This window comes from Caloenas nicobarica, chromosome 7 (genome assembly GCF_036013445.1).
Source record: "Caloenas nicobarica isolate bCalNic1 chromosome 7, bCalNic1.hap1, whole genome shotgun sequence".
NCBI lineage: Eukaryota > Metazoa > Chordata > Aves > Columbiformes > Columbidae > Caloenas > Caloenas nicobarica.
Window position 1 is genome coordinate 31,348,288 of NC_088251.1, and position 231,713 is coordinate 31,580,000.

A 231,713-nucleotide genomic window follows, 5' to 3' on the forward strand; every position below is an offset into this window, starting at 1 on the left:
CTTTCAGAAAAGGTTTATTTGGGCTTAAGTTGAGCTCTTCTTCTGAACATTGCTTAAAAAACACTTAAAATCAGTCCAGGATGTCTATTTTTAAAACTCCATCACGTGTTACTCTGTGGCTGGCACTGCCGACCTTCGGAGATGCTCAGGATGCGTTGTGCTGTCTATTCATGCTGTGAAAAACTGTGACATTACACAGGCCTAAACTACACCTATTTTTAATATTTTTTAATGTAAATGAAGAAGTGGGCAGAAGGTTTCCCTCTCTGTCCATCTCTCTCAAGGCGGGTGTACCAAATGTAAGTTAAACTCACGTGGCTTGACATTGTCCGTTCTGTGCTCCGGCAGTGCTGTGGTAGAAGTGGCCCGGACCAGTTCAGGGAAATCTGCCATTCAAACCTGTCTCAGGTGACGTTACACCCGGCTGCTGCTGTTGCCTGTTCTTCTGAGGGCTGACCACACATGATGCTTCAAAATGCTACGTTGTTCTAAATAATTTAGACCTACTTAGCTCTAAATTATTTAAACAGACTAGTTAAACTATTTAAGCGGTCTAGTTAAAGCTGCTTTGTAAAATACTGCCCATTTTTTTCTGTGTGTCTTCATTGGCTATACTCCTACAATACACAGCACCTTTACAAACATGGAAAAGCATTTCTAGACAGTGATTAAAATCATATTGCGTATTTCTAAAATCCAAATGCTCTTTCATTTCTTTTTAAACATGTGCTCCTCAGTATCTAACTGTTAAAATAAATTAGTGTATAATATATGTCATTTAAGTCTGATACAGTTTCTTATTTTAATTTGTATTCACATAGTCTGAATGCCCAAAGGAATACAAATGCCTAATATTTCCATTAAGTCAGTGGGTTTTTTGAAGATTCTGATTCAGCTGATTCAGGAAATTATTTCCTTTTGTATAATTAAAAATTTTTCTAAATCAGGCTGGATAACATTTTTTATTGTGTTTTATAACTGAAAGGTTGACTGATAATCGCAGAAATAAAAACAATAGCCTTCTACTAGGGACACTGTTATCAAAATTTGTCTAGTGTGTATGAGATTTTTTTTTAATCTAATCTGTGAAGTCATAATTTAGTTACACAACAGAAAAAATAACAGACTTCTGTTTCTGTATAGTGACCTCCATTTTACAATATAATTTTAGTTTTTAATCCTGAGATTTGCAGAAATAATACTGTGCTTATAATCAGCACAAAATGCAGTGGATAATGTAGCAATTGAGCTATACATATTAAGAAATAAAATGTAAAAGGAAAGAAAGCATATATGAAAAGAATACATACAGTAAGAGCATCACATGTATGTGTTTGTTTTCATTTGACTGCTCAAAGTACAGTATTAATATTAACATTCATCCACAGGGCAGATTGTCCACATCACTCAGCAGCTGGAAGCAAAGAACTAAACATGATCCTTTGGAGTTCTGTTCAAAAATATTTAGAAATGACGAAAGACAGCAGTATGGTGTGGTGACCAAAGATTTCTACGTGCTATTAGCGCACAAATAAATGCAATATACAGAGTGCAGTTGTTCATTTATACCTTCTGGGATGTATCTGTACCCTGAACAGACCAGACAGCTGACCCACATCAGTTTGGTTCTGGGCAAACTCAGTGTTACCCTCTCTGCCAGGATTGCCAATAATTGTGCCAGTTCTAGCAATGGTTTGGTTATATGATGTTCCATCAAAATTCTTTTAAAATAAAATTCCTGCATTACCTCCTCATTTGTTTCATTGTAACACTTGTTATTTTGCTTTAGAATGTTTAAGGACTGTACAAAATAACCTTTATGAGCTAATAATTTTGTTTCTTTACATACTGTTTATACCAATGACAGATATTTTGAAGTATGGTGAGAAACTGTGTAGGAAACCCAAGAAAGAATTATAGTTTAATCTCACCTTCCTTTCTTAGGGAAAGTTCCTATTGATCAGGGAATTATATGGAAAAATATAGAGCAGGTATAGAGAGGTATAGATCTGGTATAGAGTAACTGAAAGTACTAAATGAGATTCTTCTGCATACTATAGCAGGCATTAATGATTAAAATATGCCCCCTGGTCAATTTAATGATCTACTTAGATAACAGATCACAGGGGGGAAAGAAAAAAAAAATACGGCAGCATCAAAGAGAGCCTGTGCTGTAGCTGAACTTCGCAGACATCTTGGCCACAGCAACCTGAAATGCTGAGACTACAAATGCTGCTGGAGAGGTGAGGGAGCAGCTCAGACTTGCACCTGGTAGATGCGGAGCATGTTCTACCTCCCTGAGCCTGATGCATCTCTCAGCCCTTCCCATGTCCCTGCTGGCTGTGACCCACAGGGAGTCCCTGGCCAAGCAGCTGGTTTATGGAGCAGCTGCACGTTGTGCAGGATTCCAGCTGACCAGAAGCCGGCACAGGGGATACGTCCCACTTGCTTAGATGAAACGTGAATTCATTCTCATTTATCTCATCCCAGAGAGGATCTTTATAAAAGGAATCATACACTTTCTGAGTCTTGATTCATAGCTGAAGCAGGCTACAGAATTAACTCGAATAAAGTGGTATTGTTTCCATGAATACTACTTCAATCATATGGGGTTTTTATATGCAAATAGTTAGTTTCAATTAACTTAGAGACCTAAAAATACAAACAGACTGCTCCAGTAGCAAACAGCACTTTCAAAACAGTTCAGGACTTTAAAAATAGTTTTATTCCATGTATATATTTGACCCTAATTTTTCTTGTCTGAGCATTTGAAAGCATCAGAAGATTAAAAAAATGAGAGCTTTTCTGTGATTAGATTACATTTTCAATATTAAATGGCAATGAAAAAGAAAGAGCTCAAATATGCAGATTAAAAAATGCAAATGCTTTTCCTCTTTTGGTGCACATGGCAGTAATGTGCACCGAGAAAAGTTGACCTTATCCAAAATTATGTATGTGACCAATCTAACCAGTAGCTCAATAATTAGCTGATTGTTTCAGAGCTCCACGGGAACATCGAGGACAATAACACTATATGCTCAAAATCACAGTGCCTTGAAAAAATCATCAAATGATCAGAAAATGTTTTATAAGGATTCTTTTTTATACTTACACCCTTTCATTTTTTATTACTTCTAGTTAATTGGGAAAACAATGCTTATGTTGCATGTGTGTATAAATGAAAATATATTTATATAAAATGTAACTTTTACATATATATACCCCGATATACGTGTATGTGTATAGATGTGTGTGTGTGTATAAACAAAATTGTTCTAAGCATTGGGAATCATCTGGAGAATGCAGGTGCATAATTAGATGATTCCTAAATAGCGACCCTGGGCTGTTGGCGATACAATTTACACAGGTCGCTAGTGATTGTGCCCCTGGTTAGTCCGTCTCCACACAGGCTGGAGGACAAGCTGCCACTCTGCCTCCAAGCTCCTTCCTCAACACTGAATTTTTCTACAAATTGTTTTCAGAGTCAGACACGGTTCAGTTGCAATGGGTGTTAAGTGCCTGCTTTCCTGCCAAGTAGGAAAGCTGGATTCTCACAAAGACAAAATAGAAATTTTATTCTTATAAGCTGGCACCTGCCTCTGATTCAGAGACTTCTGAAGACATCACCCCGAGAGATTTTGAAATACTGGCAGCAGAGATTCAATCACTGCTCTGTCTATTAAGACACTTAGCAAGGTTCTGCTGTACTTTCAAACCAGGAAATGTTGAAGCTGTTTTTCTCCGAGTTAATAATTACTAGCTGTAGATAGCAGCGAGTTTGAAAGAAACGTAACTATTTTAGAAGTGTATGCAATAAATAATAATGGGTATGCTTTAGATGGTTGTCACAAGGCTCAAGGACAAATTCTAAACAGCATGACTCTGGCATTTTAATGGCTAAAAATATGTCTTCAGTCTACACTGTGAAATAGAAAATGCCAGCAGATGAAAAGTTACATGCAAAATTATTAGTCAGTAAAACTGATGCTCTTTCAGTCTCACTATAAAGATACCATTGCAAATTATTTTGCACTCTACATCCTTTGAAATCAAGGAGCTTCTGGTGCTCTGCAAACCTGAATGTATCCTCAGAATATGTTTTAATAGAATTAAGGCTACTTATAATTGATTTTGAATGAAGTGAGGTGCAGAAAGCTGCCAGCATCAAACTAGCAAGCTCGTGGCAGAGACAAGGCTGGAATCCACCGTTCCACACAGTCAAATCAGTATGTTTAGGACTGAGCCATGCAACACCCTGGATGAAACTCTATTCCATACCAAACTGGTGTAGAGAAAGAACATAAATTCCAATACACTGAGTGTAAGAAAGCTTCAAGACTAATAACTGCAAGTAATTTAGGACATATTTGTGGATACTCATCTAAACGTTGGTAGTTAAAAACAGAGGTTCTGAACAGAGGTGCAGAAAAAAAGAGGACAACACAAACAAGCTGAAGGATTTCCCTTTACTGAGAATGCATTTGGAGTGCAGAACCAACTCAAATCACAATGATGGACAAAATGAAAGTATTATTAGATAAGCGTTTAGAAAATGGTAAACCTACAAAGAATGCACAGATAAGTGGATAAGCTTTTAGGGAATGTCAGGCTTTCTTCCATCCTGTAGTATAATTTTAAACTGAACTGCAAACCTTTTTTAGCTGTCTGTTGGGTGTTTTTATGCAATATTTTTATAATCCGCTGTGATCCTTTTTGAAGAACAGTGTGACACTCTGGCAACATGACTGTATAAGTTTCAAGGAAAAGTGAGGGCAAATACTTTAGACAATTCAATCAGTGATACGAGAGCTGCTGGGTTTGTATACAGTATCTATAGGTAAAGGAAGAGCTTGGTGAAAGGGGAATGTCCTGAATAATTAATTTACTGAAGTGAGAATGGTCCTACCTGAACTATGGCTTTTCCAGTGCAGTGGCATGCATTGTTGTATGTTGTACTATTTAATTTCTACCGAGGCTCCAGATTCCGGTGCTCTGTAAGTGACATACAATGTTGGATACCTTTGCAAGGAATATAATTATCTTTGTGTTCCTCAGAAAGCACTTAAGGAAACAAAGTTCTGCTTTTGGAGTCAGAATTTCTCATTGTAAATAGCTAAAGACACACTGTGGTATCCAGAGGGAAAAGAGATTTGGAGGCATTTTCATTATAAAGCAGATACCTTATTAGTCCTGTGAAAATCTTCAAAGATGACAACCCTCATTAATGTGAAAATTCAGCAACTGAAATTATCTTACTGATTCCAAAATACTTAAGAAGAGAGAAATTAGATGGGGGAAAAGTTTTCATGTTAATTTCCTTTAGGGCAGAATTCTTTACAGGTATAATCATTTAAATAAATAACTGTACCCTTCATCCTGGCAGAGGTGGTGTGATAGTCTGCATTTAAAGTGATGCATTTCAATATTAAGAGAATAGTAGCATGTGCTGCTGATGCATCTAAATCATGAGCAGTATTGCAGACTCTAGCTAAGAGAAATGAGCCTTAGTTTTCCCTGGAGTTGTGCTTCTCCTATAGTCTCCATGTCCTGAAAGTCTTTTGCTTGTGGAAAGCACAGACGCAGCTGCAGATAAGAATAGTAAGCATTCTTTTTCTAGGTGCAGGTGTCCTGGGCTGGTCCAAAGATGGGCAAAATCAGAGGGGAATAAAAGATTAGAAAGAAGAGGAAACAGAAAAATACAAAATGAGACAGAAGAAGGTTCTCCAAATCAGGACAAGGCAACCCTGTCAGTAAGAGAAGATTGATTCTCATCAAATATTGAAGAGAGAAGCAAAAAAACCAGACCTGCTATTTTCCCCTGGAGCGATGGAAGCCCCTGCTTTGCACTCACTGCATGCTGCTTTTAATTCCTGATGTTAATACAGGGACATCCCTTAACTAAGTAGATACACAGGAGCATCTCTGGGGAGACACAATTACGATCTGTAAAATTTTACACCTGAGGCCAATTTTAAGTACTTAGCTAAATATATAGTTTGCATATTCTGTGAATTAATTAAAATGTATGTATCGGATAGAAACATAATGGTCTTTAGATCTGTTTTCTGAATCAGTTCTTATGGGTACATTTGAATGCCTGTCACTGAATGAATAGGTGCCATTTAATGAGTCATGGAAGTCCATTGTCATTTTAAATGCAGAAATGCTTGCGTGGAAATTTTAGTACATTAGTACCCAAGGTTACTGGCTTTTTAAAAAAACTTGAGCAAGGATCTGCACTCCTGTGACACTTTTAAGTTCTGTCTTGCTCCTCAAGTACATGTTGTAGATTGACTATCATCTTGGGTAACATTTTATTTCAAATGTAATTTAAGTGAATTCATTCTATACACACTTTCTGTAGGTTCATGATGGATATGCAAATGTTTACCATCCTCATAAGCTTTTGGCTTAAGCACAATGAACCTACAGAATTATTGTTTAAATTAATGTTGTCCCATAAATAAATTTTAAATATTAGGATTTTGGTTAAGGGCATATTGGAAGACATCATCATTTTTCCTGCATCCTCAACAGGTCTTTTTTTTAAAAAAAATGTACCTAATCTTTTACTCATGTTAAAGATTAAAAAAATCACTCAGCTGCCTGCTTTCTTCACCAAGTTGTTGCCCAAAAGTTTCACCAAGACTTAATAAAGGGGTCCACAGCTGATGACAAACATGATCTCCAACAATAGAAGTTAATTTGGAAGAAAAACAACCCACAGATATATCGATGGATATTTTCAGATCTTTCCATGATTAATAATTCAGCAGAGGATGATTTGGGCCTCTTACAAATTTAGAAAGCTCTGATGATAAAGGTACTAGATTAAGAAACCTGAAAACCAAAATCCTATATTTATACACAACTTAGAAACAGCTTTAAGGAATATGTTGCGCTGCCAACGTATCTCTCCTCTAAGCTAAGAAATCCTTCTCAGAGGAGAAGACACTTCCTATGGCCTTTTTGCCGTAACTACTAACGTAACATTCAACTTCATAGAATAAAGAGCCCATGATCAGAAGACAGGAATATTGATAACCACTGAGAATAACAGTTTTCACTGGAAGTTTGATCACTGAGGACTAGACTAGGACTTAAAACCTCCCCTCTTACTGTTTTAATAGCCACCAGACCATATTGTCTGTCAGAAACGATACATCATCTTCACTGAGATGTGACCCAGTTGGTGACTGCGAATTCAATCTCACTGTATTCCATTTACTACTCCTTTGAGATAAAGATCCTATTATCCATTACCTCTGTCTTTGTAGAGCGTATGATTTCTTATGAAATTTACTAATTCAGAAGCTAATGATTTGTTTAATGTTTTATATTAGATGTTCCTCAGTCAGTGCCAAGAAGGAGCGAAGCTAACGCTAAAAGTTCATCAGCGTGTACAGTACACTGAAAAAATAAAACCAGATTGGTCAGAATGGTTTTTACAGTTGCTCTGCAACACTGAATTCTGTAAAATAATATATACAAGTTAGAATACATTTCCATATTAAAAAGCAGTCAATAGCAGTAGACTATGTTTTCATTAGCATAATAAATTCTGTATTGGTCAGCTTACAAATAAACTGGGAGGAAGACTGAGACGAAAGGAATATACTGGAGGTCTTCTGTCCACAAGGATGTGCATTTTCTTACTGAAGGGAAAAAAATATCCTTATTACAGGTCAGGTGCTTTCCTGTTTGTACTTAACTTTATAAACTAGATCCATGTTTTAGTTTTATGCTTATTTTTACCATTCATTCTCCTGCCTTAATTTTTTTCATTATTTATATATATAAATATATACGCTGCATGTATTTATATATATATATACCTTGCCAGCTTGTTCTTAGAGGAATGAATGCAAGCACTCAGTCCAGCTGGCTACTTAGAGACTTGGCAAATATACACCCTCGCTGAACCATTTCAGTCATTGCTTTTCACTGCTCTACAGGCCATCAGCTGAGGGAAATATTGAGACAGAGTAAGTCATGTCTTGCTAATGCAGATTTTTTAAGCAAAAAAGGAGAGAAGAAAAATAAGGCAGAGAAGGAAAAAGAGGTCTTCCCAGGTTTTGTTTGCTGGTGGAGATGAGACCGCAATCTCAGTTATTGCTCATTTCTGGCTTATCTAATTACTGTATATCCCCGAATCAGGCCCAGTAACGCTGCAGTGTTGAGGAGGGTGTGGGGGAAGCAGGTGGGCTTCTCCAAATCCCAGGGATACTAAAGATGGCAAAGACGACAGTAGAATTCCTTCCATCCCCCCAGCCTTCCTCCACAGCCATTTCCCACACTATTATCTAATGACTTCAAAAAACATAAGGAGCAGAGTCACCCTCCCATTACCCTTCCTGCTAGTTAGTTCTAATTGCCAGCACATCAATTATGATCCATTAATTTCTGGTTCCATTCCTGCCTTGTTTACCAGACATGCTGTCAACCCAGACTTTGGGTTGCTTTTGTTTTCATTAGTTCAGTGAGCCCCCTCTCCACCATCTCTCTCAACAGCCATTGTTATAGGCAAATAGGACATTTTGTGAAACGTCTCTCACTTAAAAATCCAGCTTACAGTTTGGTTCAGCCCAATAGGATCTCAGCAATTACAAGAGAAAATGCAGTACGCGAGTGTCTCCTAAGAACTGATGACTTTCGCTCTGTTTAACTGTTAAAGCTAATGTCACAAAAATTCAAATTATCCTGCCCTCTAGACCTGTAATAACATTTAAGCAGGAAAAGTATTATGTGCTGTGTTCGCTTTGACAACTGCGTCGCTCCTGAGTGCTCCTGGCACCAAGAGTTTTTCCACAAGGGCAGTATTGGTTTTATTCACCCACTATGTGCAGCATGTCAAGTCATTCTTTTCACATTATGCACTAATTAAAAAATAAACATGTAGTATGACAAGTTAGGTTCAAAAATCTCTGAAGGACAGACCTGCATACAGCAAATCAGCCAATACTTTGTGCCCTCAACTATATCTTATTCCTCTTCTCTTAAATTACATTCTAGCGGCTGATCAGTTCATAAAGTAAATGGACAGCTGCAGTAGAGAGCAGAGATTTTAATAGTAGAGTGCTGTGGATATGGCTGACAGCCAAAGAACACATTGTTAAAGCAAGCAGCATAAAATGAAAAATTAAGATATTGGCACTAAGACCTACTGGTAAGAGCTCAGTAAAGGACACAGCAATAATCTAAAAGATTTTTTCCACTAGATTAAATTTAGGACAGGCAGAGCATCCTTGCTTCGGAGAAGCATTCTACAGTGCTGGGAACTGTGGCGAGTCTCAAAACAAACAGAAAAGCCACTGTTGGCTGTTCTGGCCAATTTGGTACAATCCTTCTTTATAGCACAACTGTTGCAGCTGGACACAACAGCACTCAGATCAGTGCTGAAATCTACTTTGTCGGTAGTCAGTATATATTTTAACGTCTGCATTTTATTTAATACTCTATTTTGTATTGTTTATTTGGAAAACATCAACAGTTTATTGAAGTTGCCTTTTGCCTGAAGTGGCTGCACAAAACGGTAGCGAGGTAAGAGAATAAATTCAGATTCTTCTTCCTCAGCAGCTGCCACTGTTATCACCAGTTAACACACATTGCATGGGAAAATGGTTTTGAGAAATTCTGTAGTTAAATGGCTGAGCATTCATAATTCAAGAAACTCCAAACATGATGGCACATCCCTTCCTCTGGCTAGATAAATTGTGCTCCAATCTTTACTTGCTTATCATCGTACTGTTACTCAAATAATATAATGATTTTTTTATTGCTGTCCTATACAATAACTGTGGTATAGCCTGTGATGTGTCTTTATTCCCCTCAGTCATTCTATTGTCACTATGACCCACTGTCTCTTTATTGACTTTGACTTCTTTATGTAAGTTGTGTTTTAGTCCACAGACGCATTTTAATAGTTTGTCAGCATCTACATACCATCCCATTTATTTCTCTGCCTGAATACTTCTTCCTTTGGAGCAATTTAGGGCCGAAGCAATTATGGAAACAGCCACAAAATGAGATGGTGAGACTCTTCAATAATGTCTTATAGGACCCGTGACTTAATATTACAGTATAATCCTAAACATTTTTTTGCTTGTTTGTTTATATGGGGTCTGTCTAGGAACATCCCCAGTGGTTCCTGGAGACCACAGCTAAGAACTAGGAGGAGTCTTCTTGACCTGGAGCTGTTCACAAGCAACAGGCAATCAGATCTACACATTTCATTATTTGGAATCATTTAGCCAAAACCGAAGGTATGAGATATAGCCTGTGTATTCGTGCCAGGAAATCTTGTCAGCTCAATGCAGCGAGATTTTCTCTCTCAAAGCAGAGGAGCTCTGAAATGATTGAGGTGAATCATGAAGCGTGTCCTTTCGTGACTGTTTATTGTTAAAGCAAGAGCATTACTAACTCTTTCAGTGATTTACAAAGTGCATAGGGATTGAGCCTGAACATCTTCAGCACAGGATTCATTATTCATCTGTGTTAATTGAGCACAGCTCAGCCTTCCCTGTGTTGCACTGGGCAAAAAGCAACGTGTCTGTGACGATCAGCAAAGACAGAGCCAGCGCTGCCATGTGAGGTGGCGAGAAAAGGGAGAGAGAAGGGGAGATGTGCTCACCACGTGAGGGCAAACACCTCACAGGACTTGGGTGGTTTTGTGCCACATCCAACCATGCCCACATGGAAGATGGGGAGATGTTTCCCCTCCTTGCCTTTTATTGTTTTAATTTTTTTTTAATCTTCACCCCACCTAAATCCAGGGTATTTACCTGTTGGTTCAAACAATAATTGCTATCTTGTTGGACAGGTTGCAATTCTTAAGCTTTAAAGTCAGGATTTTAATGTAAGATATTTGTCTGGCCTTGCTCCAGGTTATTTTTAGGCATCAGGAATGAATTACTGCTACAAATAATGGTGCTTTCAGACATTTTGGATTAGCAAACTATACAGAAGAGCTTGGAAAACGTTACTGATTTATTTTCAGCAGCTTAATACAAACAGATGAAACCTATGCAAAAAAAAAAAATAGCCTTTTTCACATAAAACGTTTTAACAGGAAAGCATGTGACATTTGTACCATCGTCTAATCTCAACAGTGTATGAAATGAAAAGTCGTGGATTCATTCTCCTAAGTTTTCTCCATGGAAGTTTCAGCTTAGATAACTCTGTGTCTGACACCCTAATCACGAGTTGTTTAAAAATGCAAGCCTCTGAGATACATAAAAAAATATAACTGCATCTGTCTGGATTTTTTTGGCTTTTCTATACTGGCCATAATTGATTGCAACTGTCCAGTCTCTTTTAGAGCAGTCAGAGATCTTGGGTCAATTTTTTCTTAGAAAATTGAATTGCATTTGCATTATGTTAATACAAGATGAAGAAACAGGCTGAATATAAGGGAAGATTAAAATCCAGCACAGAAAAATCAATCTGACTCTGCTTATGCACACCTTCCTTGTCTTGGGCCGCACCAATCAGAGCTGATACAAATACAGCTTTTAAGCTCCCTTCCATTTTAAGCAGCATTATTAAAAAGATCTGGAAAGTGGGACAACTTAGAAGCTTAATATCACTCTTAACACAATACGAAGACTAATCTCCAATATCTTTATTGAGGACACTCCTTCTCTGGGTTCTCTGCCAGCACCCTCTCCCTCAGCCCTGTCTCAGCACGGGGAGATCTGGGTCCCGCAGTGATTTGGGTCACTGGGGCAGTGAGTCCCAGCAATATAATCGCCAGGCTGCAAACCACAGACCTCGGAGCCTGCTGGCAAAATCTCAGCCGTTGGCTGCCCCACATTGGGGAGAGGAGACCCAGACAGAGTCAGGTCAATACAGCTGCCCCAGGGCCCCCAAACCAACAGAATTTCTCAGGGATCCTCATTCTCTGTGAGAACAGAAGGCATTTTAAGCATCATTTGTTGCTGGGACCTCTGAACAAAACAACACCACTACTGGTAGTGGAGTGAATGCATTAAAAAGACTACGACAACAGGGTTTTTTTCTGAGGATTGTACGGCATAGGCTAAGTCTAATCAGAGGCTGAAGACTGAAGGCTAATATGAGTAATCTTTATCCTAATACCTCTTACACATATTATTGCTGATAAAGTTGAGCTATCAATATGAAAGGCACTTTTAAGGAAAAAAGTAAACACAGGCATACATTAGTGCAGATGGAGTCAAATATAACAGTAACAACAATAATGAATGCAATAAAGAATATCAATTTATTGTATCTTCTAGCGATGAGACTCTCAAAGTAATAAAAGTAATGCACATACTAAGTATGGTCAAGGTTTAAGTTAGTTTGTTTAACTTTAAGGCTCACTTGTTTCACTTCCTCTGCCTTCTGAAATCCTCTCAAATTTTAAGGCTTCAGTGACATCTGCTGTTGGAGACCTAGCTAATTAATTAGTTATAATTTAACAGATATTCCCTCCAAGTGAATTCTTCTTCCACAGAGTTTCTGATATTCAATTCTATTTGTAAACTTCCCTGCCACCACAGAAACCCTTTAATCCGATCAGAAAACCTGAGACTGAGCTCTTTTATTGTTCTATTCATGCAACAAGCTGTTTAATCGCTCTTGTTTTGTTTGTTTGTTTTTTAAAGCAACAGAACTTCACTCTATGCCTTGCTCCTGCCGTTCCTTCCAATTTTAACCGGTGGAAGTTACACGAGCACATGTTTAACTGCCAATAAATCTATCCCCATGTGTTCAAATCCATCAGTGGAATACTAAGATGGAGTTTATGATCAAAAAGCAACCACAGCAAAAGGCTGTGTGTACAATGATCCTGAAACTTTGTAAATTAATGATTCTGTGCTCTCACAATAGTCTTTAAGGAGGACTGGCAGAAAAATGTACACTAAAGATTACCCTCATTAATTAATCTGTGGTTCCCTTTCACGTGTGACTCTGATGCTCCCAAGAGCAAAACAGAAAGGCCAACAGGCTCCTGTCAAGCCCCTAATCCAAGCAGTCCAGGAAAGGCTAAAAGTCTAATTCTTCAGCTCAAAGCAGAGACGAAAGTATTCAGAATTAAACTCAATGCATTGCTCAGTTGACACCAGCAGTTATGTCATATGGCAATTACTGTCCTGAATAAAAGCCGTTATGTCCATTAACAAGGTATGGCCAAGCAGTATGCAGAATACTGCTGTTTAGTTGCATTTCTTAATTCTCGATATGAGAAAAAAATTCTTCACACAGTAAAATTAATGCCCCATGCTTTTGTGGAGTTAAGGCTGCGGAGCTGGGGTCCAGAATTTTGCACCCTGGTTCTGCTATAAAATTGCTGTATGAACTTGAGTGAGGCACGAAGTTAAACATTCTGGATGATCAACTTTATACCTCAGATTTTTCTTGCTGAAGTGCCTGGTACACCCATAGCAATAATGGAAAAATGGAAGCATTTAGCATTTAAGTATTTCTTTTTAAACTACAGCTGTGACTGAAACATCCCTTCTCTTGAGCACTTTGACCTTGGGTACAGCTGTAGTAAACAGAACCAGTTCAATTTAATGGGGTTTTTTCCTCACTGGAAGGGATCTAGATCCAACTTTAGCAGCTGTTTGCAGATTCTTAAGAGTTTCTGTACAGCTGCCTGGGCAGGGCAAGGTCCAAGGGTATGAAAAAGAATTGGCTGAGGAAGAGAGATCTCTCTACTAAAAAGAGGTAAGCATCAGCTATCCATAAATTTGAAGAACTAAACTAAGTGGTAAGGACTATAAACCCCATTTTGCCAAATTATTTTAGGAGTACATTGTTTCACAGTGTAGAATAAAAACAAACAAACACACACAAATGAAAAACAAACAAACAAAAACCCCAACACCAAACAAGAAAACCCACCCCTGAATTATTTGTCTTTCCAAAATGTGTTTACGATGTACTTTGAAGTTGAGTACATTATGCATTGTTATATATTATTAAATTTTAAAACTGTGGTTGTCATAAGACTTTTTTGCCAATATTTATCAACTAAAGAAAGTGGCTTTAATATAGGAAGCTTATTACAAAGCTATTTCCATATTTATGGAATCAAAGCCACACAAGTGTTGTACCAGTGAGAGTTTTCTCTTGCACAGAATAAGCAAGTTTTGTCCAGTTTGCATTTTGGACCTTGTCCCTTCTTTAGTGCAGTATTTGTTTTATTTTTACTTATTTGTATTTCTGTTAGGTTTCTTGAGCTATAAAAAGCAAAAATTACAAAATCGTCATATTTAACAGATTTATACATGCTATTCTTTTACTAGCATATGAAGTCTAGTTAGTAACATTCTATTAGTAATATTAGTAAGTCTATTAGTAATATTTCATATTCTGGTAGGTCATATTGATACATTATCCGGGAAATTCTCTTCTGCATTTAGACTTTATGACAAAGTGTTCCTTATCTGATTATTTTTTTCCATTCCTATACAAGTGGTATATGGATAATTATGTATACCTCTTTTAAAATAAGATTTCAGGAGAGAGCTAGAAATTTTAATTTCATTTGGAATACTGTGCTAACATTTTGCATAAGCCCTCACTGCACAACTGCAACGCAAACCTGACACCCAGCAATCCAAAGCTATACTCAAAGCAAGAAGATCTGAACTGATAAGTTAAAAGTTATGCAGTTCAACCAGTGTCAGAAGCTGAGAACCACACGCTGTGAGAGCGCCCTGTCGATGTGCTGCCCATGTCCTGATACTCCAAACTAGGATATAAATTCCTAAAAAACCCACCATATTGCAGCTCATATGAAAGTTTCTTTATCAGATAATTTACAGTAAGTTTAAGACAGGCGTTTATGTATATATTCTTCTTGAAATAACTTCCATTAGGAATGAAGGACTTCATCCCTAAGTGAAATATTTTAAAGAAAAAAGCTCTGATTATCTCCGAGACCTTGACGGCTAATGGCACATTTTAATAAAATAAAATTAAATACACTAAGCTCGACTTGCAAAATCTACTGCAAGAGTCTAATGCACTTTAATACTCACTTTCATTTTTTCAGGACCCGGTGGGACTCAAGCTGTGCATACCTAGTGAAAGTTCATCGTCACATACTTGATTTTACATTCTCTCACAGCTAGACACAAAAATCCCCAGGCTGCTTTATTTTTTGCTAAAAGATTAACAGAACTAGAGTGTGAGTAGAACACCACCCTTGAAAGCTTATTGATGGGTTAAATACAGAGATGAGTAAAACTTCAAATACCCTATTTTTCCCAGTCTGTTTTGAACCCTTTCTCTCATTTATCCAGCTGTTTTGGACGTGACTTTTCCACCTTTCTGCATCTGCTGTAGTTGATGTGAAAAGCCTCCATTTGCTTTTCCATTGCCTTGAAGTTACGCTCCAAAACCTAAGCATCTCCTTTTAAATGGCTTAAGCACACTTTTCTAGTCCTTAGACTTCCAAAACCGACCAGAAATATGAGATCAAAGGGGAAGCAAATATGTTGATACCTGTTCAAGTCCAGATCACCCAAAACAATCAGTCTGAGAAATGAAAACTGGCACATTCAATCTGAATGAACTGTTAGTTCTATTATTTGCAAGTGAATATAAAATAATGCTTAGCTAGAGTTTCCAGCTTACACATTTATGACAATTCTGAGCTTCCTGCCCCATGTTTGCAGATCTCCAAAATGCTGTGTCCTACTCAGGTAATTCCACTATATTGGAGTGGTTTTAGTGTAAAAATATGTAGCTTACAGGTAGCAATTTCTAGATATCAACCTGAGTTGCATCAGAGTGTTGGGAAATATGTTTGGATATCTCTAATTATTAGTGTTTCATTCTATGAAGTAAATTCAATTTTAGTTTCATTTGAGCTACGTAAGAATCTTAGAAACAGTAACAACAATAGCCAGTAATGCAATTGCCTGTTAGCTCTTTGTACTTTGATTTGCAAACCCATAGGTGTCCTTAAAGTAAGGCTGACCAGGACAGGGAGTTCATATTTTAATGTATAATCTACAACTCCTAAGCCAGATATGAGCAGTAAGTAGATGTCACCTTGGCACCAATTCTGCCAGCATGCTACATTTTTCCCAAACATTACAATGACTTAAATAAGAATTAAAGTGATTGCCCTCAAGAAGCCCAACTCACTCCCATTTGCATGAAAAGACCAAAGTTTGAAACACAACAGTCCTAGAAACACCCTTGAGCACATTTCTTTTAGAGGCTGGAAGGAACAGATGGCTTTTGAACCCTGATGCTATTGACGCTGTCTGCATGATGAAATACTGCATCCTCATTTGCACTGATTGGGGTCAAAGCAGCTCTAGCCTTTAATTCACCTTAACCACTGCGTATTTTTTCTAATTAGAATATACGTCATTACCTATTCCTAGAGTAATGATAACCTACTCAACTCTAATGAATCAATCCCATCTGCTTCGCTGTGCATATACTCAGCCATTTCACAGCTCAGAATCAAAAGAATTCACCATGGCACACAAGCTAGGAATCAGAAGTGCTGCTCCATGTACTGCAACGTAAATTGTGCATTTATTCCAGGTTGCGCTGTGATTTTTTGCAGAATTTTATTACTAAAAAGTCTGTAAGGTCCAGCACCTTTGACAACCTGCAGAGCCAAACACAAAATACAAAAGCACGGATACTGTTCTCCAGCTGAGAATTGATGGTCTTTTGTGAAGGACAGAGATAAAGGGCACTGAACAGACACATTCCATCTAAACACCACTTTTTAAGCTGCAGTTCGTATGTTATGGATTGAATTCTGCTGACTTTGACACCTGGTTTAGATCAGAGGCATCACAGCATCACTCCAACAGGTAACAGATGTGATCCTGGCAGCTACTACAAAGCGATATTCGGAGCCCTCGCAGAGCTGTTGATGTCCTGGAACGCCGGTGCAACAGTTCATTTCATCCTACCAAAGATGCCTTGCAGGCAGGAGAGCCCTGGAAGGCCCACACGCCATGTGTTCAGCTCGAAAACAATTTAGAAACTGCTGCTTATATAAAGAGGATTTAACTACTGATTCCAGCTCATTCTGCATAGAGAGCCATGTTTCACAGGAAAAAGAGGACAACAGCAGTTAGCTTACTAACATTGCGTCGGGTTTATAAACAGTTTTCACAGGTCTACATTTTAGGGGAGAACAGATTTGCTATTTCCATCCCCCAGTAATTGTGCACATTCGATCTATTTTACTGCCTTACATTTCTTTCTCTTCATGCTTTTCTTCTTGCTTTCAGGCCCAACTGCCTGTTACTTTAGTAAGAGAAGGTGTAGGAAAAAAGCTCAGGAACTAAGAATATTGATTCAAGATTGCTAGAAACAATTGTATGCAATACATGAACTGACCACAACACAAAGGCTGAGTTCAGCGGGGAGGTCAGAGCCCTAGTGCAGAGGTCTGCCCGCCTCTGGTATTTTGAACTAGAACATCAGCAGCAGCCAGCAATGAAAGGTGGAAAAGCCTTAGGGAATATGGACACCATGGCCTTGTTTCTTTGACCCAAGCCACTGGCTCTGCATTTGCCCGCCTGAAGGGTGGCAACGGAAGCATATGCATCCTTCAAAAAGATGCTTTTAAATTTTTGCTCATAAGTAGTATTTTACTGTTAAACGGTACAGCAGCCATAGCTCAGCAGAGAAGCAACCTGAACTGGGAAAAGGATTCACAGATTGGGAAAATTTAGGCTGGCAAATACTAGTCCTTATGCATTAACTCACAACAGATCCCAGGTGTCTGGATGAGTTAAAATGGAGCAGCAGAGCTGCACAGAAGTTGCTTAGTTGTGCATATCAGCAGCGGCAGAAAAAAAAAAAAATCTGCTTGGATCAGCCCCGTAAGACCCCTATGGGAATATTCTCTATCCTCACAAGGGTGGTGTTTGACCTGCAGCCTAGTTATGCTGGCAGAAAGATTCGATCTCTCAAGACTGGCTGCTCTGAGTTGGCCTGCAATTATACCAGTGGCTGAGAGGGAAGGTTGATTAAATTGTAACATCGTTTTGGCTAAAACACATTTGTGCATATTACATACAGCTTAAAAGTAGAAAGAGACATTTCTAGCTTTTCAAGCCCAGCATAGTCCACCCTAGATATCTCTACTGTTTCCCAAAGGAAAGGCTTAGGAAAATTTGGCTCAACACGTGAGACATCTTCCAATCAAATTTTTATTGCTAGATTTTGGCAAGAAACTCAAATTTAATTTCCAGATTCAGATATTTGCTTCTGGAGCATCATGAACAAAAGCCTTGTTTCTGGATTTCTCCACTGCCAGTCAGTGATCTGATAAAAAAATACAGATGCAGCAATAAACGCCAGAGATTTTGTCAGCATAAAACTGATGCAGACCAGCTGGAAACCTGTAATGACATATTCCGTAGCAAGTTCTCAAAGAATTGATGCACAAGGGATGAATTTCTCTAGGAAGGGTTATTAGATCGGTATTGTCCAGCTACTCACTGTCGGCTGGCCTGGAGAGTCTCCTGGATCCCCCAAGCCAAGTGGCACCAGAAACAGAGCGTCCCAGTAGAATTAGTTAGCAAGATAACAGGTTGCTTGCTAGCAGGTTGGTATACTGTCTTATTTCTGGTCGGGAATCAGCATGAAGAACAGATGACAACTGCCAGCTTGGACAGAAAAGCAAGATTGTGTGCTGTGTATCTGTGGAGCTGTATCAGTTCAGGAGAAGGATGATGAGACGTGGTTGCCTACGTGTCAGGGTAGCAGACAGAACAGCTGGAAAGGTCAGTTCCAGCCTCATGGTCTCATATCACAGGCTAGCCTGCTTTAGGTTTGAAATGTCATACTGATAGCAATGTTTTGATTGATCAAAGAAAGGATTAAATGGGTGCAACAGTCCATTAGTGCAAGTATTTCATTGTTCCATCTGCGAGTAAGAGGCAGAAGAGTGGAGAACTGATGAGAGAGCATAAGCAGTTTTCAGTAGGCAACATCAGCACAGGCCTATGGCTTCACAGAAAACTGGTCTAGAAAGGATTTTAGAGGTCATTTAGCAGTTTCATGAGGGAGGTTAGCAGGAAAGGCTTTCTCAAGTACTCCTGACAGGACCTGGGTCTGTGGAATTTGGATCAGGCCCCCAGCAGCTGTATTAGGATACCAAAGATGGTACCTGGGACAACCTTACTCCATCATCTGAGCTGACCAATCCCTGGAGGCAGTGCTCATCTACAGGATGAGCCTGTTAAATGGGAAAGTGCCACTTGACATCTAATTATGACATTACATCCCATAATGCAAGCTCAGGCCAGGGCCTGGTGACATCTGTTCACTTCTTACATGACTGAAAAGCAAGCTTGAATATTATGGGGTTTTTTTGCTTGTTTGGGGTTTTTTGGCTTCTCTGAGATATTTAAAAAAAAAAAAAATCTGTGCCTAACTGTTAAGTACATTAAAAACCAGTTCTATTAACTGTGCCTTAAGTACACTCATGTTCACAGAATAATTATCATATGATTTAAAATAAAATTTTACCTATACTTAGTTAATCACGTAATGGAAATCTCATTGTACATCCATGTATTTATACGTCTCATATTTCTACATAAAAATCAACCCTTTGGGCAGGGCAGAAATTTTTCTCATATTGAGTATGTGAGATCATAATTAGGACAAATTCAAGCAGAGAATTACCACATGGTTGCAATGCCACCTGAAAAAAAAAATAAAAAATCAAGATCTGAGCTTCATATCAAGAGCTACAGTAACAGAAATATTAGAAAATAAAAAGTGCTTAAGCAGAATTTTTCTAGAATGTCTAGATTTTTTTTGTTTTCCTTAGGACTAAGCAAAATATGTAAAGTCTTGAATAACTTCTCATTAACAAAAATTAAAATAAATGCTTTGCAGTAATGTGTAGTTTCCCCTCTAGATTTTAGTTTAGAAAAATATTATTTCATATTGTTTTGGTAGTTATTACATATATTATTTCATCTCATTTATCAATGGTATTGCACCTGTAGTTTGTTATTCTACTTCATCTTGATAGACATGTAGATATAATAAAGCAATTAATTCTTTGCATTCCTTTACCGACTTGAAGCTTATAACCACTAAACACTTTGCAGTCAATGGGATGCTTGACAGCACTCCCACATAGTATGGACTAAATCCATTTCAGTCAATCACTCTTGAGAAAACGCCTCAGGTTGCTTTTGACAAATATTCTGGCACCAGTAACTGAAGAGGCTGATTACAATTTAACCCTTGGGTAGGAATTTGTGTGACATGTTGTTTCAAGCTGCCAAAGCAGAAGGGAAATAGCTTTCAGGGTACATCTGCTTGGTGTTCCAAACAGGAGATGCTCTAATGTTTTATCTAAAATGTAGCCACCGAACTACAAATTTCAAATGAGTCTGTGAAGCTAAAACCTTGTAGAACAGGCCTACGAATATTTGCTGAAATTCCTTGCAAAACCAAAGCTCTAGATAACAAATGAGGTCAGGAAACCTTCCTGCAAAAGTAAGAAATCTTATCGCAGTTCCTCCCCTGCTAATTTCCAGAGAATTTGCTGTATAGCCTTGAAAAGAAAACACTATTCACATACTATGGAGCAGTCACTTCTGGTATAAGCATGAGCCAATGTTTCACAAACAAACTCAGGGTCACACCGATACTGCAAAGGCTTTTCCCTCCCAGCAGCTTCAAGAATATTTCTGACTTTTCCTACAATATCAATTCCAGTAAGACTATTTTCACACTTTTCTCTTAGGATAGTTGCACATTAAAGGGCAACCTGAGCACAAACAACTTCTTCCCAGGCCGCAGCAATAAATACTTACAGAGGGCATAAACTATCATTTACAGCAGCATTTGCTTATGCATGTGAAAACACAGTTGAAGTATACAGTGCCAAATTCCCAACTAGTGTGAAGCATAGCTCCCCTGTGTAAACACACCTCTGACGGGCAGACCCTTTCTTTGCAGAAAGCCCAAGTCCAAAAGCGTTCTCCCACCCTCAGACGCAGGGAAGTGTGGGTGAAAAGATGACAAACACTGAAAAATTTGCACTAAGTGCTCACCAGGAAATATTGGGCCAGGACCTGATCTCTCTTATCCTAGTTATTAGATTACTCCTTTGTACCCGTTACTCAAGTAGCAGTGGGGAGACATGACGTTAACACGGATGATGCAGAAGCCAACCTCACCTCGGTCCCGTTGCTGAAGTGATGTACTTTTTACTCCCATGAGACAACAGCATTTACATATGTGCTAGTGGAAAGACTGATCCCATGTGCTGAATCCCACCATCCAAACCTGTGGTGTTGTCTGCTGGTTGCTCACCATCGTCACCTCTTTTCCCTGGCAGAAAACTCCTCTCATACCTTCACGGAAGGGAAAAAATTCTCCATGTGCTAAAGAAGCACACGGCATCAGACCCACGTGGGTTAACTGAGTGGGCCAGGGAATCGATTTGTCTGCAATGATGTAGCAGAATGATGCATCACAGGATGACACCACAAAACTAGGAGTCATACCCCAAGGGATCCAAGAGGAATTTCCCTGCTATCTGAGCACCACAGACAGATGTCTAAAATGCATTTTAATGTGCTCATGAGGCAGAAATGGACCTGTGTAAGGGCATCCAGGAAATTCTGCAGCAATAAACAAAATGTTTACCCCACAAGGGATACACAAGTTTAACCTGCAAGCTCTACTGAATTTTCCTTATGTTTAATAAAAGGGACAACAGTTAAGGGAACTTGTTGGAAAATTAATCAAACTTATTTTATTATTTTTCCCCCTTTAGTCTGTGATTGTGTTCCAGCCTGTGGCCAGGAAAGCTTTCAACTCAACTCCTGCCTGATCCAATTAATAAACCAGCTTCTCTTTTCACTCTGACTTCTGTCTGTTGTACATAAATAGCTTGAAAATTCAAAAATCTACCTAAACTTGTATCAATGAGTTCATCTTTCAGGCATTCACCTCTTACCATCTTCCTAATTATGATGGCAATGAGGACAACCAGAACTGTAATAAGTCATTTCTTCAAAGCCATTATGCTGTGGCATCTGAAAGTCTTCTTGGCCTCAAACAAGGATGCTCAGGAGGCAGAAAGGCAAGGACACAGCCCCACTTCAGGGAGCCAGCCAGCTGCACTGAATGTGTATGTCACAGACAAGCAGCAAGGGTCATTTGTTTTTCTGTCTTAGTCTTTTGTTATCAGTCAGGCAGCTTCCAAGCCAGGAGAGAAACAGGCTTCTTGTGCTAATCCTAACCACTGAAGTGTGTTGTACATATTACTTTCTTCATCACACTATGGGGGTTTATTTCTGAGGTACTGTGTTTGGGAAGAACACGGAGTCAACACCAAAATTTCCTTCTGGCCACATAAAGAAATAGTGAGGAGGGCATGTGCTGCCTCACAGCCCTGAGAGCTGGGTGCATATTGAAGAAACAGTTATTCCATGAAGGTACTCAGCCTCTCAAACGTTGCTTCCCAAGGGTATTGTGTAACTCTCGAGGGCTGGAGGAGCACAGAGCATTAGTGCTGCTGCAACATAGGCTGCAAAGCAGATTAATGCTGCAGCTAACCCAGTTCTTCCTAGCACTGTTTATTAGTTTAAGCCTGGCTACATGCAGCATGGTGAATACATTTTGAGGTTAATTCTGCCCAGATGTGTAACAGTTTGTGAGAGTTGCTTGTAAATACCTAAAACCCAAATCCAGCCTATATAAGAGGGGAGAAAAATTCCAGGAGAAAAGGAAAAACAAGTTTTAGCAGTTAGCAGATGGAAGGCAGTGTGCTGCGCATCTGCTCTTGAGCTACCGCAATGACATTTGTAGGTAAATTACTACATCTACATGATGAAGCTGTAATTATAGTTTAGAAGCTTTTTTCTATTCAGAATAGACATTTTCTTCCTTTTATAACTATCTCAAGCTCTATAATAGCCTGAAGTAGATCATGCAAGTTCTAGCCCAGAAATACTAAATGAACAGAATAACCATTTTTAATTGCATGAGTAAAACCAGTTTTATTTTGAAGTACCCCATGCCACAGATTCCTGTTGGTCTGTGCATCTACCTAACCCAGCTCTGCTTCTTCCTAGCTCATGAGCCTGTTCATGGCCGTACCTGGAGAAGCGAGATTAACACTTCCAAGCCCTTTCCCCTCCCACACAGGCAGTCTTTAGTGCAGTCTTAAACACCCATCTGGATCTCAAACAGCAGGAGCCAATACAGGGCACTTTCATGGACTGCCTTACAAACACGGGAATACTGCGGAGCTGTTGAAGAAAAGCTCTACTCGTCTTTCTAGTATATTTGCTGGGGTACTGAAGGGATGTGTCAGGTTTGGGAGATTTCTGGATGAGTCACCTCTTTCTATTCCAGTTGCAAGCGTCTCATTGACAGGGATTTTTGCCTCAAGTAACAGGTAAACTGCATCAATAACCTGGCACTATCATGGGCTTCACATGCAGAGGGATGCTAGGATGGATAAATCCTTGGTACATAGGTGACGTGAGAGTGCCAAAGCAGTCTTGTAACCTGCACATCCTGAGACGGTGGGGGCAGAACCTGGGCTACATTTTGTAAACACCTCACACCATGGACACAGGGGACTCACTGCTGGTGTGGGGAGAACTTTGCCCACAGGAGCTGGGGAAGCCCTGGGGTCAGGCCAAGGTGGCCCAGTAACATCTTAGCGCTGGCCAGGTCCCTGGTTAATCTTGCACTACCCTGACATTATTAAGGCCTGTAATTGACAGGAGCTCTACCGGCTGGTGTGCAGACTTCCAGTCAATCTTCTTCTCAGCCTGGGTGACTGGCATCATGTCCTTGTGCGAGGAGCTGCTGTGGGGAGCCAAACATCAGCCTCACACGGCCCTTCTGCTCAGAAACTCATAGAGGTGGCTGTGCAGCCACAGCACAAGGAGAACAACATCTGGAGCCCATTCCCACATCACTTTCAGACTACTTATTGAGACATACACACTGATGTGCTCCTTTACGGCTTGTCTTTTTTCAGTCATTTCTTACAGCTCTGCTGTAATTACAAGTCCTAACCGTGCCTCCTGAAGTCAGCACAAGACTCCCATTGGACTAGTTCCTTTGAAGTTTTTTTTCCCCCGTAGTCAATTTAGATTTGAATTAACATTACAAATTATGTGCTGTATTAATTTCATCATAAGTTGTTTTATGCAGTTGAAAAATTAATTTAAATTCTCAATAAGGGCTTTCATTAAAGCATTGCTATTGTTGAAACCCTATTTTCACAAAAGAATGGGATGTTCTCTGGAAAGATATTTAAACAGTTCTTCAATTTCAGATAAAGTTACAGTGTGATTGAAATTACTCATTATATACTATTCAATTTAAGTTGCATGATGTTTCCAGGTCCATATCTAAAATTAAAATGAAGGCTAGCTTTTTTCACAAGCTTATACAGGAACTGCATTGTTTCTAGCTCCTTAGTGGCCAGTTGTTTTGATTTGAGTTCACATTTTACATAGATATCTATAAAAAAATAATGTAACAAACTGATACATTGTACTTAATTCCACATTTTAAAATAAATGGAAAGTAAAGGCGACAACCTACGTTTTTTTAATTTATACATTGCCACAGCAACATGAGATTTAATTACTCTATTGAGTTTTATATAGAACCGAAATCTCTTTTGTTCCCTTTTTCTTAGATGCCTACAAGGCACTAACCAGCACTGCAGCATTTTACACACACGTGTCAAAGACTGCAAGAAAACAGCATGTGCTATCCCAGTTGTCCAGGCCCCACATGGGGAAAGGAACAGGGAGAAGAGGTTGCCATGTAAAACCTTTGTGCTTTGAAGTTGTTTTTACAAACCGGGCTGTCATCCAGATTCTGCACAGCTAGTACAAGCTGGAACCAGCTTGGGGCATCTCAGCATCTTCTCTACCCTCTGTATTCACTGGGGGTGTTGAGAAGAGCAGTAGTTCAATGCACTGACCCCCACCCTCCCTCCTGGATCTTCCACCCTGCCTTGCCAAAGCTGGGCTCACAGATACCCAGTGCCTTACTGCAGCTCCTGGATGCCTCCTCCATAGCATGGTTTCTGTGCTATTTCCAAATCCTCTACCCACTGCTAGATCAACGCGAGGGAGGCATAAAAAAAAAAAAAAAAAAAAACACGAAAAAAACCCACCACAAGTGCAACAACCCTACTCTGAGGCATGAATGCTGAGAACAGGGCTTGACCTCTCCCTGCACACATGCTGGTTGCTTTGTCCAGGCTCCAGAAAACTGGGCTTAGTCTACATCCTTATTATTTGACTTCCTGCATTGCTTTTCAGAAGCAATTTTTTTTCCTAGAGAAAGCGTGGAACAAGTATTTATTCTGTGAGAACAAACATGATTTTTCTGTCTGTGTTTTTAGGAGCAATAAAAGCACAGCAGTAGACAGCAAAGCTTCAGACTCAGTAAGCTACTTAAAGCAGCTGTGCTCATACCTCCAGCCAGCAATGTGCTCATTTCGACAGCTGCATGGCATAAATAGAAGCTGCTCACACTTATCTCTCAGCTTAATACAGGCCTAAGGGCTTTAACCCCTGTAAAAATCCTGTACTGTTCCTTCAGGGGAAAGCAATTGTTTCCTCATTGAAATGCCTCTAACCACATAAACAACAAGTGAAATCACCAGGAGATCTGCTATAACTTCCTCTTGAGTACATACTGGGAGTCCCCAAGGTCTCTGCTGGGGCCTGAACAGAGGGAATCTGACCCCCTTTACTTATCCCAGTATGGACGTTGTCCAGACTCTTAAAATTGTTTTTAAAAAAATACAGATATCTAACTCACTTTGCGTATTTCCTGAGCATCCACAAGAATATTTCAAGAAGATACTCTCACAGTCAAGACTTTCCCATATCTACACTTTCTTATTGCTTTAAGAGCATATCGAAGCCTCCTGCACGCAGTCTGAGGCAGACTCCAGTGCATTAGCCACTTGTATGCCACAGCAGTCTGGCACGTTCCTGCAGTGTGTGAAACTTCCAATTTCGGGTTTGACAAGAAGGGACCTTGACTCGATATTTCAGAAGCAACTAAAACTCCAGCATAAATTGGTTTAGAGAGTCTTTAGCATTACACTAACAAAGTAATAAGCAAAACATTACTTCTAACACATGCTTATTAAAATGTAATAACCAAAATATTCCAGCTGCAAAACAAGTAGCATCTAGAAATGTTTGCCTTCCTTAAACTTACATTAAATAAAATATTTTAGAAATAAGAGAAACATTTTCTAAATTTAATTTACACTGCCATCTCATATGTCTCTCAAATTGTTTTTCAGTTTTTGCTAAATAAGACTTAAATAGTTTATTGGATGCCCAAATTTGCATGAATTGTTTGAGAGTTTCCTAGTGGGGTGTACAGAAAATATTAGATGTAAAATGGAGAAGTGATTATTATAGAGTAATTGCCATCTCTTCCTAATGAAGGGAGCTGTTTAACAGCATTCACTGTAATAGAATTTAATTGCATGTATGAAAAGGGGTGTTAAGTAGCACCTTAAGAGGGCAGAGTCTGCAGTGCGCCTGACACCACATCTTCAATATAGGAATAAGCCACCCTAATTATATAATACAAAAGATACAGTCCAAGATGAAGAATTTTATGTGAGGGGGAGACTTTCTTTCCACTATCTGCTGAGTTCATGATATTTCAGAGTATTTAATAACACCCTGCAATCAAAAGTTGAGGCATGAACTATGAAAGCTTCTTTTCACAGAAAAATCCCAAGGGGCTGTTCATATATTCTCTAAAAACAGATTGTCTTTTTCAAATTGAAAAATCATAGCAAAAATAGATCTTACAAGTATTTCCAGATGCAGCCTTGTAATTAGCATCAACAGCTACTTAGTGTATTATGTTAATTATATTACCCAAATACATGCAAATAATATGAAGGAGGGGAGTATTCTTAGCTGTCTTTACAGTATCAGGCAGTTATCCAATTAGACTAAAAGATGCCTCAAGACTAATCCCTGCCTAGATGTTCAAGACAGCCAGGCATTTTTAGAAATGTTACCGATTGTCTGGAAATGTAACTTATTTGCAAAACTGCCTGAATTTTAAGGCCACAGCTGTAAGACCTCCCCATGCAGACAGGGTGCCAGAAGTAGCTTTGCCAGCAAGGAGAGCTGATGAAACACGAGTTTCACAAGATTTGTAATAGGATAGAAAGCTTTTTACCCTGATATCACTGGTTGAAATCCTGTCCAGATGGGAAATGAATGTCACTAGAGGCCTTGGCAGCTGGCTAAAGGGGTTTATATTCTCAGATGAGTTTTAATGGGTGAAGTCGCTGCTCCAGACTCCAGGCGTTACTGCAGGTATGAGCATCTGCTTAGAGCAGGAGTTCCTCCTCCATGCACCACAGCTACGGTCTCTAATTACCAGCGCAAAGCCCTTTCAGATACTGAAAAGTGTTTTGCAGTGTGTGGAATAGATGGTCGATGTGCCTCGGCATGCTAAGCAGCTCCATTTGACTTTTTTCCACATTAGCTCAAGATCTGAAATCTCAGCTGAGGCAAAACTCACTAATTGCTGTCTTTGCCACCATTTGGATTGATTCTAATGGGAGCAGGATGAAACCTCCTCCTGTTTCAGCTCCACCTCCCCAGACAGCAGACTAGCTGTAAAGGCTAGTCCAGACTAAAAAAACCCGAGATCGGAGCAGTAGCATCAATTACGGGGCTGTCTGCAATGATGTGTCACCAGACACAATGCCATTCCTTCCTTCTCATCCCATGCTTCTGGCACGTGAAAGCTTCCAGTGTTGCGAGCTGGACTTTGCTGACATACCAGGCGTACACCATGGCCCTCGGAGTGCTTTACAATCAATCTTTTTATGTAGCTGTATTATACTGCACATGAGAATAAGTGGCACAGCTGTTAAGATTTGTGGCAGGCTTCATAAAGCATGGCTTTATGTTGCTGTTTCCTGAACATACAGATACACACACAATTTCTGTTGCAGTATAGAAAGGAGTCATTTTCACTAGCCACATTAATCCTGAATAAATAATGATGATAATCACCTACTTCAGGCTCAGTTTAGCTTAATTAACCTGCATCTGCTCTCAGGAATCAAAGGCAGAAAAATATTGTTGAAATATTAAACGACAGCTACCGTTACACTTTCAGGGCATTACAGAAAATTGCAGCCATACAGCTCTTACTGATTTTAGAGAGAATCACGTGGCTTAAATGCTATGTAATGCTTTGAAAAATCTAGGAATTAAGAGAATCCATCTGACCTGCTCAGGATGCTGAGCACTCAAGTGCAGTAGTGAACACTTAGCACAAATAACTGAGGCAAAACAGGTTTAAAAACAGGTTTAAAAATCATTGGAGCTCCTAATATTCACTTAAATATTTGAGTTGTATAGACATCTCCAGAGAAACCTCTGAAAGATGCAAATAAAACTAAGAAAATTGAATAATTATTCTATAAAACAGTACGAGTCCATAAGGAGGTATGTCACAACTTCATACATAATACAGCACTACTATTAAGTAATATCTAAACGTTACTCAGTGGCTCAAGGCCCCATATCTGCAAGTGGGTTTATACACAAGCTAAGCATCTGTTTTCAGAGTCAGAAAATGGCATAAAGGTGATGTTTTCTAAAACAAGCACTCTGTTTTTACTTTTCAGTTTGTTAACCCACCTTTAAAACACAGGGCTGTTCTATCCCAGGTAGTGATACAACAGGGTGTAGGAAATCTTCCCAATTCGTATCTTCATGTAGTATCTCCAGGGATATTGTGCTGCAAGCAAGCAGTTATGGCTATAGAGCTTTTTATGGCAAACTCGTCTATTCTTGCTTAGATGTTCATTTTATAAATAGTAGTGAGGTTCATTTTGTCCATTACTCATGTGTTTTCTAGCTATCAGTTAGAAGGTATAATGCAGCCGAAAAACATTAAGCCTTTCTGTCTGCTAAAGACTTAAATCTATTACAAAACAAGACATGAGTGCCAGAGGTAAGTGTACAAATACAAAACCAATAGGCAGCGTTGCTCACTGTGACGGGCAGCAATTTCAGCACACCAGCAGCATTGTCTATCTCTTAAACACCTCCATTTGTTGTTAAGAGAGAGGACAGTTTGGAAGAGATTCAGATGGAGATTCACATGGACATTGTTAGCAGAATTTTTAGTAATACTTATGGGAATCCCAGAGGAATTAAAAAAAAAAAAATCTGTTGTACTGAAATAAAACATAAGATCTTTGCAGCCAAAGGGATGGTGAAAGTTGTTGTGGGCCAGCCAGAAGCAAGGTTTGATATCTTGTTGCAAAGACTTTAGAGGCATCAGACTGTGAAAGCACTTGAAGGAGATCAATAACATCTTGTGCTAGAAGAGAAAAGGGTGAAAGATGGGAAACTCAAAACAGACTCAAAACAAGACCAAGTCCTTGCCTTGGCATGCCATGTGGATACAGGAAGGTTTGCTAAGGGTGGAGAGGAGCACGCTACAGTAACTGAGATGCGAAAGGGTTACTTACAGTCTGAGCAGGAGGTTTAGTGTGGATGGAGAGGAGGGACTGTACAGCTGTCATTCAAGGTCAGCTCGTGAAATATAGACCTCTTTTTGGACATAAGGACATTTGTAGAGGTCTAGATGATACCCACACAGCAGATATCAACCCGTCTCAGCAGGACAGTGGTGATGCCTGCAGCAGTCAGAAAGAAAAAGCTCAAAAGCTGTGCTAAGGTGGGCAGTGACATCGGCCAGCAAGGCTGGCCCAGACTTGCATTTGGAGGGAGAGTATGACAGGAGAAGGATGCTGAAGTGCGCACATCAAGGCGGTGGTTACCTGGGGCTTTGCAGGCAAGCTTTCCTGTAGCCAAGCTGCAGAGAAGGAAGAAAATAGGATCAAAACTCCTGTGATCTTCCCAGTATTTTCTTGGACCATTAGAGAGCGATCTTCCAGCAGACATTGCTGAAGGGCTGGATAGTGACAATGTCACATAATGCAAAGGGCAGGTTTTGGGAGAAAGACCATAGGGAGGGATGTGGAAGGCAGCTGACAGGCCCAGAAGGATGAAGAGGGTGTGCTTGGTATGAGCTCTGTGGGGTCTGAGAGGCTTTAGCAGCATGAGGAGAATTACTAGAGAGAAAACAGAGCCCCAGGGCCAGGCCAGGAAGAAGATGACTCCAGACAGCAAGGACAGATGATGCTATGAGAGACATCAGTCACATCACAGCAGTCAGGGGGATGGAGGCAGAAACTGCAGAAGCAGGTGGAGATCATACACAGGTTTCTAAGGAACATTCTTTTGTTACCAGCTAGCAGACGCATGTTTCGCATTGTCACAGCTGAGTTCCAACTTCCCTTACGATGCCTTTTTCACTCCCTCACCACTTTCTGAAATAAAATCTTTATTAGTTGTAAGATTCCACATTTTGTTGCAGCTTAGAGGGTGAAAGGTGCAGAGTGCTGAGGCTCAGCAAATGTAGGCAATGCTTGCAGTCCTCCCACATCCTGCCTTTCTGCAGATGCATGCACATGTTCATAATCTAACATGCTCCATACAGTATTGGTAATATATTGTTTGACAAATAACATGTAACAGAGGTGGTATCACAAGTCATGAGAAGTGATGGGGTCCATTCAGGCTTTGAACCTCAGTTCCGCATTTCTGCAGATTTTTTTTTTTTTTTCCCAATCTTAAATCGCATTTCCTGGTAAATGCTTGATTATCAGTTTTACTATTTATATTAGCGTTAAATGTATAAAACATGAAGACAAAAAGATAAATACATTTATATTAAAAATATCCCTACAAAGTATCATTTTAATACTAGATGGAAGGAAGTATTTCCCAGAGGTAATGTAAAATTGTTTTAGAATTCAAGCTGAAAAAAAACGCCACCATTACTTCTTCCTAACCTGTTTTTGCTACCAATATATTCTGAAAATCCGATTTTTTGTTTTCCTGATAACAGTTGTATTTCACTTTTCCACGTGTAGTTCCTCACACATGGGAACAAAAAGTTGAACCGAAGAGGTTAACAAAGTAGCAATAACATATTTTCTTGAAAATATGAATGCATAACCACGGGAACGAACCTCACAAATATCACGTCAACTGGCCAATACTTCTATCTTCAGACCTGGAATAGCAGAGTAGGTGGAGATTCCCCTGCCAGAAGAAGCTGAGAAGGACGTCATCCTGCTCAAGCAAGTGACCCAAATGTGCAACTGCATGGGAAGAACCTCTGCAGCTCCAAGGGTTCAGCAGCGCATCCTCCCTGACAGGGGCCTCAAGCACTTGTGTGTTGAAGCAGTGACTAACACAGCGGGGCCATGCCCAGGGCTTACAGAAATAAGCAGTAATAAAGTAGGAAATGCGGAGCGTGACCTTTATCCCAACCTGTGCAAAAAGCCTGTCTGAAAAGAGGTAGAGCAAGGGGTCCAACACCCCTCCCAAAGCAGGACACACAGCATCTGGCAACGAGAGCTGGATTACACTGGCTGTGACATAAAAGAACATGAAGTGGCAAGAGGATAAAAATAGTGGGTGAAAATTCCATGTTAATCTTAGCGGATAAACACTTTATATTGATGCTTTCAAGCACTAGCTTTCAGTATACATTCTTTAAAGTAAATTCTTCTTTTAAAATTATGAAATCATGACTGCTTTTATGGCTTTGTTTTTACTAAAAGCTTAATTATTAGCATTTATTCATTTCTACAAAAAAATGCCATCAAGGATTTGAAACAAGATACTTGGATAACTGAACACTGAATAAAAACAGCAGTCATTTACAGGACTGGCAAGTTTTAAATTCAAATGTTTCAATCATAAAACAAAGCAAATTTGCATGGCAAGGCAATTTGAGGCTATAAGCATTTCTAATTGGTTTGTTTGGGTTTTTTGTCTGTTATAGGCCTCTCCATTATCAGAAGTGCAGCTTTTCTCCTCAATTTTGTGCTCAGCCTGACAGCAAAAGAAAACTTTTTTTCAATATTAACCTTTCATTTAGTACCCTCTGCTGGCCAAAAGAAGCACAGACAGGGAATCCAAACCCCAACCTCCCACAATGAAAAAGATGCTGAAAACCCATCAGTGACCTTCAGCAGAGATGACCTAATCTGTCACAGGGGAGAAAGCTAACAAGCACACTCAACCCAAAGTAGAAAAATCAATACAACGCAATGCAATGCATCTCTCAAAGCCTAAGCAGATTTTTCACAATGCAGGAAGTGACACAAGTGCTCTCAGATGGATCATCAGCTCAGTTCACTTTCCTAGCATTAGCTTTTGTTAAAAATAAAATTGCTGCTTAGTCACCTGGAAGGATCAGTGAAAGCCTTAGGTATTTGTCTGCTGCTTCCTCCTCCTACTCAAAGAATGATGTGTGTGAATCATAACCTGATCTTCCCCTCTTTCTCCCTTTCTACAGTGAAACCTTTAAGCGAGAAATCTTTTCAGTAGCTGCTACGTCTGAAGATTTCCTCCAGTGAGCTGTCCTGTCTGCAGCTGGAGATACAGAGGATCACAGAGCAGGCAGGGAGCACCTCACTGTCCTCTCAGGCTCTCCTTGTGACCCATGAAAGGTGTCCCTCGGAGCCAGCTCAGAGCAGTGCCCGGCTTTGCATGGGGATGTGCAGCCCAGGACACTCACTGCTTGGGCTGTGCTCAGGCTGGGGACACACCTGGTTGGCACACAGGGTGACTCGACATGGTACGTTTGCTCGGCGTTTTGCCATCAGATGACAGGAACAGTCACCTCCATGCACAGCTGACGATGAGCAGATGGAACAGTTATCCCTGATCCAGCAGGCCTTAAGGTATCACAAAAATATGATCAAGGTAAACCCTGGGCAATTGCTCTCAGCCTGCACTCTGCACAAGGGTCGCTGCTGCTTTCCAGCACAGGAAGAAGGCTTCCTGCAGCTTGAGTTTATCTGCATGTTTTGGGCTTTACCTCCCACTACAAACTGCAAGGGTGCCTCACTTGACTTATGTCACCCACCAAGCAGAGCAGCGCATTTATCAGGCTCAGCTCCCGATCCCGGGCTCCAGCACAGCCTCACTGCTGGCCCCGGCAGCCGATGCTGCACAAGTGGCTGCTTTGCTCTTGAAATTACCATCCCCGGCACAAGCAGCTGAAGGTCAAGGAAGACCTCTCCTGTTGCATTTTCTTTCCTCTTTCAGGAAAAAGCTCTGCAGGCTCAGCTGTTGGACACTTGTGTCACATAATGGAAACCAAGAATTCTGAAGTGTATGTGTGCATACACAGGCCCGCCCCAGGTCAGGATGCGGCATGTGTTCCAAAAACCCCAGGGAAACCCATCGCTGTGCATCGATACAAAAAGCTCTGCCTGCTCAGTGAGACGACATGCAACTCATTTTTGTCTACAGCTTATAAAAGCAAAGCCAGAAACACTTTGTCAAGAGTTAACAGTCAACATAGAATCAGGAAAAGGAGAAGAGGAAAGTGTCCTAGGGAGATATAACACAAAGAAGACCAGCCTTGCTTCATAACCACATCAGGGAAGCACGTTACTGCCAAGTATGTCACACCATACTATGTCCTCATGATTAGGCTAAAACCCCAAAGATCTGGCTGTGGTTTCATATACAGTCTTGTGAACTGTACTGTAAACAGACTCGTACAAAATGCCAGTTCTGTGACATGACCTTAGCAATTGCTCAAGTCCAAAGCAGCCACTGGCTGAACTGGGCTCTTAGGTGGCACTTTGGATAGGTGCTGCCTTTGCCAGTACCCACAGGGACCCCAAGCTGCACTGCCAGGGCCAGCAACATTCCTGAAACAAGTCTCCACCAGCAGGGGACAAGCTCCAGCAAGCAGCAAGCTAGAGGTCTCATCACAGCCTTTGCCAGCTACGGATTTATTCTTTTTAACCCTTTATCCCCAAACAATGGAAAGTTTCCTGACCATCACAGCTAACTGTAGCTTTCCAGATCCCATGCGATCCTCCACCAGAAGGATTTTGGTTTTCCCTCCCAGCATGTCTATGCCAGAATTTGGAAGGATAAGGCCCCCAAAGTAAAAGTGCCTCATCTTTCCTATTTCACCTTTGAGAGTGGCAGGGAAAGGCAGCAAAATAGAAAGTAAGTACTGGGCATCACCTGCCTAGAAGTGCCTAAAAAGACTGCCAGTAGGAATAAGGTTACAGCAGCTCAAGAAGAGTCAGCCCAGACAAGCAGGTCCCCATCTTGCTGCTACTGCTGTATACTCGAGGAGGCGAGGACCTCCTGACCAAGCCTGGCTCAGCAGGGCCAACACACCAGATCTCCTCATGCCTTCTGAGATGGGTTTGCCCCAGGCAGGTCATAGGGACCAGGGGAGCAGACCTGCATGAATCTGGCCAAAACACCACCAGGGAAGCTATGATCATCCTTCTCCAGGCTACTTGATCTCTATTTAATAGCTACAGAGCCACTTAAACTTCCAAGGATGATTGCCATCCCCAAGTCACATCTGTGCTGTACTCCAGGGTATTCAGGCAAGAAACCAGGTCATAATAAAGTGAAAACAGGAGAGGTGTAGAAAAATATGCTTCCTAACTACAGTTAATCTTCCTGAAAAAAACCCTGTTTCAGGAACAGGTTCATTGTGAGAACTTCTGGAGTTTCTTTCCACCTTAAGTCCCTGGTTTCTAATGCATCTCCCGGGTTGTTGAAGACAAACGCGGCAGCAGATAAGAGCGCTCACATGCTCAAGCATACGTTCAGTCCTGTTTTCTGTCCCATATATGCTAGTCACTTGTCTTTTGTTTGACCTGTCACACAGAGTTTGCTGAGCAATGCACAACATTCATTAATCAGTTAACAGCTCCTCTTTATTCTTCCATTGCTTAACTTATTTCATTCTTCCTATTGGCATCATATAGTATATATTGATTCTATATTTAAATCTGCTACTGGAAAGCACCAAAATCTGAAAGCTCCTTGGAATTCTTATTATCTCCATTTTACTTAACCTCAAAAAACACAGTTCCTTGCATATTGTGTAATCTAACCTAGCTCTTAACAAAATCTTGTTGTGCGTCATAATTAACACAGCTTTGTGCTGAAATTTAACTAAAAAGCTTTTCATCACTTAGTCTTTTAACCTGCAGGTAAACCAGGACTTTCCTTTAATCCATAACAGCTTAGTATTTTAATAAACTCTTAAGAGTAGTGTTGGCAACAGAGGGGTTTTTTTGACATCACAAGCAAAGTGTGCTTTTGTCCAAAGTTTTGTTGGTGTACTTGAAGTTCAGCAGATTAAAGAAACATTATTTCCTTTGAAGAAACCATTATCCAGCCAAGTTTATAGAAGGACTTTTAAAAAAAAAACCTGTTTAAGTACTACTGCAGCCAAAATGCAGGATGGTTGAAGTAATACTTACAGCTCTGAACTTTTCCACTACTGCTGCTTTCTCACGTTTTTTTAAAAAAAAAAAAAAAAAAAAATCACAGAATCACAGAATGTCAGGGATTGGAAGGGACCTCAAAAGATCATCTAGTCCAATCCCTCTGCCGGAGCAGGAACACCTAGGTGAGGTTACACAGGAAGGCGTCCAGGCGGGTTTGAATGTCTCCAGAGAAGAAGACTCCACAACCTCCCTGGGCAGCCTGTTCCAGTGTTCTGTCACCCTCACTGAGAAGTAGTTTCTTCTCAAATTTAAGTGGAACCTCTCGTGTTGCAGCTTGAACCCATTACCCCTTGTCCTATCATTGGTTGTCACCAAGAAGAGCCTGGCTCCGTCCTCGTGACACCCACCCTTTATATATTTATAAACATTGATGAGGTCACCCCTCAGTCTCCTCTTCTCCAAGCTAAAGAGACCCAGCTCCCTCAGCCTTTCCTCATAAGGGAGATGCTCCACTCCCTTCATCATCTTCGTGGCCCTTAATACAAAAAATATACCTAAAATTCCGGTACTACAAAATGCTTTGACTGTCTAAGTGAATTCCTTCCCTTTTGGGAATATCGCAGTGCAGAGTCCACACTTCAGAACACAACGGAAACCACAGATGTGGCCAGTAAGAGCTGAAAAAGCTTCATCCTCTACACTTTCCCCTGGCATAGTGTGCCAAAGCATTTTTCCACCAAATCTTAAAGTGAAAATCCTCTCCTGTTGAATAACGACCACATCATTTCTGCAAACTGGGCAGGCAGAAAGTTCTGCTTTCTTTTCCAGATGTGCTTCTCTGTTTTCACTCCTCTTATATTCAATGCACTTCACTTCCAGGTGTGATACCTGAGGCCCAGGGGTTGGGAAGGTACCTGTAATGTCTCTAGAGAACTCCCCCATCTTCTCTAAGTTCAGTCGAAGTCTGAAATAAAGAGCTGATGTGCCGAGTACTCAGCAGGCAGCAGCACCTCCTGGAGCTCCGAGTTTGACTAAAAGTACAACATCAGGGACCCTTCAGCTCCACATTTCATACTTCCTAGAGGCTTTTACACAGCCACCCAGTCAGGGGAACTAGACTCTGGTTACCCATCCTGCCAGCACAGCGTAGCAACTTACAGTTTACAGATTGGATTCTCACCTCACCGGGTTGATTTTTAGGGCAGCTTTGGGGCAATGTAAGCTATAGTATGAGATATGAAGAACAAGTGGGCGAATTGCCTGTCAGAGCGGTGACATGCAGGTGCTCCACAGAAGAGCCTGCTAAGAGAACCTGGCTAGTGTTAGCGGGGATAACATCACTGACAAATGTTTGCCACGGTCTAATTTAGGCTCACAGTTTATATTACTATTGCTTTCTATAAAAACTAACCAGACTTTAGCCACGCTCATTTAAAGCGATTCACAAGTTGTTAGCTGTCATATACTAAATAAGGACGGTATTTCCAATTTATGGCTCTAGAAGTTTGCTGATCTCTCTAGGTATTTGTATGCTCTTCATTCCTCTGAAACTTGCAGATGCTGCAAACATTAATGACTTTCCTCTGCCACTCCTGGGAGAGGCAAACTGTTTCTGTCAAACATATGCACCGAGATCAGATTTGCCAAAGGTCATTCAGAGGGACAGTGGAGAACTGAAAGATTTTTCAGGCCCTAGTTCAGCCTCAGCTAGGAAGCTTTTTAGCCTACACAAGAGAGGACAAACTGAAAGATTAAACCTTGAGGATTACTCCCATCAAACAACAGAGCAAAGTCTCATGTTTAGCACAGATGACCTCCCCCTTAGCCCTATTGAGCCAGACTCATGAACTTTCAGACCAACTTTTCTTTAACACCAGAAAAAACAATATTATATACTTGGCCAAATCTCCATACTGTTAATCTGTTTTAGTCACAAAAATTCCAGCCTAGAACTGAGGTCCCTTAAACTCTAATCTCTTCTTCACATTTCTGCAGATAAACAAGCAGGACCAGTGTTTCCTAGCACCGTGAATTTGAACCTAAGCAGGTGAGAAGCAGAAAAAGAGAGTAGAGGAGGGAGTGGGAAAGGAATCAAGGAAACATATATATATATATATATAAATAATACCGATTGAAAATAAAAGTATGAATGGCATAAGAATACTGTGCTTTTCCCTTACCTTGTCTATTTCTCCTCCATCACTTAGTTTCATACCAGACACCATTTCTGTTATTTTCTGCTTCATTCCTGGCACTAGCAAACCTAAACATTCCTAAATTGAAAGTCAGGCCCTCAGAATTACTTGATTGACTTACAGATCACATAGGTCTTGAAAAAAGCCCCCTGCAGTGTGCCTGTAGAGTTCATTTCTTCACACAGAGCACATGCCCACAAGGAGTTTAGAGTAACAGCCAATACACTAAATACTATTAAAGAAGAGAAAGAGCTGCTTACTAGCTCTCCTTGGCCCTGATGGACCAGGCCAAGGCCAGATATTTAAATCACAATGTACTAGAGAGTTTTGCATTTCAATTCAGCCCTTCTAAGGACAAGCATGCTTACCTATAATAAACCTTTACTCTGTTTTCTGATTTTCAACTTATTAGGGCTTGCTCAGATCATATTTCCTTGCAACCATACGGATTTTTTCCCCCCTTTACACAGAAGCTGTAAATAAAACTCATGAGAACTAAAAAGAAAGCCGAAGTTAGTAATACTCTGGTTTTCTTTCAAAAGTAAGCTTACTTTAATTGATATTTAGCTCAGAGGCATGTTGCAAACACTTGGGGCATTGCAGTGTTCCCACAATTCTTCAAAGAGAGCAAGTCTGCTATTTGCAATCCACTTTCCATCCACCGAGTCCTGCGACACAGATGGAAACCAGAAGGTTAACCTGGATGAGTGGATCAGCTGTTTGGTAGATGGCTCAGAAACCTGGTACAAGGATTTCACATAAGTAGCAAATCCCTAAAACATTCTGTTAGCATGGGAATCAAATAAATAACCCCTGCTGGGACCCCTAGGTCCATCAAGCACACGCTTGGAGTTTCAGTCTACAGGGTAGATTTGTTATACATATATTTAATTACCTTATAGCCAGAAGGCTATAAAATTACCTGGTTGATAAGCTACAGTTAAAACACATACCAGTCCATGGGCTCCCAGAAACCAGCCATTTTACATGCCAGCAACACAAAGCAAAGAAAAACCACATGGAACAAAAGAGTTATTTAGTAGCCAGGAAACAAGCAGGTTATTAAAATCGTGAAGGAGACCTTTAATTACTTGCAGCAGTTGTGGGAAACATTACCAGTTACATCTCTATAATAGATTTGAATTTACGAGTCATCACTGGAAGGCTGTAATCAATCCTGAATTTGTTTTGCAAGCCTGTTCAAAGAAAAGTTTAAACATGGAAACAAATACTGTGTCTTTTCTACGGAAAGAGAGTATTTTTTGTTTCTACCAGCTTCGCATTTCCAGCAGATTATCTTAAAAAAAGCTTTTAAAATACAGCTGCAATCATCAGGTTTGAGAGGTATTACAGAACATGGAACCACGCGAAGGGATTAACTCCTAATATCATCCAGCTGAACAGCATGAGCTCATCTGGGCTTAACCTTCTGAATCCGTTCCATTTGTAGGACTGAAGCAAAAACAATAAATCACAACTAACAAGCAGGCAATTTTTATTTTAAGCATTAAGAAGGATGGATGAATCCCCTTGCATCTCCATTAAGGGACAAAATTCTTCCTGGAGAAGGCATACTTATCCATTCATGGCTCCTGTGTTCACATTAGTGCCAAGCAAAGGACACCCCTTTGAGCTCACAGATTGGCAACAAACATGCTGTATTTCTCTCAGATTCATTTGTGAACACAGAACAAGGATCACAGGGCTGGCAGGTGGAGTGCAAGTGCTGGTTTGCGCATGGACTTGGAGACCCAGCATTGCCCAGGGCACAGATCCATGCCTGGCCCAAATGAGACAGCAGTTTGGCAAATTGGTTGCAGCATATGATGGAGTCGGAAACCCATCTCTCACTTGTACTTGGGCGTTTCTATTCATAAATGTATTGCTTGGGCCAAAATCACCCTGGAGACCTGCTCCAGGTAGGTCTGCTCAGAGCAGATAGATGGGAACAGCCCCTGAGCTGTGATGAACCCCAAGCAGGGAAGAAGAGGGACCCACAGGAATCAATCTGTGTGGATGGGTTGACAGTGGAGGGAGTGTGGAATAGCAGGTAAGAGGCAATTCCAGTGGTTCATAGTATGAATTTGCTCAGTGAATCTCTGATTAGAAAGTCTAAGGAATTCAAAAAGGTCCAAGCTGTTCCCTCTTTACCTCCAACAACCTGATAAAGTGAAAGAAAAAAAAAAAAAAAAAGACAGTGGGGCTTAGGAGAGCTTTGTGTTTGGTAGAGAAACAGGACATTACAAGTGGAACATCTTAGAAAGCTCTCTGCTGTTTTCCTGGGACTGTTGTCCATGACCTCTGCCCATGATCTGTGCCTGTGACGTCTCGGTCCTCATCAGCCAGCTGCAGTTATGTGGGAGCTTCACAGCAGTGAAGCTTGAGGCTCCTGTGAAGCAGGACACCCCAACACTCATTTCTGTGCACTGTTGGGCAGTCTTTGGGTACCCCATCCCCTGAGGTGGCTGTGCTGTCACCCTGGTAGAGCACAGGGGGAGACACTTGGAAATGCTTTGCCGTCCATCCTACAGGAAGGAGTAAAGCAGGACTGACCCAACAAAACGGATCACTCCCTGCCTCCTCCCAAAACTCCCCCATCTCCACATCAGAGAGCAGCCTTTCCACTCCCAGGTGCCCTCAGCAGTCAACACAACGCCAGGTACCGGTTCCCTGGATCAGCATCATGATGCTCTTCGACCACCTGGCATCAGCCTCGGCTGCGCAAGGCCTGGCAGGGAGCAGACACCCTCCTGGGCCTTCTGGTGCCTCTTGGCCCTAAGCAGATTTTAGCAAATGAGCATAATGATGTCAGTGGGGAAAGGGAATTAGCGCTCGGAGCTAAGCACAGACTTAGCACACAATTTCGTTGCTTTCAGTAGTGGCAAACCAGCTGGCTGCCAGGCTCTGAAGAAAGAAAACTACAAGTCTTTCCTTTTAATCCCCTTTGCCCTTTCAAAAGGCTGGTTCTAGGAAAATCTGTGGCCAGTGCAGTTAAACACTGAGTGAAGGGAAGGCTGTCAGAAGGACAAGATGTACCAGAAGCAACATACAAGCACCAAAACGGATACTGAAACAACTTTTGTGCCTCGGATTATACAGGCTGAACTGCTCTGACAGCCTCTCTGCTCATCCTTAGCCGAGAAGAGGACCCACTGCTATAAAAACAAACAAACCAACCCAAAAAAAGCAGAGAGACTCTTTCAACTTCAGTCTCCAAGCTTCCCCAGCATGTTCTCCTTCTGCACAGCCAGGAGGGCTGAAGGGGAAGGGCCGGGCAGGGCAACCTGACTGCACATCCACATTTCAAGCTCATCTGGGTGGGAAGGTTGCAGCACAGGTGCTTTTTGGCATAATTACCTAAACACTCCCTGATTATTTTTCTTACTCCATCCTGAGTTACACTTCTTTTGGCACCTTTATGCATCCTGCCTGTACTTTGTTTTGAAATGAAAGCTCCCCCAGGAAGCACCATGGCATAGCTGTATCTACAGATCCAGCCTGAGCCATCCAGGACAAGCCCAGTCCAAGCGATAATACTTGAAGCTAACTAATCATTTACAGTGTGTGAGACTTGTTGCATAGGGCCATTAAAAACAAGCAGAATTCCAAGTCTGATGCACACCATGGCACAGTAAATAAAAGTTCTCTGATTTTTGGGAGCATGCTCCTGCCTCTGCAGAGCGGCTCAGGCTGCACAGGGTGGCTGTGTTCCCCAGCCGGTCTAGGAGACCCTGCGCATCTACCCTTTATCACCCTTCCCCTGCAACATTCCTCACCACAGCCTTCTTTCAAACATTTATCCTTTAATCGTAAAACACACTGAATAATTACACAATTTTTACTGATTAAGCCAGTTTGATTGTTTGGGATGATTCAAATGGGCCATATGATGTTAGCTCTCGTGAGGGATGATTGCACAAACACTTTCGATGTGGATATCCATCCCATGGCATTTAGACTGCAAGTATTCATGTGCAACTATGACATGCACTTGTTCAAAAGTCTTTTCTAGGAAGGAGAGCTTTAAGTTTATCAGAGGAATCCTGGAACAGTCTGAACAAGCCCGAAAGGAAAAAAGGAGGAGAAATAATTTAAGAGTCTAGTCCCTTTTCAGAGGTGGTATTACACTGATAGCTGATATGTGGCAGTATTTTCCTCCCTTCCCAGCATCACTGAAGAGCTCCATGCAGAAACAATATCCCACTTTAAGAAAATTTCAAAGTCAACAACCAAAAGGGGCATCTGCCTTCAGTTAATACCCAGGACTCTGGCCTTTCACTCTCAATTACGAAGTACACACTCAGAATAAGAAGCATACAGCCAACCGCATACGACAACTTAGGAATAAGGTTTCCAAAAAATAAAACCCAGATACTTATTGTGCACTCATCAAGTAATTTGAATTCACCTGCAGGACCACTGCTTGCTGAGTTTGCACACAGTTGCTGCAAAATTACTTTCAGATTTAGTAATTTGGAAAGTTGAGTATCAACTTTAACTGCTATTTTGCTCTGACCGAGGCAGTGCATCTGCTCTGCGGAATGCTTCCTTACTGTTAGTTTTCACTGTTGATGTCACTGGAAATGGCGAGTGTCTGAGAGCAGAGGCTGGCTCCAGGCCTTTTGGGAAAACAGCCTGCCAAGGTCATTGTCCTCATCTGCATCCCTTCTGCCTGTTATTTATGTCCCCTGCTGCCCTGACAGAAATGCTAATACACAAAGGCCAGGCAGCAAACTTCAGATTAACACTCACTGCGCATGTGTGCCCAGTTTTAGGTGACAGAGGAAACAAGCAACACTCCCACACCTGCTGGGCTGGCTCACAAAGCGTGTGTAGGGATGCTGCTGAAGATAAAGACATTCAGGAATCAGCTGTAAAGGCAGATTCAGAATGGTTACCTCTTGCCACTTCCACACACTCACAGGTGGACATCTTTCCCATGCCTGAGCTGGAAGAGAGCCCAGCACAGCTGTAGTTGTGAAGGTTGAACTGTATATTTGATTTTTGTTTTCTTGCTTTACCTAAAGAGCTGTTAAATTCCTTTATTTTTCCTCAGCTGCCAAACTGGGACCCAGCAGCCTGCCAGGTAGCAAGCAGCCAGCAGTGAGACACTGAATTCATGGAAGCACAGCCCATTGCCTCTTTACCATCAGGAGGAGTCAGACCAAAAGTTGGCCACAACTGCTGATACACATGGCTCTCAGCTTCTAACCCTTGAATACATTATAGAGCCTCATCTTTCCCTGATCCACATCAACGGCTCTCTAAAGTCACATGCGGTGCTCCTGGACAGTGCCTGGTTGCTTGCAAGTGTGGAGGATGCTGCAATTGTAAGCTTGGTTCTGCTCTACAAGTCTTCCTGGAGGAATTGCAGTAAGTTAGTGCAAAATCCACCTTGGGGAGTGCAGAAATCCAATGACAGCTTCAGCATCTAGATGTGGCATGGGGATCTCAACTCCAGGCAGCCTCCTGGGGGAAGGAGCACCCATAAGCTGTCTCTTCAGACACAAGAACCTCTTCCACCAACACATGAGGTACTTCCACTAGATAACAGATCACAGATCAGCTAGCACTTGATTGAGAGAAACCACATTGCTTCAAGAGCTACACACACCCCCAGGTTGAAGCAGTTTGGGAGCAGGGAGGGATCATCTGAATAATTAATACCATTTGCACATGTATACGTTATTATAGAGAAGAATTGCTTTCCAGAGCATCCATTAATAAAAAAGAAACTCTCAGCACTAAAGATGGCCCCAGCTGGCCCTTCAGCTGTGACCAGGCAGCAGCAGGGGCCAGTTGCTCCCTAAGGAACAGGGAGGGAAGCAAGCAAAGCACCAGGGCTGGCAGGACAGGTGCCTCACCAGCCAGGGCCCCATCCCACAGTACCTGAGCAAGGTGAGCTGCAGAGAGCAGCCCAGACCAGGCAACTCCATGTCCATGAGGAAGGTCTTCAATTAAGCCAGCCCACAGATCCAGAGGAGCAGGGTCCACACCCAGGCACCAGCATAGCTGAGCTGGAGACCAGCATTTCTGCAACACAGCTCCAGACAGAGCTGAAGGCTGAGCTTAAATAGAGCTCCTGGGCCCATGGGGCAGGGGCTGTGGATGGAGCCCCAGGTGAGGCTGGTCAGGGACATTAAGGCCTGTTAGTGGGACTAATAAGGACCCAGTTTCTCTACAGAAAGAGGCAGTTTCGTATCTAGTAGAAAGACAAGTGAACTATCATGATACTTCGTGTATGTCTCAGAACAGCACTGATAGAGACATAATAGCAAAACATGCCAAGCTGTCTAACACTGGCTTGTCCTTATCTCCTGGTGCAGTGTAATTGTTCTCTACTCTAAAAATTAAGTGAATATTGATGAAAGTTACTGATTGACAGCTCTGCAGATAGAGAACCTCTGTCCATCCCTAGAGCAGCAACTGCAAATGAAGACATAACAAATACAATGCTCAATAGATGCAGCAAGACAGTGACAGTTCTCCCACTCCATAGAGTGGTTTCATCTCCACGCAGAGTGTAAGCAGTGTGCTTGCTCAGTCACTCAATGTAATGAGGCTGCATAGCCTCACTATTTAAAAATCACTTTCAGACCTATTTAAAGTGTTTATACAAGGTGAGTCTTTCACATCTCTCAGGGTAAGAAGGATTTCCATCCAGTTTGCAAAACCTCCTTGTGCCCTTTCCCTTTCCTTGTGTGGCAGCAGGTTCTGCACAGCCTGTGACTGGGCTGGTGAGGCATTTGCATAATCTCCCCATCAAAAGTACCAAAACCTGATTATACTGAGAGGTATATTGGGGGAGGAAGGGAGACACAGAGAGACAGACCTCTCACTTGGAGAATAGGACTTGTGCCGTTTCAGAGAGAATAGCCATAACTCTCAATCACATTAGTAGATCCCACAGTAACCCAGAGTTGAAAAGCTCCATATTTCACTATCAGAGATCAGGAAAGTGAGATGCCCTGTAATTTAACCCCTCACACAGTGACATTTCATCTCCTGCTTGAATAATCTGGATGCTTGAAAAGTGCTATTAACCCTTCAGAGTGATGCTAAACTACTGGCATTTTGCAGTTCCTACTACATATTGATTTTTTGGTGGTACGGTAATTCACCTTGCAATGCACCTTGCATTATTTTAGAGAGATAATTTTGTCACAGTTCTTCATGATTCTATTAAAAAACAAATTGAATGGTTTTAAAAAAATCCCATCCATTATTGTCAGCTATTACTTCTGAGAACAAGTACTCATCTGACCGTCTCCATCTCCATCTATTACCAAAACTGCCCAGAGGTCCATCGACTTGTACTGAGCTAAATGAAGGCCTTTCAGCTCCTCACCAGGAGCTCTATGAACCCCAGGAAACACTGAACGATTCCTCTCCTGTGCACTGAGAGTGAAGTGGATGAGAGGGAAGAATGAAGTATTGGGAACCTAAGGCCTGAATTTAAGACTTATGGTGCAACGTGCACTCGGGCATGCCAAAACAGGGATCTTACTTGTGATCAGGTTGCTTATCCGAGGTCAGAAAAAGAGACCTAAAATCTGAGAACCTGTTTGGAAAGACACAGCAAAGAAATGTAGGACTTCAGTGGAGGACAGAAAATTGAGGAACTTTTTGGTTTTGGCACCATTTCACTTTTGAATGGCAGCAGTATCTTCTAACAGTGAATCAATAAGGACAATAAATGCTGAACACCTAAATGGACTCTCAACATCAAGCTGTGCCATACAAATCTGTCCACCAGTCCACCTCAGATAACACTACATCTCAAATAACATTGATAGATGCCCCGAGACGAACCACAGGTAGGAGCAGATTAACTGATTAGCATTCATTTGAGAATGCATTCATCTCCTTTTAAATGTCATCTTAAGGAAACGGTCTTGCCTCCTGCTTAGTCTGCTCTCTTCTGAGAATCAGATCGGTGACTCAGCCTTTCCCAGTTGTGACACCCCACAAAAATGCACCGTTCACAGTGCTCGGGTTGCAGCTCATCTTCACACCCCCAACTCCATTCAGCAATGCAGAAAGGACAAGAGGGTCATGATCTGCAAACAGACAACAGTTGACCTAAATGCAGGAGAAGCTGCAGACTCACATACTTGAAGTTTCAAGGCTAATTCGTGAGGGAGATGGGCAACCTGTGCTCTTATTTATGGCCACTCTGTCAAACAAGTGGCATCACTAAGTCTGCAAAGATTTTTTTCCCTCAGTGGATAAAAGAGCATGCTTCCCAAAGGCTCCAGGGTTGGAGATACAAGTATGAGGAATTCCTCCCTGAACTCCTTAGTGCAGAATTATATGACGCAAATTACGTATTTTCTCAGGGATTCCTGGATGGGGCTGATATCGCTGTTTAAACTGGAAGTATTATTATTTTGTTCTACTAAATTTATTCTTGTTTCTAATTATGATAATGTATCTATCATCCCCAGCATGGCTCCTTTCCAGCATTATAAACACACCTGTTCTTCAATCTGCAAGAGCACTGGATGGGTATACCACATATTATGAATTAAATTTCCATTAATAAAGCTTACCTCTTTCCTTGTGCCTGTGACAGAGGGGCACAACAGTCTGGTATTTTGTCCTTTAGTTAGCAGCAGCTCTGCAAGGAGGGAATCTCTTCCTAAAATACAGAGACACAGCAGGCGAGGTAAGAATCAAGGCTAAAATCTTTTGAATGACAGGGTAGAGGAACAAGTACTAAATTTGTCACCAAGTAATACTGCCAGTATCCAAAAAGCCTACATGCTTTTCTCTTCAATTCAGTTTTAAAAGCTGCTTGAGTTTAAAGAGATCTCCCACATGGAAGGAGTCTCCCTCTGGCCACCCCTGTCTGTCTCATGAAGACTCCTCATGAGGAACACATCCACAGCTGGTGCAATACTGGCTTGAGAGAAGTCCCACATCTGACATTGCTCTCACCACTCCTGCTCCCCCCACTGCACTATGTTCCACTCCTACATCCAGAAAATGCTCGTAGAGCTGTGCTGGGAGCTAAGAGAAGGTCCTGGCTGCAAATAATCCCACGGGAAGTGTTCGCATCGTCGGGCTGGGAATGGCTCTATCAATCGGCATGGGAGAGGGGAAAGGGTTGTCACTGAGGAGACATCAATGTTGCAAAGTGATTTTGCTTCTAAAGTAAAAAAGTCATTCAAGCTGACATAGTGAATAGATCTGATCACAGCCTTTATTTGCTGTTGCAGTTCTTTAAGTGCATATTAAATACAAAGACAGTCTCCCCAGTAAAATATGGAGAATCAGATATGTGGGCTCACCCTACAGAGAACCTAGAGCCACCGGAGCTTGCGCCTCCTCCCACAAAAACCTTCTCCTCGCTTCAGGCCAGCGTGTTACCTATAAGGCTTATATGTCACTCAGTCAAGCCCTCATTGTTGCCTGTCTGTCTTGAAGTCCCATCTGGGGCTGATGCAAAGTGTTAAACTGAGTCAGACTGTATCACCTCCTGCCAAAAGCAGTAGGGAAACATGCTGTCTCAGGACTCCCACGGTCAAAGAGAGAGGTCTAATCTGTGCTGCAGAAACTATATACGTTTCAGTACAATTAAGAAGTTAATATACCATCTCTCACCAGTGCCTGCTGTCCATTACTGATGGACAGAAACAGAGGTAATGACACCACACAGGAGTCATCAATCAGCTTTTTAAGATACGTTTGATGGCAAAATTTTCAAGGGTAACACAGCCTGTCAAATTGCAGCCTAACTTCTCTACGTATGGTTCAGAAATTCGTATTTTAATATAGGGAAAACGTAAGTAGCTTCAGCCATGCTATGACCATTGTAAGTTATGCTTTTATGTTGCTGTGAAACTATCGCTATTATTTCCAGATGGTGGTCTAGTTGTTTTCATTTCTGGCACCTAGAACTGTTTGTGGTTTTGCCAGGGTTTGCAAACATTTCTGAAACTTTCTTTAATATTCCTGATGCTGGGCTTAGTAAGAAAGCAAAGGTATTGTACTTCCCACTGAATGGAAAGGGCAGACTGAAGAAACACCTGCCCAGAATGATGGACTGAGTTAATAGTGGAGACAACATTAGAAATAGGGAGAAAACTGGAAACCCCAGTACTGTACTAAATGTTCTTCATGGGGAAGTGTCATCTTCACAAATGGCACTGCAGGGAATCATGGTCAGGACCGACCAAGGCTGTGTGTTCCCGTGCACCAGTCACAGGACCTGCCCAGAGCACAATCAGCCCAGTGCAAAGCCTCCCAGTGATAGGGAAAGTGGAAGAGTAAAAGACAGAGCTCAAATGAAATGTAACTGACAAAGTACCAGATGTGACTTGTCTTCCTTGTTTTGACCAGCTAATATTATGCCATGCTAGTTTTCATACCCCATTGTCCATGGAAGGAAAAGTTTGGAAAAGCTTGGAAAGGACATCTAGGAGAAAGCAGGCTTTTCCTCTTTTTACCAAATAAATCACCATTAGCAACAGAAGCCAAAGCAGATTTAATTAAACAGAGAACCTCTGTAAGAGGACCTTAAAAGCATGCATAATTTGAAGCCTTTGCATCAGCGTATTTAAATGCTGATATATATTATTGCTAGTGTAATAAAATGAGCACAGGTCCCTCATGAGTGCTTGGAGCACATCAGCTAAAAGACCCTGACAGAAACTGAGTTCTGGATCTGCAGCAGCTTGGCAAGAGCTGGTGACTTCACAGAGCACCTCCAGGAGCAAGAGTTTTATCCTCTACTTTCGGAGATGGCTCTAAGCATGTCTTGCAAAACACATTTGACATTCAACCAATCTTACAAGGAAAGAGCAGCTTCTGACACCGTTTCCTACCAGCTTCTGCTCTTTTTCCTCCCTGTTTAGCTGAAAGGAGCGTGGACATGCCAGCAGAGTGCAGGGCAGTTGCTAGCAGAGTCAGCAGGGGAGGGAAGTTAAGACTACTGAGCCACGCTTTGCCACCAAAAACCGGTTTGTGATACGGTTATTGGCGGGAGAGCTCAGAGGGAGCAGGGTTTTCACCAAGGTATCACATCAATCACTTTCTCTGAGCATTAATACAATCTGCACCTGTGCTTTCGGTAGTTTTTGGACACCTCTGGCCAAGAACAAAGCTGCTCCCCAGGGTCAAGCTCAGCCTCTGTGAGAACGCTCAGCCTGCTCCTGTGGCAGGGGCCACCAGCATGCTGTGAGTGGTCTGATGGTGGTGATCACCCAGCCCACGGGCCCGGTAACCCCCTGCTCCATCGTGGTACGCAGCGGTGACTCACGTCCCTCAGGCTTTCCAAATAATGAGGGTAGCTGCAGTCTCAGATCCTCCTGCAGGAGCTGCCAACATGGAAAAGGATTTTTTGAGAAATGGAAAATCTCAGGGAAATCTCTTATGTGGAAAGTTAATAGGTAGATACTCTCGAAGCAGCTTGGGGAAATGGTCGCACACATTTTATTTTAATAAGTGGAAAATATGCGGTCAGACCGCCAGATTTGTCAGCCTCTTTTGTGCATTAGGCAGCTATATAGCGATGACGAAATTGTGGGGGGTTTCTGTCTCAAAGATGAGGGGCCCACCTCTGGTTAAGCTGTACTGTTTGTGGCATTCATCATTTTTTAATTGGCTTTCTTTGAACTGTGCCATTACAACCACAGTCTTAGCACCTTTCTAAGCCAGAATGTGTTCTCTGGGCCAAAGGCTCAGCTCCGCCCTGTGCATAACTCCACTGGCAGGAGAAGCCTGGTAAATAATTCATGAGTAGCACTTGCAGATTGAGGCCCTCAAGCACTTTTACTGTTGTGAAGGAAGGAAAAAAGGGTTTGTTCTGTAAAGGTGTGGCATTTGTATAAAAAACCAACCAAACAAAAACCAAAACACAAAAAACTCAAACAAAAGCCCCCAACCAACCAAAAACTTTGAAAATATTTTGTTGGCTTGTTCACAAGAGCACAATGGAGCTAACTTGAGCATCTGCTCTAAAGTTCAGAGAGCTCATGTGTGGCCTTCTGAAACCCAGGAATAAAGCCAACTTGGCCCAAACAATGTCTCGTTTGTCTTGGCCATTTAGACTGCTGACTTTCCTTAGCTGTCTGTTAGGTTTTTTGTCCTCATACAAGTACAATACGCATTCCCTACGCATATGCTTCCTTGTATGGCTGGATCAGATAGGCATGTTGGAGTGTGAAGGTGAATTTCCTTTCCTTGCGGTCTTGTAGTTGGAATATGATGGCAGAGAGACATTATTCCTTTGAATGCATTTCTTCAACAACCTGCTTTGTATTTCTGAGTAGACCCTTTGAGGAAATCTACTTTCTTTCCCCATCTTTCTCCCCTGACTCTCTTCTAGCATCTTTATCTGGGCCAAGATGCTTTATCAGATTTTTTTCTTCACATCAAATAAATAAGTCAGGTGCACACTGCAGTGAAAAAACATTTTTAATCAATTAACAGAAGTCCCCTGCTGACAGCAGTGCAATCACTAAGCTAGTATGATAAAGGTGCTTATCAGAGGCAATAATGAAGATATTAATTTCTTTAGGAATTCACTGTTGCTTCCCTGACAATAGTGCTGGGAACAGTTTTGCTTAGGAAGGTATTATCTCAGAGAGGACATTTATCAATATCTAGTTCCCCACCAGTTGCTTGTTCTTCATTAAAGTTCCACTTCTCTGATTCCTCCTCCGTTCTTCTGTGAAAACAGGATTTATTAGCATAAATCAGAAATATAGATCTGGGATGCCATATGTCAAACAAACTCACTCTGGGATTTGGATGAGGGGGAACATATTTTTATTCTTTGTCTTTTGTAGTACCAGGTTGTGGAAACTAATAAAACAGATCATGTGTTCACGCATGTTGCTCCAGCCAAGAAAATCTGATAAACCTGCCTTGTTAAAATGGAAATAGAAGAGAAGCTCCCCCAGCCCACCAGCACTCAGCCTTTAGAGGAAACAACCTGGAGCTAAAATGGTGTGGCTGCTCCCGCTCCCTCCTTCGGCTGACTTCTAGCTCTCTATTCACCACCTTGTTCCGTTTGCAGCTCCTCTCTGTGTAGCAGGGAGTAGTTGCTGCTCTCAGGCTGCCCCTGCCCTTCCCGATTGCTCTGCGCCTGGTTGAATTGGAAGAGAAGCAGGGAGTTGGTCTTGGTAAGAGACAATTCCTGACCCTGCCTTATGACTCCTCCAAACACAGCGTCTGCTGGGAGAATTAGACACCTCCTGAAGCTCTGCTACTTTTTGCTCGCAAGTTCATCAGTTGCCTGCTATTTACCCTGTGGCCCACCGTATCTTGAAACAATGCCTTTCTCCTACAGCTGACTTGCACCGTAGCTTCTTTCTAAGGTAGTTCCTTCTGTGACAGGGATGTCCCACCCTTGGCCCAGTCCCAAATCTATGACTTAGAGCAAAGAAATTCCCCCCCACCACACACCCACCCTGTGAGGAAGGGTCAGACTTAGCCCCCAGCTTCCCTCTCACTGAGTTGTGTGTAACACAATAGCCAGAAAAAAATGAGTTCCCAGCAGCCTGGGAGAGAAACAGCACCCAAACATGAACAGCCCTCCACATGAAGGATTCGGTGTAGGGAATGTCAAAAGCTAATGTTTTTGCTTCCTATTGCACAGAGTGGGCCATGCTGATGGATAACCTGTTTCACCACTAGTGAAATCCAGCAACAAGTAATTTCTAATAATCACTTAAGGTTAAGTCTGAAGCAACATAAGTTGTCATGCAGTCCAGATGCACTTACAGATGCCAAGGTTCTGCCAACATCACAACGTTAGTTATTCTTAGTATCAGTCCTAATATTAGACAGACAAATTAGAATCAAGTCTGACTCAAGCCAAGAACAATTCCATGTAGGGAAAAAAAAACCCAAGGCATTAAATTAAGTCCACAAAAGCTCACAAATAGAGCAGGAAAGCTCCAGGATTTCTGATGATTGCTCCTCTTTGATAATCTGTTCTTCATAGCTTCGAGGAAACTTCAGCCTGAAATGGTTTGGCATTACATTACCAGAACACTCAGAAAAAAACTGGACATTGGGGTAAGAAGCCAAGAGGCTGGCAGTGCGGGCCATCACTGATGGGACAGGCTTCTCACACCACTCCTGGCTGAAGCAGTCCCTACTCCCAGCAGCTCGCTGGAAAGCCAGGCACTGATAGAGAGTGCTAACGAGGCGGCGAAATTTCATTTCATGCTGAAATCTAAAGACAATGCTCAGCAAGAAATGGCCACTGACCAAGGGGTAAAATAAACAAGACCAGTGTCAGGAATAAATCTGAAAAGCTGGACAACACCAGAGCTAATCTAATGTCAGAATCAGTATTTTAACACAGACCGAGTCTGATGTGTAAATAGCTGTGATCAGTGAAGGCAGAATACAGATTTAGTCCCACATGAGCTTGTGACTGTGCTTTCTTTGCATATATTTGTCTTTGACTTGGTGCAAACCCAGTCCCGGTAAGCATCAGGTAAAGAGTGGAATTTCCCCAAATCTTCTGCAGTCCTGCCTTTGCAGTGCCATCACCACTTCTGTTGTCATAGGACCCTCCAGAGGCTCATCCATGAGTCCAGGAACTTGCCCATGGAGACTAGCAGTCACAGCAGAGGCACAGAAGGGGCAATATCTGTTATGCTTGCCCCAGATATCTCACATAAACCTTCAGCATGAGCATGCCGTTGGAGCTGCCTTCATTTTCCCTAGTTCCCCCTTGTGCTGTAGAAGCCTCATGGGATGATTTGGTGGAGTCACGGTAGGATCAGTGAGCCTGACTCTGCTTCCTTGGGGATGGAGATGAAACCTCATAGTTCTGGAGCCAGGACAGAGCCATGGTTCCTACCCAGACCATGCTGGCACTCTAATGGATAACTTGCAATCTGCAGAACGTGGGAGATAAACATCTGCTACAGGGAAAAGGGAGCATAGGAAAATTTGCTTAGAGTATTGCAATGGAAACCTCTCCTCTGCCCCAAGGCAGAACAGTGCTCAGTCACTGCTGTTAGAAACTGCCTGGAAGTGTAAATGTTAGTGTTATGCCAGATCTGGTGTAGAAGCAGAGAGATTCATTCCGTTTCATTATGAAATTATACCAAGCACCATAAAGGTCTACAGTTTTCAGCTTCATAATTTATATATTAGGTGTAAATAGCCCATATTCTGAGCTCGTCTCCAACCACTCATTTATCCTTCCTCCTCTGTGAAAAATTAATGAGTCTATAAAATAGCTTGTAAATTTAGAGCAGTCATTTAAAAAAAAAAAAAAAATCAACAGTGCAGTTTTCCTGGAGACCCTGCAGCATCAGATGACTGCAGCCACTGCTCTTAATCACTGGTCTTAGGTGTGCTGCTATGCTACAACAAACATTTCCAACTCCTGTTAAGATTCCTGCTGCAGACCAGTGCCAAGGACAAGATAGAGCCCTCTGGTTATCAGGCTGTCCCAGTAGAGCAGTCCCTGCTTTCAGCAGCCTGGCAGACAGCTTCCTTTGGGGGGTGCTTGAGGACTTAACATCTTATCCAAGGCATCAGGAGAAGAATTAGTGAGACAATTTTTATAATCAAATTTTCTAAGTGGAAAATTCACCCCGGGCAAAACTTTTGGTCTGTGGGAAGCAAACCGAGCAGAACCAGACAAGCTAGCTCTGTATTTCCACTAAGAGGATTCCCTGAGGGGACTCTTTCACTATTTTGTGACCTTTTGGGCTTGTCCCTGGACAAGAAGCTGCGTTGGTCATTTAGCAAGGCCCTCTGCAACTTAGCAAGGACCTATATTCCTGCCCATTGGGATGCATGCATTTACCAATCCCAGGTAAAGATCAGAGAGAGGTAGAAGACAGAGGGGAGCAGGAGACAGGTAGGCTGAGGAACAGACAGGGACGGGCACAATGCTCCAGCTGTTGGAGTCATGAAGGATCACAGCAGGGGAGTGCAGAGAACAGGCGACAGACTGGCCCAGAGGTACCCACATGAGGCAAAGGCAGCTGTCCATGCAATTGAAGACATGCCCCACGCCCCACCCCCCCATGATCTTCTGCCAGCTCTGGACACTTTGCTGTCACCCAAACAAATGCCCACAAAGCCTATTCAAAAACAAAGACATCCCTAACACAAAAACTCTGTATGAAAATGCATCGCTGCTTGCTGGCCTGTGCTCAGCCAGCGATGCTGGAAGAGGAGACAGGATTTTATGGCCACTACAGCATCACAGCAGGAGACATTCTGTATCACAAGGGAATGTGATATCAAGAGATGCAGGATGAGATGGCTGTAGGTTGAGCTCCAGAATTTCCTGTTCACTTCTGTACTTACGCTTAACATTTGGTGGGATTTGCGCAATAAAGAATTTTGGCTAAAAAGTTGTTTCACAGAAATAATCTCTTATTGTTAAGCTCTCTCATGAAATATCCAGCCTTTTTAAATTGAACAGGAAAAAGAACTTAGAGTAAACAAGGCTGAGTAAACAAAGCATGGAGATTACTTTTCCCCTTCTGCATATGTGTTCTGTATTCCTTCTTCTATACAGTCTATCACAAACAGTAGGTTGCTGTGATGATTTATGACAAAAGTGGCAGATTTTATTAGATGTAATGTTAACTTATTCATTAAATTCCTGCAATCAAACATTAAAATGTATACTATTTCTCTGGGGACAAGACAGAGAGACAAACATAATAACTTTGTTGCATGTAAAATACTTCTAATCGAGCAGAAAGCCTGATCTCAAATGCTTAAAAATATAAGGCAGCAAATGTGATTGGTTTTCTTATAATCTAATCATTTTGCTCCATATGTGGCCCCCAATCTGTTTAGGATTGTTCAAATTCCTGGGTATTGTAGCGCTTTCCCCAGAGAACACTGGGAAGAGCTATGGCCAGCCTGGACCAGATGGGACGCCAGTGACTCCAGCCAGCGAAGGCAGAAAAGAGGACAGTCGTTAACTCCTCCTCTGCCGGCCACCACGGAGGAGATCTGGACAGGAGAATTAATGCAGGCTACTTTCCAATACTCTAAAAGGCGGTTTGTGGTTTAAAGCTCCTGGGAGCAAACTGCTGCAGCCCATGGGGACAAAGCAAGCAAGGACCGATAATCACATCCTTCTGAAAAAGTGTTCAGTACTGTAGGTGGGAATTTTAGATGCTTGCAAATTCGCCTGGGGATATGAAGGATGGAGGGCTCCCTCCCAGGAGGAAACTGAAATGCTGTAAGTGAAACCAGCACCTCCAAGATGAAAGGTCTCTTGATTAGATGGAAGGTGTTTATAGAAAGCTTATGGAGCAGCACAGGATCAGAGAGCCTCCCTCCAGAGGGATGAAATTCGGCGGGCCCATGCTTGATTTAAGAGCAAGAGTGTGGTTGTTCAGCATTCCCTGCCCCTCTCTAACCTGTCACTGAAAGGAGTTAAACCAGCGCTTGAGAACTCCCGCCACAGGAAACACTTGGATGTTCGGTGTCCACCAGGATGGATTAGTTCTATTTAGATGAGTTTAATCCTTTGGCATATAAAACAAGTGACACTGTAGCTAAAAACAAAATATAGGATTGCCCTGTTAAAATGGCACAGTGGTTATGGACATGGCCACGTCTTTCCTTCCTGTGACTTTCTTAACTGAGATAACCAGCAGCTTGTAGCTAAGCCAAAAACCTCACCTTATTATTCCATACCTTCCCAAACTCTTATGCTGCTTTGATGGCTTGAAGGTAATTTTGTAGGTATTTTCTAAGACATTTAACAGGACTTAACCTAAAATCCTGAAAGCTTAGGGCTATAGTAAAAGGAAACGAAAATAGCAGCTCAGAACCTTCAATATATTTTCTTCTTTAATTCATAAAGAACCTGTTACTGTAATACTGACTCTCGGCTGTAGACTTGAAGATTTTTATGTTGCACTGAATTTACTCTTGCAGAGGAACAAATTCATAAAAATGAGGAATTTCCCCATTAAGTTGGATATAGTAACCTCAGAAGCAATCTCTCACAGCTCACGAGATCAGAGATTTGCACAGGAAATCTCCCCTATGTCACATCTATTATTCCTTGACAATTATAATTACAATCATTCTTAGAAATATAGAATACAAAAAGAATGAAGAGGTAATAATATGTCCATAATCTTTAGATTGTTACTTACTAAGAGATCGTCCAAGGCTATCTTTAGCTTCGACAGCATCAGAAAAAGATAATTTTCAAGTGCAAAGGTACCAACATCTTATCCTGGAGAGGGACCACTAAGAAAAAACTCACATGCAGTTTTAGTAGATAGACCAATTATCACTATATAATTCGCCAGAGAACTTCTTAACAGACATGCCATAATTTGGGCTACGAATCCAAAACATAGAAGGCCACTGGCTTTTTATCCCACAAAAACTATACATACTACGTGGAAAACTCACCAGCTTCCAAAACCACCTATTCCTATATTCTCACCTGGGTACATGCTGCAGGAAAAGTTCAAGTCTGCTTTTGACTTCTAAGCAATTCCCTGTCTCTCCTGATTATTAATGCTTCTGAAAAGGAACAGACATTGGTTTTTCTTATCAGGCAGTCCTTTGAGTGCTTGTGCATTGCCAGGATTTGACAAAACCTGGAAGAAATAGAAGCAGCTACCCCTCTATGGTACCCTCAATAGGCTTTAAGTGCCAGACTTTTGCTTAGGCTCATCTTTCACAGCTTCAAAGGAAAGTGTGATTCTTTCTGGACCCCAGCTGCGTGTCTAAGAAGGTATTTTTTGGAAAATAATACTAACCAGAAGCATGTTAACTTCTCAAGGACATACTAATTCCAGTAGCTGCCAAGTAATGATCCCAACAATCCCTCCGCTTGAGAGGGGATTTTTACAGAAATTTGCACCCCCCCCTTTCTATGGCCATAATGACAAGTCAGAAGTTTGATTGTGTTGCCAAGAGGAAGAGATAGCAACTTGCAGCCATAGAAAATGCAAAATATATTTGGATCCTGTAATTTCCCCTGCAGATCTGATATAGAAGTCACTAGAAAATGTCAGGCACCCATAGCTACTTCGCCGAGGGCTATGAACGTAGTTTATAAATGCTAATTAGTTAAGGTATTTTGCAGGCAAATGGGTAGCTGGGAACCAAAGAACTAACAATTTCAACTCAGTTCTTCATAGGATACATGTGTGCATGTATAAGAGACAGAAAAGGAGAATATTGCTTGTCCCATAACTGAAAGATTAGATTTCTATTTCCTCATGCATTTTTAATGTGCTTACAGAGTTTCATGAAACAGAACTCCCTGTGCAGGGCTGGGGCGCGGGGAAGTTGCCCGTGTTTGGGTGATCCCTGGGTCACAGCCAGGGCCTCATCCAGCTGGGTGGTGGGAGGGGACACCCTGCAAGTCCTGTCACCACTTGCCCACACATCATACTAACGGGGTGAACAAGAGCTCTCCTGGCCCTTCACATGGACAGCGCTTTCTGATGAAGGTGACCTGACCACCTCAAAGGTAGGTTGCCAGGGCAGGGGAATAGCCTCATCAGAAATACACACAGTCAAGTTTTTTGCAGCCACCCTGCCACGTACCAAGCAGTGCTGCATGGGGTGGGCTGGGGCAGGCTGCACAGCTCCCCAAGCATCCTTTTGCAAGGGCTGCTGTGAAGGGGCAACCAAAGGCTGTGGGCAAGGAGTGCTGGGAGACAGTGTGCTGCCAGGACCATGGGACACTCCTCTGGCTTGCAGGATCCTCCACCTGAATACGGAAACCGGGACTGCAGTTCCAGGAAATACATATTCAAAGCATCTTCAAGAGCTCCAGGTGAGATCCCTGATGGTCTGACTCCGTGCTCCAATTTCAACAGAGCTCCTTTGTTTTTAGCATTACCAATCTTTCAGCAGAGCTACCACATAAGAGTATAAATCAAGTCTTCCATGTCAAAGGTGGTCATCTCTTGCATTTGTGAAAGCTGTTGATGGCCAGCAGGGCTGGGACAAAGGTAGGATCTCTTGAACAGCCCTCCTGAAGTCACTGACTCAGCCCTGAGGTGCAGTAGATCCTGCTCACTACAGGCTACATTTTTCTAGTGAGGAGCCTGTATCAATTTTATGCCAAATCGAGGGTTTGATTTATCCCTGTTGTAACTTCACTGAGTTCAGACAAGCTATATGAGTCAGGAATTTAGCTTTTAACTTTCTCCATAGAGAATACTATTTTTTTTCCTTTGATACTGCTTCAGTCAACCTCTAAGTCTCCGAAGATGGATCCTGCTCCAGCAAAGCACATAAGCACAACACATGTGGGAAGTATGTGAGAAATTGTGAGAGGAACTGGACTACTTCCATACTTAAGCTGTCTTGTCAGCCTCTTTCACCTGACATCTTTGCTCATATTATTCAGTGGGAGACAGTACTCCTTCAAGGATTTGGCTTAAAAGAGCTGAAATAATGGCTGATGGAAAGACTCCCATTGCCTTCCCTGGAAGCTGAATTGTGCCCTGGGTGATGGCTTGTCTTGATGGCAGTGGGGAGGTTTGGGGAAGACAAGACAGTGAGTCCATCCCTTGTATAACAAACACGTTTGCTGTGTCCGTGTTGACTAGGGCTTTTACCAGACATGAGCGATGTCTGCTCCTCAGCCCTGCCCAGAGATCTTCCTACTTAACAACACTGGTTACCTCCTTACAATTCTCCCTGTGTTCTGCCACCTCTTAACTCCTCTCAGTCTCACCAAAAAACACACTATAGTCCCTACACTTAAACCGTGGCAAGTATATTTTCTCTCATGGCCAGTTTTCAGTGCACATTTTTTAATGTACCTCATCTGACCTACATTTCCCTCTTCCAGGCCTGCTCTGGGAGCTCACTGGATTTTGCAGCACCATTTTATCATGCTTCTCTTTCATTAAGGGAATGATTTGCCTCTGGCTAGGCACTTACATTTGCATTAGTTCCCTCGTCTGTTACCCAAATATTACCTGTTCTGGATTTCACAACAGAATTGCAACTTGTCTGATAGATACTTTTTGCCATTTACCTTACTTCTGTTAGCTGTCCAGCATACATCTTGCAATGTCCTTTCCTAGCTTGACAATGCCAATACTCTGATCATACAGTGCATGTATCAAGACTCCCATACACTGTCCCTTTTCTAAAAGCCTGGTTGCTCAGCAAAATTTTTCTGCAAATAAAGTTTTAGCAAGCCTTTGATGAACAACATTGTAATTATTTCTGCCATCTTCTGCAATGAGATTAAACACACTGCAAACATTTCTTTCCACTATATCATTTGATAAGCAAATTTATGGTTTCATAAGAATCTGCTACACAGAATCTATTGAAGCCTCTTCCTACTCCTGTCTCACCTGCCCCTCTTCTTAGCAAACTTTTAGTCTTGGAAAGGCTTAAATAATACATCTTGAAATCCAGTGGGGCAGCAGTAAATGGTTCCACAAGCCACTTTCTCCAAACATCGGACAAGAGACTTTATTTTTAAATAAAGGAATGGTGTAGCCTCCCTACTATAGTCAGTCTTCATTCCCCGCAAAGTGCCTGCCTAGAAGCTCATGCAGGTTTCTGGGACTCTCTGAGCAGCCTGGAGCAGCTGAGCACACATCCCCGCAGGGACAACCCCAGGGCTCTTTTCCCCATATCCCAGGCTGAGAGGCCGTGAAGTACAAGCAGCACATGTCCCCTGGCCACCCCACACTCCGGCTCAGCAGAAGCCGGCCCTTTCAGGACCACGGCTTTGCTACAACTGCTTGGTAGCCCCAGCTGCAGAAGCAACTGTGCTTGCTGAGACCACCTCCCACACACCCTGTCTGCTGTCCCAGCCACAAGGCTTTCACACCAGAAATACTCCCCCAGCCCACACACTTTTGGAGTTTCTTTCTCGCATGGCCTCCACTAGCCAAGAAATCTGCTCAGCTCCATTCAGTAGATTCCTGACAGTCTTCAAAGGACTGCTAATTCCAATCTGCTTAAAATATGCAGAGCATTCCCTCCCTTACAGCTTTTCTGCCTTCCCTTCTGTGAGCCGGTCAGCACCTGTTGGGCCATAAAAACACACCAGGAACAGGGCACACCTGGAACTATCCAAAACTTCTGCAGTGCAGTGGGCAAGGAGACCACATGCTCCGTGGAGGAACCATCAAGCTACTCATGCAGAGCTGGTTTTCTGGAGGAGATCGGCATGCCCCTGGCTGGCTTGTATGAAGGGCTAAGAAGGGTTAACAGTGTTTGCTCTCTCCGTCTCACCCCCTCCTCCTCCCTGTGCATTTCTGTGGCAGACCTGCTCTCTGGCCAGCTCCAGCAGTCTGGCTGGGGCTCTGTGCAGTTGGAGAGTCCGGCTGCCCGCAGGCAGTGCCGGCAAAGGTGCTTCCCAGCCCTCCAGAAGGAACTCTAGAACTGAAAAAGCAACAATCAGAACACTGAAGACTTCAAAATTATGCAAGTTTAAAATAACCTTTGGAAACACCCAACTTAAGAAAACACCAGAAGTCTCTGGTTATTTTTCCTTTTCTTGAAAGACTGCAAGCATTTTTGTTACTATGTCTGCTCAGGAGCCATATGGAAAAATGAGTTCACTACCCTTAAACTGGTTGCACAGTTCTGGTTTTTATCTGTCTACAGAGAACTGAGAAGTCTATATTGTTTTATTTTTTTCAGCAAAGATAACGAGTGGTCTGGGGATCATCTGGCCAGGAACACAATAGGTAAGCAGAGTATTTTTTTGTGTAACATATTTTCAAGAGTCTGAGAGTATACTGTTTGTGTAATTGAGTGAAATCAGCCTTTAGCATGATGTTGTCTTTGGGATAAGCTGATTATAGGTTGGTTGGTTGCTTGGCTTGTTTGTTTTCCTGGACAAGAAAAGCTCAGCTGCTGCGGTATCAGTGTGGTTTGCAAGATCCTGTCATTTAAGCAGCAGAAAGACTTTTTTCCCCCCCAATCATCTCCAAAGCACAGAGCAACTCCAATTCCACTGTCAAAGGTAAAACAAAATATTTGGGATTATGTTTTGAGTCTGTAAGCTATAGTTAGACTGCAAGAATATCAAAGTGGCAAAGATGACTCAGTCATAACAAAAGCTCTGGTATAATAACATTAAAATGGAATTGATAAAATAAGCTGTTCTTTCAACTTGTTCAGATAGTTGTTTAGTCTTGCATTCAGCTAGGTGCTAAAAATATTACAAAGAGGAAGAAAATATCCTAACTTTATTAAGATGTTAAATAGGACATTCAGATGAGCTAGTAGTGATAATTTCAATAATAAGATCGCCGGTACTAAAGATGTGCATTACTTCAGGGATCACAGATGAAAACAAATTACATACATGAAAACCTACAGATGCATTCAATACTAGGTTTAAATGTGCATGTTTGAAATTGATTTGTAAAGAAACTAATTCTTTCATAAAGTCACTTTAATTGTAATGGACAGAAGGTCTGCTGAATTGTAGGTATTTTGACTGCATAAGATCTTTTGCACATTTGCAGGCATCATGAGGTAAGTGCTGATCTCAGAAATGAGTAAAAATTACAAAGGGTGGAGCCTTTGTCTTATTTCCTCTTCTATCATTAGCCAATAATCAGATTTAACCAGAATCTTTACTACTTGCTGCTTGTAAGATGCAATAAGCTACTTTTTCCGCAAAAAAGGGATCTTGCTCACAGAGCTCCCTCTGCTTTCCAAATCCCTGAGCTACAGCTGGCACCTGCATTAAAGGTCCATGCCCTTCTCCCTTTTATGCCCTTTCCACTTTTGCACTTTCCTCTCTTTTTGAAACTGGATGTAGCAGACACAAATGTGTAAGGATAATGAATAACCTCACTTAAGAGTGTATTGTCAAAATTTCTTGTCCTAACTGGAGCCTCTTATCTGTGCAGCTCTGTGGAATGTACGCAGCACACTTTAAATAACATCACCGTCTTCAGAGATGATTTTTAGGACTGTTTGTGTGCATTACTTTCATAGATTCAAAGCTGATGATAAAGCCTCCTAGCAAAAGGAGGAGGACATACATGATTTTTGAAATCTCTTATCGGAGTGAATCCAATAGGCTGTTATAAGTTCCAGAGAGCAGCAAATGCTCCGATGGGCTGGAAATGGTGCAGGTGTGAAAGGGTTGTTCAATAAAACAATCTCAGAAGGATTTCTCTAGCCGCTCTACAATATTAAATCTTTTCTCCAAATGAGATACACTAAGAGCTCAAACTCCTAAGTATTAATTTAGGGATTTTTATCCAGGATCCCCTACTTTTCATCAAACAGTGTCTTACATTGCTCTGAACAACTTAATCTGATCCTCTTCTCTACACATACCTGTAGTCATGATTGATGAAATAAAAATTCAATGATCTGTAACAGAACAGTATAAGCAGTGTTTGGGATATAGTGACCTACTGTAAGTTTGAAAATAGCAGTTCCATTACAAATAACCCAGCCTTGAAACTTGGCAAATGAGCACTATAAACCAGAAAAAATATTTTAAATGTAATTCTCCACTAATTTTGTCAGCAGTGAAAGGGTTTTTTAGTAACTATCTTGTGCTATTGCACTTGTGCTACATTGATTGTATTTCTCCATAATAAAAGACTTAATAGCAGCTTAAATATTTGCAGAGAGATCTTCTGAGAAATATTTCTCTGAAAACTTTAAGCAATTTAGCAAAATGGAGACTGGCATTGTTTGAATGCCTGCCTTGCTGCAATTATCATAAATACAAGGAAAGACACAGAAAGAGAGGGCCATTGATTATTTTCTCACCTAAGACAGCAGTTTCCATTCACTTTTGTCATCTTATTTTGCAGTACTGAAGATGTTCTGGTTTTATCTGCCTCTCCATCTTCTCATGGTGGCTTGCTTGTGTCATTCCATAAAAGTGCCCACCGCCAGTTCCCAACAGAGCTTCAAGACCGATCTCTTCAATTTCTACCACTCCCTGATACTTGCTGATGGTAAGGAAACTACAGTTCACCTGCTGAAGGATATACCTAAAAGGTAAGAGCAAACCAGTCACTCCTGTTCTCAGATCCTTCCCTCTGACACTGGGAGCTACAGGCTTACCAGTACAAGCCAAGAATTGCCCTGTCAGTGTCCACTGAATTTCCAGAGAAATACACCATTGCTGTCAAGCTCAAGGGCCTTTACCTGGAATGTGGAATAACCCTCTGAGGTGAAGTTTAGATTCATGTACGTATTTCAGGCACTTTTCTGTAGTGTTTGTCAGAGCAGCAGCAGAGCTGATTCAGAACAGGTGGACTCCAGCAACAAACAACTGCGCCACATAAACGGCCTGGCTTCAGACATGTAGAGATACATTAGCGATCCTAAATTCATTGTGAAATACAGTTATCTTACCCAGCAAATTAACTATCCAAAAAAATCAATATCCGCACAGATTTTCTTTTATCAGAAAAACTTCTGCGAGTGTCCTGCACGCTGGAAGTGTTTTTGTTGAATGATGCTAAAGCTTGCTAAGATCAAAAGTGTTTTGCATGTGGAAATTCCACTTCCCCAAAATATCTGCAAAGTTTTATGCCATATGTAGACACAGTGGTGATCTAGATATTGACTGGCACTGCATCTTGGGTAGCAAAGGCTGATCTGCTTGTTGGGGAACAGACAGACTCCAAGTGGTTGAATCTGAGTCATCTTTGAACAGCGACAAACATGTGTGGATTTTGACACGTACCCGAGCAGAGTGCTCATGGAGCAGAGAGTGAGCCAGATGGTTCTGTCTTGCTATGCATCGCATGGAAACTGGAACACAGCACATGTTATATAATGTGACAATGCTCACAAGAACAAAATTAGGAGCTCTCCTTGTCAAAGGCAAATGGGTATTGCATTATCAGAAAAGCAAATTTTGCAATGCTCTCGTGGCATAACATTAAGACTGCAATTAGGAAGCAAAAGCCCCTGCAGTTTAGCACGATCAGGTGAGAACCTTATGAATCCCAGAGTCATCCAAACAGGAAACCAAGAGATGACAAGTTTTGGCTTAAAGGACTCAAGAATGTGGAACTGTATCCAGTGAAGCTTAACTGTAACCCAGTAGCCATGTCCTGAAAGTAAGCCAGACCTCTAGGCTGACATGATCTATCCATAATGACTAGGCTTGTCTCACTAATGAACAAAAAAACCCCTTGAATTGCTTTTATTTAACTGCACAGTGAGTGACTTAAGTCTGTACATTTCTATGGCTCTATAAAGCCCTTATACATTAACTCAACAGAAATAAACAGAAGTCCAAAGGAGTCAGACAGGAGGCTGGGCTTTTTTAAGCAGGAGTGAAAGCCTGACCAAGTAGACTGATGTAACTTTGTGATACTCACCTGATGTATGTTAAAGTTCAGTGGGAAAAATATTGCCTATAGTAAATGGAAAAAACACTTAACAGCAAATATTTGTGGATTAGAAAAAAAAATAAACGTGTTCTTTCCACAGCTGAAGATTTCAGACATTTACCATCTCTTTGTGTTCATGCATCTCAAAGACCATCAGTCATTTCTACCCACAGTGGAGTGACACACAGCAGAATGGCTGATTACAAGGAGTCTTAGACTTGTATTTCCTGACACTTTCCCTCTGTTTTTAATCCACATTTACAGGTATTACTTTGTTTTGGAGGAAGGCAGAGCCCTTGCACCTTTCACAATAACAGTGACCCCCTGTGATGTTCCCATTGAATGGAGCATCCATGTGCACAAGGCTTCAGCAAGTTTCCTTGGAAAAGCAGCACAAGGTAAGACCTTTGGCCTGCCCAAGCAGAGACAAAGCAAGCATAAGCTGTTCGTAAGGAGTTGTGGTACAGGAAATTCCCCACAGGCTTAAACATTTCATGCCTCCCTCTCCTATAAACTGGCATGGGCTGATGGGAACATTCCTGTCTCCATAGGTGAAACATGGGATTTTACCATCAACTCAAGCAAATTAAGGATTACATGCAAAAAAGTTTAAATCTAAGGTTAATGTTTGGGGACAACCCTGGATCTTCAGAGCTCCACAAATACAGATTGGCTTTACAAGCTGTTTATACTGACCCAAACTTCCCCCTGCTGCCTCAGCTCTTTTTCTGTGGCTTAAGCCACTTGAACCACTCATTTTGCTCCCCACAGTGGTGTGGACAAGACTTGGCTGTTTATTTTTTTAGGAATACCATCTACAATGGCAGTAGACATTAGGCTGCCTTTAGGCTAAGAGGAAATTCCTTTCGCTTTCATGATTATTTTTAAAATTAATTTTTCAAACTAAAATCTGAAAGTTGCCATTAACAAGTTCTTACCTGTCAGGCAGGTACACCTGACTGAGAAGTTCAAATAATGTTCCTTTGAACTAATAAGTTCTCCCACTTCATAGGAGACAATGACACAAAACTAAACCAAAGAAAACTTTCATAGAAAGTATGATTCTCCTTGAATAAAGTACATGAAGAGACAGCCATTGGAAGAAGAAAAGTGTAGGGACATCAGGCACAATACAAGTCAAGCTTTTGCAAGTTGTAGTTTTATAATTAGTCTTTTTGAAAACATAATTCTCCAACTGTGCTGCTAAAATAAAAACTACTCAAATTTTACTTTAATAAATAGTCAGTAGCAAAAAGTATTTTTAGTTATAATTATTGTTTTCAGGAAGAAAGTGGGATGTTCCCTGACATATGAACAATGAAACTTATGTGACATGCTTTATTTCACATCTGTTAAAATAGAAGTTACAAGTCTGCTTTTTGCCTGCAGGTGATCTTGATACCCAAGAAGACGCAACATCTCAGAAGGCTCCAAGCATGGTATCCACCATTTTTAACTATAAAGGAAATTCTGTAGAGACTTACATGGGTATGTCTTCTCATTCTGCCCTTTATATGCTAGAGTTCTTATCCACTGAGCGAGACACACACATTACCGTGTACTTTACAACTGACACAATATCTGGGCACCTCTACCCAGAACTTCCAACAGATCCACGCTTAGATGTTGTTGGCATTGGGTATACGACAGTGACTCTGACCTGGAAACACAGTCCCTCTGTCTTGCAACATAGAGAAAACATCCAGTACTGTCTTCTAGTTAATGAAAAGCACAACTATAAGAGCTTATGCGCTGCTGAGACAGCAATCAGATCCTCTGGAATGAAACTGCCACCTGCATTGGCTTTGTCTCTCTCTCCCTTCCTTCTTGAACCACAGCAGGTAATGATATTGTCCAACAGTGAATTGAGCATCATCAACAAAGCAAGTAGTGGGGAAGTCAGGCAGATATGCGTGGGTACCAAGAACACACACACAGTACCCAATCTCAGCCCCAGCACTCAGTATTACTTCGATGTTTTTGTTGTCAATCTCCTCACAAACGCCAGCGCTGCTTACACCGGCACATTTGCAAGAACACTGGAAGAACCTGAACCTAAGGTGATGGAGCTGAAAGATGGGAAAGTGATTCAGGTTGTCCTGGATGGGAAAAAAGATAAATTCTACAGCCTGCGGTACCAGGCAATGCACAAGAAAATACAGTTCTCCTTTCAGTTGTGTCATGGCCAAGTACAGATTCACGTAACAAAGAATGGTAAAACAGTGGCACTGGAAAACATCTCAGGGCTGAGGTATTTCTCACTGAAGGGAAAGCTGCTGGACACATATTTGGTGCAGCTGAGGTCCACAGAGGAGACTAACTCTTCTGTGAAAGTCCAGGTGTCCTCCCATTTTCACAAGCCCTTATTCCCACTTCTTCCAGAGAGCTTAAAAATCAAATCCTTCAGTAAACTGAGGACCTGCAACTCTGTCACCATTGCCTGGCTAGGAACACAAGAGGAGACCAAGTACTGTGTGTACAAGAAAAGGATTGAAGAAGATCAGGTCTGGAGGGAACTGCGGAATGCAGACAGGTGCTCTGGACCCGAATCCCGACCCAAGTCAGAGAAAGTGTTGTGCAAGTATTTCTATGATATAAATCTCCAGCGAGCTGTCACTACAGAGACAATCCAAGGGCTGGATGCAGGGATACTTTACTTGTTTGATGTTTATCTCTTTGGGCCGTCTGGCATCCCCATCAGATATCACAGCAAAGTTGTGAAGACCAGAAAAAAATGTTGAAGGTTTTTGAAGAAAGGTTTTGAAGTGAATGAAGACTATTATAAAAATCTATGCCAATCCATGCCATAACCTGTGCAGTTTAAAACATACTGAGACAAAAAATTTAAAGCCGTGAGATTCTACAAAGGAAACATCTTAATTGTCTAGATTATTAGGCTTACTTTTGCATCTTCTCTCCTGTATAAGTTGGTTGTTTTTTTCACCTCAGGTATCTCATTCAGACGTCAGAAACAGACCTGTGAAACAAATCCATGCATATGGAAATAAAATTCCCACAAGGGCACCCATGAGAAATACGTTGGTTACCTAAAAGGCTGAAATCCAATACAGAACTGGTGGAAAATGCCTCTCAAGAAGCACACATTATTTTAAAGTCCCAGAGAGTTTTCCACTTCGCGTAACTCCATCAGCTAATAAGGAACTGAGATACCCCACAAGTCAGGCTGCTCTTGAGAAACTGAACTTCCCACCGCTTGAACAGGGACGGAGACAAAAAGCAATCAAAAAAAGGCTGTGGAACTGGTGTAAAGCTCCACACCTTGAGTAAAGCAGACTGAAAGACATCTTCCCCTACCGCATGCATGTTTCCTTGGCTTTCATTTCTATAGAGAAACTGTGCTTTGTTAGAAACCAACAAAATTCAGGCCAGGAACTGGCTCTGGATCCAGCTTGTCTGGGGAGTGTACAAATACACCGCTGTGTTGCTGCCCATGGAGGAGAGCAGCCAGTAAAGAGTCTTGCCATGGAAAGGTGGCTTTCATCTATATTCTGATATGAAGCCCATGCCTATCACCATGTGACTCCTGAGTGTAATATAATCACTCTTTGCTTCCTTAACCCAGCCTATATCCATGAATGCATTGTTTTAGGGAAAGTTAAATGTGGTTTTCCTTATAAATATCATGGAGGGAAAAGTATTTGTAGTAAAAAAAATCCTGACAAATACTTTATTGTCTTGTTTCCTTGATTATCTTCCTTAAATGACAAGAGTGTAAAAAAATATAAAAAAAAGTCTTCATAAAAGTAAACTTACACCCTACTTCAATTATCAGCAGAAAATATTTTGCACATAGGCTCTTGGCAGGTCTGGAATTTACATATAAAGAGGTACAATAGATTCACTGACCCAGAGGTTGCCAGAGAAGTCTTGCCCATTGTAATGCTTTTTGCTCCACAATTACACTAAGCAAAGAAATTGTTAATTCCACTGTTGTACATTTCAGAAGCCTGCTTGCAATTCAGAGTCATCAAGGTTTTAGTTTACTCTGAATAGTTATTAGTTCCAAGCATGCTTGGAGGCTCCTGGTAAGGACTGAACCCATCCTCTGTGCACACACAGAAGATTATACATTTCCTGCTCCAAAGACTGGGCAGTGTTGTGCACCCTGTATAGCGCACACTATACATTGCCAGACTCATTATTCCCAGATGAAGGGCTCTCACCTTTGCATTGGATCAGCTGCAGTATCTGGGCTTTGTCTGGGCTTTACATTCCTGCAGGCGTTATTCTGGATTGAGTGGTGCCACAGCAGGACCCGTATGCTCTGTGACCTCCTCCCCACACTCTGCCGGCCTTTTGGCTAATTACAGGGGCTGGCAGCTGCAACACCTTCTTTCCAGGACAAGCCTTCTCTTCATTCTGCTCCTGCCAAAAATAGTCTGAGCTCAAAGAGCAGCAGAGGTCACCTCCACTTGGAAATCTTTGTTTTCTTCTGCCTTCCTCCTCAGTTTCAGGCATTTGTATTCTGGATGAACTTCACTTAGATGCTCTACAAATGACTGTAATAACAACCATAATAACAACAGAGGAGGAACAGGAAGATCTGTTTGATTGTAGATACCATATATTCTTAATCCTCTGTCCCCAGCCTGGCAGAGCATTAACCCTTGCTTTTACCTTCTATACACAAATGCCACAAAAATGTCACTGGGAAGAGGAAGACACATTGGCACCTTGCCCAATACCAGCGTCTCTACTGAAGAATATCTTTCACTACAGAATTGGCTTTAGATTTCTCAGCAAAACCTTGGTTTAGGTCTGTAGCCAAGAGGTCTGAGGAAGGGGTAGAAGGACAGCGGGCAGCTCTGAAACCGCAATTTTCTGCAGCTCCTGCAGCCCAGGCTGTGGCTACTGCTGCTGCTGGGGCGGGGGCAGTGCTGGTCCCTGGCTCACGAGAGGAGCTGCCACCCACAAGTAACAGTCCATCCAAAAGCAAAGGCCCCTGCGCACAGGAGAGCGAGCTTGGCTATAGAGAGGAACACACCGTTCTGTCAAAATGCATTGCCTCTAACACAAGCTGAGCAGGCGTCCTGCCCCCGGCGAGCAGCCCACTTTGCTCATGCATGCAGCCAGCCGGAGTCCGTAACAGACCCCAGCAGCAGCAGGGAATATTCCTCTCCATTGATCTTTCCACTGTGATTCTGCCTGTGTGTGTCAGACTGCAAACCTGTTCTCAACTCATTTGTGCCCATACCCGGCTTATGAGGCAGCCTTTGGGGGCACTAATTGTTAAGTTGGGTGTCACTTCACTGACTGTCCTGGGCTATGTTACACCATTGGTGCTCTTCCTACCCGCTACCAGCAGCTCACCTGCACAGCTCCCCATCTTCTCTTTCAAAGCTGTTCGGCATCTTTTAATCTTCTCTCCCAATCATTTCACAAGTGCTTGCCTGTACTGCAGCCTGACCATAAACTTTTCCCAAACTTAGTTCACCCCCTTCCTTTTTGTTATGCTTTCTGCAGTCTGTCTTGCTGAATTTCTAGGGAAGCTCAGTTCCTGCAGTCCAGCCTATCCTAAGCTGTCATCAGCTCTTCCCATCTGCTCCCCGTCCCTGCCGAATCTGGGTCACATAGGAAGTACAGACATATCTTCATGGAGAATATTTCAAGAGCAATGTTTTGCTTTTGTGGATCATTTAAAGTCCTCAGCATTGTTGTCAGACCAAAGTACTTTTACTAGTGTTCAGTGGTGGGTCCCAGCTTTTCTATGCTTCCAGCTATCGGATCTCAAGTCCTGTCACAGCTGAGATCAAAGCCTTTGGCCATGCTTCGCTTCCCAGCATTTTTTTTTTTTTTTTTTTTTTTACAGAATTGCTCCCATTGCTAAGCCACCCCTCCACATAGAAAGGGGGGGTCAGGGGTATCAAGAACAGAGAGGGCAAGTAAGAGAAAACAGGTTTCATATCCATGTCCCCTTCCCCTGTAGACTCTGCCTCACAAACACGAAACAGTGAAATAATAGAGCACAGGCTTCTAAGTTTGCCATCATATATACCTGTAAGCCACAAAATAGTACAGCGAAGGGCTCTTCAGCATCACTTTCCAGTATTTCATGCAAGTACTATTGCTGGAAACTTTGAAACATAAAACAATAACAATTGCTCATTTAAGTTACGCACTTTGGAAAATACTGCTACGTAAAGCCGATGTAGAGGTTTCTGACACTAGGTTCAAGGACTGATGACATGAGTCAATATTTAACTGACATTGAGAATCATCTAGTCTGTTATTCTTTTTTCCTCCTGTATTTAACAGACCATTTATTCATTGCCTTTTACTTTGAGTTTCCTAACAAATAAAAATACCCTTCAAGGTGGATCTGGTAGTCTTTTAGAAATTGTTCCCTATCTGTCCAGAAATACATTCAGGAATGCATTCACTGCTTTGAGCTTTTATTTTTTTTTTTTTAATTTCATCTTTGTATCTTTGCATTTTTTTTTCTGGCTAATACCTCCCCACCGAGGAGACTTGCTTTTAACTTCAGCAACATGTTAAAAATAATCTTGCTCTTTTGGCCCCAGGTGCTGGATTGAAATCCTGCTCACTAATTGCTTTCAAAGACACAGAACTGATGTGTTTGTTTACAGGTATACACACTACCCTCATTTTGGGCTTTATTACTGTTAAGTTGTCAGGGTTTGGTGGGTGAATTTTATGAACTATAGACACTGCTGTTTAACATTTGGCTACACGTAGCTTTGCACAAGGCTTAAAATCCAATTTTAAAACTCAAATAATATTAGCACTGACAGCAAATCCAAGCCAGTGACTCCAAAATGCCAAAGGCTTTCAGGTGCTGTTAGAGCAACTGAATCTCTGGCATTTAGAGAAAGATGGATGACTTGGCAGCTGAACGCTCATCCAGCAAAATGACAAACCCAGACAAAACAAAATAGATTATATCTTCGGGGATGAAAGCAAACAAAACATGCACAGCTGCTCATCAACATTACCTATTCTGCACATGCTGGATGAGAAATCAACAGTGTGACAAAGCACAGACAGTGAATGTGCTTCTCTTGCAAAACAACAGGTATTTCCTGGGCAAATCTGCCAAGGAATATTAAGAAACAGCATGTAAAAAGCAGCTAAATTCACTAGAAGAGGCAAACAATAAGTATGTCACGCTCCTGCATTGCATTCTACCGCACAGCAGCACAACGCAGGTCCAGGACAAGCCCAGAGCCCGCTGGGCAAGGCGCTGCCGGCCTGAGCTGCTGCCGCTCAGCGGCCAACGCTGCCAGAGAGGGCTGAGCATCCCGGGCAGCTCCCGAAACCCCGTGCTGCCGCCAGGCTGTGCGAGAGGCAGGAAGAGCTTATTTGATAAGGCTTATCAGGAGGAAATATTTCAGTTGAATTGAACAAGCCAAGCATCTTGTTGATAAGATTAAGGCAGAACAGATAGAAGAAAAATCTGAGGAGCTTTCATTTTATTTTCTTTTAGTCTTTCATGTGTTTCATTTTGTGTTTTGTTCTTTTGTTGTTGTTTAAAACTAAAGGGTATAAAAAGTGATAGCCAAGGAACAAAAAAACCCACAACACCCACAACAAAACATTTGCTGAAAGGATGGTAACGTCAGTGTGGCCAGTGCCTCTGAGATGTTCAAGATTGCCATCATCTGAAGCATGGGAGGTTCCATCTGAATACGAGTAAAAACTTCTTTACCTTGAGGGTGACAGAGCAAACAGGCCCAGAGAGATTGTGGAGTCTCTTCCTCCGTAGACATTCAAGACCCACCTGGACACATTCCTGTGCAACCCACTCCAGGTGTACCTGCTTTAGCAGGTGGGTTGGACTAGATCTCCAGAGGTCCCTTCCAACCCCAATCATTCTGTGATAATGTGATCACTGATGGGGTCAAAGCTCCTATAAAACAGAGAAATAGAGTGGTACCAAGGACAGCCACAGATTTCATGAGGTTAAAGTGGGGAGTGTTACTTCAGACTGGATCTGCCCACCCAGGTGTGACCCCAGACACTCCCTGACAACTCCACATCTTCTTCTGCAGTGCCCTTGCCCTGCGGCAGGTTCTCTGGAACATTACCTCCCGGTCTCGCTGAAAACCCTAAGCAGCAACTTAACTCCCTCCAGAGCAAAATGTCCCACCAGCACTCTAGGACATGGGCAACAGACCCCAATTTGCCAGGGATTTTTTCTTCAGGGATTTTGGTCACTGATTCTGCAGCCTCAGAGAGACTGAGGATTTGCTCACAGGGACCAAGCACCATCCCTGGAAAGCTGTATACCCTGTCCTGCTTTTGCTCTGGGGAACACGCTCTGCGGCGCTGCTCCTCCACCTCAAAGTCTGGAAAGCATCGAAGGGCAGCCTGCCCCAGCTGACAGCAGAGTAGATCAAGGAGGTAAGCACCAGAGGGCTGTTTCTTGCAGGTATTGGTATCGGTGACACAGGAGCTCAGTTTAAAAGGGTTGTTTCAGACACCTGTGGTAAATTGCACTGAAAGCAGAACCCAGTAGGAAAGGAGACCTTCAGAGGCCAGGGTGGGAGCAGAAAAGCATGAAGAATCTGAAAGTAGTGAGGTACAATTTGTGGGGGTTTTTGTTTGGTTTTGTTTTTCTGTCATGGTTTGGTTTGTTTGGGTTTGGTTTTGTTATTTGTTTGGGTTTGTGTTTGTTTGTTGGAGTTTTTTTTGTTTGTTGGGGGTTTTAAATTAATTTGTTTGGGGTTTTTTTGACCTGGACAGAGATTTCTCCAGAAGGACATTCACTTTCAGCAGGGCTCTGCAGGAGCCCTGGCAAAGGCTGTCAGTGGGACACATCCATCCCGGCCCCGCCTGCAGCATTTTCCAGGCACCAGCACCACAGTGGTCACTGTGATGCCAATCACTTTTTTATTCTCTTTCTGGCAAAAGGAAGATTGTGCTTGACTGAGCTTCACTACTGATTCATTTCTGTCTCTGAGATTCAGTGCCAGCCTATAAACCACTAAGCCCTTAGTATTTCTGTAGCTCGTGACTCACGCAAACAAGAGAACTCAGCATGCAGCGTGCTCTCTGTACTAAGACTGTGACTCTAAGGAAATACTCAATCTGAGTCTCCTTTAGAGGCCTCTGGAAATAACCACACACAGCAGACTGTTTAGGTAGTGTGCTTTAAGACCTTAGTTTCACATCTAAGAGATCAGCTATATTGAAAGTAAAAAACCTGCCAACCACAAAAAAACAAAACAAGGACTTGAAGCAAATAGGCAAAGTCTAGCTCTTCTGTTCTCACTTTCTTCTGGGAGGCACAGGTCAAAACCAGCCTGGCAATACTTGAAGTGGTTCTACACAGCACAGCTGTTGAGAAAAACATCCAATTTAAAGATAGAAATTACCAGTGTGGGCTCCCATACTTTCTGTGGAGGCATGAGGAGAACAACTATGGCTTTAAACAGGTTAAATGCATCTCCTCAATGAGCTTAGGGCATGGCCACCCACATAATAACTGGAAAGTTTAAGGTCAGCCGTTTGAGTGGATCTCTCAGCTACAGGAGCACAGAAAAACAACTCTGCCATGTCCCAGTGGAGAGTTTCACAGGAATAGCGCTGAGAAATGGCTGAGCAGCACAGCTAGCAACCTGACTGGTTTCCTAGGCCTCACTAATGAGGTACGGAGGATTCAAGGCTGTTGAGAACACGTGCCATCTGGTCAGAAAATTATTTGAAGTCAACGCCTCTGCACACAAATAACCAACAACATTACACTAAGTACATTTGTAAGATGCATAGGTGGGAATCCATGAGGCCTCCTCCTGAACATATCTTCATTTTCATAAAACCTGTGCTACAAACAACTTTATATGAAGTTACACAGTGGTATCTACAGATATCAAGCCACTCCTTAACAATATGTGCTCTAGGCACTACTAAGGAAGAGAGCTAAAGCCCTCTCCACACACTCAGCCAGATACACATGAAGCTCCTTAACAAACCCACGCTTTCAAATCCCATTGTGCTTGCCTTGGAAGAAGTTAACCACGAGCAGGGACTGGAAAAACTTGCCATAAAACATAACTCAGAAGATGTTTCAGAAATGAAAACAAAAACACCACCAAAACACAAAACAAACAAAAGAGACAGAGAAGAGTAGATGGGTCAGAGTTGAGTTTCCCATAATTTCAGGAACTAACAAAGCTACGAACAATAAATACACATCACCATGTTTCCAGAATGCTTGCAATATTGAGATGAGTGGTGCGGGACAGCAGAACCATTGCTGTTCACTGCAGTGGTGCCAAGGGTTCATCTCTTAATGCTTCACCCACTGCACCCCTGTAATTAAGAAGTTAATTCCTTTACCTTTTCCCCATTCTTGATACATAGACAGTAATTGTATACATAAGCTACATGGCTTAACAGTATCTCAGTGTCATGACTTTGGGCCAGTTTCATGATTTTTAAGCATTTGGAGTTGACAGTACCCATGACTGTGGATTGTCAGCTGCAGATTCATGAAGAACTATGAAATCAAGAGCAGTTTGCTTACAGGGACAATCCGGCAGCCTCAAGATGCTTACTTTAAATGATGTAAAGTGAACTTGGAGGATTCTTTGGCCTTTTTTCATACAGAAGAATCCCAACCAGAGAGAGAACTGATATTAAGCACGATTGTCAGTGAGCAGTGCCTTTGAGGACAATCCACCTACAGAGAGGGATTCCTTTCTTTATCTACAAGTCAAAGGAGGAAACTATTATTGGGTTGACCTCAAAAAAACAATATCAAAGACTTGTATTCAGGCAGTTAGTTTCATAAGTGGGTCAAACCCTCTGGTTTTGTAATATGTGGCAAAGTCCTCTGAAAAACAGATTTCCAAAAGCACATAGTGCCAGTTTCTGAGCTCAGATTGAGAACCCACAAATTGGCTGGACCATGAGAAGTGCTTTGCACATATTATCTCCTATTGGGACAAAATCTTTGAAAATCTGTCTGTAACTCCATGAAACCACAACACTTACATCTGCAAACAATTCAGCCCATAATATTTTCCCCCCAGTTACACTCACGCAAAGGAAAAAAATACTACTTGTATAGAAACTACTTTATCCATGTTATTCACATATACTGATGCTCAACTCTCTAGAATACCTGGGAGAAAGAAGCAAGGTGGAGGTTTTTTGTCCCAGAGTAGAACTTAACTAGCTACAAAGAAAGAGTCACTCCTAATCTCAAAATACAAGTATTCTATCACTAAAAAGCAGACTCTTTCACTTCAAAATGAAACTTCTTTAAAAGTGACCTCAGAACTCCTATTAAAGCAAATAGTTTTTGTTGGCAAGGGTAGTTATTCTTGAAGAAAGGACTCAAAGATAAAATTGAAAAGTGATTCAAAATGTGCAAAAAAACTCCTGTAAGTCTATAGTTCAAAACAAGGCATCAGAGCAGAAATGAGCAGTTCACATTGTGTTGGGGATAGTCAGTTCTGACTGGAATAACTGACAATTATTTAATAGCCTTTTGAGTCTCATAAATTGGCAGCAAACCTGATATTTCAGCTATTTGGTTAAAACTGTTCCTTGTCTCTAGGGTATTGCTGTTTATTTGCCTCAACTCTATTAATCCCATCTTAACCAGGTATTCAGAAAATGCGTGATAGAAGAATTGATCTGTCAAAACATACTGAACATTCTTTTCCAGAGGATTGAGAAATAATTCATTAAAGTAGTTCTTTTGCAACATCCTTTGGCTACGCTGTCCCTCCCACTAGCTTCTTATAAGGATGAATAATTACATCTATTATTTTCTCATTAGTTTCTTTCTCTACAGGCTTTAGCAAGATACTCACATACACTTTTACTTCGTGTATAGCAGGAAGTTACTCTTTTTCCCCATAATAAAACAGTTCCCCATTCACTCCCCAAGAAAAGTTTGTAAATTGTCACAGCAAGGCACAATGACATGCAATGGTAAAACTGTAAGCATGCTCATATCCCATTGTGTTTCAAGGTAAGCAAGTGGAATAAAAAAAAATAATGGAAAGACCAATTCTTAAGTGCATGAGAGAAAGAAAACTAGAAAGAATTACATACAGCCTTCACACAGGATGAAGCAAATCCATGTCTCAGCGGTTACATTGGGCAGTTGAAAAGCTTGGCTTCCATGCTATAAGTCACCTACAAGAACTTGACCTCCTCCAAGTGTCTTGCCAGGATTTGCAGAGTTCCTGGTTTTGGTTTGCAGCCTCTTTTGCCTCAGACCATCCCTCTCCTGCTGCTTGGGGTCCCTTCACACACATCCAGCCCTGTCTGCCCTGCAGACCACGTTCGCTGTGGGGCTGCCAACCGTGCAGGTAGCACAGCTGCTCTGAAACACTCAGAGGCTCTGAAGATGGTGCAAAATGAGAGGCATTATTGCCAGGCATCCATACTAAGCTTCTTACATTCAGAGACACATCCTTCTGCTTGCCGGAAATCACAGAGGACCAGCAAGTTGCAGCATTATGACAAGAATACAGAAAAAAAAAAATCTAGACACAAACCTAGCTTCCCTGTCTGAATTTTCTGTTCCCAGTAGAATAAGGGTGAACAGCATACTGATTTTTTTTCATTTGTCCTTTTACAAAATTATGGGTTATTTTCAGAATGCAGCTTTGATTTAAGTACTGGTTGGTTTCGTTCAGACTTGTATCCAAACTTTTTTAAACAGTTCTGTTAAAACAGTTAAAAGAAGTAGTATAATGTTCACCGTACTTTTTCCTTTAATAGTGAAATGTTTTGACTGGAAGCAATTTGGGTCAGGAGCCATTTCTTTATTGTAACTGTATTCAGGCCACAGCACCGATCCTGATGGACCAAAGTACAATAATAAACGTGGTGGGTACCGATTGTTTATGCTCACTTTACAGTAACTGAGTAGTTTTACCACTAGGTGGCACCAGAGAACACTTAACATTCGTACAAAGGACTGCTGGAACCGAAATCTGGAATGGTCTCGAAGCAGATATAGACACTAAATTTAAAAAGTCATCTTTGCTACGCATATGAGCAGTTTAATTACTTGACTGTAAGTGACTGCTTTACACAGCTCATCAGAATGCAAGTTATAGTTAAATCCACTATTTCCTTATTAGCAGGTTTGGTTTTTTCCTAATCTTAACCACACATGAGAAATATTTAATGCGAAATTGCCTTACAGTTTGATTTAACTGAGATTAATGGCTTTGTAGTGTTTTATTTGTCTTACTGAAAAGAGAAATATATCTGTGCCCAGACAATTCCAAATGTAGGCTATTAAAAAAGACCCTTTCAAGAGTCCCTGTGCATACCTGGTACAATTCCAGCTAGGTCTATGAATAATTTACCAGCTAATGCACTCATTCTGTTTATGAAATAATACTCTTAAGAACAGTAAGGCAGGACATAAGCAGTAGCCATATGTTTCTTCTTGAATTCCAGCTAGACAAATGACCTGAAAATTGCTGTTGCAAGAACTTCTAAAACATATGGCTAAGTACAGGGAATTTGTTAACTTCTTGTGTCAGATCCAAGAGTTTCCAATTATCAACAAAAGATGGCATACCAACCCAATTACTCCTGATATATTCCAGTCCAGATAGATTCCAAGTAACCATAGCTGTGTGGGTGTATGTGGTTTGAAATAACAGGAATCACTGAAAATTTAGTGTAAATAAAAAAAGTAGACCTTCTACGTATCACATCCAGACAAATGTGTCCCAGTGTGCTGAATGTGCTTTCAACAGGAAGCAGGAATTTTCAGGCATCCTACCAGCGCTGATTTCCAGCCATCATAAACTATTAGAGGTACATTTACTTTCCAGCATTACAGAAAAATCCTGCAACAGCTTATTTATTTCATTTGTCAGAGTGGAAAAAAAAATACATGTTTCTTACATAAGATAACAAAAATGTACCAAATCATTTTCAATTACATTCTTTTAAATTATTAATTGCAGATTGCTTTGTAAAGCAACATCCTTGTAGTGCTGGATAAACATGAGGCTACAATTAACAGTCAGAACACTGTTACATTATGCATATTACTGATACATCTGACTAAGCAACTGAGTCCAGTCCCATGTTCTTACTCACAGGAGTACTTAGACCCAGACTCTGCAGACAGTGTGTTCTCATACCATGCCTTATCCAAAGAATCTCTAGGCATTCTACTTGACAGCAAGATGGAAAAATAATGATAAATTCACAACAATGAACCAGAATTCATAGAACCACTAAGGAAAAAAACATGAGGAACACATTTGTAAAATAAACAATATTCCATATTCATACTGTGAAACTTATTACATCATTTTAAGAGCTATATGAACTGTCAAGGATTATTCCCACTGTACTATGTCAGTGTGGCAATCCAGGTCAATGGCAGTATATTCTTCACCAAGTATTTCTGCGGTTTAGTTTTTGATTTAATCCCACATTCATCTTGTGAGGAAGATAAAGGTCCACAGGTCACTTCACGCTGCATCTATGTTTGAATTCAGTATGTTGAAAGCCACTGCTTAAGTCCTTTATATTTAGCTTCCAACTACTGTGACTGTTCTAAGCTTCAAGCCGTGAGTGGTAGCAAAACATATGAAATGACAATTATCTATAAGCAAGCCAGTTACTGAGATGTTTGCCTTTTGGTCAGCCACAGCCCTGCAGTCACTCCTCAGATGTCAGTCCCCTTGGGTCACATTGTGCAACCCCCACCAGAGCAGGATTCACTGACTACACCACAGACCTCTGGCTTCGCTCTAGCGGGAGCATAGCCTGAGTAAAGGCTGTGGGGACAACCCCAACGGGCCCCTTGCTGAGGAAAAAGCCTGAAAGAAACCATGTCACTGGTGAAGTGAGAGGGGGAAAAAAACCCATGAAGCCCAAGAACCTCCTCATCTTCCTCGAGATTTCCAGCTAGACAAGCTCATTGTGAGAGAGACTAGGTCATTCCAACAAAGGAAACAAAATTCATGGAAAATGATCCCCAAATACTTAGCACAGACTAAACATTAAAATAAGTGCATGTACAATAAGTGTTTAAGAGTCTAGAAATGCAGTCTTTTCTTAAAGGCTCAGCTTTCACCTTCATGAAACTGAAAACACCCCAGATTTAACTAATCCCTTATTTATTATATCAACTTGAAGAGTAGTACCTGAGCTGTTAGTATAAAAAAGGCAGTTTTAAAAAACACAACTTTCGTCTAATTAATATGTCACAAGAAAAAAAATAGAGAGGTAAAAGAAAAAAATCACATTTTGTACCTGCCTAAAGTTAACTACAGTAGGAAGATTTAAAGAAAAACTTTGAAAAGATTATTCTGAAATTTGCTACCTCCATGCTGAGTGGAGATGACTGATGTATTCCTCCCAAACACAAGATAAAAACTAAACGGTTGTTCCTTATCAGAGCAAACAATATCTGGTACTGTTCATAGGAATTTCCAATATTAACCCACCTGTAAACCAAAGAAAACATTTTCTCATAGCTCAGGAATCACAGTGCCATGGCAGCTCATTTGTAAGACGCAGGAATGTTGCTTGTGAGACTTAATCTGGTATGAGCACATGGAGGTTTTTCAATGATTAGCTATTGTTTTATCAGCTCCTTGATACAAAAAGATGAGTTCTCACCAGAATGTTAATGATATCTAACTGGCAATACTTCCTCACCACCAGAATAAACATTAGTAGTCAACAGGTTTCCCTAAGTGTCCTTATACACTTTTTTCCTACTAAAAAGTGGAAAAAGTATTCAGAAGACTCTGCCATGGATCAAAATACCAACTTTTAAGCAACAATTCACTTGCCAAAACATCAGTCCCCACCACACAATATGCTCCGCTTGTCAAACCTGGGCTCTCAGACTTGCATACAGCAACAGCCAAATACATATTTTTATCTCCTCCTTTTTGTGCAATTAATTTTGTTGGGGATTGTACTTTGTCCCTGAAGCGCATTCACATGTCAGAGCTTCAAGTATGTGACTCCATTCCAGCAACACACTTAAGCAGACACATTAATTCAATCATACAAGTCTATTGATTTTGGTGAACCTATTTGTACACATTAAGCCAGGCTTAAGCACCACAGTGAACGACAGCCTTTCTTTATATTCTTAGATATTGTCTAGAATCATCTAGTTATCTTTATGTCAATAAATGTATGTGTTGTCAGCTTCAGCCATTTCAGAATAGTTGTGTCCATGGTTTTTATGGTATTAGCTAAACGTGGATGTCGTGGTGCCACAGAGTGGCTGCTCCAGGGATCTGAACCCTGCTCACCCTCCCTGCCGAGGGACAGGACATCACAGGCTTGACTACACCACTCACAGGGGATCCAAGCAGTCTGTCACTGCAGTAACTATACATCTGCCACTGGATTATTTGTCTATTGTACTGGTTTTGTACATAAATGATTACACATCTTTCATCTGCTTTCACCTCAAGACATACATCCCCTTGGCCACTCCAGCGCCACCCAGTTGGTTGCACAAAATGAGTTCAGGAAGAGGACAGACTGAGTGAGCTTCATTTAGCACGCAGTATCTGTGCAGTAGTCCCCGTATCGCAATGTGACATTTCACAAATGAGAGCCCCCATGTCCTTGGCTTCTTACACCCCTCTGAGATGGGTCTGCTCTTCTCTAACCCCACCAGCTCCTTCTTGTGCATGGTGGTTGTACAGAAGAGTACTGCTCGTTAGTCGGAATCGCTGCTGCACCTCTTAAGATTAATTTGGTTACATGGTCTCAAACAGTGGTTTTGTACTGGATATTAAAAGATTAGTTTATTTTAAATATCCTAACAGAGTCAGATAAGACACACTCAGCCCATTTTATTACAAAATACATAACATTCTTAGAGAAAAATGTGCGAAACTCCCACAACTATTTAAGTTAATAATTAAAAGGCCTTCCCCTAGGGTTAACCAAGTCAAGTTAGTGATTCATCTCATTTAAAAGTGCACATACTAGGACAAAAAAGGAATGGAAAGCTGTTTAATTATTTTTGCATTTCATCCATGCACAGCTCTGTATTATAACAGCATACAGGAGTTCAATATACTTCCAGAGAAGTAAAATATTGCTGCATACTTTGGTAGTTGCGACAGAGTGCAGCAAGCCACATACCTTAGAGCCATCCAAGCCTGCCAGTGCCCCTCAGATTGTTATAGAAGACATACCTGCATATCTGAAACTACTCTGGTGACTGCACCAGTTCAAACTCTGGCATTCAATCAAGATACAGGCAAACTTGTACCTGTAAAAACACATTTGCAAAGTTACTTTTACTTTCTGGATAGTCCATGATAACTTGCACCTGGTAGTCCTAGCCAGTCACTACTCCAAACAATGCTTGAAAAGCAAATTTGCTTTAATCTCAATACTGTTCACAGCTTTGCAGAAATACTAAACCACAGGAGAAGGCAGCAAGTGGAAAAAAAAATCCAAGAGGGAACAAACAAATTAGGTGCTTGATTCCTATTGTAAACGAAACTAAATTGACTGCCTAATTCTATTTGTTTCGTGAGAATCCATTATTTTCTAACATACTCACCTACACCAACTAAATCCAGAAAGATGATAGCCCCAGCAGTCCCCAGTTTAGCGTTTTGGAAAGTAGATCCGCCTCTTCTGCTGCCAGAAAAATCGCTCAGCAGAAAAAGACAACATTAGTGTGGTCAGCCTTACAAGGGATGACTATTTACTTGAGATACCAGCCGATTGTCACACAGAGCTCCAGGGGAGCAACTAGTTGCTGCCTCCATTAAACAATAAACAGGGTTTTCATGCCGAACCAAACTCAGTCCCCATGCCCCCCATCTATAGGAACCAAAGCTTTCTGCAGAACAAGAGAAAAGCAGCAGCTCCAGTCGCCACAGCAGAGGTGCTGTATTTCCCAAAGGCCATTATCACCCCATGTAGCTGATACATTAGGGACCACCTTCATTTAAAAATAAAAAAGAAGGAAACAACATTCAGCACAATCCTTAAGAAAAATATTACATACCAAATTACAAGAGTGCAGCACCAACTCCAAAACCAGAAAGAAGTGGGAGACTAGAAAGATAATCAAATATGATACTAGAACAAGTTAACAAGTGATTTTTGAACATTTAGGATATAAGGCATAGCCAGATTTGTCTATAATGTGCCATGGCTTCAACTAGCAGATGTAGTCCATAATGAATAGTAAAATATGCCTTTAACAAAGTTCCACATAACATTCATGTAAGTAAACTAGAAAATTGTTGTTGAGACTAAGTTTCTAGAATAACAACATAAAACAGTTTGAAATACAAATTCAGAAAAAAACACCTTGGTATATTGCATATAAGAAGAAAATAGAATCATAGATTGATTTAAGGTGAAAGGTCATCAACCTGGTCCCATATTCAAAGCAGGGTTGATTAGATCAGGTTGCTCACAGCTTTGTCCAGTCAAGTTCTGGGCCATCAAAGGATGTAAAGGCCACACTCTCCCTGTGCAACCTGTTCCAATATCTGACCACTCTTAAGGTGATTATGTTCTAAATACAATCTCTTCAGGACTTTGTGTTCTAATACGTGCCCACTATCTCCATCCTGTCATCAGCTGACTGCTCTTGTAAAAAAAAAAGGAAAAAAGAGTGGCTATCAGTCAGGCAACCCTTCTATCTGCAGCCATAGGAACACTGGAGATTGTGCTGAGGGCAACACCAATGGTTCCAGAAAAATACCATTAAATTAGTTGTTCTAGTTGGAAAGAAACACCAATTTATGTCTTAAATTAGTTTTCAGATGAATTCTATGTGAACATACAATCTTAGTAATTACAGTGGAAACCCAGGTTTCGCTTTACTATTTGTAGCCCATTAATGCAGTAAGATAGCAAGCATTCCTACATAATTAGCCTTGGTAGTAATTGTATTTAGAGGTTTTTATTTTTTAAGAGCAAGACAAACATGAGCCTAGAAATCATCAAAACACAGAATTTTTTGAAACTAACCTTTTGAAAATAGGCATATTAGCAAATTGATAGTCAGGTATTTATTAGGCAAACTAAAGAACATGCTTCATGCTACTGCCAAAGAGTATTTGTTACACTAAGATCTCTGGGTCTAATCTTTTCTCTCTTACATGTACAAATACATTTACTCCAACACATCTGTATAAAAATGTCCAAGAGCAAAATGTTTTCCTTTATGTCCACTGAAGTTCTTGGCCATTTACAGTCACTAACCTGATAAAACACTATTACAGACTTGTTTTAGGAATGTAATTCAGTCATTTCAGTGCTTCCTGTCTCTGCCTCTGTGGGCTAGTAAACTTGACTGCAACAGTTTGGTTACATTAACCTAGCTTTTCTTGCCATTACTATGATGTTTTTCTTTCTTCTGAGTACTATGAGTCATTTCCTTAAATCTTTGCTGGTTTGGCTGCAGTCTTTTGGATAGTAGGAACTGCCAATGCCCCTCTTCCACTTCTGGTTTTAATTCCACTGTGTGCTAGAACCATTTCTCTATTACATTGGTATTATCTAAGGTATTTTTGTTGAAATAATTAGATTTTCACCTGATGTAAGTAATCTAAGCTTAACTGTCAGCACAGCTGCTTTGAAGCCATACGAGTTTACAGTTGTTGAAGGTCCAAGCCCTACGTTCTATTACTCTTCTGATGAAGCAGGTGACTGGCTGTTTCCCACGTGTTTGGAAATATGGCTACACATCTCAACTATTTCATTCCTCAACTTACACTGCAGGAATAAATGGAAAGACATTTATGCCTAAGAATGTAAAGGCTTCTGATGCATTTTGATGGCTCAGGTAGTCCTCTATGTATTCTTAAGCCTTGGGCAGGTGAAAACACATACAAAAAAGAAACAGGAATATCAACGCATGAAGTCTTTGACCTCCCAAACGTGAACAATTTCTTTATTCATTTATTTCCCCACTGGATCACATACACAACTGAAGCCAATTCTTCATAAATAAATCCAGATGAAGAATACAGGTTTCCTGAAAGACATAGCTTAACATGGTAGGTACAGAGGAGACCATGCAAAGTCGGTTTGCATCGTCTTTGAACCACTTGGACTCAAGTTTGTTGTCACTACTGAAATGGTTCTTGTGGACTTTAGGAGACTCCATAAAAGCATAAAAAACCAAATGGCATTCCACAGTAAGCACCTGCATCAAAGTGTTACACAGATAAGGAAGATGAAAAAAAAAAAGTGATGACTTCTGAAACTACCTCTGTATATGGCAACTATACAGACAAACAGTATACCCTGGCCACCAGTAATGTCCCCACTAGCACCAACAGGAGCAATGCACATTTCTAGTATTGTAGATGCCAGCTGCAAAGCCAGGCTTGCTCCCCCCCACACCAAGCAGTAAAATCATAGCTGTGTTGGTCCTAGACAGAAACACCGGAAAAACCAAAGCTACTCTCTTCCCAGTCATGATCCGTGTTTAATATGTGCATTAAAATGAACTAGTTTTACCAAATATTTAATCATGCAATTGGTCCTTGCTTTTGGTATAGACAACACCTCAAAAAAGAAAAAATCTTCCCCTCTCTTATTCCTCAATTAGATATTAAAACGATCAAATTACACAGCATATAATATAGTATGATATCTGAAAGAGAAGAAAATAGGACAGTTTTCATGCATCCTTACAATGCAGCTCATACAACTTGTCTACTGCTTTACACATAGCTATATTCAACATTCAGAGAGGTACCATGCTGAATTTAAGGTAACATCTACACAAATGGGGAATAGAAAATATTGAGAAACATTGTCTCCTAAAAACTCCACATGTTCTGAATTGCTTTAGCAAAACTAAGCTTCTGTAGCACAGAAAAAATCATGCAATAGAATGATTATTTCAGTTATCAGTTTCCTTGTGCTTATGATGAGGCAGCCTCCCTGCCTTTGAGTACTTGCACATCTTCTCATAAGGACAAGAAATTTTTTGCTCTCACAGCCAGTTGTGTTTTAGAGTTCATGGACCTTTTGTCTCTCTTCCTTTACCAGAGCTCACATGTTTATTTTGTCTTTGAAAACAGAACAAAAAGTTATTCAGAAATCATGCAAAACTAAAGACATCAAAGCTACTAAGAGTATTAGGAGAGGAATGGAATTAAAATTCAAAAAATAGAGAAGGTCTTTTCAAGACGTGGGTTTTCTTCCTCCAGTTCTATGAACCAACAAAATACCAGGTCTGCTCAAGTCAACAGATTATTTTAGATTAAACAAATTAAACACATTATTTAATTCCCAAAGAAAAATAAAAAACCCCTTTTTTTGTTCTGATGACTTTTCGCTCCCTATATTTTGCTCAACTACTTATGCCTGCATAAAGTAGACATCAGTGTAACATTGGCATTGAAAATTCTGAAATAGTAGTGTTTGATACTGGAGAATAGGCGACTACACATAGTAAAGGGTATTGGAAAACAGTTGCCTGGAGTTCAGACTGCAGTTCATAAGGACCTTTCTTTTTCCTAATACCTGGAAAACCATGTCCATATCACCTTGTGTTACTGAAAAGCCTGCTATAAAACTCAGCATAGCTCCACTAGCATCACCTCCAAAATTCAGGTCACAATTAAACAGCTTCAGTTTGCAGTATTGACAGTCACCCCCGGGGGAGTCGGGCTCCTTCTCAGGAATCAAGGCCAGGCAGCTGATAAGGGACATTCCTACAACAGGAGGGAAGCTGCCAGCAGGGCCAGGACCAGCCAGGAGCACAAGACAGCAGCACCTCACCAACACAGATACAATTCCACCCTATCTCAACAAAGCAGGAAGAACAGGGTGCAGATAACAACTCCTACCAAAGAGTCTCAGACCCGGGTCAGCGATGAATCACCACGACTCACTCAAGGAATCCATGCAAACAGCATGGAACAGCAAAAGAACAGCAAAAGACAGGACACTACCTACCCACAGCACAGGCCCCTTGTCCAACCAAGGCAGAGACAGCAGAGAGCGAGCTCCAGCACAGCTCAAACCAGGGCTTTGTGCTCGGGACCGAGCTTAAATGGAGCTCCTGGGCCCACGGGGGGAGAGTGTTGGTGGGACCCCAGGTGAGGCTGGTCAGGGAAATTAAAGCTTCTCAGTGCATTCAGAGCCCTGACAGGGCACAAGTGTGGCTGCTGAGGACTGACAGATGCGTAGTTGTGGGCAATAAAAGCAAGCATGTTTTAATTGCTAAATCTATCTGGGTGGTTTTGTGTTTGTTGTTTTGGGTTTTTTTGTTCATTTGTTTGTTTGGTTTTTTTACGGAATAGTGACTGACAAAGTGCAAGTGACTTTTAGCAGTGAAATAAAGTATTAAACTTGAAAGAAAAAACAAATAAAATCCTCAAATCACATTTTCTGTTTGATTTCTGGTAGACAGCTGAAGGCTGATCTCAGCAGTTATTAGTGTTTATGGCTGAAGTGGAAATGCATGAATTACACTAGCTATTTTACATAATATGGAAGCCTTGAGTGACCAAGGGTGCCTGCGCAGTTTACACTTTGTTGCGGGACTATTACAATAATTTAGTAAATCTCATTTACTGATACAAATGGAATAATAGATTTTAACAATGTGCTGTTGTTAATTGCAGCATTTTAGCTATGCAGGATGAGAAGAAAGTACATTACATGTACAAATAACAGCAAACCAAAATGATCAGAATATTATTAATAAAGAAGGTTGATGCACTTGGAGCCTGACTCCAGAAAACACTTTAACATATCTATAATTTTATTTCTATACATTTAGGAATGCAGCGGAAAACTGTTTAATTACATATTTAACTTGAGTGAAGGATTAACTCCCTTCATTGGTAAAGTTATATCAGAAATCAATTTAGATAGCCTCTCTCTCTTTTAATAAAGACACTCTTTCCTGCCTTCCACTTTAAACCCATTTGGGTGAAAAAGAAGGAATGTGAAATACCTAAAAATCACCTGTGAAGAGAACAGTGGCAAGACAGAAGTTTCAGAACAGGAATAATTCTTCTTAATCCAGGAGAAGGTTTTTCCTGTGGCTTCTAAAGAAGAGAGAGAGAGAGACAGTCTCTCTTCCTCTTAAGTAAGAAAATAATACAGGTACAAAATACAGGATTTAGATTCTAATTTACTGAAAACATTACAAAACAACTTTTCCTAATTTATAGGTAAATAATGCTGTTCCTTTGACAGCAATGCAGGATATTGCCTGACATGACAAGTCAATTCTCAGTGCAGCGTTCATGTTCTCAGTCTTTTTTGTTCGTTATAGTCCCATCTCCAACTACACTCTAATTCATGCTATTATTTATTAAGTACTCCCCCTACATATTGGGTAATATCAATATGTTCCTTCTAATTGGTAATATTTAAATCTCTCTTTATAGTTGATTTCTGCTTAGATTTAGAATGTGAATGTATTACTCTGCTTCTGAGAGACAAATGAGACAGGTTGTGATCTTGCCAGGAATTGCCACTGCAATTTCCAAGAGTAAAAATTGCTACATTTCTGAGCCTCTTACATTTGTTTCTAATTCTTCTTATGTTTCAGCAAAGACAAGATTCACAAAGTCTGTCTGTTGAAAAGTCTTCCAGAGATTAAGATGTTTAATACTGCATGGCTGTAATAAATACCAGTGTATATATAAAGTTGTATAGCACATTGAATGTTACCAAATGTTAACACCTTGTGTGTGGTCAGACTTTTAAGACTAGACTTTTTCAGATCTTCAGGTTTCCTGTCAGGTTCACCAAGGCTGTATTTATTCCCTTACTTATTCTCACAACTATTAATGGCTTTCTTTAAAATTCTATGGTGATGGCTGAGGTATCAGAAAACTGGAAAAGGTCAGTTATAGTGACTGTCTTATAAAAGGCAGGAAAAACCAAGAAATTTTAGCCTAGTCAGTTTAACTTCAGCTCCCAGAAATATTCTGGAGAAAAAAAGTATCACACAAATTGGAACGGGTAACTAGAATATGTAACTTAATAAGAAGATCTATACACAGCCAGTATATATCTGACGAAAATAAATCTCATCAGACTAATGCGCTACTATAATAGACCAAGTCTGTCTGCAGTTTGGGGAGCAGCAGCAGAGCCCATACCTAGGACTTGAGCAGAGTTTAAACACTATTTTCTGTAACATTCCCATAAGGTATAGCAAAAATCATCAGATGATGACATAAAAATGGGTGAATAAGCATCTCCACACAGGATTGTTATGATTGTTTCACTGTCAAAATGGAAAAATGTATCAAATAGGACTATGATTTTCTGTTCTGGGTCTGTATCTGTTCTGTTTTTCATGGATGATCTGGATAAGGAAACTGAAAGTGTTCTTCTTAGAAGGCATAAAAAATAAAACTGCGGAAATACAGCATTAGTGCAAATGCATGTTAAAAAATCAGAAAAACAGACTTTAGGAAAAACAGGATGAAATCCAATAAGGACAAGACCAGGAGACCATGCTCAGAAAGAGTAATTTACACCACAATCCATAATGAACAATGAGTTAGACAGTAGTTTTTTCAGAAGAGGACCCAGAGATTAGAGTACATCACCACAAGCCAGTAACATCACGCCACGGAGACAGGATAAGTGTGACACAGAGATGCATAAGCAGGAGTACAGTTTGTGAGACACTTGATAAGATCATGCAGTTCTGTTCGGCACTGGTAAGGCCCCAGCTGGGTTATGCTCTCCAGTTTTGTGCTTTGTGTTTCGTTCAAGAAGGATGTAGGCTGCTGTGAAAAGAGTTTGCTGGAGAACAACAAGAAACATGACTGCTGAGTATACGCTGAAAGACTTAGAGTGACTAGTTAAACAAAAAGCACACTTAAGGACTGATCAATGCTTGATAAAAGTCTTCACAAGCATCGAAGGTTGATACAATGAAGAGATAATCCATTCACCATGTCCATGGTGGATGTGACAAGAGCTAATGGCTTTAAGTTGCAGCAGGAATAATTCAAGTTACTTATTAAGGGGAAAAAGTACTTCTTGATGGTAAGTGAAGCACAAGAATTTCCTGGAGAGGTCGTGGAGACCTCATAATTAGAACTTGTAAAGGAGTGGATAAACAAATATCTGTCAGGAATGAACTCAGCATAGTTAGAAGATGAACTAGATGAACTTTTTCAGTCTTTTTTTACGGTCCCATGGTTCACTGTAACTAAGAAGATGTTTCAGAATCTCTCTGCTCTTATGGTTAGAAAAAGAGTTTATCTTGGGAATTTCTAGGGGTGGAAAAGTTTTTATAACAGCTGTGGAGGACCTTCTATTTATTTGCTTGCGTGCCTTAAGTGCACGGTACTTTAGTACATAGTAGGCCACATTATATTATTCCGAGAAATTGAAGTTGATGTGGCCTAATTGGGGAATATGGCACAACAGCATGAAAGTCAAAATATTATGGGCTCTTCAGCAAAATAAATAAATGCAATAAATAATGCCTTTCAAAATGTCCTCAGCATTTATTTTCACCAGTAATAAAGATCTCCTAAACAACTAACCCCAAATTTAGCATTCTCCCTAGAAAAATATTTCTACATACAACAGATCACTTTTAAGGATTCTGTATGTCTTCTTTTCTTTCCCCACCCTCACTTCATAGCTTTCTGAGGTGGTCTTTATGCACATGGCTCCCACCTCAAATAAATAAAGATAACTCCATTTTGCTCCACAGCAGTGTTGTGAGGAAAATAAATTAACAGTAAGAAATAAATGCAAGCTCTGGAACACAGACTGTGCTGTATTAATGATAAGTTACATTGCGCCACTCTTCCATTTATAGATAAACTTTACATGTTGTGCTGGTGGAGTGCAGAGGTATCCAGCCATCAGCGCTGTGCTTTGGCAGCAGCCCCAGGGCAGATCCAAAGCCACCTGATGTGACTGTCCCTTCTCATCCACAGGCCCAGGGACAGACCCACATTCTTCACAGGAGAGATCCTACACAACTCTAAGTCTGGGGGTTCTATGGAGTCCCAAAGGGATGTGACTTATAACAGTAGATCAATCCATCCGCGAATCTCCTTTAATTCCATAGGATCTATTCCACTGCAACAAATATTATACAATAGACTTTGCATTAGAGGCTGAGTGCAGGAATAAAACACTTTTCTGTTCAGTTACATGTTTTCTGAGATTTGCAGATATTCTGTGTGTGTGAGGTGAGGAAAAGAGACCAGGATGAAAAAAGAGGGAGAGAATGTGGCAAAATAGACACGGTATGCCAAAATGAGAGAGATCCTGTTATTCTTTTCTTTGATCAAGCTACTGGCCACAGAAAAATGGCCAACATAAATTATATATGCCAAAGTCAACTTCAGCCATTTGATCTTTTATCTGCCAACTTCCACCCATTTTCCCCAATTGTATCCACATTTAATATTATTTTAGCCATTAAAAATGTGGTTTCCTACTTAGTTCAAGTTTTCTGGGCAACAGACATTTTATTCTCCCACTGAAATACACTGGAGAAATAAAATATATTTTGTGCAACAGAAGTTATACTCTACTGAATATATACTACCAATAATAACTCCTAATCACTAAAACTGTTCATTTTTTTTTACCATTTATATGGATTTAAATAGGAAATCAAAGAGTTTAGTTCTTGTTTTTAGTCTAAAACCACACCATGAAAGGATTGTTTTCAATGAATAAAAGCTGCACATCGATATTTTTAAGAGATCTTTGATTTATTGTATTCTTTACATAGCTGCTGAAAAAAATACTGCCGAGTTCAACCATCACTAATTGATGAGAAAGGTTTCTGTGACTAAATCACAGGAAGTGATAAAATGCAAGGAAACAGACCTCCTACATTGAGAATCTCTGACTGTAAATCTCACTAGTTTCTGAGTGGAAAATAACCCAAAAATCGTTTTGCTCAGAGGTGCTAAGCACCTGTAGCTGCTGTGGCCTGTAATTGACGCTGTCAACATTCACAACTTCTGCACATTTGGACTGTGTAACTCTCTGGTCCTGGCATCTAGAAGACAGACAACTGCAGCTGGTGCTGATCTGGGGTGAGGCAGCAGATTTCACTGAATTGCAGGTTGTTTTGGTATGGACACTGTTCACCAACCCATCTTAAAAAAAAAAAAAAAAAGTTGGTTAATAACTGTAAACTTCTAAACCGGGAAGAAAAAGACTTTCAGTCTTTCCTCAGACTGCCCTGCACAGCTGAAGTATTATCACGCTACAAGCAAACTACTGTGAAAATTGAAAATTGCACTGTTTTCATTACTTACATTTGTATTTTCTATAGTTTTTGACTTTGGCTGTTTTATTTCCCATGGTCACGAGAAGTCTCAGAATCTCGCGAGCAGTGTGTTGCCTGCAAGCCACTGGGTAGCATCCACAGAGGCTGTGAGACCACAGCGTGAATTAAATACTACAGCTGAATACTGGACGTTTCCACTAAGATTGCCTCTCTCCATGCACACAGTGTTCAGTGCAAATGAAACCATGGATATTGTAGAGTTCACACTGTCATGGCGCTAAGTGGGAAATACATTAAGGCTCAGCAAGTCAAAACCTGAACCTCTGTGAAAACCACTGCATATTGCAACTGGACACAGAGCAGTTCCCATCTACCCAGAGTATCAGCGCAGGTCCTGATGAGTTTTAACATGGTCCTTCAAGCTTGTGTTAACCATGGGTTGAGTTTATCATCACCTAAGTCAGCTCTAATCTCTGTGTTGCACACAGCAACCTGGTTTGGCCATCATGAAACTGCAAATGCTCCTCCAGCGTTGGAGAAGACAGACGACAGACATCTGCAGCACCGCAGGTGAGCTGTGGTGCTCTCAGGGTGGGAGATCTCACGGGATTCCAGACACGGGACTGCTAGAGCATCTCGTAGCAGACTGCTTTTTCACTGGAAAACGGGGATTCACCGAAACAGAAAGCTTTTGTTGGAATATGTGATGTACAGCGTAACTCCTTTTGTCAGAAAGGGTTGCTCGGGTTCAGGAGAAATGGGCTGGCTGGCACTGGAGAGACCCAACGAGAGGGGTGTGTGTGCATCATCCTCGCCTGCCTGACCTGGGCATCCGGACTTCGGGCAGATCAGCCCCCCGGGCTGTGTCCGGCTGCAGGAACGGAGAAGCAGCACCACTGCAACTGGACCAGCGCGGCCGCTCATGCTGACGCTAGAGAAAGCGCGGCCGCTTTCTCTACATCGGTGTGTGCTTTCGGGCTTAAAGTGTTTGCAAAGTGACACGAACTGCGCCACGCTATAATCTAGCACCGGGATGCTGGCTGTGGATTAACGCAACTGTGCCTTGAAGGTGAGGGATGCGTAACCCGGTGTCTAGCGGTGCAGCACAGGGCACTTCACCCTTCTGAGGCTTCGCACAGGAAAAACACCCAGCTGAAAGCCAGGGCCCTCCTCGGCTTGGGATCTGTCAGCCTCGCCAAGCGAATGCCGTTTCCAGGACATGCCGTCGAAGCTTTGGCTTGCCCGTTTCTCCTGCACACACGCGCGCGTTTCGGAGGCACGGTTTTTGGGCGGGGGGCTTGCTCAGGGCCCGTTTTCCAGCGCCGCCACCCTGCCCGTCGCGCGTTTCGCCCGGCACCGCGCGATCGCTGCCGGCGCTCCCTGAGCGGCGGGGGCGGGACGGCTGAGGGGGCCGCGGGCAGCCCGGCACCCCCCGCCCCATCCGTCCCGGGCACCGCTCAGCCCACGGCGGGGCCTGCCCCGAGTGCGGGGCGACCCCCGGGGCGGGCAGGACGGCGGCGGTCCCGGCGCGCCGCTGGCAGGGACCCCGGCCCCGGGCCGCCCTGAGGAGGAGGCGGTGCCCTTGGGGGCGGCATCTCCCCTCCCTCTCCCCTCCCCGCCCTCCTCCCGCCGCCGCGCCGCTGCCCCCTCCTCCCGGGCCGCGGCCGGGGATATCCCCGGCCCCTCCCCGGCGGGCCGGCGGCGGCCCAATGGAGGCGGAGATGCTGTGCGGGCTGCGGGCGGGCTGGGGGCGCCGCCGAGCCGCGGACGCCGCCGCCGGCCCGGGGACGCGCACAGTCGGCGGGGAGCCGGAGGCAGAGGCGGGCGCAGGCGGCGGCGCCGGGGCCGGGACTCTGGCAGGCGGCGGCGGCGGCTGGGATGAGCCGGGGGGGCGGCTGTGGGGGCAGATAGCGTCCCGCGGGGAGGCGGCCGAGTGGGGCTCGGAGCGGCGGCGGGGTCCGCCTGGCAGCGCCATGGCGGCTCAGTGCGACCCGCTGAGCGGGTACCTGCAGCAGCCGCTCTCCGACCCGGGCTCCAACAGCGAACGCAGCACCGACTCGCCCGTGCCCGGCTCCGAGGAGGACTCGGCCGGCCCGCCGCGGCCCCTGCACAGCCCCGAGTGGGGCGAGGAGCGATTCCGGGTGGACAGGAAGAAACTGGAGGCCATGCTCCAAGGTGAGGGCGGGGAGAGGCGGCGGCGGTCCCCGGGGGGCGCGGAGCGGCGGCCCGGGAGGGGAGGGCAGGGCAGGGGGCCGCGTCCCCGGCCCGCCCGGTCCGGCCTTGCGCTTCGCCGCCGGGCCGGGGTCCTCTTGTCAGCCCGTCTGTCGCCGCAGAGGGGCGGCCCTGGGTCGGCGGGAACCCCGCGGGCCGGTCCCGGGCTCTCCGGCGCCGTCGTGGCCTCCCCCGGACGGGGGGAAGCGGCTCCTTGTGCGCCCCGCTCCCCCGCAGCGGAGCCCCGTGTCGCGGCCGGGGAGCGGCTGGCGGGGCACCCCCGGGTCGGCAGATGTCGCTTGGGTCCGGGCCGGCCCCGGTGTGGCGGGTGGTGCCGGTGCCCAGCCCCGCCGGGGCTCCTCCCGCAGCGGCAGCCGGCGCGCCGCGGGGCTGTGGCTTCGCAGGTCGAGGGCTCTCCGAAATTTCTCTCTAAAAACACCGAATCCCCGCACGGTCCGGGCGGTTCAGGCTCTGGGCTTTCGAGGAACGGCCGAGGCCGCCGCGTAGCGGGCAGGGAGGCTCCGAGGGCGGGCGGGCCGGCCGGGGGAGCGGGCCGGCTAGGGGAGGGCTGACAGCCCGTGCCTTAGGGCTTGCTCTGCCTTTGGCTCTGCTTTTTACTTTTTTTTTTTTTTTTTTTTGAGACTACATATTTTATCCCAGTATGTTTTGAATTATCTCTCAGTGGAAGTTACGTAGGCAGTTTTTGACAAAGTAGCCCGAGTAGCGATTGTGGGTTTTGTTGCTAAAGAGCAGCTTAATAGATTTAAACCAGTTGAGGATGTTGCTGAGTGGGGTGATTCCCCTGGGGTGTTCCCTGCTCTCTGCCCTGAAGAGCCCCTGAGAATGGAGGTGAGTTTCAGATCTTACAGTGTCAGCTCTCAGGGCATGTTTGCATCAACAAGGGAAAATGAAGATGGTTTGGAGCAGCATACTCCTTCCTCTGGGATGACTGTTTTGTAAACATTCAATGTTAACACTTGGCATGGTAACTCACATATTTACATACAATTTCAAAACAAATAGACCCCTGCAAATATCTCACTGTTGTTCCTGTGGCGTGTGGCATGGAAGGCATTTCATTCACTTACGGAGCTTGCCTGACCATCCCCTGGCAAAGCGGCCGTGGAGGAGCAGAGCGGGTGAGCTGGGTTAGCCACTGAAGAGCTGTGGTTTGACTTGGTGGCTGCAATGATTGGAATTTTTTTAATTGAGATTCTCTCTCCTGGGGGTGAGTTAATCTTTAATCAGTTAATACTTCAGTGCTAGTAGAAAAATCTCATTATGTAATGCAGTAAAGAGGAAAGAATTTGGAGAAACAGAAGTCTCATAATCAGCAACAACTACTTATAAAGGTGTGCTCATCCAAAGTGTCTTAAAACTAAAAACGTGGGTAATGAAAAGAAAAAGTATTGCTGTGTATGAAGTGGTAGGAAAAAGGGCCAAACGTTACAGAGTACTGTAAGAAGATTGAAGGTTGCGTTAAAATTTTCCTTTAGTAGCAAAATAAATTTCCATTATCTCATCCCACACACAGTCCTTCCTTCTGTTGCCTGAGGTAGGAAGCATGTGAAGGTAAACAAAGCTCCTAAACAGAGTCCAAATACTGTATAGTTGTCATCCAGTAGTACCCAGTGTCAAAACGTGAGATTTTTTTCATTTGCTTATTTTTGGTTTTTTTGACCATCATAATGGTTGATAGAGTACAGTGAGTAAGTGCAAAGAGAATGCTGCCTACTTCTTGATGAGAGGTTGCTGTGTGTCCAGTCTAGCACACACATGCTTCAGGTGATGGTTTGAGGAGTTTTTACATCAGACAGTTACCGTTTTTTGTGAAGAAAAAGCAAGTGTTGGACTTAGTAATAAACAGTTTTGTGTGAAAAGCTAAACTTTCTGGCTCAAAAAGTGCTTGTTAGGAAGCAGGAGGCCAACGTAACAGTCCTTTTTATCTGAAAACTGTAAATTGTTAAACATTATCACTTTCATTCAGTTTCCTCTCTGTACTTTACAAGTTTTCATCTTACCTCTTGACTTCCTACAAGGCAGGTTTTACTTACTCTTTTCTTGTCGAACACCTCAAGCACTGTAGCTCTGCCCGGGTGTCACGAAGAGCATGGTGAAGGCCAGATCTGAAATTGGTACCCAGAAATTCAGAGTCAATTATGCTGCTGGTTACAAGCCAAAATTGATTTTATTTTTTAACCTCTTCCTTCCCCCCTTTTTTTTGCTGTCTTTTGGGAGTGTAAACTTTGACTCCCCCTAGTGGGAAAGGAACAATGGAGAAGAAGCAGTGTGCCATCTCCAGAAACTAACTTTTGTTAGACAATTCATAGGGTTGTGTTTCCTATGGTTTCTAATACCAGATCCTTCACTGGGAGTTCCTCAAATACATAGACATTGCATGATGGAAGAGAAACATCTCTGTAGTCTAGGTGGTGATGACCAGATTTCTGATTTCCCAAAGCTTTTTCTTTTTATTTTTTTAATTTGAGCTGGTGTAAATACAGCTTCTTATTCATATTAGATGCTTAAAGGCTCTTCTTTTGCTTCTACCGGCTGCTGGAGAGCATATTTACACTTGTGAAAGTTAATTTTAAATGCTTAAAAACTTAGTTTCTTCTCACGTTCATCATAGCTTTCTTATATTATGGGAAAGTGAGAATATGTCATCTGTAGTTCAGTTGTCTTTAAAGCCAAGTTTGAAACAGCATCTGTTGAAGAAACCTGTTGGGAAATGTTCTCATTCTTGCTTGGGCATCCCTTATTTTTTTTGCTAGTCAACATCTGTTGTTTACTGTACTGATGGTGAAATGTGAAAAAACAATCAGGAGTAGAAAGAATATGAAGCAGCTCGGCGTTCGGCGTGGTGCTTCTGTGACTCAAGACATTGAGTAGCGCTCTTTCAAGAAAGAGATGCTGTGGCTAGTTTGCTACCAGTTGTAGCTGAAGCAGAAACCAAGCCTGAATTGAGGTGTCAGAGAGTGTTCCTGGTATTTTTTTCCCCCCCCCTGCTTCAAAATAATTGTTTTAGTATTTTTGGTGTGTTGAAGTTTGGTTCTGAATAGCCTAAAGATAAATGTTAAATGAAAGGTAGAGGGAGCCGCTCTAAGAGCTTTTTTTTTCCCTCCTGTTTGGAATATCGGAAAATGCAAAAGCTGTTTTAAAAACCTTGAACGTAGCAATTATTATGTTCTTGTTGTGTCCTACTATTTTGCATGACTGTTTTATTACTTTCTTAGAGATGATTGGAATAATGTTCCATAAACTACTCTGTCTTCGCAGTGGGGTGTAAGCTACCTTATGCTGGATGTCTTCATCAGAGTTTGTTGGTGAAGAGATCCCTTTAGAATATATTTTTTTTTTCCAGGAGGCAAATAAGAATAAAACTGATCAGCTATTCTTTTCAGCAGTGACAGAAGGTGGTATTTGATAGTAACCCTATCAGCTCTGCAGTAAATTCTGGTGAATGCTGAGGTGATAATACTGTGGAATGATTTAGGGGACATCTGAGTGCCTGTTACCATAGCAGCTGAGTATTATTACAAAAATGCAAAACACTAAACTTAGTGAAGCTGTCCAGAAAGTATAATCTAAAGGCTAATTTCACAGCCATCAATAGATTTAGCCCAGTTGGCCTTGCATTTTAAAAACAAACAAAACAAAAAAACCTCCCCAACAAACAACAATAAAATGAAAACAAAATGCGACACCTTTTTCTCTTGAATGATGTCTCTTATTTTTGGCTACAAGGTATTATGCCAGTGGATTTCAGATAATCCTTTTTCTACATTACCTGCTTTAACAGACTTTGGAGGTTTTAATGAGATGTACGTACAGCACACGCTCAAATACTTGCGGCTTTAAAATGTAAGATCACACAACAGTACTTGGGTTAAAACAAACCCAAACAAATCCATGTCAATGTTTTTCAAGAAGAGTCCGACTCTAGCAGTGGTGTGGATGCCTGTGGTGTGGATGCCTGTGGCTCTTTCTTTTTTTTTAAAAAAAAAAACAAACAACAAAACAAACAAAAAAACCCCAGCTGTGTGGCTGTTAAAATTCAGGTTTTCTCTATTCTGTGTGTGTTGTGTTGGTTTTTTTTAATGCATCAACATTCGGTTTGGGGACTCTTGAGTAATTTTAATTTTGAGATCTAGAGACTTTCATGAGTGGTTTTATGCATGGTGGTGGTTTTTTTTTTTTCTCCTTCTCTCATGAGGTAATTCAGCATTTGTCTTGGCTATTGATAACCAAACACATGAAGAAAAGCACAGACCTATGCGCTCAGGAAACTCTGAAGAGTACTCAGCACCACGAGTACCCTGTCTGCTGTTGGGTTCATCTTCCAGAGCAGGATCTGTTGAGACCGAGTGGGGCACAATTTAATCTGGGCGAAACCTATTTACCGTAGATCTACTGCAAACCAATTGTTAATTCCTTTGCCTGAGGGTCACCCTTGAGGCCATGTCCCAATCCCAAGGCTGCACTTCCGCAATGCCCAGTCCTGATGCTTGAATGAGAACTGATTTATTTTGTTTGCTGATCCATCATGTGAAACTTGCTCTATTTAAACAAGTTTTAAACAAGTATTTTTTCCCTGCTTAATGCGTAACTATGTGGGAAATTGTAGTTTTAATACTTCTCTTACATTTCTTGGCTGGTTTGTTTCAACTACAGAGAATGATAAGTTGATAAATGTGACAAGCAAAGTTTGCGGGGGGATGGAGGGGAAGAAAAACACCTGCATTTGAGTTTACTGAAGATGATGGAGATGTTCTAGGAAATCAAGGCCTCTGCTGAGAATGCTAAAAAACATAGATTTATTAGAGGCTAGACTCTGAAGAAAGGAATTAATAGATTTTGAGTGAATTAGCTGTGTAATAGGCAATTGTAACTTAAGTAGGGTCGTCCTGAGTGGTTTCTATGTGGGCATAGCAAACTCTGTGTTAAATTTATATTGGGTTTTTGTGTTTAAATGGGTAAGCAGGAATTAATACTTCTCTTTTGGATTTTTTTTTTGGTGTGTATGATGGTGGCAGGGATCAGAATGATAAAACTAAATATACTGTCATGCTTCAAATAATTGCTGCACCTTGCTTGCAACTGAAGTTAAAAGTACTCAGAATGCTGTTGATTTATATTTGTGTTTAGAATTCCCCATGTCTCTGTCGGAGCTGGAAGAGATTTGAAGTATGTCTTCTCTTTGACTAGACTATTACTCAAATATCTTATCACACGCCATTTTAGTATGACCTGAACACAGTTTCTTTTCCTAGAGGAGGAAAATATTTTTTCTACTAAATTGTGAGATTTCTGTTGGCTTTTTTTTTTTAGTTCTTTGCAATGTATCAGCATAACCTGGACAAGGACATAGTTGTGGGGAAACTGGAACCTTTCTAATAGCATTTACATTTGGTGTTTAACTTGCATGTAGTAGAAAAAAAATCAAATTCTTTGTCAGGTTTTCAAATCCCTAAAGTGCTGAATGGTCTATTTCTACAAAAATAAATACATGAAATGAATTTGTGTGACTTGTAGTTTAAAAATGTTCTTGCATTCCTTTGTTAACAATTGTAATAATACCACTTTCTCAAGTTTCAGTGTTTTTTAAGTAGTACAACGGACTATCATGGTTTGGCATGAGCTGCTAAGTTAAGTATTGCTGGCTTGCACATTCCTGTTGGTTATATTGTAATCTTTACCTCCATTGGAAAATATGTCTTATTTTGAGTACTTATTTCAGGCTCTTGGCTTTATGCCTGTCAAACAATGAAATATGCTACTTTTCTTTAATTTCAAACCTTTGTGTTGAGGAACTAATAGCTTTTTTTAGCTTTTTTTTATAGTAATACACCTTACCATGAAGACTCATTAGTGGCTTTCATGAACTTTGAGCATAAAAACTAATATGCCTACACGAGTTGGAGTTCAGATGGCTTATTAACTGCATGTACTTCTTGTAGCTGAAGGAATGAGTACTTGATTTAAGAATTTCTTCTTTAAGATGCTACCTGTTAATCAGTGGTAGTTTTAAAAATAATTTTGACTTAAGCAACTAGAAACATTCCTTGAATATATCTGTAATTTTTGATCAGTATTGATTTTTGGTTTATGATGGGGCTTGCTTGTCTCTGGTTCAGATCAGTATGACTGTATTGCATGGGGCAATGTAATTCTTCATGTTTCAGTAACTTTTATAGCTGATTTATGTAAAGATGTCTACAGCGATATCCTCTTTACTGGAATAGGAATAAATAATTTTCAAAAAAATTTCCTGTTCAAGGTTCACTGATGTTGTGAGGGAACGCTCATCTGTGATAGCAGCTCTCTGCCAGGTCGCTCTGTGTGTGGAGCTATTGGAGTAACTGTGATCCTCATAGAAAACATGGGGCCTTATCCCTTCTGCTGTTCTTTTGTCATCTCTCTAGCTAATAGAGTCTGAAGAGTATTCAACAAGTTCTCACGTTTGTATGTAAAACTGTAGTTTTTGGATACTGGGGGGACAAACTCTTTGGCTGTTCAAGAAAAGATGGATGTGATGGATATGGGATTGAGAACAAAAAGAGATAATGCTAGGTGTCTGAATAGGTGAGTCACTTGCCTAGTAGCATAACTATGTTTAATTTTTCTGCTGCAAACCAGATTTCATGAGGAGAGGTTGATGGGCATGTAGCAACACTGGTCTGTTCTAGTCGTTATCCTGGCTATGTATCTCTAGTGTAATAGAAACCAGGACACAGGAGTCAGGAAGGCACATCACAGGCACTATATGCCTGCAGGACAAACTACAGGAGAAGGGCTCATACATTTTCTGGGAGATCCACATGAGCGGGCACCTCCCTGAAGTGCTTGATGCTAATGCAGGGAGCATGGATGGTGGAATTGGAGGTCTCTCTTTTGGAGAGTAAAGGAGTCAAAGGATTCTTAACTACAAAGCTTAACATTAATTTTTTGTTTTCAATTGTTGAGTTAAAATATTAAATCTAATATTAGACTGTAATATTAGAGCATAATATTTATTAATGTTATGTATTGAATAGGACTATAGATACACATTTTTAGATAAATGCTTGATCAGACACCAGTATTAGGAATGGCTCTTTGCATCCTGGAATGTACTCCGGGGTTGATACAATAGTGACTGAGTATACAGGTCAGTTTGCCTTCCCCAGGGCAGCAAGAAACATCTGCTGGGGAAAAATGGCCTGTACCTCCCACTTTAAAAAGTCCCGGCAGGATTTAGATTTTTTTTTTTTAACCTCAGATTTCTTATGCCTATTGATGCTTTTTAGTGTCATGTCAGTGAAACAAAACACTGATAGAGCAGTCAAAAGTTATTTAGGTTGCCTTTGCATCTTTTAGCTGTGGTTCTCTTGAACAGGTAAAAAATTACTAATACTTCCTAAATCTTTAATCTTAACGGCCGGAGCTTAAACTGAGGCATCAGGGTTCACTTAAGGAACTGGATAAACCAGCTGGAGGTTCAGTGGTGGAGCGGTGGGAGGTGACTGCGGGCTGGAGTGGCCTTGCCGGTTCCAGTGGTGTGGTTCATGGACCCCATGCTGTGCTTTACACCGTGTCCTGCTGTCCTTACTGATGGCAAGTTGTGAAAACAAGTCTTCATCATGCAGCCTAGGCTGGGGCACAGTTATGTTATCTCTATTGCTTGGATTCTGTCGTATAAACCGCAGAAAAACTTGTTGCTCAGTGTACCCTTCCTGGGAGTCTCTTCCTTGCATGTGTGAGTGAGAAGAAACAAGAAATAACTGGCTCTTTACCGTTCTTTTCTTTCAAGGGTAAGGGGTTTTAAGAACTATTTATGGAAGTATCACTTGTGTTGAGAAAGACAAAAATAGATGTTGCATTTAAAAGGCATGAGGTTTCCAGTCCTTCTGCCTGCCTCCCAAATGGCCAGCTGCCAGCAGCTGCGGCTCGTGAATTTGGCATCTTGGCATCAACAGTTTTATGAGTCCTGTGGAATAAAGCTTCTGTTTTTAATGCTTAGGGGTTTTTTAATGTTATCCATGTTGGTGTTCCCTAGAATTTTAAAGACCAGATTTTGACCCATTTTATTAGAGGCTGAGGACTATTGGAGCGCAGTGTGGTCACTTGAGAGGTCACTTGCCAGGACAGACACCATCTGCAAGCAGCTGAAGATTTTTCTAAAGCTGTAGTTAGCAGCTAAGTGATATGTATTTATGTAGTTAAATGTTTTAGCTGATACACCACCTCTGGAGAGGTGCAGATGCAGCCCAACCAAAATGTCACTGGACTAGAAGTAGTGTCCTCAACTGAGCTGCCTTAAGACCTTGATTAAATTGCTTTTCTTTTCCCAGCCCGATTTGACGGTCGAGCCCTTTTGTGGAGACAGGAGCTGGTCTGTGCAGTTCCAGCCCCAACGTGGCTTCAGATTCCCCATTCCCGTGCAACTCCAGTACTTGCCTAGTGTGTCAAGGTTACCATAAACCTTGTGAAAAATATTCCTTGCAGAGAAAACTTGATAAACTTGTATGGAGAAGCCTTCTCTCAAATATTAAGCAAAAAGCGACTCTCCGTTCCTCTTTAGGCTTTTTGCCTGTTGGGAGAGTGTGTAGATGCAAGTGAAGCATGAGCGGTTCCATCTTCCATTTGCCGAACATCTGTGTGGGCCAGGCCTGGGAGGCTTCGCGGGGTGTCAGTTCCATTTTCTGCTAAAACTATGTGGTATGAATCAGGTCTGTGAAAATTGTTTTTGAGGAAAAATAAGCAGTAATCTTTGTGCTTGTATGGTTTTAGTGAGGCTTCAGGTTTGTAGATACCAAAGAATTTCTTTGTAATACTGTGGCTTTTATAGGCACTCTTTTCCCCTGTCCCACAGAAAGGATTTTATAATTTAGGTGGTTGGTTGTTTTGGATTTTTTTCTTTGTTTTTTTAGACCTGTCCAACACTTTATTTAAGAAACTATAGATGGTCTCTTTTTTTTTTTTTTAGGTCTCTCAGTTCTTCTATAAAGCTTTTTAACTTGTAAAGATAACTTCTATTTGTAGGAGTCACAATGCCACAGGATGTTTTTGCTCTAGTTGCTGGAATATTACAGAGCTTTTGAAAGCAAAGATTACAAATAAAAATTAATGCCAAGGAAAATAAAAATGAGGCCACATTCTAGTTCATTCAAGTGAAATAAGTATATAATATATAAAAAAAGATTGGGCGGTGTTATTTCTCCCTTGGTACAATGTATCTGTAGAAGCTAGATTTATTGCTTTTACTAGCAATGAGATGACTGGCAAAACAAAACAAAAATATTCTGCTGCTTATGGAACAGATCAGATTATGGTGTTTGTCAGGTTAAACTTTCTTCTTGGAAAGGAATTATGCTGTATTTCTTTGTGAGGAAAACTTGTAACATTTTCATAAGGAAATTCAGCTAAACAGTTTGTAGTATAACACCTCTGAAAATCAGCATGAAGCCAAGTAAATCTGGCCTGAAAGAAGCAATGTTAATAGATAACTGGAGGTAGAAAGTGTTGATACTAATGATTTCTCCTAGTTTTTAAAAAGGTGCTGATTCAGTTCTTTTGAACTTATGATATACATAAATTATTGTTTTCTTAATGTAATATGTGCATGCACAAACCTTCTGTTGTATGATCTAATTGTGCTATTAGTATCTCCCTATATATTTTTTAAAAATTAATTGCATTGATATTATAAAGTCTCATGGTGAGGTTACCAGATATTCTGTGACTTTATATATATTTTCACCACTTCCTTTTTTCTTTATAAAATATTTTTTTATCCTCCTTACAGGTGATGATACTTTTTTCCTTTTTAAGTAAAGTCTGGTTTTAGGAATCTGTATTACCACTCTGAATTAGTGGTTTAAACTAACCTTTAAATTTGCCTTTTTCCCTATTGCCAATAACTCTGTGAATGGAGGACTTTGAGTATATCTATTTTTGTTGGCTCTGTTCTGTTCAGACTGTGCCTACAGTAAATTGATGGCAGTTGAATATAGGAGATTGGTAACTTAAGACTAAGCATCTTGAGAAATGTAAAAAACAAAATCTGTAATTCCAAAATAAATATTAGGTCAATTAAGTGATGCATTTTTAATGTTACGGAAAGCTTTAGCAGATCTTCGTCTGAAGATATTCCCTGTGACCTGTATGGTAAGATAATTGAATGGCTTGTGGGAATATACACTGGGATCTGGTGAAATGTTTGCAGTGTAATTAAGCCAGAAGCGATGTTGTGTTGTAAGGTAGCTCCTGTGCAGAAGATGATACTGCGCTACAAAAACCATGATGAGTGCCAGGTTAATCACTTGAAGAAAAGAAAGAGGTGTTTAAAATCGTATCTCTGTGTCTGTAATATGTATATTTAAATAACAGATATATATTTGTATGTAATTCAAATGAAGGATACATATGTATGTTATCCTTATGTGACATGGAAATACTTTGTTTCATCGTGATCCACATCAAAGAATATAAGACTTGTTCTGAATGTGTAAGTGGTGAGAAGTGTATAGAAGGTGACATAGTAAATTACATTAAATGGCCTTTGTTTACATGCAGTTAAAGCAGTTAAAATAGCATTGAATTAAATACTCTGGATATGGAATACTTTTTTTTCATATAGTGAAAAAGAATCTTAGTACATTTTTTTTTTAAATAAGACAAACATAAGTGCTGTTTTTCCTTAGTAAATTTACTTCTGGAGTGGATAAGAGATAATCTGTTTCTAATCTGTTCCATGTGCAGAAACAGTGAATAAATTTGATCAAATCTTTAGTCCTTTATAAGGAATTCCTTTTTGAAATACTAACATATCCTGCAGAATTTTCTTTCCTCCCTCTGTGTGGAAGACATTGCCATCACTAGAGTCCAGAATACGTGGATTCTCGATACGTGTGAAATTTTTTAATGCACTGAACAATCGAACATATAAGGATGTTTTCTGGGTTGCTTAGGAGCAGTCAGGTTTTTTACTTTAAGTGGCCTTCGGTGACATATTTAGATTGTTCAGAGATTTGGCAGAAATAAAGTCGTCATTCCAGTGTTTGAAACATGAGGAATCGCTTAAGCTGTGAAAGAAGTAGGGTCGGCTTATTGTAAAGTTTTGTTTATATTGAAACGTTTACAAAACTTTATATTGAAACGTTTACAAAACTTTATATTGAAACGTTTACAAAACTTTATATTGAAACGTTTACAAAACTTTATATTGAAACGTTTACAAAACTTTATATTGAAACGTTTACAAAACTTTATATTGAAACGTTTACAAAACTTTATATTGAAACGTTTACAAAACTTTATATTGAAACGTTTACAAAACTTTATATTGAAACGTTTACAAAACTTTATATTGAAACGTTTACAAAACTTTATATTGAAACGTTTACAAAACTTTATATTGAAACGTTTACAAAACTTTATATTGAAACGTTTACAAAACTTTATATTCTGTGTTCTTGTAAATGTTTGGGAGCAGTGAGTGCTAGAAGAGTACTCTGTTGGATGTTAAGTATTGTTTTAGGTGACTTAACCACCTGAAGGATGCAAACTTTGATTACAGATCAATTGTACCTGAACTAAGGGGTTTTTTTGTTTGTTTTGTTTTTTAAAAACTGGTATCCGTATCTAGTTGGAAGTGTATTTCTGTATTTATATACAGAGCTGAGTATTGTTAGTGGTCTTTTGAGTTGAGAATGTAATTCAGGCCAACTAAAATGTAAAATATTACATCTACTTTTTTTTTCTTGTGATAGATCAATTGCATATTTACAAGAATATTTTAATAGGGAAAGACTGACACGGCTGCCCGGGCAGGCTGGCCAGACCAGAGCTGTAGTAGGAGGGAGTAAAGGCCAAGTTTTTCAGACAGATGGGAAAGATTTTTTTTTTTTTGAAGTGGGAAATCTTGGGACCTGAGAGGCGAACAGAGACGTGACTAAGAGGATTATAAAAGTCCAGTAGCTTTGGACGTGCACATGGAACATATCCCTGTGCGTTGGCCGGACGTGCTGCTGCGAGAGGAGCTGCTCCTGGCGCTTCTGTTCAGCTTCCCGTCCCCTCTTTGTGTTCTGTGAGAGGAGAGGAGGAGAAACCACTCACCAGCTCTGGTCCGCTCCTTCCAGCGGCGTAATGAATCAAGGTTGACTGGAGCACGTTTGGCGTTTTTGCAGCTGGTGCGCAGACTTGGGGCTGTTGCCACTTTGCATGAGCAAGAGCAGGCATGGGGAGCTGGAAACCTGCGGCAGCCCAGGGAATATTCAGCTTCTTCCCTCCTCTTCTAACCTGCCGTTTCAGAGGGAGCAGAGCTTTGCTGAATGCTCATGTTTTAGTGTAGGCCTTGATATAAACACTTTTTTACCTACCCAGACTTGACCTCTTTCCATGTGATGTGTGGAGTAGGGAGACCTGCTGCGCATGTCAGAGCCACTTCCATGGATCAGATCTGCTTTGCTGGAATGGAGGCGCTGGTAAGACAGTGAGGACTAGTGCATTTGCTGTTTGCAGTGAAAAGCAAATTCAGATGCCTCAATGCGTGTTGATTTCCATATTAAAGATTTAAACTGGAGGACCATGATGTAGAGCTGCGGGTTGTACAGCAGTCATCATTGATTTGCGTCATTCTACTCCAAAGAGAGAAGCAGCAACCATAAAATAAATTGTGATCTTCTAGATAACACTAGAGGTGTTAAGATTATTGCTTTGAGTACAGCTGAGTATTCACTTTGTGAGGTATTGGTATTGTTCTTTTTTACTGATCATCTTAATATCTTGTAAATTATTTAAAAATAATTTAGATACTATTCATATCTTGAAGGTAGATCAATTTTACCTGGTAGTGTGATGATAATGGTAAACTTGCAGACAGAGCTGCTTATTCTGAAGGACTTTAAAGTCCCTAGCTTTTAACATTATGTTGTAGTTTATCCTTTTTTAGATGATTTTTATAATCAAAGGAGTAATAATTCATTCTTGACAATGTCCAAGTAATTTTATACCCTGCAAAGGAGTTTAAGATCAGCAAAAGTTAAAACATTATAGTCTCTTCTAATTATAGAATAGAAAAATCTTTCACTGTTGTCTCTTGTATTAATAACTCCTACCTGATGTAGTAATCTCAAACATTCTGGTTTTTGGGCTGTACCTCTTTAGTTCAGATTCAGAAATGCACAGGCTATTTATCTTTTTAAGTAGTTCATGACTTAAACTTTGAGTTTGAAGGGATAGTATTCCAACATTTTTGAGGACAGAAGAAGCGATGAAGACGCTTGTTTAGGAGGCAGAGACCTTTTTAGGCAAGTTACTATGTAATTTTTAATTCAGGTTTGGTTTGTGTTGGTTTTGTATGTTTTTGGTGTGGTGTGTGGTTTTTTTATGTGCTCTAATGACTCCAGTACTTTCTCTGTAAGTGGCAGTTACTGCCCCAGATGGACACCAGGTCCAAGCCAGTATGTTACCAGCTTCTTTTGCTCAAATACAGCCTGCTTAGTGACTTTCTGGCAGGAACTAGTTAATTACTGCAAAGTAGAGGTTAGCAGCTGCCTGAGCATCCACACAGGGCTTGGTGCTTGAGCATGCTCCTTGATGCTGTTTCTCTAGCAATGTAAGAATAGTTTTCTTTTCTGGAGAAAAGTCTTCAATCTGTGATCAAGTGGGCTCATGCTGGCACAGTTAGAGCTGGTAAATGTTTCACTGTGACAGCTTAGGCAACAGAAGCCAATTTGTCTTATTCTAAACCAAAATGTTTCTTCTGACACTTTAAATTTGGTGATTATTTTTCAGCAAGTTACAGAAGAGATTTGTATCAATTTCTACAAATCAGTTTTGCCAAGGTTGTGGATTCATAGTAGCCAAACTGTCTCATGATTTCAGGGTAGCAACTTAGAGCTGAAAAGTATTTTATGGTTAAAGTCAGTTGAGCTGTAACAGGAAACCCGAATTCAACCAAAATCAAAATAAAAGAAAAAATGCAAACAGGAAATGTTGCTTTTTTTGGCAGTCTTAATAATATTATAATAAATTCTTATGAACTCTAGAAATGGAGTAGACCATCCAAGCTTTCACCACTGTTAGTTCTAATTTTTTTTTATTATGCACAATTGAGATTTGCAGAGGCTTTCAGAATCTTGTGAGCTTTTTGATTTTTATACTGGCCATTGCAATGTTATCTCCTCTATGTCAAGACAGCTTTGGGAGCTTTGCCATGTCTATGGAAAAAGAGTCATTTATAAATTTACATGCTTTTCCTTGCAGAACAATCTACTAGTTTCCATACAACTTAATTAGTCCTAATTATATGCAATGCCTCATTGCTTTTAGTAATGTACCAAAAAAAGAAAACAGTAGCCAAATTATAGTTTAAAGGGACAGCTGAAATAGTTGAAGCAGCACTGGTAAAAACAGCACGAAGGAAGAAGCTTAAAAGCATAAATTAAGTGATAAAGTCATGTGCACAATGGAAAACACAGAGCTGTCAAGTCTATCTCAAGAAAAGGCAGTAGAAATTATTCTTCTGAAATAATGGAAGTACATGAAGTGCATTGGAGATACCTCTGATGCATTGTGCTATTGCATGCAGTTGATGGTGACACTTGTAATATCTTGAGCCCATGGATAAGTTGTACTCATGGTAAGTATTGTCTTTAGAATGTGGCCAAATAAATAAAGTGCGTATTAATTTGTTGTTGTTGTTTGTTAGAATACCTGGATTTCAGTGTTAGGAGATGGTATTCTGAATCTTAGGTTTATGTTTCTGTATGTGGATTTGAATTTTTTTTTTTCAACTGTACAAACTTGATATAAAATCACTTGTAGTCTCTGCTAACCGCGAAACTGGGAAAATTCCTATGGATTAATTGCAACTCTAGGAAGATCCAGTTAAATAAAGTCAATAGTAGGAGGCTTTGCTTGATACTTACTATTTGTGGGTAGGGCTGTGTTTGTCATTTTTCTGGAGTAGGCATAATGTAGTTGTATGCTTTGTATTCCAAGTGGACACTTTCACTTTAGGGAGGATTTTTCTGAGTTTAAAATGCTCCTTTTCTCTGGCGTCCATTGCATCTGCAGTGTGACAGCAGAGCTGAGCATCTGCTCTGCTGCTGGAGTTCCCTGAGCAGAGACTTATTCTTTCTCAATGCCTTTGTGATTTAGGATTACTGGATGAGGGCTCCTTCAAGATTTCAAGAGCTAGTCCTTATGCAAATACCTCACTACTGCAAGCAGAAATTTCCAGTATGATACGTTTGCAAGACTTCTTCAAGCACAGTCTTCTGCAGGCTTGAGATACTGTTTACTCTGCTTAAAGGCTCATGAAACATGAACTTTCCAAACATTCAACCGAGGAACTAGAGCAGCGAGTCCTAAATTTTCCCTTTCTGCTTAGTTTTAAAGCTAATCCATTTTAACTGCACAAAGAATGTACTTTTTCTGCTAGCCGGTTTGTACCGCACGAAGCTATAGTTCACGTTGTGGAACATCTTGAAGTCTATATTATTGTAATGGAAGAGGAATGTTAGGAATCTTCTGTGGACAGTTTATTTTTTGCCGCAAAGCTTTCTGTATCCTTGCTTTGGATGGCAAAGAGTAAAGGCTGTAATTGCTTAATTTTTTGTTCCTTACTAGTAGGCATTTTCTGATGCAAGGACTCCATGATCTATCCTCTCCTTCCTTAGGAGAGGAGAAACAAAACAAGCAAACAAAAAAAACCCAAACCAAAACAAAACCCCACCAGAAACAAACTGTAGGGTTGGCAACTGTAGGCAAGATACATGTCCTTAAATTTCCAATTTTCAACTTTTTTTTTTTTCTTCTCTTCTGGGTCACTTATTGGCAATAGTCAGCATTACTCTAGGCTTTGCATAGTTCTTGCAAACCTCTGAGAATACTGACCTGGCTTTCTCTGTCCTGAGTCACTGTGGGAAAGAAGGGTGAAATAAAGGCCAAGGGGTCAATATGTTGAGAAGAACATATAATTTAAGAGGGTGGTCAGTGTAGTTTTGTTTTTTCTTAAATTACAAGAGGAAAAAGCATTAGAGTGTAAATTTAACTTGCAGGAATTCCCAAAAGTGTGAATCAGGCCCAATTTGTGAAAGACTTGTTTTATGAGGATTTGATAAAGCCTTGAGAAAGTAATGGACACTTAAAAGTTTCAGATTTTTCTGTGATTGTGATACTTGTCTCTATGCATTGCAAGCTGGTGTTGAAAAATCATGTCACTTAAAATAGTCATCAGAAAGAAAGTGAGAATGATTATTGTCTTTTGGGTAAACGGTGTACTTTTTAATAGGGTTTTATATTCCTGCTAGTCATTGTTTATAGTTTTTTTTATTACTTTCTTAACACAGACTTTGAAGAATGAAGACCTAAAGCACTACTTTTCAGTATTTGTTAATTGGCTCTGATTAGGAACTAGAGCAAGTCATTGTTCCTTTATTTATTAATTAACTACTCACTGGTGTTTAGGGAGACAGTAGCCAAATATAAGCACTCAAGGAGTAGCAACCAGTCTATATTCCAGGGCGGGTGGTGGTTGTTCACTGAAATACAAAACTGACATCCCCTTGGCTGTCAAGTGGCAAAGGTGTCCTTGTATTTAGTAAAACTGAGTCCAGTAAAACTGAGTACTTGAGGTTTTGCTTATTGTTTATTCTGTTGAACCTAAAATGCTGATGTTGTTCCTTTTTGGCTGAAGATACTGCTGATGGCTATTGCAAACAAGCACAGTCATTTTTTTTAATTGATGGGTAACTTGTCTCCTTCACAGAAACCTGACCCCAGTACATGCTTATGTCTGGGAATGCTGACTTTGAGTTACTTTACCCCACTCTCAAGTGCACTGTATTTCTTTAGGAAGGTTTGTAGTTCAGAGACCCTTTCCTGTTTGAAACAAAACTCTTGTTGAACTAGAAATTATGCATTCATACAGTGTTCTTGTTTTTCCACATATCAACTACAGATATGGTTATTGTAAATTAAAATAATATATTTGTATAATTGAGAATAATTTATATGTATGTGCTCACTTGCGGTTTATATTGTATAAATCAAATACAGTTAGGTACATCTCAGGAATAAATGTGGCTCCATAAATAAAGGAGTCGTTTTTCTCATATTACATATCTTTACAATTCCTAGCTAGAATTACGCTCAAGAACACCCTCTTTTAGTGTTCCTCAATTATAGCTGTTTTTTGTGCTGCTTATAAAAAGACTTTTAGATAATGTTTCCTTTTGCTAGACTGACTTGATATTTAAGCTGATGTTTTAGGCTAGTTATTTTGTGACCTATGTTAAAATAACTTCATCAATATTTATGTACCTGTTAAATAAAAGCATGCTTTCCAGTAGTTAACAGTCTTAACGTTATCTGCTGCCATAGCGATCTAATCTTTACATGTTTTTGTACATCACTTTTATTAATATTTTTTGTCCAACCACTGGCCATGGTTTGGGTTTTATGCACTATCAAGTCCTCAGAGTGGCATTATGCTCCTTGATTATAAAATGTATCTTAAAAATGATAAGGCTTTTGTACTGTGTCAGCTCAGGTTCAACAGTTAGGTCTGGATGTGTCTGTTAATTATTACAGTTAATTATGACAACTACAAACACCACAAATTGGCAGGTAACAGGGCAAATAAGGTTTTAAAGTAGACTTGATTTTTCTCATTGGTTCACCGACATTCCTTCCGAATTAGTGGTATTTCCATGTGTTGTGGCAAAAGCTTTATGCAGGCATGAAACACATGATCAATGTTTATAAAAACTGGGATGTTTTTCAAGTAGAACACGTTGAGAGATGTTACGCAATTCATAGTGCCTTATTTTGATAGGTGGTAATGTTGTTTTGCCTTTAGTGATTAAGAATTATGATTTTTGCATTTGTTATCCCATTACTTAAAATCTGCTCAAATTTAAAAGAGCTGTAAGCCTTATGCAGTGTACTGTGGACTGTCTTTGAGTATTTGTTTTGAGGAGTAGGCTGATATGCCACCTGAGTGGAGGCACTTACCACTGTACTTGAGACTCGGAGCTTTTTGCTTTAGTACTGAATATGCATAGAAAATAAAATGTAAATATAGACTTTAAGGGCATCGCGCTGCTGGTAAATGTCGTGCGGGGATATGCTAAATGCTTGCTATGATGCTTACCATCGCTTCATCGTTAATTCAGATGTGCCTTGCACTGATCGGCAAGCACTTAATGGTAATTCAAAGTATTAAGTCACGTTCGGGTCATTTATAAATGTGCATTATGATGTATTAAAATTTTCTGCTACAGATTAGGTTTTGGTTAACTTTCTTATTTCTCCTGTGTACAAGTTATTACTTTACACACTGAAAAAGGATACTTCACATAACACAGAAGAAAGAATATTCACATGAACTTTTATTGAAAAGATCCGAGTTGAATAATACTGAGCAGAAATGGTGAAAAATTATTCCTAAAAGTTACATTTCAAAATTGCATTATATTAAGTCGGCTGCACTAATATCTTGCTACTTAATACTGGTTTTGTCTGCAAAAATACAATATTTCTTCAGCTAAAGCTCCCACACAGAAACTGGAGGCAGAAGTAGGCTAAATATTAGTTCCTTACTCTTTATCATTTGTTTTTCTAGATTTTGGCAGAAGTCGCACATTCTTTGTTATAATTTTTCACTTCCCTACACTTGACATTTTATATCCTTTAAGTTTGCAAGTTTATTTCCAGTTGATTTTGAATGACCTTGAAGGGGTTTGGTATTCTATCAGCTCTTCTAAGCAGTACTTTAAGTCTTAAAAGTGGGAAAGAGGAACTTTAATTCCAGAAATACTCAAGGTTACTAGATAAGTGGGTTGCGTAACTCAGAATTATAGTTGTCTAACCACAAAACAATGCTTTCTTGTTTACTCGTGGTCATTAATTTAGCTTAAGCATTTCCTGCTCTATATCACAAGGTTATGCAAATGGAGTTTTGTAGAATTTCTCTGGCTTATATGTTTCTTTTAAACAACAGTTTTAGACATAGCTTTGTGTCTATAAAAATACAAATTAGCTGGCAGGGGGCTGGCTGCTTTTCTTCGAGATCATACACTGTAGGCAATGATTTGCTTGCGTGTAAAAATAGAGGAGTCTTATGATTTGCGTAACGTGTTTTGGGCCTGTTTGTGTAGGCAACGTAACTTCAGAACAACTCTCCGCTTCCTGGCTATTTCTTGAATGCCTTGCCCAGGTTAGTGAAGTTTGTGGACTGGTGAACCCTTTATTCAAAGGCTGGCTTTCAAATCTTGTAGTGATGTTTATTTAGAAGTAGCGTGATGCCTGTAGTGATTTTGTGATATTTGCTTTGACTGCTCAGGCATATTAGAGGTTTCAGGCCTGTACAGGATTGCTTCCTGAATACTGGAAAGTGCAAATGAAGATTTCTCACATCTCACAAGTGTTGCAGTTCAAAGGTGTTGCCAGGACTTAGCAAGTCTCTTGGGCAATGGCAGGACCTTGCCTCTGGGGGTTGGAGATCACCAGGAATCTTATGTTAATAGATCTGGCTTTCTAAAGACCCATCTGTTAAGAGGGTTGGAGTGGGGGGAGCTTTGTATTTCTACACATCTCCAATAATTTGGAAACCAAGAAAAATTTACTTTGGCATATTTGTATATATCAAAGCATGGCCCCAAAAAATACATGTGAGGTTTGGCTGAGCTATAAAGTTGGTGATAATCTTTATCCCTAAAGTATGTTCATGTATTTTTATGTGTTCAAGTACTGAAAAATTTATATCCCTGACTAATTTTTGTCATCTTGAGATCAGCCTAAATTTGGGAGGAGTCTCTGTGTGAAGATGGTTAACAGCCTAGGTCAGTGCTTTAAGGTGAATGGGGCATCTTAAGCCTCTCATCAGTTTTCCACCATCCATATGTAGTCTCAGTGATGTGTGCTTCCAGCATCTCTATTTAACTTCAAAAAGAGCTTTGGGGTCTTTCTGAGAGACAAGTCTCAATAGCATTGAGCTATTTGAATATATGTCATTGTACATTCTGCAAAATAAGATTTTGACTTGTTGTGAGTCTTGAGGGGGCTTTTGTTTGTTTTTGTTGCGTATGTTGGTTGGTTTGGTTTGTTTTTTTTACCTATGTCTGACTAATGGTCTCCTTAGTTTTTCCCCCAATGGAAGAGATTTACACAGCCTGATTTGAGCCAGTGTGGATGCTGGGCTCCCGGCTCAGCTGTACCACTGCAATGTAAACCAGGGCAGGCTTTTATCTTACTGTAAACTGTATCTAGAAATCCTAATTATACAACACGGCATACTTTCTTCACTCTGTGTGTTTACGTTCGTATGTTTTTATTTATATGCATACGCATAAACAGAATCATTTAATGCTTTGGCAGCTATATAGAGCAGTTGTGTTTTTTAATATGGGAACTGTTCATAAGAAAAAAATGATGAAAATGTGGACATAAAAACAGCTGTGAAAATAAAACTTTTTCACCTTTACCAGAAGGGTCTAGACTTCTGTTGTGCTTTTATCTTCTTACCTAAACAATTACTTCATTTCCTTAGTTTCTTAAAAACAGAAAGATCATGGTGTTGTGAGTAAACTTTAGTTTGGTGAAGTAACTTATATTGCTGGTTTTTGTGCTGATACATAATTTGAATTCCTTGCCTAGCTAATGTATGGGAAAATAGGTGACAATTTAGTGCCTGCTCTGTGGTGATACATAGCTCTAAATGTGATCTATGGGGAAGGTTCTCATTTCCCCTACCTCTACCCTTTGGGGAGATCCATCCCACTCTCTTCTTTACGCAACTACTTTGCAATTTCCACAGTTTGCTTTATATTTTGCCATGCACAGAACTAGTTGTATTTGTTCCTGAGTGAAACAGATGTTGTATTCAAATGTTATGTAGATTATGGTGATATCTAAGAGTAAGCCAAACTTGTACTTTTTTTTTTCTGTAATTAAAGCTGTGAACAGTATGAGTTGAGATATACAATGCATTGCTGTAAGTTGGGTTACATGTTAAAGTGTGATTTTTACGTTCTGTCTTAAGATACGAGGTTTTGTGAATTCTCCAGTTTTTAATTAACTAAAGACTTCAATGCCTTGCCCCAGTGCTTATGCATGTACTTATATGAATCTGGTAGTATGTTATACTTTTCTTCTTGACTTTTTAAACTTTTTGTCCTGTATGATTTTGTACTAGTTTATAGCCCAGTTATGCTTTTCATGAAGTAGCTAAGTGGGTTTACATTTTTTGCATGTAAATTTAGACTTCTGTTTTTTTCATTCAGGAGGACTGAAAAGATACAAAAAGGATCTGATTTAGTTTTATCAAATAATCAAAGCAACAGCTGATATCAAGTGGCCACTGCTTCAGTAAGAGTGTCAGTAGCATAACACATTATATATTTAATCTAGAATGACTCACAATCTTACATTGAACTGGAAATCATTTATTCTTAATTTAACAGCCCTCTTCTAGAATTCCTCTGTAGTCACATACCTATAATCAGAATATACTAAAAATGAGACTGAATTGGATTTGATTAATGTTTGAAATATCAACGAAGGCATTTTATGTTTCTGTATGAAATGGAATTTTATAGACTTGTATATTTGATAATTAATGTAACTTATTTTCATGGTGCCATTTATGCATAGTAGAATAGGTACTGAACACTTGACCTCAGTACTAAATGCTTTGGAAGGAGACTGGAGATGTGAAGCAAAAAGAATAAAAGTATCTCTCAGTGGGATCTGGGAATTTACATCTGAGGTGATCCATCTGTTTTCAAACTGATTAACACAAAGTAGACAAAGGCAGATATTCAATAGAATGCTCAGGTTAAGGGAAAAAATTATGCCATGCAGCCCAGAGGTATGGATTTGTGAGTGTGATCTTTTTCATATGAAATGTTACCAGTTGTGTAGATGTGTAGGAACAGCAGCTTGGATGCCTAGGAAAGGATTCATTAACATGTATCATTTAAAAACTGAGGCTTTTTTTTTTTAATGTCAATGAAAGAAAAGAAAGTGGGTTTTGGAAAGAAAAAGGGAACTGTTTGTTTTGTTCTCAAAATATTTCAGTTGCATCCAGGAAGCTGGAGTGTGAGGTTGGTTGGTTTTTAGAAAACGAAGAGACTTCTTAATTCCGAATAATGTTTTTTGTCCCATATGTATTTGAGGAATCTCGCTCAGCATAATGGTTCCAGATATGCATGGTGTCTTGTTACTGTTGGAAAAGGCTTTTTTTCCTTGTAGCTCAGTATGTAACCTGCATTTCAACAGACTTAAACTGGTTTCCTGTATAAAGCTTTGTCTTTGACTTAATCTTGGCTTCTCTCCTGTAACTCCACATCTGTGAATGACTCATAACAAGCAGGGCCATCAGAAAAATATTGTGTACATTTTTATCCAAATCTGTAGGGTTTTTGTCTTTAATTTTTTTACAGCCTTGCTACATCCCTCACTCCCGTGTAATGAATCACACAGTATCTGTACACATACCTGACAAGAAGAGTGGTTGTGCATTGAGAGAAAGTTGAACGCTAAACAAATAGAAAGAATATCCCCAGCCATCAATCTGCTGAGAGCAGAGCTTTTGTATTTGGCAGTTATCCTCTGTCAGCCCCTGGGGCACTTCGGATATTATGATTTTCTTTCCCCCTGTAAACAGCAAGTTCTGTTAAATGGATACTCTGGCCTGGGGGCAGAGGCAGATGTGTGGGGCACTGGCAGTAAGGGAGGTTCTGCCTCATGGGGCACCTTGGGGATTTTTTTGAGCCCTCGTAGGATCCAGTGATCTGCATCCCTGCTGCAGAGCTTTTTAGAAAAAATGCCAAGCGTTACACCTCTTACTTCTTACTCTGACATGAATGTTTTGACTCATTCCCAGATGCACAGGGACAGCTCAATCAGCTGCCCTGTCCCTTCTGGAGTGTTCATGGTGACTTAAGCTGCAGGGAGGAGGGGAAAATGCTAGAGCCTAAAAGATGGGTCCTTGTCTCCCATCTTCTCACTAAATTCCTTCCTAGGTGAACAATAGCCCCCAAATTCAGAGTGAGTTAAGTGCACATCAGCTCATGCACTAAAAACAATAAGGGAGTCAACCGAAGTAGGCAAGATGAAAGCCTGGCTGGAATGGCTTAACCCACTGCCTTGTTTTGATCTCTTCCCTTGTGTCAGGGAGTAAGCACATCGGAATGGAAAAGTTGGTTGCTGGCGCTGGCATAAATAGCTTTTCATTGCTGTGATGAGAAATGTTTTACAACAGCAATGGGCCCTATGGGATATTGGCGAGATTTTCCTACAGCTACCAGAGCAGCCCCTCTCCAGCTGTCTCCTCCAAAACTACCTCTCTTTGGGTCATGGGTTGAGGGAATTGATACTATCTAGGCTGTGTTTAATGTGGGAGAGCACTCTCACTGACTTCATGTCTGGTTGCTTCTGTCTGTTGTGCTCCTACAAAGGATTCGGAACAAATTAATACAATGTGAGAATTGTTTCTGGCTAGCCTGTCGTTTTGACCACAGGTTCCCAAATTTCCTGAAAAACTGAAATGCAAAAAGGCTTGTTTGAAGGAAGGGAGGCAATTAACTAACTCCTTGAATAAAGTAACAGAAGCTAAACCACCTCATCTTTCCACATCTCAGTAGAGGTGACATTTCTTGGGATATGACTCCACTCAGCATCTTTCTGGAGGGCAGCTTGGCCAAGGAGTGTAAGAAGCTTGAGGTTACAGATGCTTTATTCTTATATACTTAGGTAGCAAAATTGTTTCATGGACATTGGAATGAATTATTCTCTTCCCTTTTTAGTACTGTATCAAATATATTACCAAAAAATGTTTTTGTCCAAACTGGGGGAAAAACACCAGGGCAAGCTACAGTGCACAAATGCACGTAATAAAATGTTTTAATCAGTTTTACTCATACTAATAGCCATGGATCTCAATAAAGCTGTCTCATTGAAACTGACAGTGTTGGATAGTTTCACTCTTTAAATTATCAGTAGCAAAGTAAAAATTCTTTCTGTCTTAAGTGAAACTAGAAATACATTGTTGAACTCGGCTACTAGAGCATTTACATGGCAAAAGGCTGACTTAATCCTTGATTAAAATGGAAGAAAAATGTTGCTTATAATTAAGAAATCTGATTATAGTAATCTAAGAATCTCTTGGTGAAAAATTATCAAAAGTTAGGTCTCTGTTCTTGAAAATAAACCTTTTCGCAAAGCAAAAAACCACTCAGTTTGCCTACATCAAGTATGTTCTCTAACTTCGTATAATATATCTGGAACTTCAATAGTGTTATTTAAGTCCTCGTGATAAAACAAGAAAAAATAAATTAAATTTTTAAAATTATAATTTTATGAATGCTTACAGTAATGCCCCAACTGTTCTTGTTTCAGAAAAAAATCTAGTATCTTTTACAACCAGCAGCCCTCTAGTTGGGATGTCCTGTCTTGAATTCTTTCTTCCTTTGAATTCTCATCTCCTTTCCTACAGCCTAACAGCTGACTATACTTCTGTATGGATATTCTCATATAATTTTAATCTTTTACAATACAATTAAAGTGCTTACAAACTTGAAATGGAATCCTTGCATTAGCTTGAGACTCCTTGTGCTTTAAGGAAAAATCTTAAATGAAGTTTTTCTTCTTGTTGTTCTACAGTCTCTCTGCTTCTCCCAGGTGCAGGGCCATTGATTTAATCTTGAATTCAGAATGTGTTTTTTCAAGAAAAGTGTAGGATGTATAGTGACTTCCAAAGAGACTCTTTACTCTGTGGTTTATCAGGTTATGGCTGAGCAACTGAGTATTCTAAGGCACAAGAGGCTTTGGTTTCAACATGGATTTTGACAGTGAGAAATAGGAAGGTGAGAACAGGCTCTAGAAATGTGAGCATCAAATAAAAAAGTTGGTAAAAGTTTGGATGAAGGAAGAGGAAGTTGAAAACTTGCTCTAGAAACATCTGGGCTATCTGCAATAGGAAACAGCAAAAGTCCTTGGATACATCTGAAGGCTGGTGTAGGAGACTTCCAGGAGCATTTTACCCAGTGTGCTAAAGCACGGAGTACAAGAATGGACTTGCACATTGTTGGGATAGATGGCCAGTCATCATTTTTGCTTTTTGGTCTTCTCCTGCTCTACGACTGCAGTTCTACCACAGCAATCCTAATCAAGCTGCAAACGGGAAGGATTTGTTACTGGGATTTCCATGTGTAAAGAGGGAGAAGCAAAGTAATAGAGATGATGGGGTGTTTGGAGCCTTAATAGTGAACAAGTGTTAATCTGAGGCAGCTAATAGAGTAGTTCTAATCAGGTAATACAGTGCTGACAGCTAATTAGTTTTCCTGGCTTCATTCTTCAGAGCAGCTGGCAGGAAGCAAAGCATTCATTTCTGTGTCTCAATCAAAATCCTGGATCTTGTGCCACGCACTCGACTGCTCCACGCTGCATAAGGCAGCGTTCCATGGTTGTGCGGATAAGCCAGACCCATGTGTGATGTTCAAATGAGAGATTTCTGATGAGGAAAAAGGGGCTCCCAAAGCAACCCCAACTTCACAGCCTGCTTTCAAGCTGTGGCTTGGCTGTAAAAATAAATAAATAAACAGACTTTCTCTGTGCAGAGACTTGGCAGACAGCTTTTTCCCTAGAGATAAAGCTGTTTTTCAGAATTAGAAAAACCTGTTATATATCTAAAATTTACAGTTCTTATGTATTAGATTATTCGTTCTGGATAGACTTTTATAGTTACGCAACTCTGAAAATATTGATGTAGAGGGGGAATTGACAAGGCAAGTAGCCTTCAGGGTAACTCAATTATTTTTTTCCTTTTTTATTTTTTGCCCTAATGCTATTAGTTGCCAAATCCATGGCATCCTTATGGAAACTAGAAGCAAATCTCTAGGAATATTTGTCCAAAATCAATGTATTTGTCTTTAGAGTGTATATTTTTTTTTTCCTTGACAATGGATGTGGCGGTGGTAGAAGTAAGCATAGTTTATCTTAAGCTTTGCCTTTTTCTCTGTGTTGTTGTTCTCTTTATTCATTGCAAATGATGGATGGATGAAATTTTATAGGATGCGTAGGATAGTTCTTTGCCAACAGTCTTAATTTTAATATAGTGCGTAGGGGAAGAAAGGTTATTGGAAAGTACATATTCTAATAAGTGAAAATGTCCATATAGTCTTAATGATTCTGTATCTGAGTGTAAAAGTTTTCTTAAGTGAAGAATGAAGAATATGAACATCTTAACTGGCTGTGTTTCCATGTGCATTCAGATGACATGGGCCTTGGTCCAAGAAACCTCATCCAGCCAGCAAGTGGTCCAGACAGAGGCCATACATGCTGGACTTCCCAGGGACTCATGGACACGGGATTTCACCGTTGGGGTACAAGTATCCCATGCTCAGTCTGCTCTTTTCCCAGCACAACTTATGTATGTCAGAAGTTACAGCACATCTGGCCTCTTCGTGGCTTAGTAGCTTGTGGATCAAGTTCCTCCTAACAGAAGGAGAAACAGTGGAACCCACGCAAAAATGTCCGGATATTTAAGTCTATTTATTGTCATTTACTGAGCATGCTGAAATTCTTCCAATTCTTCCTTGGCTGCTCTACCAGAGGAAGAACGCTCCCATATAAGCTTAAGTTTGTATCATAGATATCTTTTTGTCTGCAGTTTTAATTTTTTTCCCTTAACTTCTTAATAAAAGGGTGATACTCTTATTGTCACCTTCAGTCCAGGAGTCCTTTTGTGACAGAATATATAGATGCTGGGTAATTTTTTGTAACATCCCAGGTATCATGTAGGTCCTGACTTGACGAATTTGTCAGCAAGGTAGATGGACAGGTATATTTTTGCTAGTTTTCTTGGTTGTTGGGTGTGCCAATAACTTCTGGAGTATTTTGGGTTTTGTCTCTCTTCACTCACCTCCCTTTCTGATACCCCTAGCTGAATTTTTTGCTTTACTCTACCCTGTATGTGCTGAGCATCTTCAAAACCTAAAGATTGCTATATGTGAACTTAAGAAAGTTTAAATGCCTGATTTTCATTCGTTGATTCTGGAAAATTTGGTCATATTTATGGAGCCACAGGAGACCCTAAAATACTGACATTGATGATAAGTGTTACAGGTTACTCCGTGAAATTGATTGTAAGAAGTAAAGTGAGAAGAATACGTAATGTTACTGAAAAGCAAATTGAACAATTGTATTCAAGATTGATATGCAGATTTCTTGTTTGTTTAGATCTAGTTACTTTTCTTGCCAGACTCTTTAATTTCGGCTGAATTGTCTCTCTAACATCTTGGTTCCTAAGCTGAGAACTGGAAATGAGACTAGCTTTTTAACGACGAGGAAAATGGAAATCCTTTTTTCGTTTGGATGTCAACAAATTCAATTTAAGATCGGGGGGGGGGGGTGTGTGTGTTTGGTTTTTTTTAAGAATGTATGCTCTATCTTTTCCTAAAGGCAGATTTTCAGCAATTTGGCTTCACTCTGTGGCCATTGGGGTGGAATTCTTTATCTTGGCTTGACATAACCCAGCTTTTGGAATACGTATGGGTTAGTGTCTGACTTTGCACAGGAAAACAATTTTTTTGTCAAGTGGTTTCTGGTTCAATGAAAAGAGTTTTTAAGTGAGTGGTGGTTTTTTTTTTGTATATGATAACCAGCTTGGTAACTTCTGAAAAATAGCTCAGCCTTTCAATATGAATAACTGCCACTTTCATTAAAAAAAAAAAAAAATTAAATAAAAACCAACCCGGCTATATAGCTAGCATGTTTCTATGGCAGTTTCAGGAAAAAAATAAAATCTAATTCATGAGGACAATCTCAACATAAGTGTTATAAATTCCTTCTCATTCAGTAGATAGTGATTACTTACATTCAGGTAAATTATTCTCCAGTTTCTTGAAATGTAAAGTGGTCTTGTCTTGCTAAAATTAAAATAATAGCTAGTTATCTATTCTGTTAAGTGTTTTGATGCCAGGAATGATTTTGTTTCACCCCAGCTGAAACCTGGAAAGCGGAACATGCTGTTATATTCTCTTATAAATATAATCTTTCAATGCAGATAGAGGAAGAAGTTTTGAGACTAATCAATGTAAGGGCAAATTCACAAACATATTACATGGTCTTTTCAATAATAATTTCAAGACTTTAGAAAACAAGACACAAAGCTAATGTGTGAGATCAACACAAAGTTACAATAATTCATTTAAAAGATACTTAATCAGTGTATCTTGGGTTCAGTTCTTGTAAAACATGGCCTGTATTGTAACAATTTTTTCATAATTAAAATAACATTAGAAGTAAAAGTTCAAGTTTGTTTTTTCCAGGTGAACTTACACGAAATTACAATTGGGCTTTTTTCTGATTTGGTGGTTAAGTAGCCAGGCGGTGTACTTCATGGGTACCATAATAGTTAACACCTGTTTCAACTGTTTGATATTTGTATTGGATGGAACCCTGGCAATCCAATATATCTTGAAAAGCAAAAACCTAATCTAAAATATTTCATGGTATGGAAGAAATTATAATAAACAGAGTACAGCTTAAAATATAAAATGCTTATTATGCACATTTACATAGCCTTTCGTCTGTATTTCTGAAACCAATGGTACCATTTTGTGTAAAAACAATCCTAGTTTTTGTGAAGGTCAGTTAACTGATTATTCAATACCATAAAATAAATCTTGTTTCTAAGAAAACACTATTTCCTGGGTAGCAGAGGCTGGCAGACATGAACGGATTTGTCAGCAGTCAGTATGCTGTATTAATTACCATTCTCTCAAATCTGTTTTGGGGACAGGGACTATTGGCAGGAGGGTGAAATGATCTCCTAAGGTAGGTAACCAGGCACAGCTTTCCTGAGCTCACCTCTATTTCCCATTAGAGACCCTGTGAAGCAGTTCTCACTGGACACACTTAGTTGAGTTTGAGGAGTACTTTCATTGGCTTGGTAGCACTTTTCGCTGTAAAATGTGCTGTTAACTGCTCTTCTCCTACATGGGTCATATTTGTGGTGGCAGAGGAGCCTGTGGTTCTAGAGAAGACTTATAAAAAGATAATTTTATCTGGTGCTGCTTCTTGGAGCCATGGTTGCCCGAACACCTTCAGCTGGCACATGCTGGAGCTGCCAGCAAAGTGAGCCCCAAAGATCTTCTCCCTCTGCCCTTCCTGGCCAAGGAAGACCAGGAGGGTATTCTAATAAATGCTGCTTTTTCTACCAAGTGTAAAGCTGGTCCGTGCTGCGGCTGCACAGCAAGGAGAGTGGAACAAGGTGGAAGGGAACAGCAAAGGCTTTTTCTCTTGGTGGCTGGAAGCGTTCTTATAAAACAAGAAAGTCTGTCTGTCTTCCACAAGTAACTACTTGGACTTGTCTTTGAAAAACATTCTCACAGCAACTGAGGATAGTGGGGCTCTAGTGACCGGTATCTGTAGGAAGAAAGCTCTAAAAGTGTTAAGCCATTAAATAACTGAATTGCGCTTGTTGACATAATACTTCCTAGATAGGGATTAGTGATGGGAACTTAAGTGCTAGGAGTTAGTGTCACTTTGAATGTTGTTTGTTACCGATACCGTATTTTGAAATAATTAATTTCGTTTACAAAGTCAGACAATGCAAACCTTTGTCTATTGAAATCTGAAAACTTATTTCAAATTTAATGACGAGCTGGGCTACATCGTGCCTTCCATGCAGCACAGGTACTCACTGCCACCCCCATGGGCCTCCCGCAGACGGCTTGTTCCCTTGGGTGTTTGAGATCTTGGAAATGTACTGCTTTTTGAAGAAAGCTTGGTTTCATATTAGAATTTTAATTAATATTAGTAAGATTACTAAAATTCTCTGCCAGGGTATATCTGTCAGATGAAAATTTTGGAAGCTTTTCAGTGTATTTCAAAGTTGAGGTTTATTTTGAGAGTTGGGGTTAATACTCTCAAGATTTGTTTAGAAAGAAGTTGAGCTGAGGATGCAATGACCTGGCAGACTTTTTTCCCAAACGCAAATTAACGCTTGCTTTTATCTCTGTTTGTCTGATTTGAGGTGAACCTCCATCACTCAATTGCAGCACATTGTAGTGAACACTGTAAGCGGGTTCCCCTTCTCATGACTTGTGCATAAATTTCCTAACTCTGGAATGCTTCTCTTACTCATTTCCCTGCAAATGATGCTGGTTTTGTCTTGTTCTTTGAACAAGGTCTGTTTAACCTTTCAATTATGAAAGAAGTGGATAAATTTTCCCTCGCGTTTGGTTAGTCTTACTGTTTTCAGAAGTGCTAGAACTGTCTCTGCCTGCTTTGGAGAGGAAGAGAGACTTCAGGATAATTTCATGTGAATGGTAAATGTTTTGCACACATGTTGGAAGCTTTCTTAAATATAAGCACTTAGTTTGGAGGAAAACATAGATTAAAATGTATGTGATTGTGGGTAGCATCCCAAAATTCATAAACTACTGATGAAATTTATTTATTTCTTAACTATAATTTCTCCTCATAAAAATAAAAAAGCAAATTTTAGGAAGCAAGTAGAATAAGAGTAAACCAATATAACTGGTACAAAGTTATATCAACAGGAGGGAGAACAAAAAGGAAGTAGTTGGAGAATAGCTAGCCTAGAAGGAAATGTAATATACTGCTTCATGTAGTTTATCTTCAAACTTTTATGCATTTTTTTCCTTTATAGTTTAAGATACCATCGTAAGTGTAACTAAGTACTTTAATCTGAAATTCTAAGCATCTTCTTAAATTCAGTGGATAATGGAGGTAGTAATGACTAGGTCACCTTAATATACAAAAACTATTTTATATGAAAGCTGATCAGAGGCCAGCCTCTTCATGGATTAAATAGTGTTGCATCACAGACACTAAGTGACAACATACTAATATATTGCAGTGTGGTTTTAATCATGTGAAGAACTGCTTTAGGGAACAGGGAACTTAAACTTCAGTGTCTTTTCTGAAAAACACCATACAGGCTTCCCTGTCTTCTCATAGATATTGTGAGGCCTGACGAGTGTGTTATCATAAAACATATCTCATGTGCTGAAAAGCTGTGAGGAAATACCAGATCTTTATAGTATGGTGCAACAACTAAAACCACTGATTATTAAGTAAAGATGTTTCTATGGTGCCATTTGCTCCAACTACACTATTCTCTATACTTTTTTTTCCTGTGAACCCAGTTTAGGATGTTCTCATTTCTCTCTTTTTCCTTAATTCGTCCATGCTTGTTGGAGTCCACCCGTTGTACCATACAGTTGTTGTGGGGCCAAGCTGTAAATCAGGTCACCAAAATGATTCAGATTTAAAATAAACCTACAATAAAAAGCTTGGAATTTGCTTTGTCAGCATTCTGTTTAAATGCCCTGCAGAGCATCACTGCTGTTATCTAAGCCATCTCTTGTTTGTATTCAGTTTAGAAATCATGTGTTTGCAGCTGGAACAAAATCTGTCTATTCTCAAAACTGCAAATTCAGCCTCACATCTGTCATGTTCTCATCTCCAATTTATCTCCTGTACCCCCTGATTAAAAGCACGTTGGTCCGATGTTTCACTTGAAACAGTATGGTGGTACTCCTCATTTCCCAAAAGTGTTTTGTAGCTATTTCTGAGTGAATGGAAAACTTGTAAACCAACATGTATGTATGACGTGGCTGCTGTCAGAAGAAACTTCTTGTTTTTCCTGCTGGTAGCTTGTAAATCTGAAAAACTGAAATCTTCCCCAGTTGTTCTCTCTGCTTCCAGAAAACCTTGTTCTGGTGAAATATGCACCAGTTTGCTCTTCTCTTACAGGAACTTGCGGGTTTCGAGGGTGAGAAGGGCTTTGTTTTCTTCTCAGACTTGTGGAATTGCGGAGTCTGGAATTGCTCTGCAGCAAGATGACCGCTTGACAGGCTTCGTTCATCGCCTCTGCTCTGACTGTGCTGGAGCTAAATAACATGAACTTCTGAACTGTATTAGATAAAACTGCCTAGCGTACACTTCCTCCATGGTACTTAAGTATTGTTATTGATATTTTGAGAAGCCTGGCACTGCTTGTTCTTGGGTAGAAAAAGTTTTCTTGTGCCTCCAGCCTCTATCTGCTTGGTTGCATTTGTTCTTAGGTTGTGTTAGCTGAGTTAACATCAAGAGTTTGGAATTGCTTGTGTCATTGAAAGGTTGGGGAGAAATAAATATCTGAAACAGAGTTTTGAAGCCAGGGTGATGGGTGAGCTGGAGGTTTGTTTTCTACATGAGAAATATAGAAAGATCGTGACGATAATGAGTTTCTTCAGTAATCTAGTACCATTCAGGAAACATAATTTTTACGCTTGGAGTTGCATTAGTAGGCATCCCTTTCTCCAGAGAAAAGGAAATTATCCTCTTCATAATCAGTCTGAGCGACTGTGTTTTGTGTTGGTTGCTAGGTCTCAGGGTGCAGCACAGATAAGATATGACATAAGCTATATGCAAACAGTTGTATAATTTTAAGTGAAATCATTTACATTAACTAAATTTACAATTATGTGGGAGGGTGAAGGTGTCTGAGTGTTTCCCTGCTAACGAGTGCTGCTTTGCCCACAATTGCCAAGCCCTACCAGTAGCTACATTTGGTGCCACTTTTGGCTTTAAGTCATCTTCGTTGAATGTTGTTCTCAAATGTTCAAATGTGCTTCTGCCTCTGGTTTGTCCAGTGGCACCATTTCTAGGGGAAGTATCCAGGGCTGCCTTTTGGTTTTACCTGCTTTGAATGTCAGAGCTCATGTACTTTCCACCAGCCAGTGTTTGTTGCAAAATTTCACTGGATAATAAGCAATTGAGAAAGGAATATTTAACAGCACTAGTAAGTCCTAAGATTTTTATGGCATTTTCTTAGTCTTAATAAACCACATAGCAGTAGCTCTATATTTCTCTTCAATATAAAAAATAACAGAATAGAGGAAAAATATTTTAACGTGATTCTGGCCTACTGTAATGCTCATTCTTGTTTTGGTTCTAATTTTTATTCTTAATATAGCAAATCTTGTGCCCTCCTAGCTTTCTTCTGATCCTCCTGTTAATAGAATTACACAGCAGAGTATGCAGTGTGAATAAATCATTAGACTTACGGGACCATGTTTACTTTGTAACTAAAATATGTATCAGTATACTACAGCTCTGGCATGCAAATACAAACATCTGCTCGGACTCCATCCTTACCGAGTGATTTGCAAAAGGTTGTTCTGGGTCTTAGTAGTTGACAAATATTTATTGCCTGAGAGAGAATTACTCAGTTATAATTTCACAGTAGCATATAGTCACTGATAATTTCTATATGTAAACCTGTAAATTTTATCCTGTGTATTTAGTAACCTGATCTGGCTTCTGTTTTACAGCTGCTGCTGAGGGCAAAGGAAAAAGTGGGGAAGACTTCTTCCAAAAGGTAAGAAAGATATTAACTTCAGTTGACTAGAGGAGAAAATACGCCCATTGCTCAATCATGAGGTCAAGTAATTAATGTGCAGTTTTCACTGTATTGATGAAATGTTTTACAAATACTTGTCATTTAATGTGTCTACTAGCCATTAGCTGTGCACGGAGTGTGGTGAAAAATATGTTCTTTAGTGTGTGCCCATGTCATTCATGCACAACACATTAAGTGTTCTTTAACTGAAAATGTCAAAATACACATTATGAAAGGTTATTTTGCTTAATAGCAGGGGGTTCATCCAAAAGATGTTGTGAAGTGGTCTTAAGGTTTTTGTGTCTACGGATAAACGCTACATCCTGTTATTGAAAAACTGACATGAGACTTACTGTGATATCATTGAAAGCATAAATATTTGGTTGAGAAATGCAAAGGCCTTTTGAGAAAGAAATGCACAGTCCACAGAGTGATTCAATAAAGTTTGTGGTTAGACAGAAGCACGGAAGGACTGGAAAAAAATAGTCCTTCAGCAGCTAAACTACAAAGAGCAACATGGTCAAGAGCAATGACTTTGAAACTATTTTTGCAAAGCAATGTGTGTGTTTTGCGGTTTGTGTTTTTTTTTCTTAAGAATAGTGTATAAAATATTATGAGTTACGTTAATGAAGATCTGCATACAGTATGCTAATAAAAATGATGATCTGTTTTTCTGTACTACAGAGAAGACACAGTAAATTTTCATGCTGTATACTGAAATACCTTGAAACTGGTTTTGACTTGGTTGTTCATTAAACAAGTAGTTTGCTGTATTTTACATGTTTTCTTCATATTTGTAAGTGGTACTTCAAAAAAGGTCCCTTTAGTTGTGAAAGAATACTTTGTCCTGTACGTGGTTGTCAGATGCCTTGTTGAAGGCTGGTGGGGGGGGCAGTGTGTAGACTGGCAAAATGTTTGTTTTAGGAAGTGTTTTATAGGAATCTTCAGATTATGTTGCTCCTGACTGACTATAAGTGTTACTTCTCTGAATGGCATGCTTGTGCTTAGCTGTCCAATATTAGTGTGCGCAGAGAAAGAATGTGTCAATAATTCTTAGGATTTTATGAAAATGCATGGGGATTTTTTTACTTGCTGAAACAAAGCTGAGCCACAGTAGCATATAATTCGTTCTATACATTCATTTTACAACAGTGTTTTCTCACACTTGTGTAAATCTGCTCATAATTCTTGAAGCTGCAAACAAAATATTTCCTCTGTGTGGCATTGAGTGGCTTATATTTTTGACATGTGTATTTGGATACCTGATTATTTACTGTAGATACGGTGTACCTTAAAACAATGTAGCTATTAGTGTAATAGCAAAAAATACAGTTTTGAAGTTATTAGGAGAGCAAAATGTGCTACAACTTGAAGTATGCGAATAAGAGTACACTACTTATCCATACTGATAATAAATTTTGTGGCTATTTTGGCATTAGTATATTGTCATATATGTGCATATATAGGCACAGTGTGGATGCTGCAATAGGTTAAAGCTGGTTCATTTTGCCTGGCATTCTTCTTACAGTCTCATCTACTCTATAGTTGAGATTACTGAAGTTTCTAAGTACATACACACAACACTACAGCTAATAAAAACAGATGGAAACGATCTTCTTTGAGAGTTTTTTTTGTTCAAAAAAAAAATCTTTGGACAGTTGCTCATAGCTTACTCACTGTCTCTGTCTGTGCAATTTCCTTTAATCAGGGTTAAGCTTTTTCTTTCTCATATGACATGAATAAGGCAGTTTCTGGAGGTAAAATGAAGATTCTTTTCATGTGTTTCAGGTTGTGTAGTGAGGAAGGTGGTTTGTAGCATTAAGCACATTGCAAACTAAGGTGGCAAGATACTTTCACAAACTTAATATGGATTTGAAGCTATAGTAAATACATTTTTTAAATAGTTTTGAAAATTACTCTTCAGGGAGTTTTTGGCAGGCTTTTGAGTGGAATGGGGAGGGGAAGTGCATCACTTCGGAGGCGCATCAAGAACTGAGGGTTTATTTGGTGTAAGTAATGCCACGTACGGTATTTTCTGACAGACTACCCTCAATGTGCTGAAGTTATTGTTGGGTGGAAGGGCTGTGTGGGGCGAAAGAAGTTTTCACATGAATGCTGAAATGACAGAAATGACAAGGCAAAGATTCAAGACGGTGATTCCGTATGTCAATACACGCAGAGTAAGAGGGAGGAGAGAGGCGGCCAGGACTGGAGGGAGGGAGGGGGGCAGACAGACACACTGACTTGGGGCAGGCGGCTCTGAGGGTGACTGCTGGGCCCTGCTGGGTGGCTGGTCCATGGCGACACGTCTCAGTTCTTCATCAGCTTGTCCTCAGGAGGAACACAAGTTGCTCACGTGCTCTCTGAGCCGGGCCCAAAGTCAGGGGCTCAGCCTGGATAGTTAAGCTACATAGAGTATGCTCTAATGAATCCGTCGTGCTTTTAAATGGAAGTGGATACAAGGTCTTGGTGCTAAGTAGTTTTTTACTGGTCTTCAAGCAGTATTGCTGTCTTGGATGTTTGTAATCAAGCAGACTCGGTAATGTAGACTGCTCCTATCAATTTTTAACTTTTGAAATTTAGTAATAACAATTGAAATATCAAAATGCGTTATTTAACTGAGTGTTTTAGCAGAAACAAATGTGTTCTGCAGTTGCTGGTAGAATACAGAATAAGCTCCAGTTCTTGGCTGCAAGGGGCAAATTAAGCCATTTCTGCCCTGTCATGGTGGGGAAGATCAACTGATGAAGTGCCTCCTCTTCTGCTCCTGAAATGAAGAGTAGATAAATGTTATTTGGTAGTGTCACTTTAAAAAAAATCTGAAGACTTTAGCACACTTTCTTCCATGATTTCTAAGTTTTGGTACTGCTTCAAAGAATGGAAAACCTAACATAGTCCAATGTGGATTGTTCAAAGCCACTGGGAGCTGCTAATAATTTAGCAAGAAATAAGTAAATAATGTGGTAGGTTTCTCTCTAGAGCTCTCTGGTCTGCAGTTCAGTGACAGGTAATCTTAAATAAACAGGGATTGGCTTGCTGTTGTGTTACATACTATTTATGTAAAAAGATCCTTGCGGACCTTGCTCTATATATTATTGTCTTAATTTATTCTGTGAGAGTAATACGTTAATATGAAGTTACTACTTGTTCTTGATCCAAAGCCCATTTGCAGTTGATGGTGGAATTTTTCCATTGAGTTCTCTAACATCTGGTTCACGCCTCATAGGCAAGCAAGGCCCTTCCCAGACAAAGCCAGGACATTGTTCCAAGGAATATATAATTTATGTAGCACTATAGATATGCATGGCACTCATATATAAAATATAAGAGGGTGGTGGGTGTCTGCCCTGAAGAGTTCATAATCCAAACCAGATGAAGGTTGGCCATGTGGACAGAGGGGAATTTAATGCTTTTTTTTTTTCCTTAAAAACTTGGAAATCTTAGTACTGGTGATAACCTTTCATTCTGTAATTTCTCAGGGCAAGAGTGGACATCTAGTTTTATCGCAGGACTATCAGTCTGGTGGGCGATAGGTGAAGGTCGTGGGTTTAGGAGATGTTGGGTGGAGTTCTTGGGCTAATGTGGGATGGCACTTGCAGAAGGTGGTGAATGGAAGCGATGCACATGTGGTGCTTTGCCCAGCTGCTGGACTCTAGGTCTGATGTAAGCTTCTCATTTCAGCATAACTTGGTATCTGTGTGTTAGTTGTGGGCTTTTGGAGTGTTTTGGAAGGGGCTCCTCAGCTTTTCCTCTCCTGGCTTTCAAGAGTTTGTTTGCAGAGTTTGGTTTTGTGGAAAGCACAATGTACTACCAGCCCACTGTAACTTGTAGGTATTATTGTTTCTGAGTATTTGAGATTATTTAGGTTTTGTGTGGCTTTTTTATCAAAGAGAAATGGTTTTTGTAGGAATATATTAATTTACACAGATGCAGATACTTAGATTTTTAAGGTATCACTGGATTTAGGCAAAAAGTGTGTTTAAATGCTCGTGCTTCTCTTGATGGCAGACTCTGTTATTCCCCGAAGAGGGTATAATCACGCTTGGAAGTGTGAAGATGCAGTTGGACAAATGTTGCACGTGTGTGCCAAAATCTATTCTGCTAATTATTAGGAGTTTAGGAGTGTAAAGGAAGACCAGGGTTTTCTTTTCATTTTCTTTCCTGTCCTTACATGTAACATGTTTCATCTGTAGCTTCTTATATTATTTAATAAGTAGCACGTTAAGAGATACTGAGACCATTTTGGAGGCAATATTTGGTGAAACCATCCTTTAAAATGAGTTGTCTTTTCAGTATATGTTGGAAGCAATAACAGTAAGAGATTAAAAAAAAAAACCAAACCTCCAAACAAACACCTTCCCCTCAAAAAACCAAAAAAAAACCCCAAAAAACCAAACCCCAAACCAAACAAAAAAAAAAGCCAACCAAAACCAACCAACCAACCAAAAACAACACCCCAAAAACCCACCTCTTTGAAGACATAAAAAATGGGGATATCTAACTGTATCTTTAGTCACCTCTATTTTAAATTCTTCTTCTGCATGCAGTATTTATTAATGAGTGTTTATTACCTTTGATTTGTTTAGGAGGCTCTGGCAGCAAAGGCCGTAAGGAAGCTGCCTCAAGCCCTGTTTGTTTATCTAAGACAGCGAAAGGTCTTTTTTTGCAAAATCCTGTGTTTTCACTTGTAGTGTTAGGTTGATCTGGGCCAAACCTTGTGACTTTTGCAAAATTCTTATGTCTGAATATATTGATACAGTGTTTATGTATACCTGAGTGCTTTTATAAGTATAGATAGTATATATTGATACAAATAAATTTAACTAAAAACGTTATATTTTTATGTCTGCAGTAGGTCAGGCTAAAAATAAGTCAGTCTTCCTTTTTAATCTCTGAACATGAAACATGTAGGTAGAGCTTCAAATGTGAATGGCTCAGGGCATTTTCAGGCGTTAAAAATATTAATCATTGACCTGAGACTAAGATGTCTCAGGCTGATTATTGTCTGTGATCAGCAGTAACTTCTGAAGGGCTTTCCATGTGTCTTCATCAATGACTTCTCTTGTAACTATAGTTTGCCTAAGGCTGTATTCCCCCTTCTGATGGCAACTCCTCAGCTATCAGTTTCTTCCAGTTCATGGTTATTATTGATTATCATGTTCTTCTTTCTCTATTTCAACTGCAGGGGCAGTTTTGAACTGCAGAAGCTCCACCCCTTCCACTTTTTTATGGGTAGAAATCAGTATCCGCATTAGCATTAAAATAACCCCTTGATGTAGAGTTTGTCTCATAGCATGTGACAAGGATATATTAAGGCCATACGTCTCCAGAATGGGAACGAAACGCCCGGCTGTGTGAGGCTGTGATGGGAACGCTGGCATGTGCTTCTGATTTACATGGGGCTTCCTCTCATTTCGCTTCCCGGGAAAAGGAAGCGGCTGCTTGGGGAGGGTGGTGTGGATTAGAGGTCTAAAGAATGCTAGTGGCAGTCAACATCAGCAGGAAATCTTGAAATGGAGAGGTTTGTCTCCCTTTTGGCAAAACCGCACCCAGTGGAAAGAAGGAGACTGTTTAGGTTGGATCTGTTTCTCTAAAAAGGTAAATCAAGAACGCTTACTTAACTTTTTGCTTAGTTCGGGCAGAGTTAAGTGGTGGGAAAGCTTCATTCTTGTGGAAAAAGACATTCATCATTCTGTTAAGGGAATGGGGTAATTACAAGGTTTATTTATTCAATCTTTAGTTTCTTCCATGTTGCTTCTAAAATAATGGGAACAATCTTGAGAATTTACCTGTAATAAGAAAATGCTCTGTGATGGGCCTAATCCTTGAAGTTGAAAATCCTTGAAAAATTCCTTGAAGTTGAAAATTCTTGAAAATGTTCTCTGACGGGCCCGGTCCACTGCAGGTAGAAGTCTTAAAACAGCAACTGTCCTTGCAGAGTTGTTTGTGAGTAATTCCCTTGGCCAGAAACAGTGAGGATTTTGATCCTGTGGTATTATACTGAGTGACTCTCGACTTCACTGTTGGGAGCTCGGTCTGAGTTCCAAGCGAATCAGAGTTTTAGCTGCTGATGACATTGCATTTTGTGCCACCTTATTGCTATACTTAACATTTTGTGCAAGGTCGATTGCATTGAAAAGCAACAGACAAGGAGCAATTTGTCACCGTTATCTCGACTGAGATGCTTAATCCTTTTCACTCTGAAAGTTAAGTCCTCTCTTAAATAGAGGAGGGATTTTCGTCCTCAGAAGTGGTTGTGCTCTTTCATTTCCCTCTGAGTAGGAAAAAAAAAAAAAAGAGAGAAGGTGAGTATGAGAACAATACAAATGAATAATACACACTGGGTTCCTGATTTGTAGGGAGGAGACCTGCCGCTTCTGGAGAGCGGAGTTGGCTGCATACTTGTTTCTAATGATGTGTTGTGGGGGATTCATTGTTAAGTAATCTTTTTTTCTTGGCTAAACTTCCCCTTTTTATATTATTTGTGTAGAATTCATTAATGCTGTACACATGGATACATTTACAGGGGTTTTTTGCATACTTAGATAATCCCTTTAAATTTTTTACATTACTTTCAGCCATTTATTTAAAAGAAAAGTATTACCTGTGACCTGTGATTAATATTTCCATTGAGGATAAGCCAAACATTCAGGTCAAGTAAAGGAAAGACTTTAATGTTTTACCATAAGTAAGGGCATTTGATCGAAAGTTTCCTTCTCCCTTAACTTCATTTGTTGTATTTGTAAATAAACTACAAAGTTCTGTAAATGTTATTGTTGCAGAATATTCGCTTATTGCAGTTTTTGGATGCAGCAACAATACTGCAATGCATTCTTGAACAAGACTCTAGTTTTAAGAATGCTCTTTCCCAGTTCATTTCAGGTAAAGTGAAGGTTAAAAGATGCGGTGTGTGAGAGAGCATGCATGTGTTATCTTCCCTTCTAAGCTGAAAATGTCATAATGGAAAAGGAAACAATATAAATTCCAAAGCCATACCCACATAGGTAGCTTTCCCCAATTGTCTCCTTACTGATGTAGAGCTTTTATTTATATCCTAAAAGTTTGAGTTGTAAAGCTGATGTTATATACTCTGGTGCCTTTACTGTCTTTACATATAATCTGTTAATTAGTTCTTTTGAAGTATTATCAGCTGATCCCCATTGATCAAAATTATGAATATATGAGTACATTGCCTAGGGTGTTAATCTTGTCCTCTAATTTTAGCTTTGGTACCTCTTCATCCTGTACAAGTTTACATTAATTCTTGACAAAGTTCATTAGGAACAGCTGTGAATACCCAGTGAGGATGGTAAGTTTGTTTAGAGTTAATCTGGGCTAAGATATGGTCTTCAATGAAACAGCCTGCTTGCTGCTTTGTGGGAGTCTCAAAGTCTGTACATGCAGACCACAAAATTATTGGACATGAGAGGTTGGAGGAAAGCATGTTAGTGTTGTGCTTAGTTTGACATGAAGCTGTGCAGAAGTATGACAGTGGGAAACAGGCATGTTTTCCTTCTGTTGCCTTTCTATACCTGAATCTAAATTAGTTGGAAAATTCAGAAACACATGTATGGCAGTGCTGAACCTTATTCATACAGCTTATCCTGTATGATAAAATATTACGCTTTTCAAAGACAGGTGAAGTTAGGGGAGAAGGACTGGCCAAGTAGTCACATACAGATAGTTCTCTAAAAATGCATTTGGGGTTTCTGACAGAATATGCAATAAGAAAATCAGGGACCCCTACCCGACAAGAGACACATGCACTTGTGTCCTCACACTTTGTTCATCCTGCTCCTTCATGCACAGAAACTTACAAACCTGGGGCTCGATCCTCGTCCTCCCTGTGCATCGTTTTGTTGTGTACCTGTAAGTAGTTTACACTTGCATGTAAACTACTAGTATCCACAGTCTAAATTAAGAACAAACTTCAGGTGTTTTCTATGTTTTATCGTTTTAAATCTCACTCTGTATAGGAGATGGCTTTTCTGCCCCGCAGGAGCACAACCTGCGCCCTCTGAGCGGTGGGTTACTCTGGGGTGCCTGGGTGTCCTGCTCAGAAATAGCCCCTCGCCCTCCCCTGCAGAAAGATGCCATAGATTCTGTGGAGTCAGACGCACTGTACTGCCTTCTTGTGAGAGTAATAGTTGTAATGTAAACAGTGAATTCTAGTTTGGAATTTCGTATGTAGACTAGCTTGAGGGAGCCGGGGGGAGAAATCCCACAACAGGGCTTGGGATAGGAATCCATTGCTATACCCAAAACATTGGCCAGGCTTGCAAGAGGGCTACGTATTTGCACAGAACTTTGGGCTAAGTTTTGTCATCTCCACACTTTTAACTTCTTACATGCCCTGTATGTCCCCACCAAACCCAGCAACCCTTGATGGTGGACCATTGATGTGCTGGCTCTGGCATCTTGAGCACTTGCTCTGGCTTCACCAGTTCTAGAGGCCGAATTCATCTCGTCAGTTCCTGGATAACTGTATGCAATTTCTTTTTGTTGCTTGTTCTTCTTTCCACCTTTGTTCTTCCCCTGCTTTCTCCTTCCCGCCCCCCCAACTAAAAAAAATAACCAAACCATTAAATATGATACTGCTGCTGGTTCCAGCTACATCAATTGCTCTATTCTTGCTGCCAAAATTCGTGTTCAGGGGTTAGTCATCCTTTAAGATGTTGCTGTGTTAGAAAAAGTAGTTTCAACCAATGTAGAATTTTACTTTTCTACTGTGACTCTTCAACTTGGGTCTTCTGCTTATATAGTTGGTTGTGTTTTGTTTTTTAATTTTCATGAAAATGGTATTCCATATTTCAAATAAACTGTAAGAGTGAACTCGTGTTTACTGCTCTAAATGCGTATGTACTGAGGGAGCCACACTAATAACAACTTCTCTGAATGTACAAGATGAACACTTTGTAAAATAAAATATTCAGAGACTGGCAAATTTTGTGTGTGTGTTTTTATTAGGCATCCTGAGGTCTGATTTTAAAATTGTCACATCACCATTTGGTTAATACTGGAGTAGATGGTACATCTAGTAGTTTTATTTTCTGCAATGAAATGCTCATTTGGATGTAAGAATTTTTAACGAGTTAAATCTGCAATCCTGAATTTTGGCTGGTTTTGTGAGAGTTAGTAAATGGGATAACTAATCCCTTTGCCTTGCTACTTTTGTCTGGTTAATTACAAGCAGATTTTGCTTCAAAACTGTGACTGTGTTTATGTTGAACTCATTTTGAACTTATTTTGTCTGTGTCTTCTTAGAAAGAAAAATGGTTTTGTTTTCAAAATTAAAATTGCTGATTAACTGGAACTCCAAACTTCTAAATATTCTGTGCACAGCTTCAGCTTTCATTATGGATCTTAAAGCTGTGTTCAGAATGCAGGCTTATGCTTTTCCTGTTCAGTTTGGTGTAGAAATACTTGACCTGCTGGTTCACTTTGTGGCGACTTTGAGTTGAAGCAGTTGGAGCACTTCACTTATGAAAACTGGACATTCTAGCTGAAAGTGTTGGCATCAAATGCAGCTTCTGTGCATATGTAGACAATGGTGGGTAAGGACCTGTATCTGTCTTAAAATTAGTATTTGTGTCTACGAAAAAGTCATTTTGCAGATGTTGCTGAGATTAAGACAGTACCACGTGTTGGTTTTATATTGACCAATTTCCTTATTCATTTAAGATTGTTCTATGTGTAGAGTAAAATTAACAGGCACCAAATGAGGATGATGTTTACCTTGCGGTAAGATAAATGTGATCAGACCACGCTGATCTCTCATAGTACTTTCAGTCAATTACTGAATTAATTTTGTATCCTGAAGAATATTTTAGGTAATATTGGGAAAAACAAATGCTTATAAGTCTGTATCAGATGATGGATGACATCACGTAAAGTTCCACTAGGTTTTGGTCTCCTTTTTGTAACAAACTTGGCTTTGGAGTGGTTCTGCTGCTTAAAGGCTGTAACAAGTCAGATTGTTTGTTTGGTTGGTTTTTTTGTTTGTTTGTTTTAAAGCCTTATCATTCAAAACTATACTTACAAAGCTTTTGCAGTTATTTCACCTTAAGGTTATTCAACCAGCATATTTGTCAAATTCTAAAAGGCCATTACCATGGTACTACTTTTACTATCTGTGTTGCATTTTTTTCTTTGCTGTCTTGCACAGTAACTTTCATCTTTATCTTCTGCAAAATTGATGAAGCAAATTTTGACTATTGGGGAGAAATGGTTCTTGGAAAACAGCCCTATTGAAAATGGGGATGAATACGGTGATGTAACAAAACAATCAGTCACCTTCCCTTCAGCAGCTCTGTGTGAAATATTTCTTGGGTACGAGTTATCCCTGGGTGTTTCGATCCCAGTGTTAACAGCGTACAGTTAAAAATTGCTGCAGAGAAGAAAATCCCATGTGTGAGGGTAGGACAAGGGCAGGGAAGGACAAAAAGGATCAGAAAAAGTATTATTTACATAAATGTCATGGTAATAGAAATTCTATAAGTAGAATAGTTAGCTTATGTCAGTGAAGAAATGGATATTTATTGATGCTATAATGGAGATCAGGAGCCAGCTTGAATTTGCAGATGCAATTGGCTCTGAAGTTCCAGATGGTCATGTTGCCAATAATAATAATAACTGTCTAGAGGTGCCCTTGTACTTGCTGCTCCAAGGTGTGCACATGAAATATAAATGTATAATGTTTATTCTGCATTTCCAGTCCCTTTTTGTTTGGTTTGGTTTTTTGTTTATTTGGGTGGGGGTTGGGTTTTTTTGGTGTTTTTGTTTGTTTTTGGTTTTTGTTGTTTTTAGGAGAGGGCTACTGATGCAATTTAGCTATCTATATTTTATCTCACACTTTAGTGTGGTTTTGTTCTTTTTCTAATTCTCTGTAGTTTTCTTCTCTTTCCCCATTTGCCTCGTCCCTTGACTTGTTACATTAACGTTGCATCAAACTTTTTTAAATTTTAAACTTCATACTGCTTGGAAAAATCACATCTATTTGGCCATACATTTTTGTCTTGCTGGAAGATACTATGCCAAGAAATGCTCTCTGTGATATGTGTAAATGTGAGGTTAAGAATGACATTAAGAGTTGACTCTAAAGATAATTCAGAATATAGTTTGGACCCTGTCATGATTGTATGCTTTGTGGTCATTTTTTGTCTGTCAGTCAGTTTGAGTGAAAATCAAGCTGTGGAAGGACATCATGTCTCCCTGTAGTGTCCTTTTTTACTTTGTCACAGAACGTGCTGAAGCAGAAGGACCTGCCCCAGCACCCCAGAGGGAACTGGTTCACTTTTAGAAGGGTTAATTAAGTTAAAGAATCACTGCTCAGGTCCCTCCCTTGCTACTCATTCACCTCTGTATTTTATGCTGCCTCAGAGACAGTAACGTTTTTATTTTCATGGATATGATCACCTGTAGTTATTGAGATTAATTTTCTTTTATATAATGTACACAATTGTTCGACTAAAATACTTCGTGCAGGATATTGAGCTGTTGTCACCAGGCTCATGGATGGGATTTGCAGTTTGCTTCCAAGGCATGGAGTGTAGTCTCTGAAATATTCAGAGTACCAAAGAAGTTAGCTGCTCTGAGGATTTTCATTCTTTGATAGTTGAAAATAAGGTACCGTTGCAGTACTCCAGATGTTTAAGTGTCTAGTGCCGTTGATGTTGTTGATCTAAACCGAGGTGTGTGTGTGTTTTTAACCTGCACAGAGAAAAACCAAGGAAAACTCTTTACAGACCAAAAACTCAGCCATTCAAAACATGATATGGCCAAATAAATAAAATCCACCAGTGGGCTTTCTACGGCTTTTAATAGCATGAAAAATTCAGGGCATCTACAAAACCTTGTGTTGTGTGTTTTTTTAAAAAAAAATCGAATATGTTCTTAGATATAGATCAACATGTACTTTTTTTTTTTTTTGGACAGTTCTGCTTGCAGTTTTGAGAGCTACTTTTGTCATTTCAGTTGGAATGAGCTCGTTACTGAGCTCAATTTGGGAAAACCAGTTGTAGAAACCCACTGGTAGATGCAGGTTCACCTCTTACCCATTTTTCTTTTCACTGTGAATGAGAGCTGAGGCAGAAATGGCTGAGATGCATGAATCCCAAAGGTGGGAAGATCAGAAATAGGTACCTTAACACTAATTATAAAGAATACAACTTTATTTTAATGTGCTTGTTTTAAATGCAGAAAGGTCTATTTCATAATGTTGTTCTTTTTCATCTACTGCCTGTGAAATACTTCCTTTGAATTCTGAAATGCTCATGGGCTTTCGGGGAGTTTTGATTATTTCCCCCCCCACACCTCGCATTCAGGGCATTCCAGTTTCCATCCAAAATCAGCTAAACAAAATTTAGAATGCAAGAAAAAAATAATTTCTTACTGTTTTAATGTAAAACTCCCCAAAGTGCTTAAACTATAAATTTTTCAAGCTGGAATACAAGGAAGCCAGAAGTTTTTCTTCCAGCTGCTTTATAGCTAGACACTCTTTTTCTTGAAGGCCCAATGATTTGCAGCCAGAGCGAGTATTCTAGGGTCAGGGCACAGTCTTACTTGTTTTGTTGATATCTTCTTGTATCTTGTGTCATCTTCTGTATTTTCTCCATGGAGAATAGCTTACATATTTTGGCTGTGTAAACACTCTGGTTTCCCCTAGGGAAAGGGGAGGAAGGGAAGATGTAGATAAATAATTTCTTAGGGTTTCCCTCATTTTGAGGTTATTTACTATGGGATTAAATCTTGCTGCCGAATATGCCTGTTCCCTTTGGTCAGTTGGTCCCTCAAGGTGAGGAGAGTACAGATTAGTATCAACCCTGTGACTTTATATGAACAGAAGGGAAGCCTAACCAGAGGTGTTATTCCATAGAGACCATGAATTCTGATTCACTCATCTCTAGGCTGAATTTCCCCTAAATGTTTTGTATCTAAAGTATTTATATAATTAAAATACATGTATTATATCTACATAACTTGTAAAGTGAGATCTGTTTTCAGTTTTGTTCATTTGAGAGCAGTACTGCTGTTTTCAGGGTATGTCGCATTAACACTGAGTTTTCACTAATAAGAGTATTCCATTGCAACATGCAGTTGATGTTTTTATGGAATGAGTCCAAATTTGTTTTAGGAAAAAAATAATATCCTGGCACTTAAAACTGCCTGAGTTAGAGTGGTAAAACAGAACTAAAAGTTGATGCAGCAGTGATATATGCTATGCAGAGTTTTACCGTTGCACAGTTTTCAACATCATTTTTACCTTAAAGTTAAACAAGAAACTTAATTTTTACTATAACTGTTATCAACAGCTTTGTGACACTCCTGCTGTTACAATAATACAATATGAAGATAATAAAATAATAGCTTAAAAAGCAAGCAATGTAATTTAAACTCTTCTTAAGGGTTCCTATGAAAGCCCCAATTTCTCAAAAATAAAATAAAAAGTTACTTGCAAACCGCTTTGGGCAGTTAAAATTCTCAAATTGTTTCACAGGCAAGATAAATTATTTTCACTGGTAAAAAAACAAGTACTGCAGCAAAACCCACTTTATTTTTCCCTATATAATATGTGATTTTTGAAATTGTGTAAAAGCTGGTTATTGCAATCAGCTTGGAATTTATCGTGAAGTTTATTGCTTGGAGTTGAAAGCCAGCACATACTCCGAGCATTTTTATACTTAAAGAAATGCACTTCATTTAAATGCATCCAAACTTTTTTATGTGTTGTTGTTTCTTGTTTGTTTGTTTTTGCGTAGCTGCCTAAGACAGGAGATAAGCTTGTCTTTGTAGTGACCAAACGGAATCTTCTTTTTGGTCTAATGTGATAGTTTTTAGCATTGTGTTCTGCAAAGTGCTTGAGGTTATTAGGTGGCCCAACCTCAGTGGCTGGCAGTCAGACTACTTTTCCTTTGAAAATCTCAAATGCATCTTCTCCTACATCCCCTGAACGTGCATCCCTGAAGCTGTGGGCTTCCTTGTATTTTGGTTTAGCATGAGAAATGGAGAGAATTGAATTTCTTTAAGACAGAAGTCTCCAAACTTTAATGGCAGGGTAGAGGACTGATGGGATGTAACCCTTGTCTTGAATGATACTCACTCATTCCTCTTCCATCTCATCTCTTGTGGTTCCTGTTATGTTAGATCTTCTCTCGGTCCCGCACTGCTCTTTTAGCATCCCCCTTCTCCTTCTGGCTAATGCCTTCCTGTTTTCTCTGTATTTCGTCGCCTGTTGTACAATTAAGAATAATCCTGGCCCAAAGCCCTCTCAGACACAAGTGAATTCTTTTAAATAGTTTTTATTTCGCATGTGGATTGGAAAATTGTGACAAGTATTTGTATGTTGCTGATAGAATTTCACCCTCCTGGAAATGTCTTATTTCAGCTGTAACTTATTATCCAATAGTTGCTGAAGCCCAAAATATAGTATAATGCAGTCTGGCTGACATTTCCAGATTTTCCACGTGGTATACTAATCTGGAAGTTGTTGTGATGTCCTGGGGATTTGGATGTAACAGATAAGAATTAAGAACTGTTAGAGAAGTTTGCCTTAGTTCCATTACGGAAAACTTACTGGTATTGTTGCTGTTTTCTTAATGCATTCATTTTCTTCTTGGAAGTTGCTTTTGTAATTATTTTGGAATTTTATTTTTTTTGTTATTGCTTATGTTTGCAGATGACCATAAATACTAAAATGTACTGCTTTGTTTAATTCCCTCCTCCTTCCCCCCATTTGGTGGGTTAACTTGTTTGTATAGTGTCTGCTTTTTGTGTATCGTAGTTCTCATTTGTTTGAGCAATCAAAAGAGCACAATTATTTTTGTAGCTCTTAGGAAATCAAACAAATGTTTTTTTAATGCAGGAGGAACCAGCCCCTGAGAGTTGCTATCTGAAAAGCACTCTCCTTTTCCTTTCCTACCTCTTTTTTACTTACAGCAATCAAATATTCTTTCGGTTCTTCTGCTTTAATTTTTTTTTCTATTTTACAGCCCAAGTTTACAGTGAGCACTTTTTTACTGTTACCATTATATGCATTAGATAATCTCCTGAATACTTATTACCCAACATGAATTTCTACACTCACTATCTCAAATAGTATGACCCAGCAGACCACGGGCAGTGGTTACTGCTGTCTGCCCAGTTACTGCAAAGCTGCACATGGAGTAGCTTGTCCAGTTATGTCCCCCTCAACACAAGGAAGATCCTGACAAGCGGGAGTGACTCCAGTGGATGATCACCAGGTTGATCCAGAGCCTGGAGCAGCTGATGTACAGAGAAGCTGAGGGCAGGGTTTGTTCAGCATGGAGGTGGTGAGGTAGAAGAAGGGTCTGATCACAGCCTTCAGCTCCCCTGGGGGTGCTTAGAAGGTAAACTGAGTCAGGCTCCTCTTAAAGTTGCATAGGTAATAATGGCCAAAGGTTGAGCAAAGGGAAATTCAATCATGTATGAGAAAATAATTTCTTGTTAAAGGTGGCCACACACTGGAATAAGTGTGCGGAGAGGCTGTGAGATCTTCCTTCCTTCAAGGTAATGAGAGCTTGATGGGCAAGGCCTGAGCAACCTGACCTAACTTTGCGGTTGGCCACACTGTGAGCATGAGGTTGGACTTAAATGACTTCCAGAGGTCCCTTTCTTCCAAGCTTGTTTTGGTTCTAGGACCCCTTCTGACTGGCATTACTCCAGCTGAGCAAGCTGATCACTCTTAATCTCTTTTATAATAAACTACTACAGTTTTCAGAGGAGTGAGAACCTTTTTGCTTGTTGCTGTACAAAATCTTGTCCATGTGAGAACAGAACTGGACAATTTCTTCCAGGTGAAAACTCATCGGAGCCTTCTTTTTAACCAACATCTTTATTAAAAAATGCCTTGTCCCATGCCACCTAGCATGATATTTAATGTGTTTTCTTGGCATCCTGTGACCATCTAATATGGGCAGATCTTTCTTATTTCTTCAGATATTCTTTTTTACTCATGATGATCAGATAATCCCATCTCTCAAGTGTGATGAGAGGTATGATCATGATCTCATCATACTTATTGATGAGATCTCCACAATACAAGAGAAGTTCCTTAGTCTCAGTAGACAAACCCAGCAATTTCAATGCGTATATATAAAGTCTTTGCTTTCATTCAGTTCATTCTCCTGTATTGCTACTAAATGTGTTAGTGATGCACTGTAACTCTGTGCCAGTGTTAAATTTCAGTATAATATGCCTGTGGCTAGTGGACTTGTTCACTAAAACAAGTGTGGCAACAGAATGAGAGTCTACATTGAGCCAAGTGGCTACATGAATTTCAAACTATTATAAATGTGTGCATAGGGTTTTTCTCTGTTGGCCAGCTGGGGATTTACAGATAGGTTGTACACTGTGTTGTAATAAATGCTGTCAAATCTCTGCTCTGAACGGCTGAACCAAAAATTAAAATTTTTGAAGTCTGGATAAGCTTACAATGACAAGTTGCATTCAGGTAAAGGTGAGGAGAGAAAAGAAAAACAAACAAACAAAACCCCACCAACCCTGTGAAGGCAAACTGATGTATTTTGACTCATGGAGACACAAAAGGACTTGATTTGAAATGGACATGCTTTACTTAGAAGCCATTTTAAGATAACTAAAGAAACATTTTTATGAACTGTAGCACTTTGAAATTCTCTCTGGACCTAGAACATGATGTGGCTGGTAGTGGTCACTTGAACTTAATGGGAACTGTTGAACGTCTTGGTTTGCGCTTTAGATTTCTTTAGAGTGATCAGAACTCAGCTCTACCTATTATCAGACAAAAATGCTTCTCAAGAAAAACAGAAAAGTAGTTAATGACTTGTGCTATTTGTAAGTAATAACAGTCAACAGATTTTAAAATACCAAACATAATTATTGCCAAAAATGAGCTTTTGACTTTGTAGGAGAGCAATAAAAACTTAATTTTTCACAAATGTATTCTTTTTAACAGATTATGGAAGAAACAAATACACAGATTGCTTGGCCATCAAAATTGAAGATTGGAGCAAAATCGAAAAAAGGTATTTTGTTTTGCACTCTTCATGGGGTGGGATTAGTTGTTAGAGAAGTAAAGCCACTTCTTAGAGTCACAATATCAATACTAGACACCTGAAGTATTTTCTTTTTAGTCTACTGTTTGTATAAGAAATCCTTGTTGAAGTTACTTCAGCTTTATGTAGGTATCTGCTTTACAAACCCATTTTAAGTAGCTTGCGCTTCTGCAAGTACTTTATTATCAATACTGTTATACTTACTGTCTTTAGCATGTGTGCCGCCTTCTGTATGATTCTGCATCTAATCTGAATGGTTGGTTTATTTTACAGCAGCCAAAGTCAATCAGTCTTTCTGGTAACATCACAGATTAGTGGGTGTTCTATGAGGTTTTTTGTTTATTTCTGTAAAGTGCAAAGATGTGTGGTGGTCAAGCCTGGTTAGAGCAATATATGCTCCTTGTGTCCCCAGCAAGCAGTCTCCATGCTTTTTTTAGTGGCTTTAAGAAACCTAAGTAGAGCTGTTTCTTAGGAATGGCCAGTATTATGTGTTTTAAATTATGCTTTCTTTTGGAAGTACAGCTTGTGAATGTGAATCTGGAACATTTCTTTTCAAATTAAGCCTTCTTACTTCTTAAAGGATCATAGCTGTGACTGAATGAAAGTAATATTTATTTCCTCTTCTGTAGGAAAAATGAATTTGGAAGCAATTTTTAACATTGCATGTATTTCTGTTCAGGCTGATACATATTAAAAACCAAGAAAGTAGAGTTCAAATAATTTCTCTGTACACTCTATTTAGAACGTGTAGCTGGAGATGTGGGCTAACAACCTTTGTAAATGGAGATGGTCTCGTGTGAAGAAAAATAATCTCTTTAGAAAGGTGCAGGATTAATAACATTTTTATGGTGTAAAGTGAGATTCAGTCTCTGAGGTACTTTCCCACATTATTGAAGTGCAAATTGATTTTTATGTATTTTATATATATATATATATTTTTCCTCTCCCCCCACTTGCAAGGGAAAAGAATCTCACTTGAGAGGTGAAAAGTGGGGAAGGAATTCGGGCTGGAAGAAATGCAGGTGTCATGTATATGTATATATTCATATGTGGAGCTAATGTTTATGGTAATGTGAGAATGACAAGGTCGCTGTGCAAACCTGTGCTGTACGTGTGTTTCTATGCAGACCCTCTCTACCTGAGCTGCTGTGAATCGATACACAGCTAAAGTTCGATAGGAAACCCAGGCAGGAGAGTTTGTTTTTCTATTGAGGGGAGAAAAGAAGAAAGCAAGCAGTACCTGCACCTGTTTTCTTTCAAATTTAAATGAGCCTAGTTCTGAAGCTGAAAAGCAGGGTAAAAGAAGTAGCTGGGATTCTGTATTGGTACTTAGAGATGCAGCTTTATGTGTAGATTAATTTAACCACTTTATTAGTTACTCAAAGAGAAGATACTGTTAGATTTGTGGTGACACTCTATCAGTCTATGGAATCAATTTGAATACTGGGGGAAATAAAACAGCTAAAAGTTATGAGCTGATAATAAAACTAAAAATTGAGAGGAGGGAACACATAATACAGCTGGGCATACCGAGCGCATCTGCAGTGGGAATGATCATCTTGGAAAGTCTTTATGCCAAAAGAAACTTTAGATAGGTCTGCAAACTAGGCATTTTGGCACTATGCTATACTAATAAAAAAGTTTCAGATGCCTGTGGACTTGCAAGGTGGCTCCAGAGTTAAGACTTTTACTCCCTGGCTGCCTTTGCTCTGGGAAGTTGTGTGTATACATGCACTTAAGATAGTAAATTACAGTATGTGTACAAATAACGCTGTAACCTAGAGGTTCCTATTTGTGAAATAAAGTGTAGTTTATGTATTCTGTTTACACTTGGTATCAATTGTTTGCTATAACAGCTGTTTATATAGGGAAAATATTCTAAGTGTTCAACATACTGTAACTTAATGACATTTCATGATTCAGAGAAGAGTCTGCAGCAAATGACTGGCTGGCTCTCCGGGATCTTGAACTCAAAACATGGAATCTTTCCCCGTCCCCTTGGCTGGGGACCGAGTGCCTGATAAGCTCATTCAGTGAGAGTGACGTGGTTACGGATGTACGAGCTTGTACCCCAGCCACACACTGTACCCTGTCATAGTCAAGTGATTCCAGATTTTTTCATATACTTTTCCAGTATAATTTCCTTGCAGTTTCAGTAGCTTCACGTTCTGGGCATGAATGTTGTGGCCTTTGGTCATTCACAGCTTTCCTCCCAAAATATGAGGGGGAAGCCTATCGTCAGGAGGACACCTCTAGCTGGGCTGTTTTTTCTGATGTGTGCTTCAGTCCCTCAGGAAACATTGAATGTAGTGTTCTCGCTGCTGTTGTCAGTTCTTAATTTGAGATAGTTGATACTAAATAAGGACAGAATACATATTTTCTTTCTAATCACAACACATGGGTATTGAAATTTGCAGACAAAGTGTGCATAATAAGGTTCGGCAAGGATCTGAAGATTGAGTTCTGTACAAGACCTGGAATCGTTTTATGATCTTGTGGAAAAAAAAAAAAACTGTGGTGAAGCTGAAGCACTAAGGGCAGATAACCTACAAGTTGCTAAATTGTTCCTTTTCTGCGTTATATGAATAACAGCTTTTGAACTGATGACAGCAAAATACTATATATTGAGTATCATAGTGGTAATTCATTAACTAAACTTGATAAATATTTTCTGAAATTTTTTGAATTGCAAAAGACTAGCGTCTGGATTTAGCATATGCAGAATTTTAAAAATTGCCGATTAAAATTTATTGTTTAATATGAAATTGCTAAAATAGCTCCCTGCAAAGGCTAGAATTAAAAAAAAATAAAAAGAAATCAATTATCAACTCTCAGCAGTTTCATCAAGAGCAAACCAGGAATTTCCTGGCTTTAATGAACACCAGATGCTGGAGTCTTGCTCTAGTTCTGAGGGATAATGAGGGTTAAAGTGCTTTGAAATACATGTTTAGAAAACACACAAACAGATATAAATCTTCCAGTAGCATCCTTAAGGAAGCCACTTGCTCAGGTTGACAAAGAGATCCCATAACATTAAGGCTTCGGAGAGGGAAGTGAAACAATTTAAAGCGCTTCTGTAATGACCGATTCCTGTCCAGCAGCAATGAAAGAGTTGGCACTGGCACGGTCTCCTCTGCTTTCCATGGGCACTGAAGAGTTCAGGGTGTCCCAAAACCTCGTATACTGGAGGCTTCAGATCTTCTGTAGGCCAATGAATTAAAGCTCAAACTGAGACAGTAACTTTTCTATCCATTCCCCTTTTGCTCTCAACATACTTCTTCACTCTGTTGTGGTTACTGTTCCTTAGGAATGCTATTAATGGTCTTTTAAAGATTTATTCGCTGGTATAAAAGTTTAGAGTAGATTGCCAAATCCCAAATGGTCAGATGCTGTAGTTCCACAAACACATTCAAAGCAGGAGTAGGATAACTCTCCCCCCCATCCCGCCTCTCCTTTCCCTTCCCCAAATACTGACCTGTCCTGCTCTCTGGTTCTTGTTGTTTAGCCATTTCTGCTGTGCTGTCACTCGTGCTTATATTGCCACATAGGGGACCAGGCTGGCTTAAAACTAACTACGTGTAATTTTTGCTGTTGTAGAGAGGTGTGGTTTGTTTTTCTTTGTTTGTTTTAGGGGTTTTTTTTGTTCATTTGCTGGCTGGTTTAACCCAAACTGTATCTTCAGTCTACTTCACCTCATGGTTATATGAATCTGTAATGCTTAATGCACTTGGGAGCAGGCGAACATCGTGTAATTCAACGGCAGTGCTTGTTGATGGTAATTTACGTAGGAAACGGGTATATGTGAGTTTAGACTTCACCCATATTCCTTACTCTTTTTCTTGTTTTAATTTTCCCCCACCTCTAACAGGTGTGTGCCTTTGTGTTTCAACAGCCATAAAGAAATTCTGGTGCTATGCGTGTGCTCAGAATGCAGGCAGCCTTGAAATAGCATTTGGGTAACAACCAGCATAAGAAACTTTTCAGTGCCTGGAAACTTAGTGGCTCTAGGCAGGAATTTGTTCAGAGAGCTGGAGCAGAGAAAATTTTGACTGGTTAATAAAGGCAGTGAGGGGAAATGCAAATGAAATTGAATTGAGCTTACAGAGCAGGAGTATCTTTGGGGTCCCTCTCACCATTCACTTTCAAAAAGGGCTGCTTTCATTGAGCTGCTGTTGCTCACTCTTTCTGTTGTTCCCATATTTTTATTCTTCTTTGTCCAGATTGCAATCTCCAGCTCTTCTTTATCTGCATCATCTGTCCAAGTTACCTGCTCATTTCTTTTCTTTCTTTCTTGAGCTGCTCTTATTTCATTTCACCTGTTCTTTCTTTTGCTGTTTCTGGTTTTGGAGTTTGGGGTTTTGTTTGTTTTCTTTTTGTTCATCAGTTTTTCCTCCTCTTCCTACTTGAGCATTTTAAGTTGGTTAAGAGAAAAAACCCACAATCCGTTGTTCTGTTAGTCTATCGTTTTCTCACCCGATTTTTCATTTTCTTATTCTTTCATCTTCTGTTTCAAAAAATCCAGCTTCAGTAACTTTTTTAATGTAAGCTGCTTTCCATTAGTATAACATTTACTACATGCTATTCTTCATGAGCATATCAAGTACATACCATGTCAAATTGATATCTAAGGAGTATGGCAGGAAGGGAGGAAGCCCAGTGGCACTGAAGGTATTAGAAGGAAGGTGGTGATAACTGTCAGTGGGCACTGCTCGTATTCATTGCCTGGCAGTTTGGTTTTACACTTTTTCCTTAAACTTTGCCTTTTGCAGGCTATCTTGAAAGCAGAATCCCATATTTCCTTCTTTCCATCTTAAGTGCTGAGACAAAATGCAAAATAAAGTTAGTAACTGTAATGCTGTATTTGAGGCAAATAACTGTACTGAGAGACTTCAAGCAAATTAGAAAAATATCCCTCCCATTTATTTGAATGTTTAGACACAAGGGAAGAGCTTCGTGCATTCCAGGAGGCTTTATGATAAAAGCTAGACACATTTTTGTTAAAACAGAAGTGTCACTACATGGTGAACTTAAGGGCAAACTTGCATGCAAGTTACTGCCTTAGATATTAAGAGTAAGCTAAAATGTAATCTCTGTTTGTTGCTTCAGACCTTTAAGTCAATTTTCAATTGTTTGCCAATATTGTAATAAAAGCTGAAGTTTACATTTTGAGAGGACGAAGGGACGGAGAGAAGAGAGATGGGGCATCAGGCTCTGCAGCCTTATGAAAGTGTGCAAATATGGTGCTGGGTTGTTTACTCTTTTGGCATAGGTTTTCTGATAACACTCCAGTCTGATTTCATGCTTTTCAAATAATTTCTTTTTCTCTTTAGAAATCATTAATTTTCTCAATTTAGTTCATCAACAAAATCTTTAAAATGAAAACTGCTTTCGATGCTAAATCTCTTATAGTAAAATATGATACATGGGGAAGTGGTTAACAGAAGAGCAGTTCAGCGTTGTACTTGCCAGATTCTAGTGTCTCATGTAGAGACACTTCATAACTTCCACACGTGTTCCATGCAGGGATTACATAATTTCTTAAAACATAAATGCATCCCTGGCTGTTATGCAATATTGCTTTCAATATTGAAACTGAGCTGAATCCCACATTTTTACAAAGGAGAGTCTGTCTTTCCTGAGTAGAAGATTCAGTGAAACACGTGGCAATAAAACTACAAGTGCCTCAAATCGTATTAATGGATGCAAGTAAGACCTTGTCAATGGTCACGGTCAAACCCAATATTTTATGATGAAAGGTGAAAATGGAAGAGTTGATAACCCAGTGCAGCATCGTTCTGTAGGAGTTATGTGAGCTTTAAATGGCATCATAACCTCTTGTAGAGTATGTCTGGAGGCCTCTGGATTCTCCTTTCCGCTCCCAAAAAAAAACCCAACCAAAAACCAGAGACCCCCAAACCACATCAAACCAGAACACCCCTAAGCAAAGCGATGAACCTGATGAGACAGCAGCTGAGAAACTTTGAGTACTGTCCAAAGTGTCTGGGTGGCCAAAAGTCATCTTGGACCCTCACTTCAGGATATTCTCTCTCGTTACAGTGATGATATTTTGTAAGAAACGCAAAGTTTAGAGAAATGAATGGGTTTCTCTGCTTTCAGTTATCACTGGGGTCGCTGGAATACTGAAAGGATTTCAGTATAGGCTACTAAACTTTTAAGTTACATGCTTAATATTTTTTTAAATACCAGGTGGCTCGGTGTACTTCAGAGACTGGCGTGTTTACAAAGTGCAGTTATATAATCTGAAATTTTCCCCAAGAAATTGGCCAAGTCTGAGTTTAGTCAAACAAGCATAAAAGTAACTAAAAATTACCTAATCGTTTAGGCTGTTTACTACTTTGTCTTATATAACTGCTTAAGCTGAAAACCACAGACTCTGTTTCCGACAGTTTGGCATCTACAAGACTGAAGACCGTGCAGTTTAAATATATAATGCTATGCTGTATACGTGCATGTATATGCCTATAGAACAATGACTGTTGGGATTGCTTTGTTTTTAAAGTCTTCAGTGTTTTCCTTTTTTCAGGCTTGACATGTACACATCATTATCCTTAATATAGTTGCAGTCATAACACAGCTCTTTAATTCTGTGGTTTCCTTAAATGACTTCATTTTTCTGGGCTCAAGACTTTAGTTTCTTTTTTTTCATGGTGCATATATATTATACCTGTTTTGAATTTTGTTTTATATTTGTTGAGAAGTACATTGGAAATAGCTGTATTGTGGAAAAACCGCAGTTATTAACAACACAGCATCTATTAGTTACCCCTGTTGAGCTCTGATATGTTTGCCTTCTCATTTTGGTTGTGCACATGGAGGTAGTGTATAGTGTTTCTTGTTTCATTCTTTTGGTTTAAAACAACAACAAGAAGTCTGCCCTGAGAAACCAAAAAGCAACCAACAAAAAAGCAAACAAACCCCACAACCTCCCCACAATCCAAACTCCAATACAGGGCTATGAAAACCCATTGATTTAAATGGCAAGAGCTCTTGTGTAATAATTTCTCTCCATGTGTGTTGCTTTTAATAATGGTCACATTCTGTACAGTATCATAAGACCGCTTCTAAAAGTGTTCTAGAAATGAATGGTAAGGAGGAATTGCTTGTGTGTTGTGGTTTTGGTTTCCGTTGTTTTTTTTTTTTTAAATTAATCTACATACGTTAAAAAAATGACCAGATAAAAAAGTCTACCCTGTTTTGGTACTCTGTTAAACTTGAGAGTCGATCATGTCAGGCTAACCTGGTTGCATATGAAACTCTTTGCTGTTTTTACAAGGTAGTGAGGGAGTACAACGCATCTTTTTTTATATCTGAATTACCAAATTCTTCGCAGAGAATATCAGTATAGTCTGGAAAGCTTAAAATAAAGATATATAAATATACGCACACGTACACAGATATGTGAAATGGAGGAAAATAAGCATCTATCTTCTGTGAATATGGGCACTGAGGTTAAGAATATTCTCAGATTTTATGTAGATTTAGACAGTTTGTGGCCTCAATCTGAACATATTAATGTTTCCAATCAATTGTTGTTTATTATGTACACTCTCCTTGACAAATTGAGACTTAAATCCCAGGGCAGAGGAAGGGGAGTTTATATCTGCATATAAATGTGAGCCACCACATCAGCACATGGGGTTTTTTCAAAGAAGTTAAAGGCTATGTATTTCAGAGATGGTTTAGGTTGCATGAAAACACTTTCTTACAATGGCTAAATTTCTTAATTACACTTGATATGATCTTATTTCTTTGAATATAAAAATGAATCCTGCTACTTTTCTGAAGAATATGCCCATGTAAACTAAGTCTTCATGTGCATAAAGCCTCCTATAATTTCATTGTCTTCTAGAATTACAGTCTCTTCATAACCGTATGTAACCTCTTAAATTGCATAAAAATGTTGTGGTGAATAACGGGAAACAAAGCTTAAAGTGCTGGAATTGCTTGTATGCTTGTCAGTACATATCTGCGTAGCTAACTTATCAGTCTTCAAGCTTAAGAAAAATAGTCTTTACTGTAAATTACTGTAAAAGGAATTCATAGTTTGTCTTTCTGTAAATGCAGTAATGCATTGGTTTCATTTTGTGTGTCAGGCTTAAATGCTAAGCCAGCCCCACCTAAGAAGGTCATAAGGCATCACAGGACTACAAATGCTTCAGACTTGTTAATGAAGCAAGTACTGTAACAGAAGTTTTTCATAGTTTTGGTCAATGTTTGTTCTTGACCTACTTTAATCTATGTGTGCTGTTTCTAGTTAAGATAATTGTAGCTTCTGCTGTTCTCATCCAAAAGAAAACCCCACAGAACACATAGAGTGGAAGAGGTTGAACATGGATCTACTCAGCTAATTTTCCTACCTTAAATTCAGTGCTGTGAATAGCCACCTAATTGGTGTAGAGCCCTAAGCTTCCCTTAAAAAAAGAAAAAGGGGAAAAAAAATAATTGGGCCCTTGGAGACTTGCAGCGGTATCTGGAGCTTTGTGACAAACAAGCTTCTAGTCCACTAAGATGCTTTTAAAAATTGTGTCAATTCTCCTGTAGGGCTGTGCCCTACTGTACCCTAACTCTTGATAGGAAGTAAAAATTTATGGAGTGATATCCACTCCTGAACAACCACAGCCTGTTCCATCATCGTAGTTAAAGATGGTAGTTAAAGGGATGCAACGTGATGTGGAAAAGAGAGCACCTACGCCTCTGAAGTGCCTGGATGCTTATGTGCTTAAAAACGAAGGTAACTTTTGTATTGGTTCATGGTCAAGTTTTAAATTCTGTTGTCTCAGCGTTGATTTCAGTGCAGATGAATGGAAATACAGGTTCAAATTGCTCAGTGTCACGCTGCTTCTTACAAAGAAAATAGCATACTGCGCACCAGCCAGAACTCTGCCAGCTGTTCTAGCGCTGCTGCCCATCCCAGGCTTGTTTCAGGCTCTCGCAGTGCTGTTGGGTGCCTTCCCTCGTTCATGTGGATCTCCACATTTACAGGGCAAGGGAAATAATCCCCTGTCAATAACCGGTCAGGTAAGGCGGGTGGGGGTGATGATTTGATGATTCTGTGCTGTAGGGGAGGAGCTTTCCAGCTGGTCACACATGGGTCAGCAAAAAGATGCTAGAAGATAAGCTCTTGGAGTTACTCTACGTCTTTCCCATCTGTAAGTGGAAATGGGATCCTAGTGCATCAGTTTGAGGCAACTTCATACAACAGCAGTAGGCACAATAGATTTTGACCACTGTACCCACAGGATGGCGTTATTCTGTATGTTGCAAATAACAATAAAGCCGCACTTGGTCGTGCGTTTTCCAGGCACTCCTCCAGGGAAGGCTGGTAGCTACTTTTGCTAGAAATGAAATCCAGGGAAACAGAACTGTGTTCGCTGCCGCTCAACAGCGCAATTGTGGCCTCTCCTCCCCTGCCTTCCTGCGTGCTCAGGGTCCGTCCCTCGGCCTCCGTAGCGACCTGCCTGCCAGCTCAGCCTGCGGACGGGGAGGGCGTTTGGGGCCCCTGCTTTATTGAGCCCTGTGCTCCTTTGTCAGCAGAATTTTTCTTCAAGCTGTTTAGTTTTGGTTCCCAAGGTATAAAGTTGTAGGTCTGACTTTATACCGCTTCAGTAAAACTTTTCTTAAAAATGTTGGCATTTAAATGGCTTTTCCATGTTGGTGCCCGTGACAACAGAAGTGTTGGTTTGGGTATTCTGTGTCAGCACTCTGTGTGTGGAGCAGAATTCCTTTGCAGCTTTTATTTGACCTCACTAAAAACAAGAAAAAAATATTCATCCTGTTATGCAATTGTACAGCTGATAACTGTGTATATGAGTAGAGGATTTTAAATTATGCTCGTATCTTAGAAGGACATGAATTTCACAACAGTATGTTTCTGCACTTCAAAGGTAGTAATGTCTGGAGGTACAGGATGCTCTGTAATGTTTCTCGAAAATGCTAACAAGATTTGAGGGAGAGGAAAGGGAAGATCATTTCTTCTACCTGCAGTTGCTTCATAAAATAAAATTTCAGTTTGATCTGATACATGATCTGGGAAATTGGAAGTTTTTTCTCATCCTTATAATGGCATTAAACTTATTTTTGTACTTCTTGACCTTTCTACAGCAAAACTAATGCTCTTTTGCATTTCCCCATAGGTAAAAACAGATTAATTTGATCAATGGGGCATTTTATGTTGCTTTTTTAAATCATGTAACTTATGTGAAATAAAACTAAATAGTTACATACTCTGAAATGCAGAATAACTTGGTTTTGGAAGTTCTTTACAAGATGGAGAAGTATGTAGTTATACTATGCCTTTCTCTAGTTACTCTGGATTGTATCCTCTGAATTGCTTGGAATGGGTTTATCTGACTTGATCTGGCTCCGATATAAATCAAATAGGTGTTTTCAAAAGAAATAAGATTACAAAAATGCATTAATAGCCTGCATCGTCAGTGATGATCAACAGAATACAGAAAATGCTGGTCAGATAATTCACGTCAGTCGTTCAAGTATTTTAGTCTGACAGGCTGTAGAACACAGCTCTTGGGGAGGCTGCAGTCGTCTGCTTGTGATGCTATATGCTATCTGCTTGTTACCTATTATCCCTCTCTGAGAAGGGATTATTCATTCTCTTTAGCATTTGTCATAAGAGAAGATGAACTCTTGGTGCCAAATGTCAGTTGAAGCCCTTAGAATGTTTTTGTTTTGTTTTGCAGCATGTACTTTTCCCTGGGTTGGGTTAGAGTTGAGAAAGGAGAAGTGTCATGTTTCATCTTTTTTTAAGTATAACTCATTCCTGCTTCCATGTCTTTAAATGGTAATGGTTCAGGTTTCAAGGGATGTTGAGTTCTTGATGCTGATCTTATGCATTACTGTATGCGAACATTTGACACTAACATGAAAAGCTTATTGCAAGCCTAGTTGAGGATGTTAATTTAAAACATCAGTTATACATTAAGCATTGTTCAGTGGATGGTAACGATGTGTTAGGTTAGTAAATGTGATTCAAAGTTTTGTTTTGATTTGGAACAAAAATAGCTCAAGTGGAGGAGGCCAGGATGCCGAAACAGCTTTCAAAAGCATGGAGGAACTAACATGCATAGCAGAAATTCATTAAGGATCTTGTCACAGTTTAAAAAAAGAAAAACAAAAAACCAAACAAATAAACCAAACACAAAAAAGTCAAAACCAACCAACACCATAAAATCTTATGGCCACCAGTATTACTGGGGAGATCACTCCCCCTCTGCAAACCAGTACAACGCCGATACACTGGCTAGAATTACAACCTAAGTGGGTATTGTCCTGTCTCTGCAAATCTTTCTACTATAAATGAATTTCTGATTTTTTTTTTTAAATTGCATTGGTTTCAAGCATTCTTTATACTGTGCATTCTAAATATAGACTGCGTTTGTGCCAAAGACCACGTGCAAACATACAAAATCATGATTGATAGAAAGTCTCTTTAATGACTTCCTCTGGAAACTGTAATTTGAATCATATGATTTTCTGGAGTAGCAGTAGGAGGGAATATCTGAAAAATAACTAGAATATGGTTTTCAAAATTTTAATCTTTTCATCTGTGCAAACTTAACTTTGTATAAACTGTGCTAGTCATTTTATTTCTTGATTATTTGGCAAGACTAATAGTTCCTGTAAAGCCAGTTGGATCTAAAGAGAAAAAAATCCATTACATAAATAGCGTTCTTGTGGATATTTTTTTTTTCTCCAGAGTTTTAGCAGTTACAAAATAATTTTTATTTCATGGTAAATGCTTGCAGAGAACTCTGGTAGCTTTGGCTGTGTGGCAGCAACTGAAGCTGCTGCGTTGGTGCAGTTTAACTAGAGGGACCGATGCAATCTGGCAATGTTTATCAACCAAGGCGAGTCACTGCGGGCTGCTGGCAGCAGATACTCCCCATATTAGCTCCTGTGAAAGGGAAAGGCAGATGATGTCGTGTTAATGGGAGGGAAGCTGTGGGAAATGTTGGGAATGAAGCGGAGTGGGGGAAGTGACAGAGACGTGGAGAGGAAATGAGAGACTGAGAGACTGAATCAAATTGGAAAGAGGTAGATGTGATTCAGCAAACGAAGGGCAGGAAAACATGGGGTTAGATTGGGAGTCTTGAAGAAATGAGGCTTTTGAAAGAGCAGAATAACAAAGATGGTATAAAGGTAATGAGAAAACAGACAGGAGGAAGATGTGAGGGAAGGGACCAGTTGAAAATACATACCAAGAAGCAGAGAGGAGGTGTCTGACATGGACTTCCAATACATGTCCTGGTCTTGGAAATGAGAGTGGACACAATTCTAAAGTTTCTACTTGATGAATATCCTGGGCAAAAGCTGGTAAACCCCACTGTGTTGATGCAGATGTTCATTACTGTTCCAGACCAGTGACTAAATATCAAACATGTCGCTATTCTTATCTCCAATATCTTTGTGCTGCTTCCATAAAGATGCAATTTAGACGAGTGCAATTTCAATTTGTTTAGTATTTAACAGATGTCTCGTCTTGCATCAAAACATATGTATGATTTTAAATACTAGGAATGCAAAACATTAATTTCTAGTCCATGGGAGCTGAGGATATTGGCACTTTCTGCTAAAAATCATAAAACAGAGTTAGAATGTGCGCAAGTAAAACAAGACAGCAATAAAAAGGATTAAGTTTGAGTGCAACTGTCATCCAGCTTATTACATTTGTGTCCAGTGCAATGTCAAATAATGTAAACTGCTTGGTTTCGCAATGCTGGCGAGAGTGATAGCCAAGAAAGTAAGCTGAGAAAATATTGGCCTCCAAGAAAATGCAAGCTGTTTTGTGGAACTTGCTTAAAATATTGTAATGCAAAACAGTTCCCACCAAGATTAGTAATAAATTTGTAGAGTTATGCTAAGCTCTACATGTGCAAAACACATCCCTGTGTGTATTTCTCATCTCCCGTTTCTGTTGTAACAAAGTGCAGTGAGAAGTTGAAGTTCACGTTTGCTTTCCTGCCTGTGGGTGCTGTCATGTGCAGAACAACAGACATGAATTGACTTCTTATAGATAAACATTTGGTCACTCCAAAGGAATCTGAACTTTCAAAATGAGCATACGCTTTCTGGGAGGGGACAAAACCACCAAACGTCACTGTTTGGGTGCTGTATTTGCTGTTTTCTTTTCTGCTTGCAGGAAATTTGTCTGAAACCCAAAGAGGTCCCGTGACTTCCCATCCTTAAAATGATTGAAATGTAGCGTCTGTCCTTCTGGTAGATATTCTGATGTACTGTCCCATGCTGGGCTGTGTTTTCATTGATCAGTAGTTGATGGGATAGCATGTGTTTATAGAATTTGCAACCAGTATAAAGCTGACAGAACACAACACCCAAAACAAATTGGAGAAATAATGCAAAATTAGTAACAGCTCAGTAATGGCAATTCAACACAGGCAGCTTGGAGAAGAAGGGTGCTAAGTACTGAAGAAAGGGGTTTAAACATCATTGTGTACCACAGATTTAACAACCAATGGAGTGTGGTGCTGTATCCCAGAAAAAAGTAAACTGGGATGTATATTCAGACTCAATGTTTGTAAATAAAATAAATATTTATTTTCTGCGACTTAGTACTGTGAAATCATACCGGTTACCAGTGCTTGTCTTCAGAGTTTGGGCAATTTGGAAAGAATCCAGGGGAAGACAAAGAAGGTGTTTAAGAACAAGAATTGGGAAGATTTTTTTTTTAATTTGATGTTATATATTACTAAAAAACCATGAAGGGTATGTAGGAATAGGAAACAGATGATTATCAGTGTCTACTTAGGAAAGGATTAAAAGCAAACATTTCTGTCAGATTTCTCTTGCATTTTAGGGAGGATGAGGATAGATAGTTGTTCTAATGAATTACATAGGCTTTGGTGTCCCTGCTAGTGGAGATTTTTCAGGACAGATTAAGTAACTGTCAGCAGTGCTCTGGTATACTAGATCCTGCTACAAAAGTGGCTTAAATGACTACCTGTAAGAGTTCAGTCCTTCACTTCCCAGACTTTTTTTTTTTGTTTTAAAAGAACTGGTCCCAATGTAGATGCTCACTGAGAGATGCTACAAGAAGGAATCCCTGTAGAATAGCCATGATACTGCACATCAGTGCTCTAGGGAGAGGAGCAGACATTTGGATTCTGTCAGTAAAGATGGAGTTTGTTCTAGAATGAGATGGTTGGAAGAAAAATAAACAAAAAAAATTACTGTAGAGAAGGCCTTTTGCAGCATGAATTACTGGTAAAATACAGGATGGAAGCGATAAAGAAGTCAGAGTTTAGGAAGAAATGGATTTTGTGTTAAATTGGCTGATTCATGGTACTAAAAAAACCTACTCAGCACTGTAAATAGTAGATCAGCCCAAAGGAAGAAATTCTCAAGTAGGAACAGGCTCTTGGTGATTAACTTCTTTTTTTTCCCCTCCCCTCACCAATATACAATGACAGACAAGGATACTTTCTCCCTAATTTTTGCTTCTTCCTCTTTTGTCACTTTAGTAAATACATCTTGAACCACAGTCATTGCTGACTTCAGCAGCGGCTGAAGATGAACGCCTGGTAACTTATATTTAAGTGCCTAAATTTAGCTTCCTCAGTGTGTGTCTGCAAGCGGTGTCTGTGGCTGCCCTGTTCTCTGCTGGCAGGGGAAAGCTGTGAGCGGTGCCCAGGTATTTAAAGCCAAGTGGTGAATGTTGTGATGTCCCAGCCGGTTTTGCTGGTGGGTCGTGGGGCACCTGCTTTGGTGGGTCTTTTGAACCAAGGCTGTGACGTGCAGCAGCTCAGCCGTGCCTCCCCTGGCCTTTTGGTACCGTATTCAGTGGAAAAAAAGCAGGTCAGGTACAGAGCGAGTGTCTGGAGTAGATCAGTGAGGGGTTATTGTCATTCAGGAGTTTCTCTGAAGCAGCATCTTTGTTTTGTAAGTCTTGTGTTTGCAGGTAATTTTTGGAGTGGCTCTTATGCCTGGTAGTAGCGGTAAAAACAAGTATTTGCGAAAGTTCTTTGTTTAATTCTGGTTGAAACTTGTCTGAGTAAAATCAGTTGAAAGCATTTCTTTGAGTATGACATAAATTTATTATTGATTGAATTACCAATTTTTACTTTCTTTTAACTATACTTATGAGCTAGGATTTGACTGTGACTTTTCTATACTTGATGGAAAATTTGTCTTCTCCCACAAATATTTAGACAGCTTAAACTGTGGGGACAATTTTCAGCTGTTTCATGTTGTTTGTCCACAGCTGTTGCTCTGAGTTTTCCTGCTTTAAATTGGTGGGACATGATGCATTTGTAGGAGATGCTGGAAAGGGGCTGTAATATGGTTTTTTTCTTTGCTATAAAGAAACAATTAGTGGGAAACTAACACAGCATATTTTTTTTTTTTACTTTTACCTGCGAATATAGAACTTGAAACAATGACGACTTTTGAGTTTGTCAGCATCTCACTGACACCCATTTTTTTAAGTGGATTGGGTATATTCTCTACCTGAAGGCCTGAATCTCACATACCTCACAATCATCTAATTTTTCTGTAATTTGCCAAGATTGACAATATTTGTGTATTTTGCAATTCAAAGTGCATGCGCACACACAAAATATCATCCAGTCTCTTTTATGTGGCTGCTCTCCTCAGGCTGAGATATGAAGCTGGGAAAATTCAGCTGGTTTTTGTGTTGATGTTTGGCTTGTGAATATATTGAGGAAAAGAATGTGTGGTTTTAATAGTTCTCCAAGCATTCACCTTAGTTACTCACTGCTAAGCTTCCTACAGGTTACCTGTTACTGTTTCTTAACTATTGCTGATCTAAACACAACTTTGTAAATGGTGAATATTTTCTGTAATATGGTGCTAAGGCAATCAATACATAATTGATTTAAAGATTTAAAGCGAGTCTCTTGCTGACATCATGTTTATTGTTTGGAATGCCAGATTAATTACAACATGTATTGCAGTCGCTGCGTTATGAGCTCCATCTGCTTTTTGTTAACTTTCTCTGTAAATGAGAAACTGTCAGTGCATACTGTTTCTCATATTCAGAAGAAAAATTCCTTAAACCCTATAACGGTGTACTTTAAAAATTAATGAACCCTCGTGTTTAGATCACAAGTTCCTTTATTTCTTTTGTTTCTGGAGGAGCTGACCCAAGCACAGATGACTCCTCCCTGTTTTGCAATAAATAAATGAACAGAAGACTGTCCCAGGCCATTCCAAGCTTGGCCACAGGAGCTCATGTTGATTCTCTTCGATCTGAGCAGTTAGACATGCACAAATCCACAGCGTCTGTGTGCCAGCAGCTGGCAGCAAATACTTCATTTACTGGAGTTATTTAAACAAGCTTCCTAATGCTGCCATCTCAGAAACCAGCCAGATCAATTAATTCCTCCTCCTTTGCGTACAGTGTAGATGACAGCTGAGAAAGCTTTTAAAGAAAGTCACATTTTTGCTTGTGCCTTTTCTGTCACTTCCAGTTGGCTCGTCGATTCTTCTGAGCTCCGCGTGCGTGCACCTGCAGCATCGAATGCTGGTTCTACCCCAAAAATGTAAAATCATTAATTGTATCACTCAAAGATAGATACGACATGTTTATGGTCACATTTCTGAATTATGTAAGGAAACAAATTATAAGTAGCAAGGGAGCCAGCAGGTGGGCATGGTGCTTCTAGTAAACTTACGCCGGAGTAATTTGATCTGTGTTTGTTACTGGAAGAAGAGTCGGAGCAATGTTTTCGCCTTTTTCTGGTTTTGACTAAGGCTTGCTGTACTTGCCATAAAGAACAACAATTTGCTTGTACTCAGGCAGATAAGGGAGAGCCAAAATACAAACTGTTGTAATATGAAAAGGATTATTAAGGGGCTCAATATCCACTAGGAGTGCTTGGCAGTAACTGTAGTAGGAACTGAAATATCAAGCCCTGGAATGTGGTAATATAAACTCTTATCAATGTAATTAAATTACTTGCCACAATCATTCAGCAAAACCTGGAATTAGCTGACTTTTTGGATCTTTAGGAGCTTCTAGCCACTAGCAGATACCTTGTGATGTGCTGCTTACTGCGTTTACATGTAAACTAGAGACTGATAGTCTTCCACTCTGTGCTCCCCATGCTTTTATTTAAACCAAATTTTGGGGCACACACAAAAAGCATTTTAGCAGAACGGCTGCTGAAATTCACATCACACAGACGCTCAACAGGCGATTTAATTTGCTAGATGTGAGTTTTTCTATTGGTCTAATACTGGAGAGAGACAGATGGGTAGAAGAGATGCAGAGAAAATTCGTCTGAGAACAGCACAGGGATTGTGTCCTGATTTTGGCTTTAAAAAAAAAAAGGGGGGGAGAGAGGTGGGGTGCAACTTGTGCCTTTAAAAAAATACTACTGAAAAATAATCTTGTTCAATGGCAAAAATGCGGAAACTAATTGTTAACAATCATGGCAATTTTGTGCACTTAATATTATCATAATTTCATAATATGTATTAAAGTCTAGCATTTCAAACTCGATCTATAGAAAAGTGATCTTTTTGTATCAAGAAGAAAATGACTGCTGCCTTTATAGCTTCACAAAGAGTTAAGGAAGTTTTTCTTCCATAGTATCTTTCTATTGCAAGCAATGTTATTTGTATCTGGTAGATGTAAAGATGAAGCAGGCAGTGAGTATGACCTGCTTGCACTCGGGTTCTCTTTCATAAGAGACCGTTAAAGCACTGTTAGACTGTGTAGGCATTACTGAGCAATAAGTGGCTTTTCAAAATACACAGGTGTTACTTTTTCTTACCTATAAGAAAAATAAGTACTGTTCAAGATGAGTAACAAAGGTCTGTTAGAGCTCTAAACTCAGTCTTTACCAATAGTTCACTAGAATGCAAATAGTAAAACCATCCAATGGAGCTTTTTCTGCTTGGCGTTTGTAATATTTTTTTTGCTCAAATCTGACTGTTAACATTGCACTGGCCAGAAACATCTCTCTACCACCTGCCAATTGGTCATATATAACCATTCCTATTCCATATGGGCATCTCCTCTCTGGGGTGCTCTGCTCCCCTGTGGGGTGTTCCATCTTTGCATTGTGTTCATTGTGCTTCACATCTTTACTTGGCAGCTGATTAAGCGCTTTATGTTGGACATTTCTACCCGTTATGTTTGGGCTGGGGTGGGAAGCTGAGAGTCAAATACATTCATAATGCATGATCTGACTATGCCTTGCTGTAACTTGAAATAAGAATAATTTTCAAGTACTTCATGTAGCTGGCGCTTCTTGGTTAGCTCTCAAGAAGGTTGTACAGATGTTTCTCTATTGGACTCTTTATTTTTCTCTTCGTTTAAAAACAAAGACAAAACCAACAAAAAAAGGCAGTTCACCACATTCAGCAGAAACACAGTTGAAATAAGAAAGTGTAAAACTAAAACAATCCAGGAGAGGGAAATTTTTATGGGGAGAATCCTTTTTACTCTGTGGAAGTGTGATACTAAAGCAGAGTATTTGTGATCGTAACCAAAAATATCATGTTTAGCTGTCTTTGGCTTTAGTCACCAGGTGTCTGATGTCCTGTCAAGTACCAGCTCTTTTGACCTTTCTGCTAAGGTTTCATTTCGTCCCGATGCTCAAGAGGACAGTTCTGTTTGTCCTGTTCCCTCAGGTGTGTGTAGTGCAGAGGTCTTTGCTGCAGACCAGCTGCATCCTCCTGTTCCAGCCAGAGAACTAATATGTTCCAGTGGCTGTATAAAAACCAGCTCAGGCAGTGGAATGCGGTGGGTTGGAGCAGTGAGACATGAAAAGGCACAGCAGTGACCGGGGAGCATGAAGATGCAAAGTAAGCGTAGTTGGAGTTGGGTGTGGGACAATTTGAGAAGAAGGTCGAGCCTCAGGCACCCATTTAGGCTCATGAGTCAGATGTTACGATGCTTTTTATTTAGCAAAACACGGCCACGATGATTTTGCAAATGTGTGTGTAAGAAACTAAAATTATCTTATGCTAAAATATCTTAGGCTTATGCATCACAATTTTAATCTTGAATGTGAGTCTGCGTGCAGTGAAGACAGAATGGTGTTATTTTTTTATAGAAGTGTTGTGGGTTGTTTTTTAAATCCTCTATTAAGTTCATCTTCTAATATTATAGGTTTTTCTCTTTTTTTTTTTTGTTTCCCAGGCATTGTGGTTCTGTGTTTGTGTTTTGAGATAGAATGGCAACAGACGTTTAAGTAATGAACTGTGAATTCATTGGTTCCATGCTGAAAAAATATGACATAACAGACTTTGTGTCCTGCTGAGAGATTGCCTTGCTTTGGGTGGCTGCTTAGGCAAGAGGCTGAAGAACAACTGCCCAAGAAGTAGCAAAATTGCAGCATAGCATGTGCCTTTTAGTGTCTGAATGCATTTATAATATGTCCCTAATGACCTTTTTTAGAGGGGAAAAAAAAAAAAGTAAAATAAGGAATTTAAGCTAATTACAGTGGTAGCATGCTGATATGGTGTAACTGAACTGGAGTCTCTGGGTGATTACAATTAATTCATTCTCATTTCTTCTTTTCAGGTTTTCTTCTTCTCTACCTTGGCCTTCCCTTTCTTCCTTCGAATCTGGTCACTCTTCTGTTTAAATTGCCATGTGTTCTGTTACCTCTTCCTTGTCTTACCTCTTTGCCTATGCTTTAACAGAAGTCTTTCCAGCTTCATTTCCTCTGTCACTGGGTCCAACATCCAGTCATCAATAGTTTATTTCTCCAAAAATAATAAGTTGTACAGGTAATCTATTTTTTTTTTTTTTTAAAGCTTATCTGGTGTTTCTGGTGAATTTTCACTTAATTCTGAGCATTCTGAATACTAATTTTTGATGTTCTGCTGGGGTGTTTCAAGGCTGCTAAGAGACCCAAATGTGTGGGGTTCAGCTGTGATTTGATATACAAGTGCACCTAGTTTTATTTATTTACATTTGTGAGGCTACATCAAACAGATATTTCACTTTAGGTAACCATTTTAGTTAAAGTAGCCTGTTAACAAGTTTGAAAGTTTTTCTTTTGAACTACACTGTGAAATCTTCGAGAAACAAGGTTCTTTTCTGTGCTCTACCAGATGTTGCACAGCATTTGTTTTGTGAGTGTGTAAGGTCGATGTTTTACCCAGTCTCTGCTTCGTGAATGTCTGTGTGTCTATGTATGAATATCTGCATATACATGTATTTTTATAAATGGTGGAGAGAAGTAACGAGGGGATAGTAGGCTTTCACCATCATACCGTTGCTAGAGTGCAGGATTGAACACAATGCTCTGATATTAATGCTTTTGAGGTGACTACATAACAACAACTAAAATGTGAAAAGAGCAAAGGGTTGCGTGTAAACTGCTCTCCCTGGAGCTGTGGCAGAAGCAGCGCCACAAGTATTTACTTGTTCTTAGCTTTCTTCTCATATTTTGAGTAGAACAGAAATTCTTCTAAAGATGGCTTGGAGTTGGATGCCAGTAAGGGGAGAAGTTAAGAGTCAAAAAGGTCTGAGAAGGCAAAGAGCCTTTCAAATGCCGGCATACATCTAGGCAGTGGCTCTGGCTCTTCTGAAGGACTTTTGTAATCAGCTGTTTGTCCGCAACAAACAAATCCCCTCCAATGCCCAGAGCCTCAGGATATGTCTGCTCCGAAGACACCATTAATTGCTTGCAGCCCATGTTGAGTTTTGTGATGCTTTGGGTTGGCTTTTGATCATGCCCAAGTTAGCTGCTTTAAATCAGACTGCATTGTCATCATCGTTTCTGAACGAGATTTCAACTACCAAAAAAACCCACCCCCACACCAAACCTAAAGCAATAAGCCCCGTGTTGTTGAGTGCTGTGTCTGAGGATACACTGTGAGTCTGCAGGAGGAAGTGGCCTATTGCATTCTGCCTTAATACACGAATAGCTTTTTTCTTCTCTATTCTAGATGCTGTGAGGTGAAGTAAGAGAGGGTGAGAATTCTTTTAAACTGATAAGCCAACAGCAAGAAGTGCCCAAGTGACAAATTTCCTTTCTTATTCGATCAAGTTGTTTTGCATATGCCCTTAATCGTGAGCATTTGCTGCATACTTTTAGCCTTAATGCTGCTTCTCCATGGGAATAGATGGAGTCTATTTCAAGTCTGTCTTGTTTATCATCAATTATCATCAATCCATGTAGTTTGGTCAGAGAATATCCACTCTAACAACAGTACACACAGTACTTCCTAATTTATTTAAAAGCATTAAATAAATTGTTTCACTTCAATTATCTCTTTTTCCATATTAATAGGAAGTCCTAGTTGACCTTTTTGATTAATTCACTTTTTTGTAGACCTATGTTTGACCTTGTTGTAGTGTGAATAATGTACTTGCTCTTTCAGCTGAAAACATACCAACTTATATATGTTCATGTGGCTTTCTCTTTTTATTTTAACTTCTCATATGGCTTAGTGTGTTTTCGTATTTTTATAACTTGTCCTTAAAATTGCTAGGTCCCTTTTGTCTTTGGTTTTCTTTGAATGGCTCAAGTTCAGTGACACTTATGGGGTATTCAGGTCTTAATCAGCTACTTTTTAAGAATGACTCTCCTTTGTCCTCTGCCCAGTTGTCTCGCCATTTTTAGACCAGTGTTACTGCTCTAACTTAAGTCCGTTCATGCTGTAAACAAGCTACGTGCGTAGCTGTGCTCTGAGGAGACATTAAATGTAATGTGTGATTTGCAGGAGAGGTCTACACAGTTAAATGTGTTAATTATTTGAAATGCTTCTTGCCTGGCAAAAGTTTAGTATAGATGCATTTACACTGCAAGAAATGTCTTCTTGCTCAGAGGAATTTTATTTTGTTTACTGGAATGTTGCACACAATAGTAGCAAAAAAGCTGGAGGCTTGCTGGTGTAGCTGTGGACAAAGACTGAGGAGAGGGAAGCTCTGCCAAAGTGTGGAGTGAGGAATTTGTGGACAGGAGCAATAAAAGGCCACTTCAAGGCAGGAGTCTGGCAAAATGAAGACTGTTGAGAAAAAATTCCAGTGTCTTCTGTTGTGTAACTTCAGCTTTCTATTTTATGTAAATATTCTCCCATTCTTGGGGGTGGGGGGGGAAGAAACCCAATCTGTTAAAATTAAACTTCTCTTTTCTTAGGGAAGAAGATACTGCCCATCAAAATCAATTAAAAGATAGATTACTGCACAAGGAATTTTTTTATATTTTGCAAGACACTGCTGCAGTTTTTTCTTGAGTCAAACTCTTTTTCAGCTTCCGATGCTACACTTGCATTTGGAGCATTAGAGCCTTATATGCTTTTAGCACGCAGACTTCTTCCGAAACTCTTGTTCTCTGTTTGCAAATAGTTTGTAAAGCTTTGGCGTCTCATGTTCTTCATTCATGGTAGGCATCTGTTCTTTGCTGTAACTCTAGTTTTATTTCAAGTAGAATTCCAGTTGTGTTCCAAAGCTAATTGAAAAAACCCAATGAACCAAACAAAAAAATCACACTGTGCAGGTGCTGTGGTCAGCTGGGTCAGCCTAGATACTGACTGGAGGGTGATCTCATGCTTACCTGTACAGACAGTACTATGCATATGTTACACCTCCCATACCTTTATGTTGGTCAGTCCTCTTCAGACTTATAAGAGCGCTTATTATCTTGTTTTGGACTTGGTTGAGAATGCATTGCTACCGTCATACCCTGTAGGGACTTCAAATACTAAATGTAGAGCTTTATACACTGAAAATTTTTATCTTGGTACTAAGACAAGGTAGTAAATTTTTGCTGAATTAAACAATGTAGCTATAAATCCATGGAATAAATAGTTCCACCTGGAAAATACGTGTCAGGGAAAAGTTTTACATTCAGCCCAGTCTAATGTAAATACAATAGCAAATAGTCACCACTCGTCATATACAAGTACTGAACACCCTAAGCTTGTGGTGCCAAGAAATAACAAATTGTCTGGAACCATTTTTAATGTATTTGGCTCCTTATTGGTGGCAACGGTTTGAGAAAACATTTAGAAAGCTTGAGTCAACTGTTTTAGCTACTCCCTTGTATCGATGTGCAAAGACTTTACATAGTCATTTCATTCCTACTCAGACAGAAATCCTGAAAACAGTCTTCAGATACTATCCAATTCCAGTCTTTTCCACAAAATACTTCTGATAAACCAGAAAGCTGAAGGTAGATGCTGATTCCACCAGTGACAGGTTTCCTCTGTTTAGCAGACAATGGTTTGAGGTCAAGTGCAGCCTGATCTGCACTGGGCTTCTGAGGAGTTTGGGAGAAGTTGCCTTCTGATTATCTCCTGGTAAATCCACCTGTGGTGCAGTGTTTGAAAACAGAAATGGAAAGTCCTCGACTTTGAAAATAAGTAATTTAGCCAGGAGAAGAAGAAGAAGAAGAAAAAAACAAAAAACAAAACACCAACCCACAAACAGTCAGCTTCTCTAACTCATTTTTCTTAATGGTTTTGTCAAATTAGAATACTTAGGGTTGGGCTCAGAAAAAGAGTTGGTAAAATAATAGGTGTTTTCCTTAAGATGTATGGACCTTCCTGGGAAGACATTATCAAACGCTAAGGGTTCTTTTATCTCAGGGGAGAAAAAAAACTATACAAGAACCTGTGAGCCTGAGTGCAAACCGTGTCACAAATCAGGCACAAATCTGGGAGGCTGAAGCTGCCGAACCTTTATAGCAGACAATTTTCCATTTTTCCACATTTTCCAGAGGAACTGCAATGCAAACAAAGTGATTCCATAGAGAGGTATGTTTAAGAAATATAGGAGTCTGTAATACAGAGAAAATCAGATTATATGATCTAATTGCCCCTCTGAATTTTTAAGCAGTTCCTGAAGGATCTGTTTGTTTGTTGGTTCAGTAAAGGAAGAATTCTGTGAACTTAAAAACAAGTTGCTTCATATCCATTACCAACCACTGTGTCATTGAGAAGAGGCCAAGTCAGGAGAGGGTACTTAAGACCAATTCGAAAGATTTCATAGCATGTTTTAGAATTGTCACTGGCGTCAGTGGATTCTCTTTTGCTTTGTGCATTCTTCTTTGCTTTTGTTTTTAAAGTGAGTAATTGAGCTCTTTTTCTTCTAAAAGAACAAAGGAAGGGTAAATGTAGAAATACGGGATTTTTTGCTGGAGCTGTCAGTATCAGCAAAAACCAGGAGTCCAACTGAGGTGAGAAATGGAAAAAATAGATGTTATAAAATATATTTTCACCCACGGCTAAACAAATAATATTATGGAATAGTAGTAATCTTCTTTGGTACTAGTAGGATGCCAGGCTTATTTCAGATATTTTTCATACTTGTGACCAAATGCGTATTGAAATATAATGTTAACAAATATGTGAAAATCAACCTCAAAGTGGTGGTGGTCTGGATTTGTGTTTTTTCTGGTTGCCTCTAAAGAGCCCTTGGAGCAGACATAGCGTGATAGAATCTGCTGCTGGGAATTGCTGCCTGCGACACCCACTTCAAATATCGTTCGCAGCTTAAACACATTAGAACCACATGGCTTACTGTCAACTTTAAAAAAAAAAAAAATTTGCCCTTAAGACTTTGGTTTTGTTTTTCTTTTTTATAATTTAGTTCACTCCATTGTGAAAAGGCTGAAGCAGCAGATTTTTGGAGCTTCTGTAGATTCCATGCATGTACCATGTTTTTGTGACTTCACTTTTTCCATTTTAAAAAATGAAATGTATCTTTTTCTCAGAACTCAAAATGCTGCATTTTTGTTGACTTTCATGAAAGTTGGCAGCGAATCCTGTGTTCCTTCAAGATTTCTGTATCCCCAGATGAATGTGCTCAGAACTTCCCAGTGGTAAAGACTGGAGGCTTTTTATTGTTGGAACGAAAAGAGTATCCAGGCATGGCTTAAACACTTTCAATTTTCAATTGAGTACAACAGGGTTACAATGTGAAGTTATTTGGCATTTCTTTAGTAGTGATTTCAGGCATTGGGATGATGGGAAAGGCAGATATGTTGTGCTACAGCTATGTATTCTCCTGACATTGCAAATACATTTACTTTTATATACTCTAAGATGTGTGCATCTAGCTAGCTAATCAATTAGATTAATTCCTTAGCCCTAAGAGGGTTTAGAAAACTTTTTTTGAGAACAGTTCATCCTGTCACAGGAGAAAGAACACTTGTTACCCACCAGAAGGACAGAGGACTCAAGGGCTGGGGAAAGAGAAATAGGCATCACCTGCAAAATCATGCCCTTGTTTCTAACACTTAGAAGTGTGGGTGGTAGTTGGGGATTTTTTTGTTTGTTTGCTTTAATCAAACATATATTTAATGTTTTGACAGAAACTTTGCATTGTGGCACTTTATGCTTCTGGACACCAGATGGTGCTGCTAAACTATCGAATGTGTAATTTTCACACTTTTTTTGAGTAACTGATACCTGATTTAGTTCCAAAGTCAATTCTGTATTATTCTGACCAGGTGTATATTCCATGATACAGAACTGACCTGGCAGCTCAGCACAGCACCTTCTGCTGTTTGGAGATAATGGTCTGAAAATTACAGTGTAAACTGAAGTGTGGTGTAGAGTCAATATTTTAGATCTCACTGGGCAATAACTGCCATCAGCTGGTGTTCTTCCTGGGTACAGAGCTTAGTAGCAAATTTCAGTTTAGGTACTTGAAACTTCAAAGATTTGATTTATTATTTCAGTGTAACTTTGATTTGGTAACTTCAACTGGAAAATGTCTCATGGAGGCACCTTTATTGCCAGCTTGAAACTTCAAAGGATAGTTCTAGAGACAAATCAAATATAATGAAATGATGATGAGGGGTTTGAGGATTTTCTTTTTTTTTTTTTAGACATTGTGTTAAGCTTGGATAAGGCTGCCAAAAATCTTCTAGTTGTCCTCTATTAATATTTGTTTGAGAAGATGTGATGACTTAGCTATGTAATCATGTTGCAGACAACGTTTCTGATACTGTGATGCACATTTGGCATTTGATTTTGATTTATTTTAAGTTCGTTATCTGTAACAAACTCATCTGGTAATCTTAACCATGGGGTTGACGGGATGGAATGATACATTTGGTTTTTAGCTGAATCCCAAGGGGCTGTGGTACAGTTTATTGCTGGATTATAATGGATTCAGATATTTTTGATAGACATTTTACTGTATTTTTCTTACAAGTCTTTATTTCTTTTATAGATCCCCATATCAAAGTCTCTGGTAAAAAGGAAAATGTCAAAGAAGCAAAAGAGAAAATCATGTCTGTCTTGGACACAAAAGTAAGAATGAGCTTACTTAGAAAGGCACCTTAACCCCTAATTTTGTGGTGATATTGATCTCTTTAAATAGGTTAATCTAAACAGAGGATATTTAAGGACACTCTGAAGCAAAGCCTGTAGTATATTCCTTCTGGATGTTGATATTTGGGGTATGCACACATTTAAACATGCAACAAAAAATACTTGCTTAAAGCACATTTTCCGGGTCTAAACTATATAGAAATAATATTTCCAGCCATATGGTTAAAAGCATACATAGATAGTTCACTGGATTGAGTTTTTTACCTTAATCCAAAATACAGCTTCACTGCGAACAGTAGATTATACGGCTGCTTCAGTGAACCTAACATTTCGGTTTTGTTTGAAATTCAATTTTGGGAGCATTCATGCAGTCCTATTTTTAACTGTTACTGCATTTTTATACTCAAACATTGGGACCAGAATGTCTAAAATTTTGGCCAGGGGTCTCATACGTTCCATCAGCTTTTCTTTTCATCCAATAGCAAGTCTTTTGGGGCAGCCCATATGGCTTCCATGTAGTTGTATGTCACCTCGTTGATTGTCTCAACAGATTGCCAAAAGGAACACTCCAGTGATAAGCGCAATTTTTTGAACAACTATTGACAACATTGTTATGGCCTGTTAACAATATAGCTTTTAAGAGCAGCCGACGGCAGTGTTTGTATATTTTAAAAATTGATGCACCAGAAGAATGTAGTGTGTTTGTTAAAGGAGGAAAAAATTCTGTTATTTTAGGTCCCATGGCTCTGTGATTTGCCAAAGTCTTCATCATATGATGCTTTCACATCAGACAGGGGTGTGTGAACACAATTGAAAGAACACGGAATTAAAATAAATTAGAATGGATTGGAAAAGGACATTTAAGTCACAGTTGATAAAAGCTAGGGCATGTTTTAAAAGCCTTAGACGTTTTTTGAAAACGTATCTTTAGGGTATTTATTTCCATGTTATTTCCTCATTGGAAAGAAAACGTGAATGCTTTAGCATCTGACTATGATCCATATTAAAAAAAAAAAAATGTTACTTGACTAGAAGTTAAGCCAGTTAAGCCTCTGCAAAAATACTTTGGAAATACAGTTTTGAATGTCATTCCTGAGGTTACATGACTCTAAAATACTCAGGGTTTATGGTGAACAAATCTAATAATCAGTGCTTGGTTTTCAGAGCAATCGGGTAACCTTGAAGATGGATGTTTCACATACAGAACATTCTCATGTGATAGGGAAAGGTGGCAATAATATTAAAAAGGTGATGGAGGAAACAGGATGCCATATCCATTTTCCAGACTCAAATAGGAATAATCAAGCAGAGAAAAGCAACCAAGTAAGTATTGTTTAATACTTTAACTCATTTGTACTGTAATTCATGACAGTATAAAAAAATTTTAAACGTCTTTCATCAACTTGAGTGTTTTGGGGTCTGGTCAGTTCATGTTCAGGGAAATAGATTTTTAGTATTTATACTCAGTGGAAAGCATAGGACTTCCTAAGTGAGCAAATCTTTAAAAACAGATGGAAACAACTTGTGATGGCTTATGAATTAGAATAGTTTTGAGCATATAGAAGTCAACAGCTTACAGTGAATGGTAGAGAAGCAGTATGAAAAGCACTGCTTTTGTAAATTTTTTTCCTGTTCAACACTTGACTTATTTAGCATATTGATTAATTTCTTGGTGCTTTTAGCTTATGGTGTAGCTTAGTTGAAAGCTAAACTTGGTGGATATCTAGCAAAAATGAATGTCCTGTTGTAAGAGTTCGTCTTCATTAGGATTAGTTATAGAACCCAAATTGTACATCTTTTGTGATGCTAATATTGCTGGAATGTTTACTCCCAAGTTTTTTACCACCATATTTTGAATTCCCTTGTGTGCATCCCAGTGGCTGCTGAGCAAATTACAGTAACTCCAAAACATTCAAGAAAACCTGAAGCTGCTGATTATTAGCATTGAGCATACGTATACAGTATTTGATGCAAACAGCTGTATTGTTTGACGTATCAATTTTTTCTAGTTGCTTAAGCCTATGTAACCTAAGATTCTATAATATTCATAGATTATTTCTTTAAACTGGTTTTCGTTTTCAGGTGCTGTTTAGAGAACACATTAGGTTGTCAGCAAGTGTGAAAAGTGGTGATTTTTTAAATTATTTTTTTTTCTAAAGGGAACACAGGTATCTAAATAACATTTCCAGTGCCTCATTTGAATATGTGATGCTATGTTTTCTATATTCTTGCTCTTCCAGGTGTCTATTGCAGGACAGCCAGCTGGAGTGGAGTCCGCAAGAGTTAGAATTCGGGTAATAGTCTATTTCAGTATAGTGTTCCCTTGAGAACATTTGAAAGGAAAAAATATATATAGTTTTGAAAACCCTAGGGTTGTCTAGCTCTGTCTTGTGATAGCAGGAATATAGGAACAATGTGAGTATCCATGTGAGTAAAATGCAAAGGGTATTATAAAAACAGTGATTCACGTTCTGGCCAAATTTTTAACTAGCCCAAGGTGGATCCTGAGCATGAAGCCTACAGTATGAGTAAGATGTAAAGTATCCCATACTGTGTCTGAACTTGCATCTTAACTTACCCTCCACGCATGGCCTGCAGAAGCTCGGGCATCCTGTGTGGATCTAGGACTTAGGAAAGGCAATCACTCTTTTTAATTTTAACCATTTTCATGTATAATTTGTGTAAATAAATCAGTGGAATTCAGTTTCGTTCTCCACTCGTAGCACTTGTCTATCTTTACCTTCTAGTTCTGATTTGCGTGCCTATTTTGGCATGGATAAAAATAAAACTAAAAAAATTACGAATGCTTTTTGACAGTTTTTATAGTCGGGTATGTCACACAACCTTGGTCTTGACAATCATGAAAGAAACTGATGTTTATGTAGCTTTGAAGCTGACTTATTTGATATTGACTTGCTTGTAGGTCTGCATGTCTTAAGTGTGGGAAATTACCTGGCTTTATTGTTGCTACATAGTTGCCAAAGATTCTACCCTTTTGGTAAAAAGAGGAAATGAAAAGAAAAAAAACAAAGCCCATTGAAAGAAACAAGTCTTGTGTCCCTTGAAAAGCCAGTGCCTTTTTCCAACTCAAGATATGATATCTTTATCAATGAACCTCGGGCGGAAGATGTATGATGTCAATTTAATCATCGCTGACCAATACGATTCAGTAATAAAATTGTAGCTTTAGTGGGTATGATTTTGCTTTTCAATATTTGCTCTTTGATGTTGTTGTAGGAGCTGCTTCCATTGGTACTCATGTTTGAATTGCCTATTGCTGGAATTCTCCAACCAATCCCAGATCCTAATTCTCCCACAATTCAGCATATATCTCAGACGTATAATATTTCAGTTTCTTTTAAACAACGCTCTCGAATGTATGGTGCTACAGTCATTGTCAGAGGGTCACAAAATAATACAAGTGCTGTGAAGGTAACGTGTTTTAAGTAGGTGTCGGCATGTCCTAAATATAATCATAATTTAGTTACTTAAAAACTGTACTGCTGTTATATCCTGCCTCATCAGTAGATGTTGTTATTGTATAATCACTTTAGAAGCCTGAGGGTTTGGGTTTTTTTTAAAACCTAACTGGCGTAGGTAGAAGTGTAAAAGTGCATAGAGAGTGCATTAGAGTTTAGCATTGTTTGTGCAAAGCTTTTAATCTGTTTTTAATCTTTTGCACGTCTGTTCAGGTTTTCAGCCATTCAGGAATGTGTGCTGTTCTTACTCATCTTTTAATTAAAATTAAATTGATTTTTTTTTTAAAAAGAGAATTCTTTATGCTTTGATCTTCTCAATGTGCCCTCAAATATATAACCCAACAGCCAGTGAAACTGGTCTTATGAAGCCAGAGTTGGAAAATGTGAAATTGACGGTCAAGTAAAGGAACTGCCATGAGCCCATTTATCTTAATAAACCAAAAAAGTTTCCTTGTTAACAACTGGCAGTGAGACAGATTGATACGGTCTTGGATGGGTGTATCTCAAGACAGTAAGAACATCTTAGGCCAAGGCTGAAAGACAGATTTTGCAAGTATACCTACCCAAATAAATCTCCATCAACTTTTTTATTGCCGTGTGTGGGCACAGAAGGTCTACTGGGTCCACACCATTTCACATCGTATTACTGCCTTTTACAACGGCAATGAAATGCAGCATTTGGTCATAAAACGGAAATAGTACGTAGAGTTCAGTTCATCTACTGCCTTTAACAAATCAAGCACTTTTTTTACCAAAACGATTTTATTTACGTTGAATGTGGAATGCATGACAAGTAGAGAAACAGTCTGAAATGTTTCGTGTGCTTGCGAGCACTCTTTGTTTCATGGGATTCTTGCGTTTCCCCGCAGGAAGGAACAGCCATGCTGTTAGAACACCTGGCTGGGAGCCTGGCCTCTGCAATCCCTGTGAGCACACAGCTCGACATCGCAGCGCAGCATCATCTCTTCATGATGGGCCGGAACGGCAGCAACATCAAGCACATCATGCAGAGGACTGGTGCGCAGATCCACTTCCCCGACCCGAGTAACCCACAGAAGAAATCCACTGTCTACCTCCAGGGCACAATTGAGTCTGTCTGTCTTGCCAGGCAATATCTCATGGTAAATACTTTCCGTGAAACTTGCTTGAGAAAAATGGCAGATTATAGATAACACACTCTTATATTATATACGCTCATGATATTTATGAGTCAAATGTAAATTAGCCTTAGAGAGGAAGGATTACTTCTCTACATTGCAAAAGGCTGATTCAGTTGAGTGCTCTATTTTTGTCAGTGTTTTTTGCGTGTTTGTAGTTATCTAAAATATTTGTAGTCTCTGGTATCATGATTTGAAAAATGACCTTGGTACTACAAGCGCAACAAAAGCAATTTAAATTTATTATAACAATACGCTTCTGAATAGAAGGCAGATTTTCGTAGGGTTTTGTTGTCATTGCATGTTGGGTTGGTTGTTTTGTTTTGCCAACCTGCCTTTTCCATGTTTGTCAGGTAAGAAGGTTTCTTTTGGGAGGATGTGGCAGGAATTTCTTAGTTCCTCTGTAGCCAAAATTTCAAGGACACTGGGGAACCATAGGAAATAATTACTCGTTCTGCAGTGTCTTACCTTCTTTCTAGTACCATAGCATCAGTAATTATAAGGCCGTTTATAAAAATAGCACTGGTGATTAATATTATTATTTGTACAGATCTTTTGTTACATTAGTCTTTAAGCTTCACAGACATTGTTGTGATACTAATGTTTGTATGCAGATTTTTATATATATGGATATTTATGAACCAGACATGGGAGGGCTGGACTCAAATCCAGTGTGAAGCTGGTATCAGGATAAACCATGATACTATTGAATTCTGGAAGTCCATGTCGCTCTTACATTTCACTGTGCCTTGCTGTGTAGTGGAAAATAAAAACATGGTGCCTTTCTGTTTATACAGTTATAGTCATGATTATTATCTTCTAGGATATTGTTGTCTGTAAAAATTAAGAGAGAACCTTATTTTATGTGTTTCCTAGGTGAGTTTTAAGTAGTGCTTTTCTGGAGGTTCGTGAACCAGAGGGAAACGTGAGCAAGTTAGAATATGAACATCCAAGTACCCCTTTACTCTAGAAACTTATACAAGAGCAATGTTTTGAAATACTCAAGTTCTATTTAATACCAAACACATCAGTACAGTTTAGTGTGCCACATCACATTCACTGTATCCACCTTTAAGAATGACTCACCAGGACACTTGGTCTGTTTCACCTCAGAGGCTTTTTAAGTCCTGAAACCGTTGTTTCCTGTTTTGTAGATAAAACAAGTATTAAAAGCAAATTTTGCAAAGAAGGAATATATCTCCTTAAATAATAAAAAAATGAAAGGCTGAGGGAAGAAGTAACTAACCAGATGAAAATTTACCTCTGATTCCTGACTTAGTAAAACCACTATTTCTCAGTTTCAGATAAAAACACCTAAATATGCCAGCCATGCTGAGACCTACACACAGAGACAGCTGCAGTTGTTCTCAGCTGCTGCTTTTGAGATAAATTTCACTTGATTTGTTTTCTTCTTGGGCTTTTTTCAGTGGGATGAGATTCCTGAGTTGTGGAGTGACTTTGCACAAGACGTGACTGCGTGCTGGCATTCCCACTGTGGTCACCATGGTTCTTGCTCCTTCTCTCTCCAATTCTCTTAAGAGACTAAATTTGAGGCAGAATTTACAGTATCAACAGAAAATGCAATGCAGTGTGTAGATACTTTACAGTGGGACGTATGTAATGCCTTGGTGCTGTCTTTTAAAATTGCTTAGCATTATGTCTAAATGTAACATTTAATATTGGGTAGTAACTAATTTCATTGAGAAGGCTGTGAATTCTGTGGCGTATGAACTGAATATCCCTTATCTCTGACATGATTGCAAGTCTCAGCTTCTAATTACCAGCATATTGCTTACAGGAATATATTCAATGTGGTGGTTAAGACAATATTCATAGTAGTGATGAGGGCAAATTGTGAAAGGAAGAAAGAATACAGAGTGATTTAAAATTAAATACTTATGTAAGGAGAAGGGTTCAGAGTCTTATTTAAGATGTTCTATATCTTCCCCTCAGCCCAAGCTGTATTTTGATTCTCACTAAAAAATACTGAGACTTACTTTTTGTTGATCTTACATATAATAATGACTGGGCTATGTTTAATTACAGAAGACATTGACGAGACAGTGGTTTTTTTCCACTCACTTAAAGAACATTATTTAGCCCTCTTTCTCTCTTATCATGGAGTTGCTCTAATCATACAATAACAAAACAGTAGTGTAAAAAAAAAAAAAAAAAAGTGCCTTTTAATATACTTACGAGACCTGACATTTCAACTTCGAAGTTTCTGTTTTTCCTGGTTTTGATCCTTAACCTGAAATTTGCTGAATATTACTTTCTGTAACTTTTTTACAAAAACGTTTAGAAAATTCATGTGTTAAATGGTCTCAGCATTTCTGTTACCATAAAATCCTTGATTATCAATTTCAATGTTTTAAAACAGAATTTATTCGTAGCTCTTCTTTTCAGACATGTTCACTTAGTGGAGTTAAGTTGTGTTTGTCAGTCTTTCTGAAATCAAAATATTTAATATGCCTTGCTTTAATTTTCTGTAAGTTAAAATTATTTTAGGACCAGGAAGGACTGTGTAGCTACAGGTGGTACTGTTGAGAAGTGCTTTTTAAATACAAAATTATATCAAACCAGTGATGTGAAGAATAAACACAGCAATTTGCTGCTTTTCATTCTGAAGCAAAAGTAGAAAACTGATAAATAAGACCACTTTTTTGAAAGTATCTTACTGTGGCTTTTTTCCTGATAACTTGTGATACTATGCTTACTTTATTGTGAATCTAAATTCACAAAAGCTAGGATTTTTTTTCACTGACTATGTAACTCTGTACCCTCTATTTTTGTTATTTTATGAGAAGTAGCAATCTAGTAATTTCTAGATATTCTGTGACCACTGAGTTTTTTGTTCTTTCTTGGGTTTCAGCTTTTTATAGGGGCGTGCTTTTTTAATGTCAAGTTTTAGAATTCCAAGTGTTTCAGAGATGTCATATATGTCAGTGGAAAATCCTTGTCTAGCTGATCTAGGGCAGGGGAAGAGAAAGGTGAAAGTTAAGACCTGGGCAATGGTGACGTTCAGAGAAACTTTTTTCAGAATTGTTTCCTTATATCAAACATAGTTTAATTTGAGCTGTTTGAGTATGTGGGAGTCCTGCTATCAATTCTTGGCAATATTTTGCTCTGATTTAATAGATAATAGTGGTCTCTAAATTTGAATCCTACAGACACCTCTAAGTCTGTATAAATAGATAATGCGGGGTGCAAGTGCGCTGATGGGAATGTCAAATATTTGACAAGTTGTTTCAGCCTTATACCACGAAACTGTCCAGAACCCCAGGGTAGAAAGATATACCTGTATTCTTGCATGCAAGGAAATGGCTTTACTTAAAATTTCATCCTTGTTAATTTTTCTGAACTTACTGTATTATGATGTACACAGGTGACAATTGCTATATTTCAGTTGATTGCTGACTTTTTCATGGGAAAAGGGTAGGTTATAAGTGTTATGATTTTTTTTTGTGTCTTTTCAGGGCTGCCTTCCTCTTGTGCTCATGTTCGATATGAAGGAAGAGATTGAAGTAGAACCACAGTTCATAACACAGTTAATGGAGCAGTTAGATGTCTTCATAAGCATTAAGCCAAAGCCAAAGCAACCAAGCAAGGTTGGTGAAAAGCTTATATATTCATTTTAGGCTTTCATGACAACTTTTCAGAGCTGATGAGTTGACATGTCTGCTCCTCCCTCCTAAATTAATGGGTTTTAAACTTGTAAGAGGCATTAATATTTTCTGTTGTAACATTTAAACTGGTATTTCAAACAGCTCTCCTTTATGGTAATTTGACTTTCATTAAATATATGACAATACAGATACTAGCTTTCATATGGAATATACTGATAAAATAAATAAATTGTGAGGAGAAACATATCTGACTAGAACTGCTCTTGATTTGTTTTTAGAGTAAATAATCTTTAATTGTAGCACCCCCATGTAGCTGCAGTTTTCTTTAGCAATCAGAATTAAACAACAACAAAAAAAGGCAAACAAAATGTGCCTGCGAGAAAAGTCTGTGTTCTACACAAAATGTTGAAAAGAACCACAAGAAACAGAATTTAAAAAATTCTTCTAATGGGAGATGTTCATTGTAAAATACTCAGGCGACTGTGGATAGGCAATTCTCAGAGTTATCTGCGTTGCTGTACATAATGCCATAACAGACAAAAACCTCAAAATATTAAATGAGCATTCCGTTGTGCCAATAAGTAAGCTTCTCTGTGTAGGGATTATAGAAAATCAATACAAAGAAACATCATGTAGAGAGCGGACAGGAAAAAAGTAATGGCTTTTGTAATTTAATTTTCCAGGTATTTGTTACTTTATTCTCAGCTATGAATTTAATAGCTGAATTTAATATGAACAACTTTTTTGTCCACTTTGAGATATAGACCCCTGATAAGATAAGAATGGATTTTAATTATTGATTCACATCTCTAGATCTTGGGCTGCTTAAGGTTTGATATACCAAGTAACACCAAGGTACAATAATAATTATTTTTCTTAAACAGAAAGATCTTTCATCAGTCTCATTATCAAGTGCACACAACATCCTGAAAGTTACCATCAAGGCCACTGAATTTGAATAGTTGCTAATGGAAATTATCTCACACTGCTGTTACTGATAGCCGTGAAGGAGTAGCAAGAAGAATTGTGTGGTGCAGATCCATGTTATGTAGTTGCTACTCATTGTTTTTTCTTCTTCATTTGGGTTTTTCTTGTTTTCTTTCCCTACAGTCTGTGATTGTAAAAAGTGTTGAACGAAATGCTTTAAATATGTACGAGGCACGGAAATGTCTCTTGGGACTAGAAAGCAGTGGAGTCACCATAGCGTCAAATCCCTCAACAGTCTCGTGCCCTGTTGGTTTGTCTTGTCCTGGTTTGGATATCTTGTCCTCAGCGGGACTAGGACTCACTGGGCTTGGTATGCATTATATTCTTTATATACTTGGTTTTTTAAATATGTATATTTATCTTTGAAACATAGTTCATTTGTAATGGAAAAAAGGACCAGATGTGTGTTTTGTATAAGGAATCGCATTAAGGCATTAGAGAATTCCGAAAGCATCTGGCCTTTCAAGGGCTTGTTGTTGTAAAACTTCCTCCCAGGCTTTCAAAATCAGCCTTGACTCATCTCTGTAGGAAATCTTCCTCCGGCAGCTCAGAAAGCACTTGGCTCGAAGTGAAAGGGATGGATGTGCAGGTGAAGTAGGACATTACTTTTACAACTTTCAGAAGAATCTCGTTTTAAAATGAAATTTCTTTCTTTGGCAATATTGTGATGTCTGGGGCTGTCCTGAATTTGGGTAGGTACCTAAGCCTGTCAACGCTACTGTGAAAGGTAACATAGCTAACACCAAATTCCATTTCTGGCTGTACCTCACTGGCACTGAGGGATGCACATGCTACTAGTTTAGACCTTACTTATCAGTATAAAATTTAGGACAGAAACGTGTAAGCTTTCTGTCTTAATGTAATTATATAGAAGTAGTGCATAGTCCAGACTGGAACTACCATTTTATTTTTAAGCTCCGCAAATACCCTATTATCAGAAATAAAACCAAGAAGTCCAGAAGAACTTAGTGACAAATTCTTGACGGTGGCTCTTGAAACCTGGAGTTCTTACACAACCACCATGCTCCCTGGTGACCTGCCATCCCAGAGAGCTGCATGGTGACATGTCTCACGTGCTCTTGGCAGTCACGTGCAGGCGAGTGTTTGTGCCATTTTGACATTTTTGCTTTTGTTACCGTTCTTGTCATGCCTGCACTTTGGCGCTGGTTTTTTTTACCTCTATAGCGCTGAACTGTCTTGTGAATGCTCTTCCATGGAGAGCTGGTTGGAGGAAATGCTTTGGGAATAAGCAAAGCATCTGGGGGATGATTTGCAGTCAGTACTGAAGATATAAAAAGGGATTCAATTCTTAGTCTGGAAGTAGAGATTCAGTCATATGAGCTGCTGAGAAAAAGATTACTGTTTGAAACAAAGGTAAGGTTGTGTGGTGCAGTTGCTTTTTGTCTTTAAATGATGCTGCTTTGAAACAAACTGGCAGAAGCAATCGAGGGGATACAAAGGGACAGTGGGGCTGAGAAGCAGCTGGTGGAGACTCTTGTTATGACAATAGAGTCCAGTAGAAGGACATAAGAGGCTCCAATTCTTGGATATACGAGTCCTAGTTTAAGAACAAGCATTCTTACTGTGCTCTGTACACCAAATTAACAGCAGGTTTAATGTTAAAATTTGTAAAAATACATGCTGGTGCAATTTAGTGGGGTTCTGTTTGGTTTTAATTAGTATTTTTGTGAAAAATATTCTTCTGTAAGTCTTAGATAAATATTCAGTTGCATAATTTTTTGCAGGTCTTTTAGGCCCAACAGCCCTGTCAGTCAACACCTCAACTGCTCCAAACTCTCTGTTGAATGCCCTGAATAGCTCTGTGAGCCCCTTGCAGAGTCCAAGTTCAGGCACACCAAGTCCCACGTTATGGGCAACATCTCTTGCAAACACAAATGCCACAGGTTGGTAGAAGGCAAATGTTAATTAAATCAACTGTGCAGTGACAATCAGAAAAGTCTGGAGTCGTTCATTCGTTAGAACCTTAATTCTTGAATTTACCTTAATACAGATGAATAAATGACCAGATTTAAACTTACAACTTAATATAAAGTTATGCTGTAATGTTGTCATCTGTTTTCTATACTAAACTGTTAACCTACAATGTGATGGTTAGATAAAGCATTATGTTTTGGGCATACAGTTCTAATGGAAGTTTGTTTAGTGATATATCAAAGCTACACTAAGATAGAGATTTCTATAAAGTACTATAATGTGTGACCAAGTTGAATGAGAAACTTAATCAGAACATGACCAAATTTTGTTACAGGTTTTTCTGCTATTCCACACCTAATGATACCATCAACGGCTCAAGCAACTCTAACTAGTATCCTGTTGTCCGGAGTACCCAATTATAGTCAGAACACTCCGTCTCCACCACCAGGCTTGACTCCTGTTGAAGTCCACGTTAATGGCATGCAATCAGAGAGTAAAAAAGTCTCACCTTCTTTAAATGGTCATGTAAAGGTAAGCAATATTGTCTCTGGAGAGCCAGATCTGTTTGTCATAGACCTCTGCTAAGGAAGGCTGGAAGAGAAAACTAGATATATGAGGAGATTCTTGAAGCCACTAAGTTGAAAAGTAGAACAGTGGTGGTTTCAAAAAGATGACTTAAAGATTGAAAACTGGAACATTCAAACATACTGTTCTCCTATATCGGGAATGCATTTCTTGTTCTCCTGAACAAATAGAAAAGGGAAATTCTTTCAATATTTCCTTGAGCATGACAATCACTTCAGTGATTTTTTTTTTTTTTTTTTCTGACAATCATTTCAGACCTCAAATATCAAGTATGCTGCACTGTCTGCCACATCGCTAGGAGAAAATGTGTTGAGCGCAAACCATAGTGATCCGGTAAGACAAACAAGTACTCATGGTGCCTCGGAACAAGTAGCTGCCAAGTCAAATAGTGCAGAAGGTGAGGTTTTGACATTTTATTCTTTTGTCTGCTAGTGTTTCTGCAGTCTACACACAATTCATGAAACAAAAATGTAAATATGTTGCCCGTGTGGTGGTTTTGTAGCCATGTTGAACGAAAATATGGCTGGGTCTCCTAGATCCATTGTCAAAGAAAATAAAAAGATGTCATGGCATCTGAGCTGTACTGTTGATAGAAACACCTTAAGTCAACATAAATACACTTGTAACACTTCATTTATTCCCTAAGAGTAGAGGGAAATAACCTATGAAAATTTTAGTATGTTTTACAGCAGCTTAACTTCATTGCTTAAAGCAATCTCTGCTGGCATAAACAAATGTTGTATTTTTGGTTTTTAGTGAAAGGAAAGAATTAATGCTTTTGAGAAGGTTATTGCAGAAAATTACATGTAGACCAAACCTAGATGACACTGGAAAACAGAATTTATTTGCATGTTTTGTAACAGCATTTCATTTATGCTGCCTTTTAGCAGCTAAAGGAATTGTTGAACTGTTCCCATCATTCTTGGAGGAAGGGAAAGCCAGTTCCACTTCAGACTTTAGCAAATGTGTGTGTAAAGGCCTCATTTTCCCTGCAAATACTGATCAACAGGGAGATGCTCTTTTTTTAGGGGTTGTGGTCATTTGAAATGCTGACTTGAATAAAAGGTACATTGCCCACTTGAGATAAAGACTTGTAAAAACACATTCTGAAAATATTTGAACATTAAGTGGGGAGCTTTTATTCCAGCAAAAGTTATCTGAGCACCTGGCAAAGTTTATTAAAACTGGATGTAAGATAAAATTTGTTCAAAGTACTTAGTCACTTCTGATTATCAGTCTTCGGATGTTAATATTAACTAATATTACTTAAAATATTTTTTTAAAGAGAACAGTGTGTCTACTACATACGTGAATACTAACACTTTTTGTTCATTTGAACTCACATTTCTGACGACTTAACTCTGACCAAGTTATCTGTGAAGACTACAATAGTTCTGTAAGCCAAAATAACAGGTTTTTTTTTCTGTGGTTGTCATTCATTCAGTAAGTTCAGTTAGAACATAAGAGGTTTTTGGTTAACTATTCTCTTTATTGGCTTTGAAGGTTGCAATGATGCTTTTGTAGAAGTGGGCATGCCAAGAAGTCCGTCCCATTCAGCGAACACCAGTGACCTAAAGCAGATGTTGAGCTCTTCCAAACAGGCCTGTGCTAAGAGACAAACGGTTGAGTTACTGCAAGGCACCAAAAACTCTCACTTGCAGTAAGTTAAACTTAGATGTACGGATTAATGGAACTTTTACCATGCAAAAATACTTAACGTGTTTTTGTAGGTAGAAGGGGTGGCTCAGTCACAAGACACTCAAAGGACTGATTGAAGTTGGACTTGATTTTTACTCACGTTGGGCATTAATTTACCCCCCAGTTTGATAATTGCAAACTTTGAATATATTGTGTACATTGTAAGTATTTTGCTTTGGTTTGAAAAAAATGTGTCTTTACTCTCCCACAAAAGAATGGGTGTTTTTTTTTTTTCAGAGGAACTTTCATTACCTGTTTCTAAAGGATACATGTTTGCACTTTCCTTTGTTTATTGATTGCTTTGAGAACAATTCTTAACTGAAAGCCTTTTTCCTTTTGTCTGTACCTGAGGCTGTTTTCTTAGAAAAACAATATTCAGGGCATAACAGCACATTCCTAAACAGCTGTCTCAATGATTTTTCTGTTTGGTTGGTTTTTGGTTTCGTTTTTTTTTTAATGAGCCAGCAGTGGGAAGGGCTCTTTTGAATCACAATATGTCTTGGCAACAGAGGTTTTGTGCTTAATGCAATGTTTTGTCCGATCTAATTTAAGTAGTGTTTTCACTGTCCCTTTTGGGAACTGTTTATCATTGTTCTTTTGAGATGCATATTTTCTCTTACCTCATTTAATTACACTGTTAAAGCTACGATATGTATTTCATTAATTCTGCTCTCATAGTTTAGAAATCCAAGAATTCTGCTAAGCAGACTCAGTTGTTTGTATGTCAGTCAGTTGTATGTATGTCTTGCTCTTGTTGTTGAGGTTATAGTGCTCACAGTTTCCTTAGGGCGTTTTTCTGGGGTGGTCTACAGCATCTAAAACGTGACCACTTTGCTCTGAAGTAAGAGTTTCTACTCTTCTAGAAAAGGCATAAAATGTGGCTGATTTTTAGGAAGAAAAGATTACATGAAGTGGTACTTTGTCGTGTGGAACTGCAATTATTGAAGCTTTAAGAGCAAGTAGGACCCATGTTAACTTTCTTAGTCCACGTTATGTATCTCTCCTTTATCCTACTACTATCAATCTGTTAGAACTGCAGAACTCCTGGCCTGAGCGAGGCTAAAAAGGTGCGAAGTCACACTATGTAGGTATTGCATGTGATAATTCCAGATACCGGACAGCTCAAATCTGAATCTGTAAACTGTGTCTCATACTTGGTGGTAGAAGCAGCAGCAACACATGGTTCATCTCACTGTTGGAGAAGCAGGCAAAGGAAAGCTGAGATTTTGGAAATATTGCTAAAAACGCTGTGATACCTGTGTACTGGCATTTCTTGAATTTTGCTGCTAAACTTCTCAGGGTAAAGCTCACTTAGGAAAATTGCGTTGAACATTCACTGCTTGTGAATGTAAACTGGAGTTAACATTGTCTTTGCTCCCGCAGCACCGCAGAGAGGCTGCTCTCGGATGCAGAGTTAAGTGCTTCTGAAAGTCCCGTGGCTGATAAAAAGGCTCCTGGAAGTGAACGGGCAGCAGAGCGAGCAGCAGCTGCCCAGCAGAACTCGGAGAGGGCACGTCTGGCTCCGCAGCCACCCTACGTGAATATGCAGGTACGTTTCCCTGAAAAAGCCCAAATCTAGTGCAAAACTTTGTAACTGCAAAGTGAAATTACAACGGAAAGCAAAGGTGACTGTTGACCAGTAGACAGACTTGGCATTACCATTTCAGTAAAAATGTTTCCCAGCAAAGTCATTAACTCTTTCAACTGAAGAGTGGTTTGTCAACTGAAAGTCTTGAAGACAAAAAAGCCATTATGCTTCTGTTGAATAAGCTAAATTTAAGTACAGAATAAATTGCATGGCTATATTAGTCTACGCAAGCATCATTTGTGAGTAAAAACAAAACAAACCAAACCTTGTTGCTTTGAGGAGAATTATACCTACAAAAGATATTTTACGACTTTTAATAAGCAATGTCAATACAATCTTCTTCTATACCTTCAGGTTCATATGCAGGGGGATTTACTGGAGTAATTACACTGGTTTTGCCTTACAAATATGGGTCTGTGCACACACTCTTTATCTTGTATGGTTCCTACTTGCTTAACTAAAGTCTCATACTGTACTATAAACTACTTCCGTGTTATCGCAAATCTCCCCAAAGAGACAGATGCCTCTGACTGTTTGTCAAGCAGTAGTAACCAACTAGTTTTCAGTACAGATCTATCAGCGTGTGGGTGTAACTAGACTGCACGGAGTAGTGGAACGAGGGTAAGGTCAGTGGTTTGCAGCCCTTATCAGAACTCTAGTTATTTCAAGTGATGAACTTAACACTTCAGGCTACATATGCTGCATGTTTGTAGTTTTATGTGTATGGTCAGACTTGCTCATCTGTAATTCAAAAAAGTGTAGCTTGATTTAACCAGGGGTAATAAAACTTCAAATCTTCCATTGTCATAGGTGGTACAAATACAAGATTTCTTTAATTCTCTCAAAACGTAAGTTCTTTTCCTTTCAGAAGATGAGTGTGTGGTGAAGAACTAAATTTGAAAGAAGATTAGTAAATATACCTGTGGTGCCTAGATTTGCTGTCAAAGATATATGTTATCTTTTTTAACTGTTAAGGAATGTTTTAAATGCTAATAACAGATGATTAAGTAAGAGAAACTATGCTTGAAAAAATGTCTTATTAAAAAAATAAATAAAAATTCTGCTCAAACAGTTTGTAATTCTGCCTAAGCAGTTTGTAAATATTGCTGCAGGCTCATTCAAACTGATACAGGATAGTTATTTAAAATCCTTATCTGTGTTTGAGTGAATGCTTTAAGTAACTCAGGTTCTAACTGGACTGTCAAATTATTGTGCAGTACTTCAGGTTTCTCCTAGCTGTGTTCACTGGCCACTTTCAAAACCTTTGTTTTTACAAAGAGCTGAGTACTGGAATGACATTTAATTAGAATGGCAACTAAGCTGTCTTCTGCATGTTTAATTTTTAGGCATTTGACTATGAACAGAAGAAGCTACTAGCAACCAAAGGTATGTGGATAAACAGTGACTTCTGGAAAGTTTGTTAGTACACGATGGAAAGAATTTTCTGAAGTTTCAGTTTTGTAATTTGATTTTTAATCAAATTTAAAGCTGTTAAGTGAAGCAGTTGTACATTAGTTTTCATGTTACAAGAACTTCTTAATACCAACATAGCATAAAATACGGTATAAACAACTTTCAGATGGGATATTCTGTGTGAGTATTTCCATGGGCAAATGTTCCATGTTGTTTTCAGAGACCTCACAGCTGTAATTCTTGATTTTATTTGGATGCAAATTAGACATTAAGATGTTTGTCATATCAAAAAAGTTGTTCTTTATTTCATGAATAAATTAAGTACAAAATTGATAAGAGACTCAACCATATCTTTGACCCTGTTTAAAAATAAACCAAATGCGCCCACACCAAAACCACTTATTTTTGAAACAGGTGATTCTTTTGGCTTCCTCACAGCTCTATGGAGTTTAACAGAGTAAATTGCCTTAAGGAAGAGTAGGATTCAAGCTGTGTAGCATGTGGAAATGTTTAGAATTTACCATTTGGTGGGTTGAAGTCTGTTAGCATACGTGACTTCAGGGTTATCACTGCAGTACCTTTACTGGGTTAAGAGTTACTAATTTGTCTCTGTTTTTTTCAGCTATGTTAAAGAAACCAGTGGTAACAGAAGTGAGAACTCCAACAAATACGTGGAGTGGTTTGGGGTTCTCTAAATCTATGCCTGCAGAAACTATCAAGGAACTAAGAAGAGCAAATCATGTATCATACAAGCCATCTATGACAACTACATATGAGGTATAAAAAATATGCTGTAATGATACAGTTATTTCTCTTGAGAAATGTCTGTGTAAATCTCTTTGTAAAAAGAAGTCTTGAAGGTAAGATTCTTAGCTTTCCTCTTAGACTTCTAAATATTTTTTTATGGTGAAAAATGCTTCTTAGGTAAATACTAAGGCATCTGGCATACATTCAGCCTAACACACAAAGTTATATCAGCTTTATAAATCTTACTCTAGCTTTATAGAAGTCTGCTCCTGAAAAATATATTTGTTTAAAGAAACGTAAAATAACTGAAGGGATCAAATATCTCAATAGTTGTAGACAAGTGGTAGAAATTTTGTAACCAGTATGTATAGAACAGATAAATATCATGTGCATCACTGCATGGTAGAGGAGAGTGTTAGAAAAAGAAATGTCTGTGGCTCGTCTTGTCTTCTGTTGACAAAGCTGTAGAACTGGAAGAGCTTTCTCTATTTGCACTCTTCACTGGGCCCGGGGAGAAGGCAGCTGTGGGGTCCAGCAAGTCTCTTCAGAGTCCCACCATGGGAATCTGGCAGGGGATTTATGTTCCTTGATTTCAAGGGTGTTCTGAAGTTGCTCTTTAGCATGTTTCCTTGTAATCTTCACTGACTTTCACAGAGGCACCTTTTTCTTTATTTCCGTCCTACTTATATAAAATGTAAATGGTATGTATCTTCAGGACTGGGACTTTATACAGCTTTTCTATGATATACCTGTCTCTTAATGCAAAACAAATATTGAACCATGGTAAAAATGTGTTTCGGTGTCCCCCACTTGACGTGTGAACTTAGTGTCATTCAACTACATGTAATAGGTTTGGGTAGATGTGATGAGCTTGCAATGGTGACTAGAGGGAGAGAAAAAGCCACATGCGAAATCTGCAAATTGTTTTTTTTTCCACATACTTTTCTATATTGATTGAGCTGGGATGAGGTTTTCCCCTCAAACCATGATGTGCTGCTAAAAGCTGCTAAGTAGGCATGTCATTCTAACCAGGAACACTGTATCGTAGTCACTTGGAGTCTGTGCAAACCACAGGCTTAGCTCTTTCCAGTGTTAGGACTCCTGCTTCCATTGTTTGGTATAAGCTATTGGAGAAACATCTGGGGAAGCTAAAAAACCTGGACTCCTTGTGTCCTCCTTCTATTTAGCAGTCTTCAACATCTGTGGTATCAGCAGCAGTGCTGCCACGATTCCTCCGTACGCATGCACATTAGAGATGTGCTGAAGTCTTTGAACAGATGTGGTAGTGATATTATAGTCTAATGCCTGGGAGGTTAATTTGTAAAACAAGTTCGCCAAACATATTTCATCTTCACTGTGGTATTTTACTTTGCATTTGATTTTGCAGAAACATTGGGTGATGTCTTTTTTACTTCACGCCTCTTAGCCATCACTATGATTTAACATAATGTAGAGGCCCTATCTCTTCTTGTTCTTCTGTAACCTTCTGTAAGACTTGAAGTCAATTCCTGCCTTTCTTCATTTGTTGAGTCATCCTAACCATACCTCATACCTTCCCAATTTTGCCAGTTACAAGGAACTTTCACCTGTTTTCTTCAGTGGTGCCCATTTTCCTGAATAGTAGAAAAGATTGCTGCCTCCTAAGTTTTGCTTTTCAGTTAGAATTTGGTGTAAGTGTATAGAATTAAATTGTTCATTTTGTTCCACAATTTTCAGTTCATGTGTGTGCTGTCAATAATGTCGATCTTTTTTGGGGTACGTGCCCTCCCAATTCCATAGTTAACTGCTGCTTTCAGGGAATACTCTTGCCTTATTTTGGAACATTCTGACTCACAGTGATCGGAGTTAATTAGTAATTCTCAGGAATATGAAAATTATTTAAAAAATAAATCTGCAAATTCACAAACCATTGCAGAATTGTTGTTGTATTGTGTACTTGACCCGCTTGCCTTCAGATATATGTTCTGTTATGTTCCCTTCCCTATAGGGGAAGGGAACATGTAGTTGATAGGCTGCTTTGTCTAGAATTTATGTGGGAATTTGATACCATGGAACATTTTAGAAACAAACTTGGAAATATTGAGCAATTTATTTTGAAGCATGGTCTTCAAATAATTTCTGCTTAAAATCTGTAAACTGCATATGTTTTAACCACACCTGCTGGTTTTGTGTCCAGTTTGCAATTATTTGACTGTTGATCAACTACCAAAAGAATGTTTGCAAACATTAAAAGCTGTTTGGTTTTGTTTGCTTTTTTTGCTCTCAGTCACAATGAAACTTCTCTTTTCTGCCCAAATCTTTTTCTTGTGATTTACAGGGTTCATCGATGTCTCTCTCGCGGTCCAACAGTCGAGAGCACCTGGGAAGTGGCAGCGAATCTGATAACTGGAGAGACCGGAATGGGCTTGGACCCACAGCTCATAATGAATTTGTCTCCTCAATTGGCAGCCCCAAAAGGAAACAAAATAAATCAGGTTAATAATTTCTTAAGATCTGATTAAAAAAAAAAAAAAAAATCAATGAATATTTATCTTAAAAAAAAAAGTTTCCTGACATCACTAGGGATTTAAATTACTGACACCTGTGAAGTAAACTATTTTACAGATTGAAAAGGGAAAGCATATGCAAGATTGTGTCGCATGATATAGGAATAATGGTCCAAAAGGAAAACTTTTAAGGAAATTTTTTAAATCCCAGGCATTCTTGCTGAAAGCTCTTTGCCGTCTTGGAAGGAGTTTTTCAAGGTGTACTGCAAACAGACCAGTATAAAAGCTGATTTCTAGACTACATTGTTCTGCTCTGTTATCAATGCAACAACAGCAGCCAGGTTTTTATTGGGCTATTTGCTCACTGGTGGAGAAGTCATAACCTGTGCTGATGTGGAGTTTTAAAACATGATTCTCCTTATGGTGATAGAAGACGACTGTCCATATGTTTGGCATGGCCTAGCATGTGAGTTTAAATACTTGTTTCCATGGATACAGGCTGTAAATTTTGTACTTACTTTTTGAACAATTTGAAATTTTTACTTCAGTTTAACTCTTTGAAACTTAATTCAATTTTTTTAATAACTTAATATAAGCTTTTCTGAAAGAGTGAAAAAAATTAGGTGGAGAATACTGGTCTATACTAACTAACTGCATTATGGGGAAATAACTACTGTGGCTGGTTTTATTTTTTTGGTTTTGCATTTTTGTTATAAAGGTGAATAAAAACTAAATCCCAGATTAACTGCAAAGTAAACAGATAGTAAAAGCTGGACAGCCTAAAAAAGGATAGCATCAATTAGAGAAAATATTTGTGGTTGGTATACTTGCAATTATTCATGACTTTTAAAAAGTACTCACAGAACAAATGAGATTAAAAGTTTATCTTTGAAATGAAGCCATGGGTGCTTCCAAGTTAGTGGGGCAAAAATGGAAGCTTGAGGTTAATAAAACTAAATAAGGATTAAAAATGTATTTTCGTATGCATTAAACTAAAATTAGAAACATGTATATATTTGGGGGGAAACTGTTCTATAGTAGCTGTAGCTTTCCCAGAGACTGAAATGTGCAGAGGAGGGACAAAAAAATACTTATGAGTTGGCTGGACGAATGTATTTCCCTTCATGTATAGGCGCTGGAGTATTAAAATGTAAGTCATCTTCAACACAATTGCATAGCTGGCTGCACTAGTAAGAAGTATTTCTTAATATTCAGTTTTCAATACATGTCCTTTCATCATCTGCCCTGAGTGTAGGATCATGAATTTCTGCCTGGATATTTCTAGTGTTATCTTACTCTGATAGTAAAGAAATTGATGCATCACCCTTTAAATTCTGAAAAATCAACTTAATTATTGCTTGATTTGTCAAACTTAACGTTCACATTTTCAACATTGAATGGTTTACTGTATTTTAAATCTCTTTTCCAAAATGGAGATGAGGTTGACAGAAATTCTCCAAACTCTGTAAATCTGATTCCACATGCTTCTAACTAGTTTGTGCCCAGAAAATAAGAAATGTAGCATAGCCAGTTGTGAAAAACGGTGATTTTCACATCCTATTGGCTTTCTATAGTTGGAGGCCATAGCAGGAGTCTCTGGGGCAGTCTAAATTTTAGTCATCTGGGAGAGAATCCTTTACCTCCGTTGAAAGCCTCTGATGCTTTCCATGTTGTTCTTTTCCGTGTCTGTAACACAGAGGGAGCAGCAGCCCCGCTCGCACGGATGCCTGGGACACACACTCCCAGGGAGCTCTCCTGTTCTCATGCAGCATGAGGAAAAATAATTATTGACTGCGTGATTACATACTATCAGTGTGCGCACACAGAGGAAAGGGATTGCACTGCTAAATCCGTTTTCTTGGGGTTTTTTTAAGAACCTCACCCTGGAAACTTTTTTTTTTTAAAAATATACTTTTTAGGAATCTAATTTAAAATTGTATAGAGAGTGTATTTCCACTTTTAGTCTTTTATAAAAATATTGCTGCTTTTTTTGGTCTGTATTGTACTAAAATAATAGCCAAATCATGTGGCTACTCGGTAGTTCCTTCACCAGGAATTGCTCCAACATGGCTTTCTCCCCATCCAGACCAAAAGGGGCTGGTCGCATTTGTGCGCAATGGCGTCTTCCAAAATATTCACCGGTGAAAAGAGGAGAGTGCTTAAGAGGAGGAAAGAGAGTGTGATCTTTCAGCTCTTTCCCCAGTATAAGTTCCTGAGTTGTATCCATGTGATAGTTAACATAATGTCATTTTATTGCTTAAAAGATTCACCCAAATATCTTTCCATAGAAAACAAACACTGGAACTTAATTTTTTTTAAAAAATGCTTTATGCTGTTCACTCTGTCAGACCACTGAGAGACTTCTTTTGCTGACCAATAAAGATTTAAATACTTTGTTAATTTAACAACCTAATGGAATATAATGTTGATATGACAGAAAATCCTGTGCTTCTGTGATGTGACTAAAAAGTGCAATTCTTTCTTTCCAGCTGAGCACTATCTCAGCAGCAGTAACTACATGGACTGCATCTCCTCGCTGACAGGGAGCAACGGCTGCAGCCTCAACAGCCTGTTCAAGGGATCTGATCTGCCCGAGCTGTTCAGCAAACTTGGTTTGGGCAAATACATAGATGTATTCCAACAGCAAGAGGTCAGTGTTCCTTTGAAAGACACCTTTGTGTTTGTAGCGCGTTTTCCAGCGGTAGTTCTGTCTCTTGACCAAAAGCACTAGGGAGTCTCGATATGTGACAGAATTTCTGAGGTATTCTTTCAAAACTGTATCATACATCTTTCAATTTCCAGATAGCCAGCCTGGACAAGAGTGCTCTTTTGTCCTGCACTTTTGATTTCTGCTTAACAAAGAATTAAACTGGTTCGTTGGTTTATTATTATTATCCAGGAAAGTTTAAACCTTTCTTCTGGCGACAGATTTAGGTGTGTCACAAAATTACGGTTAGGCCAGCTGCAGGATTTACTGGCTTAGATATAGAGTCCCTGAGCTTGTCCTGTAGTTGTATGTGGGAAGTTGTGTGTGTTACACCACCAGAATTTGGTGGGCTAGGCAGCAAAACAGATGTTCATGTGGGTGTCAGTACCTCGTGTGGTAACAGGGGAAGGACCACAGCTGGATTTGGCATGGGTTTGCCTGCAACCAGTCTGAAAGTGGCAAGGTCCTCAATCTGAGCAAATAAACCCAGCTGTGTCCCAGTTAATTCTGTGTACAGTTCCTCGGGGTTATCTCCACTGCACTCTTCTGCATGTTTTATAATACCTGTACTATCCACCCACTAATCCTTTCCTATTGTCTTGGCCACTTGCTAAAAAGGAGAGATGGCTGTGGTGGTTTATAGCACTAAATAAGGCTTTTGTTTGACAGGTGGGGTTTTGTGTTTTGTTTTTTCACTCAGGAGTTGTTAAGTGTGATGAGCCAAGTGATTTGGCCAGAGTGAAAACCAAACAATTTTCCACTACATTTCTGTGAATTGTATTGGGAGCAAAAAACCCACAAGCATACATGGTTGAACACAGGGTGGAAGGCTGTGAAATATTCGGTGATTTAACTCCAATGTGTCACCAGTAGTTGAGCAGTTGTCCTCCGCTAACCTGCTGTAGTCTGAAGCACCTGCCATATCTACAGACATACGTACCTGGCTATTCCCAAGTACATTATAGCAATTGTGGCAAATACTCAATCCCAAGAGTCATAAACAAATAAGATTAATTATTCTCTATGCTTTTCTAAAACTGCTCGCTTCTCAATTTTTCTTATCTGTCGGAAATACAGAGTAGTAAATTGAGCAACTGTCTGAATAAGCCATTGGAAAGCCCTGATTGCCATTTACGCGCAAAGAAAAGGTTAGCAGAGTAACTAAAATGCGGTAGGAAAAAAATTGTGAAGCTATTCTGAACCACACTTATGGCTTAATAGTTTTTGGAAGAGTCTTGTTTTGCGTAATTTCCCTATTTCTTTTTACTCTAGATTGATCTGCAGACATTCCTTACTCTTACTGATCAAGATTTGAAAGAGTTAGGAATTACCACTTTTGGTGCCAGAAGAAAAATGCTGCTTGCCATCTCAGGTAATTTACATAGATTATAATTTGTTGATTATTTTTTTTTAAGTATTGTTTACAGCTTTCTCGCTCCAGGTGTGTGTTTATGGTTGACAAAGGATCTTGGAAAGACTGAAAAGTATGAGTCTAGTCCACAGGGGTCATATTGGCTTGCTCCTCATCAAAAGGTGCTTAAAACCAGGCTTTATAGACTTTTCACATTACTGAATAAGACTGCAGTTGCATAGTCCTTTGTCCCCTTTGAAAGTTGGAGCTTGATAGAAAGTTTGTTTCACAGTAGATTGTGAGTTTTGTTTTATGCCCCAAGCTGTGGGTCCTAGAAGCTCTGGGATTATGTGCTCTGCAGAGTCTGAACAGCATGACACAGCACTCAGAACTGGTGTTTTCAGGCTTTTTGTTCCCTCTCCTCCACTTTAGTGATCAGCAGAGCCATCATCCTACTGGGAAAAAGCGTCTGCTTTGGTTTTTGTTTGGTTTTTTTGCTTGTGTGTGTGCTTTTTCCTTTTTTTTTTTTTCCCCCTCCTCTCCCAAGGCTAGTTCTTTCTACAAAATGTATAGGTTTGAAAGAAACACATAACTCTTACTTGGAATTTTTCCAACCCACTTTAATTAAAAGGTTGTCTTGTACTCCACATGCAGAAAGATGAAGGCCAAATATAATTTCTTATGATGTGTTGTGGTATATAATGCCTAACTAGATTTTTTTTCTAAGTGTAATAAATAGCATGAGATTTCACATTACATAGGAGGGCTCTGTTGTCATTCTCCAGGCAATGAATTTGTATGAGAGGGTTTTCCTCAGATGCTTCCTTGTAACCCTAGATCATTTTTGTCCCAATTGCATCTCTTCTACTGATTCCATTTCTGAATGGTGTTTTTCAATTTAAGAAGGATAAAAATGCAATATACTTTTTTAATAAGAGCCATGAAAATCTATATATTCTTTCAGTGATTTGTAGATCATGGAGTTTGTTTATAAGAATAGAAAAGTGGGGAAAGGAAAAATATTTTGGATGAGCAATTGCTAATACATGCATGTTTGAATGAGAGGTGAGCATCTGTTCTTTTCTTAAAGTCCTTATTAAAATATTGCTTCAGTGTTACATTTTAAAATAAAGACTTGTGCACTGAGAGATGATCAAGATGCTAATAAGATTTTCTCATCTCAGTTTACATTGAGTAGTTTTGCTGCAGCCATGCATTGTGTGTACCTTCAGGAAGATTGTAGCCTTTGAGTATTGTAACAGAACCTTTTAAAAGTGTTCCAGCTATGTCAATTTGAGCTAAATCCATATTGCAAAATACTATTTACTCCATGCCATATCAGTGCCAAGTAAGTATTGCACCTAATAGATGCCTGCATTCCAAGCAGCCTCTATGAGTCTTAACCTGGCTCTCTGTCATGTTGAGCTGTTAAATTGAACAAGCGCATTTTCAGTTTGGAGTGTTCTGTCCAAAATATCTTGTTTGTTTATATATATGTGTGTGTATATATAGAGAGAGAGTTTTGGTTTGTATCAAAATATTAAAATTAATTTCTGAGAGTGTTTTCGTGTTTATAGAACTGAATAAAAACCGAAGGAAGCTCTTTGACCCGTCCAACATCCGTGCCTCGTTCCTGGAAGGTGGAGCCAGCGGGCGACTGCCGCGCCAGTATCACTCGGACATTGCCAGTGTCAGCGGCCGCTGGTAGCAGTAACTTGTGGCTCAAAGTCAGCAGTAGAGATGGACATGGCAATCCTGTGGACAGCCTTCACTGCACACCACCCTCTGCACTTTGGGAGTTTGGGTGTCAAGGACCAAAGCGTTTTGTCTGCACAATACTGTGCCAAAAAAAAAAAAAACAACCCAGAGAAAACACATTTTGTCTGTCTTTCAAAACACCAAATGTGGGTTATGTTTTACTCGCATAGATTGGACAGAATTTGCAATAATAATAATAATTTAGGGCTCTTTGTTTAGTATTTTATTACCTATAACTATAATGTATGCACTGAATTTTTACTTTGAGTGAAGGAAGAATGAAGAGCTGGGATGCCAGAGAGCATAGATTTTGCTTTTATCAAGATGGATTTTTCTGGTACTGCTTAAAATAATTATTGAGGTCTTTCTGCACTTTACATGTTCTGACTTCTTGTCCTGTGGAAATTTATTTCTCTCTTTCCATATCGATTTTTATATTGGCACTAATCAAACTTTTTTCAGGTGTTCCTGCATTAAGTCACATCTCACTATAATGGTACTAGAAAGTGGTTGTTATGCAGATTTTTTCCTTCCCTCTGTCTCCCTGGTAGTTACCTGAAGAGATTGTTCAAAAATCAAGCCACTTGTTAGTGGACCAGACCTGTTCGCTCTTAGGAAGCAGTCTCATGCTGCTTGAAATAATACTCGCTCACTGTAACAGATGCAATGAAAGACCAAAATGGACCTTGCAATATTAACCCTTTGCAGTCATCGTATTTAACTGCCGCCTGTTATGCTAAACCTGTTTTTAATGGTTGTCTCAAAGCAAAGGGCTCTTTTTAGTACCCTGCCACTAAAGGACACTTATTTATATCAGACTTTTATTTTTAGATTCTACACACTTACAATATGTAACAGATTAAACCGATCTACTGCAGATTTATGGTAGAGAATGAAAGGCATTCATCAAACTAGAGCTCTGGGCTGTCAGTTTGATTAAACAGACAACTAATCTAATTTGACAAGACAGCACTGTTGCCATTTAATAAATGACGCATATTACTTACATGACTATGCATGCAGCAATTAAGCGACCTACATAAAATAGGTGTAATAGCATCTGTTTTATTCAATCTAGATTTGTAATTGTCAGCTGCAGAAGTGTTTAAAACTCTGGAGATGAACTATTTCTGAAACAAGTTATGTTCAGCAGAAAGAGTCCATATTATGAGTGGCTAGAGCTAACTGTTGCATTCTTTATACTGTGAAAGTCCAAATAATTTGGCAATATTATTCCTCTGTCTTTACAGATGTCTTGTTATGGGTTTATGAAGGGTTCTGATATAATGAAGGAATTAATGAAGTGCCTATTTCTGCAATGCAATATGAAGTTTCCAAGCATTAATTTGTTGAAAAGCATTCCCATAAGAACTATTGTGAATTACCTCTACTGTAGCCTATTATTTATGTTCAGTGTACAAGCCTTTTGAGATGGACATAAACCACTGTCAAGTGCTCTTAACAGAAGGCATTAGAATAACATTTACAGTAGTTGGTTTTTATGCAAAAATGGGTGAGAGATAGTTTTGACACTTTCCATGGATGATTTTTTCTTTTAAGGTGAGAATACAAAATGATGTATAGAGAAATTTGCACACACAAAGGGAAATTAAAGAAACTATTACTTGAGGGCACAGATGATCAAGCAATAATATAAAGTCTCATTGTGGTTAGCAAAAAATAACTGCTCAGTACTCATTTCAGCCATATCTACTTAATAGTGTATAGCTGGGTGACTTCCCCTCTAGGTCAAGTAGTAGTTTGCTTCCTCTGATTTTAAAACCATCGTACAGATCTGAATGGATAAAAATGCATCTTGTACACATGCAGTTGTTCGCATCTGTTTCTGTGCCCCAATGCCAAAAGTCAATATCCACATATCTGTATTTGTGTGTTACACGGGCAAGAGCAGCTCCATGGAAACCCTCGTGGAAGCCACAGCTTGTATTTCTAAAACTTTTTACACTCGTTCTTAGTTCTAAGCATGTAGATAGTTCCATTCGCATGGACTACATATGTGCTTACAGATAAGCTGTCATTTAAGTGTTCGCGTCTGCAAATAAAATTGTATTCAGTCATGTTAATTTTATAAAATATTTTTAATGAAATAAATATTCAGCAACACTTTGTACAGAATTTTCTGCAACCCCTTCTTGTTATTTTGCCTAAACTTAAAAGCATCAAAAAGCCTTTACACTCGTAGATTTTTTTTTTTAGTCTTTCGTAAGTACATACTATGTATCTAGACAATACTATACTCAGAAACTGATTTTATTACAGTATTAAGTTGATGTGGTCTCTTGCTGAGCAGTGCTTATCTACACCAAAGTGAAGAATTTCCCATGAACAACATTATTTTTCGATAGGGCTTCACAAAAAAAAACACACTGGAAGAAAAAAATTTCTCACTTATTTTGATTCCACAAAGGGAATATGACAGTACAGTGTACCGTATTGTTAGTGTTATATTATGCACAAATATTTGACTTGCTACATAAAAATGTTAGTTTTAAATCTGTGCCTTAATAGTGACCAGTTATCTGTAAATATAGAGCAGATACAGATTGTATTTTTGTGGGTTGTGTCCTTTTAGTGATTTTTTTTAAAAATAAAAGATGAAATTAAAACATTAAAAGTGGGAATTTTCAAAACTAATCAATGTTGCATAAAATAAACTTATATAACTCCCTTGTATTCTGATTGGTTAATGAAGTATTTTTTTTATATAGACTCAGTTCCAGGGATGCTTGCTTGTTAATAAAATATAAAAAGCAGTATTTGACGTAATTGCTACATGTTTCTTTCACATGCTAATGCTCTATGTGTTTTAAGATTCTTTTTATGTCACATAGAGTGTGATTGTCTGGCTTTTAAATGAGAATGCTTTTTTGAGATACCCTTCCTCAAAATGAACATGAAAGGAGTTAAACTATCTCAGGTTCAATTCATAGCAGGTTTTAATGGTTTGGCTTACATGAGTTTTATTCTTTCTTTATTTTTCCCATTTTAATGACTGTACATGTTTTGGCGTGGTTAGCAGGACAGTCGTATGTACTCTTTCGTGACGGTCATTGCACTATCATTTCCAGAGTAGAAGTGGGAAAAAACAATAGCAATTCTTCATTTGGGATTCTGGCCGCACAGCCAGTCAGAAACTTGTGAGAGTCATCGCTTTCAGACAGAGGTAACATCTACATAATGTTACATCAGTCTTGTCTGTTTACTTGACATGTAGTGATAAAAGTTTAATCTTTCTTACCTCAGTGTATTCAGGAATTTCATAATTTCAGCCTAACGTGTTTTCTTCATGGTTTTATACATGCAGGTCTCCATATAAATTACAGTATTTGTGGCTCACTGACCTTTTAGGAATCTGAGTTGTTTTTCTGAATACCTACTGAAAACTGCAGATGTGGGAACGAGTCTGGGAAGGTGACAGATCAACAAACTGAAGGGTATAGTGCCAAGTACCAGCTCACAAGGCATTGGCATGAAGCATGTGGAAATTGCACAGGTAGTAGGTGGACTTGCACATTGCACAGCGTTTCTGAAGCCTGAGCAGTAGTGAACTATAGAAGTCTGGAACAAGATAGTTTACTTTGTGGAGCATTTATTTGGGAATATTGCTTCTGATGGCCCACCACATGGCTTCCATCAGGAGAGGAGTAAGGATGGTGTGGGAAAGAGGAGGAACAGTGATGGTGTGTCAGAGCTGGATGGCAGCTCTCGAGTTCCCAGCAGCTGGTGTGGCACAGCATAAATAGGATTCCTCCCTGAACAAAGAGGCTTCACCATCTGGATACTCATCACCTCTCTCTGCTACCAGTTAGAAGGGCAAAACTGGTGATTTCAATTCTGAAGAGGAAGATGTCAACTAAGAAATGTTGCCCATATACAAAAGAAAAGGGATGTATTCTCCAAGATGTGTAAAGGTTAACAGTGAGACATCTGTCCTTACTGTTTTATGGAATCACTGAACCATAGAATGGTTTGGGTTGGAAGGGACCTTAAAGGTCATTTAGTTCCAGCCCCCCTACCATGGGCAGGGACACCTTCCACTAGACCCCTTGTCCTATCACTGGCCTTGTTTAAAAAAAAAAAAAAAAAACACACAAAAACCCCCACAAAAAAAACCCCAAAAAACATCTTTAGCTTTCTTGTCAGCCCCATTTAGGTACTGGAAGGCTGCTATAAGGTCTCCCCAGCACCTTTTCTTGCCCAGGCAGAACAACCTCAAGTCTCTCCACCTGTCTTCTTAGGAGAGATGCTCCAGCCTCTGATCATCTTTGTGGCCCTCTTCTGAACTCACTCCAACAGGCTCATGTCCTCCTTACGTTGAGGGGCCCAGAGCTGGATGTAGTACTCCAGGTGGGGTCTTACCAGAGTGAAGTAGAGAGGAGAATCACGTTGCTCAACCTGCTGGTAAGGCTGCTGGTGATGCAGCCCAGCATATGGTTGGTTTTCTGGGCTGCAAGCACGTTGCTGGCTCATGTTGAGCTTCTCATCAACCGAGTTCTTCTCCTCAAGGCTTCTCTCAATTCACTCTGCCCAGCCTGTATTTGTGCTTGGGATGACCCCACTCCAATCAAATGCTTTGATGGAGGAGACTTATTTTTCCAAAGCCTTGGAAAACATGGTTGCAAAAGGTGTATGAGTACTGTTGCAGGCTGGCCAGGAAAGGTGTGGTAGGCAAGGATATTCAAGGATTTGTGCTTGTCGTGCAAAGTAAGCTAAGAAGTATTTGGTTCCAGACAAGTCTGGACGCTGCTGGAACTACCTTTAATGCTTGAAGAACTGGCTTGTGTTACTTCACAGACATCTGAGCAGAAGAAAGGCTTGGCTTTTATCTGGAGTTGGCTGCAAAATTCTTGAGGATTTGAGAAGACGGAAAAGCAAATGGACTTGTATAAATTTTTGCAATATGCATCACTGGTGTCTGGAATATTTTTGACAGCTTATCTGAAAGTGGAGAACTGTAAAGACCTGTAGGCAGATAGGGGAAGTGTTTACAGAATGCCTGAAATGGTTAGAAGATAAATGAGGTCTTATTTTGAATTGGGAATTGTTGTGAGTGGGGAAAAAAGGAAGAAAGAAAAAAAAAAGAAACACACAAGAAAAAATAAACCCACAACATGGAAAGCACCACATGAACTCATGCTTTTGGTGTAAATTTCCTTTATTTTTCTTTTGGCTTAAGAAACTATCTGGGGCATTTCTGTATCTGAAAATTAAATCCAGAAATTACAAGAGGCTTTTAACAGATTGATTTGCCATTGTATTAAGGAAAATTTGGGTTTTATCTTTGTGTCCTATACTGCAGATATACATAAGTTTGTTTATAGTGTTCCTGATTTTAATAATTTACGTGATTTCATGAATTAACAAAGCAAATATTATAAATTTTACACATTATGCAGGCTCAATGGGAGTCAGCAGTGTGTCCCAAAAGGGCAAACCACATCCTGGGATGCATCAAACACAATATAACTGGTTGGTCAAAAGAGGGGATTGTCCTGCTGCATGTAGTGTTGGTGCGACCTCACCTCAAGTCCTGTGTGCAGTTCTGGGCCCCACAATTTAGCAAGGATGTGAAGGTGCTTGAATGTGTCCAGAGGAGGGCAACAAAGCTGGTGGCAGGGCAGGAAGGCATGTCCTGTGAGGCACGGCTGAGAACTTCGGGCTTGTCTGGTTTGGAGGGGCAAACACATTGCTATCTGCAGCTTCCTGAGGAGGGGATGTGGAAAGGGAGGTGCTGGGCTCTTCTCCTTGGGATCCAGTGATAAAACGTGTGGGAACGGTTCAAAGCTGCACCAGGGGAGTTTTCCACTGGACATGAGGAAGCATTTCTTTACCAAGAGGTTGGTCAGACACTGGAACAGGCTTCCTAGAGAGGTGGGTGATGCCCCAAGCCTGTCAGTGTTTGAGAGGCAATAATGTGCTTTGGCTTTGGTCAGCCCTGAAGTGTTCAGGCAGTTGGATTAGACAATCATTTTAGTCCCCTTCTAAATGAAATACTCTATTCTATAAATCAAAATAATTTAGTAGAACTCTCACATCTACCATTTTTGAATATTGACACAACTATTAGTAAGAGCTAATGGTTGTTAATCAGATTATTTTTTCCTTTCACTTTGATGAAAGTATACTATTAAAGAACAGACTCAAATATTAAGAAAATACTTAACTGTATTAAGGTTGAATAGGAAAACAACCATAAGGAAAAGCAAAAACAATTAACTCGTAACTCATCAAAAAGCAAGTTTTCAGACTTGAAGGAAAAAAATTATTTGCAAACTTTCAAGTTGCTAGTTGTTCTATGGGGTTTGTTTGTGGTTTGTTTTGGGGTTTTTTATACCTTCCAGAAAATACTCTGAAATTCTTGGAATTTCATGTAGGTATAGTTACAGTGTATTGTTTTGTTATTCCAAGTACTCTTTAGATTATCTTGAGCTATAATTATGAGAAGTATTCTGTGAATTTCTTTTGACATTGAATTGAATCAGAGTAGGTATGAATTATTTTGGTAAATGAAGATACTTTGTTATGAAGATACAGAACCCTATGCGCTAGTCACAGCATCATCTAGTGTCCAGTTTCTCCACTCTTCTAAGGAGTAAGATTTGGGCAATATTCGCTCTACTGAGAAATTGAGAATGATTCCAGATGTTCGACAAAAATATGAAGATGAACACATTGTGATGGAAATTACCTAGTTTGTGCCAAAACTGTGTTGCAACTTCATGGAAACTAACAGATGGAAAAAGCAAAACATAATATGAGAATAAGAACCAATTATATAATGGAGTAAAAATTTGTCACTTCTAACAATAGGTGATGAATGTTTTTAAGAAATAATATTGTCACTAATAACCTTAGAACTGTGAATTGATATGGTTGTTGTTACGCTTTTTTGCTATGATCACAGTTTGTCATCTATAAAGGAGAGAATATTTGAAGAGGCCTGAAATGCACGTGGCACTACATTATGGTTCCCAAAATTAGAACTGTCCATTGAAAATGCGATCTCATGCTCTGTGTGAACCGCATGGAAGAGGAAAAGACAAGATTTTGGGAGGAAGGATAATGTAAGAGGCCTTCAGTAGACAGTAAACCTTGCTGTATGTTACATGTGAACATGTATGTTACGTGGAACCCAAGAATGAATCCATTTAAAGCAAAAGAAAATTCAGGTTCAGATACAACAAAATACTCACAATCTTTTCCTCTAGCAGGAGTCTTTGCAAGATGTATCAGAACAGGTTTTGGTTTCTCAAAAGTAAGCCTCTGTTTTCATGTGGAAGGTCAACTCAGTGCCAAGTTGCTATTGCATGGTACCAAAAAGATTCTTACTCTGAAATAGCTTGAATGCACCATTGGATGCTTATCAATGACAGTTCAGTACTAAAAATCCTGATTGTTTTTGGTACTGAAAGATAGTTTTTAATATAGTCCAGCATCTAGAAATCAGTACCAAAAAAAAAGCTAACATGGTACATGAGGCTAAATTGCTGACAGATTTGAATCTTGCTTGGAAATTGGAGGGGAGACAACTAGCTAACTAATCCCTGTGGGCCAAGAGAGATTTTTGTGCAGCTATATTAAAATTATCTTTGTCCCAGCAGTGTTTCTCCTTGCACCAAACAGTGACAATAGCCAGTAAGCTGGAATGCTGAAGGCATCAGTCACATAGGAAGGCTCCTCTTGAACATGCCTCCAGCACTGGTGTATCTTCTGTCTTCACTGAAAGTGGTTGCAGATGCTCCACTGTTGCCTTCTTTCCACAATACTTTTGGACTCCAAAAGCTAGAAAGGGCTAATTTTTAAATTTTACATGCAGTTTAATGAGCTTTTTGCTTTCACAAGCACAACGTTCAGTTCTTTTCCGAGGAGTGATTAATGTGGAGAGTATCCAGAACCACTAGCGTGGATAAGAGCTTTGAAGGAATTTTTTTTGAAGAGATTTAAAAGTCATGACTGAAGACTGGAAATAACACTTCTGGCACTGCTGCCTTTCTTGGCTGCTGGTGGTGTCTGCTCACCTCTCCTAGATCTTGGCTCTCCCATCCTTGGCTCTAGTTTCTGCTCTCTTCTGGTGAGCAGTCAAGTTTCAAACAAATACTATTGGGAAGTTTTGAAGTATTTGAAATTTTCAGGCAGACTTGTGTTTCCTTTGCTTTTTGTGTTGGACTTCAAAACTAGGGTGTTAAAGGTACAGATGCTAATGGTGATCCTTGGCCAGTGTGAGGAATGAAATTTATGAGCACGACATAAAGAGTACATTGGGATTACAAGGCCCATTTAGATGAAGGCATAATTTCTTCAGGTGGGCGGTTGTTCATGAAGAATAAGTAAACATTCATTTACTTGTTTGTTTGTTTTTTAATACATTCATAAAAGGGAGCATCTGTCCTTTTGCCTGGTGTTCTTATTACAGTTTAAAAATTATGCCAAATGACTCCACAGAGCACTTCCTGTAACCAATAGTAAACACATAATTATTCGTAGATGGAAGTATTATTTAACGTCCACTTATTTGCTCTCTTAACATTAGTTATTGGAGTTCAACAGCACATTTCTTCCTTGCTTCCCATCTGTTAATATTTCTGCTGAGGCCAATGGCCAATGCGTCCATGTTCTTCAGCTGCATATTAATATGTGGCTATTCTCTGCCCTGGAGCTGCTGCAGAGACAAGATAATGAAACCTCAAAACCAGAATTGCTAATAATCTAGCTCCTGGTGCATCTCACTGTGTAAGCATTTCAGGAGGTACGAGAGAAATTCTGGATGGAACAGATATGTTGGTCTGCTGAAAACTTTGAAACCCAGTATTTTCAAGTCCTCTCTCTGCTTAATCACTGTGTAATTTGTAAGCTTCAAGACATTTTACATCTGGTGCTCTTTGTCAAATCACTTTCAAGTGTTCCGTTTTTTGTGATCATGCTATCTGGGATGAAATGGGCATTAAATCAAATACTGTATGAGAATGCATTGTCTTTTTAAGGCTGTACTAGAAGTTGAATACTGGAGGGGCTTTTTACCCTTGGTCAATTTGGAGTTTAAGTGAAATTTTATGGACTTTTGAGATTTTTTTGTGTGTGTACGTAAAAACCCAGAATGTTATGACGAAGAATCACTGATGCTCTGTCCCTTCCTTCTCCCTTCCCCAAAACAGAGAACAGTCAGTGTTTCATCTTAAAGTATTTTTAGTCTAATTAGGATTTTCCAAGCTCACAAAATTTGCTAGGAGACAAATGAAGTTATTTATAGTTCCTGAAAGCAAATAATGTTCTGATAAACATTCTGGTGTGTTTTCTTGTGCTATTCAACATGGGAGGTGTGTGGAAATAACAAAAAGATGTTGAAAGCTTTCTTGCTTGACCTCTAACTCTTCAGCAGGTCAGCTTTTCCTTTTTGCTTGAATCTAGTGAACTCGTTCTGTGTTTATGCACAGAAAAGAAATCCGCAGCAGAGCAACACTTCCTCTGTGCATGCTGTGATCTTGCCTACATTTTTTGAAAACAAGCTCTCCAGACTTCTAGACCTGGCAATATGTTGAAAGAAGTGTCTATATGCTACATGTTCACCTACTCGGAGATGAGAAGCTTGTGCTCCATGATGAACAGGCTCTGAATTTGTCTACCTAAGGGAACCAATTTATGTCTGTGTTTCGTGCTCAAGCATGAAAGAGCAGAACTCCAAGACAGTATAAATTTTCTTCCTCTTCCCATAAAAGCTGTCTCTTGCTAAGCTACTTCTGTGAAAGTGGTGTTCTTTCTATTCCTGTTAAATGAAGTGGACTGCCCCATTAGGTAGCTATTTGTCAAAACAAATGTTCTAGTCTGGCTCCTGACAGCTACTGAAGTCTGCATAAAAGGGAGTTTTACTCCATGGGGACCCATAACTGAAACCAATAGTGGCAAACACTTTGCTTAATGGTTTAGTCTCCTTTTGCAGCATTCACAGCTTTCGTTATGTAACACCCCAGTGAAGAACTCTCTGGCGTAATTTTCTTCTTATTTGCAAGGTATAATATTCCCACGTTACAAACAAAGTGAAGAGTTGGATTGTCAAAGGTGAATATGAACAGGTGTCCATATCTGACTTTGTGAAGAGTTCCTGCAAAAGATCTTGAAGCAACAGAAAATATTGCAAACCTTTGCTGTTTCTTTTTAGCTGGAGTGGTAATGATTAGAAGAAACCAACTGTGTGGTGCACTGTGCATTTTCAGGAGCTTTATTTCAAGTAAAAATGGGCAAAGGGATCATCTCCTTGGAAGTACAATAAACCTTTTAAGAAGCATTACCAAATCACGGCTTGGAAGACAGGGCGGTAATGTTTCATTAATGTTTTTAATATCTCATCATGAAGCCTATTTTTGATAAATGTGGCCTCACAGCTCTACTGAGAAAGTGTTTCAAAGTTTTTAATTAACAGAAAACAAAAAGTCAAAACAACACCCTCCATTTTTAATGATTTGCCAATCTTTAGCAGGTGTTTGAATGTTCCCTTCTAAGCAAAAAGTCTAACCTTGCTTTAAATCTAGATAAAATCAGTATCTATTTCCAGCCCCTTCTTAGCATTTGTCGTATAAATCAAATGAAATTGTACCACAAATTTCCACAAGGAGATACTTAGGTTGCGATAAAGTCATGCTTCAGTTTTTGCCCCTGCAAGTTAACTAAATGGAGTGCCACATGTCCTTTACCTAAGCGTTTTGGATCTCTGTGCCCCATTCTCTGCCCTTTCTCTGAAAAGGGACCACCAGCCACGGACACGTTATTACTGCAGCAGCACAGGCAGCATCTAAAGACAAGGGCTTGACAGGAGCCCAGGGACACTTGATCCCAGGTTTGGTGAGCTCACTTCCTGTCCTCAAATATTCTGAACATTGAGCTTGACTGAAAACGGGAATATGGTATTCTTTTATTTTTCCTCTGCCTGGGCACACAGAAGTGAAAGCAAGCTGTTTCTTGGGAAGTTGTGCATCTTTGCTAGTTACTTGCTCACAGTACCAAGCTGGGTATCAGAGGGCAATACCCCATAGAGGTTAAATTACAGGCACCACCTGTGAGGCTGAAGGGCTCAGCGGGGCCACCAGAAGTGGCTGGAACAGCCATGTCCCACCCCAGGCAGCCCCAGCCTCTCTTCACACAGACCCCTCAGCCCTGCCGCTGCCCCAAATCCCTCCTTGGCCCTGCCGAGCTCCATCAGAGGCGGTTTGGGAGGAGCCCCCCCAGCTCTGTTGACGCCTTCAACCGAAGAGAGATGGCACCTGCAGCCGCCCCTCACCTCAGCGGGCCGGGGAGCTGAGGCTGGTTATGCTGGTTTAACATGCAAAGTTTGGGAAGTCCCAGCTACAGGGAGCCGTTTGGTGCATAATGAGGGGCTACTGGAGGGCCAGCCCAGGTGGGGGCCATTGCTGGTGATGGGCTGGCCCTGGGCCCAGGTGGGGGCCATTGCTGGTGATGGGCTGGCCCTGGGCCCAGGTGGGGGCCATTGCTGGTGATGGGCTGGCCCTGGGCCCAGGTGGGGGCCATTGCTGGTGAAGAGCTGCCCTCGGAGCTCTTCCTCCCCTGGCTGCAGGCTGGGGCTGCTCAGTGCTGTGATTTTGGGGTGCAAGCAGCAATTGAAGCAGATGCCTTCATTGCCACAAGGTCCCGCTCGTTGCCCTGAAGCGGGTAGTGCTGGCCCTGGAGAGCAGAGAGCGGTGAGGCAGGAGGAGCGTTGCTGCGGGAGCACCCACAAGGGTAAGTCCTCTCTCAAAATCCTGTAGAAGAAACAAGTCCGTTGTAAAGCTGCCCATGGCACAGCTGGGGCTGGGTAGCGTGTTCCCTCTTTTTGCCGTGTGTCACGTGTGTGATGGGGTGCTTCATAGTGGGGTATAAGGTCTGCTACCCCATAGGTGATATGTTGTCCGTGTGCTGGGTCATCATAAAAGCCTTTAGTTTCTGGCTGTGTGGCTGTGCCTGTATTGGGACCACAGAAGGATTGTAGAGGATTCTTTAGTCTCTAAATGCTTGTTTTCCTTTGTTGTAACACACTTCTTTGTAGCCAGGTGTATTTTGAATTGCATACCTAACCTTATCTGGGGCTTGGTTTGTCAGGAGTAGGTGGAAATGCTTGTATTAAATCAAAGAGTAGCACCCCGAGGAAGGTCCCCTCCGCTGCTGCGTGCTCAGTCCCCAGCTCCAGGTGCTGTGTAAGCACGGACACTGTGTTTCTGTGTATGACACGGTGTGGTTTTAAACTGTATTCTGGTGTGATAAGTTGTGTGATGAATTTAGGTCTTGGCTTTGGGAGAGAATCATGTGTTATTCACACAGGTCAAAAGTCATCTACATCACAGTTTTAAAGAAAGATGGTTTTGGAAGAAATAAATTTGTGGTAGACTGTTGAACATATTTAGTTATTTAATATCTATATAAATCTGACCTTGCATCTTTGTTCCTTAATCTGTGCTGATCTGTTATGATTGTGTGAATATAAGAGCAATCAAAAAGCAGTCATGATTCAGATTAACAGCATTCCTAAACATCTGATAAAGGAATTGCTTCCTATGTAGAGTCGCTGATATTTTTGTGAGGCATGGGAGTAAAGGCAATAGCAGATGGCAAAAACTTCCAGCAACAGGCAGTGTGACATCTAAGGAAAGCTTTCCCAACAGCCCTGCTGTGGTAGCAGATGGAGAGACTGGCACGTAGGGAGGACGTTACTTTTACAGTGCTCAGTGCTTCGAAAGACGGGCTTTGCCGGCTGAGCCGGGCTTGGCAGAGTTGCGTGTGCGGCAGCAGTCAGGGCCAAGGGAAGAGTAACAAATGCTAAGAAAAGGGATGCCAAAGGCACCGCAAAAATGCAGCAAAACCTTTAATGGTGTCTTGAGGTTTTCCTTGCTTTGGACCTTTTAGGCCTTTTTCCAAGGCAAAATATCAGAGTTGTGCCTTTCCATCGACCTGTGTGCATGCATGCACACATGTAGGGAAAGGTATTTCAGCATTTTTGTAAACCTCTGCAAAACATTCAGAAACTTAAAAACCTTTCTATTGTTTCTGGGACAAAGCAAACTTAAATACCTGATTACATAATTCAGATAATTACTGTTATCTTTATCTGCTCTAAGTGTTTAAAATGATGTTTAATTGTGCTAGAAAATGAACCCACCTTTATTCTGCTACAACTTTGATTTTTCAGAGCTGGTAGAAAATGCATTTTATGAAAGCTTCTAGGTTAGTTCTTATTTTACATCATGTATTATCTACACCATCATGTTTTCTTGCAACCTATTTTCACTTAACCTATCCAAAATGATAAATCTTCACCATCTCTTTATAAGCAATCTCTGTAGAAATTACATATGGACCTCTGATTCTAGTGGTTAGATTAGTATGTGAAAATCTTCACTTTTGGGGCTTGTGTTGAGTAGGTTATTATTTTTAAGGGCTTTAAAATTATATCCTGATCCAGTTGAAGATGCCGCTGCTTGTTGCAGCGAGATTGGACTAGATGACCTTAAAAGGTCCCAACTCAAACCATTCTATGATATACGTAACAACTAAGAAGCACGAATTAAAAGACTCCCAAATAAATTATTTTAAAAGTCGAGGATTTTTGAAGATTTTTTTTATTTATTGTATTGCTGAATAATGAATATGTTTAAAGGAAAACTATTTGCAATATTTTCTTCTCTGCTTCTCAGTTTTTGCTGTCAGATAGTGGAAATAAAAAGTGTTTCTTCAGGTAGCTACGAGCCTGGCATGTTGAACAGACATGAATCTCCTAAAGCAGCTCTAGAGAAGCATGTTAGGACTTGATTGTTCCTCTGGTTTGGTGCGGTGAAAAGTGCACATTGTTGTGCTGTTGGACTGGTACATGGGAGGCTAAAGAGTTTCTGGTGTCAAAGAGCAGCACAAGGACAGTTGCAGCTCAAATTTAGCTTAGAAGCAAAAGAAATCTCCTTGTGAGTGTCACTGACTGATCATTAAAGTGAAAGATTTTTTCTTCCTTTGCATGTAAAGTTACAGCAGATTGAAATTGCACTCAGTGTGTTGTTAGCACAATACGCTTGTATCTAGCTGAAGCTTTCTGAGGACAGTGACCTGTGAATTGTATTTTAAAATCTGCCACTGAGCCTCGAGGTGCCCAGAGGCACCATCTGGACTCATCAGGAATCGCGAAGCAGCTCTATTTCATAAGAGTCTGGAAACCAGCCAGGTAATAACCTCACAAAACAACATCGTTCTGGCTGAAATGATAAACTTCATTAGGTCAATATAGCTACACATACTAAAGAATTTAAAGCATACTTTTACAAGATTACATAAAAATATGCTTATAGGCCTTATAAATAGTGAAGTCTGAGAAAAATTACCTAATGCTTATTAAACTTTTTTCTGTCCCCTGAATTCTGTAGTCAACAACACTGACATACTTTGGCTATTACTCTCTTACTTTTCAAACAAAGAGAAGAAAACAAGTCTGAATGTTTTTGTAGTTAGACACTTCAACACTAAATAACTCTGCATTTTATATGGTTTGTGGAATTACAGTAACTTCCTCTTCATTTTTTTTATTTGAGCACTCAATTTACGTAATTTCAGGAAAGCAGGTAGAAGACTTGAGATGATGTTAGGGAGCCAATGACTAATGTTTTATTTCTGTGAATGTTGTACTGTATTCTAAACAACTTCAGCTTTTAGGATGCTGGTTTTTGAGAAGCCACAAGGAGTTAGTAGTGATGGTGTGCTTCAGAGTATGTTTATCCCTACTCTTTTCAGTGGTTAATATTGAATCAAATGTACTGGAAATGGGAGACTTAGTACATTTCCTGTTGTTTGCACAAAAGCTTAAGGTAGGTTAAGTGTTTTGACAAAATCTGATTGCAGGAGATAAGTGGGGGGCCGGGGTGTCGGTTTTTTGTTTGTTTTAACTATAGAGAGGTATTTTTTGCGTGCATCTGTGAATGTGGGATTTTAATGCAGGTTTCTACAACATGCTCCATTTTTCTTGTTTTAAATTGGGAGATGATGGTTCATCTTTAGGGCTCCTACAGTTGTAGAGAGGAAAATCTTCCTGGTAATAAATAAGCAACATATTTGTGCTCCCCAAGCAATGGAAAGAGGAGAGGTAAAACTTTTGTAACTGTACTTTGCTGCACAAGCAGTTCAGCTGTATGTACTAAAGCAAGCAACTTTGTAAAGCCCGGCCTGGCCGAAGCAGACAATGGCAGACCTGGGAAGGGCTGTGCTGGGGCAGGTCAAGGTCTGCCCAGTCCTGGATTGTGCTGCCAAGAGCCATGAATATTCTGTAGGATTTCCTCTTGGGGTCCAGCAGATAACTTACAGGCCTCACACAACACAATCAGCTCTAATTTTGATAGTTACGTTGAGAACATAGAAAAGAGGTCCACCATTTAATTTTCTAGCTTCTTTAAACAGCCTTGTGACTTCTTGGAATTTGGGGGTTTGGGGATTTTTTTCTATGTTTAAAAGTGTTAACCTCATTTCTTGAATTTTACCCTGCTATTGCCTGAGTAAAATACAGGAATTAATGTGGTGCGGGAGGGGAAATGTTGTCCACATGTTCCTATGTTGTCCACACAGTAAAAATGGGGTAAAACAAACTCTTCGGTGGCTCAGGCCAGGCTCATGCCTTGGTTGTACAGGTTGCAACACTCTCCATATGAGTGACGCTCTCATGGTACAATTCTGGGAAAATGTTTGTTTGTTTGTTTTTTCAGAAGAAAAATGTTGGTTTTGTTATTAAACTCTACAAGTTTTCTTTTAAGTTCTCCAAGAAATCTCCAGAGCTTCCTCTTCCCAACCAACACTGCCCTTGATTTGCAGTTGACCCTTGTGGGATGAAGTCATCAGGAGAAAGTTCTTGTTTTCCTGTATCTGTTTTCCTACACAGACTTGTTGCCTTATGAATTTCACTACACTAGGCATGTGTTTTAAGTCTGATGACTTGTGTTACGTTAGGAAATCCTCCCACAGCACAGACCTTTCTAAACATCGTTTGTTGACTTACGGGAACAAGATCATTGCTGTTGCTCCACGCTGGCCTTCAGAAACGGGCTGACGTTTGCGTGTGGCAGCCACATGCTCTGGGAGAGGGGGACAACTCCATCCTCTTCCTGTTGCAGAATCAAATTAATAACAACAAAATAAGAAAACTATTGTCTGAGAGGGGCCAAAGACGGCTTTTGAAGAGGCATCAGTTTTATTAAAAAAAGGTGTTCACAGCCAGTAGGCTCGTGAGAGCCTTGCACGCAGGCATTAAGGGGGTACGTGGTATGTCTCTGTCAGCCTGCCTGAAAGAATTGGGGCAGAAGCATCCGATTGAAAAACAGACACTGACTTCCTCTCATCCTAATACCTATCCACGAAAAAAGAAGCAAAAGACCTGGAGTATTTTGGCATCTCCCCGAGGAAGGTAATAATCCCAAACGTGGTGTGAGAGCCCTTCATGATCACACGCTGGCAATTGCTCCTCACTCATATTGCCAGTTTCCCTCCCACGCGTGCTCAGTCTCGGGGGTGATGTGAGTCTGGATGCTGGACATTTAATCAACTGCAGGAAAATTAACGTTTTGGAGGCTGTTCTTTGGTTGCGGGGTGCCTGCTGTTTAATAGAACGCAGCATGCTGTCACGTATCGCATACTTACGTGACTTTACTGGCTGCCGGCTCTGCTGGCTTTTGGGTTTGGCTGGGGTTTAGCATTTCTCAGTGCTGAGTGTCTCTGTTGCCGAGGGGAGAGTGAGCTGTGGTGCCCTGGGGAAGGCAGCTGAACTCCGGTCCCGACTGCCCTGTGTTTTTTCCAGGACTGCACGCCCTCAAGAGAGCAGCGTCCTGTTGTCCCTGGGTACCTGCGTGCAACTGGGAGAAACACTTGCAATATGGCAATTGCATTTTGAATGGTCCTTGTGAGGCTATTTTGGGGAGAGGATGATGAAGGGGAGGTGAAGGGCCATCTGCCAAGGGGTGGCCAGGTGTTTCTCATGGTGACTTTTGTGCAAATGAGAGGCTGCCCAGCTTTTTGCTAATGATGGCTGTGAGCCTCCAGGTGTGGAGCCAAAATCCCCATGGTGTGGGGACGCTTTCCAAAAAGTGACTGACAGCAGAGCTGGGGTTGTTCCCATGAGAGCAGAGCTGTGAAACAAACATAGGCCAACCATGGGAAGGAGATCTATGTGCAAATCCTGCACCTTGGTTGTGCGTACCTGACAGCACATAAAAGACAACCCACCCCTTAAAAAAACCCTTGAAGTCCTCCTTTTACCATGATGAAATATGTGAAGATTATATTTGAATATTTGCTATGAAAACTTCAGGCTGCATCTAAGGCTGGCAGTGGCACCGCAAGGCTGGCAATGGTGCCACCAGAGCTAGAACCGGTGCTGCAGGGGTGGCGATGCGACTGCAAGGGTGGTAATGATGACGCAGAACTAGTGGTGGGGCCGCAAGGCTGGCAATGGTGCCACCAGAGCCAGAATGGCACTGCAGGTGCTGGCAATGGGGCCACAGGGCTGGCACCACAAGGCAGGGAACGTTGCCACAGGGATGGCAATGGGGCCACAAGGCTGGCAAATGGACCGAAAGTTTTCCAGGAATGCCACCATTTTTTTTGAGCTAGAAAATAAAGTCCCCAAATGCCCAAATAGGTTTTTGTTGGTGGCGGTTTTTTTGGTGTGTTTTGGTTTGAGGTTGGTTGGTTTTTTATCTCTTGTTTCTGCTGCGGGATCAAAACCCGAAATTTTGTGCATCCGATAGGAAACCTGTTCTCATGGGACTGCCAATTCACATCCTGCTCTGGCACTCTTTCAGCTTTCATTTAACATAAACCAGTCTCCAGATGTTTGAGGCTGGTACTAATGGCTGGGTTCACTCATTTGTTCTCCAATTATATGCCTTACAGGCTGCAGAGAGTTTTCTTTGACTGACAGCCGAATATTGGCAACCTGACAGCTGACTGCGAGGTTGACAACAGCCACACGGTCTCAAACTCATAAATCCTATTTTCAGAGATGTGTATGTATGTACTAGAGAAAGTGTTAGACTTGGGATGCACGAATCAGTAAAATTCAGCAATGTTAGCTGGTGACCTTGGGTACATAAGTCATTAAAACAAGGCAACAGTGGCTGCCCGGTTTCTGAGTTATTTGGCTATAAGGTCACCCTGTGCGCTGGGATGCAAATTGCTTTCTGCTGTCACTGATAGGCTGTCTTGGCTGTCTTTGCTGTCACTGGTTTGGAGACTGACAGTACCAGTTGGATACCCTGCTTCCCAGACACCTTAGTGTGGGCGATGTCCCACACAAACCTTGCTTCCTTAGCTCTGCCTTCTTGAGGTCTCTTGTTTCCTGGATATTTAGTGTTGTCCCTACTCAAAAACAGAACCTTCTCCCAACTTGTCCTTTTAGGTCCATTATGCTGAGACCTGACCTTGCTCCGTCAGAAGGACTTGACCTTGCTCTGTCGAAGCTCTGGTAGATGCTAGGAGGACTCTAGTTTACAATTACACTGTTTTTCTGAAGCTCTGTAGCCTGCTTTGTATCAATTTAACTGCATTTCAGAACAAGCCAACTTAATTAATGGTTTCCCTCAGGATATCAAACAGCAGTATATCAGATTTCTAACTGAAATCCATAAACATTACATTGTCTCCAATTCATTTCTTTAGTCTTTAACTTCTTCAGTTTCTTTAAAAAGAAAATACCATCAAGCTTGTTTGGCAATATTTTCCTTTAATGAGCATATGTTGTTTGATCATCAAGATTTGAGTCACCTTGACCTTGTTTTCAATTAGCGTTTCATGCTCAGTAGTGAAGATGATGCCACATCATCTGTTGAAAATCCACTTACTGTGTGAGACTTTGGAAATTTTAATTCAAAATTGACAGATGACCAGATTTTCTCCTTCCTCACAGAGTCTGTGTCACAGAGACCAGTAAGCAGAGAAGGGTTACCCTTAGACTCCTTTAAAATAACAATTTATTGCTGAAAAATATTCTGCTTCAATTTTCTTTTCTACTGTTGCTATACCAGTGGTTTCCTAGATCAGGAAGGCTTCATCTTTTTTTTTCTTTTTTTCTTTTTTTTTTTTTTTTCCTCACAGTTATGAAAACCTCTAAGGGTTTGATGGTGCTTCCATTTCAATCTGTAAAAATTGTGCTGCCAAAGTGGAGGGGAGGTTTGCTCGGGAGGGAAGGGTGAAGGGCTGGGGGGTGTGTGTTATACTGGTGACTGCACTGTCACACCAAGGGGCTCCTGCAGAGACACGGGGGATGCCACCGACTGCAAAGTCAAGGCTAAGAACTAAAGGGAAATGCCAAGTTGAAAAATGTAGCACCAGGATGCAGAGTTTAGGTTTCTTAAGAAGTGGGGCAGCTTTTGGAGTAAAGTGTTCAGAAGAAAAATGGGCTTTACCTGAGCCAAGCCTGGTTGGTTATAGTTATTTTGGTGACATTATATGCCACCAAGGCTTATATAATTTTTTTTTCCCCAAACTGGAAAAGACATTGTGCATGGAACACTGCACAAATCTGGGTGACACATCACAAGCAAATGGAATCATGAAAATCCTGTAATCCAGGAATAAAAATGATAGAGTAATAAAATTTGTGAAGGAATAATAATGAACATTACAATTAAATAACCCCTGATAATCACAGCGCATAAAAATGAGCAAGAAACAAATGTAGAATCATTTTATACACAAATGCCTCAGGTCCAAAACAAAACCACAAACAAAAAACCACAAACCAACAGAAAACTCCCTACTATGCATGAAAAGAAATCAGAGTATAGATATAAGATGGAAAGCTTGGCAGAAGTGGAATGCTGTAATAAAAAGAAACAAATTAAACAGGCATGACCGCTCCCACCATGAGAAGTTATACTTGCCAATCTATCGGGTTTTTTAAGGTGTTGTCAAGAACAAAACCACCTGCTTCATATAGTGTCTTTGGATGCGTAGAAGAGTTGTTGTAGGTGCTTTAGCACATGTTTCTACAGATACTAAGCTGCTGTAGGATAAGAAGGATATATATTTTTTTTTTTTGGCCTGGATATATAAAAATAAATAGATGAAGGGGAAAAAAGGGGGGAACAAATGGTCACTGACAAAGTTTGCTGAAGATTTCAAATCATTTGGAATGGTTCAAACAGATGTAACCTGGTATTGTTCAGGGCAGAGGGACTGTGGTTCTTAAAATTCTGCACAGCTAGATGAGAAAATGGCAGGGACTGTGTACTGATAGAAGCTGAACGCTCAGTTCAATAGTGTAGGAAACAGCTTGAGTGGTGCTAACCTCGGGACGGGCTCTGAAACAGCTGCTGCCTTCTTAGGAAAGAGTTAGTAAGGTCATTCTGGAAACTTGACTGAAAATGTTCACTCAGTGACACTAATGAACATATCTAATGAAGTTTTCCTCCATGATGACCAGCAAGTACAGTTTTCCTTATGAGATGTCTCTTCTTTTCAAATGAATAATCCTCCTCTTGCGATCATGTTAAGTAAATTAAGTTCATTAGCTACCCCTTTCGCTTCCCAATTTAATCCTCTGGTATTTGGAAGTGTGCGTGTGTGTGTACATTCCTATTTTAAAACATGCTATCTTGTTCAGGTCCAGCCTAGTTTCTAGTGTAAAGTTTTTGTTCTGAATTATCTCAAAAGCTTTTGGTCCATGTTTTCTGTTGTTCAGTTTGTTGTATTTTCTATTATTCTGTTTCTTAGTGTTAGAAACCTTTGTTTCCTCTGCATCAGGGATTTTCTTAATTCAGTAGAGATCTAGCACCAGTTAGGACTTTTTTACAGGTGAGGTGATCTGTAGTTTGCAAACTTGGTGATATTGTAGATTTTCTTGAAAGAATTTTTCTTTTTGTTTTATAGGTATTAGCTATCTATAGTAGCTATTCACGGCTTCTTCCATTTGCTCAGTTTTCTCTTGATATTAGTAGGCTTGGATGCAGTTTGAGACTTACACTGGAAACAGTTATTTAATAAGAACAGTAAACTGATTTCATAAAAGTTCAATTTCTGAAGGATTAGGTCTTTATGAGCTTTCATTCAGAGGTTGACTGCATAGTGTTTAAAACAATCCTCTCTTAAATAATCAGAAAAGATCCTTCTGGTATGAAAGCCTCTCGAAATCTCCCTTGTGACTTTCACCATTTATTTAATTTTTAAAAAAATTAGTTTTTCAGTGTTATAACATGGATGTGAATACTTAAATTATGTTTGAATTGCTGAGCAGAGCAGAAGCTATTGCAAAAGAGTCTCTTACATTCACTGACTTGAGAATTTTACAGGGAAATAAGTAAAATATGGTAGATCTCCATCTTCATTTTTTCCTGGATAATTACACACAGATCAAAATTCACTACCCCCACATTCAAGCTCACTTTTGCTAACCTAAACTGCTGGGTGGGTGAAATTTAATTCCTCAAGGAACTGCTTTTGGGATTTGTGCCCAAGAGCAGCCAACCAGGTGCCTGAGAAGTCGGGCCCACCACAGCGCAGAGAGCACGATGGGGAGTGCCTTGTTTGCTTTATGAAACTTAAGCAGTAAAATGAACTGTAAAACCATTTTTCATGATTGAAGGAAGGGTCTGTCTACATATAGAAGTAGTCACGCTCAAATGTATTTCATACAGAAATATTATACATCATATGAACATTTTGTTCTTACTGCTGAGATACTCATTCGGCAGGTTTGTTTCCTGCAAACTTGTTCGCTCTGAGCACATCGATGCATTTGCTATTCTGTACTGAGCTGATCCATATTAAAAAACCCTCAGAGGGTTTTTCACTGGAGTTGCTTTTCATTAATATGCTGCTGATAATATATGCAGGAATATAGAAATAAATACGACACTTATTATTTCATTTGAAGAAATTGCTTAGGATTAATAAGATTATTCTTTTTTTCATGGAAAGTATAATAGCCAACCTTTAAAAGAATGGGTTTATTGTTCTGATGAGAGATTGAAGTTGATTTTTAATGCAAATATTATTTATAAGCTTCAAATTCTTAAATGAGGAAATACAAATTATTTCTTTGCTCATGGTTATTTCTGCCACAGCATGGAAATAATAGAAAATAATTAAATCAGGAGAAAGATTGGTGGCTGCTTCTCTGTTCCTCTCTTCTTCCCCCCATCTCCTCCAATTCTGGTACAACTAGGAATGCAATTTGTAAATAAGATATTCTAGAAATGAGTGTTGTTTGGTTGCATTTGAGCTCAACCAAAGTTTCCAATCTAGAACACAAATACAGAATTAGCATTATGTGTTAGTCGCTAATTACTTGGACCCAAGCTGAAAAGCCGTGGCAACTGTCACAAATATTTTCTTTAATGTATTTTAAAATGAAATCTTTTAGAATCACATTGGTTCAGTGGATTTACAGACAACGCCTCAGAAAGATAAGCTCAGTACCCTGCATCAATATGTTTTCCTTTAATTAAGTAACGTATTTTCCTATTTTATCATCCTCTGAAAATGTCCCAGGACTATCCTCCATTAGGTGAGAGCTAATCTGAGCAGATACCCACTTTCTCTTTGCCCATCACCTGGATGGGATGATTAATGTAACGCCTTGCTTTCAAGTAGGAATCAATTCATAGGGTCTTAAATAGGATCAAGCAGGAGAATTTAGACCTTCATGTAATCCAGTGCACCTTCCTCCATCTGGAGTATGACCAAATGTTGCCTCTGTTGCCTGCTGGGCCCAGAAAATGCAGCAAGGAAAGAAAATGCTTTTCCCTGCACGTTCGTTGCACGAGCATCAGAGGTTTTTGTAGGTGGTGTGTCTGTAACCCTGTTGTGAAGATCCTTGTTTTGTCAAGCCCAGAGGAGGGACCTGCTTCCTCACCTTGGCTTGTGTTTCTCACCTTATTCTTGTCTGTGCTGTGTGCTGCCAGCTCCTGAAGTGCAGTTCTTTAAAAGAAAGGAACATCAGTTTCTGCAAGGAGACGATGATTTGCAATAAAGTTGTTTCTAGGAAAAAGCAGCAGGACATGACTAGAAATGGCTCCAGCATCAGAGGAAGCATCCTCCCAAAGCCTAAGACAAAGGAGAACAAATGCCTTAGATGAAATATAAAATTGTGTATAACCAATACCACCTTCCTGATGCTCATGGAGGCAGTGACAGCCCTGTTTCCCTCCCAGCTCTCTTTCTCCCTTCATGGCTTCAGGTTCTTGCACAGAGGTTTTCGGTCCCACTGCAGCAGAGCTGCAGAGCTCCCTAGAGACTAGAAAGCTCACCTTTCTCCTCCATTTTGCCCTACCCAAACTTTGGTGACTTAATAGGAGCTATTTCTTATTTCCATTGGTGTAAATAAAGGGCTTAGCAACAAAAATGTTCATTTTATTCTTCCAAAGAAAAGCTTATCATGAACTACTATGTACTTTTTTGCCTCTGGACTCAATTGATCTCCGGGAAGAGCAAAGATGAGCCTGGGGGTGGGCGGAGAAACATCACAGAAAATATTTCCTGAATGCTCTGTCCTCCTGGTATTGATATAACATTGATCCTCCGCTATCCCTGTGGTCTGTGACTTTTGATTCCGTGTTTTATAGCACACAGAAATCTTGCAAAGGGGGCACGTGGTCTCTCTTTGTGTCCGGGAAGTACCTGATGCCTTTGAGGCAGCAGGCTATCAAGTAAGAGTTTCTCTGTCTGGAGACCTGCGCAGCCTGTCTCAGTTCAGGCTCCTACTTAACCGATCCTTTTGTTTGTTTTACCTACTCAGAGAGGAGACCAACCCCACCATTTCTCTGGCACCACCCTTTCGAGTTGGCTGAACTGTGTATATTTTTTTACTTATGTGCGTGTATAAGTATGTATTAGTTTTGGGTAAGCTAATGCAATTGTGAGAACTTTTTTTTTTTTATTGCCATTGGCAGAGTTTGAAACCATTTGAAATGCAGCCACATTGGCTTGTGCTCTGTAAGAAACAGGAGGAAGGAATCGGCGTCTGCCAAATGGAAAAGGATAAAACTGGTGTAATGATATGTTGCAATCGCACTGCAAAACCTACCACAGTAAATTACTGCTGTAACAACCTCCTTCCTGTTGCGAAAGGCTCCAGCCCAGGCTTTCTTGTGTCTGTCTGCTTGACATTTCAGTTCTTGGGAGAAAGTTGCCTCTGTGACCCTTAGCACTGAGTGACTGCTAAGCTGCTTGGAGGACAAATTGAACAGCAAGGAAGAAGGCCAGAAGGGGCAGGTGCCTGATTTTGGGCTGGGTGATGCTGCTGGAGGTGAGCACCATCAGGCTGTGGTGGCTGACCCACGGCGTTGTGGGCAAGGCTCCTTCTGGCTTGGTCCTGCTGTGTCAAGTCTTTTTCCTCCATTTACTTGCTGGTGGTTGGTATTGGTAGGTCACCTGAAGTTTTCACGGCATTGCCTGAACAACCTGACTGCTGGATGCTCCAGCTGCCCTTTGGCCAGGCTGGGTGGCCCAGGGGGAGTGTTGCCCTCTGAGGTGGCCTGTGGGAAATGAGCTCCAGCTCTTGCTTTTGTCCATCCCACATGCATCTCCTCTCCACAGATGTTGCACTGTGTTTGGCACACAGTCATGTTTTGTTAACACTGAATGAAGGAACAAAAAGGGAGAGAGCCAGAAAACTGAATTACTGTCTTGGTTTCAGAGTGATCCTCCTAAAGGGAGGGGAGAAGGTGACAACCTCAGTGTGGGAAAGTTTTCAGGCTGCTCTCAAGGTTGTTTACATTCTGTGGAGAGAGTGGTTTGGGTCTCCTGAATCCAACTGTATGTTCGAGAAAGAATTATTCATCTGCTATGGGGAAGGAGGAAGGAAAACCTCCTCTTCAAGGGGAAAGCAATGAGATCTTGGTGGTTTCAGAGGCATAAGGTGGCAGCCCTTTGACAGCCCTTTCCAGAAAACCATGATGCAAAATTTCATCTGACAGTTAGCACTAAACCAGGAAAACACTGGGAGGAGCTCAGAGCCGCCTTGTTCTTAAAATGTGCAAACCCCACCCAGTGTGATCCAGGACCCAGGCTGTCCAACCAGTGACCAGGGAGGCGTCTCTTCCCAGGGGTTTCACCTCCTGCTGGTGAGAAGGAGGATGAGTATTGAGGATGCCGGGAGTTATACATAAACAAAATCTGTGAGTCCCTGAAAGCTGAGTGGAATGGAAACTCCATTTTCTCAAGGCGCTTTCCAGACGGACGAGCGACGGGGCTCCCAGCACCCTGTGCTCGTGTGTGTGCTCAGCTGGGGGCTGCTTCAGCTGGTCCTGGGCTGCTGGGCTGTTTTCCCTGGATGTGGATGAACTCCCACTAATTTCTCTTCTGTGGCGTTTATACAATTAAATTTACTTTTTCCTTTTTTTTTTTCCTTCTTCTTCCTGTGCTTGAAGTTCACCACCACATCCTTGCACTCCCCGAGTCCCCAACCTCTGCTGCTTCCAATAATAATAATAAAACCTGAAAAGGCTTGTTTTGTCCTCTTTACAGCTACAACAAAATGGATGTAGATTTAGCTGTGCTTTTCCCCTCAGATATCTGGCAGCATTCCCTCTTTCTCTCTCCAAGTCCTCCCTGTGAGGAATGAGCACAGCTGATCACAGGGATAAGGATCAGCTCAGGGGAGCATGCGCTGGCCAGGGAAATTTTTCCCTTTGATGCCCATTGCTCCCCACCTCCGATGTCTCATGTGCGTTTCACATTCTCCAAGCCCAGAGTCATCTGAAGTCACAGGCCAGAAGCAGCTTCTCCTCCCTGGCTGCACAGACCAGATCACCCCAAGGGGATTTTCTGTTGTTAAAGTTGCCAGCAAAATATTTTGCATGGCTTAAGTTGAGGTATCAAACTATTTCCCAGCTATGGCCGGTTTGAACCAAAGGTTATGAAGAAATGCTGTCTGTTACATTAATGTGAGTGGTCAAGAAAAGCCCCAAATAAAAGCTCTGAATAGGCAGGATCCAGTTGGCCAATTTCTTTTTCTTTTGTGCATTTAACTAGACTTTCTCTCTTAAAATGAAATCTGATATTTATGGGAATATCTCATTCCCTATAAAGATATGATTTTTTTTTTTTTTTTTTGTGAACAGACCAAATGCTACATGTAAACTGTGTGGAACAGATAAGTTGCAATATGTTTAAAAGAAGTGGATTTTTTAATATATATAACAGAAGTGGGTGTACCTCATTCTTTCATGCACTCAATGCTCTCTATGGAAAAATCCATAAAACAAAACAGGAAATAAGAAACGATTTCTCTGTTAGTGATGTAAAATGACAGAGAGGAGAAAGTTTCTGGATTGTAATGGATCAAGCATAAATTTACCTCCCTGACTACTCTTTCCAAAAGAAAACTGAAAAAGTCAGAAATCCCGCATACCAATGGGATCAGTTTGGGCTACTTGGTTCAGTTTTGCATCAAGGGAGTTTGGTTGTGTCACTTGTGGTACTAAATACTCTCGGCCAAAACTACCTTTAATCATGAACACCACAGAGTGTCCATTTCAAACCATGTTTGAGTAATTGCTTGTAGTAGCAAACGAGGGGAACAGAGCACAGTTTGGGGTTAGGCTGGAAAGGCAGGGCGTATCTCTGGCATGGGGTTTAGTTTCAGTGCTGTTAGGACCGGGCATCGGGGAAAGGAGAGTGGCAGGGGGCAAGCAGGAGCCCGGGCTGGGGTCTTGCTGCTCAGGGCTCTGCCATGAGGGGGGTATTTCTGATTGTGCAGTAGTGCCAAAAGTCAGCTTCTCACCTTCGTTGCTGCAAAGAGAATGTGTTGGGAAGCACAGTGAGGGCGGCCACAACCACCCCACGTCTTCGTGGTGGGTAGAAAGCAAGGGAGGTGCCTGGGCACTGCTCCCCCCGCACCGCCTTGGATGAGGGCTGCTTTTGCTCTTGCTCCATCCTTCGCTCCTGGAAACCTCTGAGAAGTCCAGCTGGCGCTGAAGGAGGAAAGGCCCAACACTGCTGCCCCATCACCCTGCACTGCTTTAATCCTATCACAGAGAGGAGAATCATGGCAATGAATGGCCCATGGAAACATAAACTGCTGCAGCCGAAAACTGCCTCACCAAAGGGATTTAGTTTATTATTTCTGTGTATTGCTCCAGTAACGCTGTCAGTCCTGTACTCAGTCAATGGGGATTATTTCAAAAGGCACCGGGCTTAGTCCTTCATCAGCCTAAGGAATAAACTTCTTTATACACCCTTTTCTTTGGAGCATGCAAAGCAACTTTCCTGTTTAGTCTGTCTGCTTTTCTAAAAGATTTTTTGAGTATGTCTGCAACCTGCCATAGGGGTTATCTCTGTTCTTCCCCTGCTTGTTGCCCACTGCCCAGATGGGCAGAGCTGTGGGTGGATGAACACTCAGCTGGGAGATGATCCTGTCAGATGACTCTGTCATCAGCTGCAGGAAAAAAAGTGGCATTTTTACTTTGCTGGACCACTAGATGGGGAAATTGTACTTAAGCTTTTGGGTTTCAAAACGGATCCTGGCAGCTGGGCTGAAGCTCTTGATAGTAATGAAGTGTATCAAGCCTGTTATCTGCAAGAGATAGGTGGTGATGAGTCAGACTTTGTCCCCCTCTTTGCCAATGACACTGCAGCTCTTCTGCAAGGAGCCAGGCTCTGCTGAGCCACGCTGGGGCCCAACATGCTTTTGGGGAGATACTCTGCAAAATTGGCCTTTACCAATGTCCCCTTCTTTGAGGGTTTTCTGTGGTGTGGGGCAGCAGAGGGGTTGCTCTGTGGGGCCAGTGGGTGCTCACCCCACTGCCAGTTCCTGCGCACACCCCACAGCTTCACATGGGAAATGGGAACAGGGCATCAATATCTGAACAAATTTCTGAACCTCTGAGCTCCCATGAGCAGCAACGGCTCTCTGGGCATCTGAGAGCTCACATCGGGCTCGAGGCAGAAACAAAAGGCAATGTGTGCTCAGGGCCTTCTCTTGCTTTCGGTGTTTTGCTGCTGCCAAGCTGTCGGCTTTTTAACGATTAAAGTATTCCTGCACAGAGTGGCAGAAGTAACAGCTGTATAGTGACACCAGGTCTGATGGGCCTGCAGGTAGCAGACCAGTGGTTGTGGGGCAGGGTAATTTGTAGGATGACCCTGAGAAGATTTGGTAGGCACAAGGATATTTCAAAGTTGGGGATTAAAGATATTTGCCCCAAACATGGCAAGTATCAATTATCAAGCAGAGGTTAATCATTTTGATTTAAAGCGAACATTCTGGGAAAGAGTGAACCCTTTTTCTTGTAAGAGAACAGTAAGACTGGTTGTAGTCCATTTTGGATTACATAAAGCTGTAAGTCCGCAAGGTGACTGGTGAGTTGGCAACACTACCTAAAGATGTAGGTTTGTGGGGTTTTTGTTAGTTTTTTGGTTTTTTGGGTTTTTTTAAGCTAGAGCACAGGTCACGGGGATGATTTTCTTTACTGCTGTGTGTGAATGATGGGACTGCAGCCTGATGCAGTGCTTTTGATTCAGTGTTACAGTAATTCAATAACAACTTTCTCTATGTAGTGCTACTTACAGAGCAGATATGGCTTCTGCTAAGATGTGTAAAGTTTTTCAGACTTTCCACAGTAATGTAACTTTGGAAAGCAGATTTATTTCTCTAAAGGTATCACTCTACTATTTTGGGGAGGATATTTAAAGTGGCGCAACCATCACAGTGTGATAGCAGCTATAAAACCGGACACCTCTACCTGTGCGGGCAGGGAGATGAGCCGTACCATGAAAAGTTACCTTCACGCTACTGTGAGCGAGTCCATGCAGCTCTGTGTCCCCAGCTCTCCCTGCCGGCCTGCGTGGGGTGCAGGTTTTGCACGAGGCCTGGGCTGCCCCTCACTGCCTCCCTGCTGCACACGCGAGGGGTCTTGCCACAGCTGATGCTTTTGTGAAAACTCAGTTACCCAAAATCAATGTCAGCTCAGAAAAAAGCCACAGGATTGTGTTTAAATAAGCGTATCTGCACCTTTTTGGCACTTGGAGCTATAGTAAATAGCTTTGCAAAAATATAGATCGATATTTGTGTCCTTTCAGGTATCACCACCAAGCAACTAGAAAGCCAAAATGTTTTTTGCAGCAGTTTTGTGTTTTTTCTGCATATGCTTTATTAGAGAAATTTGCGTTGGAGTCTGGAAACTGGTAAGGAAAGAAGATGCCTGTGAGAAAGTTACAATTGCCCTTTGGGGATTACAGTTAGCTGTTAAGGAAGACGTCTTGCATTCAAGCAGACTTACCACTAGGACTTTACACGTGATTAAATGAGGAAATCATACAGGGTCCTTTACTTCTGTGCCTTTGGCTAGGAAAAGTCTCTGTCGTGTACCACAGCGTGCTTGGCCATGGATGATTCGTGGAAGTTTTCCCCTTTTGATTTATAGAAATGCTTCCACAAGGGAAACCTTAGGCTGAGGCTCCTCAGGAATTGAGAAAGTCCTGGTACAGAGGCAGCAAATGCGGAGTGTGCTCGGGGGAGCTGAGGTGCCTGGCTAGCAGCAGATCTTTTTTGTGCCACGGAAAAGATAATCTTTCTATTTCATTAAGTCATCTGCTTTTGCAATTTTATCTGCAGATCTTAAAATGATTCATACACCTTAAATATGAGGAAACAGAGAGTGCGTGTGCATGCAGACTGGAACAGAGCCTCTTCCTCCCCATCCCAACCTGCAAGTCAACCTCAAATGGGATAAATGAATATTCTCAGGACACTTCAGTGACAGGAAGAAAGATGCGTTTTCTCCAGGGCATCTGCCCTGATTTTATGATTGAAAAATCTTCCAGAACGTATTGTTTTCATCTCCTGACGTGGGATATTGTGGCATGGCAGGTTGTACCTTTAAAACAAGCAGTGCTTTTGTTGAAAGCTAGATGAACAATTGATATCCCGTGCTGTGATCTCTTCATTTTTGGGTTTCCTCTGTCATACTGGAGGGGCAACTGTGGTGTGAGTGGATGTGCTGGTGGTGGCGGAGGCAGCAGCGTGGGAGGGGGCTGCAGGGCTGGATCTCACAGGCTTTTACAGCAGACTGCAGATCTGGGCGCTGCCCTGTCACCCAGCAAGCCAGGCTGAGTTTCTAGTCACACCACAGTGATGGCACTGAAAAACATTTCCTTGCCTTCAAACTGACTTTCACGCTGGGTGATGTGCATAAGGCGCTTTCTGCGCTCTTGTTTTTTCCAAATAAGCTAAGGTTACTCTGTGTTCTAAACCATAAAGAGGCCTTTTATGCAGAGTTAGACGATATCTGTCTCCCCACCATGTCTGATGGAGCTGAGGTTCAAAGATACTGCCTCAAAATTACGTTTTTAAAATTCATCCATGCGTCAGCATAGGGAAATCTAGAAGTGGAGACAAAATTACAGTCAAGCTTTCCCTGGGCATTGAAATGTAATAGAAATGTCATTGTTACAGTCTTAGTTTGTATTTCCTGCCCTTAGTTGAGAACCTGTTTGCCTATTATCCTGATATATTTATGGTCACTCTTTGGCCAATGCAGGAGCTACCACTGAGCTTTGCTGCTGCTTCTCACTGTCCTTTTGCAACCATTGGTTAAAGAAAAACACTGCAGACTGCACACTCTGTGTAAAGGAGCAGTACCTTGGCAGGATAGAGGTAGGATGGAATTGCTTATCCTTCTTGTTTGTGTATGGCTCACACAGGCTGGCTTTATAGATTGAATTCTGAAGAGAGGTGTAAATGCATGACTGACAGTTTCTTCAGTCCCTCAAGGGCTTCCCAGAGCTCTCCATCTGAGATCTCATTTTTAATGGAAGACCATCTGCTGCAAACGCACACGGCTCTTAGCAAATGCCTACCTAATGCTGTTCCAAGCAACACCCAAGGTAGATGAGACAAATTAAGAAAATATACAACCGCTTTTCTATTCGTTTAGTTCATTGCATTTCACAACACCTTGTGTATAGTCAGTTTTACTGTTCCCCTGCATGGTCTGTCAGAATTTGATTTTGTGGGTTTTTTTACACGTGTGTAGTGAGAGATAATGGAGGAAACCATAAGGGTTCTAAAAATCTCAAAACAAATAGCTGGAATGCAGAAGTGCAGTGCCTGAAGCTGTCTGAAAACCAAAAATGGTTAGATGTGTAGTAAGGAGCAATGTACCTTCAAAGCCCAAGTTATCTCCGGTCTGCAAGTGAAAATTTGGAGTTTCATGCCATCTCCCTGTTGGCTAGGCTGCAGTTCCCAATGCGGTTGGGAATGCTCCCCCTGTTGCTTTTGAGAGCCCTCTAATTACAAAGTATAGATGTATCTCTCTTGATTTCTGGAATGACTTACCAAACTCACATCTTTGCTTTCAAACTTCTTGATGTCTAGACAGTTCATACAATTTGCATATTCAATTAAAAATGATTTGCTTCTTTGACCTTTGATACACAATGTAAGCTTCAGTTGGCCGCCTACTCTTTCTAGCCAACGTCATTAGCAAAAGCTTTTTAATTATTGAGATGTGGTTGAATTCCTGTGAGTTACCATTTACAAAGCTAAGCACCAAAATATTGTGATGCTGCACGTGACCATTCCTAAACTCCGAGACTCCACTACTCTCAAAATCTTTTTATACACAGGGCAAAAAACATGTGTTTTCATCTTGCCAATCTCTGCCTTGTCAGGGTAACTGCCAATGAAAGGTCAATATTTAGGGTGTGGGAATTGCTTGGGGTGCATCACTACCTGGCATTATGGATCTGACACCAAGCAGTCCTACAGAATAATTGTCCCAAAAATTAAGAGCAAGGGACCCAAGTGTAAGTAGTCAGGTTCAGATGATTTAATTTCACCGTTAATTTTGGATGCAGCATTTGCGACTATGACCTTTAGTGAGAGGCAAGAGAAAGAGATGCCCCTGCCCACCTGGGGCAGCCACCCAGGCAAGGAAAGAAGATGGAGGGGCTGCCCCAGGTGGGCAGGGGCATCCCTGTTCCTTCCCTCCCACCAAGAGCAGAGAGCTGCGCCGCTTGGCCTTGGACAGCTTTGTGCTAGCAGAGGTAACACCTACAGTTTTCTTTTCAGAAATAGGCAGTTAGGGGTCTTCCCCTCCTCACTTTGGGGAAAATTACAGTTCAGCTACATAAGAGCAGCTCAAAGTCATATACTTAATGGTACCCGCTCTCTGATGAAGGAATCCTGTTTTGCTCTCTCTCTCTAATTGAGTGGGCTGTCTCTGCACAAAGCTGGTACAGCAAATGTCTAAGTGAGGATCCAGTAATCCCAGCTGGGGGTTTACATAAGCCTTTTGCTTCCTCTAGGCCCAGAGCTTGGATAAATAATAAATGCATCTCTGCTGGTGTGTATTTGCAGACCTACCCTAGACAAATGCCCACTTGTTCCAATATAAAATGTCCCAAGTGTCATAGGCCAAAACTGTGTTGTTTTCTTTGACTCTTCTCTCTTTTTTTTTTTTTTTTTTTTTTTTTTCTCCTCCTTTCTGGCTTGGCTTTCAATTACTTCAGTAATACACACAGCTGCAGGCTGAACAGGGATGCTCTATAATCTGGCTGACGCGACAGTGGTATTGCGTGGCACAGCTCAGAGAAGCAGTCAGATTTTCATGTCTCCCAAAATCTGCCACCACCTCATGACTTTCCACCTGCCAAGAGCCAGAGGGTGTGGAGTGGTGCTCTTGGGGGGGAATGTGGCCTCCCCACTCTGAATATCCCACAGGGACTCTATACTTCCAATTTTTTTCCCTGTCCACATGCTGGGCATCATGGATAACCTAAACTCTTGCAAATTGGCTGCTTTCAGGATTTTCTGGCAGATGTTTTCTGTGTACTGTGATTTCTTTCCTTTTGTGACGAAAACACATACCCTTTGTGTACCTGGTTCACCCACTGCACACCCCAGGTTGTGGGGTCTCAGCGCAGGGCAGCTTGTACAGGCAGCTGAATGCGCTGTGCTGTGTCCTAAACTTATTAAACTCAGAAAATTTCTTGGGTATTCAGTGTAAGGTAGTTTCAAACCGTGAACTTGCTCTGCTTGATTCTTGCAGTAGGAATACAAAGCTTCAGCAGTTTCTCTGCACAGAGGAGTGTATTAATTATCCCTACCAAGCATTACGGCGTCATTAAAGTACCTGCACTGCTCAATTAATTTGCACTGTATCCTCTGTGTAACTTCACTGAGCTGTGCTTGGAAGGAGCTGAGATTGCTCCAGGTGTGCCAGGCTGAGCCCAGCATTTCCTAGACTGCATTTCCACAATGCTGCAGCCACCGGCTGCGTGTCCTGCAACTGAGTTTGTCCTGTTCAGCTGAGCCGAGGCTCAAGTTAACTACGCAGCCTCCAGCTACATGAGAAATGCCTGCTGTGCACACTTTGAGAAACAGAAAGGCACAGAAAATGTGAGATGGGCAGCAGGAGGGAGCGAGGGCCGGGGCTGCTCACCAGGCGTGCATGCGGGATGCAGCCTCCACGAACATGAGCTCCTGACAAAGTGTGAGAGTCGAAGAGAAACAGATCGTAGGAGCTCAGCACAAAATTGCAGGTAGTAACTGGTTCCCCTGCCTATCTATTTTTTTTTTTTTTAATAATGTGGTCTTTCTCCCTGTGCTGTCTTTAAAGACCATTTTGTAAAACAAATTGTAAAGAGCCTGTATGATTTACTGCCTAGCTGTCTACAAAAAACACACAATCCATTAAAAGAATTAAGGGATAATATCATACTAAAAAGTGTACAGTCTGCAATGTAAACCAAACAGCTTGTAGGGATGGTTAAATGTCAGTACATCATGGGAACATTTAATAACCACAAAAGCCACCTATTCCAGATATAAAAGACAGTGTGAAGGAAAATATTTTTCTTTGGCTTGCAAGAAATTGAGAGGTCTGTACAACTGGCACTGATCTCTCAGGTTGTCTCTCAACGTGGGCTAGAGGAACAGGGCGAGGAGGTGGCTGGCTGAGAGAAGGTCCAGGGAAGTGAGTAATTAATCCTGGCCTTCGTTTAGGGGGAAAAAGGGCAGGTCAGTGTAAGCTGATGGGCTCAGGAAGCCGTGGTGCTCCATGTCCTGTCTTGTGCTTGTCTGGCTTATTTAGCACCGAGGGGAGCACAGCAGGAAATAGTGATTGCTCTGAGGCTTTAAACCATCATTTGAGATTATACTTTGCATGAAAAAGAAATGGGACAGGTAGGGAAGCAAAATGGGATTTTGGAGGGTAGAAGTCTCATGATATTTTAGGTAATGCCAGTGCTCCCAGAGAGTCAGTCTTGCAGCTTTTTAAAAATGCAGTGTCACACAGCAGCCAGCTTTAGGGAACAGCAAATTCCCACAGATGCAGACACCCACCCATTCGGTTTTGTAGTCTGCTGGTGCTTTTTCCAATCTTCTGTTTTGTTTTCTTCTGCCTTTGCTTTTTCCTGTCTGTGCTCAAGCAGGGAGCCTTTCCTCTCCTCCCAGCTCACATGCAGCCCCAGCAGCTGCTGCCAGGAAGGACTGACCAGTCCTTTGTCACCAAGTGATGCTATTGTTGATGCCACTAGTCTTGCCCTGACCCTGGATACATCACAATCACGGTTTCCATGGTATGTGTCAGTGTGGAAAGGAAGCAACTGAGGTGTTTCCCTCTGGGACAGGAAGGAGCTGTGACTGAGATGCTGCCACATCCCCACCCTGTGCCCCCCACAGCCAACAAATTCCAAGATATATTTCCTTTTATGAGAGGGCAGCAGACCACAGGAGAAAACTCCATGTTCAGGGTGTGAAATTTCTCACTTTTTCTAGCTGCCAGTGACACTTATCAACTGCAGCACTGATGTTATTAACCTGGCCTTGGTTCCTCCAAGGTAGAGCAGTCTGCTGCAAAGCAGTCCCTCTCCTCAGGGTCTGAGCAAAATGGATTTCCAGCCTCAAAGGAAAATATGAGCTGTTGGTTTGCAGTTCAGTCTTGTTTTCCAGTGAATGTTGCACAGCTGCAGGACAGTGTGATGCAGAGCAGAAGCAAACATGGACAACTCTGGACACGATGGTGGCAACAGTGAAAGGGTCACTAGGGAGTCACCATGGGAACAGCAATGGACAGGGAATACACATACTGCATACATATTCTTCAGGCTTCCTGTCTCTTACACATGGGAAGGTGCAGCTCTGGCTGTGGGCCAGGATGGATCAAGAATATACTGAAAACTCAGTGCAGCTACATCAAGGATGTTCAGGCTCAACCTGCATGTGGCTTCGTCAGGCACAGATTCAAAACAGCTATTGAAATCCCTGCCAATATCTGCTGGCAGCAGCCTGGGCAGAAGTACAAAGGAAGAAAGAGTCTTGCAGTAAAAAGCAGCTTCTCTGCCCTGCTGATTAGGGACAGCGGGGCCGGTTCCCCTTCGCAGAGCTGTAAGGTGCTGGATGTGCTGCTCTGCTGCTGCCAAGGAGCAGCTTTAAAATCTCCTCCCAGGGTCTCAAGAGCAAACCTCCCAGTTCCACTATTGCGTGGAGTCACGAGCTCAAGGGGGCTCAAGAAATAGAGAATTTGGAAAACTCCTGAAATTTTCACCACTGGGGACAAGAGCATGTTCCCCTGAGTTATGTGGTCGCTCAGTAATGGATTACATGACTGCATACTGACAAGCCCATGGTTACTCCTTCAATCTATCGTTAGCGTATGAAACGTTTTAAAACCAAAACCAAACCCCTTCAGGACAAAGAAGCCTTCACTGCTCTGTCGGGCAGTGTGTGCAGTGGCTGGTTGCGTTACCTCGAGGCTAGAAGTTTCTCGTGTCTTGGTCTGGGGTTTTCTGTCTGTAGATGGAAATAAATGTGAGGAGATACTAAAGAGGATAAAGCATTGGAAATAGACTGAATGGTTCAAGCTGAAGATAGCAGTAACTGCTCTACAGTACTGTACAAAACAAGGCATCTTTGTTTTCTGTAAATGAAGTGTGTTCAACTGCTCTCTCTATCTCTCATCTCTTTCTTTCGTTAGTGAGACTGGTATTTCTGTTATTTTGATTAGCCTGCAGACAGTACTGAAATGAAACTTTTAACCTTTCTTGGAAATGGCTCATTTAATCAAAGAGCTTTACACAGAAGTACTGGGATAAATATGCACCTTCTGAACTGAACACCAAAGAGATGTAGATTTGAAATAAACCTGTGTATGCTCTCGAGTAAGTGATTCTAATTTTAGTGAGAAAATAGTGCTTAGCAGAAATCCTGCCTGCTACTAGGAAGCATAAACCATGCTCCATTTAAAAACATGCACACTCTCCCCCTAGGAGCAA

General features: G+C 40.1%; 2 protein-coding genes across 3 annotated transcripts; both read left to right on the forward strand.

Annotated features, from left to right (window-relative positions):
- Window positions 1-60,160: 60,160 nt before the first annotated feature.
- On the forward strand, window positions 60,161-66,574 carry LOC135991132 (protein NDNF-like). Its single transcript, XM_065639420.1, has 4 exons — window positions 60,161-60,194; window positions 62,295-62,484; window positions 64,098-64,231; window positions 65,223-66,574. Exons 2-4 carry the CDS (start codon window positions 62,303-62,305, stop codon window positions 66,572-66,574), a joined length of 1,668 nt encoding a protein of 555 aa, XP_065495492.1. The 5' UTR covers window positions 60,161-60,194; window positions 62,295-62,302.
- Window positions 66,575-92,958: 26,384 nt separating this feature from the next.
- Window positions 92,959-198,151, forward strand: BICC1 (BicC family RNA binding protein 1). 2 transcript variants are annotated; one of them, XM_065639390.1, is made up of 21 exons: window positions 92,959-93,201; window positions 126,582-126,628; window positions 143,601-143,670; window positions 169,862-169,941; window positions 171,127-171,285; window positions 172,203-172,256; window positions 173,200-173,394; window positions 174,311-174,562; window positions 178,075-178,206; window positions 179,335-179,521; window positions 180,957-181,115; window positions 181,481-181,677; window positions 181,987-182,128; window positions 183,235-183,391; window positions 184,813-184,978; window positions 186,364-186,403; window positions 187,053-187,207; window positions 189,495-189,651; window positions 192,153-192,313; window positions 193,643-193,742; window positions 195,299-198,151. In XM_065639390.1, exons 1-21 carry the CDS (start codon window positions 93,000-93,002, stop codon window positions 195,427-195,429), a joined length of 2,943 nt encoding a protein of 980 aa, XP_065495462.1. In that variant the 5' UTR covers window positions 92,959-92,999; the 3' UTR covers window positions 195,430-198,151. The 2 variants fall into 2 exon arrangements, with proteins under 2 accessions (XP_065495462.1, XP_065495463.1); XM_065639391.1 differs by lacking the exons at window positions 92,959-93,201; window positions 126,582-126,628; window positions 143,601-143,670 and adding an exon at window positions 163,369-163,458.
- Window positions 198,152-231,713: the final 33,562 nt, after the last annotated feature.

Bases quoted from the DNA above. Each gene is read 5' to 3' on its own strand.
- LOC135991132 (XM_065639420.1), top strand. From the start codon at position 62,303: ATGTTCTGGTTTTATCTGCCTCTCCATCTTCTCATGGTGGCTTGCTTG. The intron at 62,485-64,097 runs GTAAGAGCAAAC...CCACATTTACAG, and splicing joins CTGAAGGATATACCTAAAAG to GTATTACTTTGTTTTGGAGG. The intron at 64,232-65,222 runs GTAAGACCTTTG...TTTTGCCTGCAG, and splicing joins CCTTGGAAAAGCAGCACAAG to GTGATCTTGATACCCAAGAA.
- BICC1 (XM_065639390.1), top strand. From the start codon at position 93,000: ATGGCGGCTCAGTGCGACCCGCTGAGCGGGTACCTGCAGCAGCCGCTC. The intron at 169,942-171,126 runs GTAAGAATGAGC...CTTGGTTTTCAG, and splicing joins TGTCTGTCTTGGACACAAAA to AGCAATCGGGTAACCTTGAA. The intron at 183,392-184,812 runs GTAAGTTAAACT...TTGCTCCCGCAG, and splicing joins ACCAAAAACTCTCACTTGCA to CACCGCAGAGAGGCTGCTCT.